The sequence below is a fragment of the Rattus norvegicus genome, chromosome 1 (assembly GCF_036323735.1).
Source record: "Rattus norvegicus strain BN/NHsdMcwi chromosome 1, GRCr8, whole genome shotgun sequence".
In the NCBI taxonomy this organism is placed as follows: Eukaryota; Metazoa; Chordata; class Mammalia; order Rodentia; family Muridae; genus Rattus; species Rattus norvegicus.
The window spans coordinates 212,879,529-213,155,349 of record NC_086019.1 but is presented as its reverse complement, the minus strand read 5'-3'; the positions used below and the strand labels follow the sequence as shown (position 1 = coordinate 213,155,349).

Sequence of the window (275,821 nt, the reverse complement as noted above, 5' to 3'; positions counted from 1 at the left end):
GTCCAGGGCTGGGACAAACCAAAGGAGAGGTTGAACCCCGACTCGGGGCACTGAGAGAGAAGGACCCGAGCAGGGCCTGGGCCTCAGCGCCCTCTGCTGGCTGCATATGGGGGCTGGCCTGTGCTACCTGAAGCCAAGGAAGCCTCTCCCACCCCAGGACTGCTAGTGGCTTTTCCAGTCGTTCGTAAAGACCCTACCAATCACTGTCTCAGTGTCTTCTAGCTGGAAGCCTCCAGAACTGAAGAGCTAGGGGCTTTGCTGAGATGAGGACGAAGCTAAGGGGCGGGGGTTGGGGGGGAGCTAGAGACAGATCTGAGGGTGTGGGGTTTCCCAGCCCAGACTGGGAATCCCAGAGTTTGGAACCAGCCTCCCACCCCTGTGGAAGGCTGGGCTGGGGTAGGAAAAGGCTAGTGGCGGGGTGGAAGCTACCCGCGCCGTTATTAAATGCAAGTCTAGTGGAATCCTCCCTTCGAGCTCCTACCCCTAGCTGTGGGTTTCAAGAGTGTGGTCCTGGAGTGCAGGTCTTCTGCAGTAAGAATGTCTGCATCACCGTGTTTGTTCAGAGTGTGAGGAGTGTACACCCCTCTTCACTTACTCCACCGAGGAAAGGTACATCCAGCGCCGAGGTGTGTATACCATTAACTAAGTTGGACACAGGGCTTCTCAATGAGGCAGTGTGCAGGCGTGGGTGTGGCCGTGGGTGTGTGGCAGACCACTTTGCCAGTTCTCTCCAGGCTCCTGATTTCTGTTACAGGGCCTGTGATCTGCACAGCTGGTAGCAGTTGGCATTTCCTTAGCCAGAGGCAATATGCAAGAACACACATCTAGCCACTAATGTATGCAGATACACATGAGGGCACACAGCCGTGCACACCTATCCGTGTGTGCCCGGCATCTCCAAGAGACACAAAGGGACACTGCAGAGATGCCCCACCATGGTAAGTCAACACAGAAAAAAACACATTCACTCAAGAACCCGCATACTTGTGCACACACAGGTACCTGCACAATCAAGGGCAAACACATCCAAGGTACTCACAGGGGACCATCGGAAGGTACATTGTAGAGTGGTCAATTCCTGAGTTTATGAATGGGGACACACTCACAGCCCCCTTAGAGAGGACCTCCTTTGATAGCCTGGAAGAGGGCTAGGAGGAGAGCTAACTGCAGAGTCCTAGGCAGTGGAAAGGGGGAGTCCTGAGCAAGGTCCCAGACTTGGGGCCTGTTCTGACCTTGGAGAGACCCTCAGGCTGCCCCCACTTGCTGAGGCCAGTGGAGGCGGCAGAACAGGAACTGCTGAGTCAGGGCCTCTCTGACCCCACAGCCCACTGCCCCACCCATCTGCTGCTCCTCCTCCTGCAGGCTGCACACTCACACATACATGCACCAAAATGCAGAGGGACAGACAAGCAGGTGCAGTGACCCAGTGACAAGACTCAAACCCGAGGAGTCTGAGCGGGGAGGGAGGCAAGGGCGAGCACTGCTCTCCTGTCCCTACCTTCAGCTATTCCCATCAAGGGCAGGAAAGGTCACTGGAGTCTGCTCCACCTCCCTGCCCCTCTCCTCTACAAGGAAGGTCCCAGATTCAGATCCCTCATGGCAGCTGGGCCCCACCACTTCAAAACACACCCCTCAAATATACAGGCTCACACCCAATGGGGGCCTGGGTGGGAAACAAAGCCAACACCCTTCTAGGCAGGTACACAAGCCAACAGGGACACACGGGGAGGGAAAACCCGGCAAATACAGGTGTAGGTCCCACACACATATGCTCAGGCACATACCACGTGAGGCTCAGACACCCGACCATGATACATTTGAATGACAGTGGAAAGACAGGTACGGGTCACAGCCCAGATGAGGCTGAGCTGAACACCAGACCACACCACACCACACACTGGGAAGAGGCCAAGCAGGGGCTGGGGGTGGGCTGGGGAGCCGGCCAGGCTGCAGGGATGGAGGCAGCGGGAGGCAGGCTGGCAGAGCAGGAGCGAGCTGCTCTTCACAACACAATCGCCGTCTGTTGTTATAGCAACTCAGCCCCCAAATCGTGAAACGGATATTACAGCCTCAAGAGGGGGGAGGGGAGGAGGGGGCTGAGGACAGAAGGAGAGGCAGTATAGGGGACTCGATAAGGGACAGGACTGAAGCTGATCCTTGTGACGGGGCAGCAAAATGAGGTGACCCAAAATAAGGACTAGAAGACCAGGGGAATTAAAGTCAAAAAGGCAGAGACGGGCAAGGCAGGAATTGGAAGGCTCTGGGACACTCTCCACAGGGCTGGAGGGCACCACCAGGTCTGCAGAATAGCATGATGTACAGGAGGGATTTAGGGTGCTCCTTTTCAACCCCCAGGACAATCCAACAGCTGCTGTAAAGCACCCTGCAGTGTGGAAATCTGGGGTGTAGCTCCCACTCTCAGCATTGCTATCTGGTACCTCCTGACCCTAGGGACATCTGGGTCATGCTCTAGAGCCTCTAGAAAACCCCCTCATAGACCACCCTCCTGTGTCAGAGCAGTCTTAGAAATGGCCTTGGCCTTAGTGGTGACACCCCCACCACCATGTTCTTGGTGCTGCTGGCTCAAAACAAGCTGGGTTAGGAGAGGCCTCCGGAGCTGAGCAGGATCAATATGCATTTCCTCTGGAAGTCGCTGTCCTTCCGGCTGGCGGCAGCACCAGGCCAGGAGGCTGCACGACCCAGGATCTCAGCCCCCACCCTGAGGTACACCAGCCCCAGCCTCTGGCTGTCCCCAGCCCTCCTGGCTCTCAGCTCTGCTCACGGCTATCCTGGACTGCCCTCTCCCTCCCTGCCATTTAGTCCCTGGGGTATTCAACCAAGGCCTAAAAGGTTATCTGGAAGGCAGGAGCATCTTGCTTATGGTGCAAACTCTAGTTACAATGCTAGGGTGCAAAGGGTCCCAAGGCTCGGGGTCCCCAAGATTCAGGACTCCTCCCATTCTTCCCAAGAGTCTTGTGTTCTGAGATTTTCTGCTTCTCAAACCTTGTGACAACCCCACCACCACTAGCAGGTCCCAATCTTTCCACCCTGTGGAATTCTAGATGGCAAGAGCATAGTTAGAAGTACAGCATCTGAGGGTTTTAGGCTGATGGTCGAGGTTAATTATTCGGGCCTTTTTATTCCATCTGGAAAATACAAATATTCACAGAAGTCTGTACAACCTTAGGGACACCAGCCCTGGCCCTCTTCTCAGTGCATGCCACCCTCAACCTCCCCCACCCTCAGCCCCAACCTCCTGCCCCAGAATCCCTGGCTCCCTGCTCTGCTCCAAGTCTTTTCTCCAAGGCAGGAATGAGTCCTTGATAGTCACAGCTGGGAAGAGAAAAAAACAGAAGTTATGAGGAACCCCTCATCAAATGGCCCACCTGCCTCGGCCCTTCCAATCAGCCACCCAGCCCTCTGTGAGGGGGGACCCTGGTAGCAGCCTGCAAAGGGAGGACTCACCGTCTTATAAGTGGATGTCGAACACACCATCTTCCACAGTCTGCACCTCCTCTTCACGGATCTCTGTGGAGAGCAATGGGAAAGTTATCCACAACCCTAACCCTGGGACCCAGGGGGCCTCGGCAACCATCTACTGTCACAGGAGGCTCCCATCCCTTCCTCATCCTGGAAGCAGACCCATCCTCCAAAAATCAATTCTCGGAATGACCAAATGACCCCGTTTTTGAGGCTTATTCTTCCCTTCTGAAGCTCTTCCCACGGCCACATCGCTGCCGGTGCAGTTTGCTTAAATGTCGATTTTGTGTATATTGCACAGTTTAGAGCCCGGCCCATCTGAAGACTCACTGAAATGGTTTTTCTCTTTTCTATTTTTGAGGACTTACGCCAACCCAAATGATTGTGGTCAAATTGCCTTGGACCTCAGTTTAATCGTCCTCAGGAAAATAATCATTTGGCCATCATTCAGTAAACTGATCAAAAGCAACAGAGACCCCAAGAGAATCGCTCAGAGGTGACTGGGGAAGAGACTTTTATAATGGCAGGCAAAAGAAAAATGCAAGTGGCTGGTGGGATGCCAATCCCCTTACAAAGCAGAAGTTCAACTGGGATCCTGAAGCCTCTTTAAAATTAGGGTGTGCACCTTTAATCCCAGTACGTGGGAAGCAGAGTTGGCCAGGGCTATACAGGAAGACCCTGATCTAAAGTAAATTAGGGCCTCCCTCCACTCCACCCGCAGAAAGTCAAAAGTTCTTTGGGCACTTTCTAGTATTGTTACCTATCTAATCCTTTATAGTCCCAACCAAAAATAAATGGTTTTTTTTTTAATTAAAAATAAATCGTGATGTCTGAATCAGCCAGCATCCTGGATACGTTAATAGGCCTTCCTGGAGGCCCTCCTACCTGGAGGCCGAGAGCTGCGCCTGCCTGGGCGAGGCAGGGAGAAGCTGAAGGCCCGATGGTGGGTATGTGTGGGTGAGGGAGAGGGTGCAGAGCCCTCCAGGCTCACACTCTGGGCGCGGCGGCGACATTCCACTGACAGTCGGTCTTTGCACTGCTTGTGGCAGTTCACACCACAAGCTGAGGAAGGGAAGAAGGGGGGCCAGCAAGGGCCACGGGTCAGAAAGCTCTGCACCCCATCCTCCAGGCCTGTGCTCCTTCTTTACGCCTGAAAAATCACCCCCACCAAACTACACGCTTCCTCCCAAGTTGCTTTCTTCATGTGAATTTAATACCGGGACTACGCCCTCTCCAAAGTTTCTTTTCCTGGGCAGCTTGGCTCACCACAGCCTCTTAAAAGATAACCCTCTCCTGTCAGTCAGGATGCCTCTCTGGTTACAATGTACTTCACTTCCTGGAAACTGCGGCCATCAAAATAAAAATCCCTATAACAGTAACCCTCCCCACCCCACCCCCAAAGCTTGACCCAGCAGTGAAGCCATTCGTTCCATCTTATCTTACCTCTACATTTGAGGCCCTGCTTGTAGATGCCCAGGATCTGCAATAAAGAAGGGGGCCATGCTTGGGGGTTAGGGTTTTATAGGTCCGGAAGACAGGGCCTGAGTTCTGGGTGTTTGGCGAGTTGGCTAGTGTTCCGGTATGGACCGGGTGGGCCAGCAAAAGGGCGGGGCATGGACTGGCAGGCCAGGTCTGGAGGGGTGGATGTTAGCACTGCAAGTCTGGGCAGCGGGGCGCTCACCAGAGCTTTGCAGTGTCGGCAGGCGACCGGCCTTAGCGAGTTACTCTCCTGGAAGTTGTGTACGAAGCCCATGCGGCCTCCCAGCACCGAGCTGGAGCGCAGGAAGTAGGAGATCATCTCCTCGCGGCTGATGCAGCCATCCCTGGTGGGCGTGGGGGCATCTCAACTCGGGTCCTCCCCTGGGACAAGGACCAGCCTCCCTAATCCCGCGGGCAGAGGAAAAGGTCTCCACCCAGTTCATGACTTTGAACCTTCCGTACAGGGAACATCTGCCACTAAATAGTATGGGTTTCCCTAGGGTTTCCTCCTTAGGACAATGGGGAGCTCTCAGATGGGGTGTCAGTAAAAGAAGATGGGAGTCTCTGTTTCACGCAGTGTGCTATGCCACACCTACAGGGCGCCTGTGAATTGGGGTACCCTGGAATAGCTGTCTGTGCCTCTGATACGGGGTTTCCTCCAAACCCCGGCATCCCAAGGGCCCCTTTTAATCTAGTAACGAATTTTAGATGCCAGAATGCGTGTTCTGGGCATAGATCTCAGTTTAGAACCCAGCTCTAACTGGCCATGGTGGCGCATGCCTTTAATGAGAGTTCAAGGCCAGCCAAGTCTATACAGTGAGTTTCAGGCTAGCTGGGACTACATAGAAAAACTGAACACTCCCATCTACTGACTAATCACCCTGTGCCTGAGTTTCCTTATATCTTATGGGCATAATCCTACTGCCTATGCTTCGTGTATTGTTGAGGGTCACAGGAGAAAATGCATATAAAATGTCCAGGTGGCTAGGTAGGTCCTTAGTCACTTCTCTTTTCTATTTTTTACATTTTAATTTCAGATTACCCCACCCCCGCCCCTGCTTTCCATTTGTTTGTTCGCTTGTTTGGCTTTTGAGGAAAACTCTCCCTAAGTAGGCCTGGCTGGTCCGAAACTCCCTATGTTCCCAGCCAGGATAGAACTCACAGAGATCTGTCTGCCTCTGCTTCTTTCCCACGTGCGTGCTGGGATTACGAGCCTGAGCCATTTGGCCTTGCTACTTTTTTGAGACTCCTGTGGCTGAGGCTGACCTCTAACTTGCTATTATTACCAAGCCCAAGCCTCAGAATGTGGAATTACAGGCATGTGCCACCACACCCCGCTGCTTGGTCACTTCTTGGTGGCTGTCACTTCCACAGTTGGCCCTTACTTGAAACTTGATACTCTATGTTATGACACTAGAGAGCCTTCATCTCAGTGGGAAAACTAGTGATTTAAAAAACAAATACTAAAATATAAGACTTTACATGACATATGCGAACTGCATGAAAACCACATTCTCCTGGAATGAGACACCGATAAGTAGGTAAAACCATGAAGGTAAGATCTGAGAATTGCTCGGTGATCTTGAGCAGGGGGCCTTTCTACACACCGTACAAATCCAAAAGAGCCAGGGAAAGGTTGACATATCAAACACAGAAAGCTTTAAAAAAAAATTTTTTTTATGGAAAAAGACGACATCAGTGACAGACAGGAAGAAGATATTTGCAAACACAGTCAACAGCGAGGGGTTAATATCCATTGGTACAGATTCTAAAAATCAATGAGAAGACGCACAAACCCAGCAGGTGACAGACAAAGAGTATGAACAATTAACAGAAGAAATATAAGTGGCCCATAAACATATGAATAGATGGTCCCCAGCCAAATTGAAGAAATGCAAATTAGCAAGGACAACCATTTTCCAACTCAAGCGGCAGAGCTGAAAGGCTTATTACAGCCGCCGCTCTTGGCAAGGAGCTTGAGACACAGGCACTTGGGCACGGTTGATGCGGTGCAGCCTGGTACAGGCTCCTCCGAGGTCAGGTTGGCAGTCTCTCCCTCCTAACTTAGAATGGGCACTGCTTTGGATCAGGTGATCCCACTTCTAGGAATGTCTCCTGCAGAAACATTGGCCCAAAGGAGTGGATACAAAGACTTCCCCAGCAGCAGGGCGGATAAACAGCGACGCTCTGGACCAGTCTACAAGGACATCAGCTGGAGGAAGCACAGGTGAAGGGTGGCCAGCCACACGGTGCAATCCTCTAAAGGATGAGATAATGTGGATACCACAGCCTGGCGGTAGAGTGCTTTCCTAAGACATGGAAGCCCTAGTCTCCATACCCAGAACCCTAAATAAATAAACAAATAGTAAATAAAACACTGCAAGCCTACACAAATCCACATGGAAGATGTCTGTGGTACAACGGAAAGCAAACATAAAAACAGACCTGGGGTTGGGGATTTAGCTCAGTTGTAGAGCGCTTGCCTAGCAAGCACAAGGTCCTGGGTTCGGTCCCCAGCTCCGGGGGAAAAAAAAAAAAAAAAGCAAAAACAGACCTGGGATGTGGTTTGGGGATGAAAGTGTTTGGTATGCATAGGCCCTGGGTTCAATAATGACCTGTGCAGAGATAAACTAAAAAGTAGACTGTGATGGCTCATCCCTGCAATCCCAACAAGGCTATAAGGCTATCCTGGGCTACATAGTAACTTCCCAGCCAATGTAGGCTAGAGTGAGACCCTGTCTCCAAAAACTGAAGTAAATAAACAATAATAGTAATAAATAAAAAAACTGACCAACAGGGTTCTTTTTTTGTTTCTTTCTTTGTTTGTTTGTTTGTTTTGTTTTGCAAGAGATAGAGTCTATCTCCAAGTTCCAGAAGCAAAGAGAGCAGCACTTCGGGAGCCAGATGTGGTGGACCACAAATGTAAACCTTCAATCGGAGGAGCTCTGGGGAGGCCAAGGCTAGAGAATCAGGAGTTCAACACCACATTCAGCGATGCAGTTAATTGGAGGCTGGCCTGATATATATAGCAAGTTCCAGAACAGCCAGGGCCACATGGGGAAACCTTGTCTCAATCAAACAAACAAACAAACAAAAAACTCTTAAAAAAAGGGGGGGGGGGTCAGAGAGGCAGGGATAAAAAATGGACTGCAGAGCGGCAGTGAGCTGGGACCAGTCCTGGGAAGAGGAGCAGGCTGCCCTTCCTGTCAGGGAGCTGGAGATGAGACCCAGAGCCCTGTGCATGCTCAGCCTAGTACCTGCCACTGACCCATGGCCCTGTAAATGCCCTCCTCTCTCTATGAGACCAATACAGGCGTCTGGTGGCCAATCAGTGGTCCGAGTTTACATAAGGTTGTCTTAGGGTGGAGGCTCCCTGAAACCACAGCCTCCAGAGTTATAAACAGCTGCATCCCACTGAATAGCCCCCCCCCAAAAAAAAAACAAGAAAAAGAAAAACCACCCATCAGCCCATGGAGGAGACTGTCGCAGTCTAGCAGAAGCCTCAAAGCCACCAGTCAGATGTCATGAATCCTGTTTGTCCACAAAACTCACTTCAGACCAAATCTCCATCCATTTTACATGGGTACTAGGAAGGACACAGGCAGCTAGGCATGGTGGCTTACGCCTCTGATCCCAGCACTAGGGAAAATAAGGAATTTGAGGCCAGCATGAGGTATATTATGAGTTCAACCTAGCCTGGTCTACATAATAAGCAAAGGAACATTTGCTTCCTTTTTCAGTGGGGATCCGGTGTGGAAACAGGCTATCTATGTAGAACAGGCTATCCTCAAAGTCCACCTGCCCCTGCCCCTCCCCTCACTGGTGCTGAATTAAAGGTCTGGATACCCCCTGCCCTACTTTTTTTTCCAAACCAAGCCTCATGTAGCCCAGGCTAGCTTCAAATTTGCTATGTAATCGACAATAACCCAGAGCTTCCGACCCTCATGTTCCTACCTCCCCAGTGCTGGATTCCAGGAAAGTCAGTATTAAGAGATGAGACCCAGGACCTCATACATGCTAGGCTGATACTCTACTGACTGAGACCCATTCCCAGCCCCCAAACCACATATTTTTGAAATACAGGTCACATTTAAAAATAAATCAACCTGGGATGGACTGCAAATTTTGACTTTTTTTTTTTTTTTTGTCATCTCAGCAAAAATGGGGCATAAACATGGTTACAGAGGACACATTCAACCTGCTTCAGAGAACCAGATGTTTTTCCAAATTGTCAACATATGAATTGTGGATAAGCAACTGGGTGCTGCTAAGTACAGCCTTTCTTATCTGTTCATTAAAGCCAGCTACCCAGGGGCTCGACTTGCCCCTCTTGGCAGCTATGAGCTCTACAAATAAAAGTGTTCTCTTTACAAGGCTCAGGTGAGGCTCCCCCATTTGTTCAAACTAGCAAAGTAACACTCTCCCTCTATGACTGGCAGCTTCCCCACATCCCAAAACATCACAGCCACAGGGGCAAGGCCTCGCTCTCTGCACACACAGACACTGGAGCCCAAGGGGGAAGTGGATTGATATCTTCCCTCTACCCCACCCCACCCCCAGGCCCTTGTCCTCCTCACTGGTTCTGGTCCAAGTCCCCAAAGGCGCTGAGATAAGGGAAGTTGCCCCGGATGATCTGGAACTCCTCCTGGGAGATGTGACCGTCCCCATCAACGTCAAAGTTCCGGAACACAGACTACAGAGGAACATGTGAAGCCAGGAGAGGGGAGAATTAAAAGAAACCTCTGAGTCCAGTCTATATATTATAAAGAATACCAGAGATGTCTCCCACACTCCATTTTCTCCTGTCTCACCAGCCCATAATGCAACTAGTTGGCTGAGGTTGGTGTCCCCCAGAGATGGTCAGAGCACTGGCACTAACAGTGGCTTCCAGGGCAAGGCTCTGGGGAAACTAGCTTCACAGACCCCTATTTCCAGCAGATTCCCTTGGCCTCCACGCCTCTTACCTCCACCATCTTCTCAATGTGCTCGGCCACCAAGGCTTGGTCCAGCTTAGGCTTGGCAACTGAGGTCCACTCTTCCAGCACAGGCGGCCGGGGAGGCGGGGTGCAGCTGGTGGGGCTGGTGGGCTGTGGAAAGGGTCAGGTCTGAGCCAGGGCCAGAGTAGGAATGAATCTAAGGTTCCAGTAAATAGAAAGAGAGTCTGCCCAAAGCCACCCCACCCCCACTCCCAGAATTCCATTGTCAGGCAAGCCAATGAGTGTAGTGAATGGGGATTGTCTTTGCACCCTGAGATCCTACGGTGCAAAGCAAGGGATGAGGGGGCTCCCTTACCGATGACTTGGAACGTGGCTCTCGCTGCAGAGAGAGCTGATACAGCTCATCCTCCGTCTGATACTGGTCCAGGGACACCTGGGACACATAGGTCTGGTGATACCTTCTGGTCCCTGCTTCTCTCTCACACCAGAGACACAAACCCAAGGCCACAGGACTACCAGTCTGCCCAGAGCCTAATGTGAAAGCTAGACTCAAGACCAAGGCAATTTCCACGCCAGCTATCCCACGGGGCAAACTTTAAACACAACTCACTGACGAATATCAGCCAAGAAGTAGAGTCAGACCTACTGACCTGGCATCAAGACCTCCATGAGTTCAAGGTTAGCCTAGGGTCCCTAGGAAGTCTGAGTAGCCGGGGCTACAAAGTGAGGTCCTGTCTCAAAAACAAAATTAATAAATACTAAAAGAACTTCACGGGCTGGAGAGATGGTTCAGTGGTTAAGAGCACTGACTGCTCTTCCAGAGGTCCTGAGCTCAAATCCCAGCAACCACATGATGGCTCACAACCACCTGTAATGATGCCCTCTTCTGGTGTGTCTGAAGACAGCTACAGTGTACTCATATACATTAAATAAATAAATCTTGCACAAGGCCCTGGGTTCGGTCCCCAGCTCCGAAAAAAAGAAAATAAATAAATAAATAAATAAATCTTAAAAAAAAAAAAAGAAAAAGAAAAAACTTCACTCAGTAGCCAAGGCTGTGTTAGAAATCACCCATGTCACCCACAAATCCAAACCTTTTGAATATAACCCACTGCCAGGACCTCAACCCAGGACCAAGGAGCCAGGCCCAGCCTCAGACCAAGCCTCATAACAACCTCCTGAGATCAGAGGTTTATGTCTCGGCCCAGCCGTGAGGTTGCCTCATAGTCCACAGCAAGCCCCAGACAGAGCCCAGGTTAAACCTCAGCTCCTTGTTCAGAGCCCAGGAGCACACAGTCACAGCAGATGCAAATGCAGACACCGTGCCCAGCCCCTCACCGTGAGCAGACTCAGCAGGTCGGGGTTGGCTTGCACTGGTGGTCGAAGACTGGTCACCATAGCCAACTCCTCCAGAATGCTGAAAAGCTGCCTCATCTTGGCTCCATTGAGCCGGGTCCGACCTGGGTCCAGCCAGTCAGGCAGAGCCAGCTGCAGAGCCACTAGATCCTTGAGGTGCACACCCAGGATAGGAAAGCGGAAGCCCACGCAGGCCGCCAGCCTTCGCCGGTAGTTGCTGTAGTTGCCAGTAGCTGTCACTAGTTCTGTCAGACCTTCCCAGAGCTGGGGGTTGGGGGGAGGCAGAGTGTCACTCACACACACGCACACCACTCAACTATCCTCCCACCTCAGCCCTGGAACTGTGGGAAGGGAGAGGGAACAAGGTCAAGGATAGGCGAGAAGGTCAAGTCCTCCCTCATCAGCTCCCAGTGCTGCTCTCCCAGGCTCCAGGGCTCAAAGCTCATAGTTCACGAGTCCGAGAAAACAAGTACAACCAGCTACACATTCATATATACACACCGGGCATGAACACGGGTTATCAACATTTAAACAACAGCCTACTGACCAAGAAGGATGCTATGAGACAGGGTGTTTGGTGTGGACAAACCTTAAGTTGAACCTGGTGACATAAGCCCAAGATCCTAGCAGTGGGGAGGCAGACGCAGGAGGATTAACTGTAAATTCAAAGTCAGCCCCATCTACATAGTGAGTCCCAAGCTACCTGAGATTTTATACAGCAAAACCTTGTCTCAAAAAGTGGTTGGGATTGGGGAGGGGGGGTCAAAGAAGAAAAAAGAAACTCTTAAGTTGGTGCAGTTGTTCCTGTTGTGCAGAAAGCCCCAGCCTCCTGCACCTCATCAATCAGGTGTGGCGGTGAAGGTCTCTGACCAGAGATAAAGGCAAGAGCGCAGGGGTGCATGGTCACAGCAAGTTCAGGGACAGCCTGGAATACATGAGACCCCATCTCAAAAAATAAACAAGATCTGGCTGTGGACGCGGAGGCAGAGGCAAGTAGATCGTTATGAATTTGAGGTCAGCTTTGTCTACATAGGGAATTCCAGGACAACCAGGGCTACACAGTGATACCCTGAATCCAAAAGAGAGAGAAAATTAAAGAGAAAAGGAGAGAGGAAGGAAGGAGGAAGAGAGGGAGGGAAAGGAGAGGGGAGCAGAAGGAATGGAGGGAGAGAGGGGAATGGAGGGAAGGAAGGAGGGAGAGGGATGGAGAGAAGGAAGGAGGGAGGGGGATGGAGAGAAGGAAGGAGGGAGAGGGATGGAGAGAAGGAAGGAGGGAGGGAGAGGGATGGAGAGAAGGAGGGAGGGAGGGGGATGGAGAGAAGGAGGGAGGGAGAGGGATGGAGAGAAGGAAGGAGGGAGAGGGATGGAGAGAAGGAGGAAGAGAGGGATGGAGAGAAGGAGGGAGGGAGAGGGATGAGAGAAGGAGGGAGAGGGATGGAGAGAAGGAGGGAGGGAGAGGGATGGAGAGAAAGAGGGAGGGAGAGGGATGGAGAGAAAGAGGGAGGGAGAGGGATGGAGAGAAGGAAGGAGGGAGAGGGATGGAGAGAAGGAGGGAGAGAGGGATGGAGAGAAGGAGGGAGAGGGATGGAGAGAAGGAGGGAGGGAGAGGGATGGAGAGAAGGAAGGAGGGAGAGGGATGGAGAGAAGGAGGGAGGGAGAGGGATGGAGAGAAGGAGGGAGAGAGGGATGGAGAGAAGGAGGGAGGGAGAGGGATGGAGAGAAGGAAGGAGGGAGAGGGATGGAGAGAAGGAGGGAGAGAGGGATGGAGAGAAGGAGGGAGAGAGGGATGGAGAGAAGGAGGGAGGGAGGGGGATGGAGAGAAGGAAGGAGGGAGGGGGATGGAGAGAAGGAAGGAGGGAGGGGGATGGAGAGAAGGAAGGAGGGAGGGGGAAGGAGGGAAGCAGAGAGAATGCTAGCAAAATGACTGAGTGGTAAAGACTTGCCATCAAGCTTGAAAACCTGGTTTCAACCTCCAGGGTTCTCATTATAAAAGGAAAAACAAACTCCTGCGTGTTGTCCTCTGAGCTCCACACAAGAACTGTGCTATGGGCATGTGAGCACACCCATGTATAGGCACATACTAAGTAAGTAAGCACACACTAAGTAAGTTAATTTATAAAAAAGAAAGCCCTCAAATGTTCAACAGTTCAACAAATACTAAATTAGGGCAGACTTGCAGTAACATGCGACAATAAAATGAATGGTCGCCATGGGACAGGATGGGAAGTTCCTCCCATCCAGGTGGAATGAGACCTTCCAAAACGGAAAATCCCATTTGTGTCTACTCCGAGGCCGGTGGAAATAGACAACAAAAGGCCCCAGGATTTTGCTCTGGGATACACACACAGAAAAGCTAAGAAGAAAAGGAAAGTTCTCATCCTGGAGGTTCTGACCCTGAGCCCTGCTGCTTGGGCTTGGGTCACCAATCATCCTTTAAGACATAGCAACGTTTTTTTAGATTTCTGAATTTTAAAAGGATAAGATGGAGTTCAGAGAAAGACAATAAAAGTCAGCCTTCGGTCTCCTGCATGCACTCACGAACACACATACACACATACACTACACAAACAAACATAAAAAAATAAAATAAAATAATAAAAAGAAGAAATCAGCTTTGGGACCGAGCAGGCCTGGGGACCCACCACCGACACTTGCATTGTATAGTTAGAGACCTTGCTCCCTCCTTCAAGCCTCAGTTTCCTCAACTGTCATACAAGAACAGTCATGCCTAGACCCCAGCACTGCACTGGAAAGGCAGCAGCTGTGAACCACAGGCCAGTCTGGAAACCAGGCACCTTGATGGTGTCAGGGCTGACATGGCTGTGGGTCTCCTTGAGGCGTGAGATGGAGCTGTGGCTCAGGCCTCCCACGACGGCCATCAACGTGTTGAAGTTCTGCAGCTGCAGCAGCTTCTGGAAGGCAAATAAAGAGGGCAAGGCAGCATGTCACCCAGCTGCCCTTAAGGAGAGAAGGGGCAGGGCTTGATGAACTCAGGGAAGGTGGGCACCTCTGCCACATGCACGAAATGTGTGATGACCAGCGCCCGCTGCGTGGCTGTGGGCTTGCTGAGGATCATGAGTTGGACCCACTGAGAGACACTGTTGAAGAGGGAGATGAATCGCTCCAGGACCGGATTGTCTACAGTGCAGCCATGAGTCACAAAGCTGTGATAGTCCTGGAACTGGGGACAGGTGGGGTTGACCCGAGATAGTCCTGGAACTGGGGACAGGTGGGGTTGACCCCAGTGCCCCGTTGGCCTCTCCCATCACTGTCTGCCTTGCTCAGCTTCCCGATGTCATTTGACAAAACCACCCAACCATCCCTGGGAGCCAGCATACCCCCAAGTCTTGGCCCTTTCTGGAACTCCCTTCTCAGCCCATACTGTACCCCCACCACAAGCCTTCAGGCCACACCAGGATCTTGCAGAAGGACCGATACTCCAAGTAGGTGAGATGTTCTGCCAGTTCCATAGGCTCCAAGTGATCAAACAACAGGGACATCTTGCGCTTTTTCTGTTCCACAGGGTTCCGCTGGGTCACCTGCCGCTTCCACTTGTAGGTGGGGCTGGGGGGGCAGGGGTAGTGAGCCCTGTGCTGGAGATGTCCCCTGCTTCCTGTGATCCCACTCTCACTCAGACATGCCACTCAAACTGACTCAGGACCTAAGCAGCAGGGGCCACCATCCTAAGCACTAACATCCCCAAGTCCCAGCAACTCCTTCACGTGTCCCTTTCACCACACGCTCAACACACACGGATGGACAACGTACTCTGCCAGGCGCTGTGCTAGGCACTGGGGTACAGAGATGAGCAAGACACGGTTCCTGCCCTCGGGGAGCTCACAATCTACCGGGGGAGACAGACACAGAAACGCACTATCACCAAACAGTGGCACACAAGTCCCAAAGGCTCTGGGCAGGAGTCTGCAGAGAGCGTCTCAGGAGCGCAGGAAAGAATGGCAGATTCTGCTCTGCAAAAGGGGAGTACCCTCACTGGGCCGGGACTCACACTTGTGCTGAGTCTGGTGAGAATGGAGAATGACAGGACAACAAGAGGGAGCACCATGGAGAGGAAGGATGAAGGACAGACGATGGGGAGCAAACCCCAGGAGCCCCAGTATGAAGTGTGTGGCTGACTTAACATCACAAAGGGCCTTAATGGCCGGATAGGTGTTCTGAAGGAGACAGGGGGCCATGGAAGGTTTTAAAGCAAGAGAGTGACATGACCCTCACTCATTCAATTGAACAGACATTTATTAAGCACATATGGTGTAGCATGCGTAGTGCCCCCTGAGCTCCGCCCCCACGCACACACTCTCGATGTCGATGAGGCTGCTGTGCCTGCGGTTTCCTTCTTGGTCTAACAGAGCCTTCAGCTCCTTGATCTGTTCAGCCAGCTCTGGGTTCAAGTCGAACTCTGCTGGGAAGGCTGAGACCCAGTACCTGGCGGAGGGGCAGGCACAGTAATGTCATGTAAGGCAGTCTTTCCTTCTTCACCCACCATTCCAAGTGGACTCAGGAGGAACTATTAGGGCTGTATTCACCCCCAGAGAGTGAGGTAAAGCAGTTCAAAGTACATTATGTTACAGTAGGAATGCCCCCATCCCCGCTCCCACCCCTTCGTCCCAGATCTTTGCTTCTCCATCCACAACCCCAGTGCACATCAGCAGAAAACAAGGCTGGTAGCACACATGGGCAGTGTTCAGTGGCAAACCCACATGGTAGGTACCCTAAATGCTATCCACTCCTGCAGCCCACATGGAGCTTCAAAAGGGTACCAAGAGGAGAGGGGTCAGGGCCCAGACTCACCTGACCAGGTGACAGGTTTTCACCTGTAGGGAATTGGAGTTGTCCTTCCGGGATTGCTGATAGGTAAAGGAGAGTTAAGGACAACAGACTGGAACCTAAGGTTAGGAAGACGGGCGGACAAAGGAGCACCAAGGTTCTGAGGCAAAGCCTGGGTTCCAGAATGCACGGGGAAGAGGGAACTGATAGATGAATTCTCCAGAAGTATAGGTGGAGGTAGAGGGCTGAATGTCACCATAGATGAAAAGGAGGACCTGGCCTCAAAGAAGGGTAAGAGGAGGCCTCTGAGTAGAGCAGGGGCTGACCCCAGACCTCAGGGGAGAGTGAGGCCAAAGCCAAGGTAAGAGAAAAGCCCAAATCCTCAACTAGGAACAGGGCAAAACCTAGGTCCTAGAAGGACACTGGACAGTGTCTGAATTGTGGGATATAGGTAGGGCTTACACTCCAGGCTCTAAGGTCTTGAGCAAGCCAAGGGGAATGGACTAGTGGACAACCGAGCCTGAGCCATGCCCCTGCCAAGGATATAAGTGGAGCAGTTTCGAAGCCAGCTGAGAGGAAGGTATGTACCAGGGGTGCATCATGAGAAACATGCGCACTAGCTGTGGATCTCGCACCTTTCCAGAGTCATCTGCTCCAAAAGTCCAAAAGAAGCCAGCTGACCCTTGGTCCTGAGGCTCGGATGCCTAAGCTAGTCTGCAGTCTGGTGACAGGTCCCTGGGTCTGCACTCCCAACCCCACCCACACCTACTGAATTTCCCAACACTCCAAAGCCAGGAGTGAAAATTGAGAAATAAGTCTGGGTGGATGAGGGGTACCACAGGATCCAGAGGATGGAGGAGAGCTTGGAGCAAGCCCATAGTCCAGAGGGGAACCAGCTGGGGCGGAAGGAGCCCGGGTTCCCCGGGGTCAAGAATCCAGAGGTCATTTCCTGAGTGCTGGGGGAAGGGGCACCCCTTTCACCAGATAAACCAACCCCCATCTGCCGGAAACAGTTCCCAGGCTAGAGATAGAGTTCCTCCGGATCCCCCCCGGGAGACAGATAATGCCCCTCCCAGGTCAGAGTTGGGACCCTGGGCCCCCCTCCTTGACGTCTGGATAAGGGGTACATTGGGGCACTTCTCTGCAAAGACGAAGGGCTTTCCTTAAGTAGACTTCAAAATAGGAGCCTCTGGGTAGGTCCTGGCCAGGAGTCTGATTCAGGATCCAGCTGGGTGTGACCCCTCGTGCTGCATGCAACTCACCAAAGGCTTCGATACAGCCACGGAGCAGCTCCTCCACGGTGCAACCCTTGTCCAGGTCCAGAGTGCTCGCCATGGCTGCCGGTGCCAGTGGGCTAGACCCAAGTTACACTCTCAGAGCCTCCCACAGTGCTCGATTCGTACCCCTGTCCTGAGAGAAGTGGGAGTCAGCGGAGGCGCGGGGGGGGGGGGGGGAGGAGGGGACTGGAGGGGGTTGGTAGCTGGCGAGCCCGCAGGAACGGGGCGGGGTGGGCACGCCCTCTGCTGGGCAGGGGCGGAGTTGCCTGCTGCTGCCCTCCGGGGTTAAACGGTCCTGCGCCGGGATGGTGCAACTCGCTAGTTGGGAAATGGACTAGCTGAGAGGCTTCCGGCCCACCCGCGGAGCCGCGGGAGAGTAAAAGGGTTCTACAAGAATAAGGGACGAGCCAGGACCCCAGGAGTTAGTTAGTGCCCGAAGCCTCCTGGCGGGCCCTCCTCTCACTGCGTTTGCTCCCCACAGGCACCTGCAGCACCCCACAGCTTGACTCTGCGCTCCTCCCGTTTCCCCTCCCTTCACAGCCTCCCTTCCCCCGCAGGGTTATTTTGGGAACCCAGTGCCTGAGGGGACCTCGGAGGAATTTCTCCCTGGGATGGAAGGAGGGAGGAGGGAACCCAGGCGTCCTGCCTACATCGCCCCCTCCTGGGCTCCCCGAGTGAGAGGCGGGGCCGTAGCATCCCCAAGGGGCTTGCCCTTGAGGAGGAGGGCTAGAGAGAACATTCCTGGGGCGGGGGTGGGGGTAACCCACTGCGGCTGGGAGATGTCAGTGGGAAGCCAGAGTCTGGGAACCGCGGACTCCCAACTCACAAGTACTAAGGTCCCAGGAGTCCCGTCCTATCCCTTCCAGAATTGCCATATATCTTCCCAACCTGGGCTCCTGACTTCCCACCCACCCTGCTGCATAGTTAAATGGTGCGTGAGAGCGCCGAGTAGGGTGCCCAGAAGGGGCCGCTAGCGCCATGGCCTGCATGACACCATTAATAACCCTGGTCATCAGTGGGGACTATAAAAGCACCCATGCAGGAACAAACACCTATTCTCTAGACTAGGTATTTGCCGGAGGCCAATGACCTACATTAAATGCAAGAAGACCCTTTTCACACACACCAGGGACACAGACACCCTCCGTCCTAATCACACACAATGGCACCCACATCCCATGCACGCCTGCAATGAAAATCCTCAGCCACACATACCCAAGTCCTTTACTTCAGAATGCAAACCCGAATGCAGTTCACCTCCCAGACCTTCTGTTCACTTGAACCAGCTCAGCCTCTGATCCTTCGATCACAGTAGCTCTGACATCTGAACACGTGTGCACACACGCAAAGACAGTGCATCTCCACGCATGTACACTCCCACGCGCATCCACATACCCCCGTGGTTGCGCACACACCCAGTCTGCCGCCCCTCCCCCTTCAACCAGGCTCCAGGGCACACAGCCCTAAAGCCTGGGGTTCTTTACATTCCTGGACCTCGCCAGAACCTTGCCCCAAGGAAAGGGACCTCGCCCTTACACAAACTCCCCCACATTAAGGAGTCCTCCTGAGGACTTCTCAGAGTCGTTCCCTCTTGTCTGTTGCTTCCTTGCTGAGTGACCTTGAGAATCATTTAGCCTCTCTGAACCTCAATTTTCCCATCTGTCAAATGGGGACTTGCAGGAAAGAGCCTGGTAGAGACGTTTCAGGAGAGCACCTGTATACCACGGACGCCCCCCTCCTGCGGGTGGCTCTAAGTGCCTTACCCTCTCCGAAAGCTCTGTCCCACCCAGGACCGCAGATTCCCCACCCACCCGCAGTCCCCGCCGGCCTGCCCCTAGGAGATCCCTAGGGGCCGCACCCTCTGTGCCCCACGCCCCGCCCGCGCGCGTGCTCGCTCACTCACTCTTGGGACCCGCAGCGCGGAGCCCGAACCCTGCCTGGCCCGCGCCACCAGCGTGCGCTCCCGCCCGCCGGCCTCGCTGCGGCTGCGGCTCCCGCCCGCTCTAAGCGCCGCGGCCCAGCGCCCTGCCGCCCCGCCCCCTCCCCGCCCCTGCACCCCGCGCCGCGCCTCCTCTACCGGGGACTCCCCCTCTCGCCCCGCGCGGGCCGGGCCCTGCAGCAGCTTAACCCCTCCCCTGCCGCCCCAGAGCGTTTAGCCGCGGGCGGGGGGCTGCGCCACTGGTGGCGTGGGGATCGCGTGCAGCATCCCTCCCCCACCGCGACACCCCCGGGCTCTGCGCCCCGCCTGGGTGTCGCACGGAGGAAGCCGGGAGGGGCAGGAAGCGGACTGCGGTGGGGAAGGGGCGCCCCGCCCAGCCCCCTGGTCCGGGTTCCTGTTTTCGAGACAAACCGTTCCCACGGGGTTCACCCTGCCCGGGCCCCGGAGTCTTCCTGCGGGCAGCAGAGGCCCAGTTGTGGTGGAGGTCGCGGGCGTGGGGCTGCGAGTCCTTGCGATGCCCTGGGGGAGGGGCTGGGACAGAATGTGAGCTGGTTTTGGTCCAGTGGAGCCTCAAAGAGCGAGGAATGAATGAACGAACGAACGAACACGCGGCTCCCTGGGGACCCAGGCTCGATGTAGAGATGGGGCGAGGGACACCCCACTGGGCAGGAGAGAAAGGGGCATCTACAATTGGGTAGGTGCTTTGCAATTTCAGAACTGGAAGCCTTGGAAGCATGGGCCCAGGCGAGGAGGAACTTGGGAGGGGCAGCCACAAGCAGTTGGGGTCCCTCACAAGCTAGCCTAGGGATAGGTAAGAGTTTCCGGCCGTTTAGACTCACTGTGAAACCCAGGGCCCCAAAACCCCTTCCGAAGATTGCCCCTCCTTGTCTTGGGCGAGGGAAGCAGTCCTCTGCACTTCAATCCTGGTTATGTGAGGCTCAGAAGAGGAACCTTATAGACCTCAGTTTCTCCGGAACCGGGAATATACCACTGTTCTCGCCTGAACGGTCTGCGAACGCCCTAAGCCCTAACACTCGCCTGGTTTTGAATTTATTTTAGCCACCTGCTAAGAGACCCTAAAACGCCGCAGTGGGGCGGTGCTAGGGGAGGAGCCAAGAAGGCGCCAAGCCTCCTCTGGACCCTCCCCAGATAGCGTGGAAGCTCCGTAGTCAGGAAGGATCTGGCCCAAGTACCGACCGACTCCCGGACCCGGTGGGCTCCACCCAGACGGACGCCCCGCCCCCGACCAACTAAGCTGGCCGCTGACCTAGTATGGACAGAGCGCTGGGAAGAGAGGCGTGGAGGGCGACACCGGAAAAGGGACTAAGTCCCAGACACCAGCTATGGGCCTCCCCTTTCTCCCCACAGAGGATGCACCTGCTGCGGTGTGTGGAGGGGGGGGGGCGGTAAGGAGATGATTGCGCAGCAGCTGTAAAGCTCTCCAAGAGCTAAAAATATTTTGCAACAGAGAGAAGAGTAAGGAAGGTCATGGAGAGTCGATTTATTGGGGAGTGGGTGCACTTGGTTAGACCCCATACATAAATAAAGGGGGTAGGGAGTTGAGGGAAAAGAAGAGGGCAGGGTCTTTAGTCACACTGGCATCAGGACCTAGAGACTGGTAAAAGAGGCTTCCAAAAGGGGGAGGGTAGAGATGTAATTCCAGGGGCCCAACCCCTGGAGTGGGCCTGATTCCGGGAATTGCAAACAGACTCAAAGGCAGGTATGGGGTCTGGTGTGGAAGCTCAGATCTTCTCATCTGGGGCTGGCAGGCGCTGACGAGAAGGTTCAACACCCCAGATCTCCCGGGCATACTGGGCAATGGTACGGTCACTGGAAAACTTGCCAGAGGTGGCTATGTTCCTGATCACCATCCGTGTCCACTCTCTTGGGTTCTGTAGACAGCAAGGGAATCTCTAGGTTCGTTCTACCAGCAGGCTGGCCCCCTCTCCCTCATTCCCAGCCAGGGGCAAACCCTGCCAGCTCCCGGCCGATGACCCCTCACCTTGTACAACTCACTGACTTTGTCCTGGCATTTAATGTATTCCTCATAATCTGCAAAGACTTTAAACCTGGAGGAGAAAGGAGAGACCAGAGCTCTGTGAGGTCAAAGGCCAAGTCCTTGGCGCAGCAGGAGTGAATGAAGCCACAACCCCAGCCAGCTTCCCCATCCACCCAAGCCCTGCTCATCCACGAGCCTCCATGCAGCCTAGTCAGCCAGCTCACCGGTCATGGTGCATGAGCATGTTGACGATGTCCTTGAACAGGTCAGGCTGTTTAGGGGAGAAGAAGCCACTGCTTAACTGTTCGATGATCTGCCGAAGCTCAGGAATCCGGTCGTAGTATTCCTGGGCATTGTACCTGCCAGAGCATGTCTGTGGTCAGCTCCCTGCAAAGGGGTCCCCAGCCTCCCGGAGAAAAGCTGGGAAGACCTGAGGCACAGGGCCTCCCCAGCTCCAATCCACGTTAGCTTCTCTCCACGTTAGCTTCTCTCCACCCACTTCGTAGTTAGAAACACTCAGGCTCAGAGAAGACAAAAGACGAATCCAGGGCTGGGGAGATGGCTCAGTGCACATACATACACACAAACATACACCCCTAATTTCAAAACAAAGGAAACACAAAATCTTGGTTCTCAAGACTCCGAAGAAAGGACCCATCTTCCAAGTGCTTAGAAGTCAGGCGGAGTGCCTGCCTGGTATGCGAAGGGCCCTGGCTTCCATCCCCAGCTCCACCACAAAACAAAACAAAACCCTCCATGCAGCTTTTTCCACTGTCCCAAACCCACCTCACAGGCGAATCCTCGGGTGTGGCCTCTAAACTCCCACAATGAGAACGAGCTCATTACAGGCTGGTGCCCGCTTTACTTTCAAGGTAGCATCCATCCAACCCCTGCACTGCCCTGCTTTGTGACTTTCCTTGCCTGTGCAGTCTCCACACTCACACACTACCCTGTCCTCTGCAGTCAGATTGACCAGATTGGACTCTGGTCTTGAACATCCCAGATCTCATTCAATGCACCTTAGGGCCCAGGAAAACAAAATCTGAGGTTTCTTTTATTTGTCTGTTTTCCTTTCCTTCTTTTTTTTCTGAGGCAAGGTCTTACCACATTGCCCTGTCTGGCCTAGAACTCTCCATGTAGATCAGGATGGCTTCAGACTCACAGAGTTTCGCCTGCCTCTGCCTCCAGAGTTAAAGGTGGGCACCACCATGCCCCATTCAAAGTCTGAAATTTCTAGGAAAAAGCTCTTTCAGCGGTAAATGCCAGCCAGCTCTCTGAAGCTGTTGGTGGAAGTGTAAACTGGTACCAACCTTCCAGAAGCATTTGAAACTCTGTGCCAGAGACTTAGGAACTCTCACATTTTTGTCTCTGTGTGGGGGCGTGAGCATGCCTCGCCAGGAAGGACAAGTTTCAGAGGCTCTTCCCTACCTTTCTTTCTTGTTTCTGAGACAGGGTCTCTGATACTGTGTAAGACAGGTCAGCCAGCCTGCCAGCCTCTGAGTCTCCGCCTCACATCTGTGCCTCCCTTTCCCAGCTTGTTGGGATTTCACACACTTGTGCTATGCTTCTGCGTGAGTTCAGGTCATCAGACTTGTACCACAAGCACTCTTATCTCCTGAGCCATATGCCTGGCCCAAGAACTTTTTGGTCCACAACTATTTACCTTCTAGTATATATCCCAAACTCACCCTCACCTCTTCTTAAAAACCATACCTTTGGGCTGGAGAGATGGCTCAGAGGTCAAGAGCACTGACTGCTCTTCCAGAGTTCCTGAGTTCAATTCCCAGCAACCACAAGACAGCTACAGTGTACTCATATACATAAAATAAATAGTTAACACACACACACACACACACACACACACACACACACACACACACACACACACTTTAATCCCAGCAGTCAGGAGGCAGAAGCAGGCAGATCTACAGAGTGAGTTCCAGGACAGCCAGGAAAAAAAAAAAAAAAAAGCTTGTTTTGCCCACTACATAAAGCAGTGGACTGGATAGTAACCTAATATCTTTTTGTTTTTTTCTCTTTTTGAGCTAGGGTTTCATTGTATAGGTCTAGATATTCTGGAACTTGCTGTGTAGACCAGGCTGGCCTTGAACTCAACAGCAACTTTCTGCCTCTGCCTCCCAAGTACTAGGACTAAAGGCATAAGCTACAACTATCTGGCTCCCCTAAAAATTCTCAATGTAATAATCAAACAACTGGGCCCTGATTGAAAAGTTTGCTTCCTGCAATACCATTTAAGACAGTTCCATTTTAATGCCCTGGGGTTTAGAATTGGTTACAATCTAGCTTGGCTGGGAGCTAGAGAGATGCTTCAGCCACTAAAAGTTGGTCTTCCAAGAGACCAGGGTTCAATTCCCATTACCCACAGGACAGTTCACAACTGTAACTCCTGCCCTGGGAGATCCAACTCTGGCCCCATGGCATAGGACTCATATGCAGGTAGAACACTCATACACATAAGTTTAAAAACATCTGTAAACATATATAGCTTGCCTGCAGCACAGAGCACTACTTAAACATTTACAAACTTGGCAGCCTGGTGTTGTGGTACACATTTGTAACCCCAGCACTCAGGGGTGGAAGCCAGAGGAGAGGAGTTCAGGGCCGTCCAGAGCTGTGTGAGGCATGGATTACAGATGCCAGGCTTTTGGGTTTTGGTTTTGGAGATAGGGTTTCTCATGTAGCCCTGCTTGTCTTAGAACTTGCTCTGTATATAGACCAGGCTGGCCTCAAACTCACAGAGAGGACCCTGCCTCTCTGCCTTTGAATGCTGGGATTAAAGCTGTGTACCACCAACGCCTGGTACCAATCATTTTCTTTGATGTTCTGTATCTCTCATTTTTGTTTGTGATATGTGTGTGGACCTGTGTGTGCGAACGTGAGTGAGTGTGTGTGTGTGTGTGTAGTATGTGTGTGTGTGTGTGCGTGCGCACATGCATGCATGTGTATGTGTACCCAGAGGCAGACAATAGTTGTCTTTAATATCCTGGGCATAGTCTCTCACGGAACTCTGAGGTAGCTGATTCAGCTGTTCTAGCTGGCAGGCTTGCTTTGGGGGTTTTCCTGCCTTTGCTATGCCTGGCTTTTATGTGGATGCTGGGAATCCAACCTTTGGTCCTCATGGCAAACACTATCTATTGAGCCATCTCCCCCAGCCTTGTATTTTTCCAGTTAATGACCATAGTGTGTGTGTGTGTGTGTGTGTGTGTGTGTGTGTGTGTGTGTGTGTGTGTGTGTGCGCGCGCGCGCACCTATGCATGTGTGTGAGGCCAGAGGTCAACTTTAGGTGTTCATCAAGTCTCTTGCATTTTTGAGGCAGGGTCTCTCACTGGTCTCTCACCAACCTGGAGCTTGTCAAGGAATCAAAGCAGCTGCCTGGTCTCCTTCCTCTACCCAGAGCTGGGGCCACATTTGGCTTTTTATGTGGTTTAAATGGCACCCAAGTATTTTTATTTAAAAATTTCACAGTGGGAGACTAGAGAGATGGCTTAATGGTTAAGAGTGTTTGCTGCTATTCCAAAGGACCTGAGTTCTGTCCCAGCATCCACAGCAAGCAGCTCAGAGCCATCTGTAACTCCAGCCTCAGGAGATTCTACATCTTCTAGCCTTTGCACACATGTGGCATTCACTCACATAGATCCCCACACATACACTTAAAAATAACAAAAGTAAATTTTAAAAGAAAAAAATCACATTTGAGCTGGTAAGATGGCCCAGTGGCTAAGAGCACTTGATGTTCTTGCCGGGGACCCAGGTTCCCAACAGCATCTCACAATCACCTTTAATTTGAGTTCTAGAGGATCTGATCCCTCTAACCTCCATAGACAAGAGACATGTATGTGGTACACAGACATAATAAAATAAATACATATAAAAATAAAACAAGTAAATCTAAAATATGAAGAGGTTAGCCTGGGGCTGGAGAAATGGCTTAGCGGTTAAGAGCACTGACTGCTCTTCCAGAGGTCCTCGGTTCAATTCCCAGCAACCACATGATGGCTCACAACCATTTGTAATGGAATTCGATGCCCTCTTCTGGTGTGTCTGAAGACAGCAACCGTGTACTAATATACATAAAATAAACCTTTAAAAAAAAAAAAAAAAAAGAAGAGGGCAGCCTGGTCTATAGAAAAAGTTCCAGGACAGCCAGAGCTACACAGAGAAAACCAGTCTTAAAAAGCAAACAAACAGGGGCTGGAGAGATGGCTCAGTGGTTAAGAGCACCCGACTGCTCTTCCAGAGGTCATGAGTTCAATTCCCAGCAACCACATGGTGGCTCACAACCATCTGTAAAGAGATCCGATTCCCTCTTCTGGTGTATCTGAAGACAGCTACAGTGTATTTATATATAATAAATGAATAAATCTTTAAAAATAAAAAAAAAGCAAACAAACAAAACAGTAATGCCAGGAAAGTGTTTCCTTTGAAGTGTCACTTTATCACTATTAAGTCTTTGCCCCTTTCTGCTGCAGTGTCCAGGAGGCTAATGATTTAATTTTACCTCCAATTTCACAATGGTATTAAATTTCAACTTTCTTTCCCTCTCCTTCTGTTACTCCCTTTTTTCTCTTCTTTAACCTTGTTTGCCACAAGCTCCCCTCTAGTTTCCAAGTGTCTCGGCAACCATAACTGAGATGTTACACAGGCCAGTCAGTCTCTCCCAGCATGCCTCTTGACTGTAGCCATTCACTCTGGCACTCCTGACCCCATACCCTCTCTGGTCCAGCCTTTCCACGTCCTCCACCCGCATGCCGAAGATGAAGAAGTTATCTTCCCCAGCCTCCTCTGCCATCTCCACGTTGGCACCATCCATGGTGCCGATGGTCAGAGCCCCGTTGAGCATGAACTTCATGTTGCCAGTGCCTGAGGCCTCAGTGCCCGCGGTGGAGATCTGCTCTGAGAGGTCAGCAGCGGGAATAACTGCAGGGTGGCAGGAGAAGCACAAGGTCAGCCCCAGGAAGAGCCCTGCCTGGCTGAATTAGGCCCAGACAGATTCAGAGACCTCTCTGCACCAACCTATGAGAGTTTCCCACCCAAGTCTCTCATCCTCAACCCAGCCTTTTATAGATTCTAACCTGGACCTGTCCCTCTACTGTTTTTCTTCTTTGACTCTGGGCTTCATCATATAGCCCCAGCTAACCTGGAACCCTGGAACTCCCTGTGTGCACCAGGCTGGCCTTAAACTCACTGTGTGATCTTGTGATCTTTCCATTGATATAGTTTTTTTCAGGTTTTGTTTGGTTTCCTTGTACATGTATGGTGTGCGTGTGTTTGTTTGTGTGTGTGTGTGTGTGTGTGTGTGTGTGTATGTGTGTGTATATTTGTGTGTGTGTGTGTGTGTGTGTGTGTGTGTGTGGTCTTCCTGAGTCATTTTTAAATGCCATTTTATTTTTTAATTAATTTTTATTTTATTTTGTACGGATGGGGCATTTTGCCTGTATGTATATGTACTACCTGCACACAGTGCCTGCAGTGGCCAGAAGAGGGCATCAGATCTCCTAAGACCACAGTTACAGAAGACTATAAACGGCCACGTGGGTGCTGGGAATCAACCCCAGATCATCTGAAAGAACAACCAGTGCTCTTAACCACTCAGCCATCTCTCCAGCTCCTCCAATTTCTTCTTTACCCTAACCACAAGCCAGGAAAAGATGGCTAACGCCTAATCGGGCACTGAACTAGTCAGAGCTCCTATGCAGCCACTGCAGCACCCACCTTTCTCAGCCAGTGAGACTCGGTAGTTCTCCAGGAAGATCACTCGGAGGCGGTCTCCCACCGCAGGGTCGTGGTTGACCACATCCCCAATGGCGGTGATAAGCTTGATGATCATCTTAGCCATGTGGTACCCGGGTGCAGCCTGCGGGACAGTCTGGGGTCAGACTTTCACCCTTCTTCCCCCAGCTTTGTCTTGTGACCGCCCAGGCCTATGTTCAAGGCCCAGGGGCAATCTGCCCTAGGTTTCTCACCTTGCCTCCAATCATGATAGTCCTTGGCACCATGAACCTATTGGGCTCCCTTTTGATGCCTGTAGAGAAGAGAAACATCAGGCCTGGGTGCTTAACAACACAGGCAGCCAAGGCCAGGGCTGGGACAGGGACAGTGCGAGCATGGGTTGATCGCTTTGCTCTGTGTCTGTCATGTGTCTCCTTCACTGAGCCTCCGTTTGTTCTGTGGTGTGGGATGGGATGGTTAATGCTGTCAACTTGACAAAATCTAGAATCAGCTGGTGGGGTGCAGGGGAGGCCATGTCGGTAAGGGGTCATCGTCTCGATTAGATTAATGGAGGGGTGTCACTTATCCCTAAGGAGCATATTCTGTGCTGTGTGAGAGTGGAGAAAGCAGGACCAGCAAGACGGTTTGGCAATCAAGGCACTGGCTGCCAAGTCTGATGACCTGAGTTCAAACCCTGGAACGCACAGGGTAGAAGGAGAGAACTAACTCTTGAAAGTTATCCTCGGGCTGGAGAGATGGCTCAGAGGTTAAGAGCACCAACTGCTCTTCCAGAGGTCCTGAGTTCAATTCCCAGCAACCACATGGTGGCTCACAACCATCTATAATCAGGTCTGGTGCCCTCTTCTGGCCTGCAGGCATACATGCAGGCAGAAAGCTGTAAGATGTATACAAAATAAATAAATAAATAAATAAATAAATAAATAAATGTTAAAAAAAGAAAGAAAGTTATCCTCCATGGTTGCAATGTGTCATGGCATGCACACATATACACACGCAACACGCAATAAATAAGTAAATGTTAAAAAAGTTATGTAAGAACCGAGGATCTGACATGACAGTGCATGCCTTCAGCACCAGCACTCAGAAGGCAGAAAGACAGACAGATCTCTGGGAGCTCAAGGACCCTGGTCTACACAGTTCCAGACAAGCTGAGGCTATGTAGGGAGATCCTGCCTCAGAAAGGGGTGGGGGAGCAACTGGCGTGATCCGATTCTCTGCTCTCGACTGAAGATGGCATGTTCCTGCTGCCTTGATCTACCCACAGGGACAGGCTGCAGTCGGGAGTGCTGAGCCATATTAAACCCCTTTTTCCTTAAGTGCTTTGGTTGGAAAAAATCTTATGACAGCAACAGGAAATGAAACTAAGATGTGGGAGTGACACCGTATCATCTAAGGGTAGTCACCAGCCCCCCAGAAGGTGCTGATCTAGCCACTGGTGGTGCTCTGAGAGAGCCAGTCCCGGCCCCAGCCACTCACGGTTATACAAGGTGATGATGTGAAGGCAATTGAGAAGCTGGCGTTTATACTCATGAATCCTCTTCACCTGGACGTCGAAGAGGGAGTTGGGGTTGATGTGGACTTTGTATTCCCTCTCCAGGTACGCAGAGAATTTCAACTTGTTTTCCTACAGATTGAAGAGGCAGAGGCCTCATCAGTGTCGCTTCAGCTCCAAAAAAACCCTTACGATCTCACTGTTTCCCCTCACATAGACCCAGGAAAACAGATGCTCCGAAGCTCGCCTGCTGCCACCTCCCTCAGCTCCTGCACCAAGGCAGGCATTATTGATCAGTGCTGCATTCTCTCAATGATAGCAGGTAGCCTCCCACCACGGACAGTCTAATCAGAGAGATGGACTCTACTGGCCTCTCCTGACCCAGCCATCAGGCCCCTTCCTGTCCTCTCCAGATGCTAGCCCTGAGGCAGGAGTCCCAGGTTGCAGGACCCCCCCCCCCACCTGTTTCACTTTGGCCACATCACGGATAAAGGCTTCATCATCCACATAGGAGAGCAGCTTGCGTAGCTGGTCCAGATCCGAGATGTACTCCTCACCGATGCGCTGCAGGAAGACAGCTTTCAGCCAAGAACACCCCATCCTGGCCTCACTCCTCCAGGAACTAGACCCTTCCACCTTGGACTTCTCTTCCCAAAGCCTCCTAGCCAAAGGAATGCGAATACACCCATCTTTGTCCTGCACTAACACTGAGCCCTTGGATGACTGCTCTGCCAGACCCCAGCAGGTCTCCTGACCTTTGGCCTTTACTTCTGTTGGCATGACCTGGTCCAGCCTCCCCACCAAACCTCTGCCCCTTTGCAGACTCCCTTCAGACGTGACAACACTTTCCATTAGACTGTGACTCTAGGAGGTTGGCCTCTATGTAGCCAGGTCATCTATTAGCCAGAGGGCAAGCTCTTTCAAGTAAGAAAGCAGTGCCCCTTCCTCCAAGTGGATGCCAGCCTTGGGAACACAGCACAGGATTGCAACCCTCAGCTGAGGCCACTGTATAGGTTACCCACTTGACTATCTGGTAGTGACCTACATTGGTCCTATCAGCCACACTGTGATCTCTCACCTCAGCAATGACCTCTGCCAGCCCAGGGTTACACAGAACCAACCAGCGCCGAGGGGTGATGCCATTGGTCTTGTTCTGGAACTTGTGAGGCTCCAGCTCATAAAAGTCCTTGAAGCTGCAGGTTGGGATGGGCTGAGGGTCACCATTAACCTCTGAAGCGCCCTCCTACCTGGCTCCCCACTTTAGTTTTTTTTTTCCTGAAAGAGGCTTGGATGCAGGTGCTGACCTGGGGCAGGTAGGGGTTCTGTTTGTAAGAGGGGGTCATCTGGGGCAGGATTGTATTGGAAAGCGGCTAGTGTGTTCTAAGAATGGGTCAACCGTGAGGTGGGCGAAAGGGCTCAACGTTTCCTGGGTCTGCCCAGGAAATCCTGGCTGGTGTCAGGTGAGGGGGCGGGGCCTATACGCAGCGGAAGCATGATGCTGCTGGGGGAGTGGGTGTTTATGGAGAGGCTTACATGGTTTTCTTGAGGATCTCCGAATGGATGCGAGCCACACCGTTGACTGCGTGGGAACCAGCAATGCACAAGTGTGCCATGTTGATGCGTTTCACCGCTCCTTCCTCCACGAGTGACATGCGCCGCAGCCTATCTACGTCCCCAGGGAATGCGGCCGCCACCCGCTGTGCCCCGAAAGAGCCCAGAGCTGAGATCAGGATTCCGGCCAGGATTAGTCTCTAGCTCCCCTCCCTCAACCCCACAGACTCAGCCCATAGGCTTCCTGACGTCAAGGCTGGGGACCCTCTATCATGCCACCCCAGCTCACATTAAGGAAACGCTGGTTGATCTCATAAATGATCTGCAGATGGCGGGGAAGCAGTGTCTCCATGAGGTGCACTGGCCAGCGCTCCAGGGCTTCAGGCAGCACTGTGTGGTTGGTGTAGGCACAGGTCTTCACTGTCACATCCCAGGCCTGGCATATAATGCAGTAAGTGAGGACAGATGTTCTCCACCCGCTGTGCAATGTATGGCTACCCCCAGGGCCCAGCCGGGTTTCAGCGAGCTCTCTGGTCCAACAGTACTTGTTCAGTGCCCTGCTGACCTTCCACCTCACACTAGTAAGGAGACCCTGGGACAGAGTGGATCCTGTAAGGGTGAAGTGGCTGATACCCACCTTGTCCCAGTCCAGTCGTTCCAGGTCCACCAGAATCCTCATCAGTTCAGGGATGGCCAAAGAAGGGTGGGTGTCGTTGAGCTGGATGGCCACCTGTGGGAAGGAGCGGCAAGTTAGGATGGGTTGTGAATGCTCTTTGCCCCTTCAGAGTCCCCAAAAGGCCAGATGAAGTTCTGTGGCTGGGCTGGGACTAGGCACGGTGGCAGCTGGCTGGTTTCCCCGGAGCCTGAAGATCCTGAGCGGAGCCATTGCACTCCCAGCCTCCGCTCATCTGTGAATTGAGGCTGGAAGGAGGAGGCCATGGGACTCGAGAGAGGGAGACAAAGGCCTTCAGGCCAGCATGCTACCTTATCAGGGAAAGCATCAAAGTTTGTGCGCACAGGATCACGGCAGCCAAACTTGGAGGACTTGAAACGGCGAATGATGTCCTGGAGGGTGGCGGCCACCACAAAGTACTCCTGCTTCAGCCGCAATTCCTTCCCTTCAAAGAACTAAGGTGCAAGGCAGAGTGCAGTTGAGATGGCAGGGGCTGGGCCCCAAACTACTGTGTGTGTGACCAGGAGAGCCCCCTACCACACAATGTCCCAGAACCCTAAATTGTCCCCACCTTCTGGACCCAGGGGTCTTTGCCCCACCAAGTAAACTATAGCAGACAGTATCAGAAAGACATAGATGAACCAGGAGTCCTGTGAGGGTTCCTCAGGTAAAACAGCTCTCAGGAAATGTCATACCCAACCCCTCCCTCAGGGCTCAAAGGACTTGATAGGACACACAGGGACAGCAATAAAGGAGTAGGATTGATGCCAAGGTCCCCTAGCTCCCCTGTGTCTCCCCAAGGTTTTGGGCTTCCAGTCTCCAGTTTGAAGGGCAACGCACGTTATCATTGGGGTACAAAACACGTGAGATGTTCTCAGCCAGGTTTCGGTCCAGCACGGCCTGGATGTAGCCGCCAACGTTGACTGTGGGACAGAGTGGGTCAGAATGAGACTGGGGCTGGGCATGGGCCAAGCAGGGGTAACAAGGGCTGCCAGCTACCAGCAGAGGGACTCACAGTCCTTGAGGTTGAAGTCATTAGGTGCCTTGGCCGACCAGAGGCGCATGGTGTTGACAACGTTGTTTCGATAGCCAGGCACAGGAGTGTCATAGGGCATAGCCAACACTACCTACAGGGGGCAACCGGGTCAGAAGCTGCACAGGCTGTCAGGGTTCAACCCTGAAGAGTACCTGAGTCTGGTTTGTGGGGCCTCCCCCACCAAGAGCTGAAGTTCAAATTGCTGTCACTGAACTCTGCCAATGCCCAAGGCAGACTACAGTTCCCCCAGTGAGGCTTACTAGCTGGAGTCCTAGAAGCAAGTCGTGGAACCTCTATGAGCCTCATCTATAAGATTCCAGGACAGCCTGGAATCCCAACCACTGGAGAAGCTAAGGCCAGAGGATCATAAGTTCAAGGCTTGCCTAGGTTACTGGGTGAGTTCAAGACCAGTCTGGATAATGTAGTGGGGCCCTTGTCAAGAAAAAAAATTTAAAAAGGGCTAAGGATTATATAGCTCAGTTGTGCAATACAGGCGTGAGGGCCTCTCAGTCCTCAGCCCTGCAGTGAGAAACTAAATAAGGCCTCTCCAGCATCCCCCCAGGAAATCCCAACACCTGCCTCCTTGGACTGTCATGAGGATTATGGGAAGGGAGAGTGACAAATACAGAAGCCACAGTGAGTCTCTGTTGGTGGCTGCTCCACATCCTGGCCTGATCAAGTGAGACCACAATGGACTCAGGAGAGCACTGGGGGATCTTGGGTTCAGGATGAAGATTACACATTGGTCAATTCTATCCAGAGGTCTTACATCTAGGTAGCCACTGGGCTACTTAGCAGTAACCTATGCCAGCCAACCTACCTCCCATGATCTGTAAGTACCAATTTGCTACACAAAACCGCCAGCTACCACAATGCCAGTGGCACCTCCAGGGGAGTCCTATATGGGGTCTCACCTTCCCTCCCAGACACCAAGTAACACCCTTGGTGGGGCAGAGATGAATGCAGGTGAGAGAGACAGAGGGACTGTCTGCACAGACAGCAGGTTGAAAGCCAGAGGGAGTCAGGTCTGCAACTTTTCAGCCAGAGCTAAATGTGCCGGACTGCCTGGGGCACCCGGCATGTGCTGCCGTAGCCCTGACTAGACCCAGGCAGAGGTGAAAGAGCAATAAACACCATTTCCGAGGTCTCGGGGTTCTCATGCAGCCCTGGAGGAGACTGACTGGACAGCCAGGTGGCCTTTCAGACTCCCTTGACTTGTGTGGCTTCGAGCATGCCGGTTCTACCCAAGAGGCCCCATTTTCTTTCCTGCCTCCCTCTGGGGCCCGTTGCCTTCCTCAAGTCCCCAGCGCAGGTATGCAGAGATGACAACAATCACCCTGCTAAGTCTTGCGTGGAGGAAAGGAGCTAGCCAGGGTGCAGTGCTGCTGGAGGAGAGGTATTTCACTCCTCCTTCCAGGGTTGAAGTTTGCCTGCTCTCCCGGATAACCCTGGCTGGTGTCTCCCCACTCTGGCTGTGTGGCCTCCAGTAACTCTCTTGACATATCTGAGCCTCAGTGTCCACCTTTGTAAAATGGCAGGGGGTTCAGTACCCTCCCACCTCTTTTCCTGTGTCCTATTTTCTCGGGGATCCCTCCTCCTTTCTGCCTCTCACTGAGTCCCCCACCCCAGAACCTGTGGCTCTATTCATCTTCACCTGTGTGTCCACCCACTTGGCACCCTGACTGGTGTGCTCCACTCGACCGTAGAAGTGCACAGGCAGCGTGAACTCTGGGCGGGCCTTCTCCCAGGGGTTGCCATAGCGAAGCCAGTCATCAGCTTCTTCCATCTACACGATTGGGGAGAACATAGGTGACATGAGCTCCAGGTCCTCACATACTGTGAGTAGTGGGTTAAGGTGGAGCGTCCAGCAGGACATGGTATGTCCCAGTCATTCCACAGGGGTTGGCCACAGGGGTCACCAGGCTTTGAAGCAAGGGTCAAGAGAAAGGGATGTTTATCTAAGGAGTTGGGGTGGGATCTGAACCTATCCACAGATGGATGACCCAATGGTGAACCTCTCTATCACAAGGTTGGGGACTAGGTGGCTTACCTGCCAGCCCCCACAGATCTTCTGATTAAAAATCCCAAACTCATAGCGGATCCCGTAGCCATAGGCAGCTAGCCCCAGTGTAGCCATGGAGTCCAGGAAGCAAGCTACGAGTTCAGGGAAGTTGGCATCAGGGATTCAACGTAAGAAACCCCTCTGACCAACCCCCACAAGCTATGTACTCACCTGCCAGGCGTCCCAGGCCTCCATTGCCCAACCCTGCATCCTCCTCGATCTCCTCCAGCTCCTCCATGTCCAGACCCAGCTAAGGGAAGGAAGGGGTGGCAGCCATCAGGCCCAAGTGCCAGCCTAAGTACCACCCCCAACCTTAAGAGCTTCTCCAACCTGGTAGGTGGCCTCATCGCAGGCATTCTCCAAGGCCAGGTTCACCATGGTGTTCTGCAGTGTCCTCCCCATGTAGAACTCCAAAGACAGGTAGTAGATCCTCTGCCCAGAGACAGGCAAACGGAAGAGGGATCAGGACCACCCCACTGACATTCAGGCAGGAACGGCTGGATCTGACCGCTCACCCTCCTGCTCTACCCCCAGGCCCCAGCATATCTCATCTCTGTCACCCACTGGGTCCTTTCTGCCTGCTCAGAGTAGCTATTTCAGACTTCAGGGCCCAACAGAAAGGAAAGGTGTTGGTCACTGTATTCCTTTGAAAGGTCTGTTTCCTCTCCTAGAGTATAAGGCTGGCCAGGCCTATCTCCGGGATTAAGGTGATTGTGAGAAGCGGGAACCCCTTTTGAGGTACATACCCCTCCTAGTGTAGCCCATCAGGAAGTCAGGACATTGAGAAGCAGCTCTGAGTGCTCCCCAAGAAGACATTGTAAAGGCCCAGAGGAAAGAGTCATTTTCAAGGTCACATGGTGACTCAGGGCTGGAACTGCCTTCTGTCCATGCCTGCCGTGCTGTTCCCCTTCACCCCTAAGCCTCAGTCAGGAGATGAGCAGAAGCATGAAGATGCTGAAGGCACTGTCTCCCCATTTCCTGGGTCCCCCTGGCCCTCCCCCACTCCGGTTGGGGGTGTTAGGTTCCTGACATTTACGAATGACCCTACCGGATACTTGATACCTGCCACACCAGCTGCCCCAGCTTTGCCCTGCCTGTGGCACAAGCAGAGCGTGCTATGCATACATTTGATGACATGTCCTTCTATGCCAGGTCCAAATTGGGCCACAGGGGTATACATTTCCTGCTCACCAGCAGCCCCTCCAACCATGTCTGACACATGTGTAGCCTGCCTACTCTGAGCACCCTTAGGTCTCCCTCATCAGTATTTCTGTCCAGCACCCCTAGATCCCCCAATCCCAGATTCCTAAAACAGCAACTTATTTTGCTGTAGGAAACTTGGGCCTCAGGAAGGGACTACAACTTGCTTGAGATATCTCAGGTCTCTGCCAGGCCCTACTCCCAGCTAATTTCCCACCCAGGGTGTCCCCTCCTGAAGCACCTTGGGGTCCTTTTCGTAGTAATGCTGCTGTGTGCGGATCCAGCGTCCCACGAGGTGGTCCCGCACGGTGTGAGCCAGTGCGAAATAGTAATCTCTCGGAGTGGCCACATTGCGATCCTTGACCAGGGTGAAATGTAGGTGGCGGTTGAAGTTCTTTTTCAGGTCAGACACATTTTCCACGCCAGCTAGGCCACGAACACTGATTTGCTTTCTCTTATCCTGGTCTGAAAGAGGCCTGGACATGGCTGCGGGAGGGTGGGCCGAACAGGGCAGATGATGGCTTCGGTGCCTCCAACCAGGGAGTGGAGCTGCCCCCCAGCTGTGAGGGGATTTAAAGCCTGGCTCAGGGCAGCATGCCACGCCTCCCCGGACGTGGGAGGGTCTTGGCCGTGAAGCTCAGGGAGCTATTTTGGGGGCAAGTGGAGAGGAGAGGAGGGAGGAACAGCCCAGGGAGGAGTGTGTTCACAGCTGACCCACTTCTTCCAGGTTTCCCGAGCCTTCTTGGCCTTGTCTACTGGCCCTGGCTATTGGAAGATTGGAGCAGGGTACTTCAAACAGAGCTAGGCTAATCTGGAAGGTCTGAGGCTTGCCTAAATCATTCTGGTTGAGACTTTGTCTAAGACATTATTCAATCTGGGTCCTTTCTTGAGCTACAGATGAAAGGTGGGGCTGGACTGTGGACCCTCTTTAGAGGCCAAAGGGTTGTCACAAATGCAGGACACTTCCTCCTTTCCTCAGAGCAGCAGGGCTTGTCTGTGACATTTGCCTACAATACCACACCACAGGGCCAGGATGAAGTGGCTACCAAACTGGCCACAGCCACTTCTCACGTGCAGGGACATAGTCCACGGCTGCATGAAGATAGAGAGGTTGTGAGCATGCGCAAGAGAACCATAAGCTGAGAATGAGTGTCCTAAACAGAGGTACTGCTAGTACAGAAGAGGCTGGCCGCTGTGGAGAGAGGCTGCAGGGAGTGCTGTGGGGGAGGACAATGACTGAGGTGGAGAGCCACTGCTTTCGCCCCACCCCCACCAAAGCCCAGTGGCTCTGAGCTTCCCCCTGTTGCTGTCCTTCAAGGAGCTCTGAAGTGACCTTTTCCAGAGAGATGGTCAGGTTACAGGACAGCTTTGCCTGAGGCTGCAGCCTAAAGCAGGAGTTACTCCGTATGGTCCTGTGGTCTGCAGGGGTGAAAGACAGCAATCCCCAGTTCATGTCATGGGATAAATAGGGTGTTACCAGCCTGGGAATGTCATTTAGGAAGCTGATACAGTAGGACCACAAGTTCAAAGTCTTCTTTTTTTTTTTTGTTTTTTTTTTTGTTTTTTTGGTTTTTTTCGGAGCTGGGGACCGAACCCAGGGCCTTGAGCTTCCTAGGCAAGCGCTCTACCACTGAGCTAAATCCCCAACCCCAAGTTCAAAGTCTTCTATTTTTAGTTTTTATTTTGATTGTTTATGGTATTTCAAGACAGGGTTTCTCGGTGTTGCCTTGGCTTTCCTGAAACTTTCTTGACCAGGCTGGCCTCCAACTCACAGAGATCTGCCTGCCTCTGCCTCTCAAGTGCTGGGATTAAAGGCATGCACCATATCTAACAATCTCAAAGTAGAGGGCTGGGATATAGCTCAATGTTCGAGCACTTGCCTAGGCCCTGCACTCAATTTCTACCACCACAAAACCCAACTAAATAATCAACTTCTGGATAACAGCAGGTAGGTGACTGGAGGCTTTCTGTCTTCCTGTTCCCCATCCAGGCTATACAGTGGGCAGGGATTCTGTGTTAGCTTTGTGACCAAGGAGCCTCTTCTGTACCTTTTCTCCACTTCCCTTTACAGCCTTCAGGCTCTCCCTTCTAGTCTTAAGCTGTCTCCATTTGCAGCTCATGTCTTGCCTTGTTGTCTGTTCATAGGCTGATTGTTTTACTGGACTGAATCTTGGACTCCTTTATAAAACATATACTCTTGAATAAAACTCCTGCTTCATGAGCTGTTGCCTCCTAAATTAGGGACTGGGGGTGGGGAGACATATTAGTTCCTCCTGCTTCTTTGAGGGAACAGAACCTAGGCCCTTGGGCTAATTCAAAAGCTGGCTGTGCCTCCAGGGTAGCAGGCTGACTGAGGGGAAGAACTGGGTGTTCTACTCTGAAGGCCAAGAAGTTGGATAACTACAGGACACTATTGAATTGGGCTCTGGGATAGCCAAGCTGTTTCTGAGAACTTTCTGCTCTCCAGCTGGTGGGGTTCTGGAGTCACAAGCAGCTCAAACTGTGTGGCCTAACCTGCAAGCTAAGCTCTGACACTGCCCCTACCATGGGCACAGTGCCCTGTTCACTTCCTGAAGCCAGGTTATCAAATATAGCAGCAGCCGGGAAGAAAACACAGATGCTTACACAGATGGAGTGGGGATACAGCATTCACACTTTTCCTCGAGATTTTCCAGCGCCTAGGACCTTGTGCTCATAAGGCAAGTGCTCTACCACAGAGCTACAGCCCCAACTCTACTTCCGCTTTTAGTTTTTTTTTATTCTTTTTTTTCCGGAGCTGGGGACTGAACCCAGGGCCTTCACTGAGCTAAATCCCCAACCCCCCCGGTTTTAGTTTTTTAAATTGTACTTACTATTGTATGAGTGTAGGGTACACATGGTACACACACAGAGGACAAAGGACAATTTTGTCAGGTTCTTTCCTTCTACCTTGGCTTCCAGGGACCAAACTCAGGTCCATCAGACTTGTGGTTTAACCCATCTTACCAGCCACATTTTAGTCTTTCAGTCTCAACTTCTTTCAGATGTTTACTAGCATCTTGTATAATGGCTTTCATTATATCATCATGCACGAGTAGAATGTATTTTGATCATATTCACTCCTCACACCTCTTTTTTTTTAATTTTGTAAAGTTTTTTTTATTTATTAGTATATATGAGTACACTGTAGCTGTCTTCAGACACACCAGAAGAGGGCATCGGATCTCTTTACAGGTGGTTGTGAGCCACCATGTGGTTGCTGGGAATTGAACTCAGGACCTCTGGAAGAGCAGTCATCGTTCTTAACCACTGAGCCTTCTCTCCAGGCCCCCACACCTCTCTCTTAATGGATCTCACTTATGATTCTCAACTAGCCAGTCTGCTGAGAGAGAGAGAGAGAGAGAGAGAGAGAGAGAGAGAGAGAGAGAGAGAGAGCGCGAGAGCCCTCCAATGAAGACCACTAGGGCACTAGGGCTGCTTGCTTATAGAAGCTTGGAATGAGAGGTCTTTATTGGCGCACAGGCATCTTAATAGTGCCTACACCACTGCAGAAAATGTCTCTTCCCTTCCTCAGCAACCACTCAACTACCTATTTATCATCAGGGAGGTGTGGAGCATTGTGAGTCTCATCCCCTTCTAAAACAGGACATTGGCAAGACCAACGCAGAAAATCACAGTTGCCAGGATCAAGACTGCCATATATCATGCCCTGAAGACCACACTTAACTCCCACTCTATCCTCCAGCTCCTCTCTGTCCTATTCTACCATGTCCTCTAAGCTTTCAGGTATACGAATGTATCATTTATGACTGAGCATTCAAGTCACTTACTCTCAGCATTTTGACCAGTTAGGAGTATCTGTAGTTACCACTGTGTTCCCTCCCTCCTATGCAAAATGAAGCCTCTAGGTTTAAGAGATGGCCCAGGCAGGTAGAGTCCTTGCTGATCTTCCTAAGGACCCAAGTTTGGGTCCCAGACCTTGTCAGCAGCTCCTGTACTGCAGCTCCAGAAGACCCAGTGTCCTCTTCTGTCATCCTCGGGCAGCTGCACATGGCATACATGTACACATACACAACATAAACTTGCTGAGCATGGTGGCACACACCTTTAGTCCTAGAACTCAAGGCCATGCAGATCTCTGTGAATTGAAGCTAACCTTAACACTATTAGTGTTACTATATTATTATTATATAGTCACAATTATTTAGAAGGCAATTTTTTTTTGTTTGGTTCTTTTTTTCGGAGCTGGGGACCGAACCCAGGGCCTTGTGCTTCCTAGGCAAGCGCTCTACCACTGAGCTAAATCCCCAACCCCTGAGAAGGCAATTTGATGAGACCATTTCACATTACAGCAGTTCTCTCCCAAGTAGGACCTATATCCTCCTTAATCACGAGCATTTAACTAAGCTCACAGTACTGTATGTGAATTTCTTCCTGTGGTCTCAAATTTCAAACAAGGGCTAATTACTTCTATGACACTTTTGTCTGTTGCAGGAGTCCACAGCTGCCACTGTTGATCCCTTCTAGTGAAAGACAGGCTTCCTCTTCCCTTCCAGCCTTTGCTGTTTTAGGGCCTCCCTGACTCTGTGTACATGCTAGAGATGAAGTATCCTGGTGTGTCACTTTCCATCCCATTCCTGGACTCACTGAAACTGGAGTTAGGATAGTGATCAACAAACTTCATCTATTCTGCATGTGCCAATTTCACACAGGCTCTTGAAATCTGCCCAGAGTGCTGGGATTAAGGGTGTGCACCACCATTGCCTGGCCATGACAGTGATTTGGGGCAGGGCGGGGGGGGGGGGGGCAGATTCCACTATGTAGTTCTGGCTGACCTGAACTAACTACACACCATCAGGCTAGCGAGCTGCAGGAATCCTCATGCCTCCTACCTACCCAGCACTGCTATCCCACTTGAGTATTAGTTCTTGAGGATTTGCTTTATTCTCATCTCATATCCATGCCCAATCATGAAAGTTTGTGGCAACTTTCATAAAAGCTTGTTAATTTGTACAGACCATTATATATATACTTGTTGGCTGTACTGGTTGTTTTGTGTGTCAACCTGACAAACTGCTGGAGTTATCAGAGAAAGGAACCTCAGTTGAGGAAATGCCCGAGACCCAGCTCTAAGGCATTTTCTCACTAGTGATCAAGTGGGGAGAGCCCAGCCCGTTGTGGGTGGTGCCATCCCTAGGCTGGTCTTGGGTTCTATTAGAGAGCAAGCTGAGCAAGCCAGTAACATCCCACCACGGCCTCTGTATCAGCTCCTGCTTCCTGACCTGCTTGAGTTCCTTTGGTGTTTATCAGTAATGTTGAAGTAGAAGCTGAATAAACCTTCCTCCTCAACTTGCTTCTTGGTCATGATGTTTGTGCAGGAATAGAAACCCTAAGACAGTGGATTTCACATCATAGCCTGGGTTGGCCTAAAACTTCAACCTGGCCTCAAAGATTCACCCGATTCTGCCTTAAGTGCTAGAATTAAAGGGTGCACTCACTCCTACACCCAGCCTTACAACTAGCATTTAGATTCTGAGAATCAAACACATGCCCTAATACTTGGCAATGTTTGAACAGTCTTATCACCATTGTTTTTGAGACAGGGTTTCGGTGTAGCCTTGGATGTTCTGGAACTTGCTCTGTAGATCAGCCTGCCTCTGCTTCCCAAGTGCCACCATTCAGCTCTTCATTTCTTGGTTTTCAGCCTTTTCTTCTACTGCACCTCATTCTAAAGCTAGCCTGGCCTGTACTGTCCCCTGGAGGGGCCAAGGTGGCCAGAGCTCAGGTTTCTTCAGTCACCAACCATATCTTGTTACCCATATTACCAACTCACACTCCACTTATGGCAACATAAACTCCACTTGTATTAGCTCTACTCCTCCTAAACACTTTGCCCATCAACATACCCCACCCTACCTGATGTTCTCCAGCACAGGTCCTCAGGCTTGTTCCTGCTCCTCCCTCTATCAACCCAGCCCCCCTGCCCTGTGAGGCACAATACTGGGAACTGAACTCTGGAAGATCACCCCTAAGGGCTGAGCTATCTCTCCAGCCGCCCCCGCCCCCCCCATCCAATCTGCAACCAACAGCAAGAGAGCTGCAAATATGACCCAACACACTTGCAGAAGACCACATCATGTTACAAAGACAAAGGCTGGACAGCCCTGCCAAGTCTAAGGGTTACACATGCTTGCCCCAAACTCCACCCAGGGACTTCCTACAATCTCCATAGCAGGGTTCCCCTTTGTTCTACACACCCTCTCTCAGCATAAAAGACAGCATACCTGTCTTTCAACCTTCCCATCTCTTACTTTAACTCAGAGACATGAGTTCATTTCCTAGAACCCTGAAAATACATCCAACCCGACTAAGTTGGAGTTAGGTCTAAGTTTCTAATTAGAAACCTGGCCTCCCTACCTGAACCAATGTTGAGTTTCTGCAAAGCACTTGTCTTAGCCTCAGAAATAAACAGACTCCATGCTGTTTCTACCTGGCATGTCCCTTGACAAAGTATGAGGGTGTAGGGATAGTGCTGCCAGCATCAAAAACTGGCATCTAGTGAAGCATAACCCCAATGTAATAGGACTGTGTTTCCTAAGATGCCACAGGCCAGATGGGTATTTCCTACTAAATACTGACCCTATGCACAGGCGCTTCTTGTAGCTGGGCCTTCTTGGAAACTATAACAAAGACGGGCACAGCAGGATGAGAGGGGCCGTAAGAGCACACTGCACAGGGAGGGGGTAAGACCAGAGGATGGCTGAGCCATGGTTAAGTCATTTATTGATTTTACTTCTAAAACCCACACAGCGCCACTTTGCCGCTTCCAGAGCTTCAAAGAGCTAATTAACCGCCCAATGAGCCCACCAGGGAAACCAAGATTGTGAGTGAAGCAATGAGGTAAAGCCAAGGTCAAAGAGGGTAGCCGGGCCCTGCCCCCAACACTGTAAGGTTAAGGACAAAAGAATAAAACCTCTAGTTCAGGACTTGGTTAGGAAACTTAAGGGTGGACAGTATTAAACTACAGGCAAGGTACCAGACCAACCAGACCACAGGGTAGCTCTACCCAGCACAGCTGCATGAGCTGCCCAAAGATGTGGCTCTTAAAAAGACAGAAGGGGCAATTCTGGTGCCACCTGCGTACTACTACCCTAAATATAATTGCAGAAGAAAGACCCTTTGTAGAGGTGCCCACTTACCACAAGGGCATGTTTCGTCCCCACCACTCCCTAGGCCTGCAGTGCTGGCAGGCTGAGAGCCACCAGCAGAGAAAGAAAAAAGCCACTTGGCAGTTTTAATTTTAGCAGCTCTTTGCCTGACAAGCAGGATTAGTTAGCCTGACCTTTTAGTGTTGATGCCTCCCCAGGTCCGGGTCCTTAAGTCAGGCCACAGCTAGTAGACACAAATTATAACTAGAGCTCAATCAAATATGGGGGTCAGAGCCCCATGGAAAGGCCGTCAAAATGACAGAGGCCTCTGAGATGTGGAATGAGCCTGCTTCTCAATTCTGTCAACTAAAAAGTTTCTAGAAAACTAGAAAAAGTGAGGTGCTGAAGCCATTCACACACAAGAAGTAGGAGCTGGGGCCAGGTGTTAAAACAAGGTAGGTAGGAGGAGCTTGTGCTCTGGTTGGGAAAAGGTTTTAAAAGAAAAGAAACAGACCCGGAAAACCACACTGCTCTTTTATTAATTGGAACATTCCCCGCTTAGTGCAGTGTTGAATCAAACACAGAAAAAAGGCCCAGAGAAATTTCTGTAGATAAACCAGTGAAAAGAACGCGCATTACACATTATTGTCAACATAATCACTCCATGTAGAGGAAAGGGGCAAAGAAGCAGAACGAACAACAAGGGGCACAAGCCCCAGACACTGCAAAACATCTGGACATCTGGGGTCAAAATAAAACATAAAGGGAAGCTTTCCAGGAAGGAGAGAAGCAAATGAGTTCTGAGGCAGCTTAGGTGATCAGAGCATGGAAAAGACTCCAGGCTGGCCTAGGGTGGCTTGGGCTGTGCCATGTACTGCTGGCAGGAGTGCAGGAAGATATGAATGAATCCCACTGCCGGATTACCCCTATTTAGCAATGTCAGGATTATCAAGACTCTTTAAGATGTCGAAGATAAACCACCCTTCTTTGAGTGTGGTTGAGGCCCTTCAACAAATTAGAACAATAGGACCCCGCCGCCACCACCACGCCTGACATTACTAGCCAAAGCCTGTGCCTAAACCATTTGCCCCTCTCCCCTATGGGAGGAAAGGAATGGAGACAAGGGGAAGGATCCTATCTGCAGCAGAAGATCGGGGAGAGCATCTCCTTGGACGGAGTCTGAAGAAAGGAAAAGATAAGGAAATAACAAAGGAAAAAGATAAAAATTAATAAAAATTTCACGATATGGAGCCAGCGTGTTCCGATTCCGTCCACAAAAATAACTCAGGCTGCTTTGCCGAACCATCCTGTCCACCAGGGGCGCTGTTGAGGCTGTCTGCCTGGAAGGGTCACCAATGGGCGCGGAAAGTCCTCACTCTCATGGCTCGGGCCATCGCTGCTGCGGGGAGGGATCCTGGCGGCCCGGTTTGGGGAGAGGCAAAGGGAGTTGGGTGAGGAGAGAAGACAAAGAAGACACTCGATGCTACAGGGCGCCAGGAGAGCCCAAGCTGGCGCCCCTACTACCACTTGCCCGTTTCCCAAGCGAGTCCAGTCACTTGGCCCAGCCCAGTGCGTGCACACACACACATGCGTGCACACACAATCACATGCGTGCATCCCAATGTCTGGCTCCATATGGTGAGGTTCGGCGTGTGTTTAAACGAGACCAACTCTCTATGTATATAATATATATTTTCTTAAAAAAAAAACAAGTCTAGTTCTGTGGTGGAGGCGGTGGGGGAGCTGGAGGCATCCCGAAGGGCGGCATGCCCGCCACCCCCATGCCCATCATGGTGACAAAGTTAGAAGGGTCCATGGGAGGCGGAGGAGGAGGGGGTGGGGCATACATCATGCCGGCGGAACCAGGTGGCGGAGGCGGCGGAGGGGGAGGGGCCCCGGGCGGCAGAGGCGGCTGGACCCCGGGGGGCAGGGGCACCATAGTGGGGTTGCCTTGCATCTGAGGGGTTCCTGGAGAAGCTGCGGCAGCCGCCTGCTGCTGTTGCCATGGCGGGATGGACCCTGTGCCAGCGCTCGTGGTGGTAGTCGTCGTATCTGGGGTAGTAAAGAAGCCCAAGGTCACACGCGCGGGGGTACACCGCGGCTCTCTGCGGCTGCTGCCTTGGGACAGGGGGGACGAGGGGCGCCTGCTCCTTGCTTGGCATGCTGCACGGTGGTGGGGGCGGGCGGGCGGGGCTGTCCTGGTGATGGGAGTGGAGGGGTGGGCAGGACTACCCTGGGGTCAGCCTCATGGTCTCTGGGCTTAACAAAGTAAGCCCTTTGTCACCAATGCCCCTGGAGGGGCCAAGGGGAAAGTTCCAAACACAAGAACCGGCTCTGACATCCCTCCGCCCAGCCGCCGCCACCACCGAACGGCACATTCAGCCTCAAGCCCACAGCTGCTCTCTCCCCACTGGCCCCACTTCCCTTATTTCTGCAGTCTCTCAGGCCCAATCACAACCCCCTCCAAAACATGCATGCACCATCCCACTCTTAACTCTGCTCACAAGTCATGGCCAAACCAGCAGCTCATTCAGCAGCTTAGCCTGGACTTCTGGTGCTATCTAAAATAGCAAGCTCCCCCCAAGACCTCCCAAATCTCTCCCAAACACAACCACACCAAACATCAGCTCTCCTCCCCAAGACATTCCTTTGGGCCAGGCAGCCTGGCTTTCAACCCCACTGCCCTTGCTGAGAGACCAGAGTCTCCTCACTGAAGGTGTCTCCAGCCCACGTGAAATTATGAGGTTCTTGTTCCTCTCAGTCCCAGCCCACAACCCACCCACCCCCACAAGCCCAAAATATTTCACTCACTTTGCTGCCATGGCAAGGGGGTGCTGGAAGCCATACTGCTGCTGGGCGGAGGGGGTGGTGGAGGCTGCTGCTGCTGCTGCTGCCATGGAGGAAGAGGACCAGAGGGAGGAGGCGGGGGCTGCCCACTGGGAGGTGGCGGAGGCGGCGGCATCATGCCCATAGGCGGCGGCGGCATCATACCTGCAGGCAATAAAAAGACCAGGCTCCTGAGCTTTACAGCCCAGGGTCCTAGGCTAGAGAAACCCTATTTGCTCCCAGCCCTAGACAGAGATTCCCAAGTGAATAGCAGCATTACCTTTTCCTTGATGCAGGCGATAGACCCCAGAGCCCACAGGCGTACTTCCCAGGTACTGATCTTGATGGAAGGAAAGAGCAGGGACTTAGCAGGACATTTGAACTGGCCAGGCAAAACACCCCAATAGCTTTCTCAGCTTTTTGAGTCATTAACCTCCTAAAAGTTCATTTGTCTCCTGGCACAGATCTTCCATGAGCCTCGACCTCAGCAAGATTCAGAATACTGGCTATGCAATCAGCACTGTTTGCAGCTCACAACTACTTGGTGTGAGCCTATTTTCCCCTCCCAAACCCCAAGGTTTCTGGTCTGACACTTACTTACCCATTGGAGGAGGGCCATGGTGCCCAGGTGGGTGGGGGCCCTGGTTCATCGGTGGTGGTGGTGGCTGCATCCAAGGTGGTGGTGGTCCATTTGGGTTGTGCTGCATGGGATGTCCACCATGCCCACCTGTCAGGCTGGGTAATGGGTGTGGGAAACTGTGGGGGCCACCTCCAGGCCCACCAGGACCACCTCCATGCATGCCATGGTAGGGCCGATTCTCTGAAGGACCAGAATTCATCCAGGGTGGGCGACTCTGAGTTGTAGACATGAGAGACTACATGAGAGCATTTCTTGTCAATGTCCGTGCCTGCTCCCCCTGGTGGCAACATTGTTCTTCTGACTATGTCAGAGGACCAAGAACACATGGACAAGGGTCTTCTTCCTAAAGTGAAAGACCCCACAGAGGCCAGACATCCCAGAAAAACAATGTTGCCAGCTACATCTACCTCTAAGCTTTACCCGAAACCCTTGGCCATAGCTCCTTATCTCTGCAGAAGAGAATAGTGGGGCTAGACCAGAGAACTGTCCCAGGGCTCACCGGTGGTGGTGGGTTGCTGGCAGGAGCAGCAGGCCTTGGTGCACTGGCCAGGGGTGTGGTGGCAGGTCCAGAGGTGGAGCCCACAGATGCAGGGACAGGAGCTTCCCCTAGCTCAGCCATAAGGGACAAATACTCTTTATCCATCCGTGCTTTATCCTGAGCTGATTGAGGGTCACCAGGCCTAAAGTAGGGTCAGAAACACAAAGGAGAAGAAAACACTCAACAGAGCTCTAATTCAGTAAAATGTGACCCCCCCCCCTTTCTTATCCTTTACTGGAAATTGTTATCCAATGTCCATTCTTTGTCTACTTTCACCACTGTCAGTCACAGCAGAGCCCCTGGATTAGAGATTCCAGTGACCAGCCATTGTCCAAGATCCTCATCTCTTATGCTTCTATCAAATCCTATCCCTGTGGTTCCGAAGAGATGACTTAGCAGTTAATAACACTTATTCTTACAAATATGGGTTCAACTCCCTAGACCCACATGGTAGCTCACTACCACCTGTAACTCTAGATCTAAAGTCCTCCTCTAACCTCCACAGGAACTAGGCATGCACATAGTACGTATATACATGCAGGCAAAACATCCAATGAATAAAACTATAGTATTTTTCCTGTTTGAGAGGAGAGAATTTATGCTATTAAAAACTGTATACAGTTTTTTAGCTCAGTGGTAGAGCGCTTGCCTAGCAAGCACAAGGCCCTGGGTTCGGTCCTCAGCTCCAAAAAAAAAAAAAAAAAAAAAACAAACAAAAACAACCCCCCAAAAAACTGTATACATCTTCCCCTAAAAAGGGCCTTTATGGGAGAAAAACAACAACAAAAACCAAAACACTAGTCTTAAACATAAGCAGTTAAGATAAATTAATATTCTACTCAATGGAAACATTTATAGCCAGAGTGTTAAGTTTTTGAACAAGACAACAAAAGACAACACCAGGTCTTCTTGAGTCTTAACTCACACCACCTAGATACATCCACAAATGATGCTGCTCTGGTGTATGAGATGAACCACGCATGAGTCAGTATAGGAAGAAAGATCCTGAATACCAGTGAGCTGCAGGAGAGCCACTTCAACAACCAGGCCTCACCTCTGAAATTTGCAATCAGAGGCAATGTGACCAGCCCCTCCACACTTAGTACACACAGTCGTGTTGGTAATGCTTCGTGTCTCTGAGCTCTGCCAGGGTCTCAAGATCCTGTTAAGGTGAAGAAATCAATTAAAACACCCGTAGAGACCATGTTCCCACTTCAAAAGATTCTATGTAGTCTCAACTTTATCACTAACCTGTTATCATCTTCCCGTAGAGTGCCATTCAAGCGAGCTAACTCTCGAAGCTGCATTTTCCTTAGGTCATTCTGGTCCTCTGGGGTTTCAATACCCTGCTTCAGGATGTTTCTGATCTATTAAGATGCAGCAGCAGTTAGATGTCAAAGTACTTGGGGCCATCACCCAGGTTTCCAGCAAGAGAAACCACCCAGGTTTCCTCCTGGGTTCACCACACACCTGTTCCACTGCCTTTTTGACATTCTCCATTGTATTGGCAGTGACTAGAGCATGAAGAGGTTCATCTTCTCCTGGCAACATCTGACCATCTTTACGCCCAACTTTCCCTTCTTTTACTGATCCCTTTCCCCGTATCATGATCTTGGCGTTGCATTCCTTCTCAATGTTCTTCAGGGTGTTCCCTCTATCAAAGGCAGAGAAGATTGTGTTGTTATACCACCTGTGTAAACCCCTATTTCAATAAAAAGGCTGGGCTGAGTAGGCATTAGTGGGAAACTGCAAAATGCAAAGCATGGGACTCCCCAACCAAGGACCGAACTTGTTCAGAGTTCTACACTAAGGTCAGCCGTAACATCTCAGGATTTTACTCCTCTATAGAAAACTTGTATATGTGATACAAATCAAGTTTAGGGCACAATTCAGGCAAAACAAATGACACGAAATTCAACAACAAAACCTGAACACAATCAAAACTGAAAACCCTGAAGGTTTGGGTACCATAGACTACTAAAAACTCACCTGGGCCCAATTAGGAGCCCCACAAAATTGATTTCTGGATACTCGTCTTGGGGGATCATTACTTTATCGCTCACACGTGTTGCTGGAGGCCTAAGGAAGAAAAGACCGTCACCCTCTATTTCTGAGAGGTGGCAAACATAACCCAAGCTTTTTTTTTTTTTTAAAAACTAATCAAGAATATATACTATGTGAGAATTAAGGATAATTTGGGCCTAAAGGTGAGTAGTACACACCAGAATTGTCCCAGCAGGTCACATATGCTCCCTATGTGCCCCTGTAATGTGTCCTCTGCTTACTTGTAATCTGCAGGTGGTTTAAAGTCTGGGTTGAGAGCAACCATCTCCGTAATGAGGGTATGCCGCTCCTCTTCAAGCTTTTTTCGGGTACGGAATTCTCGAGTATTAAGCCGCTTCCCCTCGCTGTTGTAGATTGGCTCAGGGGAAGGGGACCTGTGGGAGACAGATCCCCATTACTGCTGACCCCCACTCCCCTTGTTCCCACATGGACTATAACAAGTCTCCCCAGCCCCTCTGCCTCTCAGATCCTAACAACACTCTTCGGAGGAACCGACCATAACGTGTGCTATTCAAGACTGTGTGGAATGAGGAGATGAAATCTGACTTAATGTTAATCAAACTGGGGTGTATGTGAGAAAGGGAAAATGCTTTTACTTTTAAGTGACCAGGGAAGGGTCTATTAAATAGAAACCTCTGGACCACAAATGGCAAGAACAGGATCATCCTCTGGAGGCTTCTTGCCAAATGATTCTTTCATTTGAAAAAATATGTAATAACCAAACTTGATGAACCACAGAAACCCAAGTTTAGGTGAACTGTGCCTATCAGGAAGAGAGCATCTGTACCCCCCTGCCACATAGTGAGCACAAGCTCGTTCCCCCAAAGCAGCTGGGACTCAAGCTACAGCAGCTACTTCGGCCCCACAATGGAGAGAAATGGTGCAAGGCTTCGTCTCTGCTTTTCCTTCAATGGCCTGGCTGGCTGTTCGAGGTGGGGAGTCTGAGTAGAGAAAACCGTTAAAAGTGCTAACGCAGCCTCCAGAGACTGCAAATGCAGACTTGGTCAAACACTTCTCTAGGGTCTGAACCTGCCAACAGCAAGGGGGAACTACAATTCTCCACCAGAGTTTACAAGTCCAGAAAGCAGAAATGTTTCTCTCATTTTTAAGGAGTAAAATGCTGGTGTTACAAGCAAAAATTAAAAAAAAAAAGTATATATATATATAGTAATGATAAAATGATAAAATGGTCAGTTTACCACAGCTAGACTTTTGCGGTAACAAAAAAGAGAAGTTACGCTCCTAGAACTGAGTTAAGATTACAAAAAGGACATAGCTTGATACTCTGTATGAAAATTTAGTAGCAGCTGCAAGAAGGGAAGAGACCATGTGGATCAGGTTATTTTAAAAAACATCCTGAAAAGAGTCCCGATTCCTACACCCTTGGTTTAGTTGAGAGAACTGTGACTAGTTGGAGAGCAAGAACTGAACTCGGCTGCTCCCACTGTCTTCAGCCTAAAGGGAACCATGTCATATACCAGGTTACACACGATGGAATAAAAGGTCAGGTTTGTTCGTGGCTAATGACGGCTAAATGACACCTCCGTTTCTAGTATCTGTATGAACTGTTAGCACAATCCAGTCATAGTGAACACAAACAAATGTCCCCAACTCATTAGACTGTCATCTTACACATTTAAATCTACAACAGATTTTTAAACATTTTAACTGTGCAAGTTAAGCAACATCAAAATAGCATTAAGTGGCTTAATTTTGATATACACCTTCTTAAGAAATCATCTTATTAAGGTAAGAAACTCATGTATTTCCCTCCAACCTGGGCTTAAAAAGCAAAAGCAATCAGGCATTAGGGCCTCTTTCAAAATTGAGCATATACAGGGAGGAAAAACCCTGCTCTGGTTTTACTCATTTCTAGCATATCTACCCCATGGCTATCTAGAATCAAGTGTTTCTGGCTAAATACCAAATTGTACAAGAACCAAACTGGCCTTTTAAAGGCTACATAACCATTTAACCTCTTCCCAAACTGTGGAAGTGAAAAGCAAAAGCTAGCAATCTAGAGGTTAGACTGGCCGGACTTCTTCACCTAGAAGAGGCATCAGAGACATCAACTGCACTCTAGTCCCAGTTTTCCAGGAAGCAAACAAGGTTTGTTAAAAACTCAACCTTTGGAGGAATTGCCTGGTAACCTGTAGACATACCATTAAAGGGGAAAGGCCAAAAAGGCACTAAACAGTTGTGGTCTATAACCTATAATGTCAATCTTAAAAAATTAAAAAATAAAAATCTTCAAATCAAAAAATAAATATAAAATTTCCAACCAAAATCTATACGTAAAAATACAACAAACTTAAGCAAAAGAAAGTCAATAATGGAGAAATCATTACGTTCATTTGTTTCATGGTAAGGGTCAGTCAAACTGCATGTGACCAGGACAACAAAAGCCAGAAACACCTTCAGAGCAATCTTTTCAACTATGCTACATGCACTAAGAAAGATTTCAGTGGAAGCTTATTGTCTATTAAATGACCAGACTTTAGCTGTTCAAAGACCTATTAGCCAATAAAATTCCACTTAAAACATTCCTCTCACATAAATTTTAACTTTTCAGAGGTGAGAGAAAACTGTAAACTGAAATGGCATGACCACAGCTGTTTGAGGCCCACACTCCCTTTTAAAAAGGAAAAAGTAATAATTTAGGGGGCTGGTTGCTTGCCTTCCCTTCCCAAAACCCGCAGGCAATGGCCAAGGCTGAAAATTAACTGGCAATGAAGGAAGTTGGTTAGAAATCTCCTGATTTTAAAACAATCTCAAAACCATAAGCAGGTAAGACTCCAACAAGCTTGGCCTGCTTAAATTCAGTGGTGGTTATTAAAAATACTCTCAAATCCCTGCATAACATACCCAATGAGAAAAACTACCCCCTGTGCTTTCAGCCAAAGCAGCCAGTGAAAAGGCAGGTTAATGGCCACCTCTCACTGTCCCTAGGGGTGGGCAAATTACCAGGTTAAAAATCTACATGCTTATCAATTAGAAACCAGTTATCCATTTTCTTTAACTTATTCCCCCATTTAAGTTTCATTCCAACTTTTCTAACTGTTGACTGAGCATACATTCTCTATTAATTAAATCCTGGTCAGAATACCAGTCGTCTTAACTAGGAATTTATTGAACTGACACAATATGTTGCCACCAGTAAAACATATTGAGAAAAAGGTAAAAGCGTTACTGTCAGCTGGTTAAAACTGTTTCCCAACCTGTCCTCAGGGTTAGGGGGGATGCCCAGGTCTCCTGTGCGCAGTTTACGAGTCAGGTCTTCTATCTGTAGTTGCACTGGAAGAAACCAGGTTAGGAAAGAAAAAAAAGGATGGAAAAAAGACAATGTTACCAAAAAACATCTCAAATCTCAATAACAAGCATGAAGAACTCGGAGACTTTGAAAGGGACGACTGATCAGTGACACACTGAGGCAAAAACCCCCAACCACCTAGCGCAGGAGTCCATTTACATCTACAGTTAATTTCCACTTCAAAATGGTTATCACTTAAGGAAGCAAACAGTTTGTTGGAAGAGGGGTTAGCAGTTAAGACTGTTCACTACAGCTTACAATTGCAGTATCAGGAGGTATTCCCCTCTCCCTTTCCCCACCAACACTTGCTTACAATTGGTACCCCAAACCAACGGCATTTAAGATATCACCAGTACCTGCTTCCCACCAAACTCAGGGCAAAACTTAAGTTTCTATTTTTTTAAATAAATATTAAAAACACAGCCCAAAATTACTCAATTAACATGGGACAACAAAAATAGCAGTTGAGCAAAGATCATTTTCAGTAAGACCAAGTTTAAAACTCTTTAAACAAAACATTTAATAACCAATTCAACACCTTACAGATTTGCATGTATACTTTCTGTACAACCATATATGTACTAATACCTGCATCTTTTACTCAAATTTGAACAAACCACATACCTTTATTCATAACCCATTGGCTTAAGTAACATGCTATAGGATCCCCCCCCCCCCTTTTTTCAGATTGGGTCTCAAAAACAGCCCTGGTTGTCCTGGAATGAACTGTGCAGACCAGGCTAGCCTAGAAGCCAGAAATCACCTGCCTCTGCCTCAATGACTGGGTTAAAGGTGTGCACTACTGAGTTTATTTTCAGACCAGCTACTGTGTCCTAGGAAGGTGTGCAGATGCTAAGTGAGGGTCAAGAATACATGTGGGCCCAGGTTGAAACAAAGATGAAGGTTTCACTAAAAGCTGCCAGTAATTCAGGCAAAATATAGCACAGCAGTAGGATAGCAAACCTAGAGTAGCTTCTTCAATATGGTGTGTTACTGCTTCTCCTGTATCTCTATCATGCCCCAGGTCTCTGAGAAGGCAATAAAGGCAGTTTACCTACAATTGGGTTTAATACATAAATACAAAAAAATTCTAATTATCTGTATTAAAGTATGTTTCACAGGACTATACAACATCTCCATGCTGAAACATTGATTAAAAGGAAAAACAGTAAAGAGGACAGTAAGGACCTCCAGACAAAGTGTACCGTGGAGACAATACTGCTCTCCAAGTTCTTATACTCCAAAAAGTTCTAGGCTTGCAATCAGACGTTAAGCTCAGAAACTTAATGCTAGCCTCTAACTCTATCTACTACAATTAAAAGATGTAAATAGTCTCTAAGGACTTAAAGCATTAAGTGGGCCTCCAGAGGAAGAGGGAGGAGTTGTAAAGTATTAACTGTTTCTCAGACTGTTTCTTGGGCTGTGAGAGCACTAAGGACATTTTACAAGGTTACAAGGTCCAATACTGGTTCTAATGGCACCTAGGGCTTGGGTGAGAGTAAACAGCAGGAAAAAGTAGTATTAGTAGTACTGTGAAAAGCAGACAATTCCAACGCCTCAAAATTCTCAGCAATCTAAAAACCAGGAAATGAAGACCCTTCAGATTTAGATCCCATTAGCCTTGAAGCTGTTTGAGAAGGCCACAGCTTCATGGACCCACGAGGTTTCTGCCCCCAAGAGGATGTTTACTTGGTTAGTTGAAAATGTTTATCAAGTGCACTTTTTGAGACAGCAGGACATATATAAAACTTCCATTAATGACCTTGGATTTTAAGTAATTTTGAGGTTTAACTTTTAATCTACTGTGGACTGTAACCTAATTTTTAAAATTCTGCCACCACCACTTCACTTCCAATCAAACAGCAAACCCTTCCCAGCAGAGTCCTTTAGTGGTGGTAAATTACAAGAGCCTTTGTTTTAAGAGAGCTCTCTAAAAACCAAACAAGAAAGGATACTGAAGGGAAGGATTGGATTCAACAAAATGGGTGAACTGTAAATACTTTCCGAGCCACTTTTTGCTTAAACTATTTTGTACCTATAAAAAACAAAACCACAATTTTAGGGAAAGGGAACTATGACATTATGGTGAGAGATCATGCTACAAAAAAGCAACTGGTTTACAATACCTGCAGTGTTCTCCACTGGGGCCCGTACAGAGAGGCAGATAGCATTCACCTCATCAATGAGCAAGAACAGCAGCTGAGAAGTGGGCTGCTGAGCTAAGGCCTACTTGCTGCGAAGAGCAAGCCCAAACAAGAAGCTACGAATGCAGGACTGGCCAAGCAAATCACAGTTTACATAGTTATGAAAGCATAGCTCATCGCACCTGTTCCCAAGACTAAAATCTCAGACTTTCCACAGGTTTGTCACTCAGAATAAGCAGTAACAATCTGAAAATTGCACCTGGATGCAGAACGTGTATTTACCTATATAAGCTCTTTCTTGTTCCCGAGTCAGGCCAGGGGGGATAACCGTAGGCATGCCTGGAATCACTGTCTTCTGTTCCATTGTGTCTTGGTTCCATCGGCTCCTCTTCCTCTTCTTACTTGGGAAGTCTAAAGACAGACAGAGTCTATCAGGTGGAAATATGAACCAGAAGAGTGACTACCAGCAAGCAGTTCACAATAAGACTAAACAGAAATCACCTAAAGTTTAAAAAGGAAAGAAATCTCAGAGGTCAGAGAAATCAAGCAGCCATTATAAAGGTTTTTGGTCCTCCTGTCAGAAAAGTTACGGAATAGTTCACATTTACTTTTTTTCCTAAAAGAACTAAAGAATGTAATAAGGTGTAAATTCCTTTTGTGGTGTTGGCAACGTCAAAGTCTTTACATATGCTGGGTAAGAGCTCTTCCACTGAAGCACATCTCCAATTCTTTGGGTCTTTTGTTTGGTTGTTTTTTGAGACAAGAGTTCCTTTACAGAACCCAGGCTGACATAAACTATGCAGACCAGAGATTCACCTGCCTCTACCTCCAGAGTGCTAGGATTAAAAGCATGAGCCATTATACCCTTGCTTCTAAGTCTTAATGTACAGAAACCCAGAATGGAAGCATTGAGCATATACATATGATCAATTCTAAATGTCTTAAAGGACAGAAAAGACAATAAAGATGAAAATAGGGCCACAAAACATTGAAGTCAAGCTCCAAGAGCAGACAAGTCTCTTGCTACACATTACTGTGGGAAACATCTTGTCCTCCAATATGACTATTCTCACAGGTGGAAAGATCAGCATTCAGTTTTCCTGACCAATGAATGGACACTTGTCATCAGAACTCTGATATTTTACCACTCAAGATTTTCTACTTCTCAGATTACAGGCCCAGAGAAAAAGCCTTTTAAAACAGCACGGGGAAAGCTGGTCACTCTGAGAACCTTCTAGAAAACAAAAGGAGATAAACAGCCTTAATAAATGATCGAACTCAAACATCACTAGCAGCCTTCCGAATTCGCCTCATTGTGAAAGGAGATACTCTTGTCACGGGACTAATCTCCCCTTTCAGGCTCCTAGAACCCATCAAAGGAACCACTCATACCACATCGTTCCGTGGACCTGACCCTCCTGTCCTCCATAGCAGGAGCTCAGGGGGCAACAGGTGGCCGCTTCAAAAACTACCAGAATTGCGCCACAAAGCCTGAACTCCTCACTGCGTCTGCGCAAAGGACGCTTCCTCCCGCCCTTCTACTCCTCATGATGCGCGTGCGCACTCGAAGCCTCCCAAACCAGGCCGCGCGTTCCCTGTGGCGCGTCCGTCCAGGCCTCCCGTGCACGCGCGCGCGTCCTTGCCGCGTACAACCGCGGCGCCGTGCCCCTCCGTCGGCCGGTCCGGTTCGCCCGACGCCTCTCGTGCTCTATCGGCTCAACTCACCTCCGCCGCCACCGGGCTGGCCCGGCTGCAGGTCCTGGCGCGGAGGCGACACTCGCTGAGAGTGCGGCGGCGCGGGGGCGGCTGCTGTGGCGGGTACGAGGTGGCTGGGGGCGGCGGCGGCAGCAGCACCGCCACTAAGGACAAGGCCCTGGTTAGGACCCCCAGCGATCCCACCGGCGGCGGCGGCCCGAACGCCATTAGGCTCGACCCGAAGCTGCCTTTGGGCCCAGGAAGTGGGGAAAGGCCTGGCAGGCCCAGCTTACCCAGCGGCGTGGCGTTCGCTCCGGTCGCCATGGCGCCCCAGGGGACCGGCACCAGCGGTTCCTCGTCCTCCGCGGCGGCTTCTCCTTCACGAACCTTCGCGGGTTGGGGGGAGGGGACCCGACTACGCTCCCGAAGAGCGCGGGGAGCCCGTCCTCTCACGCGGCGGGCGGCGGCGGCGCCAGACGCACAAAGAGGGAGGAGAGAGGACGCCGCGGGGGCGGGTTGGGGGCGGCGGGGCCGCGGCCTGGATTGGGCCGGCCCGAGGTGAGGTCGGAGTCAGCGGCCTCCGATTGGCGGAGCACTAGTTCTTTTCAATACGCGTCGGGATTGGCCGAACCGTTAGGCCAGGCGACGAAATGGCGGCGGGGCCGAGTGAACTGGGAGGTGTCGCAGCGCGCACTTCTTGTTACTGCGCGGACTGAGCTCTGAGGCCAGAGTGGCGGGGGATAGGATGGGGCAAAGTCTATGACGTAGAGAGAACGTTTAGCTCATTGGCTAAAGAGGATGGAGGTAAGCGCCTCGGCGTCGTAGTGCCACGGGATTGGCTGAAACGACTCCCTTCCCCCAGGGATCAGTCGCTCGGGAAGGGAGAAGCCGGAACGAAGGCGGAGGGCAGGAGGTACGCATGCGTAGGGAGGGCACGCGGTCTCTCCGCCCCTTACACCAGGGGGACCAGAACGGAAGCCCTAAGTGACGTTAGTCATTGTGTTAGAGGTAAGGAGGGACCACGGGGAAGGGGTGGGCTCGAGTTGACGAACCTGATAGGTCGACGCCGCAGGTAGAGAAGAACTTCCTGTTTTCTCTGGAAACTAGTGTTACAGAATGACTAAAATAGGGTAGTTGCGTAAGTTTAAAGATTTTATTTCCGGTCTTGGTGGCTCATACCTTTAATCCCAGTACTCAGGAGGCAAAGGCTAATTTCTGTAAGAAAATACCTGGTGATGGAACAGCACTTTCATCCTCAGATGAAAGACAACGTAGCCAAGTAGTAGCCTGTCACCGAGAACTTGAGAGGTGGATACGGGAGAACATGAGTTTGTGGCTAGCCTGGGGTACAGAATATCTGTCTCAAGAAAGTTTAAAAAAAAAAAAAAGGTTCAATGGCACCTGCCTGTAATTCTAATTCTTATAAAGTAAAATTAGGAGCTCAAAGTTATTAGAATGAGAGAAAGTCAATTCAGAAGTTAAGTGTGCACTTCCATCGAAATCTCAGTGTGTTGGGAATGTGATTAAGTTACCTTAAAATTACATACCCATGAAAATGGAAGGGAACTTGTAAATGAAACTGAGGCCAAACATGCCTTTCCATAAAATAAATGTAAAAATAATGAAAACACTTCTTGCCAGAAAAAAACAGGCTAGTGCAACATAATAGAACTTAGAATAGATAGGATTCTCAGAAAGCAAGCTATTTCAACCCAGTAGGGGGAAAGATGTTTAAAAATAATTAGAGTGGCTAGAGAAATAGCTTATCAAATAAGAGCATGCACTGGCTACTCTTCAGAATCCAGGTTTGATTCTTGTAATCCACATGGTGACTCACAACCATCTGTAACCTCAGTCCCAGGGCATCAATCCAAAGCCCTATTCTGGCCTTACAGGCACTGCATGCATATGGAGCATAGACTTACATGCACACAAAACACTCAAATATATAAGACATAAATATATTTTTTTAAATGATGTAGAAAAATCTGAAGACATGTAGAAACCAGGGTAATCTAGGAATTGAGAGACTACAAAGACAAACTCAAGTCCGGTGGGTGGTACAAGTCAACAGACTATGACAGATAGGGAGGAAATGGTCCTACAATAGAGAAAGAACAAATGTCTGGGCTGAAAATACAATTCCAGAGCTCTTGCCTGGCATAGGCAACTCCCAAACTCCACCTGCAGACCTGTAAAAGTGGAAGAAAAACCAACTGTCTAATACCCAAAGAGCCTTTAAAACTAAGTAGAGGGGGGGCTGGAGAGACAGCTCAGCAGTTAAGAGTTCTGGATGCCCTTCCAGAGGACCTGGTACCTTCATATCAACTAACAACCCTCTCATTTCTGTTCCAGGGGATCTTGATTTCCTCCTCTTGACACCTCAGGCACTGCTCTCACAAGTGGTGCACAAACATACATGCAGATAAAACACCTATACACATAAAAATAATCTCTAAAAATTTTTTTGTAAAAGAAGCATAGTAGTAAATATTGGCTTAGTATGGCCAAGGACCTGAATTTGATCCCAAATATTGAAAATAACCAGTATGTAGCTGACCTTGGCGGGCTGCGGTGGTTTGACTGAGAATGGCTGCTCCCTTGGACTTATTTGAATGCTTAGCCCCCAGTTGATAGATCTGTTTGGGAAGGATTGGGAAATGTGGGCTCGTTGGAGGAAGTGTGTCACTGGGGGTAATTTCAAAAGCCTACACCAGGCCTAGTCTGTCTCCCTCTCTCTGCCTCTCTGCCTTGTACTTGCTGATTCAATACACATTCTCAGCTCCTACTACAGAGCCATGCCTGCTGCCTGCTGATGTTCCTCACCCTCGTGGGGCCATGGACTCACCCTCTGAACTGCAAGCTCTTCTATAATTTTCCTTGGTCATAGTGTCTCTTCACAGCAATAGAAAAGTAAGTGGTGATGGAGGCATAGCATGGCAACCCTTGGAACCCCGATCAGTCATGGCACTGGAAATGTCAAGGAACATTCAGGCCATGGTCTGCAGCCTGTATACCACCATGGCTTCCTGCCGGTCAAGGGATAGAACTGCATACCAGATCCACTGTGCTTCAGGATGAGTGTGGTGCTCTGGAAAATGTGAAGGCTGCCAGTGAACTCTCCTCTGTCTGGAGAGGTAACTGAAGTCAATGAAGCACTTGCAGGAAACATGGGGCTTGTCAGCAAATCCCTGAAGGTAGTTGGCTGACCAACATAACACCATGTGACTGTTCAGAGCTGTGAACTAATGAAAGAAGAGGCATGTGGGAAATACATGAAACCCAGTGAAGAGTGAACACAGCACCCTAGTACCCTAAATCAGTGGGAAGTGACCTGCTCTGACATGCTTGTCTTAAATTAGTGGAGCATAGAAGACTTGAGATAACTTTTAGCAGTATTGATAGAAAAGAACATTCTTGACAATGCTACTTAAGGAAAACACCCCGACTTGCTAATGGGTGCAGATAAGCACTGTGTACATATTTTCATAAACTCTAAATGCATAGCTATACTTAGCTCCAGTCTTTAGAAGTCATGAGATCACCTATGGGAAAAAGTAATTATGAAGCTGGATTTGATGACAAACCACTTTTTTTTTTTTCTCGGAGCTGGGGACCAAACCCAGGGCCTTGTGCTTGCTAGGCAAGCGCTCTACCACTGAGCTAAATCCCCAACCCCAACAAACCACTCTTTTAATTCCAGTATTCAACAGGCAGAATTCAAGGGCAGCCTGATGTATGTAACAAATTCCAGGCCAGCAAGAGTTACATGATGAGACCCTACCTAGTGATTATAAGAATTCTATAATTCAGGATAACAATGCTGTAAGTCTTGTATAATATTCTAATCTGCCCATATCTATCCATGGGTTTACATCAGGAGACTTAATGTACCTTCTCATTAGAAACAGTGTCAGATGAAGGACAGTGTTGTCTTCATTTTACCATGCGCTGCACTGACCAATGCTGTTCTGCAGTAAGGCACCGACTTTGCAGTACAGGGAGAAATGAAACAATCATCCTGCCGAGTCAGGCATGGCCTTGGTGGGGACAGAATGACATGGTTCCTGCCCCTGGGACAGAGCCAGCAGGTGTGGGCTGAAGGCTTGCTCATATAATAATGTGCATATTTTCACATTCCTCTGAGGAATGTCCTCCCTGTTAACATTAATGACTCCATGATAATCAGAGACAGCATGAGTCTGGGAGGAGATGGTGTGGCTAACTAATGTCTCAGCATATTGCTAAAGGCTGGTCAGAAATCCCAAGAATTACTTAGAGAGCTGACACAGTTCTTTTAGGTTTTCCTAGCAGCTATCCAGAGAGGCTGTCTGAAGAACAAACATAGCTCTTTTAGAATTTTTCAGGCTTTCAGATTTTGATCAGAAAACCCAAGATTTACTTTATTTTTCTAACAGGATTTCTGACTTAGAAAACCCAAGAATTTTTTATAGCAGTTTTTCTGACTTTGGTCAGAAAACCCATAACTATCCAGAGAACTTTTCAAATTTTTACTAGCAAAGAGACCGTCTAGAGCAAAAAGCTAATTGTCTCAACCCGAAAGTTTTTAGATTGCAAGAAAAAGCGGTCTAAAGCAGAGCAGAACACACTGAGAAGAGTCTGGAAAGCCGTCTCAGCAGAACTAGGCTGCCGGTTTGGACCATAATTTGACTTCGAGTAGTTTCTTTTCACTGCTCCCAAACACTCCTCTCAGAATCCAGACCTAACTAGGCTGGTCCTTGGTATCCTCTACAAAAGACATAAGCTAAGACAGGATAGTTATGAATTTGAAGCTATACACTCTATAGTTAAGCCCCATCTAAAAGAAAAAACTAACAGGAAATAGCAAAAAGATCAAGAATAGTGGTTCAGTTCCCTAATCCCAGTGCTAGAGTTCAAGACTAGCCAGTAATACAACTGTGGGGAGGAGGGGGGCAGGGGGAAGCTGGAGAGAAGCCTCAGTAGTTAATAGGAACTGCTCTTGCAGAGGACTGAGTTTGGTTCCCAGCTTCCATGTCAAATAGCTCACAACTGCCTGTCACTTCTGCCTCATCAGGCACTGCACTCACATGCACATATCTACGTGTGGACACATACACATCAATAAGAATAGTAAAAACCTTTAAAAACAAATATTTTTATGATGGGCATTGGTAGCACATGCCTTTAATCCCAGCACTGGGAGGCAGAGGCAGGCAGACAGTGTACTACACCCAGCTCGCCCACCCACCCCACCCCCTTCTTTTCCAGAAAGGGTCTCTTGTCCAGGCTGGCTTCAAACTACTTTAAATTTTGGATGGATCCTCTTCTCACCACCTCCAGGGTACTAAAATTATAGGCACTCACTAACCATTGCCTGTTTATTGATGCTAGGGTTGGAACCCAAACCTCCTTGCATGCTAGGCAAGTTCTCTACAAGCAAGCTAATCCCCAACCCTTTGGGTTGGTTAGTTTGTTTTTTGTTTTGCTTTGCTTTGCTTTGGTATGGTTTGGTTGGTTGGTTTTCTTGAGACAAGGTTTCACTATATAGCCTGGGCTGTCCTGGAATTCACTCTGTAAACCAGGCTTGCCTAGAACTCACAGAGATCTGCCTGTTGCTGCCTCTTGAGTGCAAGGATTACAAGCGTGCACCCCCAGGCTGGTTTGTTGTTTTTTTTTTTTCCCCAAGGTATGTTTTGTTTTAAGTGATTACGTACTTGGTTGAAACTGAAATTTTATACATAGTGTGTGACCCATTCAGGGGCAATGCAGCACCTTATGTAAGTTTCAGTCAGACATTGTGAAGCTACCACCCTGGAAAGCCACATACTGTTTGCCCTTTGCAGCCTCTTAGACCCTGCACTGGAATCTAAGGTTGACACTGCTCTATGAAAAGCTAGTAGAAAGGGAAAGTTGGGTCTGGTGTGGCGGCACATGACTTTAGCTGAGTACTTAGAATCCAGTGGATCTCTGTGGGTTCAAGGCCAGCCACGGCTACACAGAAAAAACCTTGTCTCAACCAAAAAAAGAAAAGAAAGAAAGAAAGGCCTTACTCAAGGCCTTTCATGAAGAAAATAGAGGATGACTCCATCTCACATTTTGACTCTGAGGGCTCAGAGTAGGAAGGGATTGTGGGAAAACAAGGCTTCAGGAGGAACAAGCAGTAATGGCATCTTTCTCTTCCAAGAACCATCTTTTACTTTGAAATAAGGTCTCATGTATCACAGATTAGTGTTGTGTGTGGTTTTAAATGCCTTTGCCCAGGATCTATTTAAATGCCTTTGCCCAGTTGCTATGTTCTTCCTCCAAAGCATGGCAGAAGAAAAACCTCTCTTCCTTGTGTCTCCCTTTTCCTCCTCGGACCCGGAAGAGTCCCGCCTGTACCTTCTGTACCTTCTGCTCAGTAATTGCACACACGCACGCACACGCACACGCACCCTTTCTTTACTGACAAATCAAGAACCAATTGGAGGGTTGGGGATTTAGCTCAATGGTAGAGCGCTTGCCTAGCAAGCGCAAGGTCCTGGGTTCAATCCCCAGCTCCGAAAAAAAAAAAAAAAAAAAAAAGAACCAATTGGAGAACAGGGACTTTCATCAGAAACACCCCCTTCACTTTATCTTTTCTGTCCAATAAAAAAAAAAAACCTCTTTTCTCATTAAATTCAACAAAACCATAATGACCATGTAAATTACATAGTGGGATGTATAAATAACATCTAGTCCATCATATTTGTCTACTATGATCTTTCTATCTGAAAGAATTTCAGATCAGAAATTCTTCAGAATTTCTATCAGAATCCACTATCCCTGGATTGTGTTCAGATTTTAGCCTGTAATGTCACCTGAAAACCATTTCATCTACTCTATAAACTCTCCCTCTCTCAATGTTAAACAACTTGAGTTTGATGAGACTAAAACTAGTCTTCAACCCCATCAAAAATCTGAGAATGACAAACATTATCTGGGTATATAGGAAGCAGCAAACAGCTTTTCAAAGAACTGTAGAGACAGCTGACTACCTGAACAGCCCTTCATTCCTCAAAACTTTTGAGCATCAGTCTTTGGCCTTCTGGCCCTGGATCACCTGATAGGCCTCTCAAAGTAGAATCATTAAGGACTGCTAACAGTCAGCTATTCTGTATAATGCGTTTATGCATATGGGTGTCTTTATGCATATGGACAGTATTGTTCTGCAGCTGAAATAGGCAATTTCTGTATTGGGATCTGACGCCCTCTTCTGGTGTGTCTGAAGACAGTGACAGGGTATGCATATACATAAAATAAAAATTTTTTTAAAAAATTATGGCTAGGGGTTGGGGGTTTAGCTCAGTGGTAGAGTGCTTGCTTAGCAAGCGCAAGGCCCTGGGTTCGGTCCCCAGCTCCGAAAAAAAAAAATTATGGCTACACAATTCCACCTATTTCCTCCCTGTTCAATTTAACTTGAACTCCTGCCTCCGATTCCCAAGGCATATACTGTATGCCACACCCTATTTTTTATGCATATGGGTGTTTTCAGTTTTTAAAGACATTTATTGTGTGTGTGTGTGTGTGTGTGCTGTTGCTGTCCTCAGACACACCAGAAGAGGGCATCAGATCCTATTATAGATGGTTGTAAGCCACCAAGGGGTTGCTGGGAATTGAACTCAGGAACTCTGGGAGAGCAGTCAGTGCTCTTAACCAGAGCCATCACTCCAGCCCCCTACACCCTATTTTTAGTTTTTTATAAATTATCTAGATGAGTGGTTCTCAACCTTCCTAATGCTGTGATCTTTAATATAGTTTGTTCCTCCTGTTGTGGGAACCCCTAACCATAAAATCACTTTCATTGCTACTCCATAACTAATTTTGCTACTTTTATGAATGGTAATGTAAATGTGTTTTGCAATGGTCTTAGACACCTCCCAAAGAGGGCTCAACCCACAGGTTGAGAACCACTGATCTAGATCCTTTGTTTCCTGGGACAGCACCTGTGCCTCCCACTTACCCATTTAGCAGCAGTGGGGGTCAAACCCAAGGCTTTATGCATGCTAAGCAATCTTTCTGCCACCAACCTATCCCCGTACGTTCTTTTTAGGTAAGGCATATGAACATGAAGAGGGGAGGGATGCTATGGAGAATAAGTGAGAAGAAAGGATCCCACTGGGCGGTGGTGGCCCTTGCCTTTAATCCCAGCACTCAGGAGGCAGAGGCAGATGGATCTCTTTGAGTTCTAGGCCACCCTGGTCTACAGAGTGAGGTCTAGGCCACCCAGGACTACACAAAGAAAAGAATGGATCATTTAAAAATTAGGAAAAGGGACACTGGGGAAATGGCTCAGTGGTTAACAGCACTTCTACTCTTGCAAGAAACTCATTATGTTCCCCAGCAACCAGGGTCTCACGGCTGCCTTCAAATCCAGTGTCCTTTCTGGCCTCAGAAGGCAGCAGGCACACACATGATACATGTATGTAAACACTCTTTAATATAGTAAAATTAAAGTTTTTAGAAATAGGGAAAGGATTAAGGGGGCAAAACTTAGAGTCTCCTTCTCTCCCAGTTCTCACCCTTAACAGCCATCCTAGCCTCATTTCCATTGCTACAGGGCACTCCAGTCCCCAACAACAGTTAACTCTAGGGGAAAGCAGCTTGTTTCCTTTACAGATTACAGTGACAATTTTGGGATTTTGGTTTCTTTAAATGCAAAAATATTATGACTGTTTTCTATTTAATCCCAGGTGTGGGACATGGGACTGCTTTGGACTATCTGCAGTAACTGACGATGATTTGCCTCATGCTCTAGCAAGGGACATGATTTTGCCAGCTGCAGATAGTTTCTGTGATTGTGTGACATTTGGAATTCTGGGAACTTTTCAGAGACTCTGTAAATACTAGGACCCTGAGACGTGATTTGTTAAGTAGTTGTTTGCAGAGAAGGAAGAAAAAAAAAGTGAGTTAGCCTGACAGTGAAGATGAAACTTACCCCAAGGAAATGGGCTCTCCTATGTTTAACAATAACATTGCCCTCTTTCGGACTCCTGACTTAACTCAGGGATCTCTTTATTTTCCCCTTTATCCTTTTTTTCTCCCTTATCTAGTGTTAGGGGTTGAAAGGGTGGAGCAAGGTAGAAGAACCCACAAAGCAACAAATGGCCAGCTTACAGTCTTTGTTATTTTGGTTATTGGTTTGCCTTTTGAGACAGGATTTCTCTCTGTAGCCCTACCTGTTCTGGAACTCACTCTAGACCAGGCTAGCCTTGAACTCAGAGATCTGCCTGACTCTGCTTCCTGAGTGCTGGAACTAAAGGTGAGTGCCACCACTGCCCAGCTAGTCTATCCTTTAAAGGAAGCTGAGACAGGAACTTGAAGAAGCTAGTTATAGTAATAGTCAAAGGTAGAGAAAGAATTGCCTTCTTTACTCCAGGAACCCACCCCTACTCCACCCCACCCCCAGCTCCGCCTAGGTAACAGTGCCACTCACAGTGGGCTGAATTTCCTTTTTTAAAGGCATGCCCACAGGCCAACCTGATCTAGACAGGACTTCAGCATTTCTCGACAGTTCAATTACCCTGCTTTAGCTGATGGGGCATTGTGAGGAAAACTCAGGGAACATGGCACCTGCCCTGACCTCCACATCACTTTCTCGTTCCAGAGTCTCCTCTGCAACTTCAGGGATGGGCCGCCCCAGGGCTTTCCATATGCCTTTCTGCCACAGGCCTGTTTGTTGAACATGCTAATGAGTTTACCCATGTTCTCTGTTCTTTTTTCACACAGGGTCTCAGCATGTAGCCCTGCCTGGAAATCCTGCCTGAGTCTAAAGTGCTAGTTGACAGGTGTGAGTCCATAACTGCTCCTGTATCTCTGTCCACAGAAATGAAAGGAGGCCTCATCCCATAGCTAACTCCCACAGAGGGCATCTGTATGACACCCCATTTTGGCAAACACAGCCAACCCAGCAATGCCTCTTCCAGGATTGATCCCCACAAACACAGAGTGGCTTTGACACAGGAGTTATTTATTGCAGTGTGGTTTGTGATATTAAAGTAGAAATACATTCCATCAATAAAGATCTTTCTGTTAACATTAGTCACCTAAATGCATAAAACCCTGCTCTAGCTATACAAAAAAATGCCAGGTTGTTAACGTAAAGATCTCCAGAATGTATTTTCAAAAAGCCAGAAAGATATATAGAATATTTCCATGTGAATAAAAATATGTCAAATTGTTTAAATATCATAAATACTTCTAGAAGGAACTGGAGGATAAATGAGAAGGCAAGTTTTATTTATTTTTGACGCAGCCCTGTCTACATATAACTTTGGCTGGCCTGGAATTCACTATGTGGACCAGGCTGGACTACAATTCACACGGTCCTGCCTCTGCCTCCTGAGTACTGGGTTCACAGGCATTCACCACAGTCTAACCTAGAATCTATTTTCTTTTTTAAAAGGCTATCTATAAACAAATACATAAATAAAATTACATCTTTCAGTGCATATTCCTGGCTTGCCCCGTCTTTGGCTTGTGGCACCCACCTTTGCTGGGAGCAAACATTATCAGTGGATCTTGCCTTTCACAGGCCCCTCACCTTGGCATGCTATACCCCTAAACCTTTTCAGATGGACTCCTGCCACCAGGTGTCACTGCCTGCAGCCTACTGCTCTAAAGTCTGAGGGCCAGTTCGTCCAGGGCACCTGGGATCAAGTGTTGTGAGCTGGGTGGTGAACACCTCTCACACCTATCACCGGCACCCCGCACCCCAGAAGTCTGGGAGATAGGAAGCTAGGTATTTACTCTGTAGCCCTGTCTCCCCTGGCCCCTCAGCTGACTCTGGGACTGTCTCACTGAGGACAAATACTGTGTCCTTTTCCTCCTCTGGCTTCCTATTTAGCCAAGCAAACCTCTTGGTCACTGGAAACCAATCAGAGCTTGGAAGAGGGTAGTCACAGGGACAGTAACTGCCACAAGAGCCACACATGAACTGTCACCTACCCACCCCCACCCACCCATTGATTCACTGACTGGCAAGTACTTGCAGCCAGCATACCAGGCACCTTTTGCCAACATGTGTTCTAAATGTCAGGAGGGTGAGAGTGAGCTGGACCTTTGCTCCACACGCTCCCTTAACCCTCCTAGGCCAGGCCTTTTCTGTGTACCCTGCCGTCCTTCAGTGGATCTTCAGCCAGTGTCTGGGACCACAGGGAAGGAAACTAAGAGAGGACAAATACAATAAGCCACAGGGAGATTCGTGCCAATGAGTTTCCTAGGTGGTGAGCTGTATCTTGGAATGAGTGACTGAACACTAAAGGAGCCCACATCATCTTCCTGGTCTAAGCCGATGCCCACTGAATTGTTACATGCTTGTCACGGATACTGCAGTAGATGGCAGGGGCAGAGCGTACATCTCAGAAATGTTATAAACATGGTAGCTAGTTTCCAGCATCCTCCCACAGACCACAGGCAAGATCCTATTTGGTGCTTGGCTGCCCTGCACATGTCCATAAGGTGCCAGATTATAGCAGAGGACTCAATCTACACAACTGAGTGAGAGCTGCTGGACCAGGGACAATGGTTTATGTCACCTGAGCTTAGACTCCACAGAGCACCAGTGGACTGGCCCTTCCATGGTGCATGCCTGAGACCAACCAAGTACTTAAAGAAAAGTGTCCTGCAGGAAAGAGGGAAAGAAAGAGGAAGGAGAGAAGGGACAGAAGGTGAGGGTTCAACTCCTTCACCTCAGAGGGACTAGTGGGATAAGACCAACCAGCTTTAATACCAATATAATTCTCTCTTAAATACATGTTGCCCAGGATAAAACCTGGGACAGGCTCTTGGCAGAAAGAATGGGAAGGAAAAGTGAGAAAGTGGAATGGATCGGCCAGGCAGCCCATCCTGCCCAGGGTCTCCTGTACGGGGACAACTCTCCAGGGAGGGTAGGTGCTCACAGCTCCCACTGGTTGGGGTTATTGCTGAAGTGGGTGGGCTACCTCTCCTCTCTGCCCCCAAACACTTCTCAGAACTAGGTCTGCTCTCTGGGACCCCAGCAGAGGCTGGAGGTGGCAACCGAGGCCTGGGTGACATCAGGGGGATAGCTCAGTAGCTGCTCTGGTGACCTGTGAGGATATAGAGGTTGCTGTGTGCCCCAGGGTTGCCAGTGGGAATGCTTTCCAGGATGATGTCCCTAGGGGTGGGGGAAGAGGCACAAGGTAAGCAAAGCAGGCAAGCTAGGTGAGCCCATCCCAAGTCTAGCCTGGGGATGGGACCTGAGAAGGAAGGTACATTTCAGAATATCCCATGTCTACCTGTGGGCCCCCAGCACTCGGAAGATCCTGGTCTCATCTGTAATCTCCTGGGTCACCTGGAAGACAAGGGACCATGAGACACTCCCAATAGTCCTTTCTAAACAGGAGGCTCAGAGCTGGAAGCAGTTAGGACCTGAGCCCCACTCACCTCGTTGGTGTCAAGGCTTCGACCCTGCATGCCATGACTCCAGAACGCCAGCACGCTATCCTGCAGACATACTGGAAGAATGGGCTATTAGCCCTATACTCCCCCTGCACTCTACGAATCCCCTCACCCTTACCACAAAGTACAGTGGCTACTCCCAGACCAACTCGCAGGGGTCCTCACTGGGCTGGGTATCCAGGATGGCTCCCCTAAGGGAGTAGGAAAGCTACCCTGGTCCCACTGCCAGCCCTGAGCTCTAAGCCCAGTCATGTATTTCTGGACTGAATATGGCCAGGCCCACATCTGGCTTACTCACCCACAGTCTCAATAGGGAAGTCAAAGGTTAGCTCAGGGGCAAGCGCAGCCGTGGGCTCTCCCTGCAGGTTAACGATCCTCACACAGCCTGTGCAAGGAGAGAGCTGTGAGTGGGAGACACCGGGCTCCCTGCTAGGATGGCAGACCCATAAAAAAATAGCCTTCCTCACCACCACTCTCCACTGCCCTCCAATCCAGATCCTAGGGCACTCACGTTCAAAGCTGACCAGCACTGTGTCCCTGTCCACCTGGATCACCTGCTGTGCAGAACCTGGGATCCCCTCTGTGGACAGAGAAGGAAGGGCAAGGCCTGACTTGCTGAGCCACCAGGCTACTCCAGCATTCTAAGGACTGAAGGGGCTACAGCCAATCCTAAACCAACAGCTTATTTCACCTCACACCAGCCTCATAGGGTCATAATACTCAGAACAAGGGACTTGCCTTAGGCTTATTGGACTCCGGGAGGGGTTGCAGGGTCTCATAAGAGCCTATAGAAGCTCCAGGGTCAGACAAACCAGGCTATCAGATTCAGTTGCTGTGCGGCTGGCGCAAGTCACTTCCTCTCTGAATTTCATTTTCCTCTTTGGTAACTCAGACATGAGTTGCTATTTTACAGGGCCATTCTAAGAATTAAGGCTGAAGGGGCTGGGATTGGGGCTGGAGAGATGGCTCAGTGGTTGAGAGCACTGACTGCTCTTCCAGAGATGCTGAGTTCAAATCCCAGCAACCACATGGTGGCTCACAACCATCTGTAATGAGATCTGATGCCTTCTTCTGGTGTGTCTAAAGACAGCTACCTATAGTGTACTTATATAATAAATAAATCTTAAAAAGACTGACGGGGCTGGAGAGATGTTCAGTGGGTGAGGGCATTAGTGGCTCTGCTAAAGGTTGCAGGTTCAATTCCCAGCATGTACAGCTCACAATCACTTATAACTCCAAGTCACCCTCTTCTGACCTCCAAGGTATGCACATGGTATGTATATACACATGGAGGCAAAGCATTCATACACGTAAAATGAATTTTAAAATATTTTTTAAAAAGCAGCAGAAGAATTAGGAATGAAATCCCAAGGGAATCCTGGCACCAAGAGCCCTTCCTTTTCTATTGCCCGAGCTTTCTCCATGACTGAGATATGCCCTTCCTGCCTCAGCCTGCCAAATGCTTATACCACCACACTTTTGTTTTTTTATGTCTAATGCTTTTTTTTTTTTTTTTTTTTTTTTTTGAGCTGGGGACCGAACCCAGGGCCTTGCGCTCGCTAGGCAAGCGCTCTACCACTGAGCTAAATCCCCAACCCCTTATGTCTAATGCTAATGGAAGAGGAGGGCTTAAACTTTTACACAGCTACTTTGTTTTATTCATGAGTACACTGTAACTGTCTTCAGACACACACCAGAAGAGGGCATCAGATCCCATTACAAATGGTTGTGAGCCACCATGTGGTCACTGGGAATTGAACTCAGGACCTCTGGAAGAGCAGTCAGTGCTCTTAACCACTGAGCCACCTCTCTAGCCCCCTACCACACTTTTAAGCTTTGGATTGTTATGTTACCCAGGCTAGCATCTACTCATGGGTTCATGCAATCCTCCTGCTTCAGCCTCAGAGGAGGGATCACAGTCCTATGCCACTGCACCCAGGCTAGTCTACGGAAATCTTTCAGGAAGTCCAGATCAGAGAGCCAGGACTGAAGTGTCCCTACCCCCGACCCCCCACTTTCCCAAGCATTCCTTCCCTGCAGCACCTAGTGCTGTTGCTCACCAGGAGGGATGAGGATGTCTGGAGTCAGGCCAGTCTCCAGGGGCAAGACATGGAACAGGACTCTGCAGCCGGGTCCCTCAGGTCCCTCAGCGCCCACGCACACCTGTGGCAGCTCCTTCCCGTCGAGCACCAGCGGCTCCAGCATCCCTGCCGGGCTGGGCAAGGGGCTGGAAAAGTTCTGGGGGACAGCAGAGAGGCTTGGCTCTGTTTCTTCCGCGGGCATCCTGCCACCCAAGGGTCTTCTGGTCCCTTACCTTCAGCAGCAGGAATTTCTGCAGTGGCTCATACCACTGCAGCAGAAGCAGGCTGGCAGGCAGGGCGGCCAGCAGGAAGGTACTGCCGGTATAGGGGTTGCGAACTGTGGGAGGAGAAGGGTGTGGGCAAGGGTCCAGCCTCATCACAGCACCTCTCCCAACCCCATACAGCCAGCTCTTACCCACACGGCACTGCAAGCAGCCTTTGGTGTCAGGAATCTTGGTAGACAGGGCAAAGCGTCTGTAGGGATCAAAATCAGCATATGTTCTGGGAGCCATCCTTGAGCAAGGCCCCCACTGAGCCCTGTGAGGTGGTCACTGTCCCCTTCCTGGCTTTATGGATGAGACACTAGGTTCAGGGAGGCACAGCAGTGTGCCTTTAAGAGCTGCAAGGGGCTGAGGCTCTGGGTATCTTAGGTTCCCCAGCCTGGGCACTCACTCTGACCGGCAGTAGGGGTGGGGGTGGGGGTGGATTGTTCTTTTGTTTTGGGTTTCTCTTTTTAAAGTTTAAATTTGTGTATTTGAATGTTTGCATGCATGCACGTATGTATACATGGACCCAATGTACACTAATTCTGTGCCTGCAAAGGTGAGAATGTATCAGATCCCCTAGCTGAGGTTAAAGGTCGTCGTGAGTTACCATGTGGATGACAGAAACTGAACCTAAGTCCTCTGGAAGGGCAGGGAGGGAGGAGGGATGGCTTTTAACCACTGAGTCCGCTTCTGTGTTTGAGTTTTTGGAGAAAACCATGGTTCATGTAACCCAAGCTGCTCTCAAACTCCTGATCTTGTCAAATCCTACCAGGTGCCAACATTAGAAACCTAAGCCACCAGATCCAGCACCACCACATTCCTTTTCTCTTCATTCTTTTTTAACTTTTCTTGGGCTCACTAGCTGGCCCCTTAGGTACAGGTACCTGCTACCACCAGACTTACAACCTCAACTCAGTTCCCGGGATTCATGTGGTAAACCCTGAAGAACTCCTCCTGTCAGGTGTCTTCTGACCTCCACTTGTATACCATGGCAAATGGGTTATCACCCTCCCTGAAAATAATGCCTTTAATTCCAGAACTTGAGAGCCATAGTCAGGAGGGTCTGTGTGAGTTTAAGGTCAGCCTGGTCTACACAGTGAGTACTAGGACAGCCAGGGCTATATAGAGAGATCTTGCCTCAAAAAAAACAAACAAAAACAATTACCACTACTACTACTACTACTACTACTAATAATAATAATAATAATAATAATAATAATAATAATAAATTTAAAACAATTAAAAATAAAGCATTTCTTGGGCTGGAGAGATAGCTCAGTTAAGAGCCCTCTGACATTGGGGTTGGGGATTTAGCTCAGTGGTAGAGCGCTTGCCTAGCAAGCGCAAGGCCCTGGGTTCGGTCCCCAGCTCTGAAAAAAAAAAAAAAGAAAGAAAAGAAGAGCCCTCTGACACTCTTCCAGAGGTCCTGAGTTCAATTCCCAGCAACCACATGGTGGCTCACAACCATCTGTAATGAGAACTGATGCCCCCTTCTGGTGTGTCTAAAGACCGATACAGTGTATTTATATATAAATAAATAAATCTTAAAAAAAACATAAAGCATTTCTTTACACTGACCGATTGTGGGGAAGCACATCATGTCACATAGGTAGGACAACTGTAGGAGCCAGTCCCCCGTCCATCACATGGTTCCCTGAGATTGAACTCAGGTTACCTCAGGCTTGGCAGCAAGCACCTTTTCCTGATAAGCTAAGCTACTGTCCCAGCCCTCCTTTAGTTTTTTACATAGTCTTACTCTGTAGCCCAGGTTGGCCTGGGGTTTATAGCAGTTGTCTTGCCTCAGTCTCTCAAGTGCTAGGATTACTGGTAAGAGCGTCTGTATAGTTTTTAACAAGCAGCTCGTGTGGAGACCAGAAGTTGAGGCAGGTCCCAGCTTGAGTATACTTAGTTCATTTCAAAGACTGACAAACAGGCCCTGGGAGATGTAAAGACTTCAAACAGCAAATGGCCTGCCTTCTGCACCTAGGTGGGTCTCTGACCCTGTGGGGAGGTGGATGGTTGTCTAATGGGGAGTCCCCATGCCCTCAGGGACTGACCATTGGAGCCTGTTTCTTCATCTGAGGAACTGGGCTGTTAACGCTGCAATCTCCTCCCAGTGACTCAGGTCCTGCCTGTGCTCCTGCCAGAACAGGCCCCTGGGAGGAAGCCGGTGTCTGCCCCCCTGTGCTGACCTCTGCCCTCCCTCTTCCTCCCACTCTGGCCCAGCTGGCCTCTGAGCAGGTCACAGGCATATCTGCACTGATACTTTTGCATCTGGTGTTTCCTCTACAAAAACTTCATGTTTTCCGCTTCTTTATGTTCAAAGTCTGGCAAGCCCTCTGCTTAAAGGTTAGGGGTCAGAACAGAGGCTCAGGAAGCCCAGAGGGCACAGGGCACCAATACAGGTTTGGTGTGAGCTCTGTAGATAAGGCTGTCCTCCAGGTCTTCCCAGTGCTGCTGCCTGGGGCCTGGCCTGCCTCTGGTCATAGTCAAGTTGGAGCTGTTTCCTGGCCCACTCTTCTGGGTGGTCCAGCTCTCTCAGACGGACCAGGAAGGACCCACTCACAGAGAATTTGCATCTTTTGAAATGTGAATTTTCAGAAGGTTCTCATACTACAGCATCAAACTTCAGTAATCCTCCAGCCTCAACTTCTTGAGTGTTGAGATGATAGACATATAATTTACTTAATATATGGCAAATCCAACTCAAGCCCAGATTCCTACGTCACTCACAGCTGGTGACAGCTCTATCCTTCCTTCCACCAAGGTCAAAAGCCTTGCACTCAACCTTGACCCCCTTTCTCTTTCAAACACCACCTATCACCAGGAAATCCTGCTGGCTCCACTTGTAAAACAGAATGAAAACCAGACCATTTTTCACTTCCTTTACTCTTACTGCAGCCCACACCCCTGTTGCTGGCCACCTACCACTGTGACAGGCTTCTCATGGCCTCTAGAATCCTCCCATCAGGGCTTTAGTCCTCACCCGCAGCAGAGATCCCATGAAGACCTCAGTGCCAATCACACCTCACCAGAGGCCTCCAAGCTGCTCTAAGTCAAAGCCCAAGGCCTCTCTGAAGACAGACCCTCGATGATCTGTTCCTCAAGCAAACCAGACTTGCACCTGCCCTAGGACCTTTTTTCTCCTTACATAACCTTCTCTCTAAAGATCTCTAGCTTCTTTGGAAACTTACATTTATTGGGGCTGAAGAAAGGCTTAGTGGTTCAAAGCACTGGTTGCCTTCTAGAGAATCTGGGTTCAATTCCCAGCACCTACATATCTGCTCACAACAGTCTGTAACTCCAGTCCCAGTCACTCCAATGCACATAAAATGACTCTTAAAATGTTTTCATTGTGCACATGTGTGCATGTGTACACATCAAGGTGCATACGTGGAGGTCAGCGAACAACCCGCTCTCTTTTCACCATCTGGTGGCAGGCATCTTTAACCCCTGAGCAAGATTGCCAGGCCCAAAATCCTAGGTTATTCCTACAGTGCTGGGGACTAAATCTAGAGCCTCACATGCTAGGCAAGCTACCTTTCCTTACCTTACCTTACCAGTGAGCTATAGCCTCAGCCCTGTCCCCGGTCTTGCCACAAAAATAGCACTTTCTCATTGAAGGCTTTCAGAACAGCCTTTTTTTTTTTTTTTTTTTTTTTTTTTTGGTTCTTTTTTTCGGAGCTGGGGACCGAACCCAGGGCCTTGCGCTTCCTAGGTAAGCGCTCTACCACTGAGCTAAATCCCCAGCCCCCAGAACAGCCTTTTAATGTCCTCTTCTTCAGCCTGTCCTCCTCCATTACTGCCAAAGAGCCTCATTTCTAGTTCTACCATTTACCTCCTTCATGCACACAAGCAAGCAAGCGCGCACACACACACACACACACACACACAGTCAAGGGAAGGGGCAAAGGTCCCCTCAGGTCCATAGATGTGCCTGAGCTCTGCACAATGCTAAGAACATATGAGGAGGGGTTGGGGATTTGGCTCAGTGGTAGAGCGCTTACCTAGGAAGCGCAAGGTCCTGGGTTCGGTCCCCAGCCCCAGAAAAAAAAAAAGAACATATGAGGAAGGTGCCGCTGCATAATTACCTGCTCAATGGTGACAGCCTAACGCCACATGTCAGTGCTGGGCTACTTAGCTTCTGCAGTGGGCTCCTCTGCACTGGTCTCTAGACCTGACCACTGTGCTTCCCAACACCAGTCCTACTGTAGCTCTTGATATGGACAGTATATTCTGTTGTCAGAGACAGGAGCTCACATAGCCCAGGCTGGCCTAAAACTCAATAGGTAGACAAGGACGACCACGAACTCCTGATTCTCCTGCCCCTATCCCCCATGTACTGAGATTACAAGCATGCAACACCATGCCCAACTATGTTTTTGAGAAAAAGTATCCCTTCTGTGTAGCCCAGGCTGGCCTCAAACTTGATCTTCTCCTGCCTCATTCTGCCTAGTGCTGGGATGTTGGGCCACGACACCAGCCAGGCTCTTAGACAGTGAGCTGAACCGCCTATCACAGGAAGCATATTGACTAGTACACAATAAGACCCTTTGAGATGCTGACAGCACTGCTGTACACTGGGCAGAGTCCAAGTCCTGGCAACAGAGGAAGGGCTCGCCACCTGTGCGGCTCTCAACCCTCAGGCCAAACGGGGTCCTCTAGGCCTTGCTGTTTGTTCTCACCTGCACTCACTCTCCCTTCCCCTAGAGCCTTGGGATGCATCCTCTAATTCTGTCTCTGCTTTCTGGCTTTCAGAGCACTCTGTCCACCTCTACCCCTGCCCCTTCCTTGAACCAAGCAGTCTGCTATAAATGCCCAGGTCCTTTGTTTCTCCAAAGCAGGGCTCTGTTGACACATCGCCAGGCCCGGCACTGGGCCACTGAACTGCAGGATGAAGTCCACCATCTCTGCTGTCTGCAGAGCACTTTCACACTTGCATCCCTTTGTTCATTCTAACAAGCCAAGTGGACAGGAGGGGAGGCCACCAACTACTGACCAGGAGGAAGCAGCCTCGGAGACAGGAAGTGCCTAAATGATTAGCTAAGACCCTGGCAGTCCCAGGGAGGGTGGAGTCCCATCCAGCAGGCACTATTCTGGACCTCCTGTGTACCCCATACCTGCTGACCTGGGGATGATGCGCTGAGTGATGCGGTTGGTAGGGATGGAGAGGGGTGCCTGGTGCTGCAGTCTCCGCTGCTCAAACAGGCCTGGGAGGTCATGCGCCCAGATATGTGTGGATTTCCCTGAAGCGGAAGAGGAAGACATAGGGCTCAGAGAAAGTTTGGGGAAGGGTGCTCTGGCCGCCTCTGTACCCTCTTCCTCCTACCTGAGAGTGACAGCAACACATTATTCACACAGTAGAGCCAGATGCAGCGATGGGAGATGAGCTAAGACCAAAGCCAGTAGACAGGTGGTCAGCACCCAACATTCCTGTGCCTCTGCCCCCAAACGCCACTAAGTCTCACCTTCTCCAGCGTATCCTCATGCAGTTCATGAAGGTTGAGGGTGTAGATGCCTTCCTCAGCCCCTACCACCAGGAACTGGTCTGCAGGCACAGACATAAGGTCAGAGGCTGCCACACGTTCCTGGCCCAAGCTAAGGGTGTCCTAAGTTACTGCTTCTGCTCTACCCCTGGCCCACCTCGAGTCACAGGGTGAACCCAAGTGACAGCAGCATGGATCTGCAGGGGGCAGCCATTGAAGACCTTGGAGAAGCAGGCACCCATCTGGGGAGAAAGTGAATAGTGGAGGAGGAACCCAGTGGCAATGCCAGGACAATAGGACCCAGGAATAGCCAGGAAATACTTACGTGCACCTTGGGGGTGGGAGGAAGACCATGGCAGGATGATCGCTGTGTTTGAGGGAGGGAAGGAGTCAGGGCCTAGGTGACACCCTGTAGCCCCACCCCCACTCCTCTGCTGACCTCTCACCTCATGATCCTCCCGTTGCTTCAGAGTCGCCCAGGCAGTTGGCAGCAGTGGGGGGCTGCTAGGGCCAGCTGGAGGTGCTGACAGGGTTCCTATGTGCACAGACCACAGTGACTCCAAGCCCCAGCCCTACCCCAGAATTTCCCATGGCCTGCCCACCCAGGGCCACACCTGGGGAGCAAGACTGGGCATTGTCATCAGATGTTGACTCAGTGTGGGGCAGTCCCATAAATGGGGCCCGTTTGATAGTTCCAATGGCATCATCTGGGGAGTCCAGCTCCTGGCAAGAGGGTCAGAAACAGCCTGGCAATTATCAGAGGCCCCATGATGCACTTCTGTCCCATAGTACTCTATGCACACAGCTTACTTCCCAGCTCTACCCTCTTCCAATCCACACCTGGAGTTCTATGGCTGGCCGGATAGTCAGGCTCCTACAGGGACACAGCAGATGGCATGAGGGAGTGAGAGGACTGCCCCTCCCCCCCCCACCCTGGGCCTGAAGGCCTTTCTTCACCCCAGGTATGGGTCCTCACCTTTCCTCCAGGGCCTCCTGGACTGACTGCAGCAAGCTCCTGGGCCAGAGGAAGGGGGCAGTGGTCAGTCTTCCATAAGCCCCAACCTGCCCCAGCTTCCCCAGCTCCACTCACTCACCTACTCAGTTCTTCTTTCCCCAGGAATGTCCACTCCTCCTCCCACTGGAGGAAACCAAGGCAGAGACACCAGAGCAGAGGTGGAAAAAAAGAGAAGGGTTTCAATAGATGGGAGAGGAGAGCCAGGAATGATCTGGATCTCAAGGTGTGCCTAGACTATAGGGTGAGTTCAAGGCCAGCCAGAGTAAGTTAGAGGAACCGTCTGACATCAGCAAAAAGAGAAAGAGCAAGAGAGACCAATAGACAGATGGAGAACATTCTGTAACACGCAAAGACTTGTGAAAGACAAAACAACAAAAATGAGAGAGAAAGACAGAGACAGAGATGGAGGGAGACAGCAAGCCAGCAGAACAGAGAGATGGGCACCATGGGAGCGGAAAAAGAAACTAGGGACAGAGGGGATGGGGTGGCGCCATCCTATGACAGGCAGACTGAGGAATATGGCCAAGTCCTGTGAAAGCTAGGTTTCAAAAGGGTGTGGTCAGCCTTCCACTTTCCAGTACTATCTAAAGGAGAATGGCACAGGAGGGACCTCTAGCCCAGGACCCCAGGTGACACAAGCACAGGAGGATCCTCCAGCGTGGGACCCCAGGTGACACAGGCAAACCTTGCTTCAGAGTGGCCATGACTGGGGATAGTCTACCTGCATCTGCACACCCAGCCCCTCTCTGAAGCCCCCTCCACAAATACATACAGCCAGTGCCTCACCGGTTCACTGAGAGGGTCTGTCTCTTTCCGGCGAGGAGCACCAAATTTCACTTGGTGAACTAGGGAACCAGTGTATTAGATTAGGAGGGGGCCAAAGTCTCAGAATGGACCCCGCCAATAACACCAGGTCCATGGGTGCATTTAGCCCAATCAGAAGACTTACATTGGATCTCGGAGGGGGTCCTCTCAGCTGGACCATGATGGCCCCGGGAATGGATGGTGTCTGGAAACATATCGTGGGTCTAAGAAAGAACACAAACAGCAGACTTGCACGCAGCCAGGAGTTCTTCCAGGGCTTGACACCCATCAGGGCTCCTGTTTTCCTGACAGCCCTAAGATTACTGTGAAATAAAACAGCCCTCCTTTCACGGATGGGAAAACTGGCACAGAAACATCAAGACACCTGCCAAAGGCCACACAGAAAGGAGGAACGCTTAGTCATAGTCATGGCTGGCTTGGACCCGAAGATGGCAGTGGGCTTGACTAGAGAGAAGTTCTGCTGGAATTCCACAAGTCACAAAAGTTCTGATCTATACCACCTTCCCACCAGGCCGGGCTGACCCAGCTCCCAGTCCCCCTTTTACCTCCAGTTCACTGTCTTCAGGGGAGAGGGTTCCCAAGTGGGGGTCGCTGGCCTTGTCGAGGAGCTGGGTAAGGAGGGCTGGAGGGAGTGGCTGGGTTGTGAATGGGTGCTGGAAGAGCAAGGGGTGCTAAGGTTGCTCCCTGCCCTCCAGGCCTTGTCCTTGAGCCTCAAGTCCCCAGGCTCATGCCCTGCCTCCCACCTGCAGAAGCTTCTCAGCTGTAGGCCTCTTCTTGGGGTTCTTGGTTAGGGCTAGCTTGAGGAAGTGGTGGAAAGTCTGGGTCCTGGTGGATACAAAAGCCCCACCCACCCGAACCCAGGTTAAGCTCTGCAAAGAAGCAACCTGTCAGTTGCCCCAGCCGGCCACCAAAGGAGCTGGAGCCTGGTCAGTGCTGCTGCACCACAGGAGTGCCTCCATCACAAGCCATGAGCCCTTCCCTCCTGTCCCATTGCCTACAGTGGGAACCAAGCTCAATCCTTGGCAAAAGCCTCTATCCACTGGGCTTGGCTGGAAAAGGATACTTAGCTGTGGGTGAGCCCTCACCATCGTGTCTTGTCTCTCAGCTTGGGTGGTTGGAAGCTGCTTTTCGACATGAGCATCAAGGCCCTAGGGTGGATATGAACTCATGGGTCAAGGGTCAGCAGGGCAAGGGTCAGGCAAGGGGCATGTGCTAGGCTGACCTCATGGGGTGGAGGTGGAACAGCGGTGGTTGCAGCTCGCCCAGCTCAATGGCAGTGATGCCCAGGGCCCAGACGTCACACAGCTCATTGTAGCCACCCTTGCGTTCCACAGCAGCAACCTCTGGTGCCATCCTAGAATCAGGGTCACATACAAGATGGCCAGATGCCCTTCTTCTGGCCACCACCCCTATTGCCAGGGCACCACCATCTTACCAGTATGGAGTGCCAATGAAAGACCGCCTCTTGGCCACAGATGCTGTCAACTCGCCTGACACTCCAAAGTCCGCTGCAGCAAAGAGACTCTTACCAGCCCCAGGGACTCACTTACCTCCCACCACAGGGCCCAGGCTATACCAGGTAGGGATAGGGTACAGACAGCCACACCTATCCCAAGCCACGCCTGGCCCCTCATCTGAGAGGAGTCACCATCCTTCCATCTCTGAAAACTTGATCCCATGTCAGATCCCTCCCAATCCAATCTCACTCAGCCACTATTGGCAGGCAAGTAATAATACTATATCTCCTAAGCGGGGAAACTGAGGCTCAAGCAGTAAAGTGATTGGGATCTCCAGCACCCAATTCTATGGTCTCTGAGCCCCTGCTGAACCCTCACCCACATGGCATCCCCCAGTACTGACCTAGCTTGACATCACCCTGCAGAGTGAGCAGAAGATTGGCACCCTGGGAGAGTGGGGGGGGGGGGACAGAGAAAGGATTGTGTCAGATGCCTGGCAGCTTCCTCCTCATTTGAACCTTGCCCTTGGCCGGCCCCTACCTTAATGTCTCGGTGAATTTTCCCCTGAGAATGCAGGTGGTGGAGCCCCTAGGGACAAATAGAAGTCTCTGAGGACAGCTACTCAGCACTAATTATCTCTTCTGAGCCCCTCCTCAGGACTGGGGCCCCCCACCCAAGCAGCTTCCTCCACCCCTCTCCCCAAACAGGAAGTGACTGAGCCAAGAGGGAAATAGGCTGCTTCCGGCAACAGAACTGGGGCCCCCCTCCCGCTAGGACCCACATCCCCTGAGCCAACCCATCCCAAAGTCCCAGTCTCCCACTGGCCAGATGGGGTGGGCCCACACTCCTGAAGATTCCAAAATGAGTGTTGCCCATGAGCCCTGTACCTTCAGTGCCTCCCGGCAAACATAGGCAATCTGCCGTTCTTCCAGGGGCCCGGTGGCTGAAACATACATACAGGGCTGAAGAGAAAGAGCCTGAGAGATTTGCTGACCTTCCCTACCCACCCTGCATAGCAGAAAGCAGCAGGCACCACTACAGCAAAGCGATGTTAGCCACATTTCTTCCAGGTTCAGACTGGGAAACTGAGCCCAGAGGAGGACAGTATTTCTCTCAAGGTCACACAGCTAGTCAAGAAGCTAAGAGGAGTCCCAAGTTCAGCCAGGAGGATGCCTCCTACCCCTATGTTGGCACTGGGAAAGGCCATGTCCCATGGAGTCTGGCTCTCACCGTGGTAAATCTCCTGCAGTGACCCTCCTCCACAGAACTCCATACATATCCACAAGCGGTCATTCCTGGGGAGACAGAGTTGGGGCTGGCACAATGCAGGACACACAAGGGCTTTCTGGGGTAAGAAGATAAACAACCTCACCTGAGGTAGCTGCCAATGTAGGCCACAACATTGGGGTGGCGGCATTCACGGAGGATGGTGATTTCCTGCTGAAGAGAGCTGATGTCGTCTCCTGGAGAGCACAAGGCATTATGGGGGGGGAGGCACACGCGTAGCCCAGACTCTGTCACTATGTGCAAAATGAGTAGAGTATTTCTCTCCTCTCCAAGCAGTTGCCGGACCTTAGTTTCTCTTGGGGTCCGCTTCTCTAGGGCTCTAGAAAATGTCAACTCTCCGCCCCCGCCAGCTCACCCGCCTGCCTCCCTGGAGCACAGAGGCCCCACCCGGGCCCACACCTGGGTCTAGCTTGACGATCTTCACCGCGGCCAGTTCGGACGTGACGGTGTCACGGGCCTGCGGGGCACAGGGTGAGAAGCAGGGTGAGGAGGGGGCGGGGCCGGGGCTCCCGCGGCGGGATGTGAAGATGCACCCTCCTCCTGCGCTCCCGCCCGTCCCGCAGCCCCGCGCAGCGCACCTTGTAAACGTCGCCATAGGTCCCGGCCCCAACACGCTGCAGCAGCTCGAAGCGGTCCCGCGGATCCTGCAACGACACGTCCCGCAACAGCGCCATGGCCCGGCGCCGGACCCGCCGGCGGGCGCAAGCTGCGGAGCCGGCGCGGAGCGGCGCGGGGCGGGGCGGGGCGAGGCGGGCAGGCAGGCACAGCGGCGAGACTCAGAGGCCGTGGGGCGGGGCCAGGCCTGGGCGGGGCCAGGTCGGGGATGCCCCGCCGTTCCGCCTAGCCGAGAGGAGGCGCTCTGGTCTCGCGGGGAAGTCCCTAGGCAGAGGCGGAGCTTAAGTCCCCCTCCCAATTCTCAGGAGCTACAGGTGCAGAGCATGAATGAAGTTCAAAATCCTAAGCGCAACAGGGAACATCCACTCCTGCCCCATCCCCAATTTCCCAGATGAAACACATACATCTTTTTTTTTCTTAACAAAATGTATTTATCTTCCTTGGAACTGAAAAATAAATCTATGTACAAAACAGGAAAAGACTGGCCCTCCCCCACCCCGTGCAGATTTCCTCCTGGGACCTCAAGGAGGTTCCCAGAGGGCTGGAAGAGGTCCTGCTCTGTTCTCCGGCCAGTTTGGTCAGGAAGGGGGCGAGGCTCAGTATTCACAGATAAGAGTCCGACCTTCATGCCCTGGACTCCGGGGCTAGGGAGATGAGGAAGATTTCCAGATTCAGGCAACAATATGTTAATTTCTTTGGGGTAGGGGACTTGGATTGCCAAAGGATGCAACTATAAAGTGCGGAAATCTACCCCTAGGGACTGAATGGTCCTTGGTTCCTGGGTTTCCAGGTAGCAACTGTGCTTGTGGGCTAAGGTCAATCTAGTCCCCAAGTGGGAGGAATGCCGGACTGTTCAGGCTCGACTAGGGAACCCGTCATGGTCCACTGAATTTCGGGGGACGGGGTTGGACCTGTAAAGACCGGTTGCATGGACCTACAATGTTCCAATTGGCTGGCTGGTGGGAGATGAAACCTAAATTCTAAGAACCGAGCCAGGGCTCTGGGGCCCGAAAAGGGGCTAAATGAAGGCTCCCAGTCACTGCTGGGCAGTTCTGGGCCACCTAGGACTGTAGGCAGAGTCTAGGCTTGAGTTAGAGGACTAGAGTGAAGCCTGATGGGAGTGTGGGCAGGCCGGGGGCCTTGTCACAGAATCCCGAAGAGTTCAGAGGCCCTTGCGCTGCCGCTTTAGGAAAGAGAGTGTGTAGTCGCTGGGTGTGGACACCTTCTGTTTCTTCATCTGCACTTGGGACTGTGCCGTGAGTTGCAGCTTGATGGCACTAGAGTTGATCTTGGTGGCCACCAGTAGCTCCTTCATTCCTTTCATCTTCTCACTCTGGAAAGTGAGCACTGGGCCCTCTGGGGGTGGCGATGCTGCAGGTGCTGGAGCCTGAGCAGCACTGCTGACTTCTGTGCCACGGGCAGTACCTGAGACAGTCCCTGACGTTTTCCTAGGAGGTCCCGACCCTGCACTTTGCCCTGAGCCTGGGCCCTTGTCCAACGCAGGCTTCTTGGGTGGTGGTGGCTCCTCAGGCTTGGACTCTCGGCGGGGACCGCGCCGACGACCTTCTCGGGCTTCGTCCCCCCATGGTTCTTCCGCCTCTGCTGCCTCGGCTTCCCGGCTAACTATGTGCACCTTCTGCCGCACCTGAGCAAATCGTAAGCTGAGTGAAGGGTCGTGATCACCAGTGGGGCTCCAGCCTCAGCTCCTGACCACCTCTCCAGGAGTCTCCTCTCATCATCTATACTCATAAACATCCATATAACCTCAGTCCCCTGGAGCTACCACCACCACCTGCAGTTCCCATGCCCTGGATGATGGGACCCTCTCACCTGTCCCTCAAAGCGTCCTAGGGACTGCACAAGGAAAGTTGCCCAGCCCACGTGCAGTACTGGTGTGGGGCTACCCTCCTCCCATTTGCAGATGCCATCATAGAATCGCAGCAGGTGGGCAAAGCACTCTGGGTCCTGGAGGGCAGAACCTTGGCCTTGGGTGCCCTGGATAAGGGGGAAGGTACAGCAAAGGTCACAAAGGTCACAGTGTGCAGGCCAGGCTCCACCTGGGCAAAGCCTTAGTTTCAGGGAAGGCAAGTGCAGGCTAGACCCTCCTTCCTTTTACAAAGTTAACCCTTAGTGTGAGTGGAAAAGGGGAGTGAGTGCCTTTCCTCGCCTACAGCCCAGCCCAGAGTCGAACTTGCCATCAAAGAGATAGACCATCAACCCATTTCCCTAAAGGTTTTAGCTCTAAAACACCCTAAAGTCCTTTTGAACCCCAAAAGAGAATCCCCAACCCTGTCCATGCAGTCCAACCAATGTGCCCAGGAAAGAGGGTGAACCAATGGAGTCCAGCCCTTCACCTGGGCTTGCTCTCCTGGCCGCTCCTCGCCTGCTTCTAGCAGGCTGGCTGCCTCCTTCAGCAGGTTGGGGATGACGTCATTGGCCACTTCAAAGAATTCCTTGTAGATCTCTTCATCCTCCCGACAGTAGTTGTAGCTGTGAGAACACACAGGACTCAGGTTGACAATTGCCCCACGGTGGGACACCCCACTGACTGGGTGAGAGGCTGGAGTCCTTGTTCACCCAGATAGTGGGGATCATGTTAGGACGAGGCAAGGTTAAGGAGTGGGGCATGAGGGCTGGGCTAGAAGTTGGGCAGAGACAGTGCAACATAACTGACTATAAAGCAGGAAAAAATGGGCAGAGAGGAGTGAAGGGAAGGCATGAGGAGGAGGAACAACCAGAGGTTCTCACTTCCCAGGTAATGGCAACCTTGGCTGTGTAGGGGCTGATCAGAGAGGACAGAGCTTGAGACAAGGTCTTACGACTGGCTGACCGATTGGAAAGTCATAGAGAGAAAGGACAGGCTGGAGGCCTGGCAGGGGAATCCTCACTCTTGGATAACAGTGGCAGTGTCGGCCCAGGCCTGCAGGGCTTCACGCACATTGCGGTTGCGACAATGGTATCCAGCCAGGTACATGTAGGGGTAGATGTGTTCATCCTGGTAGTAGGTCTTAGCTGAGGCAATCCCCTGGAGGATGGAGCAGAGGAGCCTCAGGGAGGCGGCCCCACTGCCTCATCTCTGACATGCTACAGAGAGAGGGCGCCAAACGGCCATCCTCCTGTCTCTACACCTGGCTCCATTCCATGGTGTTCCCACTCCTCCCATCTCCATCCCAGACCTGGGTCTACAAGCTTCTAAAGCCAAGGACAGACAATAGGAATGGTGACCCCACAAACAAGGCCCGGGGAGGAGCAGGGAAGCACTCAACCCTGGGGAGGTCTCTTCCCCACATGGTCCTGTTTAAAGCCTTCTACCACAATGAGCAGGCTAACATTTCCCCACAGTGCTACCACCACAGGCTACAGCCAGGGTAAAGAAGGGCAGCTGGAAAAATGCAGGGCTTGTAGGATAAATCCAAGCCCTGCCACTCCTAGGCTGAGGAACCCCGGCTTTGCTTAAACACAGATCACCCTTATCACACACATGCCTTATCCAGAGTAAGGCAGAAAATACCCTCCAACACTCAATATCCTTCCTTTTCCCCTATCTCCTCTCCATCCCCAGAGAGGAGTGGCTGCCTTCTGAGATGCCCTCACCTTGTGATAGAGGGTGAGCGGGTCTGGCCGACCAGGGGTGGGTTCCAGCTCCTCCAGGTCTGCCAAGTTCCCTAGCGCCATGGGGTACCTGGGAACAGATGGTAAGGTCAGGCTATCACTCAGCTCCCTGATCCCCCAAGCTGTATCTGATCGTATTCTTCTACTGACCTTTCCAGATGTCCTAGGTCATACAGCAGCCAGAGCAGCTTCTAGAGCCAAAGGGAGAGAAGCGCAGTGAGTAGAAGGGAGCTGCCTATCAGGTAGAGGTGACCGGAAGAAATAGGGCCCTGCTAACAGAGAAGGGCTAAGATTCAAGACTTGCAAAGCCCTTCACGTCTCAACTCTACTTTCCCTTGTGCATCAAGAAGGATCAGTCCATTTTACAAAAGGGAAAGGGAAGGCCCTGGGCAGGGGCAGTGTCCTCACCTGCTGTAGTTGCAACAGTTCCAAAGAGTCAGTGTGAAGATCAATGGAAGGGTTGATGGCACACACCATGAACGCCACCTCCATCTTGCGGTCACAGCGCATGTACGATCCTTTCAGGTACAGCCAGCTCTTAGAAAGGGAGAAAAGCAGACATCTCAGGATGTCCCGCCCTGTGCCTGCTCTAGGGTACAGCATCACAGATCAGTTCATCTGCCTTTCCTCCTGCTGCATAAACACAGAGGGGTGAGGGGCTGTGGGGAGCCTGGCCAGTGAAGCAGAATCAACCCCTCAGATGACTCAGGCTCACTGAGGGAAAAGAGCAAGACTGAGAGAATACGATACCCGCTCAGCCACACCAGCGTTGACTGTCTGGCCTCTGCGGTCCTCGTTGCCTTTGCCATGCCAGGTCACCTCAGCCGTCTGTTCCCCATTGGACCCGAACACCACCCAGGCATGATCCTCGGACAGGGCCAGATGGACATCTCTGAGACCTAGAGCCTGGCAGGCCCCTACCACTGCAAAGGCCACGCCCGAACTGTCCAGTTTAGTGCCTGCAGAAGAGCCAGTAATGAGAGCTCTGTCCTGGAAGAAGGGAGCCATGCCCCCTCTAACACCTCTCAAAGCCATGTCCACGCTTCACACACTCTACCCATTACATCCACCCTTTTGTGCTCACAGCATCTCCCTCCTGATAACCCAGCCCCAGCAGGAAGCCTCTCTAGATCTCCAGTCTACTCAGTCAGAAACTGTCCTCCCTTTTCTACATCAGATACTTCTGTTAACGTAATGACTTAATCCCGCGTCTAACTGTACACCTATCAGACTGCATCAGGGAGAGCAAATCCATAACCCCAGGAGCCCCCAACCCCTCCCTTCCTCATGTCCTGATTTATCTCTGCACTTTTTTCCTGCTCAGCTCACAAGTGGCCTCAGATTCTTGCTCAATACATAATGCACTTTGCATGTCCTCAGTCTTAAGCTCCTTGACCTCAAGCCTGTGCTTCCTTCCAACATATTTTCATAGATATCCTCTTAATTGTCTCAAATGTATCCACCCCTTTGTCCTACGTCCCCAATCTGCTGCCACCCTCTTTCCCCACATGTTAGGCTGCCAGATTCCTGTGGCTATTCGATGGCAGGGCTGGGGTATTGAGGGATGAGAGTAAGATTTAGACCAAATGATCAGGTTCCAGTCCCAGCCCTGTCATTCTGACATTAGAACACCGCTTCCCCTCTTTGGGACTCTGTTTCAACAGCTGCGAATGAGGAATAATACCTGCCCCACTACACAAGTTTGCAGGTTCCAAACGGGCTGTAAACCATATTGTTGGGACATGAAAAGAGGCAAGCCAGCATTCGTTTGCTCCCCTGACCACCTGTCTGACTCCAACCTGTGATGAAGCTGAAGAGAGACTGGATGTGGGCCCGGTCCTTGAAGTAGGAGCGGCTGAGGCTGTTCCATATGACATCCGAGACCTTTTTTACCAGTTCGCGACTGGAAACGCCCCCCTCTCGAGGATAGAGGGAGAGGTCCACAGCACCGCGGATCTGAGCGGTGAATCGGGCATAGAGGGCAGCAATGATGGATAGGTCGGCCACTGGGAAGTAGGTGAGGCCACCAGGAGGGTCGGGTGCCGGGCTGGGCTGGAAGGTGAGCTCCGGCACGTTGGTGGGGATGACACGGTTGACAGCCAGGAAATGCTCTACGAAGCCCAGAACCAAGGAGAGGAGCACCAGGTCAGGCTCCTCTCGGCCCAGCTCCGCAGCGAACAGGCGCACCACGTCGTCGATAGAGCGCAGAGGGAACAGCGTCTTCTGGGCGGCCTTCAGCCCCATGGCGGCGGGCGGTGGCCTGCGGGCAAGCCGAGGAAGGGAGGGTCGGGCTCGGCGAGAGAGCCCCCTCCCAGGCTCGGCTACGGCTCTACCCTCCGCCACAATTCTGCTTCGCCAGCCGCTTCGTCCTGCGCACACGGGCGGCGGCTCGGTTTCTGAGACCTTTCAACCAAGGGCCTTCTAGTTCCCTACAATCCCGGGACCCCCAGCCCCGATGAGGCTGCGTCCCAAAGACCTCTTGGGGACCCTCAAAGGCCACTCCTCCCGGTCCCTGCAATCTCTACCTAGCCCTCTGGAGCCTGTCCAAAAGGCGAACCTAAAGCAGCCTCCCGCAAGTCCCAAGGAGAGTCCTGGCTTCGGTCCCCCGAGCCCACCTCCGCGCTTACATCCCACACAAGGCACCGCGGCGCCCGCCGCCTGAAGCCTGCTGGGAAATGAAGTCCTGCACCTCCTCTGATAGCACTGCCTGCCGGGAAAGGGGCGTCCTTGCTTATCCCTTCCTCTCCAAGCCTGAAAATGACAGTCAAACCTGCAGTGGCTTATGGGAGAAGTAGTCCTGCTACTCCAGGGCGGGTAAGCTGAGCTCTGCAACGATTGGTCATTTACGATCACGCCAGAAGAGGTTCCTCGGTGCCTTCTGGGAGATTGTAGTCCTGGGACTAAACTCTCTCATAGTGCCGCTGCTGCATTGTGTGTTATGGCCAGTTTAAGATGTGAGGGAAACTGTTGCTCTAAAATACTACAAAGAGCCTGGAGACCTGGTTCAGTTGTTTAGAGCACTTGTTGCTCTTGCAAAGGATCTGGGTTCAAGTTCAAGTCACTACACCCAAATTGTGGCTCACCATCTGTAACTCCAATTCCAGAGTATCCATGCCTTTTTCTGACCTCCACCAAGCATGACGTAGTGCACACACATAAAAAGATGCAGACGAAACATTCACACCTAAAAAGACTGCAGGGCTGAACACAGTAAGACAGAGGCAGGAGGATTTTGGTGAACTCAAGGCCAGACTAGTCTATGATGCAATACCAGCCGTTGAAATTAGAGGTAAGAAACTCAGGGTGGACGGCAGAGATGACTCAGAGGTAAGAGCACTGGCTGCTGGCTGAGGACCTGGGCTCCCAGGATCTACATGTCTGCTCACAACTGGATCTTTAGCTTTGTTTTAGGGGGTCCAATGTTCTGTGCTATCCTCTGCAGGCGGGCACCTTGTGCACACACATATGTAAAATAAAATTAAAGAAGGAAAAAAAAAGATCAGGAGTTCAAGGTCAGTTTTGCCTTAGACAGGATCTTGCTTTTTATTTTAGACTGGCCACAAACTGCCGATGTTCCTGCCTTAGCCTCCACCGTGCTGGAATTATAGATGTACACCATCAGTACACATAGCACAACCCCTCCCCCAAGACTTCGAGACCTCATTTTAACTCTCTAAGTCTGTGATGACCCTGTTTCCAAAATGAAGTGTTTTTGTCTGAGACTAAGACCTCAGTATATGAAGCTGAGGAGATGACTTAGCAGTTAAGAGCCTTTTGCTGTATCAGCAAGAGAACCTGAGTTCAAATCCCCAGAACTCGTGCATCTGGAATCCTAGCCCTGTGAGGCATGAGTGAGGAATGAGTGAGGAATAGGGTCAGTGTGGTGGTTAGAGACAGGAGGATCCTTGGGACTTCCTGCCTACCCATCTAACTGCAGGTTCAGCAAGAGAGCCCGTGTAAAGGGAACAAGACACAAAGTAATAAAGAGGGATTTTTGATGTTTCTGTTTTCCACATCTGAACAGCTCCTTGCACAGATGCAAAGACACCATACATATAGACAGAACCTTTGTCTTTCTTTCTCTTTCTTCTTTTCTTTTCCTTTTTTCTTTTTGAAGCAGGGTTTCTGTGTAGCCATGAATGTCCTGGAATTCACTTTGTAGACCAGGCTGGCTTCAAACTCAGAGAGGTCTCTTGTCTTTGCCTCCTAGGGCTGGGATTAAAGGTGTGCACCATCGTCTGGCTACCTCTACTCATGCATTTTAAAGTTTCTTTGTTTTATAAGTTTCTTTGTTCTGTAAAGCTATGGAACTGTTGTCGAATTGGAACACAGAATTTGGATTAACCTAAATCTGTGTTCCTGGACCATGGTCACTCAAATTTGGTTCTAGAATAAACTATATATTATTCTCTTTGAAGAGATGGCTGTCGTAATGGTGCATACCTTTAATCCCAGCACTCTACATACAAGTTCCAGGCCAGCCATGGCTACACAGTGAGACCCTGTCTCAGAAAGCAACACAAAAAAGAGCAGGGGTTGGGGATTTAGCTCAGTGGTAGAGCACTTGCCTAGCAAGCACAAGGCCCTGGGTTTGGTCCCCAGCTCCGAAAAAAAGAACCAAAAAAAAAAGCACTGACTGCTCTTCCAGAGGACCCAGTGGTGGCTCACAACTGTCTGTAACTCCTTTTTTTTTTTTTTTTTTTTTTTTTTTTGGTTCTTTTTTTTCGGAGCTGGGGACCGAACCCAGGGCCTTGCACTTCCTAGGTAAGCGCTCTACCACTGAGCTAAATCCCCAGCCCCTGTAACTCCTATATCACAGAATCCAGTGTCTTCTTTTAGCTTCCATGATGCATGTGGAGCACAGACATACATGCAAGCAAAAATCCATAAGTATAAACTACAATAAAAAACTTAAAAAATAAAAATTAAAATATGAACTAATTTTGTTTGTTTATTTTTTTAGATTTATTTATTCATTATTTATGTGAATACACTGTAGCTGTCTTCAGACACACCAGAAGAGGGCATCCGATCTCATTACAGATGGTTGTGAGCCACCATGTGGTTGCTGGGAACTGAACTCAGGACCTCTGGAAGAACAGTCAGTGCTCTTAACCGCTGAGCTATCTCTCCAGCCCCCTTATTTATTATTCTTTAAAGATTTATTTGTTTGTTTTATGTAAATACACTGTAGCTGTCTTCAGACACACCAGAAAACATCAGATCTCACTACAGATGGTTGTGAGCCACCACGTGGTTGTTGAGAATTAAACTCAGGATCTCTGGAAGAACAGTCGCTGCTAACTCCCCATAATTTGTTATAAAAGAGCTTAAATATATGAACCCAGGGAGATCACTAGTCTATCCTGATATCGTACATAGGTAATCAAAGTTCGCAATGCTTACAACCTACTTCCAAATGATGTACTAGCCCGCCACCTCACTTCTGTCAGACTTGAAGCTGAGGCTGAGTACTTTTATAAAATTTGTCACCTTGTGACAGATGGCATCTTGTGAAGCAGTTCGATAGGAGAGCTGACATAATGAAGCAAGGGGCCCAGAGGACGCTGTGTTTGTTAAATAACAACTTGCATTTTAATTATATTATACACACAAACACACACGTAAGGGTATATATTAAGTATATATATATATATATATATATATATATATATATATATAGAGAGAGAGAGAGAGAGAGAGAGAGAGAGAGAGAGAGTCTTGCCGTGGTGTAGCCTTGGTTGGCCTCAAACTCACAGAGATCCACCTACTTCTGCATTTCAACTGCTTGGATTAAAGGTGTGTGGACACCTTGGCAGGTCTTGTTTTGCTTTTTAAAAAGATTTATCGGGGCTGGGGATTTAGCTTAGTGGTAGAGCGCTTACCTAGGAAGCGCAAGGCCCTGGGTTCGGTCCCCAGCTCCGAAAAAAAGAACCAAAAAAAAAAAAAAAAGATTTATCATTCCTAATGTGTTTGTGTGTGTGTGTGTGTTTGTGTGTGTGTGTGTGTGTGTGTGTGTGTGTGAGCACACGTGAGTGCAGGTGCTGCATGAGCCAGAGGTCATCACATCCTCTGGAGCTGGTTTTACAGGCAGTTTTGAGTCCTCCTGGGTACTGGGAATCAAAGTTGAGTCCTTTGAAAGACCAAACTCTTTTTTTTTTTTTTTTTTGGTTCTTTTTTTTCGGAGCTGGGGACCGAACCCAGGGCCTTGTGCTTCCTAGGCAAGCGCTCTACCACTGAGCTAAATCCCCAACCCCAAAAGACCAAACTCTTAATGACAAGCTATCTCTCTAGCCCCTTAATTTTCTTTTTAAGACAAGGTTTCATTCACTTTGGTAGGAGTAGTCCTATGACCCCTGGTCTCAAACTTGCTAGGTAGTTGAGGATGATCTTGAACTCCTGATCCTCCAGCCTCTAACTGTAGAGGTTGGGAACCACAGAATGTGACACCACAGCCAGCCTCCACGTTACTGCAGAAGATCATTTAGCTGTCCTGTCTGCCAGATTCAGCAAACCAGTCACATCTGAGTCCTGGAAAGAACATGGGATGAGCACAGAAACTGGCTTTCCCAAAAACCGCGTTGGCCTTTTGTGGTGAGAATTCGTATGCTCTTCTACAGTTTTAACACTAGGTGGCGCTCCGAACCCAGGTTTGCATTATTCTACACTGTACTTCAAACCTTAAAATCGGTGTTTTGTGGGCAAAGAGTTGGGGATTTTGGGCAGTTGTAGCTGCTCGTGAGTAGCCCATATTCTTGAAAGTTACTTCATAAAGCTTTTTCTCATGGTACCTCCTAGGTGGTTGGCCAGGATAAAGCTGAGTATCTCCTCTCAGGCACCTGCTGTCAGAAGTTCACTGACATGGATAATGAATGCAAACTTTGCATTTCCTTTCCTTTTCCCTGAGACAGGGTTTATTGTGTAGCCCTAGCAGTCCTGGAACTCACCCTGTAGACCAGGCTGGCCTGGACTCAGAGATGCACCTGCCTCTGCCTCCCAGGTGCTGAGATTAAAGTTGTCCATCACTACCTGACCAACTTCAACTTTCTAAAGGAATCCATGGTGGTGAGAAGCAGTTGTCGATGCTGTGCGTGGGGTGACAGCTGCTGAAGGGTTATGTGAACCAGTTGTGAGAATGACTAACAGGTTTTTCCATGAAGCAAGATGTCTTAAACCACAGCACAGTGTGGCCGTTGTTAAAGGTTGTTGCTGTTATCGACCAAGGGGAACTGGAGAGAGGAAGTGCATCGCAGATGCCAATCTAAGTGTTCTCAAATTGATACTGTTAAAAATGAGGCCAATAGGGGTTGGGGATTTAGCTCAGTGGTTAGAGCGCTTGCCTAGGAAGCACAAGGCCCTGGATTTGGTCCCCAGCTCCAAAAAAAAAAGAACCAAAAAAAAAAAAATGAGGCCAATAGAGAAGGGTGTTTCTGAACCAACAGATACTGTTGTGCCTTGGTGGTTAAACCTCAAAAGAGCTGGCAGAATCCAAAAGGTTTTCAGTGTCTCTGAAGACGACACCCCCAGAATGTTGTCAGAAAACCCTTAAAGCAGGGAAGAAGTCCAGGACCAAAGCTCCCATGATTTGCCATCTTGTTACCCAAAGTTGTTCTGAAGAAATCGAGCGCTTAGACAACAAGGAGGGTGGTACAGAGCGGACTCAGCCTCTGGCGGAGAATGTGAAGGAGCAGAAGAAAAATGTCAGGAGTGGACTGGCAAGAGGTAAAAGCCGTCCAGTCAAATAAGTCTTTAAGAGTAACAAATAAAGCCTGCCAGTGGGTGTCTCACACCTCTAATCCCAGTGTTTCAGAGTCAGAGGCAGGAGAATCTCAGAGTTCCAGGCAAACCTGGTCTATAGAGTTCCAGGATGGCCAGAGCTACAGAGAAAACCATGTCTTTTTTTTTTTTTTTTTTTAAGATTTATTTATTTTATATATGTGAGTACACTGTCGCTGTCCTCACCAGAAGAGGGCATCAGATCCCATTACAGATGGTTGTGAGCCACCATGTGGTTGCTGGGAATTGAACTCAGAACCTCTGGAAGAGCAGTCAGTGCTCTTAACCGCTGAGCCATCTCTCCAGCCCGAAAACCATGTCTTGAATCCCTCCCCCAAAGAGTAATAAATAAATGGTCAGACTGAAAAAAAAAATACACTCCTTTATTTTCCCAAGCTGGACTCATACAGACCTCTTATCCCTATGTCTAGATCCTCCTTACTTGGGGTGGACACCCTAAAAGCTGAATCATGTGAAATAATAATTCAAAGTCACTGGGAATCATCTTAATCTCTTCTGAGGGCAGCAGCAGCACCCTTCCCCCAGTGATGACAACATTACTGCTAGGGGAGTTCCACGTCACTGTCTCCTCCTCCTCCTCTTTTCTTCTTTTAAATTTTAATTGATTCACTTTACATCCGGATCACTGCCACCCCTTCCCAGTCCTCCACACAGTCTCTCTCTCCCCACTTCTCCTCTGAGAAGGTGGAACCTCCCTGTCCGGGTATCCCACCCCTTACCCTGGCAAATCTGCATCTTCTCCCTCTGAGGCCACTGTGGAATATATTCCACAGACAGGTAACTGCTTTAGAAATAATGTCCTTCTCCCCCTCCTCCCCCCCTCTTCTTCCTCCTCCTTCCCCTCCCCCTCCCCCTAACACTTACTTATTAAAGTCATGCATGCCACAGTAGACACGTGTCAAGGTCAGAGGACAACTTTTGAGACTTAATTCTCCGGTTGAAGAAATGGTTCTGTGGTCCTTACAAAGGACCCAGTTTAAATTCCCAGCACCCACAAGCCGGCTCAGTCCATAATTCTGTTTCCAGGGGATCTGCTGTTCCCTTTGGACCTGAGTGGGTCCAGGCATACATCCATGTGGTGCACAGATCTATATGCTGGCAGATCACTCATATATATGTAATAATTTAGATTTTTAAAAATCTAAAAAAAAAAGTGTTTTCTTGGGACTGAAGAGATGTCTCACATACTTAAGAGTATTTGTTGCTGTTTCAGAGGACCCAGGTTCTGTTACCAGAATCCACATGACCACTCCTAACCATCTCTAACTCAAGTTCCAGAGGACCCAGTGCCACCTTCTGATCCCCAAGCACAGTAAATGGACATAACATACATCCACATACATAGGAAAGACAGACATCCACACAGGCAAGACATACCCACAGGCAAGACAGGTATCCACACAGGCAAGACATACATACATACAGGGAAGACAGACATACACACAAGATAAAAATAATTTTTTTTTGTTTGTAAAGATTGGAAAAATCACTGAGCAGTGTTGGCCCACGCCTTTAATCCCAGCACTCTGGAGGCAGAGGCTGGTAGATCCTGAGTCTGAGACCAGCCCGATCTACAGAACCAGTTCCTGAACAGCCAGGGTACACAGAGAAACTTGATTTTGAAAAACAAACAAAGAATTGGGAAAACTGACTTTTCAAAAAAATGTAACTAATGGTTAAGTAAGACACTTTGTTGGGGAAAAGAACTTCCAGACAAAAGCCAGAGGCCCTAACTCTGATCCCTGGAACCCACTTAAAGCATCCAGAGGACTGACTCCAAAGCGTTACCTCCTGACCTTCACACCTGCCATTACAAACACGCTACACATGGCTATGGAAAGACAATTTAAAAATGTAATTAAAAGTGCAAAAAATGTAAGAACTTAGGAATGAGAATAGAATTTGGCCGGCTTTTTCTGGGTATCAGGGTAGCAGCCATTTCTCTGATTTGATGAGGGATGGGTTTAGGTCTTAACTTGCTAGCGTTCTGAGCATTCCTTTCATCCGCTCCCCAGCTGTCAGACCCTCTGTTCTCCAAGGGACAGAAGAGACAGTTTCCAAATAGCCTGGCAGTGTTTGGCATTGTCACTGCACCAGAGTCTCACTAGAACCTCCTGTGAGATAGGATGTGTATTTTGCATGTATATGTGTTTTGCCTGAGTGTCTGTATGTGCACCGTGTGTGATTGTGTGTGTGTGTGTGTGTCTGTCTGTCTGTCTGTCTGTCTGTCTGCTCACAGACATCAGATAAGGCCATAGATGCCCCAGAACAGAGTTATGGATCATTGGGAGCCACCATGCAGGTGCTGGAACAGAGTCTGGTCTCACTCTCTAGCCCACACTGCTCAGGCCCTCTAGTTCTGAGTGGCTCTGCAGGGGTTGGGGATTTAGCTCAGTGGTAGAGCGCTTGCCTACCAAGCGCAAGGCCCTGGGTTCGGTCCCCAGCTCCGAAAAAAAAGAAAAAAGAAGAAAAAAACAAAAAACAAAACAAAAAAAAAAAAAAAAAAAAAAAAAAAACTGAGTGGCTCTGCAATCTCATTCTCCACCAGATGGTGGCGACCCATCTTCTTGACCTACTTTCCCTCCAGCTTTAAGGATGGCCTGCCCTGGTCCCAGAGTTCAGACCCTACCCTCTGTCTCTGTCTAGCTCAGTCTGGAGGTCTTGATGCTACCCAGTAATGGAAACCCTGGCTAAGAACAAGTAATACACCTGTGAGGCCCTCCCACTCCCTTAGATGCCTTATATGTGCGAGCACTGGAGATGAAGAGGTCCTTAGCAGGTCTTGGATCTACTCCTATCCTCTCCACTGACCATGCTGTCAAGGTGGCCTTCTGCCATCTGCAAACCTGAACTCTTCTTTTTTTTTTTCCAGAGCTGAGGACTGAACCCAGGGCCTTGCGCTTGCTAGGCAAGCGCTCTACCACTGAGCTAAATTCCCAACCCCATAAACCTGAACTCTTAGGGTCTCTGATGGGTTTGTCTAAAAGCAAGAGAAGGAAGGGTAGACACAGAGTAAAAGGAGAGAATTACCTTCAGGCCTTAATTCCTGCTCTGGTATAGCCAAGGTTGTCTTGGGCAGGCCGCAGCTGTCAGGTAGCACAACTGTCTTCCTATGGGCAGTATGGGGTACTATCCCCTTCCTGCTAATATTCTGGGGTACTGCCTATACATCTGTAAGTATTGCAGTAAAATTAAAACAACATGGTTTCCTTTATCCCTCTCTAGGTCCGGCACTGCAGTGCCCCATGACATCTGGCAGACATCTTCATCTCAGGCAGCAAAGCCTCTCACCCGCCCTGCTCCATCCCATATCACACTGCCAAAGGCTGCTCTCTGAGCCTGGCGGCAATCTCTCTACCTGTCTAGTTCCCAAGGCAGGTTGCCACCATGCCAGACATACACATCCCAATTCTGTGGCGGCCCAGTGTCTCCAGCCACCACACACTCTCTTGAATTCAATTAAATTGCCACATGAAAGAACACACAACAAAATAACCTCTGATCCAATCAATAAGATATAATTGCCCACCTAGACATACAAAGCCCTGTGCACATCCATTCCTTAAGAATATTCATAACAGGGCTGGAGAGATGGTTCAGCAGTTAAGAGCACTGACTGCTCTTCCGGAGGTCCTGAGTTCAATTCCCAGCAACCACATGGTGGCTCACAACCATCTGTAATGGGATCTGATGCCCTCTTCTGGTGTGTCTGAGGACAGCTACAGTGTATTCATGTACATTAAATATTTAAAAAAATATTCATAACAACCTGTAAATGTGCAGAGAAATCTTAACATCCGCCTCCATGTTCTCTTGGTTGTCTCCTTTTCTCCACCCCAGCCTCCACCTCCTCTCTAAAGCTTTTCTCCCGCCCATCCTTCCAATGACAGGCCTCATTCTATCTTGTTCCTGCCTTTACCTGCGTAATGACATCATCCTACATGTAAGCATTACCAAACTGTACCCATTTACCCTATTTGAACATGTCATCTGATTCTTTTTTTAAGGCTTATCTATCTATCTATCTATCTATCTATCATCTATCTATCTATCTATCTATCTATCTATCTATCTATCTATCTATCTATCTATCTATCGAGACAGGGCTTCTCTGTGTAGCCCTGGCTGTCCTGGAACTCATTCTGAGGACCAGTTTGGCCTTGAACTTAGAGATCACTTGCCTCTGCCTCCTGAGTGCTGGAAAGACATGCACCACAACCATGGCTAAAAGGTTTATTTTATTTTATGCATATGAGTGTTTGGCCTGCATGTATGTAGGTGCATCATGTGTGTGCCTGGTGCCTGGTATCTGGAAGTCAGGACAACAGATTCCCAGGAACTGTTGTTGTAGGTAGTTATGAAACACCATGTGATTGCCGGGAATTAAACCCAGATCTTTTGGAAGAGCAACCAGTGCCCTTAACCAATGAGGTGTTTCTTCAGCCCCTGTTATCTGCTTCTTCGAGATACAGGTCAGGGGGCTGGGAAGATGGCTCAGTTTGGTAAAATGCTTCTGGGCAAGCACGAGAACATGAGTTTGGTCCCAGGAACACAGGTGAGGAAGCAGGGCATGGCGGTGTTATCTCACAATCCCAGGTCGTCAGAGGGGAAAGATTCTCAGGGTGGATTGGCAGGCCAGCCTATGCTACCAGCTGCAAGGGTAAGGAAAGCTCCCATCACAAGCCAATGGGCTGAGTGTGGCAGCACACATCCTTAGTTCCATCAGAGGCAGGTAGAGCTCACCATGAGTCATTTCGAGCTGATCCTGGTCTACATGCTGAGTTCCAGGATAGCCACCAGAGATATGTAGTTAGGACCCTGTCTCAAAAACAAAGCATAGGATTGGAGAGATGGTTCAGTGGTTAAGAGCACTGACTGCTCTTCCAAAGGACCTGAGTTCAATTCCCAGTCACCACATGGTGGCTCACAACCATCTGATATGGAATTCAATGCTCTCTTCTGGTGTGTCTGAAAACAGCTACAGTGTACTCTAAATATAATAATAGATAAAAAAAAATTTTTTTTGGTTCTTTTTTTTGGAGCTGGGGACCGAACCCAGGGCCTTGTGCTTCCTAGGTAAGCGCTCTACCACTGAGCTAAATCCCCAGCCCCAATAATAGATAAAATTTAAAACAAAACAAAACATAGACAGCAACCAAAACCAACCAATGAACCAAGCAACAACAACAAATCCGCCCAAGATCACGGCTCCTGGAGACCATCCAAAGTTGCCCCCGTGGTCTTGCTGAGGGCGTGCAAATGCACACAGAGGCCAAGCTCTCATCTGTGCACGGTCCCCACCATTCCTCCTCCTTCTACACCCTCATTTTTGCACAGCGAGACAGACCCAGGCGGGGAGGCCAGCAGCTTGTAAAGTTGGCTTTATTGTTTCTTGCCACATCTCGGTGCATCAGAGCCCATCCATCCCGGGACTGTGGCATTCAAAGAGATAAATACTTCTTTCATTCCCTACACTGTAGCAGGGCGAGGTTTAATAAAAATAGCAATATAATAACAATAATAATGACTGTGATCAATATTAAAATGCCCCCTATGTTCCCCTAATACACTTGGTTGAAGCTTCCAGAAAAGGACCCTTCCTGCTGGGAAGGGCCGACGTGTGCCTGGAGATATTTAGTGGTCCCCGAAGGGTGTCTATCTCCCACCAAGAAGCCCTTATAAATACCCTCCCATCCCCTCCCTGCCTAGGAACCATTTTTCCTGGACGGATAACCTAGCAATAGCCCTGCTCTCACTCCTGAGCCCCACCCTAGAGAAAAGCTCCTGGGTCGGGCTTTCCCTGGCTCATTCTCCCTCCTTCCCTTCTGTCTCTCCAGCATCCTCCTCACTACATGCTTTGTCCTTCTCTCCTCTTTCTCAGTTAGCATCCATCTCCTGATTCCATCACTTCCTCCTCTGCTGCCTTTGCTCCCTCACCTCTCCTCTCTCTCTCTCTCTCACTTACCTCACTCTCTCTTTTCAATCCTTTTCTTGTCAACCAGAGCCCAGCCTGACCCTGAGCAGAGACCTCACATGCTCCATCTCGGCCTCAGCCTGGGCCAGGCTGCAGACAAGACACCAGCACACTCCCAAGGACCCGCCCTCCATTCCTCCCCTGACTAACTGCGTCCCTGGCCCTATGAAGCATAGCTTTGGCACAATCTTCCCTGGGCAGTAAAGGCGTGGCACTCCCAGAGGCCAGTGTAGGCTGTGATGGAAGCCCAGGAGAATGGCAGGAATAGGGCCAGGAGCCAGACCCCACTCCTGGGGACCCAGGCGCGCCTTGCTCTTAGCCCTCCACCCAGGCTCTCCCTGAGTCTGAATTTCAACATGTCCCGGACCAGCCGGGTATGGCATCCCTCAAGCTCTTTGCTTCCTCATTCCTTCTGTCTTGGGAATGGGGTGGGCACTGCCAGAGGGCATCAGGGGGAGCCCTCTGACTCAGGATCTGGAGGGAGACTCCGGGGCCGTTCTGAGACCTGGAGGGAAGAACAGGAAGTCAGATGGGAGAAAGGACACAGGTCTCTCTCTCTCATTGTGCCAGTGCCTCCCAGAGGTCTCAAAGGACCCAGCGCTTACAGTAGCAGGACCCTAAAGGAAACTACACTGAAGGTGTGAGGGAGTCCTCAGAGAATCCAGAACTGCAGGGAACAAACCCTGTGTCTTGTTCACTCACTGCATTCCACATTCAGCCCAAACCGTGTTTTACAAAGGCAGAAAAGTGAGAGCTGACCCCAACCACCATGGACCCCACAGCTAACAAAAGACAGGCATGGAAGAAAAAGCAAGGCAAACTGGGTGTAGAGGCACATGCCTGTGACCCCAGCACCTAGAAGGTGGAGGCAGCAGAATCAGGTATTCAAGGCTACATGAGAGCCTTTTTAAAAGGGGAGAGAAAGAAGGGAGGGATGGAGAGAAGGAAAGGGGGGAAGAAGGAAGGAAGGAAGGGAGGAAGGCCACAGCACAGGAGCCAAAACGGTAGAGGATTGTGTTGGTGGCAGTGACACCTGACCACGTCCCCAACTGCTTTAAAGGTCACAGTGGTGGGCAGCCTGGGCATTGAAGGCAGGAAAAGCATTCAAAGGAGAGGGAACAGCAGGAGCGAGAATTTGAGAGTGGACGGTGAGGGTAGCTGGAGGGTGAGTGCCTGTCAGGTCTTTCCGAGACCTCAGACAAAGATTCCCTCCCCATCTTTAGGCTGCATCTCTGAAGGCCAGCCTAGTCTACATATCAAATTCCAGAACAGCCAGGACTAAATAGAGAGACCCTGTCTCAACACCACCCCCTCACCCCCACTCCCGAAAGAACATAGCTCGCTCAGTAACAATGCTTAGCACAATCAACACTCTATGTTTGACCCCAGCACTGCAAAAAAATTTTTTTCTTTCTAGGCCTTGGGAAACGGCTCAGGTAGGAATGTTCAGCAGATGAGCATGATTAGCACACAACCCTGAAAGCTGTAACAGACGAGCCCAGGTAAGAGCTGATGCAGCAGCTCACGTCCATAATCCCAGCACCCCTGTGGGGAGATGGGAATCAGGGTCGGGCGTGGATAGGAGCTGGAAGGCTGTGTATACCGACCAGCCTGGAGCACACGGAACAGAAATGAGAGAACGTGTCTAACAGACAAGGTAAAAGGAAAGCACCAGTTCTAGGAAGTGTCCTCTGGTCTTCAATGTGTGGTGGGGCATGCTGCAGGCGTGTTTGTCCCTGTATTCTTGCACTTGTCACATACAATCCCAAGAGCTCCTCCCATGGGGCATGCCTCCCATGCATCCCACACCGCGAGGTACCATCACCTCACACCTGCCACTGTGACACCTTCAGTGTTCCAGTAGGACCAGCTCAGGGGGCTTGGTCCTCCCTGGTTGGAGCACACAGCTAGGGCTTGGAGAGCCAAGAGTTGCAGATGGGCCCACCTGTCTCAGAAGTGTTTCCCAGAAAGTGCCTAAACTTTGAGTAGGGGAGGGAAAGCCCAACCCACTGGCTTACCTGTATCAGGGATGCTGCAGGGCTCAGGGACCCCTGGGGGCAGGACACGGATTCGCTGGACAGAGATGTCCAAACTTTCCTCTTCACTACTGGCAGTAGGGAGACAGAAGCACAAAATGCCTGGGTCAGATCTAAGGGCTCGGAAGGAGAGGTAAGGTGGAGGGGGCATGCAAGTAAGTGGAGGGTGGAAGGCTGCCCTTACGGGGGTCTGTTTCTCCAGGGAGGCCATCATTGCCCATGGATACTGGACGCCGCAATGCCTCTGAGAAGCTGTGGGGCCGCTGCGGTCCGGAGCTGCGGGTGCCTCTGCTCTTCTGTTCCTGAGCCTGTCAGGGACAGTGAGGAAGGGCTGGGACCATGAAGTGTACACCATGGGAACTCAGTTTCTGGCATGGAAGTACTGAGGTCTGGGTGTTAGAGGGATGAGTCATCTGCCTCAGCAGCCAAGCAGTCAACAGAAGAAACCTGTGATTGGATCAACTACTACAGGGAGTTTTATGATTGGCTCCAGGGTACTCACTCACCCGGGTCCCATCCCTGGGGCCGGGCCTGCCCTCTGTAGGGCCCACGTGCACCAGGTGGTTGAAGTTGGTGGGCGGTGAGATGAACTTGGAGCGCACAAAAGGGTCCTTCAGCATCTCCCTGCAGGCAGAGGGGGTGTAAGGAGCGGGGCTGCAAACCTCACCCCGCCCTCAAGAGTAGAAAGTCCCACCCAGCAGCCACAACGACACCACAGCGAGCACCTGCGCTGCTGCTGCCGCAGCTCGTCAGACACCCGGAAGAAGAAGCGGCGCTTGCTCTTGGTGCGGAACAGCTGGCGCCGGCTGTTGTCCGTGAGGTCGGGAATGTCAAACTCATCCTTCTCTGTGGAAAATCAGGGAGCCAGGGAGGTGCTCACATGTCCCAGCCGGCTGGTGCACAAGCTCGCACTTGTGCATAGGTGAACACACAGAGATGCAGGCAGGCATATACTCCCTCACCTGCTAATGGATTCCTGAGGTAGGTCAGACGGACCTTCTCGGTGCCATAGAGGAGCAAGGAGCCTTCTGGATTTAGGGGTCTTACCTGAGGCAGAAAACACAGAGGTCAGGCCATGTCACCCACCCTGCCCCACCCCACCCGACCCGTGTTCTAGGTTGACCTTCACCTTCTTGAGTGGCACAGTCTGTACCCATTCTGCTCTCCTCACATCAAACACATCAATGGAGTTTTCACTGAACACTGTTAGGTAGGGTGCTGTGTAACCTGTAGGTGGGAAACAGCCTGTACTGTGTAGCCCAGAGCAAGTCAGGCACCTCTCTGAGCCTGTTTCCTCTGTCCCACAGGGAGGCCTGCCCCGCCCAACTCCAGAACAGATGAGATAATAGCCCTCACTACATGCCCACACAGTGGCAAATGCTTGGCATGTTTGTCCTCCCTTAACTCTCCGGCAGCTCCAGGTAGGAGCAGGTACTATAATCACCCCGATCTTGGACATTAAATGAGGTAATGGAAATCTCAGAGCAAAATAATGGTCAAGGTGATACAGCTGGTGAGGGACAGGAGACCCGGCCAGTGGCAATCTGTTACACTTAACCCCAGCCTTACCACAGATGGGCCTCTGCCCATAAAGGACACTGTCCCCTTCCTACCTCCAGCCCATCATATCGGCTACAAGTGACCACACCAACCCATGCCTCTCCTCAGTTCGTTTGTTCATTCTCAGCAAGCATAGCCCCCAGGGCGTGCCTGCCCAGGCGGGCCAGATGAAGGAGCCAGCCCTAGCCTGTTCTTCAGGCCCCAGTGCACAAAAGCAGTCACAAAGCGGATGGCGAGACCCAGAACAGAGGTCTGAACCAAGAGGTGGCATGAGAAGGAGTCAGAGCACAGTAGTGGGGAGGGAGGCAATCAAAGGCAGCGCTCGGGATGTGATGGTCGGTTACAGAGTGGCTAACTGCCCGGCTGGGACTGCCATTCAAGATGGCCAGGTAGAGGGGTTGGGGATTTAGCTCAGTGGTAGAGCGCTTGACTAGGAAGTGCAAGGCCCTGGGTTCGGTCCCCAGCTCCGAAAAAAAGAAAAAAAAAAAAAAGATGGCCAGGTAGAGAACGGAGTGAGGATGGCCCTAAGCAAGCTACTCAGGCCACAATATGGTCACAGGACCCCCAATGCCTGACCCACCCTGCCAGGCCCTCTACCAGCCTTACCCCAGCCAGTGGGTGCCACTGGCCACAGCAGCTCGTGGCTTCGTGACTTGCGGCCAGCGCCATCCACGTAGACGCCAGCAGTGGCGAAGAGCAGCAGAAGCTCGCTGAGGCTGAGCTCCACAGCACCCAGTGCCTCACCCAGGCCCCCACGGGACGCGGGGAGCTCCTCAGCCACCAGGCCGGTTCCCAGCGCTAAGGGCGCAGCCTCATTGAGCAGCGGGTAGAGAGCAAAGGTGCCAGCGGCACCCACACAGAGCCGATCACCCAGCAACCCCAGGCTCTGCACGGGAGCTGGCGCTTGTAGCTCTCGGATGCGGCGCTGCCAGGGCCCTGGTCCTGGGCCCAGCTGGTAACAGAGAACTTGGCGCTTGACTGCCACACAGAGCACTGGAGTCCGGGCCTGTAGGATGCTCCCAGCCACCAAAGCCTGACAGCCTCGGGATTCAGGGATCTTGGCACCTGCCACCTCTGCATTTTCCAGCTCAGACAGGGTGAAGAGGCGCACACTGGGACCACGGCCACAGAGCACGACCAGTAGGCCAGCGGCAGAGCTCACGGTCAACCGCTGCACCCTGCGGCAGTCTCCCACCTGGAAGATGTCTGTGGTGTTGGCAGGAAAGAGGAGCACTGGGTAAGAAGCAGCAGCGGCCTGTGCTGCCCAGGCCCACACTCCCCCAGGCTCAGCCCTCTGGTACCATTGCTGTGAAGATGGATCACAAACAAGCCCTCCTCAGTGCCCAGGGCAAGACGCTCTCGGTCTGATAGAGGAAGAGAGGTCAGAGGTCAGGGACACCTGTCCTCACTGGTCCTTGGTTTCTCTTGAGGCAGTGGGATGGTGACCCACACATTGGCCACCCACCCCATCCTTAGGTCCTTCCTGCTCAGTTTACACTGGTTCTGATGAAGAAGGGCCTTGGTGACCTGGGGTCAGGTTAAGGGCCACTACCTGGAGCTGTGGGATTCTGGGTAAGCCTCACTCTCCTTATACAAACCTCTACCTCTGGTTCCTAACTGACCCGGGCTGTGACCCCTGACTGGGGTACCTGCAAGCTGGAGCTGGCTCAGGGCCTCAGCTGCAGGAGGAAGCCAGAGAGTCCTGTTTCCTGTCCCTTTCCTAGTCGTCAGTTATGGAGGGAGAGCCCTCCCTGAGTGAACCCTGAACAGCTATGCACCTACTCCCTCGCTCACCCGGCTGCCAGGAAGAAAGTAATCAGAGCCTCATTTGTCTTTCTGTGGAGACAGTGTCTTACTCCATCTAGGTTGGCCTACAGTTCACCATGTAGCTAGTTCCAGCTGGCACGAGTGTGATGTAATCCTCCCGGTTGGTTGTTAGTATTGTTTTATTGAAGCAGGATCTCATATAGTCTAGGCTGTACTTGACTCACTATGTAGATGAGACTGGCTTTGAACTCTCATCCTCCTGTAGCTCCCTCTCCAGTGCTGGATTTACAGGTGTGTGTGATACCGCTCCCAAGTCCAACTTGTTTGTGTATGTGTGTTCATTTTTTCCAAAGAATTATTTTATGTGTATATGTGCTTTTCCTGCATGTATGTCTGTGCATCGAGTGTGGGCCTGGTGCCAGTAGAGGACAGAAGAATGTTCTAGTGAGTGCTGGGAATTGAACCCAGGTCCTCTGGAGTAGCAGCCAGTGCTCTTAACCACTGGGACAGCTCCAGCCCGGTTTTTTGGTTAGTTGGTTTAAGCTATTTATTAGCTAAGGGTGATCTGAGCTCCTGATCCTTCTGCTTGTTCCTCCAAGTGCTGGGAATATATGCATGCACCAAGCCATGCCTGGTGCGTTGGGTCTTTTGAGACAAGGTCTCCATATGCAGCTCACCTCAGCTGTCTTTAAAACTCTGAAGCCAGGTTGGGGATTTAGCTCAGTGGTAGAGTGCTTGCCTAGCAAACGCAAGGCCCTGGGTTCGGTCCCCAGCTCCGGAAAAAACAAAACAAAATAAAACAAAACTCTGAAGCCTTCTGCTTCAGCTTCCCAGGTCACCTCTGTTTCTCCTTAAAACTCTGTTCCTTCCACTTACTTGAGAGTCTCTTAGAAAAAGGAAATCCAACTGGGCGTGGTGATATATACCTTTACACACACACACACACACACACACACACACACACACACACACACACACACACACACGCACGCACATACTCTGCATCCATACTTTGGAGGCAGAGGCAGAGGGATCTCTGTGAGTTCCCTGACAGCCAGGGCAATGTAGAGAGATCTTGTCTCAAAAACAAAAACAAAAACAAAACAAAACATCAACAAAAGAAAGAACCAGAACCCACAGGAATGCAGTGTCAAGAAGTCAGGCTGTGCTGACCCCGGCCCACCACATGGCAGTGCAGTGAAGAGGGCCAAGATTCACTTATGCAAGGTGGAGCCCACAGCTTGTAGCTGAGAGAATGGTTACTGCATTTGTGACTCGTCTGGGCCGGTGTCTCCCTAAGGCCTGACCTTCCCCTTGTGACAGCCCTGCAGCACACGACTTACCAATGATAGCAGCACAGAGCGTATGAGGCAGCAGCGGCAGTCCATTGTCATAGGCCTCCTTGAGTGTGTACACTGGTCGGGGCCTTGGGCGTGCGTCCAGGAGCAGCCGCTGCAGCTCACTTAGCACCTGAAGCCAACGCTCCCGCTCCCCCTCGTTCTCTGCCAGCAGCAGCACAGTACATGTGGATGGTGGCACTGTCAGCTGGGAGGCTGTCACCTGTGGACAGGGAGTCAGACTGGAGGACTCCAACCAAGAGGCAGCCAGCCATATGTCCACCTTTCATCCTTTACCTACTGAGGTTTGCCAGGTCGACTGCCAGCTAGCTAGCTGTAGTGCTAGGCAGGGAGCAGGCCAGACATGGTGCCAGACAAGCAGAGGCAATGCCTGAGCCTAGTGACGGGCACCATAACAGGAAAGAGAAGCATTGCAGGAATGCAGACAGAATCCCTGAAGCAGGCCAAGAGGGCAAGGGTAACTGCCGAGAGGACAAGTCCACCACCCGGTGTTAGTGAACCTGGGGACAAGGTACTGGGCCTGAGGGTGCTGGCAATTCTGTCCAGAGGGATGAGAGTGAGGAGGAGTTACACATGAACGCAAGGCTAGAAGGAACAAGGCATGGCCAGAGTAGTTACGGACTCCAGGGTTGAGGGCGGAAGATGTCTGCAGGCTCGAATGCTAGGTGGCTCAGGGTATTGTTTGAGAGCCTCCTGATGGTACTGGGAAGCCATCCAAGGGTTTGTTTGTTTTTTAAAATTTTTTTTAAAGATTTATTTATTCATTTATTATATATAAGTACACTGTTGCTGTCTTCAGACACACCAGAAGAGGGCATCCGATCTCTTTACAGATTGTTGTGAGCCATGTGGTTGCTGGGAATTGAACTCAGGACCTCTGGAAGAGCAGTCAGTGCTCTTAACCACTGAGCCATCTCTCCAGCCCCATCCAAGGGGTTTTTTTTTGTTTTTGTTTTTTTTTTTCTTTTCTTTTTTTCCGGAGCTGGGGACCGAACCCAGGGCTTTGCGCTTGCTAGGCAAGCGCTCTACCACTGAGTTAAATCCCCAAACCCCATCCAAGGGTTTTTAAACAAAGCAGGAAATAGTCAGATTGCTGTGTGGCAAACTCATGGTGGCTATGGATGGACAGCATGTGGCAGTGAGGTGGCTGGCAGAGGGGACAGAGAGGAGATACAGCAATAACCAAGACAGGGTCAGCACAGGGAGAGAGATGGAGGCTGGGTCCTCCTGCTCTGAGCGCTCACCCTAAAGATGCGTGGCAGGTCCTTGGATTGGGCATGGATGACATCTGGAGCTAAGACAGGGGTGGCTGAGAACTGGGGATCCCTAGGAGGTACAAAGGACACATGAGATACCATACGACTCCTGAATGAACTTCTCAATACCCATGACTCGTCCTGTGTCACTGCCTGGCACTTACCTCAGATCCAAGGCCTGCAGGAGGACCCCACTGGCCATGCTGCCTCGAGGGTCAGGAGCGTCAAACAACAACAGGCGGGAGTCACTGAGAGCAGCATACACCCTCTGCCAACCCCGACGGACACCTGAAGGCCGAGGCACCTGATGGGAAGACAGGCATGGAGGGCTGCACGGGTCCTCGGCTCCCACACACATCCTCCTCAGCCCTCAGCCACAGCTCACCGACAGGAAGCCCTCATAGGCAGTGCCTGTGCCTGTTTCCGGGTGCACCCCCAGGGCTGTGCGGAGGAGTTCAGGGGGCACAGGGCAGGGTGGGGCTTGGGTCGCACAAGCTGAGTGGCAGAAGTAGCCACAGGCTGTGGAGAGATGGAGAATTGTGGAGGGATGAAGCAGGTCAGGCAGCCTGAGCCTTCCCAGACAGATCCCTTGGGGACTCAGGAGACCTGCCGGTCAGGTCACCATCACCAGGTCAGGTCACCCATCACCACTGAGAGAGAAAGGAGAAACTAAATAGGGAATTGACTAAGAGACATGGGTGCTGTCAGGTTGAGAACAGCCAGGGTGTGTTAGGGTCATGCCCAGGGGTTATGGTGAGAGGGGAGAGCCTGAAGGAGAAAGGTTCTTACTGTCACAGCCCAGGCCCTGGCGGCCCAGGCCCAACATCAGCGAGGTGCAGTGGAGACACTTGGTAGGGGATGGAAAACTCCGGGGACGCAGTGTGTGAGAACCAGGCTGTGAAGGAGCACACACTGTCAATATGCTTCAGTGCCTCCCAGCACCCTGTGCACCGTTCCAAAGAGCCAGGTGACCAAGAGGCTGTCAGTCTGCAGTGTCAACTCTGAGTGCCTGGGAGGCCATGTCAGAAAACCAGCACCAGCTCCACCCTCAGCATGGCCTGAGAGGGTCCCACAGGGTCCCTGAGGGACTGTGGGGAAGGGCTGAATAGGTCGGTATCCCACTCCCTGCCCCTCTGCCCACTGACCTTAGCAGGAGGACCCTCTGCAGGGGTAGGGTTGGCAGCAGGCACCCTGGGGAACACACTCTGCAGAAAGTGAATGAGCAAGTGAGCAGGGAATGGGCCCAGAACCCAGCTCCAGCCTGAGGACTTGCCCCAGTCCTCACCCCCATGCGCAAACTGCGGCGGCCCTCTGGCCTCAGCTCTGCTTCTGCTCCAGACCGGGGGGACTCTCCTGAATTGCCAGGGTCCTTGGCAGAATCCTTCTGGGGATGAGTGAAGATGGAAGAAAGTCAGGGCCGTCATGTTTCTCACCAGGACTCCTCCCTAACTAGTCCCTCTACCTGGATCTTACCTCTGTGTTCCAGAAGGACAGGAGAGGGATGAGGGAGGTACAGGGCTTGGCATCTGTAGACAGAGGGTAAAAGTAACTGAGGTTGTTGCCCTGGGACTAAGTCTCCACCTCAGGAGGATGCAGGTACGTCCACAGGTGGGGTCTGGGCAAGTGTGGCACAGAGCAGTTCAGTAAGTGGTGAGTGACAAATAGGTCCTTTGTGGGAGGGGCAGATCTCTCTCATCTAGGCCTAGCAATCATGGGAACTCCCGAGTATTCATGGGGATTGACTCCAGGGTAGGCACTCACCCCCTGGTCCTCGAGCTTGAAGTTCCTCCCGGAGCTCAGCCACCTCCTGCTGCAGGGCCTGGTTTTGCTTCTCAGCCTCTTGAAGGCGGCTGGGGGAAGAGGGCAATGGCTCACCACAGGCCTCTGAATGAACTCCACTCCTGTAGTATCTGACCATGCCCTCACCGTTCAGCCTGCCGCTGGGCCTCCTGCACCTGCGTCAGCTGCTCCTGCAGACCCTGCTTGGCACGGATCTCAGCTTCCAGTGCTGACTGAAGCTCAAGCCGGGCTGAGGCCTCCATCTTCTGCAGCCTCCGAGCCTTCCACTGGTGGTCCTGGGAGCAACCAAGGATATCCCTGTAAGATGCTCTCCAGGCCTGACAGCTTCAGACACTTCCTCCCTCCTTCCCACTGAAGCAAATGCCTCCTATGTCACCTGGCCAGACTCAGAGACCTATCTCTCCTCATCCCTTAGCATAAACTGGGAGTTTGGGGGTGACAACATGGCTCAAAGGCAGAGGTATGCTGCCAAACCTGGCAACCTGAGTTCAATCCCTGGGGACCCACACGGTAGAACCCACATGTGGTTCTCATATGTACACACATGCCACGACTCACAAGCACAGGGCTCACCAGAGGCCGGGTAGGGAGTGTTTGGGTGCCCACATTCCTCAAGGACTCCAGCTCCTCGGCCATCTTAGTAGCCAAGGCCTGCAGGTAGCCTCTCGAGACCTTCTCGTCATTCACCCTGAATAGGAATGGGCTGTGTGTCATGTCTGGGTCCTCAGCCATGTCCAGGCCCCACCAGGTACCATGGTACCTACCAGCTGAGGATGTCAGCAATCTGCGCCTCCCAGTTGCTCTCACTCTCACGCCGCTCACCTTCCAGACGCTGTCTGCTCTGTAGCTCCAGGTCCAGCTCCTCTGCCAACTGCGGCCACAGGGGACGGTGGGCTCGGTCCCCAGTGGCCCTCGCAGCCTGGATGTCTTCCAGTTGCCACCCCCCGTTGGGCTCCCCACAGGTCACCTACCATCCTGAACTCTGCAGAGACCCGCATGCTACAGTGTATCCAGCAGCTGGGACCCTGGAGCTCTGCCCTGACCCTGCTGGCACCCAGCCTGTCCCCTTGTCTCTCTACCCTTCTCACCCGTTCCTGCTCCCGGCTCAGCCGCTGGTTTTCCTCCTGCAGTCGGCACAGAACCTCCTCTTTCCCAACATTGACCCTGGGGAGGAAAGGTGAGGAGACAGAGTTGACTCCCAGCCCAGTGCTGCCCTGTCCCCTCCTGGCTGCCCTACCATGCACTCACCCTTGGCTGCAGGCGCACTCCAGCTGCTCCCTCAGAGCAGCCACCTCCTTCCTCAGCTGGGCCTCTTGAGACTGACCCTCAGGAGATCCTATGCCGTTGGTCTCAGGGGCTGCATGAACGGTCTTGACAATGTGGAGAGGGGGAAAGGCAGGTGTTTGTGAAGCCATGGTCCACCCCACTCTGGGACAAGGGTCTGCTCCTAGGACTCTAAGGTGGAGAGTCTAAGGGAGAGTGTCTCCTGCCAAGGGCCTGAAGCATCCATACCTTGGCCTGTGAAGAAGAGTCTTGTTTACATTGTCCCTGGAGCTGTGTCACCTCCTGACTCAGGGTGTTCACCTGGCCTTCAAGCTGTGATGGGGCAAGGGACAAGGTAACGCCAACCCTGTCCATTTATCCCTCTTCATATCATTCTGACAGACTCAGACTCATCCAGCAGCAAACCCAAGTGCCTGTCTCACCGCCAGGCCCTGTCCAATGTAACCAGCCACAGCGGGTGCTAGAGACATGGATTCCCAACACTTGCTGCTCCCCTTCCCACTATCATCACCAACCTCTCTCCGGACAACCCAGGCTTCCTCCAGCTGGGAGTTCAGGGCCTGGATCTGACTGGCTGCAGCTGCCTCTCTCTCTTGGGCTTCCCACAGCCTCTGTAGGAATTCTTCCTGTCGGTTCTGGGCTTGGCACAGTTCAGCATCCCGCACTTGCAATGCTGCCTGAGCTTCAGCCAGCTCCTGAGGACCAGGGTAAGCAGGACAAAGCCGAGTCGGGGCGCTGACCTCAGGGACATGGAACCCTAGGTCACTCACTCACTTCACCTAGTGCTCACCTGCTGGAGGCGGTCCTTCTCCTGTTGTAGTTGGATGTCTGGGGCTGGGCTTCTAACATGGAGGCCATCAGCCTGTGAGAGTGAGGCCTTGCTGTCCCTCAGTGTCTCTGTTGGAAATAGTCATTGAGACTCGCACACAGAACAACTCCACGTCAGTCAGGCACTCTGTGTACAGGATCTCAGAGACCTTTCTCCACAGCCAGGGAGAGGGTCTCTTCCCCACAATCACACAGCATACACAGAGCAGGAGGCAGGGCTGGGACCCAGGAGGGATCTAAGCTGGTCTAGGAACAGGAAAGTGATACCTGTCAGTTTCTCCTGAAGAACCTGTACTTCTTTCTGCAGTCGCACCAGCTCCTGGGGTTGTAATGAGCTATGCAGGGCCTCTGGCAGGAGAAGGGCCACTGGGTGAGTAGTCAGACCCGTAGCAATCTACCCCTCAGCCTGGCCTGGCAGGCTCAGCCTTGCCCAGCTGCCCCCGTACCTTGACACTTCTGGCTGAGCTCCACTTTCATCTGCTCCACACCGTGGGGCTTCCACTCTGGGGTAGCCATTAGCTCAGAGCTCTTGTCATCAGTGAGGCTGAGAGGGGACAAAGGAACACAGTTGACACCATCCATCCAAGAAACACCCAGGTGCATCTCTCCAGACGCAGATCCCAGGCTCTAGGCTGACAAGAGACCCATTAGATCACAACCTGCCTTTGGGGCTGTACAAATGACCTTGGACAGCAATGGGTAATATCTGAACTGCAGTTTTCTAACAGGAAAATGGAGGTATCAATGAGACCTTGCCCAGCAGTGGACTGCACACCTTTAATCCCAGCACTCTGGAGGCAGAGGCAGGTGATCTCTGAATTCAAGGCCAGCCTGGTCTATAGATCAAGTTCTAGGACAGACAGCAGGGTTATACATGGAAGCCCTGTCTCTAAAACCCAACCAAGCAACCAACCAACAAGGCTCATGTGAAGGCTCAGCAGGGGCCAGTGGGCTCCATCAGCTGCTGAAGGATGCCTCTTGCCAAGCCTGAGCCCCTGGTTCCATCCCTGGGACCCACAAGGTGGAAGGAGAGAACTGACCGACTTCTGAAAGTTGTTCTCTGCCCTCTACAAGTGCACTGTGGTACATCGTGCCCATATGCATAGAGGTTTATTAAGCAAATAAATTAAGTAACGTAAAGAAAGAGGTCAAACAAGGTGAGATGAGCCTGCTGCCCCACACCCAACAGCGATGGTCCTCGGGATTCCCTGTCAGAGCATGCCTTCACCTGTGCCTCTCCTGGGTCTCAGGACAACCAAGGTATTTGAGGCTCCCACCCATTTTACAGAGGCCAGTCAGGCTGAACAGGAGAGGCTGTTCATAGCCTTTGCTATGATCTAGTGCATTTAACAGTCTGTCACAAGGTATAGCCACGTGTCCCAGGGGCATAGCCGCCCATGACTTTGGTTTACCCTAAGGACAGAGAACTGAGGAGTGACCATCAAATGCTGAAGCCACTTTGTCCCTTCCCTCAGGGCTGTAATAGGCCACACATGTTCCTAGTTTCCGGCCAGGTATGAGGACCAGACTCACCTGCCTGAGGTATAAGTGAAGCCTACAAATGGCAGGTGGTGGCCTGAGAAGGCCCCGTGGGAGGACGGTGGCAGCGTCTCCTATAGAAGTAGGAAGGAGAGTCAGAGCCACAAACCAAGTGAGAACCAGAAGAGACCCATGAGGGCATTTACTTGGGTATATACCTGGGGAATAACAGCCCCGATCAAAAGGGACCACAACTCCCATGAACCTTTGAATTCAAGGTCTCCAAGAGGCTGCAGGGAATGCCCTTCTATAGGTGAACTCTGGTTAATAGGATAACAACTAAGGTCAAACGGCTTTCACTTGGTACAATCCAACACGCAGGTGAGCCAGCCACAGTTAGTCAGCCTTAACTCTCATGAGCCTCAGGGCTCCAGAGGCCGCAGCCTTTCAACTGCTTTAGGAAACATCTGGACTAGGTTCACATAGCTCAGAGGGTCAAGCCAAGCCTCTTACAGAGACATCTGTCACTCACTGGACGGTTGAGGGTATCATCATCCACATCGAAGTTGGAGGTATCCACCGGCCCGCGAAGCTCAGGGATGTAGGGTGCTGTGCTGGTTGCAAGTCTCTCCCAATCAACCCCTTCAAAGAACGGGTGGCTCCGGAAGTCGTCCAGTCCACCGCGGCCCAGCCGCTCCTCCTGACGGCACAGCAGCTGCCGGATCAGGGCCTGGGCACTAGCAGGCACGTCATCTACATCAGAGGGGAACTGGAGGTGGTCCTGTGGATCAAAGGAGGGCACAGGTCAGTCTGAAGCCCAGTTGATCTGAAGTTGCCCGCAATCACACAATATAGAGTCCCAGAGCCAGTCAGACCTCGTGGTTCATGATCTTGCCGTAGGTTTCTACCAGAGACTCTGCATAAAAGGGTGTTTCCCCAAAGAGCAGCTCGTAGGCGCAGACTCCCAGGGACCACCAGTCACACTGTGGGCCGTAGTGGCCCTTGCCTTCCTCCATGGCCTGTAGGATCTCAGGAGAGATGTAGTCCGGGGTCCCAACTGCGACTGATGAATCCACCTGGGTCAGGGGTGTTGGTGCCATGAGGCCATGGGACTGGACCCAGCACCCTACTCTCCAGGTACCCCCTACCTGGAACCTGCTGTCCCTGCACTTGGCCCGTATCCTCAGCTCCAATTCTAGGCGGGCTCCTTACCATGCCATTGTTGTTGAGACGCAGGCAGGAGCCAAAGTCTGCCAGGCGGATGTGGCCATTCATGTCCAGCAGGATGTTGTCAGGCTTGACATCCCTGAAGGGAGGTGAAAGAATGGAGGGCTTCATATGTGTGTTCAGACATGAGCCTGTGTGCATGCTTGTACATGCTCCTGTCCTGTGTGCATGCTCACACATGTTCCTGTCCTATGCACATGCTCATACATGTTCCTGTGCGTGTACATGCTCACACATGCTCCTGTCCTATGCACATGCTCATACATGTTCCTGTCTTATGTACATGCTCAAACATGTTCCTGTATTATGTACATACTCACACATGCTCCTGTGTATGTACATGCTCACAAAATCTCCTCTGTGTGTGCATGCTCATACATGTTCCTGTCCTATGTACATGCTCATACAATCTCCTGTGTGTACATGCTCATACATGTCTTTGTGTGTGTGCATATGGGAGTCAGTGAAAGCAACTATTGATTCTAGGGGCTGCAAGGTGCACTGTAGGGGATGCAGGAGTCAGATGTCCCCTAAATGGGTAACAAATACACCACTCTTCTGCCACCATGAATTGGGTGGGTTTGAGGCAGGGGCTTACCTGCTCTGAGCTCTGACTTCCTCAACTTTAAGATAGGCACACTGGCAAGCCCTAGCAGAGGGCTTTAGGGAGGAAGACTGGGAAGTGACAGAGCTTGGGGCCCCACCTGTGGACATAGCCCAGCTGGTGCAGAGAGTGGATGGCCAGAACCATCTCAGCCAGATAGAACTGGGCCAGCTCAGGTGGGAGGCGATCCTCGAAGCGGCTCAGCAGTGTGAGGAGGTCCCCGCCAGCGTAGTAGTCCATCACCAGGTACTGAAGGGCAGTATGGAGAGCCAAGAGTCAGACTCAGAATGAGGACACCTGTTGACCTCACATTAGTTCTTGGGGGACTCTGAGAAGGAGGGCTGAGCAGCGCCCCTGGGGACTCACAGTGGCTCTCTCTCTCTCTCTTTTTTTGGAGAGAGAGAGGGTCTTCCAATGACGCTCTAGCTGTCCTGGAACTCACTATGTAGAACTGGCTATCCTTGAACTCACAGAGATCTGCCTGCCTCTTCCTCCCAAGAGCTGGAATTAAAAGGTGTATCCCACCATGCCCAGGAGGTGGCGGCTCTTAAGCAGAGCTGAGGAAGGAGGGATAGGGCCAGGAAATGGTGGAAGAGCATCCCTTTCTTTTATCCCTAGCAAGGCTCCTTCCCCACCCAAGGGCCTCACCAGGTACTCCTCATCTTGGAAGGCGTAGTGCAGAGCAGTCACCCAGCGGCTATCTCCCTTCACTAGAACATCTCGCTCCTCCCGGAAACAGGCCGTCTGCAGCAGGTTTGGAGAACAGGGGTATAATGGGATCAGCTCCCAGGATCCCCCATTACCAGCTCAGGGAATGGAGGATTCAAAAGCTCAGAGGCACTGATCAAAGGAACAGCTCTGCTCAACCCCAGGCCTTGGATGAACTTGAACCCAGGCTTCCCGGTAGTGGGCCTCAGTATTTTCATAAAAAGAATGGGGACGATCCCTTCATCTTAAGTAAAGTTCACTGGGAAGGGTAGGGACGGGTGACTATTGAGAGTGGCATCTGTGCCCCACCCCTTCCTCTGGCAGCACGCATACCTCCACCTACCCATTGGCAGGGTACACTTGACCCCTAACTGACCTCAGCCCTCTTCAGCATCTCCCACTTATGCAGCATCTTCATGGCAAAAATCTGGCCACTGTCCCTCTGCCTCACCACAGCAACCTGAGGGAATGAAGCAAGGCCTGGTTTAGACCAAATCAAGTGCAAGGCCCCTCCTCCTCACCCACCCCAAGACTGACTTACCTCCCCAAAGGCCCCTCTGCCAATCACCTTCAAGATCTCAAAGTCATCTCTCTGTAAACGCAGCTCTTTCACTTTTGTTACAAAGGGGCCAGCTGAGGGGACAGAGTGGACAGCGTTTTTTCCTTGCAACCTCCCATGAGATTAGGACAGGGGTGACTTTCCCAGAGACAACCCAGCCAAGGGACAGATCAGAAGCAGGCCTGTTTGGTCATGATACGAGCTTGGTAAGGGTCCTGACTCAGTGGGCCACCTGGCCTCAGAACCTCCCTGGGCACCTGCTCTAGATTCCAGGTAGCCTCTATCTGAGGCACAGAGGGACCTTGTGGTCTTCTTTAGCCAGGGGCTTAATCCTGACAGCCAGGTCACCCTGGAGGCAATAAAGATACCACTCTCACCCCTAGTTGACAGCCTTTGACCCCACAAGGCCAGCCCAGGGGCCTATCTGGGAAACTGGATAGGTGACATTCTTTGTCCCCAGAAAGGCTTCTCTGCCATCCAGGAACTGTGGGCCTGGGTCTGGGGACCCTGTAGGCACAAAGCAATCTGGCCGGAGGCAAGGCCTGGGGCAGCCCCTGAGGGCAGGGAGGACAGTTTCTGCAGTGCTCCAGAAAGACAGGCTCTGCGTTGCCCAAGTGGGGCCCCTGGGTCAGGAGCAGATACCAGTCTGCTCAGGTACTCACAAGACACACAAACAGGGCCAAAAGCTTCACCTGGTGCCCAGTGCCAGCACCTGAGGGTGTGAGCACACAGGATTCCTTCCAGGCTTGATAGCCCTGCCACTTGGAGCCCTGCCTCCCTCTCTGGATGGGGCTTTCACACAGGCAGGAACCTCCTCCTCCATCACAGTCTATCCGCCTGCCCCACCACCACCTCCACAAGGGCCATGTCCGGCCACTCCCAGGCTCTCCCCACAACTGGAGTGGTCTTAGGCCAGGGAACAGGCACTGAGTCTTGGGGGACATCAATGGTCTGGCACCTTGCCTCAGTTTCCCCCTGCCAGAAGGTAAACTCCCTGCCAGCTGGGCGGGCCTGTGGGTGGGACAGAGAGCTGCTCCACAGGTTTATCAGGCAGAACCCCCACAGTGGGGGAGGTGTGGAAACCGAGCACAGAAATTAATTGTCTCTTCCCAGGTTTATGCACCGAGCTAGGGAGGAGCAGCCACCAGCCTGTAGAGCTTCGAGGTGACTGTGAGGGGACCACCAGCCACGTAGGCCAAACTTGGTGCCCAGATCAATCTCCTAGACAGGATGCCCGGTACCTTTGTCTTGCCAGAAGGGGTAGGGGCTCTGGGCAGGAGCAGGGACAAGTTGGGGCAGGAGAGGCGTGAGTCACGCCCGGCCTTGGAGTTACCTCGGGAGATGTCAACAGACGTCCCCTATGTTGGGGTCCTAATCAGAGGCTCCAGAGGCAGGCAGGGAGAAACACACATATGTGTAAACACATACGCACGCACACACACACACACACACACACACACGCATACCGCATGCATACACACAGGTACAGTGTCATGTGGGAGTGATGACAAATCAGACACATGTATAACACATAAGAGTCACAGAGAAACAGGCAGGCAACGGGGGCAGGGCCCTTTCACTGCTCTCACCCCAGAAAGAAATGGCAGGACTGGATGGCAGACCCCCAACCATACTACGTCAAGCCTTGTGCCTGCCCATAGCTCAGGAGGGCCAGGAACTTTGATTGCCTACTGGGCAAACACCCCACTCTCCAGGCCCAATTCCTATGCCCTCCCCACCAAGCCTGGCTAGGTGTGTCCAGGAAACCCTTGTGCTGGTACCAGTGCCCACAATGGGCTTAGGGTCACCCTAGGTCAGTCATTCCCAGGGATTCAGATGAATCAAATAGGAAAGGGTGCAGATCTACTTCTAATGAGACCCCAAGTCATCCAAAGGGGCTGAGGGTGGTTCTTAGTCCCGGCTAGAGATTGAAGGAAATTTGCCTGCAAGGTGAAGGACGAGGATTTGTGCGTGTCTGTGACTGAGCTAGACAGGTGAGAGGGGTCCCAGAAAAAAAGTGCCCATCCCTTGAAGAACGATGGAATTGAGAAAGTCTGTATGTTTGTTTATGTGACACAAAACGGGTGTCCACTTGAATGTATGTTCTGGGTGTGACGTGTGACCAAGGAATCCTGTAGGTGACCGTTGTGAAAGATGTGTATTGGCAACATGTCTGGGGTCTGTAGCTGGGAATGAAATGAGAGTATGTGTGAAGTGTGCATTGTGTACTTGGCTCTGTATCTGGGAGTTTGAAGTAAGGTGCAAGTGAGTGAGCACGCCGTGGAGTCCGATGGCAAGCGTTAGATACAGCGCAAGGACTTAGTGCATCTTCAGGAGGAAGTTTCTGGAGTATGCCATTCCCGGGAAAAGGTCTGGGGGCACAGAGCTCCAGGCGTTGTCCCTCCAGCCTCCCTTCCCGGGTGTTGCCCTGACCACTCACCCCAGCTCAGAAACTGCGCCACGTTACGCTCCCGGCGCAGGGGGGCGCTGCTGAGCTCCTGGTGCACCCCCAGCAGCAAATCCAGGAGGCCGTCGAGCCCCGGGCTGCCACCAGCCTCGCCCCGTACCAACTGCTCCAGCGCACGCAGCCGCTGCTCCATGGCTGCGGCTGGAGCCCCGTAACCCGGGCTAGAGCCAGGCCGCCCGCATGCCCCGTCCGTCCGTCCGGCGGTCGGTCCGTGGTTCCGCAGCTCGTCCTGCTCGGCTTCCCCCCTCCCTCCCGCCCTCCCCGCTGTCACCTTCCTCCGTCGACACCCGCGCTCCTTCACCTGGCCGCCCGCCCCGCCCTCCAAGCCCGCCCCCGACGGACAGGCAGGTGCGCGCCGGCCAATGGGAGCCGCGGCTGAAGGTGAAGGTGGGAAGGTAGAGGCGCGCGGGGGCGGGGCCGACCCTCGTCCAGGAAGTGGGAGGGCGGGCCACGAAAAGTAACTCTGGGGCGGGGTTGGAGGGGGGGTCCGTTGGGGTCACAAGAAGATCCCCTGATGACCTTGCCACCCCAGTCCCAGCCCCACCTAGATCCTCATGAGACATTACCCTAGATGGAACCTACCGCAACTTCCCGCGCGACCCGGCCAGCGGCCTGTCCCTTAGCCAGGCCAGAGGGGCTAGGGACGGTTGCAGCCCTGGAGCCGGATGGGAGTTGTAGTCCGCTTTCGCCGGGGTTTGCAAGCGGCGCTAAGGCAACACACCCACCTACCCCCCCCCCAAAGTTTCTGATCTCCTTTATATCCTTAAAACTAACCCAGAGACATGTAGTTAAGGTAGTATGAGCACACTCATTAAGCAGATGAATACACTGAGGCTTTTGAAGGTTGAGGGTAGGGGTCTCTGTAACTAGATCCTCGTGTGGACTTAGGTGGTACCTAGTTTTAAGACTTTGGCGGCAACAAAGCCCTGAACTGGAACGTGGAGGTCGCAAGAAATCCGAGATGAGCTGATGGAGGCAAAGTAGGAGGAGGTGCTGGCTGTGTCCAACGAGGTTTTTGATTTCTGGTCAGTTGTAGCCAGCTGTGCTGGCTTTGACCGGGGCAGACCAGATATCAAAGGGAAGGGTGTTCTGGTGTCTTTTAAACAACTCATTAATTAGAAGACCTCTTTAGGGGACTTGCCTCCCTTTCCAGACTGGAAGCTCGAGACCTGACAGGATCAAGTTATCAGCATTGAGGGAGGAAGCAGTCTGAGTGTTTGCAGGGGCAAGGTGAGTGGGACACCCAAATCGCGTTAAACAGGGGGTTTAGAAACACTGTAGGGGTATGTTGGGGTGGTGGTGTGGGAGTGCATACCTTTAATCCCAGCACTTAGAAGGCAGAGACAGGCAGATCTCTGAGTCCTGTTCAGCCTAATCTATAGAGTGAGTTCCAGGACAGCTAGGGCTGTTACACAGAGTTCCTGTCTTAGAAAAAAACAAAAAACAAAATAAAGAAGCAAAACATTGCAAATCTCTCGTTTGATCTTTACAGAAGCCCCTTCTCTATGGGGTCCACCATTTGAAATGGGGAAAACACAGGCATGCACTTCTTTCTCAGAACAATCAGGCTGGCAAGGAGACTCAGGATTCAAATTCAATGCTAGGCTGCAAAGGCCCTGCCAAGGGAGGATAGGGGAGGGCAGGCTGGAGTTTGGATTTATGTTTTTGTTTTTGTTGTTGTTTTAGCATCTCATATAAACTAGGCTGATCTGGAACACACTATGTAACCAAGAGTGACCCTGAACTCCCAAGTGTACTGCTTCAACTTCCTAGGTGCTTAGAATACAGGGGCGATTGATGGAGGGAGCCTATTGGTTCTCACCTGAGAGATTCTGAGCCCTCCTCAGGGCAGGGCAGGGATGGGGCCTACAGAAGGTAAGAAACCACAAGGAGGCGCCAGAGACTAGTGGAGGAACGCCTGTCTGGTATTTATTTGCCAGTCCTCATTGGAACACTAGGAGGCTGGGACCAGATCCTGGAACGCTGAATCTCTAGCCACAGAGGTCAGTTAAGGGCCAGCTGCCCAGGCCTCGTGTCTTGGCACACTCCTTGAAACAATCTCCACAAGACCCTTAACCTCTTTGAAAGCTGAATTCTGAGAAAAATCCCAACCCCAGCAGGCTTAACTCTACACCAGAGTGGAGGAGAAACTGAGTCCAAGCCAAAGCTGGGATTCATATTTGAATTGAACACACCTACTGGATGTGGCGGCCTAGCACTCTGAAGGCAGATACAGAAAGATCTCTGGGTTCAAGGCCAGTCTGGTATACATAGTGAATTTTAGGATATCCCGGGCTATACATAAAGACCTTATTTCAGTAAGTAAATAACTGGGCATGCCAATCCTCTCAGGCACTCAGTTCTTTTAGGTTCCGTATTAATTTTTTGTTTATTTTGAAACTTGGGTATTCTGGGCTAGACTTAATTTATTTACAGTCTAGATAGCAAGGTAGAGGTTGAACTTCTCTCTACCTCCTTCTGCCTCTACCTCCTCCGGTGTACCTGTTTCATGAAGTTTTAGGGAATCAAATCCATGGCTTTCTTCATGCTAGGGGAATCCTCCAACCAACTGAGTTGCATCCTCAGCACCCTGGATTAAATTTTCTCTCACCATTTTTGCAAGCTGCTGCTTCCTTGTCTGTATAAATGGTCCCTATCACATGTCAAAAAGCCCTTAAGGGCTCACTTACTCTCTGTGGACCCTGTTCTGGCTTCAACCCAAACACTCACAAAAGCCCCAGAACCTGGCACCCTTTGTCTTACTGGTTCTGTTCTGATCTCTGAGCTAGGTTCCCCGGCCAGAGGCCTGGCCTGGCCTGGCCTTGCTCAGAGCAGAGTACTATACTTAGCTCATGATCTAGCCCAGGGAATGAGTGAATCTGTCAGCCACAGAGTCTCAGCCCCGGCCGGTCTGAGCAGTAAGGCCACTGTCCTGTTTCTTCTCATAACATCCTCTTCCAAAGGCTTACTCTACGGCCATTGCCTCCTGGAAGCTCAACCAGGTCTGCAGGAGGGACCTGCTATGCTGCAGTCCTCCCTTGTCTCCTAAGAGTCCCTGGTAGAGGTGTTGGGCTAGCTCTCGGGGAGAGGCCCTGGCAACAGATAACACCTTACTCCCTTAAAGAGCCCCTAGTCATTTCAAAGTGGACACAGACCTCTGATCTCTAGCAGACAGGTATATCATTACCCACGTCCATCACAGATTGACACAGGGAGGCCGGGAGGCAGTGACAAACAGCTCTAGGTTCTTCCTTGTAGTCCACACCCTGAGTGCCAGAAGCAAAAGGGTACCACGGGCTGTGGGGCATAAGGAACAAGGCACGGCCCTACCTAACCTAGGCAGGCTTGGTGAATGCTCCTGTAGAAGGCTTTGGATAAAGAAAAGGAACTTATTACCTCAGAGCTCAGCCCAGGAGAAATAGACGAAGTTCCCAGAGGGGACAGACTCTGAAGAGGGAGGTACTTGGAGCTGGATGCTCAGGTGTTTCTGACACCCTTTGAGTCTGGAAGGAACCCAGATACAAGATGGGCCAAGAGGAGAGGTGCCTGTAATTTTTGTGGCCACATTTCAGGCTTCCTGAGCCCAGGCTTGCGGTTGCCCTTCTGAAATCTAGGCTCAGCCCCTCGGGGTGGCAGTCTCCTAGCTCTAGTTTCGACCTAGTGTAAAAGCTCTGGTTCTGCATTCTAAGAGTGACGGTGTCTCTCTAGACTCCAGAGTTGGGAACAGGAGGCTGGCTGTGGGGTCCCATAGGTCTGCTTGCCGTGGCCAAGGTATACTACCTTGGGCAAGTCCTTACCCTCTCTCTGAACATCTTCTATGGACAATGGAGAGAGGCACTGGATTGGACACAAGGGGAAACTAGGTGGCATGGGTTCCTCATGGGCTTCCTGTTGGTGTGTCTAACATTTCTGTCTAGGAATAACATGGGGGATCATCTGAGGCAGAGAGCCCTGCCTCTGCTACTCAGGGCTTTTTTGAAGGTTTAGGTTGGGCCAGTGGAGACCCCTCACATTTAAACCTGTGCCAGCTCCCACACTACTCTCCTGCTGGCCACACTATGGGTATTGTCTGTGAAATGTCCAACACTCCAAATGGGTGGACATATGGTGGTTTCATTATCCTGGGTTTTCTTCCCTCCCCTCTGCAGCTCCAGCTCACCACAGGGGCTCCCACGCTCTGTTCAGCAGCAGCTCATATGGTTTTGCAATTATCAGTCTCTCTGGGTGCACAGGAAGCCAGGCCTGAGCCCCCTTACCTTGCACCCCTGCAGCTCATAGGCGCCACCCTGTCTGAGCTACTTCAGGGAAGGGTGGGTCCTTTTGTTTTGTTCTGGATGTTGGGTGGAGTACCATGCTCCCCACAAACCTCATCCCCCTGACTAGCCCTAACCAAGGTGCCCAGGGAAGGAAGCCATTGAGCACAGGTCTCTTCAGAACCCAAAGAACAGGCTTAAAAGGGAAAAGGCAGGCTTGACTCCAGCAAGTGACAGAGTTGGGATTTAAACATAGGGCTGTTTGGTCAAGACTGCTAACTGCTGACAGATGACAATGGATTTCTATGTTTGTAGTACTGCAAGAGATCAAACCCATTGTCTTATGAGTCCTATAGGTACAAGCTGTATGTGTATGTGCGCGCGCACAGATATGTTTATAGGTGCATGTGCATATGCGGCTGCATCCTTCCTCAGTACTATTCACTCATTCTAGACAGGATGACTGGCTGGTCACATCTAGGGCTTGTATTTGCCTCTCTATGCACTGCTATATTGGCTTTTATGAGGTTCTGGGTATTGAACTCAGGTCTTAGTAGCCATCACCCCAGCTCAAGCTCTGAAGCTTTGATTATTTGAAAGCAGAGAACAGGAATGATGATTGTCCTCTTTGTTCTTTTTTCCTTTTTCTTTTTTTCGGAGCTGGGGGCCGAACCCAGGGCCTTGCGTTTGCTAGGCAAGCGCTCTACCACTGAGCTAAATCCCCAACCCACCTCTTTTTTTTTTTTTATTACTATTATTATTTTAGGTTTATGGGTGTTTTGCCTGCATTTGTGTCTGTGTATCACATTCGAATAGTCTTGAAAGTCAGAAGACAGTGTTAGATCCCCTGGAACTAGAGTTATATAGATGGTTGTGAGCTGTCATGTGTGTGTTGGGAATCAAAACCAGATCCTCTGGCAGGGGCAGCCTAACTAAACTACTGAACTACTGAACCCCCTCACCAGCCCCCTCTCCCCTCCCCCATTCTCTTATTAGCCTCAGGCAAATCCTGCGTCCAGGTAAGAAGATCTTGCAGGAAACCTCGGCATAGCCTACTAAATAGTTGGCCGGTGCAGCCCATAGCTGGGCTCCTGTGACTCCTGGGTTTCTGTGGTGCTGTGAGCTAGGATGACAGACTGTCCTGAAGGCCTCTTATCCCAGGGGTTGGGAGCAGGGTGGCGAGGATTTGCTCCCTGATATATCTTGGCTTCTAGAGAACGAGAAAAGAATTGAGGGCCAAGAGCCAGCCCTCTGAGTGGACATCTCTCCCTCAGTTTCCACCATGGTCCAGAGGAGTTTGAATCATGGAAGCCAAAGCTGAGTCCAGGGGCAGCAGTAAGGGGTGCCTGCACGTGCTCTTAAACTTCTTACTCAATGGGCACCATCTGGGCATCCTCTTGGGTACCACTGCATAGAGATGGGGGCTGAGCAGTAGTATACCATGAATCCCACAGGTGAGGGGTGGCGTGAAGATGTGTCCTAACATCCCAGGGGGCTCCCTGGGCCTGCTTTCTTCGTTGCTAACAGCTTGGGCAAGCACAGGGCATCTCTGTGGGACCTCTGCAAGCTGGCGTCTAAATCCTCAGGTGGAATGACAGCTCTGACTCATTCCAGGGGCATTTTAGGCCTAAGAGTGGCAGTTGAGGGTGAAGTGGCCTGGGCAATTCAGGAATCATCTTTGCTTTAAAAAGGGTTTCCATGAGAATCTCCTCAGAAATGGAACAGGAGTTGGTAGACTTGAGTTGGAATCTCCTTGGCCACCACTGCTGTGTGTTGCCCTCTCCTGGGTCCTTAATCTGTGATATAAAACAGAACTTCATGCTGAAGCTCAGGCAAGCCTGGCAGAAGACCACATTAGGTGTCCGTCTGTGGTTCCTCAGTCACAGCAGCTAGACCCTGGAGGCAGCTCTGGATCTAAGATAAACACCTGTTTATCCGGGCTTCAGTCCCAACCTTGCTGGGAGCGGTCTCTCTCCCCGACTTACTTCCCATCTGCACCCTTCCGGGAATGTCACTCCCAATTTGTCATCCTTTCCTCTCTGGTCATAAACAGGTCCCCTATCTGAGACATCAGCTGGCTTTAACCAACCCCACCCAGAACTGTCTTCAGAGCTGGCTCTGCTGGCCCCAAACCCGCCTTGGGACAAGTGAGGAGCCAAGTGACTCTGGAACCTCTGTTTGCAGGATCCCACACACAGTCCTGAGCACACTAGGGATGGGAGCCCATCCTGACTATAGCTGTGGCTATTGTTTTGATTTTTTGAGACAGGCTCTCCTGTAGCTCAGGCTGATATCTATTGGTCCTCTCTCCACATCCCGAGTGCTGAGACTACAGGTGTGCACCGTGGAGTTCAGCTTCCAGATAGTCTTGCCACTTTAATAATGCACAGGAGGTGGGTGGTCATGGATAACTTGGGGAACCCCTGGCAAAGGCTCCAGGGGTGCCTCCTTGGCCGGGAAAAGACAAGGGAGCATGAAAAGCTTTGGCACAATTAAACTTTCTTTAATGCAAGAAACAGTCCTCACTCAGCCACTCTCCCCACAGGTGAGGACAGAGCTCGCTGGACTTTAAGCAGTGAACCTGTGAGAAAGACATCTCACTCACCCTCAGCCAAGGACAGGAATGGAGGAGTGGAGGGCTGAGGCAGAAGGTAACAGGCCAGGCTGGAGCGCACCCTCAGCAGGGCCCAGCACAGTGCTGGGGGATGGCAGGCAGCTCCCTGAAGCCCACCTGTAGTGCCAGATGAGCAAGCTGCACTTCCCTGCCCACCTCAGTATAAAGCCCACCCTGGCAGCCAACCACTGGCCAGAGGGTGTGGTCAGGTCTCCCAGGCTACTGTGGGATGGCTAAAGTGGTCACTTGCTAGCTCTGGCTTCTTACTGCTCAGTCTGGGGCTCTCAGGACACCCAGACCTCCTTGGCTCAGCAGAGGAGGAGAGGAAGGAAATGACAGGGTGAGGGAAGGGGCTGGGTTTTCCCCTATCCTGCAGCATGGACACTAACCCAGGCCAGAGACACAGGCTTCCTCTTAGCAGCCCCAGACCATCCCCAGGTCACAGGGCCCACAGCCTGCCCCAAGGCAGAGAGGGCTCCAGGAAGCTGCCATAAAGACTGACTTTAGGGGGTACATTTTGGACCCCTCTGAGCAGAAGCTGGGACGACCTCCCCTCAGACAGAAAGCAAACTCAAGCCCAAGGAGGTCTGCTCTATGCTGGCTCTGGGGTGGAGCTCCTGGAGTATAGGCAAGAGGAGACAAAAAATCACAGCTTTGAATAAGTGATGTAAAAGCTACTGAAAACCTTGGTCAAGTATAAAGTGTCACTTTACAGTGAACTGACTAGCTTATACATTTCCCTATATGACACGGTCTCTCTCCTCCAGTCCCCACAACATTAGCAGTGGTTGGGTCTTCTACCTGTGGATGCTGTGCTGGCTGGGGTGTCAGGGGATATGGAAAAAGGAAGGTGTGCACTCCAGACCACAGCAGAGGACTGGAGCAGCTTACCCAAGTGCAGAACACAGCTAGTAGGAAATAACCGCTGCCCCATAAGGAAGCCCCAGTCTGAAAACAAACCAAAGGGGCTGGAGGCCTCCTGCTTACAGAGCCCTGGGGCAGCAGACATGGGGGTGCCAGGGTGGGTTGGAGAGGTGGTTCCCAGAGTCACTGTCCTGCCTAGCTGGGATAGGGGAGAGGCTGAGTGTGGGGCTGTGTCAGACAGAAGAGGCAAGAAAGGCAGCTGCCTCTAACGTTATATATTAAAAATATCATGGTTCTTGTGCACAAAATCCCACTGTTCACATCCAAGCATCACCCATGCCTCCCCTCTGAACCCTAGAACAGCTTTAAAAGAAAGATGGTGGTTTTCCTATTCAAGAGCTAAGGAAACACCGCTCAGTCTTTATGGACCTTGAAAAATGGTGACCCCTTCCCTCCCCCAATCTCTGCCCCTCCAGGCCCCAGCCCACCTGGGCAGACAAAGAACTGGCGGGTAGAAAGTGCCAGCAGCCCTGGAGGTGTGGGGTATCTCAGGCACAGAAGTCACTCATGCCTCCGTTTGGAGGGTGGGATGAGATGTGGAGGAAGGTCAGCGGGCAGCTCATGGCCCTCTAGCTTGACCTTGATAAGGTGGTTGGCCAGGGCAAACTCCTCGTCATCTAGCAGGCCATCCTTGTCCACATCAGCCAGCTTCCAGATCTTCCCCAGCACTGTGTTAGGCAGCTTGGACTTCACCATCTCCTTCTTGGCATTAGCGCCCGTGATCTTGCCATTGACAGGAGACAGTGTGTAGAAGATCTCATCATAGGTGGGCTTGTCCTTGCCAACTACCCACTCAACATCATCAATGCCCTCGCCAGCCCCCTCGCCATACCCATGCCCAAAGGGCCCATTCATGGTGCCATCAAAAGCACCACCCTTCACAGCCTGTGAGGGCATCAGGGACTCCTCCTGGCGCACCATCACCATCAGCCGAGCTATATCGTTGGCCAGCATATCATCCACCGTATCCAGCAGCTTGGGCTTCAAGGCCTGGAACTTGCTGAAGTCCTGCGTCTGCAGAAGTTCCTATGAGTGGAGGAGAAGGAAGGAGAGGCTTAGATGGGGCAGTCTCCCAGACTCCAGACTGCTAGACTATCCAAGTAGGGAGAGCGGGCTTTCCACTTATCAGTTCAGACAACTGAGCTAGTGCCACAGGCCTGAGCTCTTCACTTTGCCTGAGGTCACAGCAGCACCATCCTTGCTGGGCTGCTATGAAGATTCACAGCCAGCCATGCTCCACCCCAAAGCTGAGTCACCACATTCCCCTTTTTCGTGTCAGTGCCTTGACCTAGAGGTCAACTCTGATTCGGGTAGGGAACTGGTGACTAACCCAGCTGCTTCCTTTTGTGGAGGCCCTACCCTATAGAGCTGGGATTCCCTCCAAAACCAGTACCCAGCACTGGGCAGGCTGGCCTGATGACTGTACCTGCATCTTACGCAGGCTTGGGAAGTCGCCGGAGGAGATCTGGTGCTCCCGCTCAATTTTCTGGTAGATCTCTCCCAAGTTGTTCACCAGCTCTTTCTTCTTGCTCTCTTTCCCAAAGACATTGGGCATCTCCTTCTTGAGGGAGCTGATGATGTAGGCATGGACCTGCAGGAGGAAGCAGAGGGCATCAGGGGCTTGCTTGGCACGCTGCCCTCAGGGTCTTGGAGGCTGCTAGTACCTCAAGTTCTGTGCTTGGGCAGAGGGAAGCAGAAAGGTCACAGTCAAAGGTCACAGTCAAGCTGGAAGCTTACACCACCATTACAGAACCCAGTGGTCTAGACGAAACACACGATTCTGTCGAGGGTTGACAGCTCACTGCCGCCTCTAACACTGGACAGATACTCTTTCTTGTTTTTGCTTTTCAAAACAGGATTTCTCTGTGTAGCCCTGGCTGTCCTGGAACCCACTCTGTAGACCAGGTTGGCCTCAAACTCAGAGTTCCTCCTGCCTCTGCCTTTCAAGTGCTGGGATTAAAGGTGCATGCCTCCACTGACCTGGCAAAAACTACTTATATTTTCTGTGCATTGCTATTTTGACTGCATTTATGCCTGTGTGCAGGTTCTGGATCCCCTGGAGCTAAAGTCACAAATAATTGTGGGTGCTAGGACTTGAATCTGAGTCCTGCTAACTGCTGAGCCATGTCTCCAACCCATTCTTGTCCAAGTCATGGTGATATTCTAAAAACAACAAACTCTAAAGTCTGTCATAAGAAGGGTGGTTAGAGGAACTCCCTCCCCATGCATCTGCATCTCTTGTGGCCAGAGGAAGGCTTGGAGGCAAAGGTTTGCCAAGGAACTACCATGGGGACTGCAGAAAATGGACTGCAACTCAGTCTGCTTGTATTCTCCCCAAGCTGCCCCCTCCCAATAATACAAGCAACTGAGAACCATAGAAAGCTATGAATGCGCCTCTACCCAACATATATCTTACAGTACTCAGGGGGAGTCCCATGTTGACTCCCACTTGAGTGATATGTGTCATCAAAACAGGCCAAGACGACTCAAGACCAGAAAATTCCACGGAAGCTTTCCCTAGCTCCCCACAGCCACTTGTTCCCTGCTCATCCCAGGGAGCAGCTCTTCCCAATCCTAGGGCTGGCATCTAGGTCCTTCCAAGAAAGCTATGGTAAGCAGGTCATACAAACCCAGCCACACCTCTGCCTGCACAGAGCCAAAGAGTCACTCTCCCTCCAGGAAAAACAAGCAGAGGACTAGGAACAGTGTGGAGCAGAGCTGGACACCACATGGGTTCCAGGCCTGAGGCCTATGACCTAGAGAGCTGAGTGCTACCTGAAAGTAACCTTAGGACCCTGGACCAGTCTCATGGGTATTCTCATGAGTTCCTTTCTCAAAACTGCTCAGCTCACAAGGTGGCCATACATGTCTAGACATTGGGAGACACTGCAAAAACTGCAGCTCTGGACCCCGTAAAGGCAATGGGAAATGCCCTAAGCTGCTACCTGGCCAGCCAGGTTGCTTGAGAGCGACAATGGCTGAGACGTGGCAGTAGTCAGCCTTGGATCCCTGACTAAGGAACTCCCAAATATTCCATGACTGGCCTTGAGGTAGATGTGGGGCCTGGTATCTAGTGTAACAGACACCAGCCTCAGCACTGCAAACAGCAGTGGGGCAGGGATGGCTGGGAAGCACCTTCTCTGGTCTTGAGGGGATTGTGTCAAATGGACATAGGCACTTAGTGCTTATATCTCCTTCTCTACATGACCCAGTCAGTTGTAAACACCCCACACTTTGAGATGTCTTTCTGGAGAAACGGTGGCTCACAGTACAGGTCTTTTGAGCGGGAAGCCAACCCTTTTCAAGAGAGGGGCCAGGCAAGAACCTACTTTTGTGTTTTGAGACAGTGTCTTGCTGTGTCGTTCAGGCCAGTCTCAAACTGTTCAAGAGATCCTCCTGCCTCAGCCTCCAGAATAGTCTGATTATGGGCTCATCAAAGCATCTGCTTAGAGCTCCTCCATTTTTTGAAGAAACTGAACTATGTCCAAGCACCTGAAGGTCAGTGGGAACTCTGCTACTGTCCCATCCACCCACTCCACACCAGACCTTCCTATTCAAAGGTTCATCTGACCCAATATTGGACCAGTCCCTCCCAGGGATTTATCTGGGCAACCCACGATGCTGAGCCTCCCATCCTAAGCCTACTGGTGACACTGATCTTCATTTCCTAGCTCTAGACATTCTGAGCTCTCATTCAGGCTTAGCTGCCACTAAGCTTCAAGCACCTCAGAAGTGAACACTGAGCCTGAGCATAGCCTGCACTCCACAAATGGGAAAGGATATTTAAATGGCCTGTGCGGACAGCAGCCTCCAGGGATCTGGACTATAGTATCCGGCACTTTCTGGGTCACAGACTGGCCTCATCTTTTCCCTAGCTACTTCCTGTCCCAGCTTACACACCACATCCTAGGGAGGCTTCTCAAATCTCACCCCATCAGGATGGCTCCCCAGTTCTCCACTCAGGCAGAACCCTGTGGCTACTGAGCAACACCAAATAACCAATGCTTCTACTTTGTACTGCATTGCTCTTCCATGAAGGCTTGACTGGGGGCTGTGTGTGTCACCCCCTACCCAGTTAAGTCCACTGTTCCTTGCCAAGCTGAGAACACTAGTCTGCAACACACCCCAGGGGTTTGTTGAAGCCAAGTAGACTAGCACATTACACTTCCCGGTGGCCTCTTCTGCAGTAACGTCTTGTTTGGTATTTCTAAGGTGAGTGCATGTTCTTTGTAGTCTTTAATCTAGGTGGGGCATAAGCCTTAGAAAGAACAGGCTGAGATGACCTGGGTAAAGGACCTTAGTGAGTCACAGGCTGCATAGTGGGTACACAGGACACTGGTTTCTACACACAGGTAAAGTGGTATTTGTTTGGTAAACTGGGCCCCAAATGCCAGTCCCAGAGTCCGTGGGCCTACCTTGGCCAGCCTGGCCCGCTTGATTAAGTCATTGAGCTTCCTAAGGGCAGCATTTCTTGGTAGAGACTGGATGTCTTTGAAGAGGTCCTGCTCCTCTGCCTCAAAGAGCTTCCGGTTGTCAGGGATGAGCAGTGGGTGTGACCAGAAGGAGCCAATGTAGACACGGACCACCTCAGGGGTGTTGATGATCTTCCCCAGCGACCACATGAGAGCTCCGTACACTCGCATCAGCTGCTGTGTCTCAATTTGGTCAGCTTTGTTCAGCACCACACGGATCTTGTCCTCGTGATTTTTGAGGGCCTTGATGACTTCTGAAAATTCATCTGAGATGTCTAGCTTGTGGGCGTCAAAGAGCAGAATGATGCGGTCCACACGCTCTGCGAACCACTCAAGGACAGCCGCAAAGTCATAACCTGAGGGAGGAGTAGGAGAGGTCTGATCATGGCTGCAAGGCCCAGGCTGTTCCAGTTCTGAGCACCAGTGCCGGAAGTTCTAGGCTGGAAGTTATTTTGTAAACTCCTAAAATGCTCTCATCTGAACACTTACTGTAGCCCAAAGGCAGACTCACTGGTCTTTCTTGCCTCCAGGGATATTTTTACCCAGGTGACAGGCACAGAGGCTCAGCCAAAACAAGCCAGCTCAGGACAGCAAAACAAGCACAGAGAAACTTGCCAGCCATGAGCTTGAAGAGCAATGACCATAAGCAGCAGCACTATACCTACAGCTGCCATCCATCCAGTGTTTAAACCCCAGATCCTTGCATAAGCCTCGCTCATTGTCTACAATAGGGGCTGGCAAGCTCAGGACCAAAACTGGCCTATCATTTGCTGTATGAATAAAGTTTTATTGAAACAAAGGCACTCATTTACTTGTCTAAGCAACTTTTGTCTGTAATAGCTGAGTTTAATTGTTGCAGCAGAAACCAAAAGTTCAACATAGCTGACCATTCAAGAAAAACGTCTGCTGACCTTTGTTCTCCAACAAGCCCTCAAAAGTACCACAAACCACTTCCCTTTTTTTGTAGGTCTTAAATGCTTCTCTAAAGCCAAGTTGCTGACTCTAGCCCTAAACCTTACTCTATGCTGTTTCCCATCCCAATTAAAGTGACCTTTGTCATCTTTGACATCTATGACAAAGACATACTGAATTTCCCCATTAATAATAGTACTATTAGCCAGGCACAGTGGTTTGATACACATTGGAAATCTTGACAAGCAGAGGCACCCTTGGTTACAGAACAAATTTAAGGCCAGCCTAAGTGACATGCAACTCTTTCAAACAAAACACCACCCTCCCCAATCCCCCCACAAAAAAGTATGATTGAGGGCCAGCAAGATGGTTCAGTGTATAAAAGCACTTGCTGTGCATGCTGGCAACATGAGCCTAGGAGCCCACAGAGGAAGGAAGAGGAGCAAGCACAGAAAGCTGTCCTCTTGGCCTCCGCAACTGCACTGTGGCATGTGTTCCTGCACACACAAGTACATAAAATTTAAAGAAGTATGAGTCTTATAGTTTTCTTCAGGAGGACTAGAATGGCCCACCATTCCTACTGGAGGGAGTCGCAACCTGGGATTCAACTAGAAGCTGCGTGGCCAACATGGCAGAGCCGATCACTCTCCATATAAATGTAGCTCAGGGATTCCGGATGGAGCACTGCTTGCACCCTGTCTGACAACTGTGCTTCCCCTACTGCTCTCCCACTGCTCCCAAATGTGAGAACCCCTGCCCGCCCGCCCCAGCAGGAGCACAAGCAGAGCTAGGAAGATTGGAAACAGCGGGGCAGAGCCTCAGGACAGCCTGGCTCTCCAGGGGAATTTGGACACTACTTCACCCTGGAGTTAGTTTCCTGTCACTCACATAATGTGCACAGGTTCTGGGTCACCCAATGTAGGCCAACCCTCTGAGAACCACTTAGACTCCCAGAAAGTTGCCAGAGAGAAGAGAGTCTGGGACTGGCTGGTCCAGACAGGCTCTTGCCTCACAGACTGCTCCAGTACTGTCTGGGAAATGTAGTCCACCATGCCCAACCTCGGGAGGGCTGACATGCAATCTTTAGATGTAGAAGTCAGAAAGACTGCAGGGGGAAGTCCCAAAGGAAGAACAGTATTCAGGACTACAGATGCAGGCACATGACTCCCCAGCACCCCGTTCACCAAGGCCTGCTGATATTGCATTGTACAGCTAGGGAGGCAGCGCAGGGCCTGGGCCTGGCCCACTGAATCCTTCTTAATCCTGTGTATAAAGCTCTGGGCTCTGGGGTGATGGCACTTCAGAGGTGCTAGGCTAGACAGACCAAGCAGAAACAAAGCTCTGGGTACAATCCCAGGCAATACCAGAAAACAAGTAAGAAAAACAAAGCCATCCCAATGAGAAGGCTCAGCAGATAAGGGTGCTTTCCAAAGGAGCCTGACAGTGAGTTTGATCTTTGGCCCCCACGTGAGGGTGGAAAGAGAATGGTTCTCTACAAGGTTGTCTTCTGACCTCTACATGCCTGGCTCACAGGAACTTGGGGCTACCCCGAAGGTTGAGCTACACTGAGCTGCAGTCTGGGGAGAGAAGGGCCTCTCCTGTGTGCAGCTGGTTGAGTGTCAGAGCTTCAAGTTTCAGCGCACAGTTCCAGAAAGGGCCAGGTCACTGCGTTTCAGCAGCCAGCACAGACAGCTAATTCCAAAGTACACAGCCCTCCTTGCTCCCTGCAGCTGGCTCTGAGAGCAGGGAGTGGACACCCGATGAGTGAACTGTCAGCAGAAAACCAGAAGAGAAGGTCTAGAGCAGCAGAATAGTGGGGAAGCAGAGGCCAGGAGAGGTAGCTGTTGTCCAGGGCTCTGAGCTGTACCTCAGCTGAGCCCCAGAGCCTGCCTGGGGCCCTGAAGTCTTGTACATGAGTTCTAGGAACACGGCAGTGCTGAGGAAGTGCTGACTCAGGACCTATGATACTTCTGTTCAACAAAGAGAGGCCTCTGCTCCTCCCCAGTCAGCTCATCCAAAGCTCAAGCTACTTCGCACAGCTGGGGCAGCAGTGCAGCCAAATCCCAGTTCCCAGGAACAGGGAACCCTGGGACCAAGCACCACTGGTCCTGTTGGCTTTGGCTAGACAGCCAGGCCTGTAGCAGGGAAGCTGAGGTCACCTCCCAAGCCCTACCCTCGATGGCCCCAATTCTTCTCCCTTTGGTGGGGGAAGAGAACACTGAAATGAGAGAAATGGGAGGAGGCCCTTTCCCTGCTCCTCTCCCACAAGTCTAGTTCTTAGGCAGCACCTCAACTTAGTCGGTTTTGGTTCTGGTTTTCCTTTTTCTGGGGGAGAGGATCTCACTGTGCAGCCTTGGCTGGCCTGGAACTCATTATGAGACCAGGCTGGCATCAAAGTCAGACATTCACTTGCCCCTGCCTCTCAAATATAGGAATTAAAAGCATGAGCCGCCACACCCAGCTCCATTAAGTCTCTTTTTTCTTTTTCTCTTTCCAGGTGAAGGGACCTTCCTGGTTAATTATTTTTGGAGTTTAAGACTCTATACACCAAGCAGGCCTCAAATGGTGGCAATTCTCTTGCCTCTGCCTCCTGAAGCCTCAGATTATAGACAATGCTTGATTTTCTGAGGTCACCTCCAAAGCCTAACCCACGATGGCCCCAATCCTTTTCCCTCTGTGGGAAACACACTTTTGGTGGAAGGGAGACACTGTGGGTAAGCAAACACATCACTGATTACATGAATCACAGACTGCAGCCATGTTGTCCCAGGCATGTGACTCTATAACTGCAGGCCACCTGCAGGCCCATCTGGCACTCTTGAACCCACTCCCTCACTACCCTCAGAGGTGTCCCACATGGCTTTAGAGAGAAACACTGGTTTCCAGGAGCGCTGGACACCAGAGAGTGGCAATGAATGTGGAGCTTAGGAGAGTCACACAATGCTGCAAGCAGTCTCACAGCACACTCTCTGGCAAGGAGTTCACACAGGTGACGGGCCTGGCAGTGCAATGGGCCTCAGACTCTTATGACAAACCAGGTAGTGTGTCAGTGCTACCCACGCAATAACATAAAGGGAGCTGTGTGCCACTGCGAGGGAAAGAGTGTCTAACAGGAGCACACTGCACCAGGGTCTGGCTAGAGAGAGCAGACACCAGCTTCCGCCAAGGATACAGAGCACACAGCTTGAGAGGACGGGCTAGACTGAGAAGCCAACCTGCAGGGGGATAGGCTTCAGTGGCAACCAAAGACATCCCAGATAAGGAACAAGTAGCCATGTGAATAAGTGAAAGGGACCAGCCTATGAGGACAGGCCCCAGCAACCACAGATCCACCCATGAGGATGATGGAGCCAGTGCCAGGGTGGAAGGCAAGGCATTAGTGTTTACTGAAAAGGTTTTGGGAAAATGGAAATTTCTCACAGCACTGCAGAGGCACCAAACCTCACTCAACTGCTCCCGAAGATGGTATAGCTTATATATTTGGTACACTTTCCCACAATTAAAAAATAAAGGAAATTCAGGTGTGATAATGTGTATTTCTAATCCCAGCACTTGGAAAACAGAGGTAAAAGAATCTCAAGGTCATCCTTGGGGAAATAAATCATTAGAGCCAGCCCAGACTATATAATATTCTGTTTGTTTTTTTAAGACAGGATGTCTCACTATGTAGCTGTCCTGGAATTCACTCTATAGACCAGGCTGGCCTCAAACACAGAGATCCTCTAGCCTCTGTCTCCTGAGTGCTGGGATTAAAGGCCCGTGGCATCACATAGGACTGATATTCTGTCTTTAAAAACACAAACATAAGACAGGCATGGTGATGCACACCCTCCACTCAGTCCACGGCAAGTCTGATGCCATCCTGGGATGATCCTGTCACAAAAAATTAAAAAAATCAGGGCTGGAGAGACGGCTCAGCAGTGGAGAGGACTGGCTGCTCTCCCGAAAGATCCAGTTTCAATTCCCAGCCCCACATGGCAGCCTGTAACTCCAGTTCCAATAGATCCAATGCCTTCTTCTGGCCTCCAAGGGCTCCAGGCATGTTATACAAACATGCATACAGGCAACACATACATAAAATAATAATTTTTAAAAATTAACTATGGACAGGGAGTATTAGTAGAGAGGAACAGCAGAGTGGAGCCTCAAGGAAATGTGGCTGCTGAGAGGGCTGACAGGAACTGAAGGTGGCACAGGAGCTGTTCCTTGCAAGCCTCCCACAGGCCCACTACTGGGTGAAGGGAAACAAATCAAATAGGTGCTGTTGGCCCATCTACAAGTTAGCTGTCAGGAAGCTGACCACAGGGTCAGAGGTGGGAGCCTGGGCTGTGATGAAGCACCCCACCCTACAGCAGCACTCTGAACGAACACAGGTAGCTCCACCAGCCAGGGAAAGTTGCCTCATACATCCCAAGTTTCTAGGACATAAAACAATGGAGTGTTTGTTTCCCCACACACTCTCGTTTCCTGTCATTCAAACTGCACAGGCCTCGTTATTTCTCACTAAAGAGCTACATCACAGTTTCCAATGGCACTGGTCCTGGAGACAGGAGCCCACACTTGGGACAAGTCACACAGAGAGGACTCCTCCTGATTAATTTAAGGAAGGATCACTCCAAATGGCACAGAGGCTAAGAACGGAGAAGCCACCCCTCTCCAAAGAGAGCAGCCTAAGGGCTGCAATATGGCCTACCAGCCAGCTTCTCTGAAGGACATGAAGCTCTAGGATTTGACTCCATTCCAGAAACAATCATTTCTGAAAGGCACAAACCCCTAACCTTCTTACACATATGGATGAATCTCAAAAGTGTCAGGTTCCATCAAAGAAAATGAAACAGTACCACAGAGTCTATACTGTCTGACTTCATTTTTTAAAAAGATTTACTTACTTACTTTATGTATATGAGTTCTGTAGCTGTCTTCAGATACATCAGAAGACGGCATCTGATTCCATTACAGATGGTTGTGAGCCACCATGTTGGTGCTGGGAATTGAACTCAGGACCTCTGGAAGAGCAACCAGTGCTCTTAACCACTGAGCCATCTCTCCAGCCCCGTCTGACTCCATTTAAGAGACAATTTGGAAAAGGCAGGTTTAAGCTTCATAGGCATGAATTCCTGGGACAGGGAGAGGGTCTACACAGAGAACTCTTCCAGTTCAAAGGATGTTCTCTATCCTAGTAGCAGGGGGATATGGCTATTGCAAAAAAGGATTCATCCAACACGTAACCTGGCCCTAATAGGTATAAGATACCTATAATATAACAGGATCGGGAGGAAGTGACAGTACAGGATCGGGAGAAAGGACAAACACACTCCAGTTGGGCCCATATTTCAACTTCAACTCCCTACACTCAGAAGGCAACTGGGCTGTGCCAGCAGGTCACTTATCCTCTCTGAATCCCCATACCATTCTCTATAACACAGAGAGAGCCAAGTTCCCACCTCGAGGCTGCTGGGAGGGTTGGGTGCAGTGCATGCCTGGCAGGCAACCAGCACTTTGTAAATGTTTGCTCCTATTAGTCTGAGGCATTTGCATTGGGCTCAGGAAGCTCATATCTGATGGATGTGTAGGCAAGGGCAGCTTCTAGGGCGTGAAGAATGCTGCGTACCCCAAATATAAACCCAACATTTGCGGGCCCTCGGGCCAGCTGCTCCCTAGTCCATGGTTGACTAGCAGCCTGAGAGACAGGTGCCAAGGCCAGCACAGCCTGGTACGACGCCTCCACAGGCAGAGTTGGCACACCCACAGCAGAAAGCTAGGCCAAAGCAGCATGCTTGCTGAGAGGGGGAGACAGGGCAGGATGGGGGTTGAAAGCTTTGGGCCTGGGGTTGGGGATTTAGCTCAGTGGTAGAGCGCTTGCCTAGCAAGCGCAAGGCCCTGGGTTCGGTCCTCAGCTCCGAAAAAAAAGAAAAGAAAAGAAAGCTTTGGGCCCAGTCAGCCCTCAAGGGATTGAGGAGTCTAAGGAGAAGCCCAGCTGAGGCAGTATTGCCTAAGGTTCCTGAGACATTACTCAGAAAACAGGGAAGTCTGGGAAACCCTGAAGTTTACAGTCTCTTCATCGTAACTGGCAGATACTTGTTTTGCATACCTAATTGTATGCCAAGAATTAGGTAAGAGCCCAGCATACAGAAGTCCCTATCACAGTTATCAACAACTCTAAAAGGACCGTGTGTTCTGGTCACTTGGCTTCTGCAGTATTGACCTGGAAGCTCTGTGTTGTCCTATGTGGTAGACACTGTGAAACCAGGATATAGTACTGAGCCAGGCTCCAGGCTTCTGGGAAACCCCTAAGATCATTCTCTGTTCTACAGAACATCCGAGACTGGGCTGGAGCGTGTCTGTGGCAAGCATCTCAAAAGATGGTCAATAGGGCAGAAAATCTACCCATGGTGTAGCCCTACTTCTGATCCTGGGCTCCAGAATGCATGAATGGGAGTCTGGGTCACAAGTTCCATCCAACCTCTAGGAACAGAATAGCTTAGGTGGAGTCTGGGAACCATGGTATTGGGTAGGAAGGCAAGTGAAAACCCAGAGAGCTCAAGCTCTGTAAGCTTTCCATGGAGAGCCTAGGTTGGTTTCTGGCTAGAGGCAGGGCACAGAGGGATAAGGAAGAGAGCAGGATAGCTCTCAAAGCCTTACTCCTGTTCTGGACTACAGTCAGCCCATGGTGGCCTGTGTTTCCAGGAAGCCTGCCATCAACAGTCTCACCAGGGTCTGATGTCAGTTTATCTGGGCTACACTGCCCTGTGCAGAGAGCCCCTCCAGGCTTGAGTCAGGTTTATCTCCTCAGATGGAGCTCCCCATCAGAAAAACATTGGCTTCCTCCTATACACTACAGAAAAAACAGTGGGGCACACGGACAAGGCAATGTTAGCAAGAAGGCAGGCACCAGGCCAGACAGGATGCTACTTGTTAACCCAAGCTGAAGCCATACTCCCTTTGCTGATATAATCTTCTTGGGGGCAAGCAAGGCACAAAAGTTACACCTCTGCCCACAGTCATACAGTGACAATGGTGACGAGGGCCCTGGTATGCTCACTGCCACTGCCCACCAAGGACTCACACAAGAAGACCTCAATCCTAGGCATGGTGTGACTATGTAGTGGTAATGACCCTGGAAGCCAAGGGCACCAGCTTTGCAGAGTCCTGGATGCCCTTTGAGTTCCTTTATCAGTCACACGGGTGGCACTCAGGAATAAATGGTGCTCCTAAAGGCCATCGTTCCCTGCTGACATAAGAGAATGTTATCTCTCAAACAGCAGCAGATTAGCAGGTCAGGAAAGCCAAGCCTGGGACCCCAAAGGGACACAATTATCAGGGGTCCTTAGCAAAGCCAGGGCTACTTGACCACTGTGGTCTATCTCTCTAGATTGAATTTTCTGCACTGAGGGGCCACGGGGGAAGGATAAAGTTAGGAGGGGCACGAGGAAGCCAGTGGAGTGGGAATGAACCCAGAGAACTGGCAACGCTCAAGCACAGCAACCTCTGCAGGGATCAACTACAGACTGCGGCAAAGCGGCCATCTGTGTAGGCCCGTGCCCCTCAGAACCCACCTTCCTGAGAGGGAAACACCTGCTTTCCACATATACTCCCATTCTGGTTTCTTCAGTGCACAAGGAAGGACTAGGGGTAGGATCGGAGAGGGTCCGCCCTCACCCACAAGCTTGCAAACCACCTTGGAGTCCACACAACACCATAGATCGGGGTCACATAACCATCTTACTCACCACCAAAGAATGTTCACTCCCAACTCCTAACTGAGAAACGTTTACATGGGGACTATAGGACAATGGAGGGAAAATGGCTTAGAAAAACTGGTTGATCTTGGTATTTCACCATAAAACCCACCTTCAATCAGAGGGAGCCTTCTGCAAATAGAGAATAACCTGGTCGCAGGGACCACTTTGCCACTGGGAAGGCACAGCAAGCCACAGGCCTAGTGTGTCATGTCAGCTGCAGGCTCCTTGAGCACATCCAGTCTAAGTATGCTGGTGTCCACTATAACCCGAGTTAAAATGCTGCTGGGGTGGTGTGGCTCAATGGGAAAAGCACTGACCTAGCATGCTCTGTGTTCCATCGCTAGCACAGGAAAAAAAAAAAAGAAAAATCACATTCATAAAGTGTCACTTAGGTGGTTTACCCACAGACAGCAAGAAAGTTTAGATCCTGCCCTGTCTCTCCTAATAGGAAAGCACTGTGAAGGGACACACCCCTGTGGCCCCTGTGGCCCGCTGGGGACCCTAGGGAGGACGAGTCTCTGACAGCAGGACAGATGAGCCACGCTGTAACATGCTGTGTACTGGCTGCTGCTTTTCAGGAGCTTACAAGGGCCACAGGAACCTTAAACCCTTCCTACCCCAACCCTTCCTCCAATCCTGAAGGCGGCACAAACAGTGGAGCTCGGGCAAGATAAGCCTTTGAGGGCAAGCAACTGTCGCTTATCTAAGGCTGTGTTCTCACCACAGGCTAGCCTGCTGGAGTCTGGTTCAGCCAAAAGATAAGTCTGTGGGCCTCAAACAATGGCAGCACACCTCCACCCAGTGCAGGCTGGAATGGGCATCTCCTGCAGTTCTTCCCTTATTTAAGAGAAATTTACTTGGATTTTCCAGTTCTCCCCTGGCTTTGGTGAGTTACTTTGGGTCCTTTTATAAGACTACAAGGACAAGAATCCCAAACCTTTCCCCTCCAACATCCTAACTTCAGCCCTGAAGGTGCCTGAGCAATGACATTCTACCGAAAAAATTAAAGTGTAATTCCAGGTGTGGTGGCACACAGCTTTAGTCCCCGTACTTGAGAGAGACAGGCAGACCTCAGTTTGATGACAGCCTGGTCTACATAGTAAGTTACAAGTCAGCCAAGACTACATAGTGAGACCCTGTCTCAGGAAAAAAACAAAAACAAAAACAAAAAGAAAGAAAAGTGCGATGTTTACCAAGCTTTTGTTTTCTTCGGCTTTTGTGATGAGAACTGAACCTGTGGCCTTGTGCACTCTGGTCAAAGGTTCTACCACTGAGCTCTTTCCAGTCCTCCTTCCTTCCTTCCTCCTTCTCTGTGTGTGTGCGTGTCAATGAGTCTGTATACATGTGGGGGCAGGGGGCAGTATCAGGTGTCTTCTTTGTTGGTTCTGAAGCTAGAACTCACAAACCTAACTAGACTAGCTGGTCAGTGAGCCCCAGGGGTCCGACCTCTGCTCTCCAGTTCTAGGATTAGAGGGTACAGCTTTACAGGCTCCAGCTTGTGTGGCAGGCACTTTCTCACCAGTCACCTTCTCACTTTTATGTGAAACAAGTTGTCACTGACTTGGTGTGAGCTCACTCTGTAGCCCAGGCAGGCCTTAAGCCTATGGTATTTCCCATCCTTCTGAGTAGCTAGGGTCACAGAGGCTTGTGCCACTGCTCGGTACACAGTCTCTTAAAAACAGATTAGAATAGCTGGAAGAAGAAATGTGGCCCCTGCTTTTTTGCATCGATCCCAAAATCTACACCCCTGAACTTCAAAAAAAGGTCACCCATGAAGAGTAGGTGAGCCTGAAAGCTTAACCAGTCAGTGGCAGGCATGAGGCCCACGTGTAATCCTGGTGTTCAGGACGGTGAGACAGATGGATAAAGAGTTGGAGGTCAGCTTGGGCTACATGAGACCCTGTCTCAAAAACAAAAGCTGATCTAGCAGCTTTGAACCTGATTAGAGACAGCCAGCTTACTGCACTGTAGTCTGATGCCACACCATGCTGGCTGGGGCCCCCTCAACTGTAGAAAAGAGGAGAGAGCCCATGCTTAGCACAGCCACAGCACAGACACAGACACTCGGTGGCAGGCACTGGCTTTAACATCCCCCACCACAGGGCAAGGGGCAAAGGAAAGAGTAAGTTAATGAAAAACAAACTGGTATTTGTAGAGTTTGAGAATGGGCAGAATCCTCCTGCCTCAACCTCACAACTGTAGAGATTAGAGCTGCTACGCCACACTCTTGTATTTTTCCCTTTTCTTTCTTTCAGACTTCTAGATTACATCTACAAATGTGTGTGAGCATCACAGCATGTATATGTAGGTCAGAGGATAGCATGTGGGAATTGGTTCACATCTTTCATGATACAGGTTTCAAAAATCCAACTTAGGTCACCAGATGTGATAACCTTTTTATCCTTGCTTACTTGCTCTCGAGTGCTCTTGCACACACACACACACACACACACACACACACACACACGAAAGTACTGAGGATTGAATGCAGAGCCCTGTGTATTCTAGGTCAGTGCTCTCCCATTGAGCTGCATCCCCAGTAAGGCTATTCATTTGCTCGTTTGCAGTGTCAAACTCCACTTTTGGCCAGTCTTCTCCTAGAAGACATTCCAACCTAATGGCTGGTGCTTACAGAGGTGAATCTACTACAGGGTGAAGGATGAAACAAAGACCAGCCATCCTGAACCAGAATCTCAAAGCAATTCGACAAACACATGGGAGGGGCCCCTGGCCTCCGTGCTCAGTGCTGGAATATATCCTGGGGGGCTGTTTTCTTGAGGCTCCAGCACCTCTTTGAGATAGGGGTTTGGTTTGTTTTTAGAAAGGGTTTCACATAACCTAGGTGAGCCTCTGACTTGCTGTGTAACGGACCCATCATGAATTGCTGTCCTCTTGCTTCTATTCAACACAGGACTTCCATATGCTAGGTGAGAAACTGAACTACACCCCCAGTCTTCCCAGCCTCTTTTGAAAGGTATTATCTTTGGGTTTAGGAAGTAAAGTTCTATTTCACTTTAAAAAAGAAAAAAAAAGCATGACAAAGGCTAGGTGCAGTGGCTCACACCTTTAGCCCAGGCACTTAGGAGAGAGGCAAAGGTAGGCAGATCTTTGTGAGTTTGAGGCCAGCCTGATCTACAAAGCAAGTTTCCCCAACCCCCCAACCCCCCAACCCCCCAAAAAAGAGTGGATATGGGGAAAGGTGGAGATGGAGAGGGGACAGAGAGGAGAGGAGGAAGGGAAAACTGTGGTTGGAAAGTAATATGAGAGAATTAAGAAAAAAAAATGGCAAAAGGTGGCCAGAGTTGAAACAACTGGATTGGCTAAGGCACTGGAGCCTAGTAGGAAAACCCCTGTACCAGGAGACAGCCCCTAGGAGGCTTCTAACCACCAAGGGCTAAGCAAATGTAAACAAATTTCCACCAGCACCCGGGGAAGGCTGCACATCATGATGAGTTAGTTTCTCCTTTTGCCTGGCTGAACTTACTAGAAACTTTTATGACACTAGGAGGCAAACTGACCCCAAGCAAACAGAGACAAGGAGTCTAGGGGACAGTCAAGGCTGACTGGGGTCCGTAGGCACTGGTATCCGGCAATTTCCTGCTACTCTGCTTCACAGCCAGAGGTCTAAGCCTCATAGGTTCAAAAGCATCTGGCTACCCAACATGGATAGTCTGTGATCTTAGCTGGGCTACTCTGGTCACCTGAGTACAGCAAGGTAGCTGTGGTCCCTCAGGTCACTACTGTGTAGATGAGGTATGAGGTAAGAAGTCTGTCACCTGAACACACTACAATGTTTTAAAGCCTAGGGCTGGAAGAAGCCTGAAGGGCAGTATGAGACGTCGCTCTCCAGCAGAGCCTGGTTACCTCGGCTGATGCGCTGCTTCTCTCCAGACAGGATTCCAGGAGTGTCAATGATGCTAATGCTGTCCAATACTGGGTTAGGCAGCTGTGCACACATGAACCTGCAGGACAGCAAAGCCAGAGATACATCAGGGTGGGACTCACACTAATCCAGGTGTCAAGGGAGGGCTTTTTCCCTCCCCTCCCTCCGGACAAAAAACTGGAACCACTATCAGAACTGTACAACTTTAGAGTCACAGTCCTTCCCTCCCTATCACTCTCGTCCCCCAGAATTCAAGAGTTCAGCTTCCCAGATGCTGAGTTGTTAGTGAAAGCTATGAACTCAGATTGTGCATCAGCTCTAAAGGAAGACTGACGCATGACATCGAGAACTTGCAATTCCACCTTAAAACTCTTACCCAGGTATGGTGGTGCACACCTACTGTCCCAAGCACTTAGGAAGCAGAGGCAGGAGGATCAATGCTTAATTAGCATTCCAGGCCAGCATAGTCTACACAGGAAAACCCTGTTTCAGACAGAAACCTAAACCAAAACAACCCAAAAGAATTGGGTCAAGGAGATGGCTCAGTGGGTAGGAACGCTTGTCACCACTTGATGACCTCAGTCCAATCCTCAGAGCCACACAGTGGAAAAGGAAAGCTGATCCACACTATCTACTGACCTTAGGTGCTGTAGTAACTATGTTTACACAGAATAAATAAATGTAAAAAACAATAGTAACAAAGCTAGGCCCGGTGTACACCTTTAATCCCAGCACAAGAGAGGCAGAGACCAGCAATCTCTTTAAGTTTGAGGCTAGCCTGGTCTACATAGTGAGTTCCAGGACAGCCAGGGTTATGTAGAGAGACCCTCAAAAAAATGAAACAAAACAAACAACAACAAAAAAGAAACTCCAACCACCTGGCTAAACTGCCACACACTTAAAGAAGTGTGGTCTCTTTCTGGGTAGAGGTGCACATGGAGACTAGAGAACAACCTCAAGTTTCTATCTTCCTAACACAGAACCTCCCGGATTCAGTTAGGCTAACTGGCCAGTGGGCCTCCAGGACTCATCTTGGTCTCTTCTACTCCGACCCTTGTGTTGGGATTACAGACTTGTAAAACAATTCCAGTGTTTACAAGGTTTACAAAGGAGCTGGAACTCTGCACTCAGGTCTTCACCTTACCACTGAGCCATGGCCACAGCCCCGGGGACGGTCATTTTCCACTGCTGTTGGGGCCAGCTGCTTGAAGCTGCAATAGGCCACCAGTAGTCAGCAGTGTGGAAGGAGTACAGACACACCATTTTTTCAAAGTCAATACCAGCCTAGGAAGAGGAAACCACAATAGAGGGCTGTTGGAGAGTCCTTGGTAAGGGCTTAGCTGCATACCTGAGTTCCATGTTGAGCTAAGAGTTTAGCAGAACAGCTCAGAGCAGCTATCAGCTGTTGCAAAGGGTGGGGTTCTTTAGTGGACAGAGAAAGGACTCTTTTAAAAACCTCCCTGAGCAAAGAAAATACAGACCTATGGTCTGCAAGACATAGGCTCAAAGCTGGGATTCTAACAGTGGGGAGCAAGATGAATGTCTCCTGTGGCTCCACACCCCCAAATTATGATGATAAGTCTCCCCCCAGGCTGGAGACAGCATGACAAAGTAAAAGGCTATGTCCAAGTATAGCAGACTCCAGTGTTGTAAATCATTGCATGCTGGATCTCAATTCCCCTTGCCTAGGAAGAAATTCTCTACTCAATGGAGAGAGAGCGACAGAAAAACAGAGTGGAAGTGGAGCTGGTTCTGAGAAGTAACAGACATAACCGGTCCCATAAAGGAGCATCTGAAAGTCCATGAGAACCCACTACTCTGCAAGGTCCAGTAAGTGGACAGCAAGAAAGGCAGGAGGTTATAACAACTCCCTGGCAACAAGGATGGGGACCTCAGTCCTCAGGACCAGTGGGTGGGTCCAGTTATGCAGGCAGGGCACTCACAAACCCCTCTTGGGATTGCCTGCCTCCGTCTGTTCCTCTCACTATCTCTGAGCAGCCTTGGGGGCAGTGGGGGGGGGGGGCTAATAAATCAAGTTCATGACTCAATGGATCCCTTTAAGAGTGCCAGGAAAAGCTGTATCAGTCAGAGAAAAGCCCCCTTTGTTGTGCCTCCCTGGCCAGAGGCATATCCTGAGACAGTTCCAACCCTGGTCTTCACCAGCATTTAGAGACCCTCTGGAACTGGGATGGGGGCAAGAAGGAACCGGGTACAGAGCGTGGCCTCCACCTTGACAGTTCAGCAGGGCCTGCCTTTTGTGAGTTACTGCACTGGGGGCTATTGGGGTGGTGTGTGAGAGCTCTAGCTCCTTAAGCTCTGCATTTCCACAGGTGAAAACTGAGGAGATGCCAAGTTCCTTGCTTCCAAAGAGGTCTGCCCTCATGATGAGGCTATAACAGGAGTTGGAACAGCAAATCTTCCTGTCACTCCTGAAGCAGAGACCTAAAGCATGAATGAATTCCTTAGCCCAGCAGCCAAACTTCTCACAAGACCATCAGCACTCTGAGTCAAGGGCCTACCTACAGGGGCAGCAAAACTCAAACACCCTTAGGCAAAGGCTCCAGGCTAAGGGGACTAGAGCATTGTATTCAACCCAGGCCTGTCACGCAAGCAGCAGCATCTTAAAACAAGACAGGCTGAAATTACCTAGAAGGGACAAGAAGACATTAAAGATCAACTCCACCAAAGGAGGCAGGCCTGAGAGCAGGCTCGCTCTAGAACAAGCTGGCCCGCCCTGTACGGCTGGACAGTGTCTGCAGAGGAATGTGCTCATACAGGGCGGAGACCTGGAAAGCAGGATTCAGATTCTTTCCAAGGTTATTCCCCTAGGCTGAATGCAGATGTCGAAAGGCATGTGGAAGTCCCTCCTTGAAAGAGGGAGCAGAGAGGGCAGGGTCTGTGAGTCCTGTCATACCTAGGAGAGGAGGAGTCTGGGATGACCCAATGCCCTTAAAGAAGTGATCCTGGGCGTTAAAGCTCCACGGAAAGGCCACTGTGATTCATTCATAGCATCCTGAGAGGCTGACTCTAATTCACCTCACCCCTTTAACCGGTAAAGCTGAGACTCCAGGAGTACATCAAAGTCTATCAAATCTATAGTTGCATATGGGTCTGGTCATTTCAGGGGTCACAGTGTTACCAGCCCCTGAAGTCTCTTGAGGCAATACTGACTTAAGTTTTTTGTTTTGTTTTGTTTTGTTTTGTTTTGTTTTGTTTTGTGACAGGGTTGTCTCATACACTCCTGGCTGGCTTGGAATCCACTTAAGTGCTGCTTTTAGGAGGTGTGTTGAGACTCCTTCATCCCCTCCCTTCAAAGAGGGCTGCCCCCAAATCAGCAGACCAAAGCATATCCTCACTGCCCCTCCTACACAAAACCACTGGTCCCAGGAGATGTGAAGCAGCGAGTGACCAGCAAAAGGAACATCTAAGTCTCGGGATTTCCCATGACACTTAAAAAACAGACCCGGGTGGAAGAGGGAGGTTGATGAGAATGAGTTGGGTGCCTCCAAAATGAGGAACGAGGCAGAGAGGAGAGCAATGGCTTATCTTATCACAGTGGCCCCCAGCTCTGTGGGAAGTAGGTCTGGGATCTGCGGGAGGGTTTGAGAGTTAAATTGAAAACCTGGAAGGTTCTGGGAATGACACAAGCCAGAGGAGTGGACAATGCCTATTCCCTAACTACTCTCAGGTAGTTAGTGGGACGCAGCAAGGCCAGTGACCCTGGGAGTGATCGCTGAGGGTCCTGCGGGGCCCCTCAGAGACAAAGGCCGGCTGGGGGCAATGGCTCTGGAGGCCTTTGGTGGTCCTCGCGCTGGGGGGAGAAGGGGTGGGTACCTGTTGAGGAAGGCGTTGCCGAAGGCGTTAAGCTTGCGGAAGGGGCGCCGCGGGTCCACGACGAGCGCGTTGCCGGGCACCACGCCCTCGGTGGGGCCATGCATGACTGCGATGAAGGAGTCGGTGGTGGGCTCCGGCCCGATGCGCATCCCTGGGAAGTCCTGCTCGATCAAGTGGCGGATGAAGGTGGTCTTGCCGGTGCTGTACTGGCCGACCAGGAGCACCATGGGTTTGTTGTCGAAGTCAGCGTCCTCCAGAGCCGGCGAATGGAACTCGTGGAAGCGATAGTGCTCCTCCAGCGGCAGCAGCTTCTGCGCGTACAGCTGCCGCAGCCCCTCGGCCACCGTCTGGAAGAGCTCCGGCTCCTTCTTGCGGCGGGCATCCTTGCTCACCCAGCTGAACATGCTGCCGGAGACAGAGCTGGCTGCTACAGGACCGAGCGGCGGCTGAGCGGGACTGGAGCGCGCGGCCGAGGAGGGGCCGGCCGGCCGGCGGAGGGCAGAGGGGCAGGGGGCGGGGCGCGGCCCGCACCGCGCAGGCGCAAGGACCGGCGTACAGACCACAAGAGCGCCCTCTACTGAGGGTCGCGCGAGCCTGGCCGAGCGGCCCCTTTATAAGCCGGAGCCCGGAGTTCTGGCACGCAGGCCGCCGCCTCGGGGCAGGCGGGAGAGGCGAGGGAAGAGCCCTCCAGGCTCCGCCCCATTCGCGTGCCACGTCTTCTCCTGCTTCCCATTGGCTGATTTTAAATATCGCGAGTTCGTGGCTGTGGTGCCTTGGCAACCGCACCTGTTTTGCTCCGCCCCTCGAGGGATACCTCGTAGAAGGGTTGCAGTTGCAGGTGCCAGAGACTAGCGTCCAGATGTGCTAAGCCTGAGCACCTTGGAGCACCCGTGGGCTTCTGGATACCCCAAGTACTTCAACTGCTTCCCCCAACTGCAGGGTTTCCACCGGCTAGGAACTCCCAGAAGCATCGACAGCCTGTGCGCTGCCCCTTCCCTGCTTCTTGAACCCACACTCCTCACTCTAGTGTTTTAGCGACTCTGGAGAAGAACAGGACAGCGGGAATAGGGAAAGCCGAGGGAGTACAGGACACCGGGAAGAGGAATATTGATAAGGGAGGAGAAGTGCGCTGGATCTCCACTCAGGCTGATGGGAGAGGGACAAAGCAATGGACAACACAATTGACGTGATCTAGCGGGGAGGTCTCACCCAAGAGGTGTCAGCTGCGGAATGGGGTAAAGAAGTTGCAGCTTTCTGGTTAGATGAGTTTGGAGGAAGTGAAATCGGAAATTCCCTTTGTAAGGAAGAGGGGAAGTGTTGAGCAACAATGAAATGTTGTGGGAACTTTGGGGAAATTAAAAGCCCCAAAATTTCCGCTTTCCTTTCAGGGACACCACCAGTACCACCTCTTGTTCAGTTCTGATTCCCAACCTCCTTCCAGTTAGTAGCTGTTCCACGGGGCTTACGGACCCGCCATCATCCCTGGCCACACCTAAGTCCCCTTGGCTGGTCTGCTGGTGACAATTTTTGTGGGTGATGTCAGAGATTTGGGGACTATGATTGTTAGGTAACTAGTATCAGGTCACCCAAGTGGGAGGAGGATCTAAGGGTGCTTGGAGAAGTCTAAAAGGCACCTGAGGAGTTGGTTAACACACAGTTATGGTCGCAGATGTTTGGAAAAGTTGGAAGACTACCTGAACCCATCAATATGAGGCCAGCCTGGGCAACAGACTCTATCTTAAAAAATATTTATCGGGGCTGGAGAGATGGCTCAGAGGTTAAGAGCACTGACTGCTCTTCCAGAGGACCTGAGTTCAAATCCCAGCAACCACATGGTGGCTCACAACCATCTGTAATGAAATCTGATGCCCTCTTTTGGTGTGTCTGAAGACAGCTACAGTGTACTTAAAGATAATAAATAAATAAATCTTTAAAAAATATTTATCGATTAGGCTAAAGTCATAACTTAATGGTAGAGCACTTGCCTAGCTTGCACAAGCAAATAGAGCCCATCCCCAACACCACGAGAACCGACAAAAAGCCCTGGGAACTTGAAAGCCTTGCACCCAACTTGATAGCTCTGAGACATTTGGAAGCCTGTGAGCTAGACCCCTATGTGGGGAAAGAGATTATGCTGGGAGGGGAAAACACTGGAATCTCACTGGAAGGTAGAGCAATATGTATATTGAGGGATCTCAGGTGGGATCCAGAGAAGGCAAGGTGGGAGGTATCGTCATGAACTTCAGAGATCATTGCCAGAAAGAAGCAAATTCCAGCCTGCTTGCAGGCTCTGGGCCCTGACCCCTTATTTGATCTGGAGTTTCTCCTTGTTTGTGTGGTTGGGGGTGTTGTGAGTGTGCCATAGGGAGTGTTGTAAGGGTGCCCTGGGGGGTGAGTGTATCATGGGGGGGTGTGAGTGCCCTAGGGGGTGCTATGATGTGCCATGGTGGGGTGAATGTGCCATAGTACAAGTCAGAAGGAAACTTTCAGGAGTTCTCTGTTGAGGTTAGGCCCTGGTTCTTCCTCCCAGCCCCATGCTCCCAGAAAAATAAGAGTCAGACTAAAAATATATTTACAAACTTCTTGGCCATATACCTAGGCTCTTCTCTGTCTAGATCATAACTATAATAACCCAATTATATTAACCTACATTCTGCCACGTGGCTGGTTACCTGTGCTCAGGGACCACGTTCCTTATATCTTCCTGACAAATCTCCTGTCTCCTCCTCTCCAGAATTATTTCTCCTTCCAATAACCCACCTTCTACTTCCTGTCTAAGCCACAGGCCATAGACATTTTAGTTGACAGGTCATGCATGCATACAGTATATAAGATGTTCTCTGGGGTTGGGGATTTAGCTCAGTGGTAGAGCGCTTGCCTAGGAAGCGCAAGGCCCTGGGTTCGGTCCCCAGCTCCGAAAAAAAGAACCAAAAAAAAAAAAAAAAAAAAAAAAAAGATGTTCTCTACAATTCTCTCCTTCCACCATGTGGGCCCTGGGACCTGAACTCAGGTCATCACAGCCCTGACAAGTGTTTTTCCCACAGAGCCATTGCCACGACCCTCATTTCATTAGCTTCTTCTGTCCATCACAGTAAGACACAGAAGTCAAGAAAGAAGCTCTTGGACAGGGGCTGTCACCCTCAGCTGTGTGCCAGCTTGTGACAGGAGACTCAGGCAAGCCCAGTCCGGACCTCAGCCAGCCTTGGAAGCTAAATCACTTTTGCTTCTTACACAGCCTAGATGAGGGGTCCACCCCGGAGATGTAATTTCAGGGTGGTTCAGAGAAGAGCCGGAGGCAGAGGATCCTAAATGAGGTGGTTGTTTAGACATCTGAATAGCTACATGGGCTCTGTCTCCAGCAATACTCACACTGACCGGTCATGGTTTCCATGTCTCCCCAGAGTCCTGTGTACTGAGAAAACCCAGCCCCAGAAAATTGAAAACAAAATGTTCCTGGGTTATTTATAAATGAAATGAGATGTATGTGTTCACTCAGCTTTGTCCAAGGAACTGAGAGGGCTGAAAGGATCCTCACCCTTCCTCTTTCCCTCCCTCATCGAGGCTCAAGGGGCCCAGAAGTTAATTCCCTACTTCCCTAGGTCCTGGGTACCTTCCTATTTTGTAATGTCCCAGATTGCGAGAGACGCCTAATTTCCCTCCCATTTTTGAGTAAGGCACTCTCTGTTTGGTGAGAAGATGAAGAAAGTAAGCAAGCCAAAGTGTGAGAGAGGGGGTGGGGGAAGAGCAAGCGAGCATCCATGGGTGTGTACACACACACACACACACACGCACAAACACGCACACACACACACACACACAAACACACACACACAGGCGTTGCCCCCCAGCAAAAATCTCCCACTTCCTTGCCTTCAGTCTCTTTGGTCCCCTATTGCCCTGATCTAAGAAAGTATTTTTTTAATAAATTTTTTTTTTGTTTAAAGATTTACTTTTATTTATATGAGTACACTGCAGCTGTCTTTAGACACACTAGAAGAAGGCATCAGATTCCATTACAGATGGCTGTGAGCCACCATATGGTTGCTGGGAATTGAACTCAGGACCTCTGCAAGAGCAGTCAGTGCTCTTAACCTGCTGAGCCATCTCGCCAGCCCAATAAAATTTATTTATAAGTACATTATAGCGGTCTTCAGACACATCAGAAGAAGGTGGCAGATCTCATTACAGATGGTTGTGAGCCACCATGTGGTTGCTGGGATTTGAACTCAGGACCTCTGGAAGAGCAGTCAGTGCTTTTTTTTTTTTAAAAGATTTATTCATTATATGTAAGTACACTGTACACACCAGAAGAGATCTTATTACAGATGGTTGTGAGCCACCATGTGGTTCCTGGGATTTGAACTCAGGACCTCTGGAAGAGCAGTCAGTACTCTTAACCACTGAGCCATCTCTCCAGCCCCCCAAAAAGCTGGCATTCTTTTTTTTTCTTTCTTTTTTTTTTTTTCGGAGCTGAGGACCGAACCCAGGGCCTTGTGCTTGCAAGGCAAGCGCTCTACCACTGAGCTAAATCCCCAACCCCCAGTCAGTGCTCTTAACCACTCAGCCATCTCTCCAGCCCTAAGAAAGTATTTTTTGGACTGGGCCTATTGGCACCTGCTTTTAATGCCTGCACTCAGAAGGCAGAGGCAGGCAGGTCTTTATGAGTTCTAGGCAAGCCTGGTCTACAAAGTGAGTTCCAGGACAGCCAGAGCTATACAGAAGAAAAAAATGTGTTTGCAATATTTCTAAAGACAAATTTTATTTTTAAAACAATGTCGTGGGGTTGGGGATTTATCTCAGTGGTAGAGCACTTGCCTAGCAAACGCAAGGCCCTGGGTTTGGTCCCCAGCTCCAAAAAAACAAAACAAAACAAAACAATGTCGTGTGTGTGTGTGTGTGTGTGTGTGTGTGCATGTGTGTGTTTGTGTGTCTGCGTGTGTGTTTGTGTGTGTGTGTCTGTGAGTGTGTCTGTCTGTGAGTGTGTGTGTGTGTCTGTGTCTGTCTGTGTGTGTGTGTCTGTCTGTGAGACTGTGTGTGTGTGTGTCTGTGTGTGTGTCTGTGAGAGTGTGTGTGTGAGTGTGTGTGTGTGCATGTGTGTGTTTGTGTGTCTGCGTGTGTGTTTGTGTGTGTGTCTGTGAGTGTGTCTGTCTGTGAGTGTGTGTGTGTCTGTGTCTGTCTGTGTGTGTGTGTCTGTCTGTGAGACTGTGTGTGTGTGTGTGTCTGTGTGTGTCTGTGTCTGTGTGTGTGTCTGTGAGAGTGTGTGTGTGAGTGTGTGTGTGTGCATGTGTGTGTTTGTGTGTCTGCGTGTGTGTTTGTGTGTGTGTCTGTGAGTGTGTGTGTCTGTGTGTCTGTGTGTGTGTCTGTGTCTGTCTGTGTGTGTGTCTGTCTGTGAGAGTGTGTGTGTGTGTGTGTCTGTGTGTCTGTGTGTGTGTCTGTGTCTGTCTGTGTGTGTGTGTGTGTCTGTCTGTGAGAGTGTGTGTGTGTCTGTGTGTGTGTCTGTGTCTGTCTGTGTGTGTGTCTGTCTGTGAGAGTGTGTGTGTGTGTGTGTGTCTGTGTGTCTGTGTGTGTGTCTGTGTCTGTGTGTGTGTGTGTGTGTCTGTCTGTGAGAGTGTGTGTGTGTCTGTGTGTGTGTCTGTGTCTGTCTGTGTGTGTGTCTGTCTGTGAGAGAGTGTGTGTGTGTGTGTGTCTGTGTGTCTGTGTGTGTGTCTGTGTCTGTGTGTGTGTGTGTGTGTGTCTGTCTGTGAGAGTGTGTGTGTGTCTGTGTGTGTGTCTGTCTGTGAGAGTGTGTGTGTGTGTCTGTCTGTGAGAGTGTGTGTGTGTGTGTGTCTGTGTCTGTGTCTGTGTCTGTGTGTGTGTGTGTGTGTGTGTGTGTGTGTGTGTGTGTGTGCATATGTTTGCAGTGCCATCAGAGGCCAGAGAGTGTATCAGATCTTCTGGGACAAGAGTTAAAGCAACTTGTGAAGCTACCATGTGGATGCTGAGAATCAAACTCTGGTCCTCTTGAGGAGTATCCAGTATTCACCTGCTGAGCCATCTCTTTATGTCCAACTTCCCCTGTCCCTGTTTTTGAGACCTGGTCTCACTCTATAGTCCCGGCCTGACACTATGTAGACCAGGTTGGCCCACAACTCAGAGATCAGCTATCTGTGTTTCCTGAGTGCTGAGATTAAAGGTGTATAACACCATATCAGGCTTCCTAAAAACAACTTTAAAAAAAGTGGAGGAGCTTTTCTCCAAATATGGCAAAGAAATTGGACTGGGGAAAGCCCAAAACACAGGTTTCTCCCTGGCCGAGCAGTGGCTCATTCTTTCCACTTAGGAAGTCTATACATAAGCACAGACTTCTGCTCCCGTAGTTAGGAGTAGATCTGGCAGCAGACCAGTTCTATTAGAAAATAAACAGGGCTGGAGAAATGGCTTAGCTGCTAAGAGCACTTGCCATCCAAGCATGAAGCCCTAAGTTCAAGTCCCTAGCACCAAGCCTGAAACCCCAGAGCTGTGACAGTAAAGACAGCCTAGGTCAACAAGAAACCCTGCCTCGAGGGAGTAAGATGGAGATTAGGACACCTGACATTCTCCTCTGGCCTCTCAAAGCGCACAAGGGCTCATGTGCACCACGCAAACATCTAAAGCACCAAACACCGACCCAGGTGCACTTGCTTGCATTTACCAGCCAGAGGCAGGTGGATTTCTCTGAGTTCAAGGCTAGCCTGGTCTACATAGTGAGTTGAAGATCAACCAGAATTATGTGATGAGACTGGTCTCTGTATCCAAAAAGAGAGGGGGGTGTGATGGGGGGGGTGTCTATCCTTCCTCCACATCTTGGGTCTTTCACTGCTGGCTGATTCTTGGTTGCTGTCAAATATTAGTAAGGAAAAGGTCTGAGGACCAGAGTGTCAGGTGATTTGCCTGAAGAAACACAAGCCTGAAGGAAAAATTAGACCTTTGGAATCTAAACTACTTACACTCTGGCCCATCCCACCCACAAGGTCCTGCAGGTGGAAAGGCAGAGGTTTAAAGCCTCTTTCTAAAGAACAGGCTAGAGGGAACTCTGACCTGAAGCTCACCAGCTCCTCCACACCTTTCACTTTAGGCATGCCCCTGCCCTGTTCCTGACAGCATGCACATGCACCCAACTCCACAGTGCTTCGCAAAGCTGAGGTCTAGACTCCCCTGAACGCTTTCAGCCAAGCGGTAGTTCAGGGTGCAGGTAGCTCAGTTAGTGGAGTGCTTGCCTCATACAACGCTGTTTCCTGTTCACCAGCGCAGTGTAGAAACCAGGGATGATGATGGACTTGGAAGACGGACACAGGAGGATCAGCAATTCAGGGTTAACCTTGGCTACCAATGAGATTCAAAACCAGTGTTCACTCATTTCGATAGGATCGAGAGATCTATCTTTAAAAAAAAGAACATGGGGTTGGGGATTTAGCTCAGTGGTAGAGCGCTTGCCTAGCAAGGGCAAGGCCCTGGGATTGGTCCCCAGCTCCGAAAAAAAGAAAAAAAAAAAAAAAGAACATAGGCTGGAGAGATGGCTGAGTGGTTGTTAAGAGCACTGACTGCTCTTCCAGAGGACCTGAGTTCAAATCCCAGCAACCACATGGTGGCCCACAACCATCTGTAGTGAGATCTAATGCCCTCTTCTGGTGTGTCTGAAGACAGCTACAGTGTACTTATGTATAATAAATGAATCTTAAAAAAAAAAGAAAAAAGCAAAAACAAGGCCAACCCAAACCACTTTAGTTAAGTGACAGGCAGTACCCTGAGGACGGTAGTGAGCCTGAAGGCCTCCCAGGAAGTGCTTTATTATTGAAAACTTGGAAACAGGAACGCTCTGCCTTCTACAGTAGAGGAGGGCCAAATCCTTGGCTTCCTCTTAATTACATGATGAGATGGTGGCTGCAGGGGTTACGGTGGTCCACACCTATGATAATAGCTTATAGGAGGCTGAGGCGAGAAGATCATAGAGTTTGAGGCCAGCCTGGACTACATAGCAAGATGTGGCTTCCCAGCTTGACTCCAAGTTTCTTAGTCCATCATATGTGAGCGTGGCCATTAACTTCTTCATGTCCCCTCCAGGCTCTTTGGAGGGTGGCTCTGGCCTGCGTCTTGAGCTCATGAAGTCAGTCTGTGTCCTATTCTGCTGTATCTCCTTGATCAAGGCTCCCCATCCTGTCTCCTCTACGGTCAGGTGTTACACTGAGCTTTCTTGTAAGATTTACAGTTCAGGAACAGAGAGTAGCTGTGGTCCCTGCTCTGTGTCTCAGAAAGTACCAAGGCCGAGAGCCTGGGACACCTGCAGCAAGTGCAGCCCTTCTGCTCTGTGGCCCGGGATCCCACACCCACACCCACACCTGGGTAGGGGCCGGGCTGTGTAATCTGCTGTGCAGCTCCGCCATGGACTTAACACTCCCTTCCCTCATCCCTTCAGAGACTCTCTCTGCAGGAGATGTGAGATGGCTCCTGAGTAGTCCTCGAAGCTGGCCAGACTACTGAGCCCAACCCTGTGCTCCCGCAGAACCTTCCTCTCACCAGATCATCTGTACCCTACTCTGAAGAACAGGCAGTGGTGGTCCGAGAGAGGAAACTGAATCCTTCTACCAAGGCCATGTGTACCCTTCTCTTTGCTCACTCCTAGGACGTTCTGGGACCCCTCCATTCACAACCAGCTCCAGAAACACGTTCTTGCCTTTTGGGCATTGTGGCACATAGAATTGCAAAGTGTCTCCAAGATCCATCAGCCTTTGGGGTACACACCTCACCTAGGAATGAGCTCACTGTGGATTATTCCTGTGGATTGTGTTAGAAGGCAAGCCTTTCTTTGTATAAAACCATTGTCCCTTCAGGCTGCTAGGCTACCTTAGCTTTTTTGTTTATTCAGCGGATTAATTTTATTTTGAAACAGCATCTCACTAGGTAGCCCTGGCTGGCCTAACATACACTAAGACCGGGCTGGTCTTAAACTCACAGATCTGCCTGTCTCTGTCTCCTAAGTTCTTGGACTAAAGAAGGCCTGAGTCCCCACATTTGGCTCTATTTTTTAGTTTGTGAAAGAGGAATTCACTATATAGTTGAACTGGCCTAGAATCCGCAGTGATTGTCCTGCCTCTGCCTCCGGAACTGTGGAATTACAAGTATATACTCCACATCCAACTGTTGTGAGGTTTTTTAGGATGGTCTTGCAAGGTAGCCCACGTTTGCCTTGAATTTCTCTGCCTATGCTCCCAGGGTGCTGGGCTTACAGGCAGGAGGGGCTGCGTGTGGCTCCTGTTACCTCCACAGATTTCTCTAGCTGGACAGTTGCAGAAAAGGAAGCCAGAAAGCACAGGAATGAGTCACCGTGTACCTGGGGTTAGTGACTCAGGCCCATGAGCCCAGCTACCTGGGAGGCTGAGGCAAAAAGATCAGAAATTCAAGGCCAGCCAGTCCGGGCAGCCTGTCTCAAAACGGAAGTAAGGCTGGTTCACTGGGGAAAGGCATTTGCTGTGCGAACCTGAGGACTTACGTTCAAGCCCAGATCTCAAAGGTGGAAGGAGAGGACTGACTTTTTTTTTCTTTTTTCTTTTCTTTTTTTCGGAGCTGGGGACTGAACCCAGGGCCTTGCGCTTGCTAGGCAAGCGCTCTACCACTGAGCTAAATCCCCAACCCCAGGACTGACTCTTAGTAGCTATTCTCTGACAGCTGCAAGAGCGCGTGCGCGCACTCGCACACACACACACACACACACACACACACACACACACACACACACACTACTAACTAGTGAATAAAAACTAAAGGACTGGAGAGACAGCTCGGAGGTAGAAAGCATTTTTTATTCTTGCAGAAGAGCTGGGTTCTATTGTCAGTGCCCACACGGCAGCTCAGAACCATCTACAACTCCATTTTTCATGTGACACCCTCTCTGGCTTTCTGGGGCTCTGCATACGCATGATATACAGACACACATGCACACAAAACCCATACACGTCAAATGATTTTTAAAAAATTTAAGTAAGTAAAAGGTAAGTGGGCAGGAGTGGCTGAGTGGCCATCTGGTGTGCAGGAGGCTTCAGGTTCAATCCCCGGTGCTGCAAGATTGATAAGAGCATTTCTTCCTGTTGATTTGAAGACAGAGACAGCCTAGAGAGAGAGGTGGAGTTTTGAGGAGCAGAGAGGGACACCCAGCAGCCACTGGACAAGGCAATGGAGCTGTAATATCATCCCCACAGCGGCAAGGAAACTGCTTTGCCTGCAGGGAGATGGACTTGGAAGTAGATTCTGGTTTCATCCCTGCAACATTAAAAAATAATAATAGTAAAGTACCAAGGTATTGAAAAACCAGAGGGGTTGGGGATTTAGCTCAGTGGTAGAGCGCTTGCCTAGGAAGCGCAAGGCCCTGGGTTCGGTCCCCAGCTCCGAAAAAAAGAACAAAAAAAAAAAAAAAAAAAAAGAAAAACCAGAAAGCTCGTGGCTCCAGGTTGAAAGACAGAGGGGACACTAAGGAGGAAACGCTAGCAGGCCCTAGCTGTCCAGGGCACTTGGTGACATCTAGAAGCCAACTGTGAATTGAGAACAGGGTTGCATCAGTGGGGCGGACCTACATTTGGTAACTTTGTGGTTGTGTAAGGGTATCATACTTTCTTAGGAGATACATGGTGAAAAATTTCATGGTGAAGGGTCATGCCCTGTATGCTGGTCTCTAATAGTTCAGGAAAAATGTGTGTGTGAGAGAGGGGAAGCAGATGTTACCCTAGAATGTTAGCTGTCCACCAATCCAAATAAAGGGTCCGTGGTTGTTGATTGTTCTGTTCTTGCAACATTTCCGAAGGTTTCACAATTTTCAAAAAGAAAAACAAAGTGGCCTTAACCCAGGTATACCCTCCCCCCAACCCTTCCCCCCAGCCGTCTCCCCACCCCTCCCCCCCTAATGGAGGCAATTCTGGAGCCCCATTGCTCCTAGCCCTTAGGACAGGGGCTAAGTCTATTTATACTGAAAATGCAAAAACAATCAATTCTATTTTCATTCATATAACAAAATACTGTTCAGCAGTGATGGAATAAACTAGGTTCCAGACCCAGCCACGCCACTCCCTGTATATAAACAGTGGTGACCCATTATGTGGTTATTACGCAGGGACCCACTTTCAAACTCACTCAGTGGACGACAAAATTGTGGCTCAGAGGTGCCAGGGGAGACCCTGGGGAGATACTGCGGTTGGCTTAGGAAAGAGCAGAAGGGCAGGATGTGGGTCTTGGGGTAAAGAACAGGCCCAGCTCATAGAGGTGTCCCGGACACCCCCTGGTGGTGATTCTAGGGAGCGAGGCTTGCAGAAGGACAAGCTACCTCCTCCAGGAGCTGCAGGGTCGGGTGGCTCTCTCTCCTTTCTGTATGTATTTGTAACTGCCACCCTTCCCTGCAGGAAAAGCTGAACTCAGATCCATCTCTCAGGGATCCTTGTTCACGTTTGTCCAGCTCACACTCCCTTCCCTACTGGCCATCTCTTTGCTGTGGGAATGTGAGTCAGGGTGTTCCTGGGATCCTTGGTTAAGATAGCGGTTCCACATGTGTGCCATGCTGGCAGTGGTGGAGAAGACGACCAACCACGCCTACGGCTCTCCTACCACCAGGCACTACGCCAACCCTCCTCATAATGTCCCTCCTTAGGAATCTCTGTTCACACAAGTGATGGGTCCTCCAATAAACATTTATTATTTCCTGTGTTAGTCTCTGAGGCTGCAGGAAGCAAACTCAATGACCGTCCCTCCCAAGGGGATGCTGTAAAGGAAACAAATACTGGTGATGGGGTATGACAGGGTCACTAACAGGCCACCTGTACCACTTCCATTATGGGAGAAGTGGATGGGGCAAGTGACTCAAGCAAGTTTCCAGGGGCACAGGAAGGTATCCTGGAGACATTGGGGTGTCTGAGAGGAGATTGGGAAGGAGCCAGCAAGGAAAGATGTTCATAGGTCCAGGGTCTGCTGCAGAGAGACCCACGAGTCAACAGGGATGAAGACACTGGCCCAGAGAGAGCTGAGTGTGCTCTGAGTTGAGACATTTCCCTGAACCACTGAAGGCTTCGATGAGCTTAGTGGAGACAGATGGAGGAAACCCTGGCCAGGGGCAGGCTGCCATCCCTTCCGTCCTAAGCTAGCACCTGGGAGGGAGTAAGGTCTGGGCCCAAGAGTGTCACACTACAGTGTCCATCTGTTCAGTCAGGGCATCTCCAGTGCCTACCATACCAGGAGGTGTGGATCCAGCTTTGCAAGATGAGTAACCAGAGGACTTTGTCCCCTCGAGACTAAGGCCAGGCAAGGATAAGATACACATTCAGATAAGGGAGGTGGGAGGGGCAGATTCTGTGGATTCGGGAAGGTCCCTAATCTGCATCTTAGCTGTGGTGAATGGGAACCCAAGGGTGGAGATAGCTGAGGTAGAGGGGTCAAAGCCACTCAGGAATGGAAACTGTGAGAGATAAAGCTGGGACCTCAGTCACCCATGTTGTTGCACAGGTCCTCGGAGAAGGTCCTGTGTGACTTTGGCCTAAGGTAAAAGGGTAGCTTCAAGTTCCAAGCCAGCCTGGGATGTAGAGTGAGAGAGACCATGTCTCAAAAATATACAAAAAAGGGAGACTGGAGAGATGGCTCTGTGTGTGGGAGCGCTTTCTGATCTTCATAAGGAAGCACCCATGCCAAGTGTCACACAACTGTCTGACACCAGCCTGAGGGTATCTGGCATTGTCTTCTGTCTTCTGTGGATGTCCACACACGTGAGGCGCGTGTCTGTGCATGCACACCCACACATCTTTTTAATACATTTAAATTATATTTATTTACTCTGTGTGTGCAGAACGTGTGTGGAAGTCAGAAGATAACTATGGAAGAGTCTGCTTTCTCTTTCCACTGTGTGGGCACCAGGGATTGAATTCAGGTCCTTAGATTTGGCAGCAAGTGTCTTTTCCTACTAAGCCATCTTGCTGACTCCACAAATCTTTTTTAAAAAGACAATGGCACCTGGTGCACACCTTTAATTCCAGAACTTGGGAAGCAGAGGCAGGTGGATCTCTGTGAATTAAAGGCTGGCCTGATGTACAGAGTGAGTTCTAGGACAGCCAGGGCTACACAGAGAAACCCAAACAAGACAAATGGAAAACAAATTTGTGGCTACACTGGGCTGTATGAGACTAAAAAGAAAACATTTTTAGTAGCAGGAACTAGTTTTTAAATAGAAATTTCCCCAAGTTCCTCTGCTAAGAAAAAGGATTTACAGATACAGCGAGACACACCTGTAATCTCAGCACTCAGGAGGGGAAGGTAGGTGGATCTCCAAGTTCTACATAGTGAATTCAGGCCAGCCTGGTATACATACTGAGACCTGTCTCAAAAACAATAGAATAGAAAGGGTGGGAGTGGGCTGGAGGGATGGCTCAGTGGTTGAGAGCATTGACTGCTCTTCCCGAGGTCCTGAGTTCAAATCCCAGGAACCACATGGTGGGTCACAACCATCTGTAATGGGATCTGATGCCCTCTTCTGGTGTCTGAAGACAGCTACAGTGTATTTATATATAATAAATAAATAAATCTAAAAAAAAAAAAAAAGGGGGTAGGAGTGGGCTGAAGCAGGGTGGGATGGCAGTGCGTGTGGTCCTGCCCTCTCAGATGCCTCTGCATCAGCCTAGGTTGGGCCTAGGGAGCCTGAGTTTCCAGGTCTCTCAGAAGTGAGACTTTCAAGAGAAAGGAGCAGTTGGAGAGAGCCCAGCCTGGGCATTAAAGTTCCCTGCCTCTGGCAGTGCAAGATAGAATCTCAGAATGCTTGGTAAAACTTAATTGGTGCATGTATGGGCTTGAGGGCATGGGGTTGGTTTCATGGGATGGGTGCACAAACACAGATTAACTGTGTCCAGCATGGGACTCTGTGACTACAGTGCTTAGGGGACGCCTGGGAGCAAGTAGGAGGCCCTGGGAGCCCAGGTGGCACTTGGAATCAATCACTTTTAAGAAAAGCCCTGGGCTGGGAGACTGGGGTGGTGGTGGTGGTGGTGGTGGTGGTGGTGGTGTGGGGTGGGGGAGTGAGGGGTGGTGGGGGAGTGGTGGTGGTGGTGGTGTGGGGGAGTGGGTGGTGGTGGTGGTGGTGGTGGGGTGGGGGAGTGGGTGGTGGTGGTGGTGGTGGGGTGGGGTGGGGGAGTGGGTGGTAGTGGTGGTGGTGGGGTGAGGTGGGGGAGTAGGGGGTGGTGGTGGTGGTGGTGGTGGTGGTGAACACCTTTAAGCCCAGTGCTTGGGAGGCAGAGGCAGGTGGAGTTCGAGGCTGTCCAGGTCTACTGAGTAAGTTCCAGGACAGCTAGATCTACATAGTGAATGAGACTCTGTCTCAAAACAAAACAAAAATCCAAGAATAATCTTAGGCTATGGGCTGGAGAGATGGCTCAGTGGTTAAGAGCACCGACTGCTCTTCCAGAGGTCCTGAGTTCAATTCCCAGCAACCACATGGTGGCTCACAACCATTTGTAATGGAATCTGATGCCCTCTTCTGGTGTGTCTGAAGACAGTGACGGTGTGTGCATATACATAAGTCATTTTTAAAAGATGACAAAAATAAAAAGAATCCTGGCTGGGAGTGGAGTTTAGCTCACAGTCTTAGCATTCAGGAGCATAGGCAAGAGGATCAAAACTTCCTAGTCACCCTACATTACACAAAGTTTGAGGCCAGCCTGGGTTACACGAGCCCTGTCTCTGAAACAGAAAAGCTTCTTGGTTAAGAACCAGGAAGTTGGGGCTGGAGAGATGGCTCAGTGGTTAAGAGCACTGACTGCTCTTCCAGAGGTCCTGAGTTCAATTCTCAGCAACCACATGGCGGCTCACAACCATCTGTAACAGGATCTGATGCCCTCTTCTGGTGTGTCTGAATAAAGTGATAAGTAAATCTTTAAAAAAAAAAAAAAAAAGAACCAGGAAGTTATGGAGCCCACAGCACCTCAGAAACAAGGGTGGCAAATGCTTGGGCTGAGCCTGGAAAGAGATCCAGAGTGTCCTTGGTGCTATGCACAATGGCACAAGCCCACATACCTATGCACTGTGCGGGCAGAGACAGGTTCAAGGCTACACCAGTCCACATAGCAAGTTCCCACCAGCAACCAAGGAAGAACCTGGCAAAGAAGCTGGGAAGAGAACCCATGGGCGCACTGCAGGGCAGGGTTTCACAATGGGAAACAGGAAGGAGGGAGTGGTGAGGGAGGAGGAGCCTTGCCTTTGATGTCCCCTCACTCCTGCCCCGCTCCTTCGTGTCATTATGGCTGGCATTGAGGCGAACATACCTGTGACCTATGGAACTGGCAGCCAGAGGCGAGATCAGAGTACTGGCTGTCAATTCATAGGTCAGAGCCCTGTGCACTCCATCTTGACAGCCTGCTGACAGCCCACCACTCTTTGTCTTCCCAGCCTGAGGACTGCCATTGAGTTTCTCCTGGAGTGCTGGGTGGCTGTGACTCCTCCTCTGCAGGCACCAGCCTCCACCCCAGATAACAGCAGCCCCACTGGAATCAGTGGGCACTTCCACATGGAGTTGCTGTTACAGGGGGTGGGAGCCATGGGGGTCAGAGCACAGTTGCAGGCACCTCCTCTCCGGCAGGATCCTGGGAAGAGCCCCACAGCTGCCCACTCATGCCCCTAGGCCTCTCGGCTCCAAGTCCACACTTTTTATTGAGGCTTCTTATCATTCATCCAAGGCCCACACCTGGCACCCCATAGGACGCCAACCTTCTTCCTGAGCGAAGTCCAGGCTCAACCCTAGAGCTGCCTCATCAGACTGGGAGTGGTTCTGATTTACAACTCTACTGTAGCCCACTGACACCCACACCCTCTGCCCTGAGTTCTCTTGTTTCCTCTTTTTCCTTCTAAACAGAGCTGGAGCCTACCTTCAGCTTCTGCCCACCCTCCTGGCTGCGGCCACGGGCAGAGGGACAGCAAGATGATTGGATTGTAATCAAAAATCTCTAAGGCCACTTGCCTGAGGGTGGCCCTATCCAGGAAGCTAGAAACAAGACCGAAGGAACAGGAGGGATGAGAGAAGAGGGAAATGAGGCTGAACCAAGAGGAAAAATGACAGACAGGAAGATAGAAAGGTGAAGGGAAGAGGTGGGAGAGGGCAGGGACCCTCAGTGGTAGAGTATGTGGCTTAGGGCTTTGGGCTTAAGCATCAGCACAGCAAAAAAGAAGGGAGGAGGGAGTGGGGTGCTGCTACCCAACGCAGCTCAGTGAGTGCTAAGAGCAGGACTATAGCGAGCCAGTACCTAGAATTCAGTACCTTAATAGTCTGAGCCAGCAAGGGCCTTGAGCTGTGTGACCTCAGACAAGTAGCTTAACCTCTCTGAAGTACTACACCCTCTACCTTTGCAAACCAGGGCTTCGAAGGTTGTCTTGCACACTGGTCTGTACTGGTGGGAAGCTGACTATCCTTCCACCCATTCTGTCCCTGCTGTGACAAGGAGCTTTGAGATGGGATCCCTGAGCTGACCCAAGTGTCTGGGAACACATCTCCATTCTCATCCCTTCCCCTGATTCTGACCCAAGAGATTTCAGTGACAGGGCCAGTGTTGGTCCTGCTGGGATTCAGGAAAGAAAAGGAAGTCTCTAGAGTGTGCTTGGGTCATGCCCCATTTGGCAGTGACAGATAAGGGCCCAGAGAAACAGGGGATGCTGACTTCGTCCTAGGAGGACAGACCAGCAAAGGAAGGTGCCAGACTTACGGTTTCCCCAGAGCCCAGCAGCCCCCTCAAGGCCCAGGTAAGCCCAGCCTCCTGCTGCATGAGGCACTGCCCTTCCAGAAGAGACATAGCTGTTTAGGAATCCTGTCTTCGCAATGTTGGGAAGCTCCAGCACAGATGCTGGAGCCACCTTACCCAAAGGTGGAAACTGAGGCACAGAAGAGAAGTGGGCTTCCCCTAAAGCCCCTTGCTCAGAAGAGCTGATGGCTTTGCAGGAAGGCTTGGAGTTGGGAATATTCCACAGCCTTCTGGAGGACAGCCTGGGAGCTCTTACCTTGCACCTAGCTGGCCTTCGGGGCATAAGGAGGAAGTGGGGCCACCCTAGGCCAAGTCTTTTGAGCCGTTGGCCCAGCCCTGGTAGTGTTAATGATTAGCCCACTGCCATCAATACTGGTCCTAAGTGGGGTCCGAAGGGCAGCAGGCCTGGACTGTGCCCCAGCTGGCAGGGGCGGGTCCAGGAAGTGCCAGAGTGGGCCTTCAGCTACCTAGTGGCATCAGACCTTGGCCACCCATGGGCTTGTCTCTTCTTCAGACTTTATTGGCCTGACCTCTTGCCTAGTCTGTTGGCCCTAGCTAACCACTGGCAAATTTGGGGTGGGGGACAAGGAAAGGTTTCCTCTGTTCAATACTCAGATCTATGATGGGGCCAAAAAGGGGAGACCACAGCTAACTTCAGAGGTAACCAGGGATACCCAAAAGTGATTCTTCCCACAGGCCCACCCACTTCCTGTCAATGCTCCTGAGGGTGGACTGGGGTGCTCCCTTGTGAACAATGTGTGTGGGATGGGGGCAACAGGTGTCTTTGGGACAACATAGCATTGTCCCCGCATAAGACCTGGACACCTCAAAAGCCATTCTCTGGAAATGGTGGGAATAGCTTCCAGAGGGCCTACGACTCTCCCTTCCAGAGTGGGAAACTCCTGGACACTGTCTTGGCTGGCAGACTTAACAGGTATTGCGTTAGGTCACAATTCGGAGCCTCTCAGGAGAGGCCAGGAGCCTAGCTTTGCTCCAGACTCAAGATTAAGGCTGGACCCTGGAGTCTGACAGTTATAGAACCAAGAAATGGGGTTTGATGCAGGTTCCCAGGGATGCCTCCTCTGGGGTTGCCAGGCGACTCCCCCAGATTCATTTGGAAGTAGTGCCAAGAAGACAGCACCCAGCATAGTAGGTAGGCTGAGCCCAAAGTGGAAGAGGGAGGTTGGTTTGCATAAGGCGGAGGGTGGAGTGTGGTGCCTCCTGGTGGCAACAGGTGGGTACTGCGTGCAGGGGTGGGAATGGGCAGGTCAAGGTTTATGCAGCGCGGGCAGGGGCAGACTGTGGCTTCACAGGTACAGAGGACCTGGCGGTGGGCAAGTTTATTCCACTTCATGCAGACACTGACCCACACGCTCAGGGAGCTTAAAAATACACTGACCCACATGGCATCTATCCCCCACCTCCCCATGAGACACGGAGAGACACTTGGCTGAGTGGGGTCCATGGGTCCAAAAGCCTCCATCCTCATTCTGGAACAAGGCAGCAGTGTGGGCCCAGGTAGCAGGGAGGAGCAGCGTCCTTTCTCCCCAGACGAAAGTGCACAGACAGGGCAGAGGCCCCAGAGCCGGGAGGCCCCACTCTCCCGGTCAATTGGCAACAAGCAGGCTGGGCAGGTATCCTTCACAGTGGCTATCCTTTGAAGGACCTGGTGGCCTAGCTGTGGGTCACAGCAATCAGGAAAACAGGGAGCTGGTGGCACCACTGTGGCTGGCTGGACACAGTGGGCATGTTGGGACAGTGGGTGGATCTTGGGTGCCTGCAGTCAGTCCTGGGTCTCCTCCAATCGCCACTTGAGAGCATGGTCCTTGTGTGCATCTGGCAGGATCTGGTTACGCATGCCCCCTAGCACGTTGGATGTTGCCTCTGTTGCTACAATTATTGGTTTTACCACAGTTGGGGGGAGCTGTCGGATCACACCCCCCACGGCACCTGTCAGTCCCTTCTGCTCATGGCCCCTTGATGCCACATCACAGATGGTTTGAGCTGTATCCAGGATACCCTGTGGAGGTCAGAGGTCAGTGAGAGTGAGGGGTTGGGGGTGGAGGCAGCTGGAAGTGGGTCTAGGGTAGCTCTCACCTCTCGAACAGCGTCATATGCCTTAGCCATGCCTTCCCGGAGGTCAGCAGGTTGTTGACCTCTGCGTAGTTTCCGTGAAGAACGTTTGTCTTGTAGGGATCGGGAGATGGGAGATGCAGGGGACAGGATGTCATATACTGTCTCAGCTGTAGCCTGAAGGACACCAGAGTTGGATGGTGAGAGGTAGCCAAGCAGACAGTGGCCTTCGCCTTGCAGGCCAGTCTGGAGACCAGACCTCCTTTAGCATAAATATTTCCTATCCTAACCGGTCTTTGTCTCCTCCTTCCTCTTCCCCTTCATTACCTCCCTCTGAGAACTTCCTTACATTTTTGTTAATTATTTTTATTTATGTGTGATTTGTGAGAATGCAGTGCTCCTGGAGGTCCGAAGAGGGCACTGGATGGATCCCTTGGAGCTGGAGTTAGAGCCACCTGTGAAGTGCTAGGAACTAAACCCAGGCTTCTGCAGTGCAGTATCGGCCTTAACTGCTGGGCTACCTCTCCACCTCTTCAAGGACCTCCGTAACTCAAGGAGACATCTACACACCCTTCCAGGGCTGGTAAGATGGCTCCGAAGGTCAAGGCACTTGCTGTGTGGTGACCTGAAATCAATCCCCAACCCCAGAGACCCACATGGTAGAAAGGACTGAGTCCCCAGAATGTCTGACTTCAAATACAAGCCATGGCACACACACAGAATAAATAAGCAAATAGGAGGAGGAGGAGGAGGAGGAGGAAGAGGAGGAGGAGGAGGAGGAGGAGGAGGAGGAGGAAGAGGAGGAGGAGGAGGAAGAGGAGGAGGAAGAGGAGGAGGAGGAGGAGGAGGAGGAAGGGGAGAAGGAAGAGGAAGAAGAGGAGGAGGGGGAGGAGGAAGGGGAGGAAGAGGAGGAGGAGGGGGAGGAGGAAGGGGAGGAAGAGGAGGAGGAGGGGGAGGAGAAGAAGGAGGGGGGTGGAGGAGGAGGAGGAGTCTTGGGCTTCAGTGCTTGAAGGCACTGGAAAACTTTCCTGTGGGCCTCACACCTGGGCTGCGCATGCTGAGGCCGGCCTGAGCTGTCGCTAGAGGGCACCCTGTACAGATAGACCCTAAGAGTTATCAAAACAAGACTGCCTCTGACTGTCCCTGAGGGCTGAGCTCCAAGCTCTCTCCATGCAGTGTTCCCACAAGCCTGCAGGGCCTAGCCCTACCCCAGGACTCAATCACTCCCCTAAGACCAGAACTTTGGTAGGGGGTGGCCTCTGGGGCCCAGTAAAGTATAAAACCTGGATGAACTAACTAGGATGGGTTTCTGCATCTGCTCATGGTACATTCATCACAGGTAGCTGGGAGCATGGAAATACGGTTGGCTCTGATAGCCCAGAATGCACTTTGGCCCCACCATGGGAACTTCCATGTCATGTGGCCTTTAAAGACACCCAGCCTTTTCAAGTTCCAGCTTTCAGTGGAACTGTGGGGACTGTGGGGACAGAGTCAGGAGCCTGTTCTAGCCCTGCACTCACCTGGATGGCCTGGACCAGCCTGTTGCTCAGTTCCAGAGCAGCAGAGGCTGTGGATGACCCAAAGGAGGCAGCGCCACGCTGCAGCCCCCGAATGAGGCGCCCATCTTTCCTGTACTGCTCGATGGGTAGCCACAGCAGGTCCCGGAACCCCTGGACTGGAGGACAGGATTACCAGAGATGCCGAGCTTGCGCAAGGACCCTTACCCCTTCCCAAGCCACTTCCTTCCTTCCTTCCTTCCTGTTCTTGAGATAGGGTTTTTCTGTGTGACCGCCCTGGCTGTCCTGGGACACACTGTAGAATAAACTGTCCTTGAACTCACAGAGATCTGCCTGCCTCTGCCTCCCAAGTGCTGGGATTGATAGTTTCTTTTTCCTTCATTTTTTTTTTTTCTTTTTTTCGGAGCTGGGGACCGAACCCAGGGCCTTGCGCTCGCTAGGCAAGCGCTCTACCGCTGAGCTAAATCCCCAACCCCTTCATTTTTTGAAAAACAGAATCTTGCTAAGTAGCTTTCTCTGGCCTACCCTGGCCCATACTCAGGTTGACTTTGAGTTCTTAAGCTAACAAGCAATCCTCCTGCCTATGCTTCCCCAGTGCTTAGATTACAGGCACATGACATAGCACCTGGCATCCAAAAGTCCTATCACATGCCTGTGATGCCAACCTGGGCTACATAAGACTGGCTCAAAAAAAAAAAAAAAAAAAAAAAAAAACAAACAGTGCCAGTGCCCTATAATCCCAGCACTTGGAAGGCAGAGGCAGGTGGACTCTGCGAGCCCGAGAATAGTGAGTTCCAGGACAGACAGACAGCTACATAGTGAGACTCCAGTTTAAAAAATAAAAAGTAAAGTAGGGGGTTGGGGATTTAGCTCAGTGGTAGAGCGCTTGCCTAGGAAGCGCAAGGCCCTGGGTTCGGTCCCCAGCTCCGGGAAAAAAAAAAAAAAAGAACCAAAAAAAAAAAAAAAAGAACCAAAAAAAAAAAAAAAAAAAAAAAAAAGTAAAGTAGGAGAGCCAGCAAGATGGCTCAGCAGATAGAGGTGCTTGCCACCAGGTCGGCTGGCCCGGGTTCAATATTGAGGGTTTGCAGAGAGGGAAGAGGGATTAATACTCATGGGCTGTCCTCTGACTCCCACACTCTATGGCATGCAGGCACCCACGTGTACACACAAAGTGAATGGAATTATTTCAGAAAGGGTAGTCTTTCCTGGGAACCTCTCCCACTTCTGGGAGCTTTCCTTACTTCCCTTGATCTATATTTGTTCTGTAAAAAACCCCAACCAAACAAAACAGAGTTCTCAAAGCCAGACACTCACAGAGTTGTACAACCGAATGCATGGGACCCACGCCTCCCAGCAGGCCAGGCAGCTGGTTCTTTCGGATGTCCTGCAGCCATTCATTGAGGGCATAGCCGAGCACTTTGTCCACACCTAGGAGCCTGGAAGGCAGAGAGACAACAAGGACGAGATGGCGGAGAGTCACACACTGAAGGCCGGGGCAGTGACTAAGTCCCTCTAAGACAAGTGTGAGCATCCATTCATCCCAGGGTCTTACCCAGAGCTGTGGACAACAAAAGCTACTACGAGGAGAGCCGAGGCCTGAGAGCAATGAGGACCTGGCCAAGGCCATACGACCCATGAGAAACTGCAGAGGGAAGGTGGCAGACTCTCCCCAAAGGGGCTGGGAGCTCACCCATGCCGGCAGCAAAGCCTCTTGAGCTTCAGCTCGGAGCAGTTGAGCTGGGCCAGGCCAATTAGGAGTCCCATGAAAGTGCCCTGTTAGGAGGGAGCACAGGCTGTGTGGCTATGTTTTGGGATACACACTGTGAATCCTGGTCCCAGACATTGGACCCATAGAGAGTAGCTCGGTCCTGCGGGATGGAACTACTCACCACCTGGTCCACAGTGACATGTTTGCCATGGTAATCCAGGCAGATGGGCACCTCAGATGTGAAGCGGAACTCCCTGCGGGGGAGAGAAGGGAGAGGAGAACCTTTGGTCTCTAACCTGGTCACTGGCCAGGTTCTCAGACAGCCTGGCCCAGAGCCCCTCCACCCTACCTGAAGTAGATGGGCTGTTGGTCAGAGGAGCTGTGGCTACTGCCTGGAGCTTCCTGGGGGCTGCTGGCTGTCTCTGTGCCCTCAGACTGCCCTTCCTGGGGGCTGCTGGGCCGGCTGTGGGTCTCTCGGTGAGCTGCAGAAAGAAAGGTCAGAGATCAAGGACGGAACAGAGGATGTGGGGTAACCAGGATCTAGACTCCCCTCCCTGGCCGGTCTCTCACCCTCAAAAGTGTCCCCTGGGACCATGGGGTTGATGCTGGCTGCTAGGCTGGTGAAAAAGTCCTTGAGGAAGAAAAGGGCATCCTGTAGGGAGAGTTCTGGGTCAGATCCAGCACCTGGCAATGGGGAAGGGCTCACACTGAGGCTCTGCCTTTGACCATCGACTCACCTGGTCCACATTGAGCCTCAGAGGCATCATGGAGACTCGAAGACAGCACTCCGGCCCTCCTACACTGCCGGTGGGAGCCACGTGCAGTGCCTTGATGGTAAGCTAAGGCAGAGGATAAACTAGGTGTCTGCTGGGCCTTGTGAGCCCTATTCCTGACTGCCATCACCCCTGTCCTCCAGACGTACCTTCAGGGAGACTATGGGAAAGACACTGCCCACACCCAGGTGCATTCTTACCATGTTGGAGTGTGTGCGCCGTGGCAGCCGCTCGCTCGTGTGCAAATGAAGGAACTTGTTGATCTTGGAGGTGGCCAGCCGGTCTCGGATTTCTAGCTCCTGAACAATGAGCACCTGGCGGGACAGTGGTCGCTCATCCAGTTCCTGGTCCAGGCCCCCGGCTATGGCTGATTCTTCTGGGTATACTTCATGTTGGAAGCTCACCTGCGGGTAGATGAGGCCTGAGTTGGGAGCCAGGCCCAAGAGGGATGGGGAGGTCCGGCTGAGGTCCCTTCCCTCCCAGAGAGCCTTCCTGCCCCTGTTCCACCCCATGAGTGGGACATGCTTGAGTGCCGACACAGCTGAACCTATGACCACCAATCTGGGCATACTGAACTTGGCTTACCCAAATCCGCCCAAATCCACCCACAGCCTCTGCTTCACTGAAAGTGACCCTGGAGGCTCCTTCGTTCCTCACTGGTCTCTACATGCTTTCCTGCTCTCTGCCCAGGCTGGCCCCAGCCTCTCTAAGCCATGCTCTGTAACCACAGGTGGGCATGCTCTGTGCTCACAGGGGCCTTGACTTGTTCACTGTGACTCACTGGCTTCCAGCCTGCAGGCCCCCATCTGTCTCATTAAGCTTCTTTCTGAATGCTTCTGGCTCCTACCCTGCTAGGATGCAGCCTCTTAAGCCCTCTCTACTACTAACATCTTGTGTTTTCTGTTATCTGTCTTCATGGTTCCTTAACCAGGTAGGTGGCTCTAAGAAACACCCTTCTGGGCTCTTATTCACATAGACACAGTATTGAACCTGTGGCTCCTGCTGTCCAGTCCCTCTGGAATCTGTCTGTATCATAGCCTACTGCCTGGTGCTAGCTGGCATGGTTTCTCTCCCCAGAGTCTCACTTCTATGTTTTGTGTTCACCCCCAGCTCAGCCACTCACTTTGCTGAGCTGGATCTCCATGAGGACCTGGTGTTGCCGTCCAATGCCACCTTGGGTACGCCAGGAGTTCTGTGGCCGGTTGGGACCAGAGGAACGGGAAGGTGAGACCCTAGGGCCTGCGAGGCCTACTCTTGCTCTGTGAAAAAAGGCACATGGGGACAAACTGACTCTGAGGAAACATCTTCTATCTACAGCCTCAGCAAAGGCCTTCTAGCCTGAAGTAGGAGAGCCTGAGGGTGAGGAAGAATCAAGGTCAGGATAGGCAGGTAGGCGATGCATGAGGCTTGCGGTGCTGGCTGCTGGAGGTCACAGCTAGGCTATACCTGGATTCTAATCCCACCAGCTGCTACATGCCTCTAACCTGTAAGTGGGGTGAAGGCCAAAGTCTCTACCCCCATAAAGGTGCCAGATGAAGGAGACCTCCCGTAGTACCACACGGCTGCTGGGCACTGGGAAGTGGGCAGGCGCCCGCAGCAGGTCAGTGCTTCCCAGGGGCTGGGAGAAGTGCCCATCATGCACAACGATGGGGCCTGGATGCAGCTGAGTCACGATGGGCTCACCGTCTCGGGGCTGCCAAGAAAGAGCCGAACAAAGAGGTGTGACAGCACGCTCAACCCCACGCCAGCCTTTATGTCTCCTCACTGTCCCTTTTAACAAAAACTGGCCCTCCCAGTCTACCAGCCCAGTGCCTGTGTCTGAGCGGCCTATCCAGAGTCTGTTGCTCGGCCTGTCACCTGGAGCTTCAGAGAGCGTGGACATTAATTGTACCAGCTTTGGTAACTACCCTCACAGCCCTCCCTTCTGCTAACTAGCCCGTGTCTGTATTGTGTCCTCCTCTGGACTGTCCCATCTGTTCCTTCAAGTCAAGAGCCAGGGCTGCTTCTCCTACCCAAGAGCTCTAGAAGGGCCAAGCAACCCCTGAGCATCCAGAACTCCCATCCCAACACACACCGCAATGCCTAGGCCAGGGGCGTCAAGGATGCAGAACTCGTCACTGTCCAGGGTGTCTCCATCCCCTTCCTCTTCTTTGTCATGTTCCTTTGCCTCAGAACAGGACCCCAAGGTATGAGAAGGGCCCCCAGGAGGAGGCAAGGGGGCCTGGGCCCCACTCCGTTCACCTGGGAACAGATAGACGGAGACGGGAGAGGCCTGAGGAAGTGGGCCACCTGTGGGAGAAAGAGGCCAGTGTGAGATGTGGTTGGGGGAACCTGCCTGGGCCTGCTATCCCTGGGGCACCCTCACTGACCTGATGACTGGGCCAGCTCCCGTAGGCTACGCCGTTCAGTGTCCAGAAGGGCATCAGTCAGGTCTCGCTGGTTGATGAGGGCTGTCTCCACTGGTAGGCAGGAAGGCAGGGAGGCCGGGCTCTCTGAAAGCTGAATCAGGAGAGGGGAGGGGCAGGAGTGAACACCAGAGGGAGGGGCAGCTCCAGGGCTGCTCCATTCCAGGCCTTGTATATGTGTAAAGAGAGGGGCCTGGCCAAGCTCTGGTAGCCTGTGTGGCCAGGCCTCATCTGTACCTTCTGGCCGGCGATCTCCGTAGGGCTGGGGGGCTGGGGCGGGGGATGCAGGTCACCGGAGCTAGTTACATACTGGAGCAGGTTGACCAGCAGGGCGCAGGAGTCAGCACAGCTGTGTACATGCACCACATTGTTGGAGCAGCGCAGCTCAAACAGCGGCTGGCTCTGTGGGTGGTGGGCATGGGATTGGCACAGGAGCCACACACAAACCAGGCTCCCCTTCCCACAGGGCATCTCAGCTCTGTCTTCCACACAGAGGGAGGGAGAGCAAGGGGATATTCCCTTGTCTGGCCAGCTAAGGCTGCCCAAATATGTAGTCATTCCAGACGACTGATGGAGTACTGCTTACATACACAGCCCTGCGACTGCAGCCTAGTGATGTGGGCTCCACAGTGGCTGTCTCCCTGGGCCACCTGTCCTGCCTCAGATGCCATCTGTTGCCCTCAGTGGGTTGGAAGGACACTCACAAGGACATGACCCTTCCCTGGAGTAACACTAGCGGCAGCCCGGCAAGGTAAGGGCACACTGTGACAGTCACAATTCTCCCGACTCCTGGTGGCCTCACACTTACCAGTCTGCCCTCGGTGCTGCCCTTCCAGGTTTTGATTACAAGCTCCAGGAGGTCAATGTCCAGGACGCAGACATAATCTGAGGCAGAGAACAGAAGAAAGGCTCTCATGGTCTCTGTCCACACTGCCCCTGCCCCACCCCTCACCAGGGGAAGAATTCACTGTCAGACACAGCTGTGCAGACATGCGTGTGCATGCGTGTATGTGGAGTTCGGACTAGTAGCTGGGTGTCACCCATGGTAGTGGGGGAGTCGACCCAGGCCCTGCCTACCTCGCCGCAGGTCCAGGTTCTCCACCTCACACTTGTCAGACAGGTACAGAGCGGAGTCATCGAGGATGAACCTGGTGGGGAACAGGGCTGAGAAGGGCCCAGGAGCCACTGCAGGTGGCAGCTCAGTGGCAGCTAGGCAAAGGGGCAGCAGGGGTCCAGGAGGGGGAGGGGCAGAGGGCTCCCAGAGCCTAAGGAGCTGCAGTCATGGCGCCTTGTCAGCCTCAGCCCTGTCTCAGGATGGACATGGGGCCTGGGCTCAGTGTGGAAGACCCAGCAGGCACTACTCACTCTCATGGGACTTAAAGATACTCAAAACATTTCTAATTCTCTTATTGAACTTGTACTCCTCTCCCATCCCCCTACCACATGTTTATACACCCATCCACATAGTCCTAGGGATTGTACCTTGCCCTCATCAGGTACATACATGGTCTAATGTGAGCCACCTCTCTCTACTTTTTGAGACAGACTTACTAAGTTGTGCAGGCAGGATTCTCTGGCTTCAGCTTCATAAGAGCTGGGATCCCATAACTACTCTACCGCTACCAGCTTTTGAAATCAGGCTCACAGTAGGAATAGCTTTCTTTCTCCTTCCTTTTCAGTGCCATGTGGAGCTGAACCCCATGCCTGGGCTGCATTTAGTTATGCACTTGGTTCTAGCTTGCTGTCCTTTTGTATGCTTTGTAGAACTCCCAGAGTGAGATTATAAGACTGATTTTGGGTGCAAGCAGAGACAACGCACATCCCTGAGGACATGTGAGAACATGGGGCTCTGGGTAGACAGGCAGCAGGAAGTCAGCTGCAGCCCAGCTGGGAATAGGATGGGCCAGACCTAGGGGCAGCCTGCATACCTGAGCAGGAAGGTCGACGTGTCCATGACAATGTTGCTGGAGAGAGTGAAGGTCTCAGCAGTGATAAGGACACGCACAGGGAGGTAGAGGGGCCTGAGGGGGAGACTTAGGCTGGAGCAGGTTTCTTACATGTAAGGCTGGCCCCTGACCCTGTGTCCCCCAGCCCCCTGCATGGCACCTGTAATCCACAGCACAGGAGAAGAGGTGTGTGTGCAGAATAGTGATGACTGTTGGGGGCAGGTAACCCAGCACAGGGTCATCCAGTACATCCAAGAAGTCCAATAGCTGCACAGGCCGGAGGGAGGGGAAGGGGAGGGGACAGGAGAGGGGATAGTAAGGACATCATGAGCTCCTCTAATACCTTCCTGTCCAGACCCTGTCCTGGCTGGCACCACACCTGTTGCCCACCAGCTGTCTACCACACCCCCTGTCAGCCCATATTTTTCACACTGGTCTCCTCAGCCCATGTTTGACCTGCTTACCCAAATCAGTTTGGAGTTACAGGGCAATGTGACTTTCCAAGAAACTTTGCTCACCTGGGAGTGCCAGCTCTGCTCAGGAGGGGCCATGTAGTGGCGTAGAGTGGCTTTGTGCAGCCGTATTGTCACCAAAAATTCCTGGGGACAGAAGAGCAGTTAGTCAGGATGGTGTAAGCCCAGCTCCAGTGTGCAGGGGAAGCTACCTAAGTCGTGCATGTGGGTGAGCAGCAGAGGAACCTGTACCTTGACATTCTTGTGGGGGTCCAGGTGGATGCGGACAGCTGCAGACAGCATGGGGGGACCCTGGCTCTTGCGGCCCAATGTTCCCCGCTCAGTCACCCCTTCCTCTGATGGGTAGATGGTTGGAGCCAGCTGAGCTGGGGGAGCAAAGCTGGGTACTTCCAAGTGAGTGGGCAGCAGGTAGTCCTCAATGGCCGCTGAGAAAAAAGTCTTGTGAGCCCAGCTGAGGCTGCTGACCACCCCACTCACGGCACACAGCCCTCCTGAAACCTCCCTGCCCGGTGTGATATATGCTGCAGTGGCCCCCACACCTCGATGGTAGAGTGTTGCCTTTTCAGCTTCCAAGCAGAAGTAGCCGAGCCCCGGCTGGCCACGGTACTGGGCTACGCTGAAGATGGTGCCTTGCTCCACATCTAGTACCAGCTCCCCGTGAGTGGCATCCAGCCGCTTCCCTGTCTCATCCTGCAGATGTGCACACGCTCAGTTTCACTGCTGCACCCAGCATCCCTGACACCCAGGGACAGGGGCCTCTTAACATCCTGGTCTGAGGCAGCCCGAGTTCCTTCAGGATATCATTGGAGGTCTGTACCATGTGTTTCTTACTAAAGGGGAAGGACCTGGCTGCACTGGGACCTTTGTGCTTTACAGAGAAAGTCTGGGAAGTGGCTGGCAGCTATGAGGGTTGATGGGCAGTCTGAGTGGGGAGGCAGACCGCTGGCCCTTTAAGTTTTCTGCTCTCCTGGTTCCTAACTTGAAGCTGGCAGGCTTGTATGGCTCCTAGAACTCTCTGGAGTCGGAAGCTCACCTGCTCTGGGCTGCCTCACCTTAGCCTCACAGAGCGCAGTGATCCGACCCTTCAGCACTGTCACCAGTGTGGAGAAGGTACTCTGAGACTGACGATGGGAAGGTTCCGGGGCAGGAGTCTGGGGGGCACCTGATGCCATCGAGAAGAACTGGGTGTCTTCTTCATCCGAATCCGAGTCTGAGTGAATAGGGCGGCTGGGTAGGAAGAAGATGTGGAGGGAAGGCCCCGCCCCACCCAGACCTGTACTACCCCTTCCTGTCCAGCCAATGCTCTTCTCATACCTAGCTTGAAGGCTGACTTGCACATCTTGAACCCAGAAGAGCCGGGCGGCCGAGCAGCAGTGGTGGATGTGGGAAGTAGGTCTGCAGGCTCCCACATGAGCAGGTCATTGTTGATCCTGACAGGAGAGAGCAACAGCAGCAGAGGTCAGAGGACACGGTCACCAGCCCAGCCCAGCCAAGCCCAGCCGGCCCCGTCTCTCCACCTGTTGTAGATGCTTTCGTAGACCTCCTTGCTGGGCAGGAAGATGTGGGCACTGGGCATGATCACATCCAGAGTACAGCGGGACAGCGCCAGCGTCCGGTTCTGGAATGCCCTCATCTCCTCAGGGTCTCCAGGGATCACCATCTGGACAGGTGAGAAAGGTCAGCCAGGAGACTTGCATTGGCCTGTTTCTGGACTCAGAATCGAAGATTTTGGCATCCATCCATCGATCCATCCATCGATCCATCGATCCATCCTTTCTCTCCCAGGGTGGGTTACGTTTATCTGGGACAGAGTACCCAAGAATCTCCTCCCTACCCTAATGACATCATGAATGGGAACCCCTGTAATCTTCACAATAACCTTCAAGACAGCAATTTTGGGAGGAAGCACACAAGCCACCAGGCAGTAGAACATGTCTAGGAACCCACATGTCCTGTCCCAGGCCATTCGCTGCCTCACATTTAGCCCTTGCACTCGTCAACCTCAGAGGAGGATCCTGAGACCTGAGTACACCACTGTGTTAGGTGCTGACCATGGGATCCTGATCTTGGTACTGAAGGGCCTACTCTCCTGAACTTACCTCCCCACCCCTGGGCAGGATGGATCCTTCAGAGTCTCTTGGTACCCAGAATAGAAGATGCTCCTCTCAGCAGGAGGCCCCTTGTCACAGCCCAGACCCATAAATGGCACCCACAGTGGAAAAGCCAGGGAGCCTCACCTCCTCAGTTTCATACATAGTCCGCTTGGAGGAGAAAGGTGAGGGCTCAGGCTGCTGGAGCTCACATGGACTCTCGGTAGACAGTTCTAGATCCCGGCCTTTCTCAGAGGCTGTCTCCCACTGTGTGCCACTGGACTGGGGGTTCAGGGTCACCACTACCCTGCCAGGACACAGGCCTATTGGTGCCCTGCCAAAGTACCAATAGACGGCTCCTCCCCAGCCGCCCCTTCTAGCACTCCACTTACTGAGGTAGGAAGTACTTGGCCTCAGTGCTCCTGGGATCCAGAGCCTTAGAGACCCGCAGGCAGGGGACAGGTGGCTTCTCTCCATCTTCGTAGATTCCTGGAGGGGACAGAAAGGACAGAGCCTTGCTGCTACCTCTTCTTTTCCTTACCATTGCCCACCCAGAGTCCTATCAGTGTCCCGGGGATAAAAGGCTTCCTTGCCTGTCCTGGGCACCGGCCCAGCTGTTCCCTGGACACTCTTACCTTGTAGGTCTAAGCAAGTAAGTTCCAAGCGGGTAGGAGCTGGGGGGCCAGGCCCACTGTTGAGCTCTGAGCGGAACTGAGGCTCACTCAGCTCCAGTCGCAGCTGCTCAGTCCGTACAGCCTGGCCAGCCCAGGGGTCCCGTTCAGGCCGTAAGTCTGGGATGGGGAAGCGTAGCCTCAGGGTGGCCCGGGGTGCTGAGAGACGAAACACTGTCTGCTGCTCAGTGGCCTGTGGGGGCTCTGTCTGTGGAAGGGCTGGGGATCAGAGCTGCTACAGGGGACTGACAGAGCTTAAGTGCCTACTTCCCACCCCAGCATAGAACCAGCAGGGCATCTCACTAGTAGGCCAGCGGGTGGCTCAGAGGGTGTGGTGATTTGACGGAGCAAGACAGCAAGGCGGTCCAGCGACCCCAGCTCCACGTCAGCTTGGAAATCAGCCAGGTCCAGGGAGAGTTCTGAGTGACAATGGCAGGCAGTGGAGCGCCGGGACCGGCTCTAGTTAGGGGTAATGTGAACAGGTCAGCAAGGGTTGTGGGGCTGAGTGAGGACAGGGTAGGAAGCAGCTTCCATAAACCAAAGTTCCTAGGTTTCCCAGTGGTGGGAGAGGAGCTGGGTTGGAGCCACAGCAGAAACAGAAGGGGCTTTAAACACCCCAAGCCACCACACCCAGATTATGCTGGTTTATACAACAAAAGCCAGCAACACTTGGCTTTGTCAACCTTAGTGGTTCAGCAGAGGCAGGGGAAGAGAAAGCCACAATAATAGCAAGGTCAGAATGGGGACAGATATGCAGGGAACCCTGAAGGGAGATGCAGTCTGGCTAGGGCAGCCGGCACTCTGGCTTACCTTGAGCACCCGGCGAAAGGTTTGTGTGTGGCGCAGATGGGCGCAGGGCCGAGCTGAGGCTTCGGAGCCAGAGTAACTGGGGAAGCTCAGGATCTGTAAGGGAAACACAGGCAAACAAGGTCAGGCTGGCCCTGACACCCACCGGAACCCCAGGCCCTTCCTCTGCCTTCACCTCTGTGTACTCTGGCTCTGAGGCAGCCCTGGGCCACAGGCACTCCAGCACCTCCAGCTGTCCGAAGTGCACTTCTGTGCTGCTTGTCCTCCGGCTGTGGCCGCCAGTACGCAGCTCCCAGGACAGCTGCACGGCTGTGCCTGTTAATCTGTGGGCAAGAAGACAAGCTTCAGGGGTTGGGTCATGGGCTCTGGGTATTCCTTGTGAGTCCCTGACTAGGGTTGTGGTGTACCGGACATGGCTACAAGGGCAGGCCCTCTGGAAGCGTGGCCGGAGGTGGTAGAAGTCTCGGGACCCGAACGGCCCATCTTTGGCAGCATCGAACTCAGCAAAAAAGTGGGTGGTGAGGTCAGGTGATCCTGAAGATGGGGAAGCTGTCTGAAGCAAGGTCAGGCTCAAACCTCCCAAGGTCATCTTCACCAGTGAGTCAGGGCGCATGGTATCCAGAAGGGGAGTCGGAGCCGTCTTGCCTGAGGGAACAGAGGCTTCAATGGGGGCCCCTTGGTATCTTAGTGGAGTCACAGTTGACCACTGAGGAGGGGGTTGAAGAAACCCTGGCTAGGCTGGTCATAGTGGCACATGCCTTAATCCCAGCACTTGGGAGGCAGAGACAGGCGTATCTCTGAGTCTACAGAATGAGTTCTAGGACAGCCAGGGCTACATAGAAAAACCCTGTCTCAATAAATTAAGTTTTTTGTTTTTTTTTTTAAGGAGGAGAAATAATAAATAAATTCTGGCTAAATTGGACCATGGGACAGCAAGATGGTGCTAGAAGGATCAATTGATATGAAACATACATACCAGTCTTTGCCCTACCCACTTACTTACCTACGAACTACAACATACAGCCTGTTCTTACTATGTGTGTTCTGTAGAAAGGGGAGCAGGGTCCCAAAAGCACTTACTATAAAACCAAGACTGTGTAGATTGCCTCACCAGCTTCCACTGAGTTAGGACCTGGAGAACCCCACTGATGGTGGCTCTGCAGACATGACTGAGGTATCCTGCTTACATCTACCCACTGTCCTGAGGTTCCTTTCACACCACCTTGCTCCTGAAATAAGCATCTGTGAGAGTCAGTGACTTACCACCTGAGTGGGTTGGGGTTGAGGGTCGATGGAGGGCCATGTTGCTGTGAACCGAGGAGCCCAGGTCTACACTATACACTGAGAGCTCAGAGACACCGGAGGTCACACTGCTTGTGAGGCCAGCCATGGAGAAGAATAGGTCTGGGGATGAGGTGAGGAGAAGTCAGAAACAGACAGGTTTGACCCCTCAGCTTTTGCACTGACACAAACTGCCCCTTCAATTTGAAAGGGCCTGGCACCCACCTGCACTGTCCAAATTGAGGGGGCTGGTGATGGGGTGCAGGCTGAGGGACTCAGCCACTGCACCCGCCTGCAGCTGCTGGTTAAGATCTTGCTCAATGAGCCACAAGTCTTCAGCACCTAGTGGGCGGCTCTTGTTCAGCTTGTCAGCCAGGCCTCCTGGATCTGCAGGGAAGATGTTTCAGTACAGCCTGCCTGGTTATCTCTAGATCGCGCCCCGTCTGCTACCCACTGCCCAGCAGCCTCACCTGCAAGGTTGATGGCACTGAGCAGTTTTTGGAGCTGCTGGAGCTGACGCGGGGTCAAGAGCAGATGCAGGGATCCCAGCTGTCCTGATACCTCCAACTGAGGGCCAAGTGCACACACAGCCATGCAGCCTTTACATGCCACCCATCCCAAGAATGGCAACCCACCTGCCTGTACCCTGGGGACACAACTTGTAATGTTAAACTTGCTAAACAGTTGAGTGGCCTTGGCCAACTTGATCTTTCAGAGTCTGTTTTTCCAGTTGCCAAGAAGATAGTAATCTTCACTGTAAGAACCAGAGTTACTCTATAGCCTAGGCTGGAGTCGAACCGAAGGTAATCTTCTGTTAGGCTCCCAAACGCTGGGATTACAGGTAGGGTCCGCCTGGGGCCAGCCAACACTTCCGGGGATAGATGGGTCAAACTCTTTCTTCTTTATTTGAAATGATTTTATTTTTGATTTAATGATTAAACAGAGGGGGGAGTTTTCAGTGTATATATGTGTGGATGAAGAATTTTAGAATAGGATGATCATTCATCTGTTGTGTACTCTTTCTTCTTTAAAAGATTTGTTTATTCTATCATTGTTTTATTTCTTAGATTTATTTATTTAGTGCACTGTCGTCATCCTCAGACATACCAGAAGAGGGCATCAGATCCCATTACATATGGTTGTGAGGCACCATGTGGTTACTAGGAATTGAACTCAGGACTTCTGGAAGATTAGTCAGTGCTCTAAACCACTGAACCATCTCTCCAGCCCCGTGGGTCAAATTCCTAAGGCCTGGGACTCACCTTGGGCCCCGGGAAGGCCTCATTCTGTTTCAGCTTCACCATGAGCTCCATGTACCCTGTGCAGCTGCCGATTTGCAAAGGTGGCTTTGGCGGGTCCACCTGGGAGGGCAGCTCTTCAAAGTACAGGCAGACCCCAGTCAGCTGCAGCAGCTTGTGCAAGAAGGCAGGTGGCTGGTGCACGTCCACAGGTGGTGCCTGGCTTGGGTCCCGCACTGCTTCGTCACAGTATTCCAGTCTGCGGAGTGAAAGGCCCAGCCTTGTCCAGACAACCCCAAGCCCCTTCTTTAAAGCTGTCCTAGCAACATGGGCCTGAGGAACCTGGCTTCCATCTTGGAAGCTCAACTAGCCTTTGGTTCTCTGAGTCTCAAAGTTCTTACAATCTGAGTGATTTTAGGTCTATACACAGTGTAGGCTCCCAACATAGCCCACTTTCCAAATCTCACCAATGCCTAACCCGACTGGACCCTGTCCCTTCCTAGGAGCCTGGCTCAGAGACAGGATGGAGAGATTTGTCTCTGTCCTTCCCCTGCACTCCTTACCTCTGCACTCGGACCTCCACAGCTACACTCCGTTCCTCATCACCCAGTGAATGCTCCACCCTCACAACAGTGTTCAGGAAGGTCACCTTGATCCTCCGGAGCACTTCAGAAGGAAGGAAGAGAGTCTAGAGTTAGGTGGGGCACTGGCACAGTCTGAGTAGGAAGGTGGCCACCATACTACTATCTAAAATCCCTGTCCTGTAGACTGTGGAGGGCCCGAGAACAGACTAGCAGCAAGCAGGGGCCTGCTCACCAGTCTCAATGGTCTGTGCAAACATTTCCAGCCCCTCTAGGGGCTGTGGTGGTTCTGAGGGTTCTGGCAACCCTTCCCGAAGGCACTCTTGAGCCAGCTGTAGGCTTGTGGTCATGCATGAGGCCCAAGTCTGAGAGTCTGCAGCCTCTGGCCCTGTGGAAAGGAGCAAGGACTCAAGATAAGAACCCCAGACATCTCCTGGGCCCACTCCCAGCAATTGCCCCACCCTTAGTCTTACCCTGCTCTCACCTGAACCCTGGCGGGGTTGCAGGATAAGCTGAAGGCCTGACACACACACAGTGCAGTGGTCAGTGAGAAGTGCAGCCCAGGGGACAGCCACCTCGATGGAGCTCACGAAGCCTTCCACCAGTTCCAGTGGTGACTCCATTGACCTCAAAACCTCGTTCACAGACTGGGTAAGAGGCAAGGTAAATCAGTTCACTGAGGCTCCAAATATGGCTACCTGCCACAGTCTTGCACAGCCACTGCCTTGGAGAACACCCTTGGCATGGTCATCCCTTATGCTATTTACATGGCCTTCCCTTAGGCCCTGATCTGTTTTTGCCTCACCATCAAACCCTTTGGGCCGGCTAAAGTCTCCTTCTTATGCTTGGTTCAAAACTCCATTTACTGTTGGGTGTGGTAGCTCCCATGCCTTTCCCAGTACTCAGGAAGCGTAGGTAGGTGGATTCTCAAGATCTAGGCCAGCCTGGTATACAGTTGGTTGAGTGCTTGCCTAACACATGCTAAGCCCTGGGTTCCATCTCCAGCAGAGTATAGCTGATGTGCCGGAACTCACCTGTAATCCTAGCACTAGGGAAGCAGAGGCCAGAAGATCGGGGTGGGGGTGGGGTGGGGGAGAGGGGGGGCAGGGAGGTCAAGCTGTGTATTTTGAGCTAGAGGCCAACCTGGGCTATATAATATATGCGATTCTGAGTACCTTCTATGTGGCAACCAGAGGCAGCAGCAGGGAAAGATAAGACATGCCTTCACCTCCCAGCCTGGCCAGGTTGTAGCCAGGGTCTCAGAATACCAGGCTCCGACTCAGTCAGCAAGAACCAGGAAGGGGTGAGTAGAGCCTGCACCTAACCCAGCGGTACACCAACGATGAGCGGGTCGAATGAAGAACAAGCAGGCAGGCAAAGGGAATAGGACTGTGGCCCATTCCGGGCGTGAGAACAAGTGGAGAGACCTAGTTAAGGGGGCAATAAGCAATGCGTGCCCATCCTAGGCAGGCAAAAGAGTTCAGGGGTCACGTCTGGGAGAGGGACTGACCCAAGGCCAAATGGACCCTCAGTCCTAGACCCACAGTACAGCTATGCATTCGAGACAGAGGATGGAAATGTCTGTGCTGGGGTTGTATGCCGGTCTGCCTGGGAGTGTCTGAGGCCACGAGTCACTGGTCTTCTCCCTGTGAACCCAGGTGCTCTGGGTGGTGCTCTGGGTAGTACTCGGTAAACACCTGCTGGGGCCATGAATAAACAAACCCAGGCAGAGCTAGGAGGCAAGTAGAAGTTGAGTCAAAATTCCTCATCCACGGGTGGGGAAACTGAGGCCTAGGCACTTCTCTTAAGTCACTCGAGATACTGTGAAAACAGGCTGGGACCCAGGGCTCCAACCCCTTCTCAGCTTAGTCCTTGGGCCATGCAGTTGCTTTGAAAGCCTTCAAGGTAAGGCTGCGGGGTGAAGAGCTGAGAGGGGGGCTTAAGTGAAGTGCCTGTGCTGTGTGTGTGTGTTTGGGGGGGGGGGTAGAAAACACCCAGTGTCCTGGATACCCCCCCCCCCCACACACACAAAAGGAACAGGAGTGGACTGGGAAGGCATTCTGGCTGAAAGCAAAAAGGGGGAGCCCAGATGCTGGATATTTTTCTGAGCAGCCTAAGAAGCCGAGGTTAGATTGCTGCTATAACAGGCCATGAGAAGATGGCACCATCTCTTCAACCCACATTTGTTCCCAAAGGCATGGCTCACCTCTAGCTCTGAGTGAAGCTGCAGACCCAGAGGCCAGCCAGAGTAGAGAAAGCCCTGCCACATGCCCATTCTACTTCTCTGGAGCTAGAAGGATGACCCCATACCAACCCTAAGCTGGTACCTCTAATTGGTGGCTCCATGGCTACTCCCCAGTCATCAGCTGTGACTCAGTGGCCCTCACTTGCCAGTCCATTCTCCTTTCCAACTCCATACCCTAGGCCTCAGATCTCCTAAGCATCATCTCCCAGCTCCTCCTCCCATCCCCCACTCCCAGCTAGCCCGAAGCTAAACCTCTACATCTTTCCTGGAGGGCTGCCCTCCAGGTGGAGATCCCAGAGACCAAGTCCCTCCCTAAACCCAAGGTAGGCCCCTCCCACTCTCCCAAAAGCAGGAAGTAGAAAGCTGCAACAGTCACACGAGGAGTGGATCAACACAGTAGGCAGTGACGCTGTTGTTGACATCCACATCCGGGGGAGATCTCCTCCCCTTATGCACAGGATCATCGGGGTGAGGAGGTCAGCACATATCTTTCCACAGGTGCCCCTGGAAGGGGTCTTAACACCCTCAAAGCCTCCCCTGAACCACCCTAGTTCCAACTCACTGCCCAGCTCTCCACGTTTCTCTGCCCCCCTCCCAAACTCTCGGGAATCCCCTTACCCAACCAGCTCCCCCAAACTCCGCATGATGATGGTGACATTCTTTTGATAAGTGACATCTCACTTCCTAATGTGTCCCTCCCCTAGAGAGGTGAAGACAGGGACTCCTAGCTTCTGGCTAAGAGGTGAAGGACCAGCCAGGGGGCCTGGCGAAGGCTGTCGGGGACCCACTGGTCTCTCCAAGCACAGTGTCTGTCCTCCAGCCCAAATCTTCCGCGAGGACCCTTTGGTGGCCCGTGCTCCCTCTCTCCGCACAATCCCGCCTCTGCTGTGCCTCCTCACCCAGGTTTCCAGGTGAATATCCCGCAGGACAACGCTGCCCTTGTACAGATCCAGGCTGAGCTGGTCCAGGCTGAGGTGCTCCTGAAAGAAGTGACCCAAGTAGTGCTGTAGCAGGTAGCGGCAGACACGCTCTTTCACACAGTTCGACCATGGCCACAGCCATCGTGACATCTCGGGGACCGCCGGGCCCGGGCCGCTTCCGCTGGCCGACAGCCGGCGATCTCCGTCCGGCTGCGCTGTTCACTAGAGCCCCCGGTTCGCCCCGCCGCTTCTCTCAGCGCCAGGCCGCGCCCCCGGACGCCCAACCACGCCCCCACGCTCACTGCCATTGGTCATTGAGAAGGGCGAGGCCCACTGATTGGCCGTGGGAGGCGGAGCCTTAAGGAGCGAAAAAGGGACTGGACTCTTTGCGAGATGAAAAGCTCCCAATCGTAGTTTACGCTTGCGCATAAATTCTGAGTGGGAGGACCTTTAACCTCCTTGTTACAAGCTGCGGGAAGGCTGTAACCGTAGGGCGACAGTCGGGCCAGGAAGAGTGCGCATGTGCCGATTTGTCCACCTTCTTTAGCTGATTGGGAAGAATTTAAAGGAACAGCGACCCACCTAACTTTGTAGACCGCTAATCAGAGGAGTAAAGTCAGTGCGAGTTTTGCAGACTGCATTTTGGCAACAAATACACATCTGCATTTTATAAACATTTTTTTTTGTGACAAGCTTTTCTGTATTCTGGCTGTTCTGAAACTCACTCTGTAGACCAGGCTGGCCTCAAACTCATCTTCCTCTGCCTCCCTAGTGATGGAATTTAAGGTTTGCATGCACTACCACGCCCAGCCCGATAAAACTTTTTTTTTTCCGGAGCTGGGGACCGAACCCAGGGCCTTGCGCTTGCTAGGCAAGCGCTCTACCACTGAGCTAAATCCCCAACCCTATAAACTTTTTTAGCCGTTTATCTTATCCATTCTTATTAACTCCCTAAGAGGCACTATTTGTTTCCACTTTTTCTTTTCCTTCCTTTCTTTCTTTCTTTCCTTCTTTCCTTCTTCTTCTTCTTCTTCTTCTTCTTCTTCTTCTTCTTCTTCTTCTTCTTCTTCTTCTTCTTCTTCTTCTTCTTCTTCTTCTTCTCCTCCTCCTCCTCCTCCTCCTCCTCCTCCTCCTCCTCCTCCTCCTCCTCCTCCTCCTCCTCCTCCTTCTTCCTCCTCCTTCTTCTTTTTTTTGTTTTTCCGAGACAAAGTTTCTCTGTGTAGTGCTGGCTGTCTTGGAATTCTCTGTAGACTAAGCTATCCTTGAATTGAGAGATGCATCTGCCTTTGCTTCTAAAAGCTGGGATTGAAGACAGATGTGTTCTCTCTCTCTCTCTCTCTCTCTCTCTCTCTCTCTCTCTCTCACATGAACTCGGGCTCGGACACACACACACACACACACACACACACACACACACACACATTTCTCTCCTTTTTAAAATTTCTGTCAGGTCCCCTTTTCCCAAAGTCTGGCATTTAGATCAAAGCCAGGATTCCCTTGGGGACATACACCAGACCAGTGAGTTCCAGACTAGCCTATAGTCTACAAAGCGAATTTCAGAACAGCAAGGTTACACAGAGAAACCTGTCCTGCGTTAGTGGGGGGATAGTTCCTACTTGCTAAGAGGAGCCATTCTCCTTATTTCTGGCAAAGACTTATGTCTTTCATCAAGTCTTTGGTGCCTATTGTCTGTCTGTCAAGGTATATGCTAACCTCTTGGGCTCCCTCAGTCCCTACTCATAAGTACATGGTACAGAGTCATCCTGGCTGACATACTCTGTCATACCCTGTCACCTAAACCTCTCCAGCCCTGCATCTCTCTCCTCCTGCTCTGGCTGTACTTGTCCTCACATCCACAGGTACGCCGGTCTTCTCCTCAGCCATACTTAGGAGCAACCCTGTCCTCGTTTTCACTGTTTGCTATTGTTCCCAATTTAAGAGCTAGGACATAGGATTGTGAAGGTTGTCTAGCCCATCACCAGGAAGGCCTTCTCTTCCCCCCTCTTCCATTCCTATCTAAAGAATGCACAGCAGGAGATTTAGGGTCCCTCCCTTCTGCGGTCTGTTGGGGCCCTCTCTGAAATAATGGCTTTTATATCTCTAATCCTAAAATCAATAATTCAACTTCCCACAAACTGGGATCTCCTGTTTCCTACAGCCTGGCAGCTAAAGATGGCTTCTAAGTTTTTGTTTTGTTGTTTTGAGGCTAGTGTCTTCCTAGCTGATGTGGAACTCCACCATACAAAGGAGGCTGGCCTTGAACTTGTGGTGATGCTCCTGCCTCTTGGACTTTTCTGATCTTAAATGGTTAGGGACATAGGAAAAGAAGAATAACAACAGGTTTGGGTTTTTGTTTGTTTGTTTGTTTGTTTGTTTGTTTGTATTCTGGTTTATTTTTTACTTATAGGAGAACACTGTCGCTATCTTCAGACACACCAGAAGAGGGCATCGGATCTCATTACAGATGGCTGTGAGCCACCATGTGGTTGCTGGGAATTGAACTCAGGATCTCTGGAAGAACAGACAGTGCTCTTAACCACTGAGCCGTCTCTCCCAACTCCCAACAAATAATAGTTTTTGACATGAAAAAAGTCTCTCAAAATTCACTTCAGTGCCCATACACTATTAAATGTAGTCTAGGGCCGCTGTCCTGATACAGTGACAGGGTTCAGGAATCAAGACAGAAGCCTATAAAGCCTAAAATATTTAATCTCCTATCATTTATAGAATGAGTCTGTCCTCCACTGTTGTACAGAGTTGGCTGCCGAACTTTTCTCCACGGACACCCAGAGTAACTGAAGCTCTAGTTTAGCTTTGATGGAGAGTTGACTCGGTATAACACCAAAGGCCAGCTCGGAGGAGTCTGGCGAGCTCAGCGCTGTCTCAGGGGCCCTGGCAGATGGGGGCTGCAGGTGTAGCTCAGCTGGCACAGGATTTGCCTAGCACGAAGCCCTCCCTGGGTCCAATCCCCACCACCGCATCAACTAAGTGTGTGGTGCACCCCCGTAACCCCAGAGTTTGGGAGATGAGGGAAAGAGAATAGAAACTTAGAAGGTCATTCTCCACTACATAGCCACTTCCTGGGTGGGCTAGGGATGATCTCCATTCCTTCCCCTCTTTTTCTTTCTTGCTTCCCTCACTCCTTCCTTTCTTCCTTTCTTCCTTTCCACCTTTCCTCCTTTCCTCCTTTCCTTCTTCCTTTCTTTCTCCTCCTTCCTTTCTTTCTCCTCCTCACTTCCCTCTCCCTCTCTCTCTCTCTCTCTCTCTCTCTCTCTCTCTCTTTCTCTTTTTCTCTTTGTCTTTCTAGTTTTTCAAGATAGGGTTTCTCTCTGTGTGTGACAGCCCTGGCTTTTCTGGAACTCACTTTGTAGACCAGGCTGGCCTCAACTCACCTGCCTCTGCCTCCCACCCAGGACACCCACCACACCCTTTCTTAAAAATAAACAGACAGTCAGACAGACAAACTATGTAGAAGCAGGCATAAGTAAAAATCCTGGCTTGGGGCAGAGACCTGGCTTCTTCTCAGCTCTTGGTAAGTGATAGGTTATTTCCTTACCATCTGTGAAATGAACCAATTCAAGCCAGATTAGATTATATTAAAGGCAGATTTATTGGGAAGCTATACTCAGGTGAGTTCACTGGCCCCAAGAATTGAAGCCAGGGGAGTCACCATGGTGCTGGGGAAGTGGGAGGGGGAAGAGAGCAGAGAGAGAAAGAGGGAGACTAAAATGCCTGGATTTTATAGGCAAGAACCTCTGGGGAAGGGCAGCCCAGCCTCTGGGATGGAAAGTTCAATGTTGAGTGGCATCTGCCAGAAAGGAACTGAGGGCTGCTGGGAGAACCTAGAGGCCAGGTCTGCTTTGGTATGTAAAATATGTACCTCAGGGCTGGAGAGATGGCTTAGCAGTTAAGAGTACAGACTGTTCGTCCAGAGGTCCTGAGTTCAATTCCCAGCATCCACATGGTGGCTCACAACCATCTGTAATTGGATCTGATGCCTTCTTCTGGTGTGTCTGAAGAGAGTGATAATGTATTCACATATATAATAAATAAGTAAATCATATATATTATATCAATCAGTCTTTTGTCCAGGGGTCCAAAACCAAGTGCAAATTATTCATCTATGAGCTTCAAGACCAGGTCTGACAGTTTGGGCTGCTCAAAACTAGTCAAGTCTGACTTTGAACTCCTAATTCTCTGCTGTCATTTATCTCGTGGTGTGGTGGAGCTTCAGGCATGCTACCTCAGGCCCAACAGGAGATTCTACTTTTGTTTTTAAAGATTTATTTATTATATATAAATACACTGTAGCTGTACAGATGGTTGTGAGCCAGCATGTGGGTGCTGGGAATTGAACTCAGGACCTCTGGAAGAGCAGTCAGTGCTCTTAACCCCTGAGCCATCTCTCCAGTCCAAGATTCTATTTTTATTTTATTCATTCATTCGTTTGTTTGTTTGTTTCTTTGTTTGATTCGCCTTCTTTATGGTCACATCTTCCACCTTTCCGCTACAATGGCATCATGGCAGCTCAGTATGTAGTAGGGCCTTTAGAGAGTCTCCGAGAGAAGTGAGAAACTTTGTGAGGCCCCATTCAAAGAGATAGATTGACGGCAGTAGCCATTTTGAAAATGTTTATGGACTGAATCAAGAGATCTATCTGTCCTTGGCAGGCTTGGGTAGTCCTGTATTCATCAATTGTGTACTTAATCAATAATAGTAACCACTGGACAAGATTAGGGCTAGGAATGTGGCTCAGTTGGTAAAGCACTTGCTGAGCATGTGAAGCCCTGGGTTTGACCCCTGGCATAATTTGGGCTTGGTGATGGCTAATTTGTAATCATGGGAAGTGGAGGCAGAAGGATCAATTGAAAGTTACCCTCTGCAACGTAAAAAGGCTAAGGCCTGTCTGGGCTACCCGAGACCATTTATAAACAAACAAACAAACATTAATTATAAATAAATAAGGTAAAAAAATTAATTACTACTAATAATGTAATGTAGTAGCTCACATCTGCAAGCCCAGCAACTGAGAAAGCGAAGCAGAGGATTGACTGTCAATCAACCAGCCTGGGTTACATTGTGAGCTTTAGGTAAGCCTGGGCTACCAAACTGGCTGTCCTGCACCTTTAATCTCAGCACTTGATAATCAGAGAAAGGTTCTGTGGACTCCAGGCTGGCCTGGCCTACATAGGGACTTCCAGGAAAAGCCAGGGCTACATAAAGAAACCCTGGCTCAAAAAATACAAACTATTTAAGTATGTACACAGGGCATGGTGGTGGCATATTAGACCTTTAATCCCTGTATTGGGGACAGAAACAAGACAGATCTCAGTGAGTTCGAGACCACCCTGGTCTCCATAATGAGGTCCAATCTCCACCATTTACCTCAAAATTGTAAAGAATGGCCAAAAATAGGAGGATTCCCTCACAAATTTCAAGCAGTGAGTCCAGGAGAGCAAGGATGACATAGGATTGCAGGCGTACAGAGAGATATAAATAAATATAATGAAACTTTGCTAAGAATAGGAGTTTACAAAGAAATGGGCATTGTGCCACACACCTTTATTCCCAGCACTTGGGAGGCAAAGGCAGGTGGACTTCTGAGTTCGGGGTCAGGCTGGTCTACAGAGAAAGTTCCAGGACAGTCAGGGCTTCATAGAGAAACCCTGTCTTAAAAAAACAAACAAACAAACAAACAAACAAACCCCTCCCTCAAGTTTAAACATAATAAGAAAAGATGTTTTCTGACCCCTTTATCTTTCAATGTCTGTTGAAAGTTAATTTAAATTCTACTTCTGAGGCAAGGGATGTAGCTCAGTAGTAGAGCTTTTGCCCAGCCTGTGTGAGGCGTCACCTGTCAGCATCAAAAACGAAGAATCCCAAAGCTACTTCTTCCACTAGTTTTATTTCCTGCATCGTCTAGGCCCCTGCCAGGCACGGCCAGTTGTCTTCAGTCAGCCGGACCTGAAAACTGCAGCCCAGAGAGTCTGGAGGGCACGATATTGTCATAGGCAAGGCATTCTTCCTGTCTTAGTCCTGGGTCCTGGTCTGGTGGTAAGAGGCTCTGTGGGTCTGGCTTCCCCAGCTTACTCGTAGGGAGTAAGGAGAGGGAAGCCATGTCTGAGCCTTGGAGGTGGGTCAAGTAGTAGTTTAGAGGTTTCTGTTCTGTCTGGCAGATGAAGAGCAGAGCAAAACAGGAAGTCAGGATCTGCCATTTCTGAGCAAACGTAGAACTGTCTCTGGGTATCCATGGACTGAGGTGCTAGATTCTAGGCCGACTGAACGGTGTCCTCAATACAGGCCTTGCATTTGTTGCTCTACAAGTGGGCACTTCTTGGGTATACAGACTTCCTTTGCAGCACTAAGTGATCACCAGGGTCCATAAATGGGTGAGGTTGAAAAGCACCCCAATCCCCCAACCTCATTGCGCGCTCTCTCTCTCTCTCTCTCTCTCTCTCTCTCTCTCTCTCTCTCTCTCTCTCTCTCTCTCTCTCTCTCTCTCTCTCTCTCTCTCTCTCTCTCTCTCATTCTCGATGCTCAGCACGGACTAGTTTGTCACCCAGGTAAAACTTCGGGGTAAAGATCTCACAGTTACTGTAGGAAATAGAGTGTTGGAGTCCAGGACTGCAGGTTGGGAACTTTTGGCCAGAATGCCAAACTCTTGGAATACAGCTGAGACTTTCATACCCAGCAATGGGGTTTTGATCAAGAACTCCCCACTCTCCAGGGCACATCTTGGGGCCAGAGGAGGCGGGAGGTTGTGTGCCTTAGGATGGGGGCAGCTCCAGGGTGGCAAGCGCCTTTTGCCCTCCTTGCTTTGGCATCCCAGGGCTGTCCCTTTAAACTACAGACCATGATGTCACCACAGACAGTAAGTGACAGGAGGGGCACTGCAGGCCGGGAGACTGGACTGCATTTCCCAGGAGCCTCTAGTGAGCCACACCCCTCCCAGCAGGCGCTAACGCAAAGCAGACTATTAACCCCTCCAATGCCGGATTCAAGGGGTTTTTGTAAGTGTCCAGCTTCACTCTGGGCTGAGTATGAGGTTCTTGTGGGAATAGCCTGAGGCACAGTGGCTCAGATCAAATTTTGGGCCTGGTACATCATTCTAGGCCTCTGTCCTGCTGCAGTCCTGGCATTAGCAGATTCCAACACCAGAGTCCTCTTTTTTCCCTACACAGTGTTCCTTCCAGAATTCTGGAGTCCAGTAGTGAGCTGGGTCTGTCCCACTTTGCTTGCAGGTTTTAAAATACTCAGCTTTGTCTTGCGGAGTTCCTCCCCCTTGCTCCGAGGTTACCCGTAAGGTTCTGTCGCTTTCTTTAAGCAGAGTGGGGACTACATTTCCCAGCGGCCCTGAGTCTTCCCTGACGCAGCCCCCCCTAGCGGAGGGAGGTGAGGGCCGGGAGGGGGGAGGTGACTTGATGTCATCCTGAGCAGCTGGGCGGCGGGTGCCGGTGCGCAGCGAGCCGGGGCTCCCGCTGCGCTGCACCGCGCGGATCTGAGTCCAGAGATTTCTGCCGAGGGTCGCGTGCTGCCAGGGCCCAGCCCAGAGCCCACCGAGCGCCCGACCCCTTTTGGGGCTGAGCTGGGGGCATGCTCCAGCACCCCCAGAGCCTGGGAGCGAACCCAGGAGCGCCGCCGCCCAGCCCCAGCGCCCCGAGCGGCGGAACCACCGCTAAGGACCCTTGAACCGTCGTCTCCTCCACCAAGGCAACCTCTAGGGTCGGCGACCAAAGTCTGGATTTCTGAGGAGTGAGTGTGTACCCCAATACCACATTGAGGTTTGGAGAGCAGGAAGGAGCGGGATATGGGGAGGGATGCTAGAGGTGCTAAAAGCGAGCGCACGAGAGCAGGACCCATATTTTTTGGGTGAATGCACCGGGACGGGAGCCATTAGTGGAGCTGGAGAGTCACACTGCTGTAAGGAGCTGGGGATGCTAAACAGAGTCCCCATCCTGAGTAGAAACCATAGGCCGTACTTGGGGAGGGGCTACTCTAGAGCTTGGGTCTGGAAGAAGGGAGGGCCATGATTGCACCCTTGTTTTGGGGGTCTAGCAAGGGAAGGAGGGAAAAGAAGTGAAGGAGTAACTGCAGCACGCGCGGGCTGTCTTTGGAAAGAACCGACCTGCTTGCTCTCTGTGTCTCTCCTGCTGACCTTTCTAACCTGACTTTTCAGAAGAGCCAGCGTGGGAACCCAGACTGGACTCTTCTGGACCTCCAGGAAAGAGCTGAGCCATTGCCTTTCGACTTTGCCTGCCCCCCCAGGACTGGGCAGTTGCCAGAGGCCCTGGGGGGGTCAGGACTGTGGTCTTCACCCCCACCCCCCAACACGCTGGGCAGGATGGGTCCCAGTTAGTGTGTGTGGTCTCATTCAGCTTACTCCAGACCCACAAGGAGCCCCTTGGGCTCTGAAAGATTGACTTGCTGCCCTCTGGCCATGGAGACGAAGCTGCCCCCTGCAAGCACCCCCACAAGCCCCTCCTCCCCGGGGCTGTCTCCAGTGCCACCACCAGACAAGGTGGATGGCTTCTCCCGCCGATCCCTCCGCAGGGCCCGGCCCCGACGCTCACACAGCTCTTCTCAGTTCCGCTATCAGAGCAACCAGCAAGAGCTCACTCCACTGCCCCTGCTCAAAGGTGAGCTGTTGTTGGTTGCCAGGGTACCTAAGTCCAGAAGGAAGCAAGGTGGGGGAGGACCAAGGGAGAAGCAGCTGTCAGGTAGAGTTTGGATACTCTCTTAGGCCAGGAATTCCACTGGAACTGACCCCCCAGTCTCCAGGCCTCTGCTGACGCATGGCCTGACTGGCCTGTCATCTCTGGAGGTGGGGCATCTTGAAGTGGTGCCAGGGGCAGGCAAGGGCCAAGGGTGGGGCACACAGCCTAGGTTTCAGGAGGCTACTATCAGTCCAGCCAGCTGCCTAGGTCCTGGGTAGGTGCTTGGCATGGTTCCCTGTGATCACCACGTGCCCCCCACCCCCAACTTCACTCCTGCCCGCTTTCTACGTTTGGTTCACAGATCCATGTGCAGAGGGAGGTAGTGGCTGTTGGGAACCATGCCTGCATATTCAGGGTTTGTGATCTTGCTTTAAAATCATGAGGTCTCTGCTCCTGGATTAGAAGAGAAGACCACTTTCCTACCCTCAGCTTCCCAGGAGTGAAGGATAGGACTAGAACTGTTTGCTTGCTGTACCACAGTACCTTGTATGGGGGCACCTGAGGCTTCCTGGAAAGTCATTCCGAGGGATGAGGAGTTCCACCCCTGTCCAGAGTGACAGCTTGATCCAGGCAGTCTCCCTGTCCCTCTCCCCAGATGTGCCAGCCTCTGAGTTACATGAGTTGCTAAGCCGGAAACTGGCCCAATGTGGGGTGATGTTTGACTTCTTGGACTGTGTGGCTGACCTCAAGGGCAAGGAGGTGAAGCGTGCAGCCCTCAATGAACTTGTGGAATGTGTGGGGAGCACCCGGGGGGTCCTCATTGAGCCTGTCTACCCAGACATCATCCGCATGGTAAGCACTGGCCAGCCTCGGGTACCCTATTAATCTACCTCTCGGACCCCGGTGGGAAGAATTAACGTACACCCTTCAGTTTGGCCTCAGGGGCCTTGCTTCCATTTCTACTGAGTCCCACTGCTGCCTCCCAGGACCCTCTCAGGATCTCCTCTCCCTATTGTCCCTATACTTAGTGAGATGGGCCTAGGGTAGCTGTCCTCCAGGCCACTTGCCTTCCATGGTCTAACTAAGGCATGGGCTGTTCTGTGCAGCCCTCTCTCATAGTCTGGCCAGAAACGCCTTGGCTCTGAATGCCTGGGGACTTCACTGCTTACACCTTACCACCACCACTGAATCACATCCACGTATGGATGTGTCAAGCCACCCTTGGGTCTCCAGCCCTTGGCGTAGGGCTTGCATGAACTTGGTGTTTAGATGAAGATTGCCCAGAAGAATGAGTTCCTTGCTGGGAAGTAGGTCAGTCCAGGAGAATTGGATGAGGACTGGTGGTAAAACTCAGTGTAAGGCCTCAGGTTCAATCCCCATGTCCTCACTGTACTTAGAAAGTGCTTGGCTGGGGTTGGGGATTTAGCTCAGTGGTAGAGCGCTTGCCTAGCAAGTGCAAGGCCCTGGGTTCGGTTCCCAGCTCTGAAAAAAAGAAAAAAAAAAAAAAAAAAAAAGAAAGTGCTTGGCCATGCTAGGCAGTGGTGGCTTGCACACCTTTAATATCAATACTTGGAGGTGGAGGCAGGTGGATATCTGAGTTCGAGGCTAGCCTGGTCTACAGAGAGAGTTCCAGGATAGCCAGAGCTCTGTTACACAGATAAAATCCTGTCCCCACAAACAAAAAACAAACAAAATAAGTGAGTAACCTGATTGCATACTGGCAATCCTAGTTACTTAGAAGGCTGAACAGGAAGGCCACAAACTCATTACCTGCTTGGGATAGAGAGAGCTTTGAGAGTTCCCCAAACGTCTGCTTCTGTGGTCTCATCCTTCAACTCCCCCCGACCCTTCCTCTACCAGATATCAGTAAATATCTTCCGGACCCTGCCGCCCAGTGAGAACCCTGAATTTGACCCTGAAGAAGATGAGCCCAACCTTGAGCCTTCGTGGCCACATCTACAGGTATGAAGGGCTGGGGAGCAGGGGCTGCATTTCAGAGTAGATTGGATAACAGGGGAGACCCTGACTGTTGGCCGAGAACTGCAGGGTAAGGGGAGTAGAAAGGCTGTAGCTAAACTCACTCCTTGCTCTGTCTCCCACCCCCAGCTGGTATATGAGTTTTTCCTGCGGTTCTTGGAGAGTCCAGATTTCCAGCCCTCTGTGGCCAAGAGATACGTGGATCAAAAGTTTGTTCTGATGGTGACTTGGGGAGCCCAGGCGGGGTGGCACCATACAGCAGGCACAGGCTATCTAAGGGACATGGGATAGGATGGGGGAAAACAGCTTGACATCTGGGTTTATCTTACCCTGGGTCCTGCAGCTCCTGGAGCTATTTGACAGCGAGGACCCCCGGGAACGTGAGTACCTCAAGACCATCTTGCATCGGGTATACGGCAAGTTCCTGGGTCTCCGGGCCTACATCCGCAAACAGTGCAACCACATCTTCCTCCGGTGCGTTGTCCTGCCTGCCCAGCAGAAGTCTGGGAGGGAGGCGGGGAAGAAGGGACCTGCTGGGCCTCCCGGGGTGTATGTTTATCAAGTTCTGGGTATGCAATGTAGTATTCATTATAGGAAGCCTGTCAAACCGGCAGAGAATAAGTATTTATTCCCATTTACAGATGAGAAAATAGAGGCCAAGTGAGAATACTATAGGAAGATAGTTACGTAGTTTAGAGGAACCAAGGCAGCCTGCAGGGATGTAGGAGCTCGATCTAATCTTTACCAGTCTGGCCTATAATCACCTATAGGTCGTTCTTGCTTTCTGAGCATGTTCCGAACACCATATCCACTGGACATGGGGAGTCCCTGTGACCTTGTAGTTGAGACCATGGCTCTATATTTGAGTTTGGTTCCAGTGTTTTGGTGAACTTGGGCAACTCCTTGAGGTTCTGCTCTTGCTTCATCCTTTGAAGTGGGCACACTGCCTGTGCTAATGTGGAGCCTCCAAAACCCCTGGCATAGCTCCTGGCCTGAGGTGGGGCTTCTGAAACATTAGCTGTTGTTTCTAGTGATAAAACAGAGAGGCTCAGAGTCCATTACTCCCCCATTTATTAACTTTGAGGTGAGTAGCCTTTAGCTACAGAGTCTCAACTTCATCTCTGTAATGGTTTTCCTCGGTCCTGCCTCCTCGGGGGTTTTGAGAATCACAGTGCTGGGTAGAGGTGTTTGCCTTTGCATGGAAATTGAAAGTCCTAGGCTAGGTGCCTGCGGGCTGGCTGGGCACCAGGTAAGGAGTGCTAGGGACCTGAAGAAGTGAGCTGGGGCTGTCTCCAGGAAGAGAGACTGGGACTGACAGTGGCTGAGATGCCTGGTCTGAGAAAGACATTTTGGATCTTCCCATGTGGGTGTGGACTCAATGGGCGATGTTTTGGGGCACCAGGAAGGGAGCACTCCCATGGGGAGAGTTGGACAGCTGTGTGAGATGAGTCAGAACTGTTGGCAGGAAGGGTGACAGGGAGCTGGACCTGTCCCAAAGCTCCCACCCTCCAGATCCATCTCTTCTCCCGCAGGTTCATCTATGAGCTGGAGCACTTTAATGGTGTGGCTGAGCTGTTAGAGATCTTAGGAAGGTAATTCTCCTTGGGCTTTGGCTGGGCCTGGGGTTTCTGGTGGGAGGGACTGGGGGCCTGCTTGGCTGAGCTCTGCTCCTCTCTTCTGTCCACTCCAAAGCATCATCAATGGCTTTGCGCTGCCCCTGAAGACTGAGCACAAACAGTTCCTGGTTCGAGTCCTCATCCCCTTGCACTCTGTCAAGTCACTGTCTGTTTTTCATGCTCAGGTGAGCCCAGGCCTGGCCTTGCAACAGCAGCAGCAGCAGCAGCAGCAGCAGCATCATTTGCTGACACTCAGGGCTGCCTGTGGGGCCAGGAAGTCAAGTTGACACTTACTGATCCTCTCTCACCCCCGAGTCTCTACTCATTCAGTGTCCTCTACCTGAGAGCTGGCCTCACACACCAGCTCTGTGAGTCTCTAGCACTCAGAGCCGGGTGCCTTGTAGGTCCAGAGCAGCAGTAAGTGCTCAGTGAACAAGCGTGTGAAGGCAGTAATGAGCAGATAGATGCCTGGCACGCTGTCCTAGGCAGCTAGTTCTTGGCTCCTGGCCCTTCCTGACCTTGGCTACTTCTTTCCACCCTGGCCCCGCAGCTGGCATACTGTGTGGTGCAGTTCCTGGAGAAGGATGCGACCTTGACAGAGCATGTGAGTGCCTTGGAGGGAAGGTGGGCCCCTCGCTCTTCAGGTCTGACTCCTTCTCCACCTTCTAGGTTATCCGGGGGCTTCTCAAATACTGGCCTAAAACCTGCACCCAGAAGGAGGTATGAAGGGTTCTCACAACCCTGACAGTAGTGGGGAGGGCTCAGCTTCCAGAAGGCGAGCAGGCGTGTACTTTAGGGGAATGTGAGCTGCTGCCCTGCCCTCTCCCCAGGTGATGTTCCTGGGGGAGATGGAAGAGATTCTCGATGTGATCGAGCCCTCCCAGTTTGTGAAGATCCAGGAGCCTCTCTTCAAGCAGGTGGCTCGCTGTGTCTCCAGCCCCCATTTCCAGGTATATGACAAAAGGGGGGTGGGGGTGGGATCAGGGCAGGGGCGGAGCTTGGCAAGGATTCTCAGTTACCCTAACATAGCCCCCTTCTCACCTCAGTTCTCTTTCAGCCCTAGGCCTGGTAACAGGGAGATGATGGCCTTAGGGTCATGAGTCGTAGGGCCAGACCTAGACATGTACTCCACTGGCTGAGAGGCTTTACACTTGTCTAAGTGGGTTTCCCTGAATATAAAATGGGCCAACATTTCCTATTGAGAGGAACAAGAGCTCATAGTTGTAAACCAGGGAAACGGACCCAACGTGGGCTGCAGAGTTGTGGGCCCCTCTCCTCTTTTCTCGCTGACTTTAGATTTCACTGGTCCCCATTTTCTGGCCAGGAGGTTTAGTTCCCCATGCTATTCTATACTTATTCCCATCCCTAGGAGTCATAACCTGGTGGAAGTTTGTTCTTCCTCATGATGGCTCTAGGATTTCACTTTTAAAACACCTTGAAGTACAGGGACTGCTTTCATTCTGACGACAGCTGGTGGAGATAGATGGGTGTTCTTACCCCATTCCCTCAGCAGATAGCCGAACCTTAGAAGCAGAATGCCTTGTGGGGCTGTGCACACACAGTGGGCTCTGGAGGAGCAGGGCTGCCCACGTTGCCTGTAAAGCCAGGGTTTTTTTCTCCCTCCACTTTTTTCTCTAGTGGGTCAGATAAGCCCTCAGGATGGGGTGTGGAAGTTAGGGGTTCTGGGTTTGAGGCTAAAGAGAAAAAGCAGACCTTGCACACCCAAAAGCCACGACTAGGCCCTCTCCCTGCTTCACCCGCTCAGGTTGCAGAGCGGGCTCTGTATTTCTGGAACAATGAGTACATCCTGAGCCTCATTGAGGACAACTGCCACACTGTGCTGCCTGCGGTATTTGGGACCCTCTACCAAGTGTCCAAGGAGCACTGGAATCAGTGAGTGCCCAAGCTTTCCCACCCTTTGGAGACAGACACCACAACTAGTCCAGCCCCTGAGCAAATGTTGGGATGTCAAAGGGAGGTAAAAGCAAGGACATGAATGGACAGTGTTCTGGGACCGGGTGCAAGCAGAATGGTGTTTCATGAATCTCCTCACACCTCTCTTTGCTATGTCAGAACCATCGTGTCCCTGATCTACAACGTGCTCAAGACTTTCATGGAGATGAATGGGAAGCTGTTTGATGAGCTTACAGCCTCCTACAAGCTAGAAAAACAGCAGTGAGTACCGGGCAGGAGGCTAGCCACTGGGGAGGGACAGAGAAATAAGAAGGAATCAGACCCTTAGGCTGTGGAGAGAATGAAGAGGACCCCTCCCAGGGTGCTCAGCTGCATCCTGTGTCTGTCCTGTACGAGTACACCCCAGCCATTCTTTTCAGTACCCATGCCCACTGGCTGCTCTGACCCTGTACCAGCGCTTCAGTCAGGACAGCTCAAGACCCAGCTTGCCCTCTCCTCTCCTCTTCTCTAAGCCGAGGGTTCCCCACAGAGTCCTAATCACTTTATAGTGGGGTGGCAGTGAAGGAGCTTAGACTGCAGCTGCCAGAAGAGGAAGAGCTGCCTCACCCTCTCTCCCCAGGGAGCAGCAGAAGGCCCAGGAGCGGCAGGAACTTTGGCGAGGCTTGGAGGAACTGCGGTTACGCCGGCTACAGGGGACCCAAGGGGCCAAGGAAGCCCCTGTCCCAAGGCCTACGCCCCAGGTGGCTGCCAGTGGGGGTCAAAGCTAGATAAATCTAGAACAGGAGAAGCTAGACCCAGAGCTATCAGCCCCTCCATCCCTTCTGCCCAGGGGCCCAGGGAGGCCCATGCCTCCCCGTGGCCTTGCCAGCGTGGCTCTAGGACTCCCTACCAGCCCCATGGGAACAGCTTTCATGGAGGGGAGACCAGAAGGCAAGATGGTAGTCTTGGCAGCAGAACTCTCAGGCCCTTGTGGCAAGATTCTGGCAAGACTAGACCAGGGCAAGTCTTCGACTGGGAAGCTGCCATCGGGGATCCTCCCCTGCCCTACACAGCTAGGCTCCAGGCGGCAGCTGGGCTTCTCCCCCTGCTCCTGGCTTGGGCCATGGACACTCAGCACCTGGCTTGGCCTGCCTTGGTCTGGTCAGGGCCTTCCTCATCCCCATCATGGGGGCACAGTCTATTTATTCTGCCCAGCTCACCTTCAACAAGACATTGTCCAGGGACATCTTCCTCTCCTCCCCCTTGCCCTGAACTTCCTTATCCCCTTTTTATTTATTGGGCAGGGGGAGGGGTGAGGGCACAGGCAAGAAGAGAGTCACATTGTCCTGGGGTGAGGGGGGGTCACAGTAATCATGGTCTGCTCCCTTCACCTGGCTAGGGGGCAGACTTAATAAAGAGCGAAACTCAAGCACTGCCTGCTTTATTGAGGACAGGGGTGAAGGAGAAAGCAGCAGTGAGACTGCTGAGGAGGCCAGGTAAACAGAGGCGAAGCCCCATCTTCAGACTCCAAAGAGGGCTGGTCTGAGAGAAGCACGACCTATCAGTGGCAGGACTGGAGGCCTGAGCCCTTCGGGGCCTAGTAGCGGGAGAGACGGCACATATCACACTGGCAGGCCCTAGCCGTGAAGATCTCGAGCTCCCCACGCTGGTTCCCCACGCAGTGCAGCCACACCCTCACCTGTTGGAGGAGGACCTAAGTTTGTTCCCATTCCTTTCCACCCTGGGCCCCCACCCTCATGCCCCCACCGGGGTCAGGCTCCTTACCTTTTTAAGGCTGCTGATGGTACAGCACTGAGAGACAGAGGTGATGTTGTGTCGATAGCCACTGGCAACCAGCACAGAGTACCGAGAAGGGAAAGCACTAGACTCACAGTGTCCTACACACGCCTGTGCCACATGGGAGCCCTGGCAGGTGCCATGGCGATCACTTCGCACTGTCACGTTAAAGGCTAGAAGGAGACAAAAAAGCAGTCTGTGAAGGCTGTGCTGGCCTGGTCACCTGTGCTTCCTGTCTGCAGCTACCCCCTCCCTCCATCCCTCCAACCCCCATACACCCTCCAACCCCCACCCCCATCCACTGTCCTAGCAGAGTTACTCACGGTGCAAGTGGCAGCCTGGGATTGGGACGGCTGCCTCCAGGCCATGCCCTTCAGTGACTGCCAGACCCAGCAGGCAGAAGAGCAAGACTCGAGGTGCCATGGGCATCTGAAAAGGAGTGGGTGGGAAGGGAAGTCTTTGCAGTTGTGTCTCTCCCCCAGCAAGCCAGGCTTCTGGGTCTTCCGACTGTGAGGTGTGCCTGGGTGGCACTGTTGATCCTCTCTGCCTTGGGTGGGAATGTGTGGGGTGCTTGCTTCCTTGCCTCAGCTACTCTGGAAGGCAATGAGCAGCCACTTGTGTGTATGCCATCCTTCTATGCACTGTCCCCTGGGATGTCTCTCATGGCTGGGGTACATACCAACCCTGGCCATTTCGGCCCCTCCCTCCCTAGCTCCACCAGCCTGGCTCCAGCAGTTTACCAGTCCGGCAGGAACTGTAGACTCCAGGTGCCTCCTGCTGGTCTCCAAGCTGGTGCTGGCTCTCCCGGCTTTTATTTGCTGGTGTTTTAGAGCCCCGCCCTCCTAGATATCAGCTTTCAGGCCCCTCCTAGCCTGAAGCCTCTGTACAGTCCCACCTGGAGATCAGGATCTGGGGTTTCTTCAGAATGCAGTCTGCAGACATTTCCCTTCCCATTAGGCTGTCTACTGTTGAATCCTAGAGGAAGTGAGGCAGGCCCAGGGGTGGCCCGTTGTGTCCTGTGGGCAGCTGGGTTTTCTTCACCCTCTGTGAGCTTGGGCAGGACTCTTACCTGATTAGCCATTCTCTGTCTTAAACCTGCTACCCTCAGCCCTGTTGCCGATCTGTCTTTTCGTGATTGCAAAGGAATGGGATTGAAAATCAACTTTTTTCTTAAAAGAATCTCACGTATCCCAGAGGCAACCTTGAACTTGATCCTCCTGCCTCCACCTCCTAAGTCCTGGAATCAGAGGCTCGAACCGCCATATTCAGTTCATGCTATTCTGGGGTCGAGCCCAGAGCCTCATACATGCTAAGGAGGCCCTCTACCAGTGGAGTTACATCCCCAATCCAAGAACGAGATTCTTTTGTTCAAGGCGCCCCACTAGTGAGGGCACCTAAGCTGTGTGGTGGGGCACTAGGGAAGGTCCATTTCAGTCTCCTAGAGTCCTGGGAGTGCTCAATCATGACATGGCCAGCTGCAGGGTAGAGTCTGAGCTAGAAAGCCTCGATAGTCCCTGGGATAGCAGGGACCAGCCTACATATAAGCCCAGCTAGACTCCAAGCTCAGTGGCTCCGTTGAGTCTGACTCTGCTTAGAGAGGAAAGGCTCCCTTTAAGAGTCACATTCTCATATCGTAGTATCTATCCATGGTGCTAAGTGACACCTGAGACAAGAATGTGACATGTTGAGGACTGTGGGTGTGGTTCTGTGGCAGAACACTTGCCAGGAAGCTTGGGGTTCTGGGTTCCATCCACCAGAACACAGCAAACAATAACAAAAACCTTAGTCAACATCAGCTGGAAGCTGAATGAAGAAGTACCCAGACCAAAGGTCTTCAGTGATCGCAGGCAGCCCCTCTTAGCCCTTACCAGCCCACACCTGCCAGAGCTTGAGAGTTCCTCAGAGTCTTCAAACCCTACCTCTCACTTTCCAGATACTCCCAGCCAGCATGGGCACTCAGCTCTTCAGGCTTTAGAGTGAAGTTCTCCTCAGGATTGTAGGACAGATGTAGTGAGCAGGGTCTGGAGAAACTGGTATCACCCATGTTGCTCGTCCCTTATCCCTACACCCTTGCTTTTGGTGTCCCCTGCTCAGGCCCCAGGTCCTGGGTTGCCTGCCCCCTCCCCCAACATCCTATTTCTTTTCCCTATCAAAGGGAGAGATAACCAAGCAAAGGGACTCAGAGGAACCAGCACTTTAGACCCTGGCTTCCCATTAGGAACCTTGTGGCATGTGACAGACAAGTGGTCTTTAAAGACTGGGGTAGTCCATCCTAATATTGGACTTTACTAAGTTGAAAAGCTAAAATGGGTTTTCCTAAATTTCCAACAATTATTCTTTTGGCTCTTTGAGGTCACATAAGCCCATGATGGGTCTCTAGATGGCTCTTGGGTGAAGAAAGGGCTTGGGAACCTTGGCCTTTTCCAGGGCCCTAACCGGCACTGGCTGTGTTCCTGTCGAGGTACCTTAGGGAGCACTATCCTTTGTGTCCCAAATGAGGACGGGATAGTTTGCTGGGGGCAGTGGAGCGGGACTCGGGCCAGTGAACCTTGTGTGACCTTATTCCCTGACCCCTAGTTAAGAACTAAGAGCTGAGAGCAGGTATACATCTCATGTGGTTCACTAAGCAACAACACAAGACAGGGGTTTTGGGGGAGGCCCTGACTGCTCCCCTGTTCTCTCTTATGCTCTAGTTCACCAAGTTCAACCAATGGTCCATCATGAGCAGTTACCCTGTTACCTAACAGGCATTAGAATCCTATGTATGAGAGACAGAAGACTTAAACCTTAGGGCAGTAGAATTCTTTAGTGTTTTATTTATTTATTTATCTTAGAACTTTTAATACAATTACATTTTATTTTGTGTGGTGTGCAAGCCATGGTGCGTGTATGGCGGTTGGAGTCGGGTGATGAGGTTTGGGTGCAGGTGCTTTACCCATTGGGCCACCTTGCTGGCCCTTCTTAGCATTGTTTTGTTTTGCTTTTCCAATTATGGGGCAGGAGGCTGGGGTGCACAAGTTTCTGCAGAAGCCAGAAGAAGGTCCTGATAGAGCTGGAGCTGCAGGCCGCTGTAGGTTGCTTGATGTGAGTCCTGAGAACCAAGCTCAGGTCCTCTGCAATAGCATCGTACTTACACCTCTCCAGCCTCCTCCTTAGTGTTTTAAATAGAAAAACCAAAGGCAAACAACAGGATAAACTCACACGAGGACCCGGTGGTCTGGTGCCAGCATCCCCATGACCAGGGGTTAGGAGAAAAAAATGGCACGTGGGAGCCGAGACACAGACTTGAAGCCAGCCTGGGCTATGTTACAGTAACACTTGTCTCAAAATAAGCAGAAGACAAAAAGAAAACAGAAGCAAAGGCGGTGTGGCATAGCTGAGGAGGAGTCACTGAGAGGGGACATCTTCTTTCCTATGCTGACCCATGAGCCGTGCTGTGGTGCCTGGAGGGCTCACTGAGTGCTCTTCCTGAAGAAGTACCGAAATGGGAAGAGGGCGCTGCAGGATGCAAGCAGAGGGGTCTGAGACTGAGGGGGTGGCTCATTTCTCCCTCGTGCTTCATTAGCCAGGGCATTTTGCTCTGAGGAACCACTGAATGGAAACCCAAGTCCAAAACAGCATCTGAGAAGGCACCCAAATTAGATTATCCCCGGAAGAGGGTAATAAAGGAGAGAGAAGTGCAGCAGAATAGCTGAGATCGAGATAGACAAAGATTTGCTCAGTGTTCTTTGCAGAAAGGATTCTGAACACACACCAAGATTTGAATGGAGAGTGAACGCATTCTGGACTCCAAATCATCTGAATGACCCAAGAAAGACAGATGTTTCTGCTCAATCAACATTTGTGAGACAGGTCTCATGTGGGGACCTCAGGGTGGAAAGAACTGTGCAAAAATGAACAGACAGCAGAGCAGCCCAAGCTAAAACTTGCAGGGTTACAAAGGGAGGCCCTGTCTCCAGGGAAGGGCACCCCGCACGATGGTGCACACCTTCCATCGCACTCTGGAGACGGAGGCAGAGGGATCTCTGTGAGCAGGCCAGCCAGGGTTCTGTAGTGAGACCTTGTCTCCAAAAAAAAAGTACCCAGTCTTTTGAGTCAGGGCCCTCACTCTCAATTCCATTCCTGTTATCTATCTCTGAAAGAACTGAGAAATAAACCACAGGAAGAATCTCCTCCTCTACTCTCTCCCCCTCCAAGACCCAGTGAAGCAACTGAACCCAGAGACTGCTTTTCAGTTTGATGGCAAAAACTCTGTCTTACCTTAGAAACCCCAAGAAGCCTCTGGCTGCTGGCTCTTTCAGTGGTGGTGGATTGCTGTGTTCCAGTGGAGGGACAACCAGCCCTGGCAGGCTATGCCCCAACATAGGATCTGTAAGGAAAACACTCAGGCAGGGAAGAGACGCTGACCCACGGACTCCTTGATCTAAGAGGAGATCACAGGGCAGCCGCACACACCGAGAATTCTTTAGAGTCAGGTGAAATGTTTGCTCTGACCTTTCCAAATTTCATCTCTGCTCAGCAAGATTCTATTCTGACCTTGGCATATTTTCAAAGTCAAGTTTGAGATATTTATACGGCTCAAGTCTCAGCCGTCCACCAGAGCTGACATGTTTCCACAGGAAGCCACAACTTGTCCAGTAATTCACAGGCTCACATCCTGCATCTGGATAACTGCATCCCGCTCCGTGTCCTTACTCAGAGGAAAGCTTGGACTGCTGGAAGGAGTCCTCTTTGGGCATTCCTAGACCAGGCAGAGCATCTGTCTATACCTTCAGTTTATTTATTTTTTGAGACAAGATTTTATGCAACCCAGGCCAGCCTCTAACTTGGTTTTCGGTAAACCATTGGAGCTCTAGGACGCAGGTGTGTACCTTGTCTGGTTTTCTGAGGTGCTGGGGATTGTCCCCGAGGCTTTATGGGAATGGATTCAGTATTTTACCAACTGAACTCCAGCTCCAGCCCCTGCTGCACCTTCGATCTTAATGCTGATGCCCCAGGTGAAGAGAACACACTTCCCAGAATAGTCCTTCAGCCCCACAGAAAAGGGAGCCACGTCCCTTCCAGCTTTCCTTTGAAACCTTCCACTTCATGAGGAAATGCTTTGGAATTTCTGGGCTACTGAGTTCAATGTCAGAAGCAGGGGGTGGCTGGGCATGGTGGCTCATGCCTGTAATCTCAGTTTTGAGGAGGGGAAGGCAAGAGAAGGCTCAAGAGTTAGAAGCTACCCCAGGCTCTACCACAAGAGCCTGACACAAAGAAAACAAACAAGAATCTCCCCAACTTACCCTGCTCCGTGACAGCAGTGGAATCTGAGGCTGGGGTATCCTGCTGGGAGTCTTCACCCCAGCTCTATTGAAACAACAAAACAAAACACAGTAGAATAAAACAAAACTAAACAAAAAAGACCAAGGATAAAATCTCTCTCTGTCTCTCTCTCGTTTTCTCAAGATAGGGTTTCTCTGTGTAGCCCTGGCTATCCTGAAACTCTGTAGACTAGGATGGTTTATTGGCTGGTTTTATGTGTCAACTTGACACAAGCTGGAGTTATCACAGAAAAAGGAGCCTCAGTTGTGGAAATGCCTTCATGATACAACACAGCCTTATATCTCCGTGTGCCACTCTTTGTAGAAATTCTTTGTAGAAATTTGTACCTTGGGGTTGGGGATTTAGCTCAGTGGTAGAGCGCTTGCCTAGGAAGCGCAAGGCCCTGGGTTCGATCCCCAGCTCCGAAAAAAAGAACCAAAAAAAAAAAAATTTGTACCTTGAAGAGGATATCATACAGGTCCACATTTCTAGTAAATGCTCTGATTGTCAGAAACAACATACATTTTCTTTGGAATGTCTGCCAGTTGGCCTCTCCTCACCCAGCATAGCCTGAGGCCTGACTGTACAGCACATGGGTGCTATTCTGGGTGAGCTGCTTTCTGGTGAAGTACAGAGTGCTGGAAAGACAGTTGCAGTAGGTCCCTAGGAAGTTGCACTGGCTCCTATTCTAAGCATACATTTCAAGTTAGAATGGTAGATCTTTCTGAGTGTTTTCACCAACCCTTCAAATTGATGTCTACAGTGGGCATGCCCAGGGAAATATTCCTACACAGACGAGAGAACTCCAGGAGGAAGAAAGCCATTCTCACCTCCTGGACAGCAAGGAAGATTCCCAGGGCCTGGATCTAGTTTCTTGAAAGGATAATTCTTACAGACCTAAGGAAACTATGATTCTGGACTTAAATCTTGCTGCAGAGATGACTGAAGAGTCCAGCATTTATGAGGGCTGGGTCTTAGTGGTCAGAGAGAGAGAGAGAGAGAGAGAGAGAGAAAAGCTCATCCCGGAAGCAGGGAAAGTCCTCTTACAAAGACTGCTTCCCTGGCAGGCAGTATACTGGCACAGACTGAGGAGCAGAAAGACAGGCTGAGGAAGACCGTGGTGCCACTGAAGAAGGCCAGCAAGCTGTCACACCTTGAAAGCCACCGACAGTTCAGAGTCAGACCTCCTTACAAGTGGAGCACACTGAGAGAATACCCTGAGCGGTCTGGTCCACATGGGGCCATTTATCTGCTAATCTCTCTTAACCTTTCCCAGTCTGGCCCTCTGGGTCTGGAATCTAAAAGGACAGAAAGAAAGGGTCTTCCCTTCCTATTTGCCCCCAAACAGGTCTCATGAGACACGTGCTGTATTCTTTTATGCATTCCCTGCTAAAGCTTTTCAATGTGTTCAGACATGCACAATCCTCCCTGGCTGTATGTGTTCCTCTCACCCAAACTTTCCACAAAGGGGTGGGAGGATGCCGAGCACTGAACCATAGGAGCAAATTCAATTCTTCCAGCTCAAGTGGCTTGCACTGACAGTCACTGTGGTTGCATTAATTTGGGAGAAATCCTTTCCCTGGGAACAGGGGCAGCGACGGAGGCTGTCTTTGGGCGTTGAGTCAAAATCAATAAACATGCTCCTTTTGCTCAGCTTCTCTCTAAGCCCCGAGTTGAAATGAAAAGGTAATTATGTTGAGTAAGAAGCTGTGGGTACTGTTCTTACAGGAGATGATGTGTCAAACTAAGAATAGGAAGGCACGGAGGGTAGCGCGAGGGAAATGCTCCTTTATAGCAATTACCTTGCTTATAGAGCACTTTGTTCTCCAAGGCTTCATGCACCCCTCTTGTACTTTCTCAATCCTCTTCTTGACTTCCAGAGGCTGGGAGTGCAGAGGAAACAGCTTTCAACCTAGGACCACTCGGTGGTCTGTGCAGCTGACACAAAACTGGGCCATCTTCTAACCCTCTGTTTATTTTAGAGACATGATCTTACTACGTAGCCCTGGCTGGCCTGGAACTCTCTATATAGACCAGGTTGACTGCGAATCAGAGAATGCAGACCCTGCCTCTGATTCCTAAATGCTGAGATTAAAGGCATGTGCCACCATGTCCAACTTCCTGCATTTTTTACAAAGTAATTTAAAATGTATTCTTTCAGCATTCTGTCGGTGCAAATACTGTATCTGATCACCTTACTCCTGCTCCCACTCTCATCCTCTTCCCCTCACTCTTCTCCTCAGCACATCCAGCTCCTGTGTTTATGTCCTTTTTATGTGTAGGGTCTGTGTGTAGGGTTTGTGTGTAGGGTCTGTGTGTATGGTTTGTGTGTAGGGTCTGTGTGTATGGTTTGTGTGTAGGGTTTGTGTGTAGGGTCTGTGTGTAGGGTTTGTGTGTATGGTCTGTGTGTATGGTTTGTGTGTAGGGTCTGTGTGTAGGGTCTGTGTGTATGGTTTGTGTGTAGGGTCTGTGTGTATGGTTTGTGTGTAGGGTCTGTGTGTAGGGTCTGTGTGTATGGTTTGTGTGTAGGGTCTGTGTGTAGGGTCTGTGTGTATGGTTTGTGTGTAGGGTCTGTGTGTAGGGTCTGTGTGTAGGGTTTGGTGTATAGGGTTTGTGTGTAGGGTTTGGTGTATAGGGTTTGTGTGTAGGGTCTGTGTGTAGGGTTTGTGTGTAGGGTCTGTGTGTATGGTTTGTGTGTAGGGTCTGTGTGTAGGGTCTGTGTGTAGGGTTTGGTGTATAGGGTTTGTGTGTAGGGTCTGTGTGTATGGTTTGTGTGTATGGTTTGTGTGTAGGGTTTGTGTGTAGGGTCTGTGTGTAGGGTTTGGTGTATAGGGTTTGTGTGTAGGGTTATTTACTGAGTCACAGGCAGCTTTCCAGTGGCTACATTCCAGCATAAAATGGCTCCCCTTCCCCCCAGCAGTTCACGATCTGCCCTTCCTTAGTTGGGGGTTGAGTTTAAGAAGGGATGATACAGGGGCTGGGGATTTAGCTCAGTGGTAGAGCGCTTACCTAGGAAGCGCAAGGCCCTGGGTTCGGTCCCCAGCTCCGGAAAAAAAAGAACCAAAAAAAAAAAAAAAAAAAAAAAAAAGAAGGGATGATAGGGATGATACTGCCTAGATCTTGCCTAGGTTTTAATTCAGCTAGCCTTGCCTGCTGTGGGGTTATGAATGCACTGACGCATCAGCCCTGAAGACATCACTTCACAGCAAACACACACCCCAGTGTCACTCTACAGCCCTGGCTGACCTGAAACTTACAGTGTGGTTAGGCCAGAGTGCTAGAGTTATAGGCGGGCACCTCCACCCCCTACCAATGCCTAGTGCTGAGACGTGCCCACCTCACCAGCTAAGACGAGACAGGCCCCGACTCAAACTCCAGTGTAGATTAAGGCAAAATATTTTCTATGGTGAGGATTCTACATAGGATTTCATGCTTATTCAATACAGACCTATTTTTTTTTTTGGTTCTTTTTTTTTTGGAGCTGGGGACCGAACCCAGGGCTTTGCGCTTCCTAGGCAAGTGCTCTACCACTGAGCTAAATCCCCAGCCCCTCAGACCTATTTTTAAGTTATAAAACATGAGCAGTTAAGTCGAGAAGACTGTCATCATCAAAAGACCCAGGGTGTGTTCATTATACAACTACTTTGGGGACAGTGACAAGTGCAGAACAGTTGAATGTTGTTCTACAGAGAGTGAAACCCAAGAATGAGTTCAGTCAAGTCAGTGTGCAGCAGGACCGAGCAGCGTGGGTAACAGGAGCCGGCCTGTAACTGAGAAGGAGCTGTCAGAGTCTTCAAGCCTCCGTCTTGATGCTTACCCTCTTGTGCTCCTTCAGAGCCTTCTTAGTGCTGGAAGCTTCACTCCATGTCTCCATCTTGGCCCTGAAGTGGGGGAGGGAAGCCCAGGAAATGTCATTGGCTGTGGCAACATCACCACATTCAAGCAAATGTAGCCCAAATGAATATTTCAGCAAGTTGGCTATTTTTATACTACTCCTGGCTGGCAGGATAAATTGTGTGGCAAGATTTTCTTTGGTTGCTTTAATTCACAATACAATTTCAATTGGAGACATCTAAAGGCATGTTTAAGACACAGTAAATGTGATGGAAAGAGGTATCAAACTATGAAATATTCAGTTGTACATCAAAACCCAGGGGAGATGTGGGGCCTAATCTCTGTAGGAAAATCAGTTAAATAAAAATAAAACCAAGTTTTACACCTCAAATATGACCACGCTCTGCTCCACACGGCTGTCGACGCTCCACATGGCTGTCGACGCTCCACATGGCTGTCGATGATATGTGACATCCACACAGAAGGCAGTCACCCTTGTAACCTACTTTCACTGACATGAAAGCACCTTAGGCTGGAGAGCAGCCCCACCTTGGATTATTCCGGGTGGCTGGCCTCCCTGGGACGGTAAGAATGACTAAATTGTCTTACCGACTAACTCTTCCACTGACACAAGTAACCTCTCCAGCAGCAATCAGCATGTTGGGATATGCCGCATTCCCTCTGACAATCCATGCACACTACACCTTAAGACAGAGTCTCCAGCATCCCGACCGGCCTCTCGCAGTGAGCCGTTCTACTGCCTCTGCCCCTGAGAGCTGAGGCCGGGAATGCACCCCCACACAGACAGGAGCTTGCACACAATACATTTTAGCCAATTGTTCATGGGATAAAACATTCTATTTTGTTCGTTTTATTTTTTCCAGAGTCCTTTGCATGTGTATGTTCGTGTATGTCCAGGTATGCAGGTACAGGGGTGTGAATGGACACATGTGCACACATATGTGAAGGGCAAATTTCAACCTCCAGTGCTGTTCCTCAAGTATACTTTTTATATGAGACGGGGTCTCTTGCTGGCCTGGAGCTTGCCAAGTAGGCTAGGCTGGCTAGCCAGTGAGCCCCATGGGTCCACTTGACTGCATCTCTCCAGTACTATAGCTATAAGCCTGTGCCACCATTCCTGGCAGCCCCACGGGCTCTGGGACCAGGCTCAGGCCCTAGGCTTGCACGGCATGAAGACATACCAACCAAGCTATGTCTTTAGCCTCCTTCTGTTTTGTATAATATTCTGAGAATTCCTACGTTTTGTGATTTCTATTGCATAATACCATGCATACTCACTATGTTGAGTTTAGTTCTACAGATCTGATGGTGTCCTCCCAGCCTGTTTTGATGTTGGGGCCTCATGCCTGTTCGGTGAGCATTCTGTCAAGCTACACTCCAGTTTAGTCTCTAACTTGAGGAACAGAACAAGTTTACTTTGCTGAGAGACTGGTCAAATGAAATAGAAACTATCAACTTATTTCCTTTCTTCAGTTTCCCCTCGGGTGGGCAAGGTACTGAAGAACCCTCCAAAGCAAGCAACTGCTCAAGGTCAGAGTCAACAAACAGAATAGGCGGCAAAGCCTCTCCACCACTGACCTGTGTGGCCCTGGCCTGCTAGGGGTGCTGGGCTCTTCCATGAGTTTCCGTTTCCTCATTGTAGCTTCTTCTGCTTCCTTCGCAGTTAGGACCTGCAGAGAAGAAACCAGACTCCTGGACCTCTCTTCTTTTTTTTTTTTTTTTTTTTGGTTCTTTTTTTTCGGAGCTGGGGACCGAACCCAGGGCCTTGCGCTTCCTAGGTAAGCGCTCTTCCACTGAGCTAAATCCCCAGCCCCTTTCTCTTCTTCTTATATATGAGTACACTGTAGCTGTCTTCAGACACACCAGAAGAGGGCATCAGTTCCCATTACAGATGGCTGCGAGCCACCGTGTGGGTGCTGTGAGTTGAACTCAGAACCCCTGGAAGAACAGTCAGTGCTCTTAACCCCTGAGCCATCTCTCTAGCCCAACCCCTCTTCTTCTAGAGCGGCTCACAGTTTAGAGGGCCTAGCACAGAGGACTGCCTACCAAAGGCATCTTGTAACATCTCCACTTCAGCAAGACATTCTGCAGAGATGTTGCCTCTGAAATCTAGATGAAGGGGGACAGATGGACTCACGTTTACAGTTAGTGGGACCTGAGCACCAATGGAGGAGCAGAGAAGAAGATACAAGAACAGCACTTTTTTTGAAGCAAGAGAGACAATTTTCATTTTTGTATAGAAAAAGCAAAACTTACCAACTCAAGAGGAATATCATCTGTTGGTTTCCCTACAATGGAAAATTTGAAAGTCATAATGGAGCAAGACTGTTTTACCTGATTTTCTGGATTTTATTTCTAGGAACTGGCTTGAGATAAAACTTCTGCCTGAGCCCTTTCCTTTTTTGACTGGTACAACTTTCCTGAACAAATAGTGACTTTGAGCTTCCGCCCTACCTTGCTCCAGAACAACTCTTTCCTGTATGATGATGTGGAGTTGATTCCAGTTGTGTACTTCAGTAGAATGCTCTTCAAAGGAGGATCAATTTTACTCCCTGACAACCTGGGTGTCCTCTGTTCCCCATCTCATTCCCTTGAGGAGGTATCTCTCACTAAATCAGAGCCTCAGCATTTCATCTAGGCTGGCCAGCCACCAGTGACCTCCTAGAACCTGCCCATCTCTGCCAACTCCCCACCCACTACCCTCGTCCCTGGAGAGGTCAGAGTTACAGGTACATGTATGTGGCCAAAGGCAACGGGGATTCAAACTCAGGTCCTTGTGTCTGTCTCACAAACAAAAACAAAACTAAATGTTTACGTGGGTATCTGGCACTGAGCAATTACTCTGCAGACACACTATGTACTCCCACCTACCAATACTTTTATTTTTTAAAGATTTATTTATTTATTTATTTATTTATTTATTTATTTAATGTATATGGGTACGCTGTAGCTGTCTTCAGACACACCAGAAGAGGGCAGCAGATCCCATTACAGATGGTTGTGAGCCACCATGTGGTTGCTGGGATTTGAACTCAGGACCTCTGGAAGAGCAGTCAGTGCTCTTCACCACTGAGCCATCTCTCCAGCCCCCACCTACCAATACTTATGCATACAATCCCCAAAGCTAGTGTGTCTCTTCACCATTCACAAAGGCGTCACAGGCAGATTAATAACTTAAAATGGTGCCTAAGTCACAGGGCACTGAACCAAGCTTGAAGGAAATGCTCCAGGGCCTGTCCTGTGTGGTCAGAGCCCCATGGGGCGGAAGGCTCCAGGGCGGTCAGCTCAGAGTCCTGACAGTGTCCTTTGTTATCCCCCTCTTTCTCATTACTCACCCGAAGGCAGACTTTCAGCAAAGCATTTCATCTCTATGTAGAGAGTAAATACAAACGGGTAGGGAGTCAGGATGATTTCTCCATGTTTAAACTTCAGGTGGGAAACTCTCTCCCATTTGCTTTTATCTGAGGATGGTGCTAAGGACCTGAGGAAGGAGACCAGTACGTGTCCCTGGAAACCATGAGAAGTCGGAGACGCCAGCTCTCCTCTCTGACCGACCTTCTGAGTGGTCTTCCGTCTCACTGCTTCCATTTGAGCCTACAGTGTCACCTGTGGGCCATTAAGAGCTGGGAAAACCCAGCTGTGGTGTCACCTGTGGGCCATTAAGAGCTGGGAAAACCCAGCTGTGGTGTTGCATGACAATAGTTACAACACTCAGGAGCCTGAGGCACGAAGATTACTGTGAATCCCATGCTACCCTTGACAACATACTGAGGGGAAGGACAGCCATGGCTACATGGTGAGACCAGCCATTGTTAGCTACCTCAAAAGCCCAAATGTCAGGCATGGCGTTTTACATGGTGTTAATGTAACCTAGCACTTGGAAAGTGGATCTAGGACCAGCCTGGGCCACATGAGATTGGGGTTAACTTAAACATCAAGCTCCACTCTTCTGGGGGAGCGGTGGGGAAGGACCAGGAAAGAAAGGATACAGGGAAACACAATGAAGTGTTCTGTAACGAAGGGCTGCAGGCTGTCCATGTTTGCTAAGACTGCCCGGATAGAATCCTGAAAGAGATATGTAAAAGTATTCTCATACTGTTAGAGCTCTTCCCATGTCCACCGTTCACTCTCTTCAGACACCTGCATTCTGTTTGTTACTGCTCGTCGTTGTTGAGTCTCACTGCATAGTCCTGGCTGGCCTGCAACTCACTGTGTGAACAAGGCTGGCCTCAAGCTTACAGAGATCCACCACTGCAGACATCAGACACTATATCCATATTTGTATAATTTTTTCAATTAAGAAAAGGTTGATATAAATATCAAAAAAGATATAAATATAAAAAAGATATAAATATCAAAAAATAAAATAAAGACATAACTATCAAATAAAGATATAAATATAAAAAATAAATATATAAATATCAAAAAATAAAGATATAAATGTCAAAAAAAAAAAAAGGAAAGAAAGAAAAGGTTGAAAGGCTGAGTGTAGTCAGGAAGTTGAGGTAGGAGGATCTCTGTGAGGTTAAGACCAGGCTGGTCTACAAAGAGAAGTCCAGGGGAGCCAGGACTAAACAGAGACATGGGGCTGGAGAGATGGCTCGGTGGTTAAGAGCAATAACTAATCTTTCACAGGATCCAGCTTCAATTCCCGGGATCCACACGGTGGCTCACAAACATCTGTAATTCCAGTTCCAGGGGACCCAACACCTCTTCTTGTCTCCATGAGCACCAGGTATGCATAATGCACAGACATACATGCAGGCAAAAACACCCATACATGTAAAAATAAAATGATAAAATAAAATAAGTAAAATAAAATGTGGGTGCGCACACACAGGCCCCTACTCGTGGAGGGGAGGCACACACATGCTACAGAGCACAGCCTTCAGCCTTCAGAAGTTCTCTTACCCTGCCATGTGTGTCCTGGGACTAAAAGCCAAGGTGTCAGGCTTGCCAGGCAGCACCTTTACCTGCTGACATCTCGGGAGCCTCACACCTATGTCCTAATGAAACCAAACCATTTGCTGTTTCCTGATTATGTCTTCTGCTCCTCCCCTTCAAGTGTTTTTGCTTTTCCTTCTGCCTGAATTGCACTCTTCCACCAGCCCATGTCCAAGTGCCCCCCCCCTCGCCCAACCCCTATTCTACCTGGAAGGTACAGTTCAGAAGAGAGCCCTGCAGAGAGCTGTCCCTGCGGAGAGCTGTCCCTGCAGCACTGAGGATTGGTTAGTAGTCCCCATCCGTTTTCCCTACTGAGAGAAGTGCTGTGTACTCCGTCCTCCTGCTTTGTCAGGGCGTCTCTTTACCAGTCTTACTTTAAGACTGAGAGCATAACAGGCCCTCATCAACAGATATGAGTAAACGATAATAACAATACTTACTGACATATGGTTACTTTGCTTTTGCTCGAGTCAAAAAGTCTTGCTTTAACTGTTAATTAGTCCATAATTAATCTTGAGGAGTCTAAATAATTTGGCTTCTTAATTAGATTCCTTAAGGAGTCTAAATAATTTTGGCAGTATAAAATGACTGCTTTGCCTGCAGGCTGGCTCAGGAGAGAAAAGCCCATTTGTTACTAGGTTTGAGAGTTTGAGTTTAATCTCTGAAACCCATATTGTAGGAGAGAACCAATTCCTACAAGTTGTCCTTTGACCTCCACATATGAGTGAGTTGTGGTGCATGAACAGGCACGCACACACATACATTAATTAATTAACTAACTAATTAGTGTATTTAATATTTTTTCTATGACCTTTTGAGGGGGGAGAGGTGGGTATTGGAACTGAACCTATGGCCTTGGGTGCCTCGTATTCTCCCACTGAACTCTGCCCTAACTGAAGACCACTTATTTTCTATAGAAAACATTCTGAGTTCCAACGTTTTTAATTTTACTTTTGTAAATGTTGTTTTCCTCAAGTTTGGGCCCTGGGAAACAGAAACTCATTTGCTGTTGTATCAGCTATACTAGCGTTGTGTGTTGCTTATAATGGCAGCTAGTATCTACTATGATGGCATTTTCTGGTGTAAACATATGTTCTGTGGGTAGGTGCATGTGTCCATATGCACCTGTGTGCACATATACAGGGGCCCAGAGATCAATGGATGTCTAGGGAGAGGAAGAGAAAGAGAGAGGGGGAGGGAGAGGGGGAAGGAGAGAGAGAGAGGGAGAGGGGGAGGGAGGGAGAGAGGGAGAGGGGGAGAAAGAGGGAGGGGAGGGGGAGGGAGAGGGGGAGAAAGAGGGAGGGAGAGGGAGAGGGGGAGAAAGAGGGAGGGGAGGGGGAGGGAGAGGGAGAGGGAGAGGGAGAGGGAGAGGGAGAGGGAGAGGGAGAGGGAGAGGGAGAGGGAGAGGGAGAGATATCCCTGAATCTGATTTCTTTCCCTTTGTTTCTACTAACACAGCATAACCAACCTCCCTAAACCACCAACAATCAACCCCACCTATGGGGCCCTAGCTTTATGCACCCTCTGAAAGGTCCCAAAATTTCAAACGCCACACAATCTGCAGCTGGCAAAACCATACTTCTGCTAGAGCAGGAGGCAAATCACGGTCACATCCTACACCTGAGATCAAAATGAAAGCACATTTTTATAATATTTCTGTTGCTTTCAAATAAACCAAGATTCCAGAATTCTCACTAGAGATGGCTCAGTGGTAAGGGCTGTTCTTCTAGAGGACTCTGACTTGATTTCAGCACTCACACCTGTAACTCATAACCTGTAACTCCAGCTCTGGGGACCCAACACCCTCTTCTGGCTCCCGCAGGCACTTGGCACATGGGTGGTACACAAACATCTACACATAGAAAATGAGTAAATAAAATGTGTAAAAATGAAAGAAAACATAAAAAGTAGTTTGCTGCTAGGAATGGTGGCACATGCTTGTAATCACATTCAGGAGGCTAAGGCAGCAGGAGGAGAATGAATTCAGGGCCAGCCCGAGGTTCATAGTGAGATCTTGTCTCAAAAAAAAAAAATCTTTTTAGGGACTAAACCACCAACCAAAGAGTACACATGGAGTACACATGGCTCCAGCCACATATGTAGCAGAGGATGGCCTTGTCGAGTATCAATGGGAGGGGAAGACCTTGGTCCTGTGAAGGCTCGATGCCCCAGTGTAGGGGAATGCCAGGGCAGGGAGGCAGGAGGGAGTGGGTGGGTGGGGGAGCACCCTCATAGAAGCAGGGGGATAGGGGATGGGATGGCGGTTTGCTGAGGGAAACCTGGAAAGGGAAAAACATTTGAAATGTAAATAAAAAAATATTCAATAAAATAAAGAAAAATGGGGTTGGGGATTTAGCTCAGTGGTAGAGTGTTTGCCTAGCAAGCGCAAGGCCCTGGGTTCAGTCCCCAGCTCCGAAAAAAAGAAAAGGAAAAAAAAATAAAGAAAAATGTTTTTTAAATACTTTTTAGCCAGGCATGATTCCAGTCCTTAAAAAGCTGAGGCAGGAGGATTGCCATTAGTTCTAGGTATGTTTGGGCTTCGTGATGAGAAACAGTCTAGCAAGGGTTACTACCATACAATAGTCCATCTCAAAAACCAAGCAAAGAGGCTGGCGAGATCGTTCAGAGAGCTGACAGCTTTTTCAGAGGGAATTGAATTCCCAACACCCAAGTGGTGGCTCACAACCATTTGTAACTCTAGTCCCAAGGGATTCAATACTCTCTTTTTGTATCTGACACACATGATTGATATATATGCAAAGTACCCATACACATAAATAAACAAACATAAAAAAAGAATTGGGAGCTGGGCAGTGGTGGCACATGCCTTTAATCCCAGCACTTAAGAGGCTGAAGCAGGTGGATTTCTGTGAATTTGAGGCCAGCCTAGTCTACAGAGTGAGTTCCAGGGCATACAGGGCTACATATAAAGAAATCCTGTCTCAAAACAACGAACAACAAAAACAAAACAAAGAGTTGAGATGCAACTTAGATGGCAGAGTCATTACTTAGTATTTATGAAGTCCTGGATTCAATTCCAGCACTGGATAAACCAGGTGTAGGTGTGTGTGTGTGTGTGTGTGTGTGTGTGTGTGTGTGTGTGTGTGTTTGTGCGCGTGATGATATATACACCTATAATTCCAGGCAGGAGGATGAAAATTCAAGGACATCCTCAGCTACACACACCAGCCTGAGATAAAAGAACTCATTGCAAAAATGAAACACACACACACACACACACACACACACACACACACACACACACACAGGACCAATAGTGGAGACTCAAACCTGTAATCCAAGCACTTGGGCAGCAGAGGCAGAAGAATCTCTGAAAGTTCAAAACCAGACTTGTCTACACAAGTTCCAGGCTAGGCAGGAATATGTAGTGACCCCAGGTTCAAAATAAATTAAAAACAAGCCAATCAAACAAAAAAAGCAGTTTGCAAACTTTAATATGCACATTAATGTATGTAAATGCTTTCTAACCTGTATGTGTGCCCAGCATTGGACACATCTACTTGAAATCCACACCATAATCTTGGAAACAGATTAACCTCATCAGACAGGTGAGAACATACTGGAATACAGGGCCAGGCCCCCAGAATTCTAACTGCTGGCCCAATGCTTTCATCAGTTTACAAAGCTCTATCTCTGTTCAGTCTTCTTTCTGGAAATCTCTAACAAGCAGAGCTGGGTAGAAAAGGAACGAACATGAACTTGGAACAAAGTGATAGCAAATGTTTCCAATTAAAATGAAGACACAGGCACTTGTCAGTGTATTTACTGCCCAGTTTCCTGAACGTCAAACCCCAGGCGGTGGTTGGGGCAGTGGCATTCCTAGAGCCCTGGAAGGCAACCACCCTCCGGAAGCCTCTTTGTGCCAACTGCCACAACAGAGCTGCCCTGTCTGGGAACCCCAGTGGAAACAAACAACGACTGGTCTCAAAGGGCTTGGACTTAGTAAGAATTGAGCAAGGATATGCGCTTTAAAACTTCCTGGAAAAATCGTGGCTTCTTTGCATGGAGATACCAATTTAGCGGAGGGAGTTTGTGACTCAGTCTGTAGGAAGTAACATAAGTCTGGGCATGAAGCTGGCAGTGGTGGCACATACTTTTAAGCCCATCACTCAGAGGCAGGCGGATCTCTGAGTTCAAGGCCAGCCTTGTCTACACAGAGTAACACAGAGAAACCCTATCTCAACAAAACAACCACCATCAACAACAAAATGAAGTTTGGGTGTGGATTCATCCTTGACTTCAGGAGTAAACAATTTCCTCAGAAGTTGCTTCATTCTTTGCCTACCTCCAGCTCCTGGATGATGACTCCCTTATCCTCTATTTCTTCTCCTCTAGAAGGGAAACAGAAGTACCATAAGAAAGCAACCCCTGTCTAGCATCTGAAACAAAATATATTTTTTTCTTTTTTCTATTTTTCGGAGCTGGGGACCGAACCCAGGGCCTTGCGTTTGCTAGGCAAGCGCTCTACCACTGAGCTAAATCCCCAACCCGAAACAAAATATATTAAAGTCTGTGGCTGACCTGGCGCTCACCTTACACAGTGTAGTTTGAGAATTAGTACAAGGTTGCCCCCCAAAGAGTCTTCTCTGTAAAACTTGTAAGGTCAGGGTTGGGGATTTAGCTCAGTGGTAGAGCGCAAGGCCCTGGGTTCGGTCCCCAGCTCCGAAAAATAGAAAAAAAAAAAACTTGTAAGGTCTTATATTGGTTTAAATTTTTTTTAGGCTATATGTATATATGTATATGTATATGTATATGTATGTATTTTGAGACAGGGTTTCTCTAGTTTTTGTTTGTTTGGTTTTTTGAGGCAGGACTCCAGGTTGGCCTCAAACTCATATAGATTCTCCTGCCTTTGCTGGATTAAAGTCGTAAGTGAATCTTCTTCCCAGGAGCCACAGAACTCAGTTGTGGAAAATCAAACAAGCCTTCATTATGAGGCTGCTGAATTACTGCAAGAATTCAGGTCCTAGCTTGGACAGTCATCAGTTAAATTATGAGCACTTATTGGTTAAGGAATGGGATACTATAATTTGAGATGGATATGTGTGTGGGAGAACCCTAGTGAAACTGAGAACTTTGAACCTTCAGATTCCCAAGAGTTTAATCTCACCACCATTGACTGAGGAAATCAATCCTTCACTGTCTGCTCTATCAGCAGTGACTTTCCCTGAAGGAAATGTCAGGTATTACTAATTACCCTCAGGACCCACCGATAGTTGCCTCAAGACATACAAGCAGGCTCAAGGCTGTGCAGGCTCCTACAGGGGTGGTAGAACGTTTATAGCTGGACATGGTGGTACAAGCCTTTAATCCCAGCACAAGAGAGGCAGGGGCAGGGGGATCTCTGTGAATTTGAGGTCAGCCTAATCTAGAGAGTAAGTTCCAGGACAGCCAAAGCTACACAGAAAATCCTGTCCTTCTGGGAAAAAGTAATAGACAAACAAACAAACAAACAAAAGAACGTGCAGCCCATGAGGACTGCTCTACTGAGGAGCTTAATGAATTTGCTAATTCGTCCAAGCAGAAGCCTGGGGAGCACCTGTGGGGATGGAGTTCAAGGGTGTGGGATAATGGTGTGAGGAACATAAACAAATCAGGCTCGGGGGTTGGGGATTTGGCTCAGTGGTAGAACGCTTGCCTAGCAAGCGCAAGGCCCTGGGTTCGGTTCCCAGCTCAAAAAAAAAAAAAAAAAAATCAGGCTGAATGTACTGATATAGGCTCACTGACTGCAGAGTCTAGTTTTAATATGTAAGCTTGTACAAATGTCAAAATGTTTGCTTGAATAGTTGGCTGGAATGTTTCTCAAATGATGGCCTACTGAAAAGGAGCTGGAGACGCCTCATACCCTTGGCTTAGTGTTGATGAAGGGATTTATGGCACAGGGAAACTACAATGCTAAGTGAGTACGCTGCGTAAAACCCGACAGTCCACGATGGGAAGGCCAGAAAGATATCCCCTTCACTGACCCTGTAAGATGGGCACCAGCACATCAAAGAGCTTCCTGGTTGCCCTTTTCCCGTGTCAGACCTCCAGGTTGGAGACACTGCTGCTTAGTTGGTTGAATTAAATGCAGTGAATTTGTTTGGGCCCCAGAGTGACCAGGGCCCAGTGGCAGTACTGAATGGCTAAGTGGGGAGCATAGACAAAGCACTGTCCAGAATGCCTTAATCTGTAAGCACAGCACAGCCAAAGTGATTTTTATGGTTGCATGACTCATGGACTTTTGGTATTAGCTAACCAAGCACGGTGTTTCCAGGCATGAAATAGATAAGAAACCTACTGAATTTTTTGTTTGATCTGTATAAGTGGAAAAATTCTCAAACAAATGGTTGTTGGCAAAAGGAAATCTTAGCCTGTGAACCAATTTCTAGACTTGAGCCAGTTTGCAGACCCAGCATCCCTTAAATGAAAGCACAACCAGGCTCCCGTGATGAAGGACCTTGATAAAATCCTATGAGTCTTACTGTTCGCCTTTCTCCAGTCCTTCCGCAGAGGGACGCACAGCCTTTTAAAAGGGTAATGCTATACATTGGAGGAAGGATTGGAACAATCAGATATTCCAGGGTCTAATATGTACTGGTTCTGAACTGATGCAGATTCTGGGGGACCCTAAGAAACATCTGGGCCTCCAGTTAAAGTAGATGTTTATAAGGGCCATGTGATTCGTGCAGTTTTGGCTGAAGTCCCACGCACAGTAAGTTCAGAGGATTCCCCGACTCATGCTGTGGTTTTTTTTTTTTTTCTCAGCTCCAGAATGTATAACTGGGACAGGTATCCTAAGAAGTTGACAGAATTTTCATGTTGATTCCCTGACCTATGGAGAGGTCTATTATGGTTGGAAAGACTAAGTGGATGCCTTTAGAGTTGCTTCTACCAGGGGAAATAGTGACTCAAAAGCAGTATCGTATCTCGGGAGGATCCTCCATCGTATGCAGCATTGATCTAGCAAATGCCTTTATTCTCAGTACCTGTGCGTAAGGACCACCAGAAGTAATTTGCGTTTGGTTGGCAAGGCCAGCAGTATACCTTTCCAGTTTTACCACAAAAATTTTATTAGCTTTTCAGCCCTATGTCATAACTCAGAAAGGATCTTGATGGTTTATATCTTTCACAACATATTACATTGGTCTGCTATGTTGCTGGCATCATGCTGATTGAACCAAGTGATCAGGTTGTAGCAACCACTTTGGACTTGTTGGTAACACACATATGCATCAGAGGACAGGAGATAAATCCATCCAAAATTCAAAGCGCTTCTATCTCAGTGAAATTCTTAGGAGTTCAGTGGTATGGGGCATGCAGAGATATTCCTTCTAAAGTGAAGGATAGGTTATTGTACCTGAATCTTCTTACTACCAAGGAGGCAGAGGGACATGTTTAGAGGGGCCTGTTTGGATTCTGAAGACAATATGTTTCTCACTTGGGTGTTACTCCAGTCCATATATCAAGTGACTTGGAAAGCTGCTAGCTTTCAGTGGGGGCTGGAAAAGGAGAAGGCTCTTCAACAGGTCTAGGCTGCTATGAAGTCTACTTTACCACTTGGACCATGTGATCTAGCAGACCTGATAGTACTTGAGGAGTCAGTGACACTGTTTGAAGCCTTTGGAAGGTTCCTATAGTGAATCACAAGATACCTTTGGGATTTTGGAGCAAGGCTCTAACATCATCTGCAGACAACCATTCTCCCTTTGAAAGTCAGCTCTTGGTCTGATATTGGCCCTTAATGAAAACTGACCATTTGACAATGGGCCACCATGTTGCCATGTGACCTGAGCTGCTTATCGTGGGCTGGGTATTAATTTAATCCACCAAGTCATGAAATAGGATGTGTCCAGCAGTAATCCATTATCAAGGCATGATTGGGCCCAAGCAGATCCTGGATGCACAAACAAGTTACATGAAGAATTTGTCCAAATGCTTCTGGTTTCCACCCCATTACCATGCCAAGTGCTTTCAAGCCTGAACCTTATGAGGTATGTGCACAGACACTCTCTTGTGCACTGTGCAGAAGCTTCCCCTGTCAATACAAAGCTGATGGCCAATTGGCTGAGGCAGGATTAGAAGGTGGAACATCTGGCAGAGAGAAATGGGAATTCTGGGAAAGAGTCAAGAGTGAAAGATTTTGCCCTGGACTCAGAGAAGCCAGACAAATGAAGCTGAGAAGAGGCAACTAGCCATGTGGTAGCCACAGACGAGAATAAATGAATTATAAAGTTACAAGCTAGTTGGGGAACAAGTCAAAACTTAGGGGAAGTCAAAGCTTATGGGAACAAAATGGCTGGGTAGAAAAGCTTCTGGCTACAGATATGTCCTGTGATTGGTTGGCTGAGGAAAAAAAAAACTAGAGCTTGGTTTACCAATGGTTCTGCATGCTATGCAGGCACCGCCTAGCCCTGGACAGCTGCAGCATTATTACAACCCCTTGGTGGGCATCCCTGAAAGATACTAGCAAAGGGAAGTCTTTAGAATGGGTAGAGCTTCAAGCAGTGCACACGGTCATACATGTTGTTTGAAAGGAAAAATGACCACATGTACAATTGTTCTCTGATTCGTGGACTGTAGTCTATGAATTGGCTGGATTGTCAGGGACTTGAAAAAAACATGACTGGAAAAGTGGTGAGAAATGAATCTGGGGAAGAAGTATGTGACTAGATTTCTCTAAATGGGCAAAGGACGTGAGGATACTTGTGTCCCATGTAAATGCTGATCCAAAGGTGACGTCAGCAGAAGAGTTTGATAACTGAGTAGATAGGAAGACCCGTCCTGTGGACAGTCAGCCTTTCCCCCAGGCATTCCTGTCATTGCCCAATAGTCTCATGAACAAAAGATCCATAGTGGCCAAGATGGGGTTATACATAGGCTTGATAACATGACTTCCACTCCACAAGGCTGACCTGCTTAAAGTTGCTCCTGAGTACCAGGTCTGCCAAATAGTAGAGACCAACACTGAGCCTCAGATATGACACCATTCCCCAGGGTGACCAGTCAGCAACCAGGGGCAGGTTGATAACACTGAACCACGTCCTCCATGTAAAGGACAATGTCTTGTCCTTACTGCAGTAGATACTTATTCTGGTAATGGAGTTGCCTTTCCTGCATGTGCTTCTGCCACAACCATCATTCATGGACTTACAGAATGCCTTATCTACCATTATATCACTCCACACAGTATTGCTTCTGACCAAGGGACTCATTTCACATCCAGAGAAGTGTGACAATGGTCTCATGATCATGGAAACCACTGGTCTCACCATGTTCCCCAACATCCTGAAGCAGCTGGCCTGATACAAAGATGGAGCTGCCCTTTGAAGACACAGTGACAGTGACAATCAGGTGCAGCAGCCTGGACAGCTGCAGCAGGGCTCTGCAGAAGGCAGGCTATGCTTTGAATCAGTGTCCAATACATGCTATAATTTCTCAGATAGCCAGGATCCATAGGTTCAGGAATTAAGGGGCGGAAAAGGGAATAGTTACACTCACTACCACCCTTAGTGACCCACTCGGAAAAATTCTGCTTCGTGTTTCTGCAGTCTTAAGATCTGCTGGCCTAGAAGTTCTGGTTCCAGATGGGTGAGCACTCTTGCCAGGAGGAAAAACAAACATTCCTTCAATCTGGAAGTGCAGACTTCCCCCTGGGCACTTAAGCCATCAGGCTAAGAAACAAATAAGCGTGGTAGGTGCAGTGATTGATCGAGATTACCAAGGGGAGACTGGATTGCCTCTACACAATGGAGGTAAGAGAGGTTATGTCTGAAGTGCCGGAGAGTCTTGGTGCTGGCATGTCCTGTGATTAAAGTCAATGGGAAACTACAACAGTCTAGTCCAGGCAGGATGACAAAGGCCTTAGACTCATCAGGAATGAAGGTCTGGGTCACTCCTCTAAGAACAGAACCAAGACCTACTGAGGTGCTTACTGAGGGTAGAGGAAATATAGAATGGGTAGTAAAAGACAGTAACTATACATATCAGCTAAGACCATGTGACCAGTTGCAGAAACAAGGGTTATACTTGATATAAATGTTTGCCACATTTTGTTAAAGTGTTTGTACAGATATTTGTGTTTTCTTTCCTTGATTTATTCATCATGTAATAAACATCAATAAAGAGACTATCAGTGGTTATCATATTTAAGTTTGAGATACTAAAAGAATGCCTGTCATTCTTTTACATTGCCACCTATTCTAAAATTCATAATGCATCTGCAGCTGGGCAAGGGATAGTTATATCATGTTAGATATACCCATGACCAGGGTAAAAATTTACTCTGTAAGTTCTGACCCTCTAGAGAACCCTAACTAACACAATACGCAGTAAGACAGGAAGCACTATGGAAAAATACTTGTATTTTCTCAAAAATGAGTAGGGTGGGAATGTCCAAACAAAATACCTGACGATATTTGTTGTCAATAATAAGTTTTGCGTTTTTGAAAGAAAAATTTGAAATTTGGAAACTTATATCCATCACTGTGGGTTTCACAGCTTTCATAACTTAAGTACTCCCCAGATAAGATTGGTAGCAATATTAACAGGTATTACTTTAAAAAATAATTTGTTTGTTTTTATTTTATTTATGTTCATTGGTATTCTGCCGGTGCTGTATGTCTGTATGAGGGCATCAGGTCCCCTGGAACTGGAATTACAGACGGTTGTAAGCTGCCATGTGGGAGCTCTCAACCAATGAGCCATCTCTCCAGCCCCAACAACTATTACTTGGTATTATATAATGAACTCTGTCATTATTTAGACAACCTATACAAGTTAATGAATCAACTTTCCAGATGACTAATGGAATGCTTCATATTATAATGTCAAGCTGAGTAAAACATTCATCAAAACACAACCTAGGTCCTGCTTACTGGCACATGTCTAATCCCAGTATTCAGGAGGCACAGACAGGTAGATTTCTGTGGGTTCTATGCCAGCCTGGTCTACATCATGAGTTTCAGGACAGCCAGGGCTACACCATGAGACCCTGTCTAAAAAAACAAAACAGAAAACCCTCAAATCCAGGAACTCAAAAGTTGCAGATGGTAGTTACAATCCAGCATTCAGGAGGCTACAGCACAGGGACGCTTGGGCTATACAAAGCACCTCAACAACCAAAGGAAATAAACCAATGAATTCTAATGTAGTAGAGTTCAAAACCTGTAATCATGATCTCAGATCTTCAATGCAACTAACCTTAAACCACCATGTAAAAATCCCAAACTCTGACTTTTCCAAGTTTTTGCTTCTGTTTTATGGTACTAGGGACTGAACCCAGAACATTCTAGCTAAGTGCTTTACTACTGAGCTATACCTTCAGGCCAGGCAAGATTTGTATAGTGTCAAGAGAATATCTATAGTGACATGAGAGGGTTATTAATATATTCCTACCTTTCCCCAGTACAGATCCACATGAAATGGACTTTCTCTCATATCATCCCCAAACCAAAATATTCTCAAGACTCAATGCCCAAGCATATACAACATTCTAGTGCTGTTCAGTTTTTGAAGACTTTATTTTTGTCTGAGTTTGCATGAGTGTAGGCGCACATATATGAGGTCACATCTGCCTGAGTATATGCAAAGGCCAGAGAAGCTTGTCAGATCCCTCAGAGCTGGAGTTATGGGCACTCACGTGAATCCCAGCTCAGTTGTGAGTGCTAGAATCTGAACTCTGCTTCTCATAATTGTGCACCAAGCCCTTTTAACCACTGAGCCACCTCTCCAGCCTCCAATACTCTCCAGCTCTTCTATTGAGCTGGGCATTGATGAGATTTGTAGAAATGTAAGTGTATGAATTTCTGTATATCACGTGTATGTGTGTGTGTTGTGTGCGTGTGTGTGTGAGCGCGTGTGTGTGTGTGTGCGCGTGTGCGTGTGTGTGTGTCCTAGGAGGCTACACGGTGCTGCACCCCTGGGAACTGGAGTTATAGTTATAGTTAGTTATAGTTAGATTGTGAGCCACTGGAGGATGTGGGTGCTGGGAACAGAAGCTCAACCCTCTGCAAGAGCAGCCAGTACTATTAACCCCTGAGCCTTCTCTCCAGCCCCTTGGCACTTCTTTATACATTCTGGAGATTAAAAGCCTCAAAGATACATCATTTGTAAATACTTTCTCCAGCACTACTGCTAAAATGACCTTTGACGATTTTTAAAAGTTAAATAGCCAGAAGTGGAGGCAGAGACCTTTAATCCAGCACTGGGGAGGCAGAAGATTCTCTGTCCATTCATGGTCTATAGAGAGTTCCAAGCCAACCAGGGCTACATAGTGAGACTCTCTCGAAACCCTCTTTAAATAATTAAAAAATAAATTGTAATTTATTATTTTTTTGTGTTGTCTGTTTCTTTGGTGTCTTACTTAATAAACCAATGTCAAATCCAAAATTAAATCCAAATCCAAAAGAAAATTTGCTTATTTATAGCACTGACTTCTTGTTTGTTGTCTTGCTTGCTTGTTTTGAGACAGAAGCTCATGTAGCCCAGGCTGGCTTTGAACACCTGACTCTCCCACCTCCATCTCCTCAGTGCTGTGATTACAGGCATATGTCTGGGTTCTTTTTTTTTTTTTAAGATTTATTTGTTTCTTATATATAAGTACACTGTAGCTGTCTTCAGACACACCAGAAGAGGACACCGGATCCTATTACAGATAGTTGTGAGCCACCATGTGGTTGCTGGGATTTGAACTCAGGACCTCTGGAAGAGCAGTCAGTGCTCTTAGCCAGTGAGCCATCTCGCCAGCCCGGGTTCTTCTTTTTTTTAATTAAATTTCTAAAATTTTTACCTGACACACTGTATCTGCTCATTAGTTCCAAGCTCTTACGTCAGGCGTGTGTGTGTGTGTGTGTGTGTGTGTGTGTGTGTGTAGGGATGTATGTGTGTATGGATGTGTGTGTATGGATGTGTATGGATGTGAATGGGTGTATGGATGTGTGTGGGTTCCCTCAGAGACACAAGGTATCATATCCCCTGGAGCTATAGTCATAGGCAGTTATAAGCCACCCGACTTGGGTTCTGAGAATCTTACCTTATTTGGGTCCTTTGGGAGAATAATATACACTCTTTTTTTTTTCTTTTCCTTTTTTCGGAGCTGGGGACCAAACCCAGGGCCTTGCGCTTGCTGGGCAAGTGCTCTACCACTAAGCTAAATCCCCAATCCCCATAATATACACTCTTAACTGCTGAGCCATCTCTCCAGCCTGTTATTTCATAGGTGATAGATAGATAGATAGATAGATAGATAGATAGATAGATAGATAGATAGATAGAGCGTTCTTGTATGGATGTCTGTGTATTACATACATGTGGTGCATGTGGAGGCTAGGCTAGAAGGCCATCAGAGCCACTAGATGTAAAGTTACAGGAGAAACTATCACATAGGTTCAGGGAACAGAACTGGAATCTGGAAGAGACATCAGTACTCTTAACTTACAAATAATTTCTCCAACCCTATTTACAATTTTATGTATGTATGTATGTATGTATGTATGTATGTATGTATGTATGTCATGCATGCATGCATGTTTTGAGACAAATCCAAGCAAAAGTAATTCTAAGAAATATCTTCTCAAAGGTATATTGCCCCTATTTAGGAAATTATAACAACCACAAATACAATGAACTCTAAGTACCTGGGAAAGAGCCTGATCAGGTGCTATTGCAGTCACTTCTCTGGACTGAGGGAGGCAGAGAGAGGATGACCTGGGGGAACACACGTGCCTGAGCTTGCATAAGCTCTGTTCCTAACTTTCAAATTACCTGATACTGTTGCCATATCTGATTTTGAACTTATACACATTGGTTCCTGCATGAAGGAACCTCGTCTCTGGAAATGGGTAGGTGAATGGTTTTAAACTCATCGTTGTTGATGGTAGCCTAAAAAAAAAAAGTAGAAATAGTAATCAGTAAAAAGCTAAAGATGGCTCCTTAACTCTAGGGAAGGAAGTCTATCTAGTCCACAGCTTCTCTTCAGTGGTAAAATGTTCAACACAGTATCAGTGGCCATGAGCCAGGCTCCCTCAGCACAGCAATTATTACTGGACCATTCTCTTACCTGTACAGTGAGGATGCATGCTGTAGTAGAACCATGTTTATACCAGGGCACAAAACCAACATTCAGGTTTGTTGGGTTTTGTTTTGTTTTGTTTTTGGGATGGGGTTTCTTAGTGTAGCCCTGGCTGACCTAGGACTTACTCTTCAGACCAGGTTGGCCTCAAACTCATAGAGATCCACCTGCCTCTGCCTCCCAAATGCTGTGATTAAAGGCATACACAACATTCGAGATTTAATTTTTTATTTTATGACTATGCTGATTAGTTACGGAGTTTCTTGTTTGTCTGCTTGTTTGTTAGTGTCGACATGACACTAGCTAGAATCATCTGCAAGAGGGAACCTCAACCAAAGTCCAAAGGGCTGAGATAACAGGTTTTGTTGTTGTTGTTTTGTTTTGTTTTAAAGGTGTGGTCTTGGTGTGTTAGTTACCCAGTCTCGTCTGGAGCTACTGAGCTCAGGTGACCTTCCTGCCTCAGCCTTCTGAATAGCTAGTGTTGAGGTTTGGTCTATAGCTATGTACTGCAAGGCTAAATTCTGTTTCCCAAAGTCTAGTTGCCTCAAGACAGAATTCTCCCGAACACCAGCTTTTGTTGTGCAAAGCTAACTCCTTAATTCATAACTATTGGTTGAATTAAGAGGCCTACAACCTGTAGCCAGGACGAAGAGACATAGGCAGGGCTTCAGTTCCTGGGCTCAGTGTCTAAGGCAGAGACCACAGGAGGAGAAAGGAAGAAGAAGAAAGAAGGTGCCATGAGGTAGGTGGATCCTGAAGGCATGACCATGAGAGCCAGCCTGCTGGCATAGGAGCGTCCCAGGTCAAACATGGCAAGTAATGCCTGGAGTTATTGACAGGGAAATAGACAAAATAGCACAGAGGGTCAATGTCTGCCCAGATCCAGTGGTTTAAAGCGTATTATAAAGATTTTATGTGTTTTATTTAGGAATTAAACAATCTAAGGTGGGGTAGAAACCCCCAAATAATATTTACTGAAACAAGCCGGGGCTACAGGGTGTGGCCAGCTAACAATCACTTTTGCTGCAGGGGTTCTGCGTTTTGAATATGTATTATCTCACTTGTCACAGCTTATGCAACCTGCAGCATAAACTCAGACCAGGAGACTGAAGCACTATTTGTTTTTTTTATAGGAGCTGAGGACCGAACCCAGGGCCTTGTTCTTGCTAGTCAAGTGCTCTACCACTGAGCTAAATCCCCAACCCCTGAAGCACTATTGGAGTGTGTGTCTATCAACTACTTTGTTAGCCTACTTTCTTTGCGTTACAGAGAGGAAGAAATCAAGATTATAAGTACAAAATCACACTACAGGCTTTCCATGTGCATCCCTACAAAGCCTTGAGCTCATTAATGTGGCTAATGTGGCCCAGACTTGTCTCTCGTTCTCAACAATCTTCCTGCCTCAGTCTCCCAGAGTTCTGGGATTTCATGCGTGCACTGTCACATTCCGTACTAATTTCACTGTTTTTTCCCCTCTATATTATCTTACTCCATTTCTGTTTAGCAGAGGAAAATCTTGTACGGCAGCATTATAAAAGCTAAGTGCCAAAGAAACTGAATTTCCTAAGTTCAAGCTTGGGCCATTAAGTAAGGAGATACCCCAGTGTCTGGCCTTGGCTGCTTAGAGGCAGGGACTATTTAGACTAGGATTTCAGTCAAAAAAGAAAAGTGATTTTTGCCAAGTGCAAAGCTACCAGAGAGGAAATGCTGCGCACATCCTGAGGGAAAAAATGGTAATTTTCCCTTGCTCAGGGTATGGCAGGAGTCCAAGTGAAGTGGATCAGGGTTGGTTCCAGATGATTTTTCTAAGTAGGCAGGGAACCCTCCTGGTAAGGGTTAGGTTTGCCTCAGAAACTCAAGTTATTCAGAGCGCTGCAGATCTAGTCCTCTCCTTATAGCCTAAGGCCTAAGAAAAATAAATGAAGGACATTTGCTAAAAATGAAAGTCCAGGGCTGGAGTGGTTAAGAGCACTGACCGCTCTTCCAGAGGTCCTGAGTTCAAATCCCAGCAACCACATGATGGCTTACAACCATCTGTAATGGGATCCCATGCCCTCTTCTGGTGTGTCTGAAGACAGCTATAGTGTACTCATATATAAAAAATAAATCTTAAAAAGAAAGAAAGAAGGAAAGAAAGAGAGAAAGAAAGAAAGTCCAAAGTGTAAACTTCATGGCTGGCTGGCTGAGAAAAGGAAAACAACTGTCTTCTAGCTGAGGTCTATTCCTATTCATTGCTGGGCCTGCTTCAGATACAAACACCACATACTACTTCGTTTGAAAATAAAGATTAGGGGTTGGGGATTTAGCTCAGTGGTAGAGCGCTTGCCTAGCAAGCGCAAGGCCCTGGGTTCGGTCCCCAGCTCCGAAAAAAAGAAAAAAAAAAAAAAGAAAATAAAGATTAGACAGCATAATCCAAAACAACCACATGGTAGCTTACAAATTTTATATGGTTATTTCCCAACTTTGGCCACTCTAGTGACAATTCTAGAATTTTGCTTTCTTTAAAAAAAATATTATAAGAACGTGCTTTCGTTTTAATCCCAGATGTGGGATGTGGGGCTGCTTCAGACTGACCAAAGCAGCGATGGATTGCCTGGTGCTCCATAAGAGGTGTGGTTTTGTCAGCTCCAGATAGTTTCTGCAGTTGTGTGACGTTTGGAATTCTGGGAACTTTTTTTTTTTTTTTTTTTTTTTTTTTTGGTTCTTTTTTTCGGAGCTGGGGACCGAACCCAGGGCCTTGCGCTTCCTAGGTAAGCGCTCTACCACTGAGCTAAATCCCCAGCCCCTCTGGGAACTTTTCAGAGAGTAAATAAATACTAAAGCCTCAATAGGTAGGGTTGGTGGCTGGTGGTCATTCAGGGGTGTTGGTTGTGGTTTGTTCGTAGTCATGCTCAAAGAAGAAACAAAAGGAAGGAGATTAGATTCATGGATCTCTCTCTCTCCCCTCTATCCTTCTTTCTCTCCTATTTCATGACAGGAGAGGTAAAATTGGGGTGCGGGGATAAAGGATGAGAAAAAGAAGAACCCACAAGCAGCCAAGACCAGCTACAGACTACTGTAGTCATGGTGACATTAGGTGCCAGGAACTATTAACTTGATGGGACCTTATAAAATAAAGGTCAGACTCTAAAAATCTGGATATAAGAAAACAAATCCAGAAAAGTTCAGGAAGTTAGTTGTGCAACATACCTAAGAGTTTAGGAGATCATACCTTGAGTTGTTATTTTCTTTTCCTAAACAGGGTCTCACTATGTAGCCCACGCTGGCCTGGAATTCAAAATCCTCCTGCCTTAGCCTCACAAGTGCTGGGACTAAAGCATGTGCTAAAACACCGGGTCTGAGTTCCACTTCTGCTAGTGGTCCATTTATATGAAGTCCTAGTCCTGAAGTTACTTAGCCTTTTCATTTCTTAGTGTCTACACATACAGCAGTGATTCTACCTTCTCCTGAAACTGCAGGACTAAAGGAGATGTTATAAATGGCTGCCTCATAAACCCCAAAATACTATATAGGCATCAGCAATGAAGGATGGCCTTTTGTGTGCATGTGTGTATGGTGCACACATGTGAGTGTGCAGGTGCGTCTCCTGTGTGTGCAATGGGGAAGCCAAAGCAGGAAACTGGGAATTTTCCTCTACCGATTTCTGCCTTTCTGCCTCTAGATGAGGTTTCTCACTGAACCAGAAGTGTCCTGTTTTGGCTAGGCTGGCTGACCATTGAGCTCCAGGGACCCTTCTGTCCCCACCCCCCACCCCCTCAATGCTGGGGTTATGGGCAAGCATGGCTATGCCTGGCTCCTTTATATGGATGCTGAGGATTTGAACTCATATCCTCATGATTGCAGAGCAAATAGTCTTACCCACTGAGCCACCCCCTCCAACCCTTTATTGAAAAGTTTTCCTCTTACTGCTTTGCAAGAAAAGCGAATTTAAGAGAGCAAAACTGTTTAGCTTTAACCCAGACACACCATCTGACCTGAGCCTCCCTTGAGCTTCCCAAGCATTAAATTTAAAAGACATCTAAGAAAGATTTTTCAAGGTTTGAGTAATTTGTTTCACATAAAGAAACATCTGGGTCAGTACACAGAACCTATGGGGGACCGAATGCTAATGAGCGTGGTAATGGGTTGCCGTGGAAGGTGACAGTAGGGAAGCACAGTCACCAGTCACTAAATATCCCTACCACATTGGAAAATATTGTCTACATTTATTCAAAACACATGGACACAGTGAACCTAACGTGGCAAGCTGCTGAGACCACAAATGAGTGTGGGAGCGATATAGGGGATCCTGTTGATTCTACAAACCCATCACCCATGTCTCAGGACCACGTTCTCCTCTTTCCAAAGTCCTTGGTAGTCTCAAGAGGTCTTCCTACTATAGCTGAAGTCGATTCAGAATCTCAAAGCCTGTTTCTTTCCACTAGATTTTTGCAGACAGGGCACTTACAGGTTAAACTGTTTAATTTTAGGGGACATTGGGGGGAAGCAACCTCACCAAAGGAGGAAATGCTACTCTCAGTCAGAGTGCTACATGAATTGATTGTTTTTTTTTTTTTCTTTTCTTTTTTTCGGAGCTGGGGACTGAACCCAGGGCCTTGCGCTTGCTAGGCAAGCGCTCTACCACTGAGCTAAATCCCCAACCCATGAATTGATTGTTAAGAGTATGCTTCCTGGGCTGAGATATGGCTCAGTGGTTAAGAGCACTGACTGCTCTTCCAGAGGTCCTGAGTTCAAATCCCAGAAACCACATGGTGGCTCACAACCATCTGTAATGAGATCTGATGCCCTCTTCTGGTGTGTCTGAAGACAGCTACAGTGTACTCATATAATTAACTAATTAATTAATTTAAAAAAAAGAGTATGCTTCCTAGCTGAGAGGTGGTGGCGCATGCCTTTGATCCTAGCACTCAGGAGTTCAAGGTCAGCCTACAGAGTGAGTTCCAGGACAGCCAGGACTACACAGAGAAACTTGGTCTCAAAGAACAAAGACAATCCAAACAAACAAAAATAGTATGATTCCTTTGGTCCATAAAGTTTTCACTCCAGCCTATCATAGTTTAGTCATTTTACTAAACTATATCCCCAGGCACTCCTTAACCCAGGTAATTCCAGGCAAACTCATCCTGGTTCAAATATATTAAACCAAAATATCAACTTTTCAGATCAGTTGTTATGAAAATTGTGACTTGGGGTATGAAGAGTTATGCCACATTTCTCTCTGAGAGCTGGACATGTCTTTCTTCTCAAGGAAGGAAGATGACCAGGAAGACTCAGCCTGGTATCCATAGTGAGTGTCGGGATAGCCAGGGCTACACAGAGAACAAACAGTGTTAAGTGTAGGTGTGGTGGCTCACACCTTGAATCCCAGCTCTCCAGAGGCAGAGATAGGTGAATCTGTGAATTCCAGGCCAGCCTTGTCTCCATAGTAAGACCCTGTCTCAAGAAAAAATGTGTTAAAATATGAACAGGAAGAGACTGAGGGTCTACTCCAGCATCTTGGGTATTTTCATGCTTCTTGAGATCATTCTGTTCTTTTACCTATTTTCCTCCGACCCTTTCTAGTAAAACATAACCTTTAACACCAGCCTTTGTGCTGCAAAAAAAAAAAAAAAAAAAAAAAAAAAAAACAACTGCCTTTAGAGCGATGCCAGATTTGGTTTTGTTTAGCAGGGAAGGGTAAACAATCGCTGTAAAGATACTCTGAAAATGAAATTAAAATGTCTTAGTAAACGACTCAATAAATCAGAAGTCAAACTCTTAAATTACTCATTCATCTAAGTAAATCTTCCATTTCCCCTTAAACCATAGGAAGCCAATGGAAATTATGGAAGTTACCTCTGCTGAATAGGTCCAGGACTGCATTCCCACTCTAGAAAACAGTATTTTCTCATCTCATTATCCAACCCAGTGTCAGGTCCAAAAGAAACAGGTGGCAAATAGCGGTGGTGTCTATTAACATACCGAGGAGCTGGCTCCCCCAGCTCTTCTCACAAGGTCCCTACCCTAAGCTTCCCTAGCTTTCCTCAGCGTCTCATTCCTATATAACCCTGCCATTTCAGCCATGTGCTTTCTTGATTCTCTCTGTTCTTCTCGGCCTTTTGGTCCTCTGTCTTGTTCTCTCCCCTCTTCTCTCATCACTGCTCTTCCAGATGCTTCTGGCTGTATCTCCCTTATTCACAAAAAAACAAAAAACCTTCCCCTCAACCATACCTTGGAGCAGTCAAGTCCTCATTTTAAACATCTAGTGCTAAAACCGGGGAGGGTCATATATGAGCTCCTTTCCAAGGGGCTCAGCCTCTCCTAACCAAACCAAGCTGCTGATGTGACTCTCCCAATGTGTATGGATGGATCATTTGTTTCTACTGGCTTCTTCCACCCACCATTTGTAGCCTGCAACATGATGACCAACCTACTAGCATTCATATCACACTGACTTCACTCTCAAAATTCTACCTGTCCAAGGGATCATTTCCATGTAAAACTGCAGGTAATGGGGCTTTTTATTTTTTTGGTTAGACCAACTGGGTCTACTGCTTAAAGCAGTAAACTAGAAGTTTGTGGAAGAAAGAGAAGCAAAGTGACAGTTTTGGAAGGGCAAAGGGAAAGCAAGAAAAAGAAAGTATCTTTTACAACGTTGAGCTATATAGCCTGTGTCTCTGAGACACCTACCTCAAGGACCTCTAAAGGCAGACAGAAGGGACATGAAGTGTGAAAGAAAGCTCCCAGAACACACAGCTTTGTTCTTGGCACAAAACAATGGAACTCTCTGAAGAAATTAATAAGAAAAATGAAGCTGGTGTAGAGGGAGCTGAGGTAGGAGGATGGCTGCAAATTCAAGGGCAGCCTGGGTTACACAGCAAAACCCCTTCTTAAAAAAGAAAAGAAAATAAAACAAAACAAACAAACAACAACAACAAACCCACAAAAACCTCATCTTTATATAAGGGAAGAAAATTTACTCAAGAAATTTGAAATATTTTAAAATAATTTTTAATAATATTTTTAATAATATTTTAAATAATTAGCTTTAATTCAGTTTTTGGTGAGATATTGGGGTATAAAACTGTACTCCCTAAGTCTATGAAGACAGGCATTTTGGTGAGGCTCAGTGGTAGAGTTCATGCTCAGCACGCATGTGGCCCCCAGTTCTATCCCTACTACTCACACTAAACTGACAGGTCTACCCCAAGGCCATCTGATTAGGCCAACAGAAAGGCTAAGACCAGGCCAGCAGCTGAGTGTACTAGCACACTCAGAATTAATCTTTAATCTCAGAATTTTCTATTTTGTTTGTAGGTACAAATATGCCACAGCAAACCCAGGAGGTCAGAGGTCAGTTCTGCCAAGCGGGACCCCTAGATGGAACTCAGCATCAGGCTTGGCAGCAGGTACCTTTACCCATGGTGCCATCACTGCTTTAGGAATTTTCATATGTGGCTGCTAAGAGGAAAAGGATTGTGAGAGTCAAGCGCAGGAGCTGAGAGGCTCAGGAAGCTGCTGTTATTCCAGGTCAGAGTTGCTGCTAATGTGGACCTGGAGCGTCTGTGTGATAACCAGACTTGAGACACGTTACGCTAATGAAAAGGAAGGATACAGGAATCAAGGGCGGCTTCTGGAAATTGGGTAAGCAATAGTGCTCACCGACTCTGGAGAAAGAGCTGTGAGGGACAGAACCTATAGCTCTGTTTCTGTGAGGTCTGACGGGACTTACACACAGAATGGTTACACTGAGGAAGCAGTGTCCTACTGTGCAAGGGACGGACGGAGATTAGGACGGAAATGCAAAATGGAGTCAGCAGTGTTTCAGTGAAGCTGGAGCTGTTAGAGGGGATGACATCATCTGGGGAGGAAGCGCAGAGAAGGGACAAAGCCTTCCTTATGAGGTTGCTTATGGATCACAGAGCCTACCCAAAATCAGAAAGAAAGCGTCGAAGGACATCATAAAAGCCTCTGGCCTTTTCATGCATGCACATCTGTACACATCCTCATGTTAACATGTATATAAATAACACACACACACACACACACACACACACACACATACACACACACACACACACACACACACACACTAGATGGTTGGTGGTATTTTGTTTGTTTGCTTTGCTTTGCTGTTTTGACACAGGTTCTCATGTAGCCCAGGCAGGCATTTAACTGTATCTAAGGATAATCTTTTTTTTTTTTTCTTTTTTTTCGGATCTGAGGACCGAACCCAGGGCTTTGTGCCTGCTAGGCAGGCGCTTTAAGGATAATCTTAAACTCCTGATTCTCTTGCCTGAGCCTTTCACCTTCTAGGACTGCAGCTGTCCAGTTTACTGGTTGTGATGTAGGAAACAGCCTGTGTGGTGGTCTGAATGAGAATAGTCCCTAGAGGCTAAGTGTTTGAATATTTGGTCCCCAGTTGGCAAACCATTTGAGAAGGAGGAGGAGGACTAGGAGGTGTGAGTTTATTGAAGTAGGTGTGGCCTTGAAGGAAGTGTGTTGATAGGGACGGACTCTGAGGTGTCAGACCCTGTGTGTCTCTCAGCCTGTTGCCTGTGGATCAGGATGTAGCTCTCAGCTGTCTCCAGCATCATGCCTGCTTGCCACTGTGATAATGGACTAACCCTCTGAAATTGTACGCCAACCCCAATTAAATACTTTCTTTTATAAGAGTTGCCTTAGTCATGATGTCTCTTCACAACAACAGAACAGTAATGAAGACAACTTGAAACAGGAGAAGATGAACAGGACCACGTTACACAGACTCCTGTGGTTCTGGACAGAAGTTAACAGTTGCATGGCCTTTAGAGATAAAAGCAGAGCTGCAGTGTAGACTGCCCTGACAGATGTCCACTCATCATCTGGGGACCAGGTACAGGAAAGGGTCAAAGATGGCTCCTGGGGCTACGCATCATGGCTCACACCTGAAATCCTAACCCTCGGAGGATGAAGCAGGAGAACTGTTAGAAGTTTGAAGACTGTTTGGGCTCAAGAGTCAGACCTTGTCTCAAAAAGGGAAAGAGAGCAGACAAGATAGCTCAGAGATTAAAGTGTTTGCCATGCAAGAGTGAGGACCAAGAGGGTCTCCAGTCTCTCCAGCACCCATGTAATGCCTGGTGGCCTGGAATCCCAGCCTCAGGAGGCAGAGATGGTGACCTCCACAGCAAGCTGACTAGTAAGACTAGTTGTACTTACAAGCTCTGGGTTTGATTGAGAGAAATCACCTCAATTGATAAGGTGGAAGAGCAATGGAGGCCAATTCCAACATCAACTTCAGGTGTCACACACATGTGAATACATGCACACACCACACACACATGAAAAAAGAAATGTAAAAAAAAAAGCCAAACAGATAGATACCTAATTAACTGAAGACATATACATGCCCTTCCTGGGGAAAACAGGGAGTCTTGGAAAGTAATTTCTTTGCATTTTTTTCTTTAAGTATAATTGTTTTTGCTATTATTATTATTATTATTATTATTATTATTATTATTTTGTGTGTATCGGTGTTTTGCCTCTATATATGTCTATACACCACATTGAGCCTGGTGCCCACAGAGGCCAGAAGAGGACATCAGATCCTCTGGAAATGAAGTTACTGATAACAGTATGGGTGCTGGGAATCAAACCTGCTTCCTCTAAGAGAGAAGCCTGTGCTTCTAATCCCTGAGACATCTCTCCAGCCCCAAAAAATAGGTCAGTAGTTCATACCTATGATCCTACCACTCAGGGGAGTGGAGGCAGGTGAGAAGTTTAAGGTCATCCTTAGCTGAGTTTCAGGCCAGCCTGGGCTACATGAGACCCTGATTCTATGAGTCTCCAAAGCAAAGAAAAACAAAACAAAACAAAAGAAAGAAATGAACAAAACCACCAAGCAAGAAAGAATGCAAAACGAAACATGGGGGGAAAAAAACCATGTGATATTCCTGTGTCACATTTCAATGGAAAGTCTCTCTCTCTCTCTCTCTCTCTCTCTCTCTCTCTCTCTCTCTCTCTCTCTGTATGTGTGTGTGTGTGTCTGAACATATATTAGGGAGTAGTTATTAGCCAGAATAAACACTTTCTTTGACTAACTGGAAGTTTCTGTACAGAAGCACTGGGTGGGGGGATCTGAGAAAGCTGGAGAGGTGTCATAGGCAAACATCGCACCGCCCTGGACATGATAAGGTTGAAGAACACTCCTCAGCCCAGAAAACATAGCTCTCATCATCTCTGAGCTGGTTACCATCTGGAGGCTGACTGAGACTTGGTGGTTGGCCAGTGCTCATGGCCGCCACTCTCTCTCCCTCACTGCCACCCCAGCTCTCCACACTCTCCAAGCCTCCAATCTGTACCAGTGCCCAGCCTACAGTTCAAGGCCTGATATCAAACGGATGTGCTAGACAATCCCCAAGCCAGGCCTGAGAAGGTAACTTCAGAGATAAGGGATCTCTACAAGTGGGGTAGTGGGGCCGGGCCCAGAATCTGCCCTCAAAGGCGGAAAACACTCTCAAAGTCAATCTCACAGGGACACCAGACAGCGGGGAGGTTACCTCAGCCTCGAAGCGCCCAGGTTCTGGAGGCCACGCTTTGCCGCTCGCACACTGACTAGGGTTCCTCTAGCACCTCAGAAAAGTAGCCAGTCTTGAGTTCCTGCTTAGAAATCTTTTCTCAGAGAGCACACCAAAGTCAAAAGACTGGGGGCCAGGGACTAAGGCTCTCGTCGATCTGAACTCGGCCTCTAAACTGATCTGCACAAGTGAAGCCTTGGACCTTCCCGCCAAATCCTCTGCGCACGCGCAGATTTGAGGCAGGGCGGGGTTTCACAAAACTGAAGCCTGCGCAAGAACTCATAACTTCTGGGCTTCACGCGCAGCCTCATGACCTATCCCTTGGCTGGTGTCTTTGTTTCTTTAAAAATCTTTCTCATTTATGTGTGTGTGAGCACGCTTGTGCGTTCGTGTTCGTGTGTGTTTGTGCGTGTGTGTGTGCGTGTGTGTGTGTGTGTGTGTGTGTGTGTGTGTGTGTGTGTGTGTTACAGGGAGCATTCTTCCACCATGTAGGTTCTGGGCGTTGAACTAAGGTCATCAGACTTATGCTGCAAGCTCCTTTCCAATGAGCCAGGACGCAGTCCACCCTTCTTAGTTCTGACTGGACCACACTCAAGGCCAAAATGGGCGAGGTGTCCAGAAGCGTTTTACACTGAGATTTATCCGTGCATTGCTTTCTTCCCCACCCGCTCCAGGCTGGGCACAGTCCGGTGAGGTACGTGCTACTCTGAGTTCTCTGCTGTGTGCCAGGCACTATTCATACATGGCACTGTGGGTACATGCTCTCCTTTAATCATCATTCCCAAACCCTAAGGCAGATCTTTGATATTCCGATTTAAATACAACCAGGAAATGGAAGGACTTATGAAGGCAAGGTGCTCGATCGGTCATGGGTCTGTGTGCTATTCTACTTCCTGTTGGTCAGGTTTTGTGTGGTGAGTCATTAGGTAATTTGGCATCCTTGTGTACACAGCAGAGTATTCTGGATTGGTGATGATGGGCCTGTGTCTGTGGGAGATGACCTGTGGCCTTAAATGTCCAAGCTCTGCATTTCTCTGCATAACCTGCTGTTCTCTCAGTAAGGACTGCTCCTTACCACCACCACCCCCTCTACATACCTTGTCTTCACATTCAGAGCCATGAAGCACCTACTGGCTCAGAAAACTGCATCTCAGGGTGGACTTCTCTCCTCTAAAGAGGACCTCATGACCTGGGGATGTAGCCCAGTTAGTTAAGTGCTTGCCTACCGTGTACAGGGCTCCAGCAGCGCATATATGAATGTGTTCTGGAGCCCTCCTGTAATCCTGCATTCAGGAGCAGAGAGCCAGAGATTCAAGGTCATCCTTGGGTACACAGGAGTTTGTAATACATGAGACGCTGCCTCAAAGAAACAGAAGGCTGGTCATGGAGGCCCACCACTAATCCAAGCTGAGGGAGGCAGAGACAGGTAGACCTGAGCTCAGGGCCAGTCTGCTACCCCATCTCCTTTAAGCCTAAGCCTAGCCATACCCTGATCCTTTGTTCACAGGGTCTCCCAGGACAAATCCTGTTCTTGGAAAGGGGTGGGCTTGTAGGGGGGAGAGGCAGAATGTTAGGTCAGAGATTCCATTGTCCTAATAGGGCTCTCGGAGCAATACTCTGAAGAGTTGGGATCCTCTCAAGACAGGGTCAGAATAGCTCATGTCTGTCTCCTTTAAGAACCCTGCTGCCTATATAGTTCCTGGGTCCCCAGAGCTGAGGGAGGAGCCACTTAATAGCTTCCCTTCCTACCACACCTAGGGCTCCTCCTCAGTCCCTCCCCATCCCCCTCTGGGATTCCCAGGCCCAATTACTTGCTAGGCAACAGCCCTCCTCTCAGGAAAGCCAGCAGGCAAGACTAGAGTCTGGCAGGGCCTCTGGGAGCAAAGCTGCCTGGGTCAGAAACGCAGCCCTGGGTGTAGGGTAGTCACTACCTCTCTGTGTTGCAGTATCTGGGACACTGTAAGTGGGAGAATCCTGCTGGTCACCCAGGTGTGAGGTATATGGCTTAGAGAGGGCATGGGGTACCAGAGGACGGTTGAAAGTGGTCTCCTGCAGCTCTGAGGTTCTATCCGGGTCCTCGCTGCCTTTGTGTGTAGTTAAGGAGTAGAGGTAGTTCTTGCAGGTAGTGGCTGCATAGGAGAGGAGAAAAAGTAAAATCACAGAAAGAATGTGAAATTCCTAAAAAAGTGAGCAACTGGCCAGGAAATCCACTGCCCACCTCCCCCTTCCACGACCAAACACACACACACACACACACACACACACACACACCAGAAGGCCCTTTAGACTGGTGCTCCTTGCAAAGGCTCAGACATGCCCAGGGAGCATAGGACTCAGGAGTGAGATTCAGGGGTCTGGTCATGACTGAGTTTCTAAGTAGTTTGGGGTTCCTATCATGTCCTTTCATGCCAGATAAACACAAGCCTATGACAGGAAGAAAAGGGGACAGTCATTGGGTCTGTGAGGTCCAGGACAAGCTCCCCTAGGGAGAGTTCAGCATTCACTGGTTTAGGGACTGTAGACCCTTTTGCACGGGAAGGAGAATCTGCACATAGACCGGATAGACACTCCCTGGGGAATTCTCCTGGCTGCCAAATGGGAACGATCCCCAGAGGACCACAAGCCTCATCAAAGGAAGGTCTGAGTGTGAGGTGAGCCTCTGGGTTCTCTGTCAAGGGTTCCAGAAGGTAGCCTCGGATCTGTCCATGGTTCTGACTGCTGATGGCTCCCTCATGACAGCAAGACCCCAGTGTTTCTCTCTCCCAACCCTCCTTTCTCCTTTTCTTCCTCTTCCTTCCTTCTGCCTGCCTTTCTTTTAAGTATTCATCCTTGTTTGTTTTGAGACAAGACCTTGCTCTGTAGCTCAGGCTGTTGCCTCCACCTCCCAAGTACCACAGCTGACGCGAGTCACTGTGCTCATATTCCTCCCTCCCTTCCTTCTTTTCTTTCCTTTTTTTCTTTTTAAAGTGTGTGTGTGTGTACGCATGTGTGTATGGTGAGTGTGTGGGTGAGTGTATGTATGTGTGTGTGTGGGTGTATGTGAGAAAGAGAAAGGGTCTCCTTATATAGCTTAGGCCGGACTTGAACTTCTGAGCACTCCACTCCCACCCCCAACCCCAGTTTCCCAAAACATGTTAGTCACTATGCCAAGTTTAAATTCTGATCCTTTCTAAATAGTCGTGTGTATATACTTGAGTGCAGTGCCCTTGGAGGACAGAAGAGGGTGTTGGAACTGGAGCTACAAGGCTCCTCGAAAATTCAGGAGGGATGGTATGTGCCTATAATCTGGCATATGTTAGGGAGAAGCCCTAACATTTATTGAGCAATTGTCATGTGTCAGGAGTTGATTTACACCTTGTGAAGCTCATTTTTTCGAAGTTTATCAGGCATAGATGAAAATAGCACAGCCACAGAAGGAGAGACAGCTCAGTGACGCCTCACGCAGTGAACACTTCCAGAGAAAAGAAGAACATGGGAGTTGAGATGGCTCCAAGAGTAAAAGCACATGCTTTCACACCTGACGACCCGAGTTCAAGTCCTAGAACCCACATGTTAGAAGGAGAACTGAGTGTGTATGCCCCCAACCAATAAACATTAGAAAGTAAAATTAAAAACAAAACAAAACAATAACAACAAAAAAAAATGCAGAACACGATGGAGCTTCTGAGGTCCTACTATGACAACTCACTTGGCTTTTTTTTTTTCTTAAGACAGCGTTTCTCTGTGCAGCCCCAAACACATAGACATCCTCTTGCCTCTGCCTCCTGAGTGCTGGGATTAAAGGTGTGTGCTTTTGGGGTTGGGGATTTAGCTCAGCGGTAGAGCGCTTGCCTAGCAGGCACAAGGCCCTGGGTTCAGTCCCCAGCTCCGAAAAAAAAAAAAAAAAAGTGTGTGCTTTCCACCTGGCTCACTCAGCTTTTAACACTGTACATTTCCCCTGCACTTGAAAGAAACAGAGCATGCAAGTGTTCACCTCTTGTTTCTGGCCTCTGTACTCCAACATGAGGTTTCTTGAAGCAGATTAGCAAGCCAAGGAGAACTGGGGGCAGGAAAAGAGCCCATATCCCAGTCTGTCTGAAGCTTCTCACCAGCTGAGGAGTGAAGACTGCAGCATGATCAGCATCTATCTATTTTTCTATCTATCTATCTATCTATCTATCTATCTATCTATCTATCTATCTATCTATTTTGTGAATGAATACATACTGTAACTGTCTTCAGACACACCAGAAGAGGCCATCAGATCCCATTACAGGTGGTTGTGAGCCACCATGTGGTTGCTGGGAATTGAACTCAGGACCTCTGGAAGTGCTCTTAACTGCATGATCAGCATTTCTGTAAGAGCTGCAGACATAGAGACACTATTCCTTAGCATATACTTTCTACTAAAATAGCAAAGAGCCAGGTGAAGTGGAAACTCAGGGGTTCTTGGGAAAGTCAGTTCTGTCGGATGGTGTCTTGCTTGGGCAAACACATGAAGGAGTGTTTTCTTGAAGTGGACATAGGAGAAAGGCGAAGGCAGACTAGTGAAGGAACGTTTGGCTGAAGTAGACACAGGTGAAAGGATGTTCTGTTAAAGTAAGCATGTGAAAGGACATGTGATGAAGGACTCTTTGTTAATGGCACCCATCTATTGGTCTTCCTTACATTGTGTAGTTGAGATACATTTGTTGGGGTTCTATAGAGAGAAACACACCAAAAACCTTTTACTAATGTGTTGCAGCTTCTTGTTGCTTTTGAGAAATAGGGCTGTTTGCAGAGTGATGTCAGTTGAGGCAGACTCATGTCTGAGGCAAGACACATGCTGAGGCCAGACGGGTGGAGGACACATGATGTTTGGATAGAGAATAAAAAGACTCAACAGCGACAGAGGCTAAGCTTGGCTCGTTTGTAGTGTTAAATGCTTGTTGGTCTTGAGTCTTCCCTGATCTTTGTTCTGTTGAGTGAGACACAGCCAAGAACCTTTCCCAGTGACTTTCCCTGGTCCCTCGTGCTGACGTGTGACCAGGCTGAGGCCTGGCTGTCTCTGTTAGGTAGTTACCATTACTGATTTGTGTTTGTTACCCCAACTCTACTGAACTGAACTGCTGCTACATCCCTGAAGTGTTTGCAGGTGGATGGAGCTGTCACTGCTGACCTGTGAACTCAACTGCTGATTTCTAGACAATTCGGATGGGAGCTGCTAGAAAGAAAGAAAGAAAGAAAGAAAGAAAGAAAGAAAGAAAGAAAGAAAGAAAGAAAGAAAGAAAGAGGGAGAGAGAGAGAGAGAGAGAGAGAGAGAGAGAGAGAGAGAAAGAAAGAGGGAAAAAACCTTTCTAATCAGGTTCATTTACCCCATATCTCTCTTTTCCATTACCTCTGGTGGATGGTAGGCTAAAAGGGAAGTTAAAGCATTTAAGAACCATCATTAAGGGGCTGGGGATTTAGCTCAGTGGTAGAGCCCTTACCTAGGAAGCACAAGGCCCTGGGTTCGGTCCCCAGCTCCGAAAAAAAGAACAAAAAAAAAAAAAAAAAAAAAAACAAAAACAAAAACAAAAACAAAAAAAAAAAACCATCATTAAAAATGGCCATTGAAAACATTAAAGTCACAGCCAAGTTTAAGGCCTGTGAGTATATGACCTTGGCTAGGGTTTTGTTTCTTTTTCCAGACATGTTCTGGGAATCCCAAGCAAGACCATAAACTTGGTTTATAGTAATGATAATCTCGTTTTAGCCTCTTAACATTTTTATAGATAGGCATGGGGGTACATGCCTGTAATCCTAGCACTTGGTAGGCAAGAGGCAGGAAGATCTGCATCCAAGGCCAGCCTTGTCTACAAAATGAGTTCTGGATATCCAGGGCTAAACAGAGAAACTCTTGACTCAAAAAACAAACCAACAAAAATTTGTTTTATTTGTATAGGTGTTTGTCTCCATGTCTGTCTGTGCAGCCTAGTAGCCCTGGAGGTCAGAGGAAGGTGTCAGATCTTCTGGAACAAAAGTTACAGATGGTTGTGAACTACCATGTGGTGCTGGGAATCAAACCTGGATCCTTTGGAATTCTCTCTCCATTTTGTTCCATTTGTAAACTGTTGTAAAAATATAAAAAATAAAACAGTCTTTTTACCCGCTCTAGGTCCGGCACCACAGTGCCCAAGATGTCTGCTAGATATCTTAGTCTCAATCAACAAAGCGTCTCACCCGCTCTGCTCCATCCCATATCGCACTTCTGAGCCCGGCAACAATCTCTCTACCCATCCAGTTCCCAAGGCAGGCTGCCATCGTGGCAAAAATATGCATCCTAATACCATGGCGGCTCAGTGTCCCTAGCCGCCCCACACTCTCTTACACTCAAATCGCTACAATAAAGAACACACAACACAATAACCTTTAACCCAATTGATAAGATATAATTGCCCACCTAAACATACAAAGCCCTGTTCACCTGTAAAAGTACAGCGTGAAATCTTAATGTCAGCCTCCATGTTCTCTCTCTGCGGCTACTCTGCCATCTACCCTCTCTTCTGTTCCCGGCTCCTCCTCTTCCTTCAAACTTTTCTCCCACCCATCCTTCCTTCTTGTCCAATGACAGGTCTCATTCTATCTTGTGCCTGCCTCACCTGTGACATCATCCCACAGTAAACAGTATCAATTTTAATCCTGTCAGAAACCCTGGGAACCACTCTGTGATCTCATTTCAGTTCCATAACAACTCTTTGAAGATAATAGCTTCAAACACAACCAAAATAGTGTGAATGGTTATTATGAAGACAATAAAATGAGACAAGTCTTTGAGGAGCCAGTACTCATACTCTGGGGTGTGTCCTTCTTCCTGAGCGCCTCTCTTCTCAACTCTTGCCCTTAAAGTCTATATTAAAATATTTTTTTAAAATGTATTTATTTATTATGTATACATCATACAGCTTTCTGCCTGCATGTATGCAACTGCAGGCCAGAAGAGGGGACCAGACCTGATTATAGGTGGTTGTGAGCCACCATGTGGTTGCTGGGAATTGAGCTCAGGACCTGTGGAAGAGCACTCAGTGCTCTTAACCTCTGAGCCATCTCTCCAGCCCCTAAAATATTTTTAATAAACCTCAGCTGTGCCTCATACTGGTTAGTCCTGAAGCTCCTTTTCCACAGAGGAGCCCAAGGATCCAGTTTGACCTATGTTGGGGTCTCCAAAAGATGAGGGGGTTCCTTGGGCTTTTAGGTGAAATCTGGAGTGGTGTCACTGCTGTGGTTCATGATGACATTTGTGACATTTTATCCGTATTGTCCCAGACAGCTGTATGCCTTATTCCTTCTGCGTAGCAATGCCCAGGTAAAACATTCCACTCTACCTATTATTTTTTTTTAATTTTTTAAAAAGATTTACTTATTATATATAAACACAGTGTAACTGTCTTCAGACACACCAGAAGAGGGCATCAGATCCCATTATATGGTTGTGAGCCACCATGTGGTTGCTGGGATTTGAACTCAGAACCTCTGGAAGAGCAGTCAGTGCTCTTAACCACTCAGCCATCTCTCCAGCCCCACTCTACCTCTCACTAGTTGACAGGTGTTAGGTATTTGGGTTGCTCGCAGCTTTCTCCCATTCTGAGCATTGCTGTCATAAATACCTTTGGTATTTTTGCTATTGTTTGAGACTGTGTCTCAGGTATCCAAGCTGGCCTCAAACCCTCTATACTGTCTATGTAGATGAATCTGGCTTTGAACTCCTGATCCTCCTGCTTCCTCCTGTCTGAGTGCTGGAACGGACTTAGGAGCACTAGGAGCACAGGTGTGCACCCAGCTCCACTCTGGATTTTGGGGAGTGAATGTGTGTTTCCGCTTTATACCTATCTACTGTACCTGTACAGATATGTACTATGATCTATGCACATGAAGTGGGCTGTAAGTGGATAACTCTTCATTTCTATCTTACAGATTCAAAAACAAACAAACAAAAAACAGCAATAAGCAAAACACTGTCTGAGTCCTGAAGGCGTTGAACCTGAAGAGTAAGGTCCTAGGTTTAGATCCCCAGAATCCATGTAAAAAGCTGAGGCCAGGTATACGCCTATAACCCAGCGTTAGGAGGGTGGAGTGGGAACAGTAATCCCTGAGGCTCGTTGGCTAGCTAGTATTCCTGTCTCAAAAGAAGTAGAGAGCCACGAAGCAGACACCTGTGCATGTGCGCGCGCGCACACACACACACACACACACACACACACACACACACACACACACACACACACACACAGAGTTGAACCAGGAAGTAGTTAAGCTAGACATAACCCCCTCCGGATCCCTCTTTTCTTTCTCCTCATCTCTCCCCTCATCCCATTAAGACGTAAGACTCGCACAGACAGACATCGAGGGGTTTTGCTCTCCTTATTTCCAGTACCTTTACTAGTGCTTGGCACGGAGTGGCAGTCAATACATAATTGTTTTGGCGAGAAAGAGACAGAGTATACACATGTGTGAGCTGTGCATGCCGGTGCCCATGTGCATGTGGTCCACAGATCACATGGGGAGGTCAGAAGACAGCTGCCAAGGAGTCAATTCTTGTTCCACCCCAGCATCTGGGGTCTGAACTCAGGTTCGTCATGCTTGCACAGAAATGCTTTGCTTTTACCCACCTGTTCAACCTGTCCCCCCTCCCCACCACACCTACCTGTTCAACCTGCCCCCTCCCCACCACCCCCACCTGTTCAACCTGCCCCCCTCCCCACCACCCCCACCTGTTCAACCTGCCCCCTCCCTACCACCCCCACCTGTTCAACCTGCCCCCCCTTCCCACCACCCACCACTTTTTGTCACTGAAACAGCCTCACATGTATAGCACAAAGTGTCCTTAAACTTCCACAGTCGACCAGACTGGCCTTAGAACTGGACTTGTGGTGATCCTCCTGCCTCTGTCTCTCAAGTTCTGGGATTATAGGCATGTCAATAAATAGGGTTTTTTAATTAATTAATTAATTTTATCTCGGGGTTGGGGATTTGGCTCAGTGGTAGAGCGCTTGCCTAGGAAGCGCAAGGCCCTGGGTTCGGTCCCCAGCTCCGAAAAAAAGAACCAAAAAAAAAAATTTTTTTTTATTTCATGTAAAAGAGAAAGAACTAGCGAATGCAGGTTTGAATGTGTGGTAACACAGGTGTGGGGGTCTGTTTTGTCTTGTCACCTTTTGAGAGATCTGGGGACCCAGCTCAGATTGTCAGGTCTGGTCACTGCCTCTTCCTACTGAGCCACCTCGACGGCTTTCAATAAATTGTTTTAATGTGAAAGTGGGACACAAAAGAGTGCCACCCACCTGCAATCTCGGTGATTGAGAGCTTAGAGCCCCCAGGCTAGAATTAGCAGTTGGCTCTGAGTTGTCTAACACGGGTGCTGGGACCAAACTTGGGCCCTTTGCGAGAACAGTATGGGTTCTTAACTGCTGAGCCTTCTCTCCCGCCCCTTCTTGTGTTATTGAGATTAAGTCTCCGTGTAGATCACTTTGGTCCAAACTCAGAGATCCTCATAACTCTAACTTCCCCAAGTGCTGGGATTAAAGGTATGTATCATCATATCTCATCATATATATATTAAATCAAGCATGGAATCGTTTCATAGCTTTTGAAGCTTCCTGCAGAGACTTGGTAAAGTGATGGGATCAGGTAAGTGCCCTGATCTGCTCCTTACACACTGTGTACCTGTGCTGAAATGCCGCTCAAAGTCCCAAAATAAGTACGATTACTGTCAACTGAAAAACTTAAAACTTATAATAAATAAATAAACCACCCAAAGTGTTCACAAAGTTTAAAAAAAAAAAAAAGGCAAATTCTGGCTTATAATCCCAGCACTCGGGGGGGCAGAGACAGAAAGAGCACCTTGAGTTCTTGGCTTGGATGAGATGAGAGAGAGAGAGAGAGAGAGAGAGAGAGAGAGAGAGAGAGAGAGAGAGAGAAAGAAATTTTGGAGCCCTTTGTCACACAGCAACAGACCACCAGCATGACTCCTGCAGACCTCAGGATGTACTGAGCGTCTGGTGGCCTCTGAGCCTCTGAAGGCTGGTGCTGGCCTTGGAAGGCTGGTGCTGGCCTTGGAAGGCTGGTGCTGGCCAGCTAGCTGTGTTTACACAATTGGAAGCGCATTGACAGAGCTCCTGCTGCTCTCACACCCCCCTGCTCCTACCCACTGCTTTCACTCTGTTTGTGTGTTTAAGAAAACACTGGATCAAACCATAGGGACAATTCTAGGGCTAGATTCTAGCTTTTCTGCTTACAATGTTGCAAACATCATCTCCTCTCATTTAACAATCTACCAAGCACTTTTTTAGGGTGCAGGTGTGATGTGGGGGTGTGTGCTGCACCATGGCACACCGTAGAGACATGAAGACAACTTCCTGGACTCTTCTACTTTTGTGTGGAACTCCGGTCACCAGCCTTAAACGGCGAGTAAGCGCCTTTGCCATCTGGCTGGCCCTCCAGAATATTCTTTATTCTTAGAAGCTCTTAAGTAGTTGCCAAATGAGCAGTGATCTAAGGACAGTCCTTTCATGTTTGAACAGAAGATCGAGGGTTGCCCTCTTGGCCCATCTAGCAGCTTCTGGTCCCCTTAGCAATTGGGACACCGAGGCAGGAGGACTGATGCAGGTTTAAGGCTAACCTGGGCTACACTGTGAGTTCCTGGACAAGTCCGCCACTCAATGAGAACCCTGATAACTAACATGCCTGAGCAAATCCATCTCATCTCAGCTTTTCTTTTCTGTTTTTTTTTTTTTTTTTGTGTGTGTGTGTGTGTGTGTGTGTGTGTGTAGACAACCTTGGATGTTCATCCTCATGGTCCACCTTGTTTGACGTAGGATCTCTTGCTCTATACTGCATACGCCAGGGCTCTTCTATGTCTGCTTTACATCCTGCAATTGAGGATACAGGGCCACAGACACACACTCCGAGGCTTGGCTTTGTTCAGGCTCTGGAGATTTTAACTCTGTCCTTACTCGTGGACAAGTGCTTTACCCACTGAGCATCTCCCCATTGCCCGGCCTATTCCAGGCCTGTTCCCTCACCAATGCTATCAGAAATAGGTTGGGTTATGCAGCCTATGAGGAATGCCTCTCTGAAGATTCTAGATCTTGTTTTTTTATTTTCTTTTAAAAAGTAAAATTAGTTTGGGGCTGGGGACACATGTGTGAAGGCTTCTGGAAAAGCGTGGAGGACAATGTTGTGGAGTCAGTTCTCCCTCCCACTGTGAGCCTTCCAGGGCTCAAACACCAATTGGAGGCTTGCAGGGAAGGCAGTTTATCCACTGAGCAATCACCCAGCCTACTCTTTGTTTTTGAAGACCCCATGGTTTTACCAGTTAAGAGTGTATGCGCCTGGGAATTGTCTCAGGGCTAACACCACTTGCTCTTGCAGAGGACCTAGGTTCAATTCTGAGCACCCACCTGGTGGCTCAAACCATTTGTAACTCTATTCCCAGGAGATCTGATGACCTTTTCTGACCAAGTATGCATGCGGTGCGTGCGCGCGCGCGCGCGCGCACGCACGCACACACACACACACACACACACACACACACACACACACAGGCAAAACCATTCATACACATAATTTTGTTGGCTTTTTGTTTTTTGAGACAGAGTCTCTCCATACCACCCTGGCTGGCATGGAGTGATGTGGATGAGGCAGTCCTGGAACTCACAGAGATGCCTCTGCCTCTGTCTCCTGAGTGCTGGGATTGAAGAAGCGCACCACTACGCTCAGTTCGTTCGTTTGTACATATATATATATATATATATATATATACATATTTTTTAAGCCAAGAGTGTAACCAGTCTCCAACAACCTGGCAAAGCAAAGAGGTGGGGAAAACTGTATTTACCATCCTATGTGCCGAGATGTGTGCTCTGATGCAGGAGTGGGTCCACTTCTGACACACCGTCTCACTCAGTTCCATGTGTGAAAACCTGGTGAAGAGCTCAAGGCACTTGGGGCTGCTGTGAATGACCACCCTTTCAGAGATCTTACTTACTCTCCTAGCTGTCATGGCCCCAGTAGTCCCAAGAGACATGAAGGAGCCATTTTGGGAGAGCCCGACGGTAGTGTACAGGTACTGTGCAGAGTTGGGAATGCTGCCAAGGACACAGACCGTGCTCCAGTCAGGTTCAAGGTTCTTGCACTTGGTCCTCCCATCATCCTTTGTGGTGGTGAGGGGCAGGATGGCTTTGTGTGGTCCACAGTGGTAGGCAGGCACTCAGTAGTAACTCAGGAAGAATGGAAATGGAGGAGCTGCTTGGGTGCTCAGGCTACCTCAGGAACCCAGGTAAGGCAGCCCCTCTCTAGACATAGGCTAGAAGTGGACTTTTGCAGAAGAGAGCAGGGGGAAGGCTGTGAGGGCTTGTGGGCTAGGGTCCACAGGTGACTTCTGCCAATGAGTCGGGGAGCCAGACTGTGTAGGCAAATGCTCTCCGTTCTGTGGACGCTCTGGTCCTAGAGCAGCTGGAGAGTCGGAGGATGCCAGCCTCCCACTGGTGGGCTGCTCCAGCCTGAGGCGCTGTGGAGAGACCAGCTGGTCTGGGGGACTGGGTATGAGGGCATCAAACTTAGAGAAAGACCCCAGCCGGCTGGAACCAGATGATAATGCAGACAGGGCAGGGCTGGGGGATAGCTGGGCTAGAGGTGTCCTCACCATGAGAGGGTCCGAGGACAGTGAGGGCAGGGGGAAAGGGAGGAGGCCAGGAGACTCATGATAGCATGGGCCTGGAGAGAGCTGCTGGGCTCGGGGAGAGGAGCCAGGAGTCTGGAACAGTTGTTCCTGGCAGCCATGGTATCCATGAGGGGCAGGTTGTCCTGAGAGTTGCTTGGCCTGGACTGGGCATCCAGAGGGCAGCAGAGCAGGGCATGGACCACAGCCCACTCCGCACAGTCGTTCATGCAGATGCAGTGTCCGGCCCCATCTTGCCAGCTCAGACTGCAAGGCCTGGATCTCCTTCCGAAGGGCGTGGTTTTGTTTCTCCAAGGACTCGTGCTGCTGGAGGAGAAACGGGTGGCAGGGAGGGATGTCAGCATCAGGACCACCCTATCTGGGGTTCTCACTGCTGTAGGATACAAATATCCAGATAGAAGCTCTTGGCTGTGGTACTCTACCCCACATCCCCACTGAGCTGTGACCTTGCCACAAAAGCCCAGTATGGCTCTTCTGGGAAGCACCATTTCTCACCAGGGATCTCAACCTGGCTTCGAATTGCCCTATCCCTAACCCAACACTTCATTGGCCCATTCAGTCACAGTATCCTTGTTTGATGGATTTGGACTGTATCTTTGGTTGGGGAGGGGCCACTATAAACAAATAAGGAGGTAACAGGAAGACACTGGGTATCTTCCTCTCTTGCTCTCTGCCTCATATTCCTTTGAGTCTGGATCTCTCCAGAACCCTGAAGCTGGACGTTTTAGCCAGCAAGCTCCTGGGATGTGCTTATCTCTGCCTCTAATGACACACCCAGCCTTTTTAAGATGGTATTAGAGATCAAAGCTGCAAAGCATGATGGGAGGGCTTGCAAAACCCGAGAGGCTGAGCTTTGATCTTTTGCTGTGTATTGTGATGCTAAATTCTGCCCCTAACTCCCCACCCACCTTGGGTGCCTCCAGGGACAAGACCCAAGTGAGGCTATGTGACCTTGTCCCCCAAGTTATCCCTGATTGGTGAATAAAGATGCTACAGCCTGTAGCTGGACAGAATTGAGACAGGCAGGGTTTGGTGTTCGGGGCTTGGGCTCTGAGGACCACAAGGAGGAGAGAGAGAAGGTGGAGAGAGCAGAAGACACCATGGGGTAAGAAATTCCAAAACATGACCATGATGTCTGGCCAATTGGCATTAATAGCAGCCCAGGTGGAACACAGCAACATGTAACTCTGGTTTATTGCTAGGAAATTAGACGAAATACCCTAGAGGGAAGATATCTGCCCAGCTCTACGCTCCTTAAGGTTTATTATAAATGTAAAGGTTTTGTGTCTTTTATCCAGAAACTGAATGGTCAAACGCAGGGTAGAAACCTCCGGATTGAGATCACTTTCAGTAGCAAGGGTTCTTACCTATCAAAGTAGACCTGGCCTCCCGGTTCTCCCAGGCCTCAGGCCCTACCAGGCACTGCCTGCCCTGAACTTTCCAGCCCAGGGGCTAGGCTGCCCTTCCCCCTAGAGCCTCTTCCCTAAATAATCCAGATATTTGGTCTCCTCCCTCCTTCCTTCTCTCTCCTCTCTGTGAGTACACTTTCTGTTTCTACGGCCCCTCCCCCACCATGGTGACTTCCCTGGTCTCTGTCCTTGGGGCCACTGAACTCAACCAAGAGCAGCTTCCCAATAAGCCTGTATTCAATACAATATAATCCGGCCTGAATTGGCTCATTTCACCAGCAGAGAAATAACTTCTCATTTCCTACTAAAGCATCTCCCAGTATCCAGCTTTTTTTGAGACAAGGTCTTCCTCTATAGCTCAGGCTAACCCTGAACTTGCTGTGGACCTTCTGCCTTGCCTCAGCCTCCCAAATTCTGAGATTCTAGACATGAGTCGCCATGCCCTCCTGTGCCATTAAGTGTGGGCCTGAAAGCCATTAAAGGTTCCCAAGACTCCAGGTTCTGAATGCACTGTTGTGGGCCTCAAAGCTTCTCTCTTAACTCCTGCCCTCCTCCCTCTCCCCTCCCACTGGGATCTGCTTGACTGCTGTCTCCTCTACCAGGATGCTTGGAACCCTGCCTCCACACTGCTCTTGATAAGGCCTTTATAGGGCAACTTCAAGGTCACTCTTTCATGAATACCTTAAGTCTACTAACCTAAAGTCTACTAAAGGCCAGGGCTCAGCCTCCGGGTCCCCAGAAAGCACCAATAAGACACTCTAAGGGATTCAGGGTACAGTTGCATAGGTGGCGGGTATCCCTGAGTTAGCATTTTCTAAGCTCTATTCTTCTAAATGCCGCGTTCTGAGAACCCACAGGACAACCATCAACATGCCATTTTGTTTGGGGGAAAGTTGCATATAGCCCAAGTTGGCCTTGAACTCCTGATCCTCCGGACTCTAGCTCCCAAACCTTAGGATCACAGGCTCATACCAAGCTGCCCATCCACCTCTCGTTGTAAGGCTACCGACCCTCCTGGAGTAGAACCCATTGGGGCATGTGCCATCATGCAAAAACTGTGCTTCTATTTTTTTTTTTAAACATTTTTGAGGGAGTGGCGTGTGGCATGACCCATGTGTGAGGATCAGAGGCCTACTGGTGGTAAGTGCTCTCCTCCCACTGCATGCAGTCACAGATCAGGCGTTCTATGTACACCTCGCCTCCTTCCATAAATGCACTTCTAAGTGCCATTTACGGTGTTGGTAATGGCAAAGGTGAGGAGAGGATTTTATTTCCACATCTTGTAAGTCTGAATAACTCAGCCTCCTTCGGTCCCCTTTGTGGACATTTTGAAAGGAGACGCTTCAAGGGCGTTCCACATGACATGTGGTATAGCCATGGCCTCCATTCTGAAAGGCCTCAGAGCCTTCAGCGGCCCCATTTGTGCAATGGTTTCTAAAGACGGAAAGGCCATTTATTTTCCTTACAGAGATTGAAAGTGTACTTTATTTATGCGTGTATTTTGTGTGTGCATGAGTATGTGGGCACATCTGGCTACAGTGCAGGTGTGGGGGTTGGAGGACAACTTTCAGGAGTCGGTTCTTTTTTTCTTCCACTGTGTGAATCTATGAGGTCGAGCAAGTGCTCTTGCCGGCTGACCCCTCTCTGCAGCCCCAGAGCGGGTTTTTCTGCCTCGGCTGGGAGCATAGCTCGGTTGGCAGGGTGTTCACCTGGCATAATGAAGTTCTAAAATCAACCTTCAGCAGCACATAGACTAGGCATGTTGGCACCAGAGAGACGGAGGCAGATCAGTGGTTAAGGCCGTGAACTAGTCTTCCAGAGGACCCAACTACAACTCCCAGCGCCCAGCTCAGACAGCTCACAACCACCTGTAACTCCAGTTGCAGGGGCCTCTGACATCTCTGGCCCCCGTGGGCACTGCACCTACAAGCACATAGACACACACACACACACACACACACACACACACACACACACACATAATTAAAAATAAAATAAGACAGGCATGGTAATGCATGTCTTTAATCCCAGCACTTGAGAGACAGAGGTAGGCAGCTCTCTGTGAGTTCCAGGCCAGCCCGGTCTACAGAGTGAATTCCAGGAGAGCCAGGGCTAGACAAAGAAAGCCTGTCTCAATAAATATATAAACAAACAAACAAATAAAAGTTAAGTTGGTCTAGTGAGGAGATTCAGCAGGGACAGGAGCTTTGCCACACAAGCTTGATGGCCTGTTTGATCCCAGGAGTCGTGCAAACATGAAAGGAGAAAACTGCTTCCACAGAGTTGCCCTCTGGCCTCCACACGCACGCTGTGGTAATATGCCCCTCTCACACTTACATCAATTAAAATCCAGTAAACAAACAAACAAATAATGGGCTGGAGATGTAGCTCGGCGATGGCACTGGTCCAGTACCATGACCCTGGTCTGCAGTTGTGTTTCCCAGCATCCAGAACACCAGACAGACGCTGAGCTGTGCTGTTAAAGCCTGTCTGTGGTGGATGGGATGGCGGCCCGTGTCCTCCCCCACGGTGTGTTTCCAGAGCTCCTTATCCTGATGCTGTCATTTGCTCTGTAGTAAATTATGAGGCCTCTTTTCCCTGCCAGGCCCTGCTGTAGGTGATTGCAAGCAGAATGGAATGGGACAATTCAGCGCCGTCTCGGTGGCACATGGAGTCAGTCTCAGGAGAGAAGCAGTGTGGGAGATGTAAGAGAAGGCTACTGTAAAGGATGACCAATCTACTCCCGAGTTAATGGATGCAAGGGAACAGTGTGGAAGGAAGGCCACTGGGAAGGGTGGACTGATCCACTTGTGGGTTAGTGGGTTATGTTTCTGGCATGCTCCTCCCACACCCTGTCATGTCCTTGCTTTGCCTTGCCTCTCCAAGAGGTTCTCACTACCCGCTGGGCCGATGCTGGGTCACGATGGAACTGGTTCCCTGTCCCTAGAACCATGAGCTAAATGAAACTCTGTTCTGGCCTAGAGGGATGGCTCATTGGTTAAGAGCACTGGCTGCTCTTCCTGAGGGAGCAGACTCTATTCCCAGCACCTACACGGGGGCTCACAACAGCCTGTAACCCTAGTCCAGGGGATCTTCTGCCCTCTTTGGTCTCCATGAGCGTGGCACACATGTTGTGCACAGATATAAACACTGGCAAAATACCAATACACATAAAATAAAATAAACTTTTAAATTTTTTTTTCGGAGCTAAGGACCGAACCCAGGGCCTTGCGCTTGCTAGGCAAGCGCTCTACTACTGAGCTAAATCCCCAACCCCTAAAATAAACTTTTAAAAAGAAAGAGAGGGGCTGGAGAGATGGCTCAGCAGTTAAGAGCACTGGCTGCTCTTCTAGAGGCCCTGAGTTCAATTCCCAGCACCCACAGGATGGCTCACAACTATAACATGATCTGATGTCTTCTTCTGGAATGTAGGTGTATAATGCAGACAGAGCACTCATATACACAAATTTTCAAAATAGATAAGAAGAAAGAGAAGGACAATTCTGTGTCAGTTACTCAGTCTTTTGAACCAAGAGCAAGGCCATCCCTACCTGGTGTAGAGCATCCGCCTTACTGGTGTGCTTCTGCCGGCTGCGCTGGGCAGCCAACCGGTTCTTCTGCTTCTTCTTCAGCTGTTTCTGAGACTCCTCGAGGTCCTAGGAGGCAGGAGACAGGGGTTCTAGGGTTCTGGTAGCAGCTTGCCCCCTCTACCTTGATCAGCTACTTGGAACGTTGTCTCTCAAGTCTAGTCCTGAGAAGCCCTGTTCTCCCAAAGTCTGTCTCCTCCCATGCGCCAACAGTCCTCCTAAAGACACTGTACTCCTTACAGTAAAGCCAGCCCTACCCAGCGACCAGCTTACAGCTTACATAAGCAGCGCGGGTGGGATTTGAACCCAGACCATAGCAACCTCAAACACACGTTCTCAAAAGTTAGCATTGATTGACTTTTTCCTGAGCATAATAATCTCAGTGGTATAATGGAGGCGTTTTCCCAACTGTCCACAGACAGTGGAAGAGAGAAGCTGAAGTGGAGGAGAGAAGCTGGGAGTAGACACCCCAGAGTGAGCTGCCATTTCTATGATCTTCCCAGTCCAGAACTCCACAAAGGCAGCAGGATCAGGGTCTGATATGGTTCCATGCACTTGTCCTCAACTCAGTCTCAAAGACCTGGTATTCACTTACTTACATAACATTTAATTTCCTCTTATATTTTTGGTTGTGAGCCTAGCCTTTAACGGCTGAGCCATCTCTCCAGCCCACATTTAATTTCCTCTCTCTCTCTCTCTCTCTCTCTCTCTCTCTCTCTCTCTCTCTCTCTCTCTGTGTGTGTGTGTGTGTGTGTGTGTGTGTGTTGTGTTAGGAGGGCAACCTCAGGAATCATTTATGCTCAGAAGCCATCCACCTTATTTTAATTTTTTTAAGTCGTGTACATATGTGGTGACCTGTGTGTGCATGTGAGTGTACGTGCCCTTGGAGACCAAAAGAGGGTGTTGAGTCCCCTGGAGCTGGAGTAACAGGTGGTTTGGTTGTGAGCTGCCCTGGGAAGGGTCTGGGAACCACTCTCTGGTCCTCTCCAAGAGCAGTAAGTGCCCCTAACGGGTGGATCATCTCTCCAGCTCCCACCTTGTTTGTTTTTGAGACGGTCTCTCACTGGCCTGGGGCTCACCAATAAGACTGCTTGGTCAGGGCTGGAGAGATGGCTCAGTGGTTTAGAGCTCTGACTGCTCTTCCAGAGGTCCTGACTTCACTTCCCAGCAACCACATTGTGGCTCACAACCATCTGTAATGGGATCTGATGCCCTCTTCTGGTGTGTCTGAAGACAGCTATAGTGTACTTATAATAAATAAATAAATCTTAAAAAAAAAAAAAAAGACTGCTTGGTCAGCAAGCATTCCTGTCCCAGTGAGGAGGTTACAGCGCTTGGTACCCAACCAGAGGTTTAAATGGATGATGCTATGGACCAAGCTCAGGTCTTCATGCTTACAAGACTGCACTGACTATGCTATCCACCCATCCCTTCAACAAACATTTATTAAGCACCTACTATGTACCAGGCACTAAGCTAGAAGGGCACAGAGGTAGGGGAAAAGAAGGAGGAGAAAAACAACAAACAAATGAAAACTAGGCAAAATGGCCAGACGTAGTGGTGCCTGACTGTAATTCCAATGGAAGGATTAGCACAGGCCAGACCTGGCTACATAGTGAATTTGAAACCAGCCTGGGATACATGAGGTCTTTTCTCAAACAAAGCACCTACCTGAAGAGTATCTGCCTGGCACAGAAGAGGTCTACAAGTCTCCATGCTCACACTGAAGTGGGGCAGCTGCCTAGAATTAATGGAGAGTCCATTTGACAGGGAGAGGACTGCTGCTGATAACTCTGAGCCTTCCAACCCTGAAGACCACAAAACTTAAATGGAACCTGAAGCCAAAAAAAGCCTAGAGCTAGCTGGACCCTGTCTGTCACTCCACCTCAGGCAAGACTCCAGTCACTGTGGCCGAAGACTGCATGTCCCTTGGACTGTGGCTATATCTTCCCCAGGGCAAACTTCAGACCCCAGAGGACCAGAATAGAGGCTAGGGAAAGTCAGTGAGGAAAGAAGGCAGCTGTGATTCGAGAGACTGGGGAGAGAAGGGAAGGATCTGGAAAAGACTGCAAGGTGAGAACAAATGAATTGAGAAGAAGCAGTAAGCAGGGTCCAAGTTCAAAGCTGGAGGCTGGTCTGCAGTGAGAGAGCCAAGGAAGGTCTCATTCCAATGCCCAGGAAGAACAAAACTCCGAGATGGGAGTGTGGAGTCCAGTCCCAGGTCACACAGATCATGGTGACCTTACTGCATCTTTCCTTGTCTGGGCCCTGGGACCCTTGGCTGCTTTCTCTCCAAAACCTTTCTTTCCTAGTCCCCTGTACTCACTGTCCCAGTCAGCAGCACTCCACTCCCACAGAGTTGCATGGCTTAGGCAAGGGGAACAGAGGTTCAGTCCGGTCCTGGGTGTCCCCTAAGCAGCTGTCCCCTCCCAGTGCCCTATGAGGCCCAAGGAAGTGGTGGCTCCTTAAATCCCCAGTGACCACTCCTCCCCCAGCACACCCAGTTTCAGTTTCTCCTAAAGCCATGGGCTGCCCAGAATCCCTGGCTCTTGCTTTCTCACGTGGGTGGAACTTCCTAGCATGAGCAGCCTTCCGGTTGGCCCCCTTCTCTGGAAGAAGGATGGGAGAGGGTGGACAGGGAAAGCAACAAGACGGTCTCTCCGGAGGGCTAGCAAGGTGCCAGCAACAGAACCTAGAGGAGAAGTGGGGTGGGATGCCTGAAGGAGCCCCTGTAGCCTCTTGGGAAGCCCAGGTTCACAGTCCACGCTGGAGCTGTGCAGCTTTCAGAAGGTGACTCACCTTCTCTGAACTTTGGTTTCCTTATCTATGAAGGATGTGGGTAGGGTGAAGCAAATTCCCAGGCTTGGGGCTGAGTATTCTTAGTGTGGTGCTTGCACTGGAGAAGCCGAGGCAGGAGAATCACTCACGAGTTTGAGGCCAACCTGGGCTACATAGTAAGAACTAAAAATATCCCAAAATATAAAAGTTCCTGGGTTTGACAAAAGAACTGTGACGACATGACCACTCCAAACTCTCTGAGACCAATGTTGGAGACATGACTGCCAAAATACGCAGCCAGAGCTGGCGTGATGGCGCACGCCTTTAGATCCCAGCACTCAGGCGGAGCCAGGCAGGTGTCTGTGAGTTACAGAGTGAGCTACAGGGCAGCCAGGGCTAAACGATGAGACCCTGTCCCAGGGATGGTGAAGGATTTAAACTTTTTAAGTTTAATTTATGCGTTTGAGTGTTTTGCTTGCTTGCATGTCTGGGCCCAGTGTCCTCAGAGGCCAAAAGTGGGTGTTGGATCCCTGGAATTGGGAGTTTCAGGTATTTCTAAGCAAAAATGTGGGTGCGAGAAACTGAACCTGGATCTTCTGGAAGAATAGCCAGTGATCTTAACCACACAGTCATCTCTCCAGCCCCCAAAATAAGAATTTTAAAGGGACCTATATGTCCAAATTTATATTAAAAAAAGAAAAAGTGCTCCAGGGACTAAGCCACTACCCAAAGACTATACATGGACTGACCCTGGGCTCCAACCTCATAGGTAGCAATGAATGGCCCAGTAAGAGCACCAGTAGAAGGGGAAGCCCTTGGTCCTGCCAAGACTGAACCCCGAGTGAACGTAATTGTTGGGGGGAGGGCGGCAATGGGGGGAGGATGGGGAGGGGAACACCCATATAGAGGGGGAGGGGGAGGGGCTAGGGGGATGTTTGCCCGGAAACCGGGAAAGGGAATAACATTCGAAATGTAAATAAGAAATACTCAAGTTAATAAAAAAAGAAAGAAAGAAAAAGAAAAAAGAAAAGAAAAGAAAAAGTGCTAAACCTGGGCACAGGAGCAGATGCCTGTAACCTCAGCACTTGAGAATTGGAGGCAAGAGGATCAGAAGGGCAAGGAGATCTTTAGCTACTCAGAACTGGAGCCTAGCCTGGGCTATAAGAGATGGTGTCTCTTAAGTAAATAAATAAAAGTTAAAAGACTGCAGTTGATTAGTAATGTCTGCCATGTTATGATTGATTAGTAATTCTGTAATGACTGGAGTTTTGGAACGCAGCAATATTTTGCCATCTCTAGAACTGGTCCCAAAGCCAGCTTGAGCCTTAAGAGGTGGAAGACTTGACTGAGCCCTGGTGCTCTGCCCACCAGATTTACTGCCCGTAGCTTCTGTGTGCTCACCCCTTTGCTGTGGATGATTAAATCAGTCCTAGTTCACAGAGCCATTTGAAGGGAAGGACCAGGATGAGGAAAGCCCTTCAGCTATTAGAAAGGACTGCCTGGCCAGGTGCATCTCCTCTTCGGAGACTTGCAGTGGATCTGGATTCTAGGATGACTGATGTATGTTCATAATTAAAAAACTGTCTGGGTAGGTGAGATTGGACATGCCAGCAGGACCCTATCACCTTGCTTCTGAGAGCCCTGGGGACAGAAGCTGACTTGGGTTGACCTGGTACAACGAGGCTGCCCATTTCTTGGAATTATTCTTGTTTCCCAGACATCAGGTAGGGCCGCTGGCTGGATGCCGCTGGCTGGATGCAGGCACCTGAGGGGCTCATTAAGCTGGTCTGTGAACTCCACAGGGGAACAATCTGGAGGAAGCTTGGGTATGATGTCACCCCAAAAGCACCTATTGGGGAGACAGTGTCCCTTCAGTCTGTAGCTCTAACCAGAGCTAGACTCCCTTGACCTCCTAGACCAGTGGCTTCTGGGAGAAGGTGGACAGTCCACAGGAGTGCCTCTCCTGGGACCATATCTCTAGAGGGAGAGGGAAGAGAGGTGTTTATGGCTTGATCATCAGAAGGGAGAGGGAGTGGCGGGCAGGGATGGGTACAGGGTAATATTTAACCTTAAATGGCCCTGCAAGGTTTCCCTGAGAGGTAAACGGATTCCCAGACCAGTGAGACCACACACCCTGACCCCTCACTCAGACATTACCCTTGTCAGCTCACACCAACACAATAATGTAGCCTGTATGGCTTAAACGATGTTTATTTCCTATAGCTTTAGAGGCAGAAAAGCCCCAAAACAAGACACCAGCAGTTTCAGCTCTCGTCAAAAGTTGCTAGGGTCTCATGTGTAGCCCAGGCTAGCCTTAAACTTACAGCGATGCTTTGGACTTAGCTTCCAAAGCACTTAGATTAAGGGTGTGTGGCACCACATTCTATAGTTCCGTAGTGCTTAGTGTTCTTGTTCTCTAGGACAGGGTCTCACTGGGTAGCCCTGGCTGGCTTAGAACTCTATGTGCACTAGGCTGGCCTTAAACCAATTGCCTCTGCCTAGTGAGCCACATGCTTGGAGGTGGCAGCTCTGCTGCTGCTGCTGCTGCTGCTGCTGCTGCTGCTGCTGCTGCTGCTGCTGCTGCTGCTGCTTCTGCTACTGTTACTGTTTGTCCTCTTCCTCCTCCCCCCCTCCTCCCCCTCCTCTTTTTTTTTTTTTTGAGACAGGGTCTTACTATGTAGCCCAGGTGTTTAAAACATGAATTTGGAGGAAGCACAGACATTAAGAACATTCCTGAAGGGCCGGGTCATAAAATCCAGAGAGTTAGGGTTTCCCACCCCATGAGGCAGAGCTGGAAGGAGAGCACAATCTCCCTTTCTTCCAAGCCCTCAGTCTTCTCTACCGAGCTCTTGGGGGCCTGTGGCCCCTGCAGTCTGGTGGGTGGAAGTTGAGGGTTCCCCAGTTCTGGAGGTCCAAGTGGCTGCCTTGCTCTGGGAAGTGAACACTGCCTTCACCTAACAGATGCTCCGTCATCACGTCATCACGGGGTGAATGAACTAAAGGCTTCAGTGTGGAGACTTCACACATCCAGGATCCCCGAGATTTCCCTGGGAGACTCACCACCGTAGGACCTACACACCTAGAGGCTTCTAGCCAGTGAGAAAACTGAGGTGCAGGGAGGGGATCGATTAGTGGAACACCCCAGAATGTGTTGGTGCTTGGTCCCAATGTCCTTCCATACCTGCTGGGGTTGGAATGGATGCTCCGGCCTCCAGCTGTGTGGGGACAAGGATCTCTTGGTTTAAGTCTTCCCGTGATGGGCACCCCTTGTTTTAGAGCTGGCCTCCTTGGCCCTTGAAGAGCATGGAAGAAAGGGGTTGAGGTTGGCCTGACTTTTCATATAGAAGGACCTGCTGAAAGCTGAGCCTTAGTTTGTTACTCAAATGTGTGTAGGATGCTTCCTGTCCGGGAGGTCAGGGAAGGCCTTACAGGGTAACAGTTCTTTGGGAGGAACTTAGAGGACAAGTAAGCTTTGTGCTAGTCCACTCACTCTTCCATGTCTCCTCCGTAAAATGGGTTAATAAGGATTTGATGAAGCCTAGAACATTGCACAGCAGAAGTCAACATCTGGGCAAGATTTGGGGGTTTTGCTTCCCCCCACCCCCGGAGCTGAGGACCAAACCCAGGGCCTTGCGCTTGCTAGGCAAGTGCTCTACCACTGAGCTAAATCCCCAACCCGGTTTTACTTTTTAATAACCAAAAGTCCGTTACTTTTCTGCTTGTATTTTCAAGACAGGCTTTCTTTGTTCAACAGCCCCTGGCTGTTCTAGGACTCTCTTTGCAGACCAGGCTGACCTCAAACTCACAGAGATCCACCTATCCACCTGCCTCTACCTTGAGTACTGGAATTAAAGGTATATACCACCACTGCCCAGCTGTCTTTTATTTTTTTGTTTTTAATTTTTAAAGTAATTTTCATTCTCTTTTTATGGTGTGTGTGTGTGTGTGTGTGTGTGTGTGTGTGTGTGTGTGTGTGCGCATGCTCCAAGACAACCTGGAACTCACTGCTTAGAATTTGTGGATGATCCTCCTGCCTTCTGTCATTTTAGCCATTCTTCCATGTTTGAGACAGGGCTCACTATGTAGCCTAGAACTCACCCTGTAAAACAGGCTGGCCTTGAACTCACAAAGATCCATCTGTTTCTGTCTACCAGTCGGGTACTGAAGCTTAAAGTGTGTACACCATACCCAAACCTTAAAGTGACATCTTTCAACATAGATGCTGGGATTCATAGCTAGGTAGGGCTGGTGACGTGGAGGCAAATGGGTCAGTTTGAGGGTTTTTTTCAGCTACATAGTAAACAAGAAGATTTGACCCTCTTTTTAAAAATAACTTTTTGAGATTATAATCACATCATTTCGACCTTCCCTGCCAAACCCTCTCACGTATCCTCTTCCTTTCAGATTTATAGTCGCTTTTCCTTTAATTGTTGTTGCATATACACATATACACACGCATGTATTCAACCTGCTGATTCTGTGTAATGTTACTTGCATGTACCTTATTTCGGGGTTGACCACTTGGTATTGAGTAACCAGTTGGTGTATTCCCCATCTGTCACAAAGAGTTCTCTCCGTGAGGGGTGCAAATCACACTTATCTGGGTAGATTCTGGAGAAGGAGGTCAGCTCCTCTTGATTTGCACAATTTTGTGGGTCTTCTGGTCAAAGGAACATTGAGTCATTTTTGCAGGTCACCTGACACGGCCACAGAAGGAAGCACTGGACTTTAACACAGAGAGTCAGTGGGTGTCTCTTCTTCCCGCTGCTCAGATCATTCTAGACTTGGGTTTTCCTTCTTTGCCAACACCATCATCACCAATAGCCAAGCATGGGGACCTATGCCTGCGACCTCAGAACTCAGGGTGCTGAGGCAGGAGCAGCAGTGGTAACAGGGATAGAAGCACAGCTCCATGCCACTGCCTCAGAAGCCTGATCGGTTCTTTTAATTTTTTAGGGACTTCCACGCAGGTAAAACCAAGTCATCGGTTTCAAAACAGAAAACAATTTTAAAATGAGCCAGTATGAAGCAGAGTTGAGGTTTATTAAAGATAATTTACAGCCAGTGAGGTGGTTCAGAGGTAAATGTACTCTCTGCCAAGCCTATGATCAAAAGTTAAATTCCCAGGACCCACATGGTAGGAGAGAACCAATTCCACGAAGTTGTTCTGTGATCTCCACATATGCAGAATGTGCCATGCACGTGTACCCCCCACAGATATTCATAATACAATAATAAATAAATGTGCTTAACAGCATTTTATTTAGAGGTTTGTCTGTATGTGCATCTGCACAATTTTACACGCACAACGTGTGCCTCAAAGCCAGATGAACTGGAGTAACAGGTGGTTGTGAGTCACCTAGTGCGGGCACTGGGAATCGAGCTGTCCTCTGCGAGAACAATAATTGCTTTTAACTGCTGAGCCATCTCTCCAGCCCCACACACAGCAAATGTTTGTGTTGTCCTTGCGTCTCAGCTGGTAAGAAGCTTCATCTAGAATCCAGGGTAAAGTGTGCTTCTCTTTTTCAGGTCCCCATAATTTTCTCTCTGTCTTGTCTTAGGAGGATAGTCTTATGTTTAAAGCCAGCCTGGGCTACATAGCAGGATCCTAGGCCCCCCCACCCCAATTTTTCCAGGATACAAGAATATTAAGTATATACATATTTAATGAAAAAGCCCACTAGGTGGTGGTGGCTCATGCCTTTAGTCCCAGCACTCGGGAGGCAGAGGCAGGCAGATCTCTGAGATCAAGGCCAGCCTGGTCTACAGAGTGAGTTCCAGGACAGCCAGGGTTATAGAGAGAAACCATGTCTCAAAAGAAAAAAAGGGGGGGGGGAGATGATGAAGAGAAGGAAGAGGAGCCGCCCTCATACACACACTTGTGGGCCTGGCTACATTCTCAAGCGGGCTTTCTGTACCAAGCTGCCCACAAGCAGCTGCTCTGAGAAGGGGTCCTCCCACACTTCCCCGCAGGTGTGACAATGTCTCCCCAGCCTTTCCAGTCCTTGGTCTGACCTGAGTCTCCTGTGCATGCTTGCTATCCATGAGAATGGCAAAGCCAGGGTCCCAGGCTTGCTCTTTGGCAGGAGCTGGGGTTAGCCTTCTCTAAACTACAGGGACAAGAAGTGAGAACGTGCTAAGTCCCACAGCCATCAGGATGCTGCCAGAAGGGCAAGTGGTGAGTGGGTCCTGGGAGGATCCTGGGCTCAGAGCAATCTAGGTAGCTTCACTCAGCAGGAATTCCTTTTCCTCCTAGTCTCCTTCCCAGGGTGACACAGTCTCCGTTGTTAGAAGCAGCGTCTCACACAGCCCAGACTGGCTTCATCATAGCTATGCAGCTAAGGATAACCTTGAGTTCTTTTAAAAATGTTTTTATTATTTCCTGTGCATGCGTGTTTTGCCTGCAAATATGCCTGGTACTCAAGAAGGCCAGAGAGGACCTTCTGGAATTAGAGTTACAGATGTTTGTGACCACCATGTGGGTGCTGGGAATTGAACCTGGGTCCTCTGGAGGAGTAGTCAGTGCCCTCAACTGTTGAGCCATCTCTCCAGCCTCAGCCCTTGGATTTTTGATCCACCTCCTGAGAACTGAAGCAGGTATCGTCAGCCCCTGCAGGGACTTTTATCCTGACCCACTTCTTCCCATTCCTAACCATCAGCTACAATTGAGAAGCAAGGTGTTGAGTCATCTACACACAGGAAGGCAAAGGCTTGCCAAAGAGAACCATTCTAGGCAGAAGATTGCTGGTCAGGGAATAGGGAAGCAACTCGAGAGGACATAACCCAGCAAGGACCAGTTTCAGTTTCAGCACGCCTCCCGAGGGGTGGTAACAGCAGTTCTGTGCAGTTCTATGAAGTCACCTCTGTCATCGGTCCTTTCCTAATGGTGGGTGGCGCCAGTCGAGAGGAAGCAGGAGATGGTACATCCAGGGCGCCTCGGCAGAGCTGAGCTCTCTGCGGAGCCCTCTGCTGCCTGGGAAGCATTGCTTGCTTACACTTAGCTGTGCTTTCCTTAAATCACACAGATTTCCAGGAAGCTCACCGGAACCTCTGGAGGAGGGCAGGAAGTATAAATAGTAAATAAACGGAGCACTGGGGGCGGGCGGCTAGGAGCCCAACTCCTAGAGTCTCTCTCCCAAAGCTTTTTTGCCTTTGTGACCTTGGCTAAGGCCTGGTTTCTCTGGGCTTCAGTTTTCTTGTCTATAAAATGAAAATCCTACCGGGCAGTGGTGGAACATGCCTTTAATCCCAGCACTTGGAAGGCAGAGGCAGATTTTTGTGAGTTCGAGACTATCCTGGTCCACAGAATGAGTTCCAGGACAGCCAAGCTATACAGAGAAACCCTGTCTTGAAAAAACCAGGGGTTGGGGATTTAGCTCAGTGGTAGAGCACTTGCCTAGCAAGCGCAAGGCCCTGGGTTCGGTTCCCAGCTCCGAAAAAAAAGAAAAAAAAAGAAAAAGAAAAAAGAAAAAAGGAAAAAACCAACCAGCCAGCAAACAAACAAAATGAAGTTCCCCTCTATTTTTTTTTTTAAAGATTTATATCTAACAAGTACACTGTAGCTGTCTTCAGACACACTGGAAGAGGGCATCAGATCTCATTACAGATGGTTGGGAACCACCATGTGGTTGCTGGGATTTGACCTCATGGACCTCTAGAAGAGCAGCCAGTGCTCTTAACCACTGAGCCATCTCTCCAGCCAAAAATTCCCCTCTCTTTGCCATCGTGAAGCTAAACATGGATGGTGGTCACTAGTGAGCTTCTGAAGAGTGAGTCTCTTTGTTCTTGTCCTTGGAGAGCAGCCAGCAAGAGTCAAGGAGCAAGTAACCAGAGACCTAGCTGGAGTAGACTGAAGATTGCCCATTCTAGGGAGGCCAGCAATTCACAGGACCCAACACAAGAGGCTGCCTTTGGCCAAACCAGCACCTCAGACAGTGCCAAGACGTAGGGATGGACCAGGAAGCACCTGGGCTAGGCTGGTGGAGAGGTGCTCACAACCACAGGATCCTAGAAATGGTCTATCCAGCCTCTGCAGGGACTTTTATCCTGACCCATTTCTCTCCATTCCTTATCATCAGCTGGAGTTGGGAAGCAAGGTCTTGAGAGTCAGCACACACAGGAAGGCAAGGGCTAGCAGAAGGGAACCATTTAGGCAGCTGATTGCCGGTCAGGGACTAAGGAAGCAACTCTTGGGGACATAACCCAGGAAGGACCAGTTCTTTATAACTGGGGAAACTGAGGCTCAGTAAGAGGAGGGGACAGTCAAGTCAAAATGGCAAAGCCAAGGAGACTCAGGTTCTGCCCCTCTTAGTGAGTGAGTGTGTGTGTGTGTGTGTGTGTGTGTGTGTGTGTGTGTGTGTGTGTATAAATGTTCCTGGGTTGGGGATTTAGCTCAGTGGTAGAGCGCTTGCCTAGCAAGCGCAAGGCCCTGGGTTTGGTCCCCAGCTCCGAAAAGAAGAAAATAAATAAATAAATAAATAAATGTTCCTGTACATGCGCATATATGGAGGTCAGAGGTCAACCTCAGTGAGTCCTCTCTACCTTGCTGGGTTTATTTTTCCCCCAGACCCCCGCTATGTGTATATGTACCATGTATGTGTGTGGTTGTGGAGGCCAGAAGAGGGGTCAGATCTCCCAGAATTGGAGGTAAAAGTGGCTACAATCCACCCAGCACAGGTATTGGGAACCAAACTCACATGCTCTGTGGCTTCAGTAAACTCTAACCTCTGAGCCATCTCTCCAGTCTCTTTCTTCACTAGACTTCACCCATTAGGCTGAGTTAGACGACCAGTGAGCCTTTGGATAAGTGTCACCAGGTCCCATGAGGTTTTAGTTTGCTTGGGTTTTTTTGTTTTGTTTTGTTTCATTGTTGTGGGCTATGCAGACACAGCCCAAGTCCTCACGCCTGCACTGCACAGAAAGACTCTTGAAGCATCTACTACATGGCAGGTCCTGTCCTAGGCAACTGGAAACATCTTTAAGAATAGTCCAAGCTCATCGTTCCTACAAAGGAATTTGAGGCCAGCTGGCCAACACGAAACCCTGACTTAGAAAACAAAACAGTCATGACTGGAGTGATGCCTCGGCGGTTAAATGTAGTGGGAATCAGGTATCTCCACTGCCCACCCCAGGGACCCAGCAACAGCAAGATGAGTCCTCACTACCTGCCAAGATTCAGCATGTTCCTACGTTACTGTGAGTCCCATATCCTCCCCCTGTGCATGCACTACATCTCCTCATAAAAGGCCCCATCCTCTCCGTCCCTCCATTATCACCCAGGGGCAGCCTCTGTCTACCCCTCCTCAATAAACTCCCATGAGAGATCCGTTGCATGGTCTAACATTATGGTGTCTGTCGCTTACATCATAACACTGATGTTGAGTGTCTCAGAAGGCTCTGCCTTTGCTTGTGCTCCCCTTCATGGGTTGAAACCCTATTCACAGTCCACCTGCAACGGGCTCACTTCTCTCTCAGCTAACTGATTGCTGGGCACTCCATGCAACACTGGACATTGGTAAGTCTCTCCTTTCCTGATCAACATAAACACTCCCTGGATCCGAGGGAGTGACTGCTGAGTGTCCTGCATCCCTTTGGAAAAGCGGGTATTCCCAACCACGGTCTTTAAGGCTACAGTTGACCCTCCTAGCTGACCCCCACCATTGACCTTTTGCCTTGGGTGAGGCTTTGTTTTTTTCCAGCATAGTCTTCCCTCTCCCTCCCCAATCTGTGGACATCTTGGGCCTTGACTCATCCCCTCACCCGGGAGCTGTGTCTTTGTCAATACCTCCGAGCTCCCCACTGGGGTGTCTTTTGGAGAACCTCAGACCACTATACCTAGTACCTGACTTAAAGGCTCCTAAGTGTATATGCCTTTGCAGCCCAATATCCCTTAGATAACCAATCCAAATGGCCTAACTCAGCCTCAGTTCTCCCTTTGCAGGAGGTCGCTGGGGCGGATGGCATGGTCAGGGTACATGTCCCCCCTTTTATTAAGTGAACTCCCTCAAATAGAAAAAAACCTGGGGTCCTAGACCTCTAACTCCTCTACTTTCATTAGAGAATTCCAACATACTACCCAAGCCTATACTCTCCTCTTCCGTGACACATGTGTGATTCTAACTAATCTGCTTCCCAAGGAACACAGGTGAGTCTGGGAACAGGCTAGAGCACATGCAGATGAAGCCCACCAAACTAATGTGAAGCAGGTCCCGCCAGACCAGGATCCACAATGGAACTACAATACCCAGGGGGCATTCTGACTAGAGACCATTTTACAATGTGCCTCCCTGCAGGTCTCTGTAAATCTGTCCTTAAACCTTGAGACACCCCTAGGTCATCCAGGACAAACCTGAAAAGCTGCCTCGATTCCTAGAAATGCCTCTAAGAATTCTTCCCTCTTCCAGTACACCAATCTAAGCCCCGAAAACCCAGAGGGTAAACAGCTCCTCATAACCTATTTCATTTCCCAGAGCTTCCCTGATATAGCTCTAAGCTTAGGCACTTGGAGAGAGAACCCGTAACTCCACAGGCAGAAGTCTTGGTGCTGGCCTTTAAGGTGTACCTGGGAAAGATGAAAAAGCCTGCAAGTGAAAATACCAAACACAGGCCAAAGTGGCCAGCCAGCACCAGGGATGGCCTGGGCTCTCTTGCCTCCTAAGGCCCCAGGACCTGAAGGAGTTCAGCTTCAGATGGAGTCAGAAGGGTTGACATAGAGACTTCTGGTTTCCTTGGAAAGCCAGTTATGACAAATGATGTTTTGTTTATAAGATTCACTCATGTTAAAATGATGTTTCAGGATTTGGAGACACTGTTTAAGACACTAAAATCTAAGCTGGGAACAGTGGAACACATCAGCCATCTCAACACACAGGAGACTAGAGATGGGCATTCAAGGGCCATCCTCAGCTACAGTTGGCCTGGGCTATATGAGATTGTCTCAAACAAAGACATGAAATCTCACACAGTTTTTTGGGGGGAAAGCTGATACTTTAGAGATAGATCTGTCTGCCCTGCCCCCATGACCTGGGTCTGTTCTTCCTCAGCCTCTGTCTTTCTCCCACACTTTCTGGGCACACATATGACCCCACAGCTACCACACATGCTTCCTGATCTCCCCAGCTAGTGGTTTTCAGGGAGTGCAGGCGGGTTAAGTATCAAGTCTTCAGCTGCCAGCAAAAGTTCTAAGGACAGTTTCAGGTGAGGGGAGAAATTCTCTTTTGTTTTTAAAAAGATTGTTTTTTTTTTTGTTGTTGTTGTTTGTGTGTGTCTCTATGAGTGTATACCATCTTGTGTAGGTGCCCGAGGAGACCAGAAGAGGGCATCGGATCCTTATGCCGGAGTTACTAGTAGTGAGCTGCTGGCGTGGATCCTGGTATCTGCACTTGGGTCTCCTAGAAGAGCAGGCTTCTTGTCCCCAGGAGTTTCCAATACCCTTCCAATTGATCATCTCATGTCAGGCTAGGGACACAGGAAGTGTTCTTGTCTAGCAAATTTGAGACCCTGGGTTTAATCCCTAGCATCATAGAAAGAAAATAACAAGAACAACAGAACATTTCCTTCCAATATCATATATTGACTTTTTCCTTTTTTTAATCACCTACTTTAATAAACATTCAACCTCCCCTCTAGTCCATCACCAGAGGTAATGGGGAAAAAAGTTATTAGGACATGGGGGAAGTGGACTGTTTAGAAATAGTTCTTTGGGGGATGAGTCCAATCTTCATTGTCAAGATATCAGCAGTTCATCCCAGTAGCAAACCCCAAACATGAATCAGCAGCTGCAGGACAGCCCACTTGGCAGTCACCACACAGGAACCAGCAAGGGCAGTTCAATCCAGAAGAAACCCCAAGGCTTGCCAACCAGCCCGAGTCTGTGGAAGCAGCCAGAAGCCACAGGAACCTCACAAGAAGTCCTTTGGCCAGTTTCTCTCCAAGGCATTGCCACAAGCCCACAAGCGGAGCTCAGTAACACAGTGTAAGGCGAACCAATACATGTTTGTCTTTAGCCAAGAATGGGAGGTGGAGCAAAGCAAACCAGTGCTTGAGCTCCCACTGTCTGTGGGGTCATATCTATATTCCTTCCGAATGTCATGTGTCCCTTCATGTGTGTACTATAGAAAAACATCCCTTCACTTGTGTCTGCTTCAGGAAGACATTCTTTCACATGTCTGCTTTAGCAAGACATCCTTTTACCTGTATGCCCCAGCAAAACATCATTTGACATAACTGACTTTCCAAAGAAACCAGAAGTTTCCACTTCAGAGGGTCATCAGCCTGGGCCTGCCCTAATCCCTACAGCACCCCCACCCCCACCATGTCCAAAGTGCCATCAAGAGGGACACTGGGTTCTTTTTTTTTTTTTTTTCTTTTTTTCGGAGCTGGGGACTGAACCCAGGGCCTTGCGCTTCCTAGGCAAGTGCTCTACCACTGAGCTAAATCCCCAACCGACACTGGGTTCTTGATTGCCCCCATATCCCTCCTGGAGCAGGGGCATCACTCCCAGATAATCTCCTAGGCCTGGCCAAGGACAACTGAAGGAGCCCGGGTTCCCTTGGCCCGTTTTTGACAGGGAGCCCTGGGTAGTCATCACAGTGTCAGTGACCCATCCTCCTCCTGGACACCAGGAGGCCACTTACTTGGTGCTGATGGAGTTTTGGGGACCCACCTCTCCTTTTTCATTTCCCTATCGTCTGGGTAGAGGGACAGCTTTACCAACCTCACCAGACCCCACCCCTTGGTTGTAGTTTAAGGGGTGTTCCTGTCACTCATTCTTTCCTGGTGGTGCCAACCAGTCCCGTCCCCTCATTGGGAAGGGATCTCCTAGCCAAAGCTGGAGCCTCTATTTCCTTTGCTCCCCCATCCACCTGACCCCAAGCTCACCAGCAGTCCCTTCTCTCCTCCTAGCCACCCACGTACCCATACTGGTCTTGCCAATATCATTAACATTAAAACCCCACCCTGATTCCCTCTTCTGTCCTTGAGATAAGACCTTCTACCTCTATATTCAGGACCCATGGAGTACAGGTGGAAAACAGGCACTGCTGGTAAATTCTACAGTTGCTTCAACCCCAGACCCCTGGTAAGCATGATTAATATCCAGAGAAAATAATATCTCAATCACTTGACCCCTGGATACAGGGGAAGTAGAAGAGGTAACAAAACACTCCTCCAACGCCGTTGCCTCATTGACATCCTGTCTCTTAAATAATACAAACCTGTCATTTCATCTCCTGCTTCAGACTCTGACCTCAGCCTACCTGCTTCTGAATGTCACCCAACCTGGCCGGCCGCCTTGGAGATTGCTGGCTGTGTGTCCCAGGAGGAACTGCGGCTTACAGCCTCTCCCATGATCCTGACAAATAACCTCACCTCGCCATTTACCAACCGCCCTGAGCCGGTGTGGCCACGACTCCCTATCTTTTTCTTATCACTCTCTTTGGCAATGGCAAATGGTTTTATGGGATTTGTGAGACATTCTGTAGGGGCATTAAATCCCTTAGATTATAACAAGACCATAACCCTTGATACTTCGTCTCTGCCCCAGTGACCTACAGCTCATAACACCTCGATTCTCTGTGGTACTCAAATCTACCATCCCCTACCTGCGAGTTGTTCAGGAGTTTGCATGCTAGTATTTCTCTTCCCCAAGTAGGGGTGATACATGGAGAAGAGTCCCTACCGACTCCAGTAAAGGACTCAGTACCTGACTGACTTAATGAAAGGGCAGTTCAAATCATGCCCCTCTTGGCTGTCACAGGAATAACTGCGGGTGTCACCACTGGGACATCAGGACAGATCATGTCCTTGACCTTGACCTTGTAACCTCCAGCAGGTGGCCCAAACCATACTCACTCCTCAAGGACAGATCGACTCCCTGGCTGTGATGGTACCCCAAAACTAACGGGGAATAGATCTTACAGCTGGAAAAGGTGGCCTTTGCCTCTTCCTCCAGGACAAATGCTGCTTCTATGTCAAACCTTTGGGAAAAAAACAAAATCCAGCAACTTCAAACAGATCTCCAGAAAGGAACAACTCAATGCTTCCAACCAAGCCCAGGTCTTTGGAAGTAGATATTGGCCTTCCTAGCTCAGCTCCCTCTCGGTTTTCTGCTTTTACTAGACTCACCCTGCATTTCTCCAATGACAAATTAAAAAAAAAAAAAAAAAAAAAAAAAGAACCAAAAAAAACAGTCAGTTATTGTTACATGCCCGCCAAATGCTAGCCACAGAGCCTGAGGCTCCCTCCAGATAGGAGTGTCGTCCCCGCCCCCCCATGGTGAAGAACAACAGTGCCTCAAGAATGAGGATGCCCCCAGTCAGCAGGAAGTAGCCTAAAGAGCACACCACCCTCATTCCTGCCTCACCATCACCCCTTTCTAGTTCCTCTTCTTTTATAACAAACAAAGGGGAGGGGTGTTAGCAATCAGGCATTTCCACTGCCTGCAGGAACCTGCAACAACAGAACGCTTCCTCACTACCTGCCAAGATGCAGCACATTCCTACTGATGCCACTAGTCACGTGTCCTCACCCTGTGACCACTAGTCACGTATCCTCACCCTGTGCATGGGTTACAACCCTTCGTAAAAGGCCAGTCCCTCCTCTCCCCTCATTTTCCCTCCACCCTTGCCCAGTGGCAGCCTCTGTCTACCCTCTCCCCAATAAACCTCCTACATGAGATCTGTCACATGATGTGACTTGATGACGTCCATTGCTTAGAGCATAACAAAGAACATTTGCTGCCCTTCCAGAGGACCCGAGTTTAGTTCCTAGCATCTATGTTGGGCAGCTCACAACTGCCTTTTAAGTCCTGTTCCAGAGGGCTCAATGCCCTCACCTGGCTTCCACAGACTCTAGGCACACACATGGCACACAGACATATATACAGTCAAAGGATCCAAACATACAAAATAAAAATAAATGAAAATTTATTTACTCTGGGCTTTTGAGACAGGGTCTCACTCTATAGCTCTGGCCATCCTGGAACTTGCTCTATTGACCAAACTGGCCTCAAACTCACATAGATCCGCCTGCCTCTGCCTCCCCCATGCTGGGATTAGAGGCGTGTGCCATGACAGCCACCTGAGGAAAAAAAATGTGATGGAGTCATGCTGGGTTCTAGGATGGTGACACTGTTGCTGGATGAGACTGGGTCTCCTGCCGCCTACACTGGACTCTCCACTCCAACGTGCTATGTAGTTGACAATGACCTTGAGGTTTTTTTCTCTAGAAAGTTTCTCTGAATAGCCCTGTCCTGGAATTCAATCGACTTTGAACTCTTGATTCTCCTGACTGAATTTCCTAACTACTAGGATTTCAGGTTTGTATCACCATTCCCGACTATTTTAATTAAGACACTGACTGTGGTGCTGTAGACTTCCCCTGGGCCTTATGCCAGGCAAGCTCTAGATCACTGAACTAAATTCCCAACCAGTGTCTGCACAGAAACATATAGTTTAAGACACTGGACATTAGAGCAAAGAAAGAAAAGAGAGGCATTGGGTGGCAGGCAGAGGAGGGTGGTGTACTCTAGGCCCAGGTGGGATTAATATGCAGGGAGCAGTAGACTAGGACTGATCTAAGGGACCAAACACACAAGCTCTAAGAGACATACATGGACGCTCTGGAGACACAAACTGAGAAGGATGAAAGGACCCTGTAGAGCCAGCCACAGTGGGCACACCTGGAGGCTGAGACAAAAGGATGGGTGGCCGTAAGTTCAAGGACCGCTTAGGCTACATGCAAGATTTGGTCTGGAAGAAACAGGAGCAGAGAGAGCAGCCAGCAGGAGCTGCTGCAGCTCTCCAGGTAAACAGTGGCTGTGTGGGTGGAGACCAAAGCTGCCTCTGCCTTTCAGGTTGCCAAGTCAGGCCCAGCGAGGAGGGACACCTGGAGACACATAGCTGCTCCCACTAGGTCATCAGCTGGTCCTTAGGAGTCATAAGCGACTGAGACACTGTGATAGCTTTTTCCGGGGGAGGTCCTGTTGTTTGTTTCTTCTGTTGTTGGGTTTTGGATTCGAGTTCTTCTTTATTAAGACAGGGTCTATGTAGCCCTGGCTGTCCTGGAACTCCCTGTGTAGACCAGACTGCCCTAGAACTCACTGAGATCTGCCTGACTCTGCCTCTCAAGTGCAGGTAACCATGTTGAAACAGGGTTTCACTCTTGAGACTAAGCTGGGCTGGGACTATGTAGCTCAAACTAGTGTCAATCCCCCTGCCTCTGCCTCCTGAGTACTAGGATTAGATATATGAGAGATACTGTCCCTCTATAGTCTTGTTCTTAAGGGAACCATGGTGACTGATGAAGCAGGTGCAGAGGCTGCTAGCAACTCGAGTTTCAAGTACTTCCCAACTCCTAAGGCTCTGGGGAGGCCTGAAGCTGGCACACGCCTGCCAGTGCCTTGCCGCGGGCCAGTAATCAATGGCATCACCTGCAAATCGCGTGAGACGCTGCTTGTGCCGCCCACGAGAGGCAGCTGGGCTGAGGCCTGGAATGAAGAAGCTTGAGTGTTCAGACCTGTCTTCTGAGGTCCCTGACAGAGTCCTGTGTGGAGCACACACCCACTCGATAAGTCAGGAGCAAACCCTGGGGACAACAGGGTTTGCCCTGGAGCACTGGAGACTCCTTGGTAGATGAGGTGTGGGAGTCTTCAAGCAGGCCAGGACAGAACTGGTCTGTACATAGTAACTGTCTCAATATTCAGGCTGCACATTCTACTTTCTTTGCTATTTAACTAGGCAAAACCTTTATTTGAGTATGCTGCCACCAAGTGCTGGTCAGTGCCTCTGTAATGGGCATGTGACAAGAAAAATAGTAGTGTCACATATCTTACCAGAGAGAAGATCAGGCTCTCCTTCCTTTCTCTTCACCCCCTTCCTTAGTACTTATTTTGGTGCTGGCTAGGAACTCCAGCACTGTGCAAGCCTGTCCCCAGAGTTCTCCATCCAAGTACTAACCAGGCCTGACCCTGCTTAGCTTCCAAGGGTGGTATGGCTGTAGGCAGCATTATAGTTCTCAGAAGAATAAAATAGAAAATGTATCTAAAGTTACCTTTAAAATGTTTAGATATAAAAAATGAGTACAAATACTTCAATATCCTTCTAATGCTTAATTAATGCAAATACTTCAATATACTCTAATGCTTAATGATTAGCAACTTTCCTTTAAACAGGGGCCCCTGACTCCTAGTAGTTCTTATTTCCATTCCAGATAAAGAGTTGGCTATATTCACTACTGCCTTCAAAGGGACAGGGAGAGGAGTGGCTCTGTGGAAGGTGACACATGCTTTACTTATTTATAATTTTGAGAGAAGTCTCACTCTGTCTCCCTGCTTATCCTACAGTTCTGGTTCAAGCCACCTTCTAGTCTTAGCAAGCACCAGCCATGGGTTCCAGCAAAAGTCAAGCTAAGTTGTTTCCTTCCCCAAGTCAACAGAGCCCTGCACAGAGCCTCAGGAACTCAGCGGTGGGTCACAGTCCACT

The 275,821-nt window shown here is 50.0% G+C and overlaps 12 protein-coding genes, 3 long non-coding RNA genes, 2 other non-coding genes and 1 pseudogene across 77 annotated transcripts; 5 read left to right on the top strand and 13 right to left on the bottom strand.

Moving 5' to 3' along the window:
- Positions 1-3,103: 3,103 nt before the first annotated feature.
- On the bottom strand, positions 3,104-20,316 carry Rasgrp2 (RAS guanyl releasing protein 2). 16 transcript variants are annotated; one of them, XM_063268258.1, is made up of 18 exons: positions 20,090-20,308; positions 19,662-19,781; positions 17,297-17,444; positions 16,581-16,683; positions 16,059-16,121; positions 15,561-15,692; positions 14,666-14,816; positions 14,260-14,433; positions 14,048-14,164; positions 11,235-11,516; positions 10,252-10,329; positions 9,924-10,046; positions 9,537-9,652; positions 5,162-5,303; positions 4,924-4,960; positions 4,366-4,542; positions 3,466-3,528; positions 3,114-3,333 (listed from the first exon to the last, which is right to left on the bottom strand). In XM_063268258.1, the coding sequence occupies exons 3-17, from the start codon at positions 17,367-17,369 to the stop codon at positions 3,470-3,472; spliced, it is 1,827 nt and encodes a 608-aa protein (XP_063124328.1). In that variant the 5' UTR covers positions 17,370-17,444; positions 19,662-19,781; positions 20,090-20,308; the 3' UTR covers positions 3,114-3,333; positions 3,466-3,469. The 16 variants fall into 16 exon arrangements, with proteins under 16 accessions (NP_001076446.2, XP_063124328.1, XP_006230916.1 ...); NM_001082977.2 differs by lacking the exons at positions 19,662-19,781; positions 20,090-20,308 and adding an exon at positions 18,527-18,616 and having other exon boundaries at positions 3,104-3,333; XM_006230854.5 differs by lacking the exon at positions 19,662-19,781 and having other exon boundaries at positions 20,090-20,316.
- On the top strand, positions 19,807-20,982 carry LOC120097407 (uncharacterized). Its single transcript, XR_005494769.2, has 2 exons — positions 19,807-19,944; positions 20,310-20,982. It is a non-coding gene; the product is annotated as an uncharacterized LOC120097407 (long non-coding RNA).
- Pygm (glycogen phosphorylase, muscle associated) lies at positions 20,728-35,545 on the bottom strand. Its single transcript, NM_012638.1, has 20 exons — positions 35,256-35,545; positions 34,145-34,246; positions 33,986-34,064; positions 33,803-33,906; positions 33,407-33,538; positions 31,732-31,843; positions 31,557-31,639; positions 31,028-31,171; positions 30,681-30,773; positions 30,333-30,479; positions 30,026-30,189; positions 29,571-29,685; positions 28,955-29,056; positions 28,477-28,624; positions 27,234-27,292; positions 26,983-27,124; positions 25,980-26,187; positions 21,474-21,608; positions 21,253-21,319; positions 20,728-21,142 (listed from the first exon to the last, which is right to left on the bottom strand). The coding sequence occupies exons 1-20, from the start codon at positions 35,496-35,498 to the stop codon at positions 20,993-20,995; spliced, it is 2,529 nt and encodes an 842-aa protein (NP_036770.1). The 5' UTR covers positions 35,499-35,545; the 3' UTR covers positions 20,728-20,992.
- A 7,116-nt stretch (positions 35,546-42,661) lies between these two features.
- Positions 42,662-65,094, bottom strand: Sf1 (splicing factor 1). 21 transcript variants are annotated; one of them, XM_063269311.1, is made up of 14 exons: positions 55,652-65,094; positions 53,946-54,074; positions 51,428-51,503; positions 48,431-48,583; positions 48,135-48,224; positions 47,616-47,799; positions 47,397-47,512; positions 47,200-47,307; positions 46,107-46,287; positions 45,569-45,842; positions 45,248-45,307; positions 44,953-45,132; positions 43,989-44,193; positions 42,662-43,555 (listed from the first exon to the last, which is right to left on the bottom strand). In XM_063269311.1, the coding sequence occupies exons 1-14, from the start codon at positions 55,680-55,682 to the stop codon at positions 43,426-43,428; spliced, it is 1,917 nt and encodes a 638-aa protein (XP_063125381.1). In that variant the 5' UTR covers positions 55,683-65,094; the 3' UTR covers positions 42,662-43,425. The 21 variants fall into 21 exon arrangements, with proteins under 21 accessions (XP_063125381.1, XP_063124913.1, XP_038936510.1 ...); XM_063268843.1 differs by having other exon boundaries at positions 42,662-44,193; positions 45,565-45,842; XM_039080582.2 differs by lacking the exon at positions 43,989-44,193 and having other exon boundaries at positions 45,565-45,842.
- Positions 56,229-65,394, top strand: LOC134483960 (uncharacterized). Its single transcript, XR_010061183.1, has 2 exons — positions 56,229-56,366; positions 65,088-65,394. It is a non-coding gene; the product is annotated as an uncharacterized LOC134483960 (long non-coding RNA).
- Positions 59,696-59,753, top strand: LOC120100224 (U7 small nuclear RNA; annotated as a pseudogene).
- On the bottom strand, positions 65,308-80,990 carry Map4k2 (mitogen activated protein kinase kinase kinase kinase 2). 4 transcript variants are annotated; one of them, NM_001415830.1, is made up of 32 exons: positions 80,774-80,950; positions 80,595-80,652; positions 80,281-80,371; positions 80,139-80,203; positions 79,796-79,851; positions 79,449-79,496; positions 79,312-79,354; positions 78,887-78,959; positions 78,674-78,805; positions 78,537-78,599; positions 78,195-78,276; positions 77,997-78,104; positions 77,576-77,654; positions 77,413-77,471; positions 76,706-76,749; positions 76,588-76,626; positions 76,452-76,485; positions 76,226-76,334; positions 76,058-76,146; positions 75,937-75,978; positions 75,769-75,853; positions 75,594-75,673; positions 75,455-75,515; positions 75,254-75,371; positions 70,275-70,333; positions 70,093-70,196; positions 69,839-70,016; positions 68,290-68,358; positions 68,077-68,163; positions 67,764-67,834; positions 67,616-67,671; positions 65,308-67,494 (listed from the first exon to the last, which is right to left on the bottom strand). In NM_001415830.1, the coding sequence occupies exons 1-32, from the start codon at positions 80,867-80,869 to the stop codon at positions 67,407-67,409; spliced, it is 2,466 nt and encodes an 821-aa protein (NP_001402759.1). In that variant the 5' UTR covers positions 80,870-80,950; the 3' UTR covers positions 65,308-67,406. The 4 variants fall into 4 exon arrangements, with proteins under 4 accessions (NP_001402759.1, NP_001402760.1, XP_038964431.1 ...); NM_001415831.1 differs by having other exon boundaries at positions 78,537-78,572; XM_039108503.2 differs by having other exon boundaries at positions 79,796-79,870; positions 80,774-80,855.
- Positions 80,991-81,217: 227 nt separating this feature from the next.
- On the bottom strand, positions 81,218-87,184 carry Men1 (menin 1). 7 transcript variants are annotated; one of them, XM_039109376.2, is made up of 10 exons: positions 87,050-87,184; positions 86,222-86,682; positions 85,173-85,381; positions 84,831-84,959; positions 84,573-84,613; positions 84,405-84,492; positions 83,699-83,835; positions 83,165-83,300; positions 82,641-82,805; positions 81,501-82,471 (listed from the first exon to the last, which is right to left on the bottom strand). In XM_039109376.2, coding segments are annotated over exons 1-10 (1,410 nt in total). In that variant the 5' UTR covers positions 87,052-87,184; the 3' UTR covers positions 81,501-82,429. The 7 variants fall into 7 exon arrangements, with proteins under 7 accessions (NP_062081.1, XP_038965304.1, XP_006230831.1 ...); XM_006230769.5 differs by having other exon boundaries at positions 81,501-82,455; XM_006230771.5 differs by having other exon boundaries at positions 81,501-82,455; positions 87,038-87,174.
- A 10,401-nt stretch (positions 87,185-97,585) lies between these two features.
- Positions 97,586-117,747, bottom strand: Cdc42bpg (CDC42 binding protein kinase gamma). 7 transcript variants are annotated; one of them, XM_039108498.2, is made up of 37 exons: positions 117,709-117,747; positions 114,642-114,733; positions 114,477-114,560; positions 114,041-114,136; positions 113,493-113,641; positions 112,774-112,867; positions 112,437-112,637; positions 112,094-112,342; positions 111,616-111,695; positions 110,529-110,626; positions 110,350-110,448; positions 110,045-110,151; positions 109,770-109,949; positions 109,483-109,566; positions 109,219-109,340; positions 109,059-109,134; positions 108,735-108,841; positions 108,544-108,658; positions 108,097-108,245; positions 107,932-108,020; positions 107,644-107,696; positions 107,456-107,554; positions 107,316-107,375; positions 106,960-107,065; positions 106,556-106,689; positions 106,335-106,474; positions 106,159-106,240; positions 104,900-105,116; positions 103,091-103,153; positions 102,396-102,995; positions 101,359-101,456; positions 101,192-101,276; positions 100,955-101,075; positions 100,736-100,853; positions 100,414-100,537; positions 100,212-100,300; positions 97,586-98,698 (listed from the first exon to the last, which is right to left on the bottom strand). In XM_039108498.2, exons 3-37 carry the CDS (start codon positions 114,516-114,518, stop codon positions 98,642-98,644), a joined length of 4,383 nt encoding a protein of 1,460 aa, XP_038964426.1. In that variant the 5' UTR covers positions 114,519-114,560; positions 114,642-114,733; positions 117,709-117,747; the 3' UTR covers positions 97,586-98,641. The 7 variants fall into 7 exon arrangements, with proteins under 7 accessions (XP_038964426.1, XP_038964415.1, XP_038964401.1 ...); XM_039108487.2 differs by lacking the exon at positions 117,709-117,747 and adding an exon at positions 117,100-117,686 and having other exon boundaries at positions 107,456-107,551; XM_039108473.1 differs by lacking the exon at positions 117,709-117,747 and adding an exon at positions 117,100-117,685.
- On the top strand, positions 108,836-111,216 carry LOC134483959 (uncharacterized). Its single transcript, XR_010061182.1, has 3 exons — positions 108,836-109,147; positions 109,465-110,452; positions 110,811-111,216. It is a non-coding gene; the product is annotated as an uncharacterized LOC134483959 (long non-coding RNA).
- Positions 117,748-123,861: 6,114 nt separating the features above from the next.
- On the bottom strand, positions 123,862-146,237 carry Ehd1 (EH-domain containing 1). Its single transcript, NM_001011939.2, has 5 exons — positions 145,761-146,237; positions 141,908-142,005; positions 129,333-129,745; positions 126,344-126,508; positions 123,862-125,943 (listed from the first exon to the last, which is right to left on the bottom strand). Exons 1-5 carry the CDS (start codon positions 146,162-146,164, stop codon positions 125,419-125,421), a joined length of 1,605 nt encoding a protein of 534 aa, NP_001011939.1. The 5' UTR covers positions 146,165-146,237; the 3' UTR covers positions 123,862-125,418.
- A 14,794-nt stretch (positions 146,238-161,031) lies between these two features.
- Mir192 (microRNA 192) lies at positions 161,032-161,141 on the bottom strand. The gene has a single exon (NR_031908.1). It is a non-coding gene; the product is annotated as a microRNA 192 (primary transcript).
- A 100-nt stretch (positions 161,142-161,241) lies between these two features.
- Mir194-2 (microRNA 194-2) lies at positions 161,242-161,326 on the bottom strand. The gene has a single exon (NR_031911.1). It is a non-coding gene; the product is annotated as a microRNA 194-2 (primary transcript).
- Positions 161,327-163,844: 2,518 nt separating this feature from the next.
- Positions 163,845-183,528, bottom strand: Atg2a (autophagy related 2A). 2 transcript variants are annotated; one of them, NM_001109545.1, is made up of 40 exons: positions 183,228-183,528; positions 180,568-180,730; positions 180,319-180,471; positions 180,066-180,168; positions 179,527-179,761; positions 178,735-178,831; positions 178,490-178,651; positions 178,247-178,387; positions 177,391-177,628; positions 177,159-177,306; positions 176,987-177,079; positions 176,480-176,635; positions 176,141-176,384; positions 175,898-175,994; positions 175,653-175,812; positions 174,933-175,075; positions 174,730-174,845; positions 174,468-174,625; positions 173,955-174,105; positions 173,647-173,840; positions 173,461-173,541; positions 173,103-173,209; positions 172,925-173,017; positions 172,074-172,144; positions 171,805-171,881; positions 171,234-171,398; positions 170,961-171,090; positions 170,666-170,880; positions 170,076-170,284; positions 169,715-169,850; positions 168,792-168,995; positions 168,556-168,657; positions 168,389-168,470; positions 168,168-168,300; positions 168,000-168,072; positions 167,801-167,883; positions 167,425-167,546; positions 166,114-166,268; positions 164,618-164,770; positions 163,845-164,540 (listed from the first exon to the last, which is right to left on the bottom strand). In NM_001109545.1, exons 1-40 carry the CDS (start codon positions 183,396-183,398, stop codon positions 164,304-164,306), a joined length of 5,751 nt encoding a protein of 1,916 aa, NP_001103015.1. In that variant the 5' UTR covers positions 183,399-183,528; the 3' UTR covers positions 163,845-164,303. The 2 variants fall into 2 exon arrangements, 1 of the variants encoding a protein (NP_001103015.1); XR_005492572.2 differs by lacking the exons at positions 163,845-164,540; positions 164,618-164,770; positions 166,114-166,268; ... (10 more) ...; positions 170,961-171,090; positions 171,234-171,398 and having other exon boundaries at positions 171,802-171,881; positions 172,074-172,160; positions 183,228-183,507.
- A 7,115-nt stretch (positions 183,529-190,643) lies between these two features.
- Ppp2r5b (protein phosphatase 2, regulatory subunit B', beta) lies at positions 190,644-198,817 on the top strand. 2 transcript variants are annotated; one of them, NM_181379.3, is made up of 14 exons: positions 190,688-191,000; positions 191,425-191,884; positions 192,558-192,754; positions 193,763-193,864; positions 194,009-194,101; positions 194,223-194,353; positions 195,412-195,471; positions 195,572-195,680; positions 196,046-196,099; positions 196,165-196,215; positions 196,326-196,445; positions 197,261-197,388; positions 197,569-197,670; positions 198,029-198,817. In NM_181379.3, exons 2-14 carry the CDS (start codon positions 191,686-191,688, stop codon positions 198,174-198,176), a joined length of 1,494 nt encoding a protein of 497 aa, NP_852044.1. In that variant the 5' UTR covers positions 190,688-191,000; positions 191,425-191,685; the 3' UTR covers positions 198,177-198,817. The 2 variants fall into 2 exon arrangements, with proteins under 2 accessions (XP_038935619.1, NP_852044.1); XM_039079691.2 differs by lacking the exons at positions 195,572-195,680; positions 196,326-196,445; positions 197,261-197,388; positions 197,569-197,670; positions 198,029-198,817 and having other exon boundaries at positions 190,644-191,000; positions 195,681-196,188.
- Positions 198,814-200,771, bottom strand: Gpha2 (glycoprotein hormone subunit alpha 2). Of its 4 annotated transcripts, none has more exons than XM_063275625.1 (4): positions 199,865-200,771; positions 199,509-199,778; positions 199,174-199,358; positions 198,814-199,087 (listed from the first exon to the last, which is right to left on the bottom strand). In XM_063275625.1, exons 2-4 carry the CDS (start codon positions 199,612-199,614, stop codon positions 198,986-198,988), a joined length of 393 nt encoding a protein of 130 aa, XP_063131695.1. In that variant the 5' UTR covers positions 199,615-199,778; positions 199,865-200,771; the 3' UTR covers positions 198,814-198,985. The 4 variants fall into 4 exon arrangements, with proteins under 4 accessions (XP_063131695.1, XP_063131655.1, XP_063131610.1 ...); XM_063275585.1 differs by having other exon boundaries at positions 199,509-199,773; positions 199,926-200,771; XM_063275540.1 differs by having other exon boundaries at positions 199,509-199,614; positions 199,926-200,771.
- Positions 200,772-201,972: 1,201 nt separating this feature from the next.
- Majin (membrane anchored junction protein) lies at positions 201,973-238,312 on the bottom strand. 2 transcript variants are annotated; one of them, NM_001024291.1, is made up of 11 exons: positions 237,877-238,015; positions 227,053-227,169; positions 217,595-217,640; positions 212,334-212,409; positions 211,680-211,805; positions 210,601-210,632; positions 209,923-210,014; positions 208,307-208,370; positions 204,471-204,534; positions 203,446-203,554; positions 201,987-202,683 (listed from the first exon to the last, which is right to left on the bottom strand). In NM_001024291.1, exons 2-11 carry the CDS (start codon positions 227,151-227,153, stop codon positions 202,638-202,640), a joined length of 756 nt encoding a protein of 251 aa, NP_001019462.1. In that variant the 5' UTR covers positions 227,154-227,169; positions 237,877-238,015; the 3' UTR covers positions 201,987-202,637. The 2 variants fall into 2 exon arrangements, with proteins under 2 accessions (XP_038943809.1, NP_001019462.1); XM_039087881.2 differs by having other exon boundaries at positions 201,973-206,372; positions 237,877-238,312.
- Positions 238,313-249,609: 11,297 nt separating this feature from the next.
- On the bottom strand, positions 249,610-258,274 carry Batf2 (basic leucine zipper ATF-like transcription factor 2). 5 transcript variants are annotated; one of them, XM_039094948.2, is made up of 4 exons: positions 257,890-258,274; positions 257,235-257,304; positions 255,528-255,632; positions 249,610-250,870 (listed from the first exon to the last, which is right to left on the bottom strand). In XM_039094948.2, exons 2-4 carry the CDS (start codon positions 257,277-257,279, stop codon positions 250,193-250,195), a joined length of 828 nt encoding a protein of 275 aa, XP_038950876.1. In that variant the 5' UTR covers positions 257,280-257,304; positions 257,890-258,274; the 3' UTR covers positions 249,610-250,192. The 5 variants fall into 5 exon arrangements, with proteins under 5 accessions (XP_038950876.1, XP_038950873.1, XP_006231015.1 ...); XM_039094945.2 differs by having other exon boundaries at positions 249,610-250,873; positions 257,235-257,371; positions 257,890-258,188; XM_006230953.5 differs by having other exon boundaries at positions 249,610-250,873; positions 257,890-258,186.
- Positions 258,275-275,821: the final 17,547 nt, after the last annotated feature.

Excerpts from the sequence above, each read along its gene's own strand:
- Pygm (NM_012638.1), bottom strand. The coding sequence starts at position 35,498 with ATGTCCAGGCCTCTTTCAGACCAGGATAAGAGAAAGCAAATCAGTGTT. Across the intron at positions 31,844-33,406 it reads CCAAGTGGGTGGACACACAG|GTAGTGTTGGCTATGCCCTA; the intron begins GTGAAGATGAAT and ends TGCCCCCTGTAG. Across the intron at positions 29,057-29,570 it reads TGGCAGAGGTCATTGCTGAG|CGCATCGGTGAGGAGTACAT; the intron begins GTGAGAGATCAC and ends GTCTTCCTGCAG.
- Sf1 (NM_001110793.1), bottom strand. The coding sequence starts at position 55,682 with ATGGCGACCGGAGCGAACGCCACGCCGCTGG. Across the intron at positions 47,308-47,396 it reads CTACGGGAAGATGATAACAG|GATCTTGAGACCCTGGCAGA; the intron begins GTTAGTGATAAA and ends TCACCTTAACAG. Across the intron at positions 45,133-45,247 it reads TCGCCTGCATCAAGGAAAAG|GTATGATGCCGCCGCCGCCT; the intron begins GTAATGCTGCTA and ends TATTGCCTGCAG.
- Majin (NM_001024291.1), bottom strand. The coding sequence starts at position 227,153 with ATGAGTTTAAAACCATTCACCTACCCATTTCCAGAGACGAGGTTCCTT. Across the intron at positions 211,806-212,333 it reads ACACTTCATTGTGTTTCCCT|ATAAAAGCAAATGGGAGAGA; the intron begins GTATCCTTTCTT and ends CACCATCCTCAG. Across the intron at positions 202,684-203,445 it reads GGCTTCTTGGGGTTTCTAAG|CGCCCTCTTCCCATTTCGGT; the intron begins GTAAGACAGAGT and ends TGCATCCTGCAG.
- Cdc42bpg (XM_039108473.1), bottom strand. The coding sequence starts at position 117,259 with ATGGAGCAGCGGCTGCGTGCGCTGGAGCAGTTGGTACGGGGCGAGGCT. Across the intron at positions 109,341-109,482 it reads ACTCTTCTTCACAGGCCAAG|ACCGTTCATGCAGCCCCTGA; the intron begins GTATGGATGCTT and ends CACATTGTCAAG. Across the intron at positions 108,659-108,734 it reads ATTGCTGACATCCTCAGCTG|GGTGAATGACGAGAAGGTCT; the intron begins GTAGGTACCATG and ends ATTCCTATTCAG.
- Gpha2 (XM_063275625.1), bottom strand. The coding sequence starts at position 199,614 with ATGCCCATGGCACCTCGAGTCTTGCTCTTCTGCCTGCTGGGTCTGGCA. Across the intron at positions 199,359-199,508 it reads CCCAGGCTGCCACTTGCACC|CCTTTAACGTGACAGTGCGA; the intron begins GTGAGTAACTCT and ends GTCTCCTTCTAG. Across the intron at positions 199,088-199,173 it reads CCATCAGCAGCCTTAAAAAG|GTGAGGGTGTGGCTGCACTG; the intron begins GTAAGGAGCCTG and ends CTCCTCCAACAG.
- Map4k2 (NM_001415830.1), bottom strand. The coding sequence starts at position 80,869 with ATGGCGCTGTTGCGGGACGTGTCGTTGCAGGATCCGCGGGACCGCTTC. Across the intron at positions 80,653-80,773 it reads CCTATGGCGACGTTTACAAG|GCCCGTGACACCGTCACGTC; the intron begins GTGCGCTGCGCG and ends TGTGCCCCGCAG. Across the intron at positions 76,147-76,225 it reads TGCCCAGTCTTGCTCCCCAG|GAACCCTGTCAGCACCTCCA; the intron begins GTGTGGCCCTGG and ends CTGTGCACATAG.
- Batf2 (XM_039094945.2), bottom strand. The coding sequence starts at position 257,279 with ATGGAGACTTGTAGACCTCTTCTGTGCCAGGCAGATACTCTTCAG. Across the intron at positions 255,633-257,234 it reads GCCAGGCAGATACTCTTCAG|GACCTCGAGGAGTCTCAGAA; the intron begins GTAGGTGCTTTG and ends CCTGCCTCCTAG. Across the intron at positions 250,874-255,527 it reads AGGCGGATGCTCTACACCAG|CAGCACGAGTCCTTGGAGAA; the intron begins GTAGGGATGGCC and ends TTTCTCCTCCAG.
- Atg2a (NM_001109545.1), bottom strand. The coding sequence starts at position 183,398 with ATGTCACGATGGCTGTGGCCATGGTCGAACTGTGTGAAAGAGCGTGTC. Across the intron at positions 179,762-180,065 it reads GTGGAGGTCCGAGTGCAGAG|ACTGGAATACTGTGACGAAG; the intron begins GTAAGGAGTGCA and ends TTCACTCCGCAG. Across the intron at positions 176,385-176,479 it reads AGCCACCCGCTGGCCTACTA|ACAGAGCCCCCACAGGCCAC; the intron begins GTGAGATGCCCT and ends GCCCTTCCACAG.
- Ppp2r5b (NM_181379.3), top strand. The coding sequence starts at position 191,686 with ATGGAGACGAAGCTGCCCCCTGCAAGCACCCCCACAAGCCCCTCCTCC. Across the intron at positions 191,885-192,557 it reads TCCACTGCCCCTGCTCAAAG|ATGTGCCAGCCTCTGAGTTA; the intron begins GTGAGCTGTTGT and ends CCCTCTCCCCAG. Across the intron at positions 192,755-193,762 it reads ACCCAGACATCATCCGCATG|ATATCAGTAAATATCTTCCG; the intron begins GTAAGCACTGGC and ends TTCCTCTACCAG.
- Rasgrp2 (XM_006230854.5), bottom strand. The coding sequence starts at position 17,369 with ATGGCGAGCACTCTGGACCTGGACAAGGGTTGCACCGTGGAGGAGCTG. Across the intron at positions 14,817-15,560 it reads CTCATCGACATCGAGAGTGT|CCCCACCTACAAGTGGAAGC; the intron begins GTGCGTGGGGGC and ends CTGCCCCCCCAG. Across the intron at positions 10,047-10,251 it reads AGCCACGTTCCAAGTCATCG|CCCACCAGCCCCACCAGCTG; the intron begins GTAAGGGAGCCC and ends CCCTTTCCACAG.
- Ehd1 (NM_001011939.2), bottom strand. The coding sequence starts at position 146,164 with ATGTTCAGCTGGGTGAGCAAGGATGCCCGCCGCAAGAAGGAGCCGGAG. Across the intron at positions 142,006-145,760 it reads GGCAACGCCTTCCTCAACAG|GTTCATGTGTGCACAGCTGC; the intron begins GTACCCACCCCT and ends GCTGTCCTGCAG. Across the intron at positions 129,746-141,907 it reads GAAGCAGCGCATCAGCCGAG|GTTATGACTTTGCGGCTGTC; the intron begins GTAACCAGGCTC and ends CTCCTCCCTCAG.
- Men1 (XM_006230769.5), bottom strand. Across the intron at positions 84,960-85,172 it reads ACGCTGGTGTGGCTGAGCGG|AGCTGGCTGTACCTGAAAGG; the intron begins GTATCGTATTCT and ends TCCCTTTCTAAG. Across the intron at positions 84,493-84,572 it reads GACCTAGGACATCTGGAAAG|GTACCCCATGGCGCTAGGGA; the intron begins GTCAGTAGAAGA and ends ATCTGTTCCCAG.